We start from the raw sequence: 288,358 nt of genomic DNA on the forward strand, positions 1-288,358 counted from the left end.
GTCTGTTTTTGCACCGTTGAGGCACTGGAGTGTGGCAGCCAACAGTCCAGGTCATTAGCCACTAGCCTTGACTGAGGTGTTGTGGTGCCTGATGGCTGTGGGGACAGAGAATCTCCTCTACCACTGTCTTTTGTCTTTTTTACTTTATTGGCCGTCCATCCTTGCAAAGATTTCTAGCTTTCTGGACAGCCTCCTACTTTCCGTCTGGCTGGTCTATATGGTTACAAACTCTTTAAGTTCATCTGGAAAATGGTCTGTTACTTTCTTTAACCCCCATGCTGACATCTCACTATTTGCATAAGGAATGTTCATTTTCTGAACCCTATGCAGAAGAAGAGCATCACTTTTGAGTTTCAGAAAGAGTTTAGTGGGGCTGAGCTGCAACTCCTCAGAGGTCACTTGTCTATTCTTTCCCCCTCCAGCTTCTTCCTCTGGTCACGGTGGAGAAGCCCCCTGCAGAAGCTACCCAGCCACAATGTAGCCTCCGGTTATTCCCCCGTCCTGCCTGCAATAAGGTATGGATCTCTTGGTGCAGTAATGTTATTCGACAGTATGGGATGAACTCCCCGTCAACCCTGTGTGTGCATGCTTACCTCGCTGCTCTGCTTTCAGGGATGTCTGCCTGCCTTCGCCTCATCTCCGTCCCTCATTCTGAGGAGACTTTGAATTAGTCTAATTATCATCGCCTGTGTCACGGAAACATGAGGTGGAAGGTAACATCCCCAGGAGGCCTTCTTAGATGTAATACCGTATGTGTATGTTTTTTATGATAATGTGTGTGTGAGTGTATCTTTTATGAATTGCCGCAGCTGTGTTAGACAGCTGCTGGAGGGGCTGCATTCAGCGAGGGCACCTCCCCTTCCATTGCTGCTGAAAACATGGCCCCTCTTCCCGTACACAAACAATTACGTGTGCAGTCTATCACACACACTCGGGGTTTCACATAATTACAGAGTTCAGCGCTTACATTTAAGAATATATGCAAATTCCTTCTGATCACCCTCGAGAACAGTTTTGAGAGGATGATCGCAACTGGCATTTGAATGCATTTAAGCTTATATGTGTCTGTGTGTGTTTTCTTCTCGATAACGCCTCATGAAGACCGTTTCATCCTCAGCCTTGGGACACAGTTCGGACAGAAACCAGAGCGAGTGCTGCGTCGAAAAATCCAACCTTCAATCGTAGCTGTTCGGTGACACTTACTGTGGCTGCTGCTGCACATCAACACCGAAGGAGTTTTTCTCTCCCCGCTGTGATCTGTGTGCTGCACACTCAGCAAATTGCTCCGTCGACTTGTGGCCCATGAAAAGTTCATAATGTGAACCGCTCACAATACGCCAGCTGCTCACAGTGGACCCCACATGAAGGATAGAAGAAATAAATTCCGTCCCTGCAGGGAACTTCTGGAGTTCTCTTGGGCTATGTGCTGTTGTTGAAGTGGATCTGCTGGTAGCAATATTAAAGCTCCGTTTGCGACCCTGTGGTGTAGAAGCACTTAGTGTGGGTAAGGGGCTGATTTCAAGTTCAGCACTTTTAAACCAAGAAAGTACAAGTTTAAGTACTTCTTGTGCCTTTTGATACTATATGCAACTTGTGGGGAGCTCAAGGATAGTTGATGGGGTCAGGAAAGCGCTGGACAAGTGGGTAATATGCAACACAGTCTACACAAAATCACATTCCTATGTAATTAAGTTCCATTCTTAATCATACTTTGAAGGAAATATGTTTTCTCATCACCTTGGTAACCCAGAAAATAAGGGAGAAGCTGCAAACGTGTAGTGAAATGTTGTATTTTAAATTTAAATTCACCAACCTTAACCAAGTAGCTTTTGATAAACTAAATCAAACTATCACGTAGTTTGAGTTTGGTGCCTAAATGTGACCTTGTGGAAGATGTGAGTGATCTAGACAACCGATAAGTCAGCAGTCTTGCACATGATTGTGGTAGCAGTTACCGAACAAGACCGAGAGACACACAATATTTAGATTGTTTTAAAACTCCTTTATTTAAACGCGATATGGAAATATTGTATTATTTTGAGATACTGGATCTCTGATTTCCATGACATTTAGGCCATAATCATCAAGATCAGAACAAAAAAGAAAGGCTTGAAATATTTAACTTTATGTGTTATGAATTCAGAATATATGAAAGTTTGACTTTAAGAAGTAAATTACCAAAAACAAGAAATTTTCAAGCTACATCTGTACACAAGATAAGGACACACTGTCCTTGCAAGAAAAAGCAGCATAATCCTTTATAGCAAGTCCCCCAAACACCACCCTCTAGTGGTTGTAGTAGATATGACAGCAGCAAGGGAAGAAGTCAGGTGATGTTATGAATAAAGTCTGCTTCGGGAGGATATTGGGGTGGCTGGATGGGTCAACAAATCATCAGACTTTAAATTTCAACACGCTGTTGGTTTGCCTGCACTTGACTGAGTTTCTCATGGACTGCTGCTCTACTTTCAAATGATCTGACGGATAAATGGCATAAAAACTAATTCTACTTCAAACCTCTACATTGCTGTTGTCATCAAAACTCTGTAATACCACAGACAATGCTGTTCTGCACTAAGCTTGACACTCAGGTGCTGCACCATCCTGTCTGTATTTATTTACAGTGAAACAACGGTGCCATCATGGGGTCCAACTATAAAAACACAATTACCCACTGGCATTTGCAGCCAGCATAATATGAAAAAATACCCTCCTACGTATTTGGGGCTGTTCATGACTCTGTAGACTTTCTCGAGTGACAAAATAGAATAGAAAACATAGATGCTTAGGATAAACAGTTTGAGGAATAATTACACATTACATCAAACTATTTCTCAAAGCTAATGGCATCTTTTTCAACATTGTTGAAGCCACCTTGTCAGCTATGCAGTATCTTGTTTTGGCAGTCAAGTAAGTTTATTTTGGCTTTTTTATGCATGTTGTTTATGGCAGTGGATGGTTGTCATGCCAATAAAACATGACCTGATGGGTGGGAGGTAAATTCCTCCCTGCTGCCTTTCTCCACCCACAACCATTTTTTAGACATAATGATTTCCTCCACTGCAATAGGGAATGCTGAAGAGGAGCTGTGCACTCTGCCATGATACCAATTTCCAGGTGCCGCCATGCTGTGGTGAATTACATGGCTGTGAAACATGTCTATATGTTTTGAATATAGACTTTTACTCAAAGAAAACTGATGGCAGATCACTGGATTGTGTGTTTTTCAGGCCCACATGTTAAATTCAAACCTAGACAGACTGATCGTCCTGTCAACACTTTCCTCAGCTTTGTAGGATTTCTTCCTCTATGTCCTTTCTGTATTGAATTATAGGGATGTCACACCTCTTTAATGACCTTTCATAAAATCCCAAACATCTGGTGTAATACTGTACCTAGGAGATGACTCCAATAGACCCCGAGGCTGACACTGCTCAGTTTTTGCCCTCGTCAGTTTTTGGTTCTAGGGTTTGTCTAGCAGAAATCACGTCTCATTGCCTTTCACTGTCTGTCTCTTTGCTCTTGATGATTTACTTTGTTGCTTGCAGAGTAGAGCTTGTCCTTGAAGAAGAATAGTTTGACAATGCCTTATAAACATCCTTGCTTAGGCTATCATTTTTCATTTCTACCTCAGGTTGTCTGTCCTTTGAAAAACACTCAGTTTACCTTTGGTACACTGACACTTACTTTCTCACCTTCTTTTACTTTAATCCTGTGTTTTAAATTGCTTTTGTGTATGTTCTAACCCTAAATGTCTTTATTATTCTCAATGTCTGAGTCTTCAGAACTGACTGCCAGAAGGGTTAACCCTAACCCTAAACATCTATTTTCTGACTTGCTATTTGCCAGGTTATGTCCTGTTAAGGCAGATAAAGCCACTGTTGGAATAATACTACAAATGCTAGCATTTAAAGGCAGCTTTTTTAACAAAGTGCTATGTCAGCTCATCATCTTCTTTGTATGTAAAATCTTACAAATTTGTAAGATTGTACAAATCTTGCAAGAATAATAACTACACGGTCTAATAAATGTAGTACAATAGCATAGAATAGTAGTAGAAGCCACAGTACACTAATATATTACTGTTCTATAAACAATATAATGTATAACAGACAACCTATAATTGGTGTAGTTTGTTCTCACAGCACAAATATTTAAAACCGGAAATCATAATTATAAGAATTGTGAGTAACAAATCCAAATTCAAAGCACAAAAAGCACTTTCATAAATGAATCATTTATTCAGAGATTCAGTAATCAAGAGTTATTTGTCTTCAAATAAGGAAAAATTCGACCAGTGGGGTAATTAGGACATTTTCAGGCCTCCTTCACTTAATGCTGTCACGGTGGGAAAATTGATTTCTGTGCACACAGCTCTTATTTGCATTTAAAGACACCTTGCTGATTCTGGGCTTAACTGTCGGGATTCAGGGACATTTCAGAACGCAAGTCCTGAGTGGAACATCTGCTGCATATAGCAAGACTTAAATCCTGCCACACCACCTGAGCGACCTACATGTTGGACGTTTTTCTGTTCCATCACACCGTCTGCTGCTGAAAGGTGGGAGGGGAACTGGGAAAAGTCAGACAGGAGGTGAGATGAGATTTAGAAGCTGCATGTCCACCACTGTATTTTTTTTTCTCTCTCTCTGGTCTCAAACTGTCTATTGTTTGAGTGGCAATATACTCAATTTGGTCCACTTTACCTATGTTTCTCACACACATTCACCCAGACGCCACTCCCACCCCGACGCACATACAGATGAGGCCGAGTCTCCTTTCCCTGCCTGCTCTCAAAGCCCTTGGCGCTGCTTGTTTACCCTTCACTGTGACAGCTGTGTGTGTGTGTGAGTGTGTGTGTGTATTTGTGTGTATGTGTGTCGATCTGAGGAAGGAGATATTGCGTGTCAAGTGCTCTCCAGGGCTAAACTATCATTTCTGAGTGTTATCACACCATCCTACTTCCCAGGAGTTGGCTGTCTTACTCTCTCTCTCTCTCTACACCCACACACACTCTCTCTCCTTTGCTGTCTTTCACACACGCACACGCACACGCACACGCACACGCACACGCACACGCACACGCACACGCACACACACACACACACACACACACACACACTCAGGAGGAGCTCCCAGACAGTGTTAGTCCAGTGAGGCGTGCAGTCAAAGAGGAAAGAAGAGGCTGGACTAATCTGACCAGTTGGTGAGCACACACACACACACACACACACACACACACACACACACACACACACACACACACACACACACACACACACACACACACACACACACACACACACACACACACACACACACACTTTTTGCAGACTGGAAATATCCGTCATGCAATGGTCCCATTTAAACACGCAGAGCTAAAGGACCTTTCTGACCTGCAACTACCAGGTAGAGGACAAGTTCAACTGTCACACTACTAAAGTCTGTGGACCAATGATGAACTGTAATCACTGCATACATACTATAAATAAGATTATCTATCTATCTATCTATCTATCTATCTATCTATCTATCTATCTATCTATCTATCTATCTATCTATGTATAAAATGTTATAGATAGATAGATAGATATAGATATATGTTGTAAATACCAGCACAGTTCTGCATCTTATCTCTTGTATCAGCATGATTTGCATGTTATTTTGCACTATATTGCATCTAATTTCCTTCTTTTTCTTAAATTAAACATGCTAGCTACTATCAATCCATCTATCTATCTTGTTACCCATTTTTCAACATCTTTAGACTGACCAGTTCTCTGTATTACAGTCCTTGTTGTTGCCAACATTGTTCGTTGATAAAAGATTGTCTTCCCAAGAGAAACAGCAACATCTGTCATTTCAGCATCTTCATCAAATCAACACATTTTCATATTTAAGTGGCAAAACCCTCCAGCAACAATGAGAATTATGACTTTTGTCAATCCAGAGTAAAGAGCGAAATTTCAAATTTAGTGCCTTCATTGTCTCATTGGCCACTGGTGTGTGTGTTATCCTTGACAGTGATACTTATTCCCCATGGAGTCGCCAGCTGCTACTTATTTACCAGTAAGAAATTCACTGATTGTGGCTTATACCGCCATGATCCCTCACCAGCTTCCCACCAATAAGCTAGCTGTTTTTAATTGAATGCACAGGCAACATGCAAAAAAAAAAAATCTATCCTACAGTTAAAATGTTTTTATTTATTTAGCATTTATTTAACCAGGTTAGTCCCATTCACATCAGAGATCTCCTTTACAAGGGAGCCCTGGCCAAGAGGGCAGCAGCCTAGTCACATTAAAAAAAAAAAAAAACAACAAAAAATACCCAGTAAACAACAAATGAAAGTAACATTAAAACTTGCTCACATATAACACTTGCACACAGACAAGTTAGACTGTAATGATTTCACCAGAACTTTAAACTCATTCAGTGTAACAAGGGCTTGAAGTTGAAGTTGAGATTGTCGTTTATTCCAAGCATTAGGCACATAAAACCTAAAGTCTTTCTTGCCCTGTTCAGACAAAAAAAAAAAAAAAAGAAGCTGTATTTATGATTTTGTTTTAAAGATTAACAGTCTGCAACTAACCCACAGATTGTGTGTAAAAGACGTCACCCACTGGTTTCTGGACTACTGCTGTCAAGCCTTGATTTTGTCGTTTGGCCAATGCTATCTTGTTTTTTTTTAACCAGATGTGGGCATGTTCAGACAAGAGGGTGCTTTACAACTCACTGGCCTGGTTCTCAGTCAGATCAGTCGAAAACTATAGCTAATGTTAATGCTACTCACCCTCTGTAGTTGTAACACTATTAATGGATCAAAGTTCTGAGAAGAAAAACATCCAAAAAACTTAACAGCTATTAAGTTTACCCAATAACACTGATACACCTTTATCCTCACAGGTTAGGCTTCTATGTATTTCCATTAATTTACAAAATAAACATCATGCAAACAGTCATGAATTAAGCAATTAAGACCATTAACTTATGAGGAAAAGAAGGCTCATTTCTCATAGACCACCATGCAATTGTAGTTCTGTGTGCAACCAGAAGAGTCACCCCCTGCTGACCAGTAGAAAGAATTTCTCTTTTCAAACAAAAGGCTAAAACTAGTATTTTATATACAAACTATGAACTAAATCATAGGCTACATTGTCATTAAACTATACCACAAGAAGTTTTAACTGCACTGGGCTATAGGAGTTATGAATGCATGACATGGAGACTGGAAGATCTTGAGCTGCTTGTACATCACAATGAACCTGCCAGATTAAAACACTATCACCTATGTAATTAAAACACATTTTAGAGTGAGGGTCTATGATGCAGCTGCCCAGTGACGGTAGAAATATGATGGTGAATCACTTCCTGTGTGTGGACACGTCACATACATTAATGCCAACACAAGTCCAGGACAACACTTCGATATCAGGGCTTTTTAATGAAGAAGTGAAGGAACTTGTTGCCTCCTTAAGGGCCTCCTGGCTTTACCATCTCTTCATTGACCTCGCCTATGTTTCTCAAACAGTTAACGGCAAGCACGAAGCCAACAGAGGAAAGATACTACTGATTAACGTTATGTTATCAGCTCGACAGTCCACCCATTGTTCTTTGGTGAGAAGCCCTAATCCTTCTCTTAGAGAAGAGATGGAGGCTTTTGTGTTTTTCTTTCCGGCCGGGTTTCTGAGCTCGATGAGTTTGCCCTTCATATGTCTGAAACTTTCCTTTTCACTGACAGTGACTCATCTGTGGTATGCAGGATTGGAGTGATGCATACACATGTGTGGATCCAGACACTCATAAGAAATCACTGTCTGCTGATAAAGTCACAGTGAATGTGAAATCCCTTCACAAAGATAGCGTGGCTGGTCGCAGAAAACAAGCAGGCCTTCTGCTCAGCCTCAGACTGCCACTGAGAAGCACAGATGCCACTGTTTGTGCAAGTACTGTACATGTGTGTTTGTGTGTGTTTGTTTGCTCAGGAGTGTGGCGGATGCCTCTGTTTGAGGTGTCCTTGAAATGTGTCCCTGACTGCCAATTAGTGCTGCCTTATTTGCCCACTGCAATGCAATGCACCCCAATTAGCATCAAACCAGTACCTGTTATGACCTGCCACGAACCGCTATGAGCCTCCGCCACACCTCTGCTCTGCCATTTAAGGCATCAAGACCCCGGGTCATCACTGGTAAATGGCTGTCACCAGGCATTTAATTATAGTGCTGCTACACATAATGGAAGGGCTGCCACTCTGAGCTGTAGAAATACAGTGCTGTGGTTTAACTTCTTTTTGTTCATTTATTTCATCACAATAGTGGGGGGGACTAGAGATCTCTTCCATATATTTGTTTACTCATCCATCCATCCATCCATCCATCCATCCATCCATCCCACAGTATCTTCCACTCCATTAAACAGACTGTGAGACTCTGTGAAAAGTCACTTATTGGGGTAAAAACTAAATGAAAACTATGAGGTGAAGCAAATCAAACTCCTACTGTTGTATTTCCTCATTACTGGGCAGAAACATCTCTTCTTAGACATGTAAGTAAAACTTAAGGATTAACCAATTTGGCTACAACAATAGAAAAGATGCAAACCAAACATTTTGAGCAATTCACTTCCTGAACAAAATCCCCAATGAACTGTTGTGTAGCACAATCACACCCTTCTATTGCAGTCTACAAAACTCCAATATCCTAAAATACACTGATCAGTCGCAACATTAAAACCACCTACACCTGCTGCCAAAACACCTCTGATCATTGTTACATAAACATGGGACCTCTGTGGGTGTCCTGTTAAGTCTGGCACTGGGACATTGGCAGTGGATCCCTTGGGTCCACTGGGTTCTTGGATGGGGCCTTCATGGATCGCACTTGTACCAGAACAAATTGTGTTGTTACAAAAATATGATCTACTCCACATTCATTCCATATAAGCATCGAGGTTTTTGATCTGGACCTGGTCTAAAGTGGTCCAGATGAAAAAAAGCACTAAAATCTCCATGTTTTTACATTACAACACAGAAAATAATGGTTTTCCATATCATGCCTCAAGCCTCATATAGGAATCCAGTACATGTTAGCATGGGCAGCTAACACTAATTCCAAAGAACACTGTCCCTCCTAACTTCTCCTGGCTGGAGTGGTTTAGCACTACACTACCAAAACATAACCTTAAGTTATCACTTTAATTCAAGATCAAAAACAGTGGCGTGGTGTTTGAGCTTTACTGTGAGCTCATGAACATGACAGAGCCAGGTATCTCCCCCAGCCGTTTGTATGTGGATGTTTCTGTGACACATACATAAATGTCACTACAGAACAAGCACAACCTCAATTACAAGGGTTCTCCCAATCAGTAGCAACTTCTCCCAGCAGGACTCTGCAACCTGCCACATCACAGAAAGTAGAATGACTCACAAAATGAAAAAAATCCAAAGCATTGACCAGTATCCAAACTCTCTGACACATTAGAGCTTTTTTGGCAGGAAATGGGGGACCTTTAGGATATTAGATAGATGATTTAAATGCTGTGGCTGACTGTATTCAGCGGTTCAGGTGGAAGAGAGGATTGTCCGTTAATCGCCAGGTAGACGGTTCAACCTCCCAACCCTGCCACATGTCCTTGGGTCCTCGGACAAGATGCTAAACCCGAAGTTTCCTTCGATGGCAGACAAGCACCTTGCACAGTGGCTCTGTTGCCATGAGAAACACATTGCAAAGCTCTTTGCACCAAGGTAGAATTTATTCATTTGTTCATTTTGGCCAAAATTTATTTTGACCATCACGTTATTTGCTGGAAGACACATGATGATAAGGCTACAACAGAGGAAAAACAGCAATAGTTATAGTAATTCTATTAATAATTCAAAAAGTTCCTGTCTGTTTGTTTATTTATTTTGCCTGTCTTTAATGAGAAAACATAGCCTTTGTTTTCATTTAATAATTCAGGAGCAACGACCACATCCTACTTTGTGTGTGTGTGTGTGACATGAATCTGTTGCCTCTAATTTAGGGACAAAAACAAAGTCAAAATCTACAAAATTTCAGAGCGAAGTTTTCAGGTTAAAGATTTAGTTGTTGCTGGTAGACTTAAGGAATGCCTCCAGGAGGTGGATGTAAGCCAGTGTCTTCTGTCTGAGTCCATTCATCCCTCTCTGTATAGATGATGATATTTCCTTGTCACGGAATGAGAAGCACACACAAGCAGAGGAATCCATGCATGTTTAATTGATGAACACATAAAAGGGAAAGTAGTAGTGGAGGAAGTTGTAGTGGAGAAAGATGTGTGTAGCCAGATATAATCCTCTATGTGTCAGGACGTGTGTGTGTGTGTGTGTGTGTGTGTGTGTGTGTGTGTGTGTGTGTGTGTGTGTGTGTGTGTGTGTGTGTGTTGTCTGTGTGTGTCCACCTGGCCTGAAAACATGACATCCTGACATGGAAGCCGATGCTGGGGGTTACACGAGGTTAATAAGTGATTTGTGTGTGTGTGTGTGTGTGTGTGTGTGTGTGTGTGTGTGTGTGTGTGTGTGTGTGTGTGTGTGTGGACACATTTGGGCTCTGAGCTTGCGTGCAGCATCTTTAACCCGACATCAACCCAGATTAGACCGACTGAACTGATTTTAAAAATTCATTGTCAACACATAAAGCCCTTCCTGATCCCATCCCATCTCGTATCAGTGACCTTTCGACCTCAGGTGAAGTGATGCTGGAGGCCACTGAGATGAAATCCATAATTTTTTTTCCTCTCAAGATGAACTTTTTTTTCCAGCACTTGACCATCCATTTATCACCAAAGCACATGCCACAGAAGACAGCCAATAAAACAAGTAGTCAGGGTTGTCAAATTGACATGCAATGTGTGTTGATTTATTCATGACATTACCTCATACATTTAGTAACATGCAAGAAGACATTCTACCTTAGAATCTTCCAGAAGGTGCTGGTTGCCTTTCAACAACACAGTGAAGTTATTTTATCTTATTTTTTTCTGTGGTCATTAATTACTAGCTCCAAAGTCGAGTTGCAAACACATTTATTCACAAAAATAGCAATCTCCCGTATAACGACATAAAAATATGAACATAATCCTTGAGATGGGAATAATATCCTGTTCTTTTTGTGAATAAGTGCATTGTAAGATGATAAATTAATGAACTACTTATAAAGCTAGTTTAATATCTGATCATGTGCTCAGTTATAGTATTGTATTTATGAAAAGATCAAGTTTCATATTTTTACACTTGGTGGCCTTTTATTACCATTTCATTCTGAATTAAGAAGATTCCAATTTCTAATTTTGTTTTGGTTCATTTCCGCAGTAAAGTTATTATTTCCTGTCAGTAATATTTTTTTGTTGTTGTGGTGTTTATTCTGTTTTTTGGCTTCCTACAAGCAAAAATGCAGTGAAGAAACATATAACATCACAACTGGGAATAGTTCATTGATCCCTGAGGGGAAATTGTTTACATTACAGTTGCTCCCATTCAAACTCTTAGAAATATAAACAGTACAAAAAATATATAGATAAACATACGTAGAAAAATATGCGTCAAAAATACAAACATAAGTAGAAAAAGTTTAAAATGTCAAATGTGCATACATAAAGTGTAATGAATAATGTGAATAGTGTTCATTTAAAAAGTGAAGAGAAATTTTTAAAAAAAATTGTTAACTGCTTGCATTGAAACATTATAAGTCCAGTCTGGACTATTGACTCAGTGTCTGACACAACACGTGAGTGTAAACATCAAATTAGTCAAATTACAAAACTTCCTTTTGAATTGGACTCAACACATTCACAAAAACGACGTTCACATTTGGACAACAAGCATCAGGAAAATAACTGATCACAGTTATTAGTGATTATACTAAATGGGAAACACAAAGTAAAATGTATGACTGTAGAAATTGCAGGCGCATTGGAGTATCTGTTTTCTGACAGCAAACTGCAGCTGAGGATAGTTTGACATAAAACCCAACAACAGCAAAGAGGCAGAAGCCTTGACTGAGGTAAGGATGTCATTGCCACTTGTTTATTAGTCTGTCTGTTGGCAAGATAACCAAAGTAAGGGTTCCTCCTCTCTTCAGTTTGGGGAAACCAATCAGTGATGGTTGATGTAAAGCTACTGGTGAACCAGCGCCTGAAATGACACCACAGAAACTGGATTTTAAACTCTTGCATATTGTGGCATCCAGAGAGATTTACCAGTTCCTGACGGGATTAATCAGTGTTATGTGAATTTGTTTGATGTGATTGTTAAGGATGTTTATTTATATGTAAAAGTCCCACACTCTACCATAGAATTGAAAGATACTAGTACTTCGATGGATACTATAAGTGAGCTTTCCTGTTGTTGCTAAATGTTTATTCCTTTTTTCCACATGGGAGTAACAGTTAACACAATCTAAACTCCCGGCAACCCCTTTCACATTGCACATTGCAGTTGTTTGATTCACTGTTTGACTTCAGGCACCTGTTTGTGGTTTTCCTACAAGGCAAAGTAGATGTTAAAGTCAAGAATACAAGCACCAGCTACCGACAGTCAGCAGTTTCTTTGCTAAATAACTGGTACAGTACCAGCCCTCAGTGTTGGCTGAACTCTAATGTTCAGCTGTGTTGTTCGAGGAAGGCAGGAATCCTGCTGATGTTGGTCATTTTTATTTTGAGAGCGATTAGTCTCCCCATTTGCATATCGGTAGTGCCTGATCTCCCTGGCACTCGTTCATTCATCCATATGCAATACATCCAGAGAGGAATAATTTACTCTCTCTAGCTTCAGGCAGTTAGGAAAAAAAAAAGAAAACACACACCTCAAGAATGGTGTAGTGCTTGTGTTTAATGTATGAATTATATGCATGAAGCCTTTTTTATTTTTTACTGTTGATTTGAATTCCAAATGAGCATATGAAAGGAACGGGTCAAAAAGGTCTGCGCTTTAAAAAAAAAGAATGACATTAAAGTGTTTCTTATTGATCTCCTGGAGTTTGGAAGAAAAGGTTAAAAACACACATCATCAAAGAGATCATGTGATCAGCAGACGACTCGGGAGCCTGACGCAGTTCTTTTCAGATAGAAAAATAAAACATGGAGGTGCTGGTGTGGCTGCATTTTTGTATATTTTCTATCACTTCCTTGTATCTTCTCTAACTTCAAGCTCTTATAAAGGTCCAGCATTGATCCAATGTTTGTCCTGCTTTGGATGTTTGACAGCAGCCCAGTAATTATTCAATATGAACTAAAGTAGACCTAAATATCCATAGCATAACATCGGGAAATGTTTTTTCATTGGTGACTGGTCAATATCATTTGGGACTTTAAACGTTTAAGGACAGAATCTTCACCAATCAATTGATGTCAGCACCATCAACGACTCAAGACAATTCACCGTTTAAGGATGTTAGAGAAAAACTATGTAAATATTACTAATTTCTACCTAAAAGCTACAATTAATGTATTGATTTTCCTCAGAATTGCTTGCTTATAATAATATTTCAGTGGCTCTCTATCAGTCCCACTCACTTCACTGATTGGCTGTTAGAATCTGAAATTTGTTCTCCATGCTTTTGTTGCCATTTTGGATTTTTGGTTAACTGTTACCTGCTCCCTGTATGTATTTATTTTTTATTTACCTTTTGTACTTTTTTGGTACCTTTGGTCCTCTTTTGATGCCACATTTAACATTAATACCGCCAGAGTTCTGGTTTCCTTCAGCCTGCAGTATTTCTCGTTAATGTGGCTATTGTGTAAAGTCGGGCCCATTTTTACTTCGCCAAGGATCGCCGTTGGTTTGTTCATCTGTTTGTCTGTTCGCAACATTATCAAAAACGGACTAATAGAGTTGGATGAAATTTTCAGGGAAGGTCAGAAATGAAGTGATTAGATTTTGGCAGTGACGCGGCTTATAGTCTGGATCTACGGATTTGTTAAGAATTTCGTATCATTGCGAGATATCGACATAGCGTCACTGTAACTATGATAAGTGAACACAGCATTAGCTGCCTGCTGATGATCACATGATTGCGATCCTACTACAAATCGACCACTGCGGACCACAAATTGTTTAAAGATTTCATCCGTCAGAACAATGACTCCTTGGCGGAGTACTGCGCTCTCTCTTTCTTGTTTATAACTAGTTTTACACACACACACACACACACACACACACACACACACACACACACACACACACATATATATACATATATATTGGGCTAGGGTGCAGCTTATGAGGGGGCTCCAAGCCAAACAGGTTGGGAGCCACTGACCTAAACAACAAGAATATCTCTTTGAATAACTTAATTATAAAATTTTTGTTGTTGTTACATAAATAAGAATTGATATTCCATCAAAATGCCACCATTTATCAGACCCAGAAAAGATGAAAACAGAATGAATCTCTGGATTTTCAACTTTCTGAAGCTCCTTGAACTACTTATGCTGATTTTATGTGCCATACAGTGGAAAAAACAACTAAATTCAGGCTTTAAATCATCAAAATCACTTTTTTCTATATGTCCCATTTTCCTTTTTTTAAAATAAATTTTAAATTATAAACATGTATATGTCTATTCATTGATTCAGCTGTCAACCACAATTGAAGAACTTCACTTATTGTGTCAAAAATTGCTATTTAACAAAACTGCAATTAATTGTGATTAATTAATTACAAAGCCTGTAATTAATTGGATTAAATTTTTTAATCACGTCCCACCACTACTATATACACACACACACACACACACACACACACACACACACATATGTGTGTGTGTGTGTGTGTGTGTCTGTATATATATATATATATATATATATATATATATATATATATATACACTGTATATATTCTTCTCAGTTAGGCCCCATGACTATTGCTCAGAAGTTGGATTTTGCTCTAAACACTGAGTGAGTGGTAAAAAAAAAAGTAGTCTGAGCCTTTCTCCATTTAAAAGTACTAAAAACACAACTACAAGTATAAGCCCTGCATCTAAAAACCCACTTAATGGAGAAATATGGAGTAGTACAACATGTCACATGTTTCTGTTTCCAGCACAACAATTTGTTGGGTATTGTCTTGTACACAATGCATACTTTTGATTCATAAAGTTGAAAGAACACATAAATTGACCGAAAAAGTAGTTCGGAGTGACAATCCTTTGTGTCGGTGTTGAAAATGTGAATAAAATTATGTATAATTTTAATCATTTTAATCATCTCATAGTTAATATTCAACAATTCTCATATAATACAAATGCAAATTAGTAATTTTAAAATATTAAGTCTTAACTATATTCCTTTTTAAGCAACTATGAGAGTTTTGTATTTTTTCCAGTATAACTTTTTGTCATTTTTACTGAGCAAAACTGTACAACAATGTAGAGCTGAAGCTGAAAGAAACAGAAGTGGAGTTTTGGAGGAGAAAACATGAGACAAGATGCTACTAAAGAATCATATTTTACCAAAGATTTCCCCCCCAAAATTTAGCTAAAACAAAAAGGTTTGATTTACTGTTCAGTTTCCTCAAATAGCAGAATAACTCAGAAAATAGATCTCAACTGTTAGCAGGTTGAAAATACAGATGAATGCGAAATGTGAGTTGAGTAATATGAAGGAAAATGAAGAAAATGACTTCAATCATACAGATCGAAAACCAGCCAAAGCCGCTGCAGGATGACAGTGATGTGAAAGATCCAATACTGACGTTCACACTATAATCAGTATTTACACAGACAATGCCATTTTCTGTTATTCCCCTTAAATCACCCGAGTCTATGCAAGTTTATTGATGCACTGGATCATGGCGGTGCAGTGTGTGTGTGTTTCTGTGTGTTAGTGTGTGTGTCTGCTCTGTTCTCAGATAGCAGCAGGGGTACCAACACATGCTGTGAACACAAAGCATTGGCAAGATCTGTGGTTAAACTGGGACATTCCACATACTGCAACGCTAGACAAACACGCAACACACTCTCTCTAACACACACATGTATATACACACACACACACACACACACACACACGCGTGCCACAGAGACATGCTGCTGCACATGCAAACATTCATGCATGCAAGCTTGTACACATGACACATAAATTGTTGATACAGGCGAACTTCGTCACTCTTCACCAAGTCATCCCTTTCCTATTATTTTTATTTCAGAGCAACTTTAGTTATAAGATTAGATAAAACTTTCTTTGTGTTGAAGGAAATTCCTGTGGCAGATATTCCTCAGAAAAAAAAACGCTAATTGACATAGGACTTGTAGTATCTCAAAAGAAGAAAAGCAAGAAGATATAAGTACAATACAGTACTGAAAACAAAAAAGTGAGTCTAAATAAGGCTGGAACAGACCAATAAAGAGTAATGCTGCCCATTGTATTGAGGTAATAAGTAATATCACACATGATAATGAAATATTACCCCTGAAAATGTTACGGGGGTAGATCAGAGAACCCAGGCACAGAACACAAAAGCGGGGAGACAGGAGGAAAATATGGACAGGTTTTATTAAATAAAAGAGCTACAACAACACAAAAGGGAAACTGGATTGTGATGGAAAGCCAATACTGAACACTACGAAAATAAACAACCAACAAAAGGGGAAACTAAATCAAAACCTACTCAGAACTACTTAACAAACCGACAGCTAAACAAACCACGAAACCCAAAAATGAACACTACCACAAACTAAGGCAAGACAAACAACTGGGCTGGCTAGACTGGGGTACTCACAAAAATAGGGAGACAGGCTAGGGGAAAACAACGTGCGAATGCAGCTAAGGAGACAGGAAACCAGGAACAGGAACTGGCGGGAATCCAGGGGGATAGCTGAATCCATGGGGGCTGAAGCAGAATCCATGAGGGAATAGAGTCTATGGTCCGGCGAGGAGTGATTGAATGAACAGAGTTTATATAGCTGGAGGCGAGGGAGAGAACAGGTGAGTGGAGTGAACCATTCCTGCAGAAAGGGGAAGAGTTACACAGTTTGATGGCAAAAGAAGATCTCCTGGGTTGCAACTAATCCCTGCCCTGTGCAAATATGTGACATTTTACAAGCACAAGAAGCAGGGTGCAGCGTCTATAATGTTGCTAACATAGTGAATTACACTGACATGTAAACAGCAACAAACATAGGATGTGTACACTGACCTGGGTATGTAGTGTGGATGTAGCTCCATGGCTTACTGTTCAATATGTTTCTTGCAGGAATATTTCTTCATTATGAGGTGACCAGAGTGGCACCATTTGTTGTTAATAAAAGCAGCAAACTATTTGTTTTTTTCCTTGCTGCACTCAGATTTATTCCCGTGTGCTAAAGCATTCTTAAACCATGTGATCCGTGGCGCTTCCTGCAGCCATGTCTTCTTCATGTTTAATTTTCTTTGAATTTGGCACCAATGCTGGCTTGGACGACATTTTGCTGGTGGAAGGTCAAAGATCACAAACCACGTTTTGGCTGAAGACTCGAGGAGTCGTACACTAATTATAACCATTTTCCCCACACTTGTCCAACAGGCTAAAACAATGAAGTGTTGGCATTTTATATCCAGCATGTCAAAGGTCAGCTTCACTGTGACGCCATATTGTTCTGCTAAAAGAGTTTTCACACTGATCATTATTCAACACCGTAATTCAGGAGCAGAAGAACAGATGGTGAACATATTTCACATTTGGTCAGATACTGACACTGATACTTGACCTTGAAACTGTGGGGACTGTATAGATTTTTTCTTTGGTGTTGGTTGGAGATGTGTGTGAAGCATCCACATGTTACAATTTGTACCTTCCTATGCAGCAACATCAGTGTTTGACGCTTTTTTTTTTTTTTTACTGTTATTGCCCCAACTGTGTTCTGTTAGAATCAGTTTTTTTTTAAACAAATGTGTGAACAAACACAAGTAATATGACTGTTTTTTGGTTTTTCTCAATGAACTTATGCACTAAATGGATGTAAACTTCAACTGGTAGACAGATGTGCTAGTCCTAGGTTATTTCATTGATAATTTAAAAAAAATGTAATTTTTTATGTTTTAAATGAACCTATACAGTCTGACAGTGCATGTGTTTGTGATCAGTGCATAGTTTTCTATCTATGTATTCATACAGCTTTGAGTTCTAGGGTGGCAGTGTTCACCTGCATGAAAAACCTTTTATGTTTGGCGGCAACATGTCCTGCTTTTATTTAAGCCTTTTGTTAGATTCCAGCTCTGCTCTGCTTTCATCTTCTCCTGTCTGCCATCAAGCAGAGGCCTCTGTTGTCTGAGACGCAGAGAGACATCACAAAATGTGTGTGAAATTAAAATGCCTGCAAAATTAAGAACAAAAAAAAGGTAAATGAAAATATTCTTTCAAGGGTAACTTTAGGTAAATGTATGGAAGCAAAGACAGGACACAACAAGGACTTTTCTCTTCAGTCAATTAGCTAATGCAGCTTTCTTGTATTATATGACTGATATAGTGGCAGACAGTGGCCCAATCAGTTTTGTTCATGCCTGATTTCTTATGCCTGACAACCCATCCATTATGTATGTTGACTTTTTTGTCATTTTTAATTTTGTTTTTTAGGTTTTTTTTTTAAATATCCAGGTGAAACTAAGCAACTTGAATACTGGACTTGAATTCAAATCATTTTTTGTGAAGCTTAAAAGCTGCAAAAACAAAGAAAATCTAGCAAGAAATAAAGTTCTTTACATTTTTAACATTGAAATTCAAGCCCTCATAAACTGCAATGGACCTTTGTTCATACCCACATAATACAGAGTTCCACTGATTTAGTTTCTTCTGCTGCCCCACCAGGAAAATATGTTATTTTACTGTGTAGTATTACGAAATAGACACATAGCTGATGGCAATGATGCAGCAACATTCTAATTATAATTATGAGAGCTGGTTATCACACCATGGTAAGTCCCCATTTTGGACATTTGTCAACAGTATCTTGTTTAATATAAACAGAAAGAAGTGTTTTTTTTCTTTAAAGGTAAGTTTACTTTGACTCAGAAGTGCAGATTTGAGCTTCTAGTAAAATACTGTATACCAGTGTACATGTAGCTGGATGTAGTTTAGTCGTTTGGTTACATCTCAGTGTTATATGTCAGTTGCTTATATGGCTCCAGTCCTTGAGGCCTTCTTCTACTGCCACATAGAAGTGTAAAATGTTGGACTTGACCTAAAGTGGACCTTTGGAAAAACCTTCTCAAACCAGACGTGCATAATTTATTCTCAAAATGTCAGTGCCAAAGGGGCCCAGGACGGTCACAGCCCACCTGAAGAGGCATGACGAATCCAAATGCGATTGATTTGGACTCCTACCACCGCCACTAACTCATGTCACAACCACACACACTCATCTTATTAAAACTTTCCCTGTTTTTTTTTTTTTTATTGAAACACGTGTGACAGCACTGTAGTACTTCACACTACACTACTGTGTCAAGAACTGTGTTGGTTTTTGTCTTTTTTCTTCTTCCCGTTATGAGTGTGAGCAAAGTTTGCACCTTGAAAGCAGATTAATGGCAATACAGGACTTATTGGCAGGGGGTTTGACTGAAACTTTACACAGCGTCTGTCAGATCCCCTGCCTTCAACTTTTGAATGAAGTCGTTTTTGAAATAACTCGTTCTTTTCCTTTCTGTATCAAATTTCCATCACAGTAATCAACAATATAAAAAAATCCACACTGCAAATGATGTCAGTAATTATATAAAATAACGGGTGTCCCAAATCTGGACTTCCTGCCCACAGCTCAGAACAAACTGAACACAAGGAGACGTCAAATCTGAAGATGCTGAAACCACTTGTGTTTGGACATACATAGCTAAATTTAACACTCACTTCTGATAAGAACAAGATTAAGTGTAGATAACCTCCTTTCTACCGATGCAAGCCATGAGAAAACTATCCAAACTAGTAAACCGGGCATCTGATTGCACCGAGAATCACCTTCATTTCATTCCTAATCAGTTTCTTCTGCTCCTCTGCTAAATATGAAACACGTCATTCGTTTCAATTGTGACCTAGAAATTCTAATAAACTCCTCTTAGTATTCATTAGCCTGACATGCTCTTGCCGAAGATCTTGTATTTTGCATTTGCTTCTCCTTCTCTGAACTCTCTTCCTGTTATTTTTTTCCCCTCTGGAAAGAGTTGGTTTAGTCAGGGCGACATGCCTTTGGCACTGCGTGGAAATCAGGTTTCCCATTAAGCCCTGGAAAGTTGAATCTGGGGGCAGGATGTGTGTGTGTTGGGGGTATTTTGGAGGCTCTTGGCAGAGAGAACCACTTTAACTCCGGTAGCCTCAGAGCTGCTTGTCAAATATGAATTAGTCATGTCTAGTTGAAATAAATCTGTAACATAACTTTAAATGCTACCTTAGTCATTTTTTAGTATCTTTCTGTGACACTTTGGACAAAAAACGAGCACATAAAAAGTCAAACCATGTATCATCAAGAGCTTAAAATCTCATCTTTTGTATTGGAGAACACATTTCCCTCATCACACATTATCTCTAACTGCAATAATGCTGAATCAACGCGCATTTAAAGAGGTAAATTCAGGCAAAGTAGCTGTTAATCTTCACACAGAAGGTGCTGGTGTTCAGTTAACATTTCACCCTCTAGCAGTTCGAACCGATAACGGCCGTTATCAGTTGCTCCACATCCAGCCTTTTTAAATCTCTGCCGAGTTTAAATGACTGCGAGCTCTGGCAGTCGTGGATGACACATTTTGAATTGACAGACAAGAGCGAGCCGTCCTCTGAGTTGCAGCTTTTCATTGCAGCATTATGTCTCGGTTTATTGCATCGATTTTTGTTGCAGCTTAATCTTTCTGGCCGGTTGTGCCAGCTCCTCACGTTTTTTGAAGGTGTTTGCTGCTCCTTGTGCACTTTTCCACAATCCCCAAAGCAATCCGCGGTAACCTTTCCCCCGGAATGCAAAAGAAAGGTTACACCAGTGCAAATCTTCTGGGTGTTAATACACACACTCACTCCGGTGCCACAGTCTGCCGGACTTTTTTTTTTTTTGCTGTTCATTTAGCGAGACAACTTTGAAAGTCACCTCTTGTCTTTTTCAGAAATTTCCTGTTATTTTTCCTTCTCTTGGCTTCGGGCATCTGAACTTCTCATCACACTAAGCGTTCTGTCAAGTTGGATTAGTCCATGAAGTTTAACTTGTGGGTATTTTTTTTTTTTTTATTACAGGAAGGGTTTTCTCAGGGCTTACGTCTGACAAATAAACCTTGCTGAGTTGCAAGTTCAAAGTTTATCCATTTATTTTCTGGAGGCCGTTTCGCCCTCATCTCTCCCCCGATTATCTCTCCTGAGTCTAAAGTTTTTCTGCTGCAGCTTAACGTGGGGCATCATCAATAGCAAGACTTTGGGAAGAGAAGGGGGAAGGAAAGAGAGTGTGGTGACTCGGAGGGTCGACTCTGCCTTTGCCTTGATTCGGGATTCGTACTAATTGAAAGGAAAGAGAATCAGAAACCAGAAGCACAAAAAACAACAAGGGAATAGTTGCTTAACAAAAGGAAGATCTATTAGAGCACTGTTTGAATTAATGCTGTTTAATGTAATGTTGGGGAAGTTGGTGCAACCTGACAGGATATCTTCTCATATATATTTTGCTATTAATGCAAAGAAAAAGTGGAAATAATTGCTGACAGGACCAAATGCTTACTTTAGTGTTGTCCTACCAAAGCCAAGAAGTGTTTTAATCAGGTTTCAATGTCTATTCTGCACTTCCTTTTGTTGGTCTTTTGTAAAATGCTGAAGTAATCAAGGAAAATTATCTGCTTTTTGTTCTAAATGTTGCACGAGTAGGACAGCAGGTATTAGAATCTTAACATGGCAGTTTTCATGTTGATTTAAAGTTGTCCTTGTGCTCATGAATTCCATGCAACACATTACAGTAGGTCCGACAGTAGGTTACGACGTCCTTGACATATGGCGTTTCGTGGCTACGTTGCCATCTCCCATAAATTTATCAAGAAAGTCTTGTTCCATCATTCCAACATATGCCGTTTGCGGCGTTAAAACAAATATCATGTGGGAACTAGCTGGCGAGCGGAGCGGATGAATACGTGGTTATTTGGTGCTTTAGGAGGAAGACGGCTTTGTTTACATTCACTGGTTGTACGCCACATTGGATTGTGCCACATTCGCTTTCTTTCGTTTGTGTTGTTTTTTTTAAAAAAACTTTTTGCCCTTCATTATGGCTTCCAAGCGTAAGTCGGACTCTTCTGATGGCAGGAGAGTCTTAGATTACGATGTTACGACTGTGATAGTGTAGGTGATTGACATAGATACTTATGTACATATGTGAATTCTGACTTGCAGCAAAAATCCCATTACGACACGGCGTAGGAACGGAATTTCGAGAGAGAGCCCACTATATATATATATATATATATATATATATATATATATATATATATATATATATATATATATATATATATATATATATATATATATATATATATATACACACACACACACACACACACACTTATAGATGATTGTACTTTACTTGTTTGCAACATATTCTAATTTTGCCTCCTTGTCCGTCTCTTTGAGCTCCTCTCCTCCATGGAAAAAAAAAAACAGACAAAAAGTTGCAACTGAAAACAGACAACATTGAAAAATACTGACATTGTAAGAATGTTAAATTCAAACTGAAAAAATGGCTGTAAAAACACAAAAAATGAAGAAAAAAATCTGAAAATTGTCATTAAAAAAGCACATCAAAATACCAAAAAATATATGAAAACAAAAATAAATTATTTGTATATCTGTGTGTTATTTGTCAGTGAATTTATTTCGGTTGATGTTCTTGTTTTTCAATGCAATGTAAAAGTTGTTTAATTATAAATATTTCATATTCGCCGTTTTCCTTTTCAATGACGTCTCTGTTTTGACCCCATAGGAAGACGAGTTTATCGTCATTATCGCCGCGTTAATTCCACAGCCTTATCTCCCTAAATAAAGTGTGTGGTTTTGTCTCTTTGTGCTGACATCCCCGGGCTGCGCTTGAATGTGACTTATTTCGATCTTGCTCCACTTAGCATTGAAATGAAGTGGGGTTTTTTGGAGACTAGGACTTGCGTTGCTTGCATCAGCCCTATGCAAGCTAATAGGGGTATCAGCAGTTGCCTGCATCGGAGAACATCAAAGCAAGCAATTCCCTCTGAACACAGAATCCAGAGTGCACACAGCGGGCATGCATGCAAAAACACACACGCAGACACACACTCACACACACACACACATAGACACAGACGGATGCATACAGCGGGCATGAGTGGAAGGGGTAGCTTCTTGTTTTCATACAGCATTTCCATATATGTTAATAGCATTCTTGTTATTGTGCAGAAACAGCCGGCGGTGTGATGAAGTGATGAGCTGTCCTGGCTGCAGGGAAGAGGACAGTCAGGGTTAGAAAACACTGCAGTCTGTGAGGCTTTTTTAACCATTGATTTTGCTCCAAATTACGGACACAAACTGTACACACAGACACACAAACCCTCCAGTCGTCCATGTTAGCGCCGATATGAGTGATGATGTTTGATGTGGAGCACGTTGAGGCGAATCCTTGATGTTTTTCGGCTAACGCCACATGATTACCCCGCAAATGGCTTCATTTGATGCCGCTTCTGAAAAACCTGCATGGGAACTGGGTCAGGAAATTTGAGACATTCAAACAATCGCACTCCAAAGGCCAGATGAATGGCGTTTACTTGGAACAGGCGCAGCTTTTTGACCAATTTATTGATGTACTATCATGTGTGACTGGACTGATCCTCTATCTGCACACCGCCGTGACGAAAAACACATTAGAGCTATTAAAGTAGTGTAATCATGTTTGTTGAAGAAGCTTTTTTTCTCCTCATTTGTTGTATAATTTGATTTGCGCGGTGAGTGGTCACAGAGTGCTTCTCATTATCATCTGAATAATTCATAATGAATTATGTTTGTAATTTCTGCTCAGTTATCGTATCTCTTTGATGCCATGGAGCCAATGTATTGAACACAGGGAATATTATCTTTTAAACATGTGTTATTCTGGTAGTAATGACCCAGTCTTAATATTATTTAAGCATAAAAAATTTACATAAAGATTGTCTAAAGTTGGCCCTCTAAACACGAAGTTGTTTCAGGTCCTTTCTGAGATAATGCAAAAAGAACACATTACCGGCGGGCTAATAAAGGCAACAGCTCCAAAATTAGAGTGTGTGTTCCAGCTGTCTTGGTCCCAGATGTGCCTTCCTCTCATTCCTTGTGTTTTGGCTCTTTTCCCTTTTTTTCCTTGTGTCTCCTTGTGTTTGTCCTCTGTCTGTGTTTGCATATGGGTGGATTCCAGTACCTATACTCCATACTGTATAGTGTGCTAGAAAAGGATTGCCAGAATACATGGTGTGTCAAATGCAGTATACAAAAAACAAAAGGATGTCCTACAATACTTGGCTGCAGTTTGCAGTTTGCAAGCAAGCATGCTTTTCTGGCCATTCTGACCCACAATCCTTTGCACAGCAGACGATATGTCCCACATATTATGGCATCCTGCTAAAGTAAGACGCTTGAGCCACCGAGAGCAAACAGAAATTGGATTTCACACTACAGACTGCAATGTATGTTTGAGCAAAATGGACAAAACTTAAGTTGCAACACTATGATGATGCAGTATGCCCTGATTATTTCATACTGCTTGCAAAGATAAAGACTTCACAAGCGTGGCTGCAGTTTATGCTGAAAGGAAAAAGCAAAAAGTGGAATGCAAAGTAAATCCGGTTGTAGAGTTCAGCTCTTCACCTGCTGCTGATTCACCTGAGATTCATCCACCAATGAAGCTCCTGCAGCGTCCACTCACCACCACTCATTCACTGTTGACATACACCTGTTAGCCGCAACATTAAAATCATCTGCACCTGCTGTCAAAACACCTCTGATCATTGTTACATAAACATGGGACCTCTATGGGTGTCATTATGTCTGACGCAGGGACATCGCCAGTGGGTCCCTTGGGTCTACTGGATTCCTGGATGGGGCCTGTATGGATCAGGCTTGTACCAGGACAAACCGTGCTGGTACAAAAATATGACCCACTCCACATTCATCGCATCTAAGCATCAAGGTTTTTGATCTGGACCTGGTCTAAAGTGGACTAGATGAAATAAATTCACTAAAATCTCCATGCTTTTACAATCCAACACAAAAAAATAATGATCTTCCATATCAAAAATGTGTTTTATAGAGTCTTTAGCTGTTGTACAACCATGATTATTCAAGATTTGACCCACCTAAGCTCACTGGCTTTTGATCTGGGCCTGGTCTTATGTAGTCCAGATGTAGTTTTACAAATCAGAAACTGTATTCACTTTAACCTGTTAGTGGTTTTAATGTTGTGGTGGATCTGTGTATGTGGACTTTGAAACATTTGATCCTCTTTGATACAGTGCTCACAATATGTAGATGTTGAAAAAGTACCTTGAACTAAAACCCAAGAAGAAATTGCCTTTTCAGTCATATAGTCAACAAAAATATTGCTGAAGTTTTTAACCGTTGTTGTAAGCAAATTTCCACATTCTGTTACGGGGGGAAGCAGGAGAACCCAAGTGCAGGCACACAGAAAACTGGCAGACAGGTGAATTTACGGAAAAGGATTTATTCAACCAAATAACTAAACTAATACAGAAAAGGGAAAAACAAACCAGGAGATAAATTAAGCCGAATCTAACACTAAAAGAAACAATACGACTAAATCTACAAAAACCACAAAACCAAACAGGAATAAACTGAACCAAACAACACAGCAATGTACTTACAAAAAACCAGGAGAAAACAGAACTAAGGGCTAGGCAGGCTCGGGGAATCAGAAGCTAGTGGGGAAACAAAACTGGCGTACTGAAGACTGGGGAGTATCCAAGAACAAACAGAAGTTGAACAGAGTCCACGAGAGGGAAATCCAGGATGGGGGAATCAGTTTAGTCCAAGGGCTGAAGCTGACAGGGGGTAGGAGGCTTGGTGGGGAGAAACAGAATCCAGGAATGCAAAAGAAGCCATGAAGGGATGTGAATCTATGATGCGGCAGGGAGTGAATGAACGGGCAGAGCTTAAATAGGTGGAGGTGAGGTGGAGAACAGGTGAATGGTGTGAACTGATTGCTGCAGCTGAAACTCATTGTAGTAATCAGCAAGACAGAGTGCAGGCAGGTGAAGCAGGTGAAGCAGGGAGAGCAGGAGGGTGAGAGACAGGGAGAGAGAGAGAGACATGAGGGAGAGGTGACAGACAGAGGGAGCCAAAGAGAGACAGGTCAACACAAACAGATGAGGAACAATGGGAGAAAGAAGGAAAAAGAGAAAAGGAGGAAGAAGGGCAGAGGCTGGAGCAGGATCATAACACATTCATGAGATGTGTAAGGGGTTTTCGTCCATGCTCTGCCTATTTTAAAATCCCCCCATAACATTTCAATGGGATTGACATCTTTGCTTTGACCGGGTCATTCCACAAGCCTCCATTTCTTCTGTCTGAGTTATTCCTTGGTGGATTTGTTAGTTTGCTCAGGATCGTTATTCTGCTGAAAGCTTCGGTTCAACTTCAACTTTCAGAAAGATGGCCTCACATTATCCTCTCTCACTCTCTTATATGATGCAGAAGAATCAATGACTGCAAGCTGACCAGTACCTGAGGCAGTGAATCAACCCTAAATCACTGCATTTCTACCATCAGTAGGTCTGAGGTCCTCCCCCCTGACAAAACTGTCTTTGCTCAGTACCAAACACATCTACTTTTACTGTCTAGAGTTCCTTATTCCAAAAGACCTGCTGTTAGCCTCTACTTTCATTGGCAAACTGTAGTTTTGTAGATGCTTGGGCAGCTTGGAGACTTTTTTAAAATCAAACACTTCTGTTCTCGAGCTGAATTTGCTGTGGCGGTCAATCCCTGACAAACTGGCATTTATTTGAAACCTGCACCACTTGTAGATGAATGATTCTATTAAAATAATTTCCAAAGGTCTTTTAAAATCTCCGGTCAGACTCATAGGCATCCGCAACCTTTGTTTCCGGAAGGCCTCTTTAGATCTTGGCGTGACGACAACACACACTTCAGAAGCGAAGAGCAGGGCCTCGATGTCAAGGAAACCCTCATCTGAAACCACCGGTTCTAATTTGATGGATTTAAAGGTGTGATGAAAGTGGGATTAGTTTTTCAATGCAACTTTTCTGCTATTTCTTATTGACTGAAATCATAAATGTTGCCACAAAATGTCAGTTTTGTTTGTCATTTGTTTTGGTTCCTTATCTTTACCTGCAGATAAAAAGGATCAAGTGTTCAAATATGACTACAGCTAATGGAAATTGCTGTTTTGTTTTGTTTTTTTTTTTTTTTAAATCAACAACTTCCATTAATGTAGTTGCTTTTTCATGACTGTAGGCTAAATCAGCAAAAGCTCGGAGTGCTTCTGTCCGACTCATGAATGTAAGTCCAATATTTGCAATCTGTTTTGGCGTTTGGCATCAAGCATGAGTGTGTGTACATGTGGACTTTTATTGTTCTTTCTATTTAGTACTTTTATTATATCATACAAATTGCATATTTGTGTTTTTTAAGTGCACTATAGGGAGATGCTCCCACCGATTTTGTTGTGCATTTTTTTTGTATACAGTGACAATAAACGCTCTTCTATTCTATTCTATTCTATTCTATTCTATTCTAATTACTGAGAATATTTTTTTAAATTTTCACTCTTCTTTGTCTGTCTGCCTTTTGGTTTTTCTCAGAGCTTTTTTTTTTGACAGAAGACAGCTGCACGCTTCACATTACACACAGTCATTTGATCCACTGTTAGTATTTTTAATTAATTCAGCTCTAATTATTGCATTACAGTAACTTCCATTTTGTGAATATCCTCGCATTACCCCTCCTGAGTTTGATCTTCTGACGAGTGCAGATCCTCACATCTTCTCGTTACTGCTACATGACACGAGTGCAGCCCAAACAAACTCAGCAGGCTTCTTCTTCTTTTTTTTTAAAGCAAATTAAAATTGGGCTAACACCTCTGGGACAGTCAAGAGTTTATGCTGCGTGTTAGAGATTCTGTTTCTTCAGTTTTATTGATTATCTACATTGATTGGTGTACATCAAAGCTCAATTTAAGGTCAGTGCCGGTGAACCAAATATATATATATACTGCACATAAACAAAATGATAAAGTTTAAGACTTTCTTAATGTCTTGGTAAAATGTACAGTTTTCTAACTAACCTTATTTTTATGGTATGCAGACCAATATAGGTATGAAAGAAACACATTTGTAGGTTATAAATTGCCACTGATGGAAGTATGAAGGATTTAAATGGACTTTCTGAGAAAGCTGTTTTCATAAAGACTTTTTCACATCTTAAGTAATATTTGTCCACTTTTGTAACAGGAGTTAAACACGTTTGACATGTTTAATGACTTAATGATTCACGCTTTAAAGTGTTTGCTAACTGAACTCACACAAACATGGTGGTGAAATACTGTCCAGCAGCAGACTCTGATTAAAACCACCATATAATGACTTTATGTCATTCATTCTGAACAAACACATGAATAATTGGACTTGTGCAGCTTTAAATCTGGTACCATGTGGCAAACATTTACACATGGATTATTATTCATTTGTCGGCATACATATGTTATTTGGTAAACACTTATACTGACACTTAGGAGTTTTCAGCTGCTCTGTACAAAGTAAAGATTCAACAGATTCTTTTGTCTTTTCTGTGTTAAAATGACATTATAACCCCAACACAGACTCCACGGGATTCAGCACCATGTGGAACATTATGTTTACATAGCTATTTTTCATTTTAAATGTATATATTTATATTTATTTTGTCAGTTCGTGTGTACCTTATGAATAATATATGGCCAGTTTACGGAGCAGAACCATTACGCCATGAATATATGCATAATATAATTGTGTGTGCAAAGGAAACACGTTGTCCGGCTCACTGTTTGCTGTGACAGTCACTGAAAACTCATCTTCTCATGTCACTTGGTGGTTGTGACACCTTAAGAATTGCATGAATACGAACCCCTGATCATTTTTTTAATATCATGTTCAAGCACAGTAACTTTTGATTTTTGAATTTATTCTTCATAAATGTGTTTGTCACATTTATAATACAGCAGAAATAATGTATCTGTCTGCATCATTGCTTCTGTAGGCACAATCAGATTACACCATGTGTATTTTACATCATTTATTTAAAAGATAAATGATAGAACATACAATATGTACAATGTGACCTAACTAAATTCCCTTAACTAAAGAACTAAAGACAGTTTGTGCATGCTTCTGAGGTAGTGTGACTGCTTCTGCATGCACATATCTTGTATGTGTAACAAAAACTGTGTGTATCTTTTCGTTTGGCATTTATATGTACATTGTCATGTGTAGGAAAGGATCATGTGTTGGGTGAGTATGTGAAGCATGTGAGCTGTGTTACGTTTCCCAAGCGGGACCCCAGGAAAATACCCAGAACCCCAAACTTTATTAAAGTATCAAAAGGAAAACCGTAACAAAACAAAGAACCCCAACACAAATAAACCAAACAAAAGGTCACAAAATGGGTTCAGAAAGGTGATAGTGGTAGATTGCCTCTATCACCCACTAAACCAGCCAAAATGGCTGGAAGAATTATAATAAACAAAAGGAGGGGAGGGTGAAATAAATGTGCTTAGGGTATAAACACAATTCAAAGGGGCTTTATTTCTCACAAGAGAGCTATTTGACACCCGCTCTCAAACGAACAGAGAAATATGATGTGCATTTCTCTGAAGTCGGAGCCCATCTGAACAGCTCAAGAGTCTGTCTTTTAAAGGAGTGTCACCAATCAGTCCAGCAGGTGCGTCGGATGCAGCAGCTGTAGCCACTCAGCCTAATCAACCAGTGTCCCAACAGTGATCACATAGACACATATGGAAAAACAGCAAAACAACACAAATTTGCAGTCACAAAGCCACAAAACAAGTTTGAAATGGCCAAAAATACAAGACACAAAACTCAAGTGAACTGATCAATGTGTTTTAAGCATTATTTCCTTCACTGTGGTCACTCATGAATTAAAAAGTCCCCTCACAAACATATGGTCACCAAAATTGGGCAAGACACCACACAAACTCATAACAGCTGTACAGGTGATCTTATGAGATTATGGTGTTAGTTCAGTAAATAAAATGATGTTAGATTGCTTGCAAAACTCTGCAACAACCAACAACTATGAAGACAGATCACAATCATAAACTCTATTGGCAAACTAATCAAATTAGTAAATGTGCATTAACTAAAGATACACAGTCCTGTGTTTGTCTTTGTATATTGGTTCTATGCTAGCTGTGAGTGACCAATTACCACAGTCCATGGAAGGGAAAAGGTTCCTTGCCGTACTGCTTTGTGCACCGCTGGTCTCATCGGTTCAGTTGTTGTTAGGCCAGCCTGAGGAGAGTCATGGATCTGATGGTGAATGTTGTTCTTGATGTGCATTTTTTCGAAGGTAGAGATCAGACAAAACTGGGTCCAAAATTTGTAGCACGTTATTAAGAGAAACTGTACGAGGAGGATCTGCATTATCCACAATTTCACAATTTATCATTAAAAAAAGCTGTAATTAAAGTTGTTGGTGCACGACTTTGAAGGATCCTGACCACTGACATGGTGCTAGAAACACAGTAGGAAGTTCTAAATTCTCCACAAATCTTGTGCTATGCCTGCCCATTGAGCTCAGAAAACACTGGCATGGTGCTCCAAACATAGTGGGAACTTCTAAATTCTCCAGAAATCCTTCGCTATATCTGCCCCCTGTGCTCACAAAACACTGACGTGGTGCAGAAAGGTGGCAGCTTAGTTCAGTAAAACGCAAACGGGTGTTTGCACACCATTTTCCAATCTTGTCAAATAAAATGAAGATTCAAGATAATTTGTGTTCTGTTTCAGGAAAAGTCACCACAAAGCAGATTAAAAATAACAAAAAAAGAACTCAACTGAAGACTGAACTGATGAACCAGTCTACAATGATGACTTCTCTCACTGACTGTTTGCCAGATGAAACGTACCAGTGGAATTAAAACACTGCAAGCTCACACACATTGTTCCAAGGTTGTTCGCCATGACTTCATTATGATTGTGCAAAGATTTACACAGATTTAGACGCGTGTTAATCAATTTGTATTGTTCTACTTCTTTAAGGACGGAAGCAAACTTGACAATAGATGCTTAAATCCATCTGTATTGTCTGCTGCTCCCTCGTGATGTGGACCTGCTGCGAGGCGATAAGAAACACCAAAACTGACTCACTGTCATTATCTGCTTTGAGCTCCGTTCGAAGTCGACTGTGGGACATCCGCGAGAGACACGAGGACACGAGCACCGCTGAGGCTCGGAGGGTTTCCCGATTGCAGATACGGACTGCTATCGCCACCGTTCTCAAAGAAGTCAATCAGGGGACAGCGTCGATGGTCGCCGGCGATGGGAGGGACTCGCTGTTGTCATGGGGACGGCGTGGTAGCTGATAATTGGGCGTGGGACTTGGTGGCAACAAAGCAACACGGCCTCAGTAATGAGATTAATGATGTTGTGTTAGGTCTTGTTTCACCAAGGAGAGGATTATCTCCTAACAGCCCTCCTAAGGTGAAGGAAAGGACAATTACACAGCCACAGATTCATCAGGCCCAATCCCTATTTGGGCTGAGCTTAAAATGATGTTTCAGAGCTGGGTCAGAGCTCATTCCCACAGAAAAAAAGCAATTTACTCAAAAACTCCCCCCAATGAGCAATAAGAAAGTCGGTTGTTTTCATCCTGAGTGAGCGTTGCGGTGTTGCAAAGTTCAGATCTGCTCCTGAACACCTCGAGGTAAATATTAATCTGTTTCCTGTATGTGACAAAGCAGAGCGAGTAATGACGGTTTGTCAGGGATGAGGCTTAGATGTATATGCTTGAGCTTTGACCTTTCAGAAGACAGAAAAAAATCCGCATTACAAATGATCTTTGGAGGGTTGCTGAAATGATGCAGCACTTCTCTGTGGAATCTCTCTTTGAAGGTGTTGTTTAGCAATCATTGCTAAAAACAGGTTGCAGTTGAATTCTGGGTAGAGTTGCCCCGATTTTTGGCAACTGCTCTTTTCTTTTGTCTTTTTAACTACTCATCAACAAATCTTTTGGGCACTTCACCCCCTCATGGAAGGCAGTGGTACATTCAATCAGCCTATCAACAGCCAGACTGAAGTGTGACTGAGACTTCATCACTGTTCTCCATTGTTTGTTCGGTGAATTACTACTTCCTCATGTTGTTCTAAACTAAAATTAATGATAAACTTGATTCAAGTGTCTAGATGCTCACAGTCTGTATAACAGCCTTTATGAGAAAGCTATTAAGAGTCAGAGTGACTCCAGTAAAAACTAACATTTTCTTGCTCTGACTGATGTTTTTTGGCTGCTTAAGCACACAAGAACAATACAAATAACCCAAGTGAGATAGGGCTAACAAATTTCACATAAATCCACCTACTTATTCAGTAAACACATATCAAGATTAGGTTTATTTAGAGTCATGTTCCTTTCTAACTCACTGTATTTCAGAAGCACATCATGAGATTTATGACTAACAAACACCTCACTGACTATATTCCTGTCAGTGAACTACTCAACACTACCAAACTGAAGTCAATCACATCAGTTATTAAATCAAGACTACATAAACTATATGGTCATATCAAAAGAACAACCTATAGTGTGAGTAAGATATGTCTCGAATGAAGTCAGACTGAAAGAAGAGCAAAGGTCGATGACTAAAACAGTGGCTCGACAATGTCCACTCATGGAATGGACTTGACCTTTTTTTCTCGTAACCCATCTGCTGGTGATCAGACTTGGTGGAGACAAATATCTCATGTTGATGTGCAATCTGCCGCAAGCAGAGAACGCGACTGATTTCGATCTGACAAATGGAAACTCAACATTTGCTCACGTTTTAACTCTGTTTTGGTCTGCAATCAAACTCCTAAAAATGTGAGGCTTGTGCTACTTCCTTTATTGGTTAATCACTAACTTGGTCTGTCTGCTTCGGTTAATTAGTTGTGGTTTTCCATTTCTAGAAACTAGGCTGTCTAGAGTCGAGTTTTTAGATCAGAAAACCAAAACAAGCTACAAGAGGCTAAATGGCAACACTTGAACACTGGATGTAGACATTTGAAATAGAAGTATTAGTAGCTGGAGTACCAGAAAACATCGCATAAATTCCACGTGTAGTGGCTTTTCACATCGGAAATGTGGTTTGGGAACACTTCCAAGGTGTATATGCATGACACCCATGTGTATTCCCATGTGAAATTCATCAGATCACTTAGGGAACCCATGGAAATACAATACTAATACTGCAAAATCTACGTGTTTACCTTGGGCGGACTCAACTTTTGGGTCATTGCACAACCAAATGCACTCTTTTTGCACTAGTCAGAGCGTACCATGGTGCCTCTTGCAGCAGACAGTGCTAACCTTGGCAATGCTGGGGCTTGAACTTTAACCTTCTGATCAGTAACCAGACTGTTAACCATTAGTTAACACTATCCATGGTCTATATAGAGCAAGATGCTTTGCCTGAAAGCAGGGAGGGTTGAATACAAACTTCACTGGACTACCTCACCTAGAAATTAAAATGCAATGCCACAGCTGCCAGTTGTAATCCAATGGGTTCCACATGGTTATGTGTTTGAGTTTGAGTTTCACCCTTTCTTTACCTAAGTTTCCCTCTACTTCCTTTCAGCTATTGCACATTGAGAAACAGACCACACATTATTGCATTTTTCTAAGATAAGAATTAGATATTGTGAAGTGTTGGTGACATATTACCACATATTAGACCATGAGGAAAACATTTCTACATGTACTCCTCAGGTTCTAACCTGCTGTGACATGTTTTCCACAAGTGAAAGTCATGTATTTTTTCTATAAGGGTGCAGTTTTTATCCCATATAAAACACTAGTTGTTTGAATTCATCGCCTCCAGCATCCATGAGCTGTAAAGAACAGACAAACATTAACAACTGGAGCTGCTGCAGAGAAAACTCGGCTGCCGACTGTATTACAAATAGCCGGAAAATCACTGTTGCAGTCACACACAGACAAACGTTCCTTTATTGTGTATTTATGGACAGTTTGCACATTTATGATTTATCATTAGCAACAAGGATGTTTCATCGACTGTAATAAAACCTCTCAGAGTAGTATTATTTGGAAAACAAATGAGCATGAATAAATAATGAAATGTGAATAAATCCGGTTGTTATAATTATTTTTTTCTTCCTTCCAGTGACTGAACTTGCTGTATACATTATAAATCAATTCATCTAGCAAAAACATATCCTAACTTTATAAAATATGGGGTTTTTTTTTCAGTTCAAGTCCAGTGTCTTTAAAAGCATTCTAAAGAAAAAAACTAAAAGAAATCATTTGAAACCAGTAGTGAAATGCCACTATAATACATATTCAAGAGGTTCTTGTCTAATAAAAACTGACATCAACCATCTAGAGGAAAAACCTACCGAGGTGCACAAGAAAAGACATTCTCTTGATGGCACGGAGGGGACAGGGGGTATAAATTAGGACTGATTATGTTCTTTTTGAGCGCGTTTAGATATAAACATTCTACTTACATGTTCTTCTTCACCTTTTCATCAACACTGAGGCAAACAGTGTAATCATATTTAATCAGAAGTAACACTTTATTTTACAGTCTGCGTAGCTTATGTGGACTATATTCCCAGCATTCACACAAAAAACATGTCTTCAGATATGTACTCTGGGGTACAGATTTATTGCACTGAATAGTATTAGTGCCGACATAGATCCCAAAAGTAAGTTTCCCTGAATTAAACTAGTTTCTGTACCATTTTGTTCATAAATGCAAAGAGAATAAGAGGGCTTTTAGTTGTAACACACCCTTCCCACAAAATATTATAAAAAGATGTTGAAATAGCAATTTGGGTTATTGGACAATCCATCCCATTAGATGTCTAATTTTGGTTGCAAACTAAAAGAAAATGTAGAGTAAATAGAAATATTGGGATAATATTTAAGGGAGTTTTAAGGATCAACATTTAAGGGATTATTTAAGTGTAAATGTGTAATATATTAATTTTTTTTGCTAATTTGGGGATAAATTGTGACTTAACTGGAACCAACTGGTGAAAATTTGTTGGGTTTAATGGGGGTCACATATTGGACCACATTTAGGGCTCGCTGGGATACTGGCAGTCATTTTGGAAACCCTGGCAGTCACTGTAAACAGCATGGAAACAGAATTCAAGAGACATATAACATTTGTGAGACTTGATATTTTGGCAAAAATGACTGACTTGGAATTTGATATTTGAAGCAGTGGCTATAATGCAATAAGCACTCCTCTACTTTAAACAATGGATGATGTAGTACAAGCTAGTGAACATCAGCTATTTTTTTTTTAAATTAGACAGCTGCCAGATACTTTTCTAGCACATAAAAAACAAAAAAATAAGATTAACTGATGAGCTTTTTGGCAAATGTAATTTCCTTCATCTAGGATCTTGCAAATGCATTTTGAAAATGCCTTTAAGTGACATGAAAATACATTTCTATATCTGAAATTAACAAAACAAAAGCATGTAGCTTGATAGGATGTGAGAAATATACATTGCACTACATAAATATTTAAAATAGATTTCAAAGCTGCATCCAATGAATCTGAACAATAAAACCAACAGAACTGAACCAGTTTGACAGTAGTTTATTTACTTACTAGCTTTTTTCTCACAACCCTCACCAGTAAACTGAAAGATAAATTTGTCAAACTACTTTTGTCAGGGTCAAGAAAAAACAAAAACTGCATTTAAAAAGTGAAGTTAAAATACACTTGTTTTACTGTTTTAACCTGATTGGAAAAGCACTTTAAATAGCAGTGCATTTGGAATACATTTTCTATGATAAGAAATCCCCAAATATACTTAAAATTCATCAGCTACAGTACTTATAATATAAAAATGGCCAATATATTTTGCATATTTATGCACATATTGTATGGAATACAGGCTGGTAATATATTTTCTTTTAAGTTGACAGGGTGAAATTTTGAAATCTCATAATGAGCTACTTGTATCACTAATGAGTGTTCGATAAATTCTTGGGTTTTATGCTGTTTACGTATATATTCATGTAGTATATTGTTTTAAAAAGCCGATTCTTTGAAGGACTGACCATGTGGCTCCAGTTGTGACCCAACTGCAAAGCCTCTACATCACAGAGAGATTGTAGAATAAAGTGCACTGTAACTGAATCACACACATTTTATTTTTTTAAGTACAGTAGTTGTGCGCCGTGCAGCTTCAAACTGAGCAGAGGGCTCTCGGGCTCTCCGGGGGTCATTCATCAAGGTTGGACGGTGGAGAAATGTGCCTGTTGCTGGTATTAATAGCCTGGGGTGGAATAGGTCTCCTCCACTGTGGAGACGATCTGGCAACTCAGGTGAGCCCTATCTCACAGTTTTCCACTTCTATTCTGTCTCCAGCCTCATTCTGAGCCTCGTTTCTCCTCAATCTGAGGCAGCGAGCGTTATACTGAAAACACCCTCATCCTCACCCCTTACCTGCTACATCATTCATGTACTCTTGCTTTCGCCCGGTTCAGTAAATCATAGTTACTCTGATAAAATTCATGATGGATAAATTATCTTTTTCTTCGTAGGCAATAAAATTAAAATAATTTGTGTTTGTAATTAAGGCAGTCTTTCCATCGATGAACAAGACATTTCAACAAAATGTAATCGGGTAGGAAAAGAAAATGAAAGGTCGGACTTGTCCCGTAGGTAAAACCTTTCACCGTTTTTGTTCTTTATATCTCTTGAGAAAAAAGTCTTGTAAAGTTCCCACAGATCTACTTCTCCCATTTATCTGATCATCTTGGTTCCCATGGAGTCCCTCTAGATCTTGCAGACGCCTGGGATTCTAGGTTTGAGCAGAAAGAAACCTCTGCATTGGAGTTATACGTGCACCGACGGCACACTCTTGTTGAGGACTTGAGCCCTCATCAGCTGGACGCTGGTCATGATCTTCTTCTGGTGGCCCATCAGTGTCACGCCGAGCCTCTGGATGTCCCTACGTGGAACAAACACAAAAACAAATCAGAATTTTAGTTATCCATGTTGGCTGAATGCTGAATACAGAAAGGACTGGGCTTTCATTTAACCTCAACAGGAAAGTCATTCTGGCTCATTGCACCGAATGGTCCATGCCTGACCATCTTCAATTTGACTGATTTTTTTCCCCAAGTGGAGAACACAGATTGAGTTGATCATGTGTAAAATCTGGTGTTAGTTTTTGAGTTAAAAATTTTGAAAGAAGGTGGAGTTATGTCCATTTTTCCATTGTTTCCTTCTTGCCAATCTTTGTCAATGTTTGAAGTGCCATAATTTGAAAAATAATGTGGCTAGAGTCCTGAAATTGTGCAAAGTTTAAAGTCTACATACATTTGTAAGTACTGTGTATATCATGCCAGTCTTGAGGTTCTTTTTTTACTCGTGTACAATCACGCATTTTGGTTCCTTCATAGATTTATTACAGATCTTCTGGGAATATGACAGAATCTGCTGGGTCAAAAATATAGATACAGTAACTTGAATTATCATTTTTGGTGAAGTAGAAAAGTGTATTAAAGTTTCTTAGAAGCATGGCCACTTTTCTTCTCATGAGTGATTACGGTTGACTACAGCTGCTGACTCCTCTGAGTCAATTTAAATAGACAGAATTGATACACTCTTTGGACGTGGCCACAAACACCACAGTGAGGAAGTCTGAGGAGCTCAGCAAAGATCTGAAAAGGAAATGATTGACTTGAATAAGTCAGGAAACTTACCTGTGATTATTTCAAAACAGTTACAGATCCCAAAAACTATGCAAACAACTGTAAGTATAAAGTGCATTGTACAGTTGTGTCACCATTAGGAAGAAAATGCAAACTATCACCTGCTGCTCCGACACAATTGGTCAGGATGGTCAAGAGTCAACTAAGAATCACCAAAAAGCAGATCTGCAATGAACTACAAGCTACTGCAACACAGGTGTTAGTGTCTACAGTCAGATGTGTTTTATATCACGGTGAGCTGAGAGAGCTGCCAGAAGACCTTTAATAGATCTACAAAAGAACCAAAATGCATGATTCTTTTTTGGGACAAAGACATATGGGCTTCAATGACTCCATCATAAAAAAGTCACTGGAAACTCAAGATTGTCATGATACTATGGTCTTTACAAGTGTATGGAAACTTTGGTTCAAGCCTGAATTTTTTACAGTGTACAACAAACTTTACTGTGAAACTCTTTAAGTCCTATGTGTAGTGATTTCGTATCTTGCTAGATCTTCAAGCTGCATACATTATCTGTTCGAGCATTCAATGGCTCACCAAGTTATCGCTCTCCATCACAGTCACTACTTACCCTTGGTTCATGCTTATGACGTGTCCCAGAGTGTGGTAGCCTCCTGCTGCAAAGTGTTCCTTGTATCGGCCCATCTTTATAGTGTCCAGCCAGTCGTCTACTGAGTTGCAGCTGCTGAAATCGGGGATAGCTCTCTCCATCAGCGGAGGACTGCTTAAACTGTAGTAAAGATAAAAGAGACAGATGGCAGCAGATAGGCAGAGAAAGACAAAAAGGGCTCGTTGGAGAGAGTCCGAAAACAAGAGGAATCAAAAAGTGAGCAAAAAAGAGAACGACTGGGATAAAAGAGGGCTTTGAAATGCACTAGTAACCAAGACAGGAAATCAATAGCAGTTAAAATGATAGAGAAGAGGTGGCAGCTGTGGGTGCAGGATGGCTGCTTTGAGTAGATTAATACAGGGAGAAATCCTTTACACTCCCCCTTCTCCTCTGCCTCTTCCTCTACCTACTGTTCCCCTCAACTCACATAAATGCTCGGCTCCATGCACCACTGACTCCGTAGGACCTGGGATCTGAATTGAGCAATTTACACTGGTCCGGCTTCAGCCCGGGTGTCCTCTCAAACCTGCTCCCAGAATCACCGTGGATCAATGTCAATATTGCAGCGAGGCTTTTACTTAACGCACAGCGCGTCTATCAGAGATGAGCTTATTGGAAAATGAACATGACCCTTCGCTTCATCTGCCAGAGAACTTTGAGGGAAACTTTAGGCCGCAACTTCATCCCGCCGTGCCGATGTTGGATAGCAGCGGGATGAGGCTGGATTTACTCTGCTTTCCACACCAGGACGGGTACTTAGTAGCCTAACAGTCTGTCACCATATATTGTCCAGGAGATCATTCTCTCAGCCCCTCACAGGCGGTGTCTTGCTTTGATTTGCAGCGTAATCCGCTAATCACACAAACCAATATTTGATTAAATGCTGGCGAACTGTCTGGCCAAATTAAATCAAAAGACTCGTCGGCATGCCATGGTGTGTCGCCGCAAATGTGGTTCTATTCAGTTGCGCACCCACCTGCAGAGCGTGTCCATAGACTTCAGGTTCTCCGGGTTGCGGATTAGCTTGTCAAGAATAGTGACTATCTGGCAGAAGCGCGGCCTCTCGTTGCGATCCTTCTGCCAGCAGTCCAGCATGAGTGTGTGTAGAGCAGCAGGGCAGCCCATAGGAGCAGGAAGCCTGTAGCCTTCCTCCACTGATTTTATCACCTGCAAAGGTACGGCAAAACATGCATGAGGCTGCTTGAAAACAAATAACGGGTGAGTGGATTGTGTTTGAATTCGGCCCTCACGTCTCTGTTGGTGAGGTTCCAGTATGGCCGCTCTCCGTAGGACATCACCTCCCACATGACCACGCCGTAACTCCACACATCGCTGGAGGAGGAGAACTTCCTATATGCGATGGCCTCCGGGGCCGTCCAGCGGATTGGGATTTTCCCACCCTGTCAGGAACACGGAAAAGTTCAAGCAGGATGGAGGAGACTTTCTGAGAAAAACTCAGAAAAACCCAGGAAGTAGTTGTCTAAAACTACTAAAAACACATCAATAAGCCTCACTGGAGCCCTGGCTGAAATGTTCATTCTGTAACATGAACATGGTGCGCTGGATATTACTGAAGAGAGCTTGTATTCCCAATCTGGTGTATTTGTACCCCTAGGGTGGTACTTCTGCAGCTATCAGGTGATAAGACTGTGGAGCTTTCCACGATGAAATTGATTTTCAAAAAAAAACCCAAAAAACTTTCTTTGACAAAGGAACAAAACAACAATACTTTCAGTACTTAACACTTCGAGGTCACCCCACCATTTGTCTACTGGACATACAAAGATAGCATCTGCAACAAAGGATTCCGCCCCTAAACAAGCTGTAAAATTTGTTTTAATAGATTAGATTGGATGCCATTGCATACTTTTTTTATAGAGAGATCTCTAATCTGAAGGCTAATGCTAAGGCTAGGAAACGAGCTGGATAGCACACCGTTCAAGTAATTCGATAAACATAAAATTCTAATATGAAAGTACTCAAGTACCCCAAAGCCAACAGATGGGTCTGAAAGGCATGTTTTCTCTAAAAAAATAAGTCAAAATTACACCATTAGCCAGAAATTGTAAAAGCAGATTGAAGGACCTGATGTTCAGCTTTGTGATATTCCTTAAACTAATCATGTGGAACCTGAAATATCTTGGGAAAATTAACCAAATCAAAGCTTTAAGTGGTGACATTTCATCATAATCACATTGTTCTACATGTCTATACTTCAACTCTGTTTTCAGAGAGTTGCAGGACTTTATATTGCAGTGAGAAATGAGCCACTAGTGACAAGATCAAAAAACACCCAGAACTGCTTGGAGGTCAGAAGGTTAAATAGCTGGTGTGGATGGAGAAACTAGAGAAATTGTTGAAAAAGAAAGTCAAAAAGTTGCTAAAAAACTTCACATTCCAAGTAGTAGTTTTATAAATGCAAAGTTAGCACAGAGAGTTCAGATGTCTAACAGCTGTAATATCCACCTACTTTGCATTGGTAACTAATACTCAGTTTGAAGTCAATCGCAACTAGACTTGCAGAAAAGTAGTTATTGGATTCATGTCGAGTAATGTTGATCTGACAGGGAGCTGCTGTGTGACAAAAAGGTTGGAAACTCCTGTACTAGAGCAGCGATTGTCAAATGGGGGTCAGCGTAACATGTTCTCCTTTTATGAACCCTGGCAGTGGATGTGTTTGGTGTTGTTTCCTATTTTTCTTCCTGTATATTTCCATTTGTCAAGAAAATATCAGTTCTACACTTGGTTGCGCCTACGAAGCAACAACAGCAGTGAGGGCAGCACCAGAGCTTTGGGTTCATCCTGTAGATCCTGGGGAACAGCAACTTATTCCCTGTACAGAACAGTCCTAGTAGAGCCTCTTACTGGTCCTTAAAACTCACAGAACAGTAGAGGAACTTAATTCTGGAGGGTCAGAGGAGGAGACACATACAGCTTGTGGTTGTATTACAGGTTACTTTATATAGTGAACAGATCTTTTCCCCATATTTCTGCACAGACTGGTTAACCCTCCTGACATGCTGTCATGTTGCAGGTCAAATTGACCCATTTCATTTTTTTTAAATTATTATTTTCTGTATGAAAATTCTTCTGCTTAATAAGTGCAATCAACATATAAAATGAAAATGGTTCATTTCATATACAACGGTGGAAAAAAACATTTTACACAATATCAAATATTATCATGAAACATTTGTGGAAAATATTTGTTTCAAAAGGTGTGGCTGCACTAGACAGACAGAAACAATTTTTTTTTTTTATTGCTTACAAGAAAAACTAACAAAACTAAATTCTACCAACATGATCCAGTACTCAAAATTTCTTATTTTTACTGTGCCAATCAGTTTTAAGTTTTTAATGGCTTTTTAAAGATTTTTTTAGTATTATGGCTGTGATTGTACTAAAAGAAATTGCACTTGAAGAGTGCACCTAAGAGTGCAATATACATGCAAATGTATGGGGTGTCCAAAAACTTTTTTTCCACCACTGTATTTGCAAACCCACCCTAGACAGAAGAGGTGTCTTGTCTTCACTCTCAACTCTATAAAAACAAAAATGTTCAAAATGTAAAATAAATACATTTTTTAAAACTCATATAAAACTATTGTATTTCATATGTAGGTCTTTCCAATGTACAATAAAAAAAGTTTTAACCTGCATTTTTTCATGAAAAACACGTGAATTGTCCTCAATGAACCATCATCAGTGAGAGGTAAAGAACACCATTGCACTAAATATTGACTGAAATGGTTATTAATGGAGTTAATAATGAGATATAAACAATGTTTAGTCTCATCTTTTGGATAATTAAACATGCCCCAAGTCAAACACACCCAGGAACATCATTGTTGTTCCTGAGAAACGAACATAACGAGAGGGTTAATAATAAAAAGCGCAGGTAGAATTGTTTGCATGTCCTCTGTGGAGCACACAGAGCTGTACATCACAAACCAACATTGTGTCTTTTGCTTGTTTAACCTGTCACTCGTATCAGAAGCTACCTACTACACTCCTTTCAAAATAAATGCACATCAAGCTGATACACCTGGACATGTAATCGTAATGTTTTCTGGGGTCTTCTGGGTTCTTTTTTGTCTTTCTACATCACACACTGTGACGGTTTGCAGACATGTAAGTCCTGTAAAGTCTCTCCTTTGACTTTCATGAATACCTGCAGCATCACACAGCAACAGAAACTAAAAAGTGTTTCCTTAAATTGAGATTTTTGTGCACATTTACACGTGACACACCTGTGGTAACTTCATAATTACAGATGTGATGGCAAATTATAGCTAGTCCACACAGATTGCAGGTAGAATTGCTTGTCCTAAAGCATCTTCTGATGAATCTGGAGCTATATCAGAGCTGCCAGGACATTTTTATTCGGGTCGGCCTGCATGTCATTAAGAACAGATTTAATTTCAGTGTTTCATTTGTGTTACGAGAGAGGTGAAGTCTGTAGTCAGTAAAATAATTCTGCTCGACCTCTGATGTCTCATGGAAGATCATTACTGATGCCTTAATGTGAAAATAGCTTATAAATATTACAGCTATAGTCAAACGGCTCATTTAAAGTAGCTTAACCTGTCACAAAGGGTCATATTTTTTTATCAGATCAAATGTTTACTTTGTAGAATCTTAATCACACAACACAAGTCTCTGGTAACTAGCTGTGAAATAGATTAAAAGCTAAAAAATGATACAATTTCCCTCTGAAATGTGGTGAAGCTGATGCAGAAACAAGCATAAATTTGAACTGGTACGGTACACGAGTAACACGAGACAAAATATTAGTTGTTCACACAAGCAGAAAGTTCAATGACGGACTAAAGAGACGCAGTGCTGGTATGTGTTCAGGACAGGAATAGACTTGCAACTCTTAGCAAGTACGTGAACTACTTACGTTATTCTTGATTTTTAAAAAAGTGACACTTAATTAGGTTGACAAATGGACACATCACTTCCTAAACATACAAAACGCTCCCAGTGGGTTATTTTAAACATTTGAAGGTTACTCTCAAACCCATTACAGACACTTGATGTCCCGCTCAGCATTTAAACCCCAGAGGAATTCAATTAGTCTCAGTACTTTCAGTTTCTTCAAAGTGACTTTGCTGCCACCTTCGATTCCATACAATAAGCAGATTTATTTACCTCTTCAGTAATTTAAACTGTATTAATCTTCAGCTATTATCAAGCATTAATTCGAGGTGAGTTGTAATGATGCTGTAGTGCCTCCAATATCACAATCTACCATCCGTTTCCCCTTCGTAGCGTCACATAATCGCCCTGCTGTCTGTAATCTGATCGCTGCGCCTTTACAGACTGTGACAGACAAATATGTCAACGGCTGATTTCCATCTGCGATGTGAGCTGATAGCATGACACTATGGAAGCTTTATTTTTTAGTAAGGACTCAACGCATTTGTTCCCAACAGTCTCCAGGTTTAACCGTCTGAATCCTAAAACCATCCATAAATAACTCACTAGAAAGACATCATTTATCTGCCAGCGACTGTACAAACAGTTCAGCTTTTCAACTTTCAAACAGTCCTTGAACTAATCATGCTGTTCCATTAGGAAAATGTACTAAAATTAAGCCTAAAACAGGAATATTTCATCAAAATTATGCTGCGCTACATGTCTTAGTTAAAAATTAACAGTTTTCTATTAAAAAAAATGAAACATTCTGTGTTCCTCTGTGCACCTGAGTGGGCATTAGTGACAGCAGTCATGTGAGAAGAATTCAGAGACACAATTAAATATGTAAGAAGTAAAATATCCACAGTATGTAGTTGCCATTTCTTTAAATATGGGTCACACCTATTGGCAATTGGGAAACTGGTGTACATGTTGATTTTTTTTTTTCAAATTTTTGTAGAATCAAATATCAAAAGTCAAAATTCAGTTTCTTTTTCATGATTTATGACATTACGCCTGTGTTACACTGCACAAAAGGAATTTTTGAGTGTTCTCTCCCTTTCTACTTGTGGTTGTGCTGTTTCTATAGAGGCGCAGGACTTTATATTGTAGTGAAAAATGAGCCCACAACTAGTAAAAATATAACAAAAGTAAAAAAAACAAAAAACAAAACAAGAACAAACACTCAGAAACTAATTGTGCCAACACTCAAATAAATAGGATTTTATGACTTTTATTTTTTTTCCATGTTTGTCTTTTTTTCAGATCTTAGGGGAACAATAAATTAATTTTTAATTGTTACTTTACTTCATAAAATTGAGGGAAAGCTGAAGTCTGATTTGTATTTTTTTTTGTTGTTTTTCTTATTTCACCCTTTATCAGCAAGGATAGGCACCACCTACCATCCACATGATAAAGCATTCTATACAAAATGGATGGATAAATTGATAAAATACCCAACAATAGCCTATAAAAACAGACTCAAAAAAGCAAAAAAAAAAAAAAAAAAAAACCCATAACACCAACCCAACACCTAGCAGAGCCAAGGAGGACATTATATGCGTTTCCAGACACTGAGAAGTAAGATAAGATAAAACTAATTTTAGTGATTCCTCACTGGGGAAATTTACAAAATATTAAATAATTACTAATATATGCAATCCCTGAATCAATTGCAAGTGTGATTGCAGGACACTGCTGCAGTTTCTAGTTGCTTCAGTTGGTAAAGTTCATTACATGTACAGGAAGAGGCTGGTAATGAACCTGCTTAAACTTAAAATTAGAGGATTCCACCAAACGAGCAACACCACCACCAGTACTAACCATGACTGGAAAACTGAACTTTATGCTTAAAATAGTAGAATGACCCATTACATTTGGAAAAGGAGCGAGCATTATAAGATGTCCACTCAATATTTGCAGCTACTCTATTTTTTTCCAAATGGGTTTGTGGTGAGATTAAGTCAGCTTGGGGTATCGCTATTGATCTATGACCTGCTATTGTATTAAGGTAAATGTCGGATCCATGGTTTTGGAGCTAACATATGGTAAGTAAGTTAGTATAGCTCGGCCTCTACTGTGTTTTTGTTAGTTCCCCTACTTTACTGGAACACTAAAGTGCTTGAGTGGCCCTTTAAAATCCATGTAAGACTTCCTCCAACATGAGAATATCCTTATTGTAAGAGTTAGTCCTTTTAGCCTTGTCTGTGTGTATTAAGAGCAGATGTATGACCATTCCTTAAAAAAAAACAAAAACTGTGTCTCTGTGTGTGTGTGTGTGTGTGTGTGTGTGTGTGTGTGTGTGTTGCTGCATCAATGCTTGCCTCGATGTGAAAACTCACACTGGTGGTGTATGCAGCGTCGGAGTCGTCCTCCAGAACTCTGGACAGTCCGAAGTCAGACACCTTACACACCAGGTTGCTGTTGACCAGGATGTTGCGGGCGGCCAGGTCTCGGTGGATGTAGCCCAGGTCAGACAGGTAGGTCATACCTGCCGCGATGCCGCGCAGCAGCCCCACCAGCTGGATGATCGTAAACTGACCGTCGTGTCTCTACAAGAAAAAGGGGCGAAGAGAAAAGGGATGTAAAAATCAGAAAGGAGGTGGCAGGAGGGAACAGTTTTAAGGGCAGATCAGAAAGTAACGTGATGGTGTAGCTGCAGAGAAGATGAGCAGAGTGATAGCACACGAGATTTTAATCAAGATAGAGAAGAGAGTAAAGATAAGAGAATAAAACATGACAGGGATTTGCTTTTAAGTAATAATCTGCAGTATTATCATATGAGCAAATACTGGGGCTGTTTGACATTGTCGATGGAATACAATGTTAAATCAACCTATATCAAACTTTCAGATTTGATTCTCTAAACCACTGGTGTCTTTTCTCCTTGTGACAATCCTTCAACACACAGGAAGTGATGCCACTCTCCTATATCTATATATCTATATCTATATCTATATATATCTATATATATCTATATCTATATCTATATCTATATATATATATATATACATAAAAAAAAAACCTGGATCTTCAAGTTAGGGGACGTTTACAATTCCACATAAACTACAGAATAACATTCCCTAAAACTGAGACACATCTATTCACAGGCTCATAAATGACTGTGGAAATTCAGTCGGATATCAGAATGACATCAAAGCTGTTTTTTTAAAGTTCCCAAGAAGTTTGCAACTTATATTTCAGAAAATTACAGATGCACTGGAAGCTCAAAACACTATAACTTAAGACACACAGACAAAATACCAGAGATGTACGCTGCAAAGAGTCTGGCTTTCTTTACGCTAAACTTTCCTTCAGCTGAGACTGTTTCGCTTATTAACAAAGTGGCACTTCTTACAAAACCTCTTCTGCAGGTTTGCTGTGCAGCACCAGGTTAAACGAAAGCTACATGTGACATTAAAAACTCTGCAAAGCGATTTTAACAAATAAGCCTGACTTATGTCAGCAAGTCTGACTTATTGTGAAGTTATTATGGTCAAATAAACCAAATCTAATTTAAGTTAGTCTGGAAATTTATGTTGGGGAAACTAATCTGGTCCTGTGCAGGTTAGCCATCAGGCTAAGTCTGAGTTGTTGTTTAACCAGAGTTTTAATAGCATTGATCAGAAATTAGAACATTTTACATGCAGTAAACATGCAGCCCAGACATTTGCGTATCTATTGGCAGCCTTAAGATTTAACATATTGTCTTGATATTTAATATACAGCCTTGAGATTTAATATTGTTGTTTGAGATTTAATATATAAGCTATCTACTGTGCCCAGGATTGAATCAGTGTGCAAACTGTACTATAGCTTTGGGGAATCATATATTTTTTCACTTTTTTGTGCTTGGAAACATCAAATAGATTTGTAAAGTACCTGATTTAGCTTAGTTTTTCTTGGTCATACTTATAATATTAAGAATATGTACAATAAGAATAAGAAAACAGTTGAAACGTAGCTAATCTTGCGCATCTAGAAATGTGTTTAGTACCAAATTAAGTTCATTTGTGTTTGTGTCTTTTCTAGGGGAGCTCATGTCTTATTAAGAGAAACTGGGTTGTAATTAAATATTTTATCACATTTTAAGTTATTGTAGTTAAACTAATTGCATTGACTTGATCAGCATTTCTTCCAGTACTAACTCTAACTTTGATTCTGGCAGCTGTATGACCTTTATTGCTTGCTTGAATTCTTCATATGTTTCAATCTGGTTCATACTTAAGAAAAGCAGACACACACTATTATCTCAGCTACTTGAAGCTGTATCGAATCGACCTGATTACCTGAACTTAAACTGACCTTTATGGAACCAGTGTAGCCATGACTGATGGGTTGGATTTATTTGAGTCAGGTGCTGGACTTAAATCCCCACTTTTCTTAGCTCTTAATGGGCTGGGTGCGAGCTAACCTCTTAAACTCACTTCATAATACACTCCTCAGCAAACTAAAAAAAAACATCCTCAGTAAGCAGCATTTAGAAAAGGTCCTGCGAAATGGAAAAACACTGCTGCTGGTTTCACAATGCAGTTCAGGGGAAATGTTTGCTGGGGGGCACATTTGGGAATCATTGCGTTTTCTGCATTTTATTTTGTATTTTCTGCATGTTTTCCTAAATGCTGGCACATGTGCTGTCAAACCAGTGAAAATATTCTCTTAGTTTGCTCATTTTTTCTGTCTATTTGCGTGAAGCTTCTTCTGCTGCAGTGGAACGAGCTGAACAGTCTGAACAGACGAGGACGAGCTCTGAACCAACTCATTAAGACACAATCAAAGGAAAACAAAAAGACATGTCACAAACACATTTATGTGGACAACTGTTCCAGTGCAGCAGAATCACTTCAAATTAGAGACAACGTTAAAGAGCAAACAAGACGCTCCAGTGCTGTAGTGCTTGAATGCTCTTCAATTGAGAGCTTAATTACCAACCCTGAGGAAGGAGTCCAGAGAGCCGTTCTCCATGTACTCCGTGATGATCATCACCGGCTTGCCTGCGGAGACAAACAGAAACATGAAGGATTTTTACTGCACTCAACTGCACATTCACAGGATATAAACGGCTTATTAACATGCAAACGCTGATTACGCTGATTGTGTTGCACATGTTGAGTGAATACAAATCCATTGTTTCCTCTGATTCTATTTTTCCTTTTGTACTTTTTCCCCTTCTGATTAAAAAAATTAGGTAACTCAAACTATGGAAACACAGTATTTTCTCTTTTCACTGCCACCTATCCTTCAGTTTGTAATATGAATAGGCTGATTATTGGACTGGCCGATTGTCATGGCCAACCATGGCATTTTTTCCATTATTAGTATTGGCGTTTTTATCGGCTCATTATTGATAAATTAAATGTGCTTCTTCCGGTCTCTTGGTCTGTCATCACTCAGTGGTCTCAGAAATGTCTCTCAAGCAGCAAAAACTGAGCAAGAAACACAAACCAGGAAGTTAGCTTCTCTCACAGTGGCTAATGCCATGCTAACGGCTAGTGGCTAAGTTAGAAGGCCGCCACAGATTACCCTGAAATTGAATCTGGACGACAACAATTAATAATGCTTTAAGATCTGAGTATCCAAGAGCTCAACCTGCAGCCTTTTGTCAACACTGAGCTATTGTTTGAACGAACTTTATTTGAATTGAAACTGGAAAAAACAACAATGTGGAGTTTAGCTGATGTAAGGCATTGAGTTAACATGTCATACAAGATCAATACAAATCTTAAGTGTTTGCTCTGCTAGCATTCTGAAAATGCAAACAATAAATGGTTTCCAGGTGAACATCGTACTCTGGATTGTCTACTCTCTGAGTGTGAGAATGTAGAACTACATAGACTATTCTCATACTGAAGTAAACATCTTACAACAGTGGTGTCAAACATATGGCCCATGGGTCAAAACCGGACAGTCAGAGGGTCCTATCCGGTCGGCAGGATGACTTCACAAAATGTAAAAATGTCAGTCATAACTACAAAAGAGTTCGGTTTGGTTAAACCCTGTTGTTGATGCACTGCCATTCTTTTTTTGTATAAATTTTATACATTCACAAGGCAGGAGGATAACTTAACCTTCCTTAATAGTTACCATTTAGTTTGTATGGCGTGCTGTGTCAGGATTACTACACAGATGCGGAAATGAATGCAAATTTAAAATAATTTCTAGCTCTTGACAAGTTGTTTTTATCATAAAGTAAAATATTATATTGTTCAATTCCAGATACCTGTGACTAAATGTTTTGCATCTTTGTAGACACACTGTGATTTGCGAGTTGTAATATGTACATGATAAACTGAGGCATAATATTATGGAAATTGCACTTATTTTTCTTGAGAAATTTCAGGTTGTTCATGATGTTTTGTAAAAAGATACTTCATCAAATGTGAACATTTTCAGAATGTACTTTTTTGCACTAAAAGAAAGAGAAAAATGTAAAGTCGTTATTTATAGATTATTATTTTGTGATTTTACTGGTCCGGCTCACTTGAGATCAAATTGGGCTATATGTGGCTCCTGAACAAAAATGAGTTTGACACCCCAATCTTGCACCCTACAATCCAGGACGAATACAACTGCACTTTGCAGTAAATAATCCTGACAATGACAAACTATTCCCACTGATGTATAGTTTTAGCTGCAGCGTACTGTGGGTTACCACTCCCTCCAGGCGGATGACGTTGGGGTGGTCGAACTGGGCCATGATGGACGCCTCGGCCAGGAAATCCCTCTTCTGCTTTTCAGTGTATCCTGCCTTCAGGGTCTTCAGAGCCACTGGGATGTCTCGTTTCCCTGGAAGCCTCATGCGTCCATAACACACCTCCCCAAACTCCCCTGAACACATGGCACAAGGAAAAAGCGTCATGCAGCACTTCAAACACCACAAATACAATCCACTGCACAGCGCCCACAACCCCTCTTAAACCACTTGTATAAATGATAATGTGTCAGTTAATTTGCCAAATTAAATAAGAGACAGAAATCTACTTGTACTTCTTATTGGTTCTAGCAGCCCTCTAGTGGCTCCCAGCTCACTTCAGGATTGATTTTAAGATTTTACTGATCACTTTTAAAGCTTGTCAGGATCTGGTCTCAAGTTATTTAACAGAACTGCTGACCCTGTGTGAGCCTGCTTGCAGCTTTAGATCCTCAGGTAGAGCCTTTCTGCCTGTTTCAAAGTCGAGACTGAAATCTAAGGGTGACCGAGCTTTGGAACGAGCTTCCTGAGGAGATGAGGCTGCAGAAATCACTGCTTAAAACCCACTTCTATAGGCTTGCTTTCATGTGATGTCATCTATTATAATCGTCTAATTTATTTGTAAAAAATGCATTTCTTTATTTCATTTCTTTCACCCTTTATTTATTGACTTATGTAGGTATTTATTTGCTATTAATATTAGTATTATTATTACTTCTAGCCTTGTCTTTATGGTTTAACGCTCTATTTTATATTCTATTTCTGGATAAGCATTGAAGCACACATAACTATTCCTTGTTATAGCTTCTTCAGACATGATTTTTTTTCACCCAATACATACTGCAGCTTTAAGAAAACCCACATAATTATATATTAAAATTTGCGACTCAATCGGGAATGGTGTGCTATGACTTTTGGTAGTATTTTTTATGACATTGGTTAAAAAAAAAAAAAAAAAAAGAAGTTAAAAATCCCCATTGAAATGAATGAGAATTTGGCCGGACAACTGCCAAAACTCATCCATCTTTGGAACCCTGTAGCTGTGGCATATTTTACAGTAGAAACTTCATTCAATGCTTAAAATGATCACAAGACTTTGAATGCTATACATCTAAATTCCTGTTTTGATATCTTCTAGGGTTTTTACACAGTTTAAGTTTAGAAATTTTCTAGTTCCACCAGTTTTGGTTCTTTTATTATTTTATCTGATGTTGTTGCTTCGTTTTACTTTGAAAATCTTCTACTATGTTAAATATTTCTCCGCTTTTGCCTTGTGTTTGAGCTGAAAAGCCTTCTGTTGTTCAATAGTCTTCCTGAGAATCTTTCTTTTTTTTTGAACCGTCTCTAAAGCACTTTGCAAACTCTGCTTTTAAAAAGGTGCTACATAAATAAGATTATTTTCATCAGAGATTATCTGTCCACATTTATGTGCAAAACTGGCAACTAGCTAATTATGTATAAATTTCTATGTTTGACCAGATGAAGTGTGGCTGCTGTTCGTTTCCTCAGGTCTATGCTTTGTATTTCTGTCTCTGTCTGCAGCAGTGGTATGTAACTCAGTATTATGGCTACAACACAGTGTTAGTATTCACTTCCTGTCTGAGGCGCTTTGACTGACAGCCCCACGCAATGCTCTGATTCTGCTCTGCTATCCTCCTCTCTGCTGCACACCATAGCCTTTACACCGGCCAATGATTTTAAGTTAGCTCAGCCAATGATTCTCACCGTGTGCGTGTCTGTGTGTGTCTATTTGTGTGTGTGTGTAAGTGCACACAAGTTCGTGGTTTTTACCTGAACCAATGATTTTCTCTATTTTGATCCTGGAAGCTTCAATTTCTCGGGCAAACTCGTGGACCGCCTGGCAGGGGTCCTCGTACGTGTGCGGGTCGATATAGAACCTCGCGTCGGGGAATGACACTAAGATAAACAACATTAGCATTTGGTCACATATCGGAGAATGAGAGTGACATCACGTCTGAGCCCCTGTCAGTGGTGTGTGGAGGGAAAACCTGATAAAGGGGGAAGAAGTGACTCAGACAAAGGAGAGAATAAACAGCAAGGAGGGAAGGAGGAGTGAATTCCCCTGTAATCATTCAGAGCCCGATGAAAATTGTTTGCTCCGAAAATGAACTTTATTACACAGGGATGAAAATGCAACCTGGCGGAGGAACGCGATCTAATCTATTATTGGTAATAATGGAGGAATGGGCCAAACATACCGTGACCGTTCTGGTAATGCATCTTCTCCTCATCAGAGTCCTGGAAGGCTTTACTGTAGCCACAGTGTCTATACACACCATACGCACACACACACATACACAAACACACATGCACACACATAAACATACAGAGGGATGAATACAGGACAAAAGTGGAACATTTGTACTATCAAACTTCAAGCACAGATCATAATTAACAAATCCATAGTTGTTCCTGATGAATTATTAACCTCAACACAGCTATTCATCATTTAATAATGCTTTGTTATTTACAAAGAAAAGCAAGAAAACCTGGAGATTTTCCACTGACAACGGTGGAAACAAAAACTACAGCTGTACGAGATTGAGAGATGACAACATCTTCCAGTGTTAGCTTGCTCACGAACAGTATCTTAACCCTTAGATGCTAAAGTGAGTCAAAAATGACCCGGTGAGGTAATTTTCTTGCAATATCTTTGTAATGAAAAGTTTTTATCATTTCATATTCCAGCTTTTCCTCAAAAAACATGTGTTTGATATCATTCCATTTACATTTTTAAGATACCTTATATACTTTTAAAGAAATTGTAATATCTGTAGTGCTACCCCACGCTCTTTATTCAATTCAATTTTATTTACATAGTGCCAACTACAGTTCGGATTGTCTCAAGACGCTTTACAGAACCCATTTATCCCTGATAATATCATATAAGAGGTGATGAAGTACACAAACTTGGAGGGATGGAGAGCAGCAACAGCTGGAGGAAAAGAGTGGAAAAATGTCAACAAAATGGATGTTGACATTCTTCTATTGCTGCTCTGTTTAATATTCTTATTTTTCAATGTTTAGAATGTTCAAAATCCGTTATGAAGTTAAAAAATAAACATATTTCAAACATGACATCATTCTTGTGTGGACAAAAATATAATACAAACAACAAGACAAATGATTTTTTTTCCCAAAATGACAAAAAATGGCATAAAAACACATTGATTCCCATACGGGTCATTTTTGACCCACTTAAGAAAGAATATAGGATCCAATCACTCGTGCATCTAAGGGTTAAGGATTAACTACATTTTAATATTTATCATGTGTATATAATGAATGTCATGTAGCTGGCATAGTAAAACCATTGGATGTGCCATTGTTTCTTTAGCAGCAGTGTGTTGTGAGTTTGCATTCTGTGTAAATAAAAGTGAGACTAATTGTCGACATTTTCATCAGTAAATTGGTCAGCGGCTTGTCTCCCTAAATTCCAACACCAGTGAAGTCTCGTCCCCCGATCCTTCATCTTAAACGCTTCACACACTGAACTTTGCTGTCATGACAACACAATCTCACTCGATATCATCTTTAAGTCCTGCTTATTATTTTTCTCCCACCCTTAAACAGAATTGAAATGAAAAACTTCATATGCACTGAAGTGTGAATTAATTAAATGCACTGAAATTAATTATTTGGTGCAGTACTACAGAGATGTAAGTAGAAGACATCAAAAGGGAAGGAGAGAGGGGGGGGGCTGATGGGATAAGTGCGAGCGTTTGGCTTGCAAGCTACTGGACATGAATCAACATAATTAAATCCACTATGAGGTGGAAATTGAGAATTAGGAAATTAGCTAAATAGGAAAGTGAGTAGACAGGGAGGGCTGAGGAGCAAAACTCTACATATCACTGTTAGTACTGGCAGAACAGCATGCAGATTATCACTTGACAAGGGAATCTGAACGCATTTTAGCTTCTCAAACACAAGCTTGAACAAGATCCTTCCCTGTTTTTAGGCTTCCTTTACTCACATTTCCTTTTTGCTCTCTTTTTTTCTTTTTTTTTTACTTGCAGCCAATAATACTTGTGGTAAAAGCAAGGAGAAATACAGTGCACATGGGGGGATGCGATCACAAGCAACATCACACAAAGAGAGGCACGGTAGAGTAGTGTAAGAAAGTGTTCCACACACAGCAGCGATGGGTAGTGTGGTAGAGTGTAGCCTTGCCGTTTCCTGCAGATGATGATGGCCAGGAAGGTGACCAGGCCGGACACCAGGGCCATGCAGATCCAGATGATGGTCATGGTGTTGTAACGCAGAGGAACTGCAGAGACACAAACACACATCATGTCAGCCAGCAGCTGGGAGTTCGTAGTTTACACCGACACACACAGCGGCAAACACAGCCGCTAGGTACAGTGGACGTGGTTAAACAAGATAAACAGGAATTTGGAGCTACATTTAAAGAGGCTCGCCAATTTATAATTACCTCCTGTTTGCATTTTGAAAGTTTGTCTGTCACATTAGGGACAGGAAACATTCTGCTAATGTTGTCATCTAGTCTGAAAGGCTGAATGCTGCCTCAAGTGATTAAGTCTCCACAGTTACTAAGGCGAATTGTATGACACAAACAGCAAAAATAATGATAAAAGAACACAGTAAATCACAGAAGTCTGCACCTAGAGTCAATCAAATCGCATAAGAGTTGAGGCGATATAAAAAAAAAGAACCAAAAGGACAATAAACTTCACATTTAGAGGTTGCAGTAGTTCAACATGCAGAGATTTTCATGGCCAAAGTTTGATTCTATTCAAAATAAACTCCCACAAAGGAATCAAAAGTAAATTTTGAAAATGAGACACTTGTGGCAGAAGATCACAATTACAATACAATTTCAGAAACTGGCTTTTGTGGCCTATAAAAACCACTTTAACCTGAAAACCTGCTGTATTTGCAAGAGATTAATAATCTGTTTTCACGTCTTTTCATCCACTACTTTCAAACATTCCAGTGGTTTTACTGTTAAAACACCTGGCACACAAACTAATATTATGTGTAATGACGTTAATGCTACAGGTTTGCCAAACTGATAGTGAAGTAACTATGGATAGTGAAATTTAAAAATCTCAAAAACGTATAATGTTATAACCTGCTTAGAATGTGATCTGTTCAATAAACTGTAATAAAACCATTAGCAGTGGGGCTACATACATCCAGGAAGTTCTCATTCATCTTATTTGTTGTTTCCTAGCATCCCTGCCACTGCTAACTCAACTACTGTATGTGAAATCACCCACTCTGTCACCTTGACCAGACTCTGCAGCATAGTGCTTTCTTGTATGCTTGTATTGCATTGTATTTGTTGCATTTTTGTATAATTTGCAGTACAAAAATGTGTACTATATAGTCGCTAATCTACTGCACTTGTATTGAAGGCGTGCTCCAAGCAGACTAAAAAAGTAGCATAATTTAGAATTACAAGACGTGAGGTGTTTGCAGCAAGGTAGTTTACATCAAACAGACACATTTCTGTATCAGTGTGTTTGGGTTTAGTTGCTGTAACAGTGACCCAACGCTGCCAGCATGAGGTCAGACTGCATATTTGAGCAGCGGCACAAAAGTGATTTCCCTGCAGGAATTATTAAGATAATTCAGATTCTAATAAGAGTAACACAACACCTTGTGGTTGTCGAATATGTTGTGGTTTTAGTATAATTTTTTTTATGATAATAATAATAATAATAATAATAAATAGAATAAGTTTTGACAATGAAATGATTCAGTGCATTTAAAGTTTTTATTGTTTTTTGTACATGTATTCTATACCATCCAAAATGAGTTTGTTCACGAAAAAAGGCCAATTTTTGCTTCCTGCATTCACATGCCTGCAAGAGTATGTGTAATTTTGGTGTGATTTCTTTGTGACTTATTTCATCCACTGAAATCTGCACGTGTGGTAAGCAAACAAATGGAGCTTAAGACAAATCTTTGTTATGAGGAGAGACTCTGAAGAGAAAGCTTTAGAAACTCATCATTAAAAGAGTTGTAACTGAAGGAGGCGCTGTGAGACTTTAGAGATGCTTTGATTCATACATGCTGTCCATCGTCAGATTCCAAACACAGTAGGAAGTTCTAAGTTATCCAGGAATCCTCTGTTGTGTCCAGCCACTGTGCTCGACACACTTCAGGAATACTCACACTAACACGGAGCTACAAACTGATCCGTAAGTAGCTGCTGCATCCTGTAAAAAGTGCAGAGTCGCGTCCTTTCAGAAACATCCACAGGAGACTGCTGTGTTTTTCTGTGTTCTATATGAGGGATGATGAGAGCGTCTGTGTAGTGGACTGATGCGTACTTACTGTAGTATGAAAAGAGGCGCGTGCATCTTTGCTTTTACAGTCAGTCATGTGGAAACCATGAATTAGCCTTAAGAGAGCATCAGTGGGGCTGGAGGTGAGCAGATAAACCACAGGTTTCTGCTTTAGAAGGCTAACTAGGACCTCCTGATGCTAAAAAGCTGGCAGTGACTATATGTACACAACATACAAAAATGCACTATTATTGTGAAAGTTACATTATTAAATTTGGACAGAAAATTACATTATAATTATTTTTATTCATGTTATATAATATTCCTACAGTCAGTGCAGCTATTACATTATTATTTTCTGCAAGGTTGGACAAACACAGCATAGTCATGTCCATTCAGACACTGTTTGTACTTCAGCCCCTCCAAAAGGTGCATATTGTAGCCACTGGTGGCTTCTTTTTCAGCTGGAGAAACAACAGAGGCAATCACAGCTTTGTACTTGTCAGGATTAAGAATAGGGATGTCATCTTCCTGAGCCGTTCCACAAAAAATGGCAACAAATGTGGACGAATTGGATGTAGCTGCAACAACTCCTTCAAGAAACAACATCTTTCTTGGATTGACGGACAGAAGTTTTATTAAAGGCTCTGGGCGATCACCAGAGCTTTTGATAGCAGGGAGGATATGTCAGTCACTATTGATTCGTTAGGGCAATATAACCACTCACTCCAAACAGAAAACGGCCTCCATTAATTTGATATCAGAATAATGAAGTGGCATGAGCAGCCCCACTGGTTGTTTAATGAAATTATTCGTAAATACAGTGACATTTTCTAGTTAAATGCTACCATGCTGACGTACTGCTGGTAAACTGTTACTCATACAAAATATCAAGCACAATTAAGTCTCATAATCCAGGTTTTTCATCCTGTTAACATGCATATGGTGTTTTTTATATGCTAGAGGACACATGAGGATTCAAATAAGCAGTCAACGCCACAACTGAGCATTTCCAACATGAAACTGCAGTGTACTTATGACAATCCCAAAAATGCAGACTTCTGGGGTTTAAATCAGCCCTGCCATTTTGCAGGGTGGGACTTTTCATGTTATTCTTCTTCTTCAGAATTGTTTTTTGTCCCTCATGTATGGCTGAGTCTGTGAGCAGTTCAGGAAGTTTAAGATTGGATCTGTGAACCTGGATCACAATACCACATAAACTGGGCTAAACAGCCAGATGCTGGATCTAAAAACATCCCAACTGACCCATGTAAAATGTGTCAACTTCTTAGTACAGCTTGTTAGAGAGTAGGTTAATGGAAAAGACAGAAAATCAATGCAGGTATGTTCACATAGAAACTCCATGTTAAGGAGAATGTTCTGATGTATAAAGACTGCTTTAGATGGGACAATTAAGTTGTTGTTTCTATAAATGAACAAGTTGCACAAGATGAGTTTATGAACTGGTAGAGTCAGTCTAGCATCTACAAACTGGGAAAGTAAGAGTTAAATTACTTTGCTTTTGTATTGTAAAAAACAGCTTCAGTCTTATTTTTAAAGATGTTAAACTGTGCACTTTCACAAGATGTCCGTTGGGTACTCCACAACCTGTAGGGTCACAATCCAATGTGGTCCTTGAAACCTCAATCGATCGATCTTATTGACTGCTTTTGTTAAGATGAATGTCAGGGTTTGGCACACATTCAGACATTTGCTCTTTATTTACTCATTGCCATGATGAATCATAGTATTAATTACCCTAGAACATACTTAACTCACAGTTTTGGGTTAGAGTCAGAGTTTGTTAAGCCTACTTTCTGGAACATTTGTGTCTTCTCCGTGAACCCGACCGACAGTCTGTTACACCTTCATCAGATTGCTGTTGAGGTTCACAGTCTCAGGGGGCAACACAGCTCTGAGAATTCACATAGTTTGCAGTTACAGGTAACAAACACAACTCTGTGCTGGAAAAAGGCAACTCAGGCTTTTTATCATCAACTTTAGGACCTTGTGATTACTCAGCATGTTGGCTTGTAGGATGTGTGCTGCCTCTTGTTGAGTCTGAATCAGTTTGTGGAGGAGGACAGTCGAAGCCAGTAAACAGCAGAATGAAGGGAGACTATTCATCAGTGAAGCAGCACTGGGAGTCCAACCAAGCAGGAGGTTGAGCTTTGCAGACCTAAAGTCTCCTCTACGTGTTTCTGCCAAACCCCCTATTAGGAAAGAAAAATATTCTAATAAAGGTTTTTTTTAGTAACATTCTGTGCTGTTCTTGCCTGAGGTGGACGGATTCATGAAGACTTCTCCGCAGCACTGAGTACAGCCGTTTGAAGCTGAGATAGGCTGCGGTTTTTGCTGACAGGGGGTGACCCACTAACAAAGCACAGATCAGTAGGGAAGAGGGATGGACTGAGGCGGTTATGGGCCTCACTGACACCCAAACCTCTTTAGCTTTGCACCACGCTGTGCAGTCTGGCCTTGAGAAGCTTCCTGTGCCAAGTCTTTTAACTGAACAAACTGTTATTACTGAACTTTTCTCGCTGTATTAAACAACATACAGGGTTCCAGCGGCTTGTAGCAGGCAGGAGGTTTCACACAATAATTTAGAGATGCTCTATGCTCTCTTTTGGTTATTTTTGTTTCTTACAGACCAGCACACACACCTGCTTTCCCAGTCTGAATCTCTATGTTCTGGCTGAAGCGTCCGCAGCCTGCTGATGTTCTGGCTCGGACCTGAAAGATGTACTTGGTTCCTGGCTTCAGCCCCGACACTCGAGCACTGGTGTTTTTAGACTTCAGAGTGGAGTAACTCTGCTCTTCATTATCCTGTAAGAAAAAGGAAATAAAACATTTAAAGATTAGTTTTGGGGGGAGCTGGACAGCTTGTGAGCTCAATGTGTGTCTCAATGAAACTATAAGAAGTCAACTTCATTTATATAGCACATTTTAAAACAACCAAAGTTGACCAAAGTGCTTTACAAGCTCATATTGACAACACAACAGAATATGTGAAACAGTACACAAAGTAAGACATATGTCAAGGGGACCAAGCTCAACTCAATTAAAAGCCAGACAGTGTGTGTATATATATATATATATATATATATATATATATATATATATATATATATATATATATATATATATATATATATATATATATATATACTGATCAGCCACAACAATACAACCACTGGTTGAAGTGAATAACATTGATCATATTGGTAATATGTGGTGTTCTGCTGGAAAACCTTGGATTTTGGCATCTGTGTTGATGAGACTTAGACATCAAAATGAACGTTGTGTCATCTGCCTACCCCCACAGGAAAATACACCCTGGCAAATCACAAAAACATTAAACAGTCATGAACATCTTGAGAAACACAACAATCGTCCAAGATGTTGATTTAACCTCAAAACTTCCTAGATCGCATTCTGATCAAGCATCAAGAGGATGTGATGGAACAAGTTTGACTCCCAGAGACCCCACTGCACAACCCAGAACACCCAAAGGATCCACTGCCAACGTCCTGGTGCCAGACCCCATAGGACACCTTGAGAGGTCCTCTGATCCAGGCCCAGTGTTTCAGAGCATTTTTGATGTCATAAGGCAGGTGGTCATAATGTTATGTCTGATTGGTGTATGTCTTCAATAGGGACTTGAAGGTATCAAGAGACTGAGCGGTTCTAATTTGAGCAGAGAAGTGATTTCACAGACTGGGTGCAGCCACAGAAAAGGCACGTTCACCTCTGTCTCTGAGTCTGGATCTGGGAACTTCAAGGACCATCTGATTTGGCCGACCTCAGTGCTAAGACTGAAGCGTGGATGTGTAAAAACTCAGATAAATAAGAAGGTATCGACTCATTTTAACACCCTTAAAAACAAACAATAAAATCTTAAAAACAACCCTGAAGCAGACAGGAAGCCAGTGGAGTGAGGCTAAAAGCATGTAAGATTTAATCTGCAATCTAAAACATGACATACACCTGATGTAACCACTGGCTTGTCAATTAATCAAAATAGCATTTATATACATACATTTTTGCAATGATGGGATGAATTGCAATGATTCAGTAATTTCTGTGGAATTATTTTATCCATCAACTTGATTTTCCCCTTGATTCTTCCCTCTATTAACATATGGTACATCATGTTTATGCACCTGCACACATCAGTGAGGTTTCCTGTGGTCATCACGTCTTTTGGGCCTTTCAACATCACACACCATCACCAGGTGACCCTTCTGCGGTTGATCAGCTCTGGTTTGTGTGCAGGTAACGCTACATCACCCACAGCTACTGATTACATGCTGACATGTCTGTCAAAACACAGCTCCCATTAAGAGCTGTACTTTGACAGATTCCCATTAAGAGCTGTATTTAATGGCATACAAGATTTGACCAAATGCAGTTCAGGATTTTGCAGAAATATTTATAGACCTACTGAACACCTGTCTGCTGTCCACAGCAGGCTGTCAGATTCTTTCTTTTGACTTCAATAAGTACTGGCAGCACACAACAGAAACTTTCAATTCAGCGTAATGTGCACAGGATCTGATGGTAAATAATGTTCTGTATTCTTCTAAACATCTAACAGGTCAGCTGTTCCACGCAGATTCTAGGTGGAATTATTTGTATGAAAACTTCCCTGGATCAATCCTGAGCTCCATCACAGCCGTTTGCAGAGTTGACCAATTTATTATTGAAGTTTTTTACAATAATAGCACTGACCCACATACTCCATGCTACCATTCAACTAATGATCAACTATGAAAACTAGATGTCTAATCACTAAACCATGGTTACCATGGTTTACGAGATAGCCAAAATCTTTCATTATTCCAACTGTGTATTCTGGGCCTATTCAATTGGCGGCCCGCGGGCCACATCCGGCCCGCGGACCCCTCACAACTGGCCCACCCCCCAATGACCCCTTTCCAACCATCTAAAGCAGCCCTATTCAATTAGCGGCCCGCGGGCCACATGCGGCCCAAAAGCAACCCTCGAGACGACAAGTTCTTACAAAAATTCCAACATTATTGCGAACATTGAATGCAACACTTGCCATAACCTAGCAACTAACCCACAATGCCTTGCGTTGAGGAGACTTTTTTTTTTCTTTTTTTTTGCGTTGAGGAGACGCGTTTGAAAAGTTAACATTAGCAGTTCTATACAGGCGAAAATAGCATCATGTCTTTTTCTGTCCTGAAACGACAAATCGGCGAGGAAAACCGTCGGTTTAATCCTGCGTGGACTGACAAGTATTTATTTATTTACCACCAAGTCAGAACGCCAAACCAATGCGTTTACTCTGCAACGAGTGCTTTGCAGCGCTGAAAGATTATAATATCCGAAGACACCACATTGGAAAAACATGCCGCGTTTCGGACAAACTTTCCCGAGGGATGTCATGAGAGAGCGGCTATAATTCAGAGTTTGACTGCATCTTACAACCGGAGCTGTACTACAATGAAGCGGACCTGCACAGCTCAGGAAAGGGCCACGAAAAAGAGGCCGTTCACAGACTCAGAAACTGTGAAGGACTGCATGTTGGCTGTCGTGGATGAAGTTTTAACGGACGATAAAGTTAAGACGAGTGTGACATCTGCTATCAAACAGGTCTGACACGTCAAACATTCTCGCCACAGATGTCTTCGAGACATGGTAAGTGCAACAAAGCAGCGTGCTGTAGCAGACACTAAAGGTAGTTTTGTGTATTTATGTGACTATTTTCTGGTCACTTATTAGAAGTTTAATATTTAAGAAAGACATTTTGTTTTGACAGTTATTTCACTTAGTTGCACTTTATTATGCACTTTGATGTCAGCTTTATTTAGTTTCAAAGGGATACTAACTATCACTGTGCCTACTGTTTATTTTTTTGATTATATGCACTGAAGCTGTGACTGTCTCAGATGAGACCAAATATGGACAGGGACACTCTCTGTTTTTTGTTATTTCAAAAGAAAAAAAAATGTCTCAAGTTCTGAAAAGTTACTGTTAAGCAAGTTACTTTTTAATGCACTTTGAGATGTGACCAAAACAAAAGATGGTGTTTCTAATCGGCACTTAGTTTTTATGTTCATATGCACCTTAACCTGTGCTTATATTTACCTATCAAAATGTGTTGAAGTTGTGTGTTTGAAATGTAAAATTTAAAGAAGCAGTATTTCAGCACAGGTTTAGTTTAAGTACTGCTCTTCTATTGTGTTTATGTCCTTTTGGATGTGGCAATACGTTTATAAACATCCAGTGTCTTTGTTATCTGTTTGTGTTTATTTTAAATGGTTAACTTTGCTCAGTGTCTGCTAAAAACATCCGGCCCAGCTCATGTTCTTAGTCTGAAAATCCGGCCCCAGTGAATTTTTAATTGAATAGCCCTGGTGTATTCCTTCCATCATGGAAAATCTGAGATGATGAGGCTGGTGATATTCTTCCAGCCACTAACTGCAAACATGTAATGACACTGAGTCCAGAAATGCACACACACTATAGTTTATTTAGACTCCAAATACATCATTCTGTTTCCATAAATACTCACTAGAGCTTAAATGTGTACTAATCCATGGTTACAATGTGCACTATTTACTCCTGTTTGAGTAGCGCTTGCTAAAGACTACAGTGCCCAGCTGCTTAAGGAAATGGCACAGCCCTTTGGGAAAGGAAACTATTTATTTGTGGCCCATCTTTTAAGATGAACGTCTTCAGTAAAAAGCACTTAGTTTTAGATGGAGCCCTGCAGACACAGCTGGTAAATTGTAAATAATTATGATTTGTTGGCAATGGCAATGCTATAGCATTGTCCCACCCTGTAAGAGTGTTTAAATAAGGCAGTTTGAAAGGCTTTACCGACGATGCATTTATTTTTTACTATCATTTCTCAACAAGTCACAGTGTTGAAGCCCATGCTGAGCATTGTTATCATAAACGACTACAACCTCATCTGTCAGTCAGCTGTAATTGGCAGGTAATTACCTCAGACATCTTTTGATCTGCTTCTATCTGCCAGAAACTGACAGCTACTTTGAAAAATATTTGTCTCATTTTCGTGGCTCTTCTCTGATAATTGCTTGATTTTTGATGCATCATTTGCTCAAGAACAAATTGTCTCACTTTTTTTGTCTACCTGCCGCGCAAGCTTTTGTTCATTATGTACATATTAATTGTAAAGGGATACATCTATTGTTTTCTTCTTTTGAAGTTACAAATAACGGTAAAGTTTATTCTTATCACTGCTATCCTCACTTTGTTCTGTTGTGCTTGCTGCAGTATCTTTGCAAACTATATTCAGCAATAACAAGGTGCATCCAAACAGCCAAGTAAGTGAATCATTCATGTGTCCTCAGGAAGGATCAGAGCCTAATTATGAGGAAGTGTTCGGCGGAGGAAAAAAAGAGCCTTTTTGTCTTCATCATCCTCCTCTAGTGAGCAGCTGCAGCCGTTGCCACCCTAACTGCGACTCAGTCTTGTTTAGTACAGTACAACAGAAACCTTAAGAAAGCACATTGCTGACTTGTCCACTTGAAATCCCCCACAGGTGTCTCGCTCCCCGAAGTGAGGCCAGATTAAGACACAAGCGCCGGAGACGAGCTAATCCTTCAGCACTCCCCACAACATCCTACTTGTTTGGCTATGAGACTGTCGGCTCCCAGGCTTCTCCCTCTGCAATTAGCTGATTTCTATCACCGCACACACACACTTCTACGCACCCAAACACACTCACATACACACACTTGCAGCAATTAGCTCTTCATGAGGCTTATGCGCCCGCCAGCCACTTGCTGTCACTGTCACTTTTGCTAAGTTGGAATCTACACCTTCTCATCCTCTTTCATGCTCTGCCTCTCTCTAACCCCATTTCCTTTCAATTAGCCGAGCTGCAGGCAGGATCTTTTTCTCGGATTAAGTTATCCAGAGTCTATCCAGCCAACGCTCCTCTGCATTCACGATATCTCGGCTCGGCTTAGTCGCAGCCCTTTGAAGACAATGAGCTTACAGGTACAGTGGAGGCTGTGTCGCCTCTTTTTTTTCTATCATAAGCTTTCTGAATGGCTTCATGTTAGTTGGAAAATAAACAAAATATGTTGATATAAACCTAAAACAAATGACTACAGCAGCTGAAGTTGAATACCTTCTCGTAGTATTTGATGTCGTACTCCAGGATTACTCCGTTGGGCTGGTCGGGTTCGTGCCACATCAGAGTCACGCTGTTCTGACTGGTGTTCTCCTGGCGGATCGCTAACACTTCAGAGGGGGCTGCACAAGAAGCAGGACAGATTACTGCTTTGTCAGTTCAACATGTGTCTACTTTTAGCTCTGTTTTAGTCTCCACCGACTCTTAAAAGAGTCTATTTAGATGCTAACTTTGTCTGTCTGCTGTTTGGTGCTAAGCACAAAGGTGAAAAAACAGCTGCCTGTGGGTAGTAAAACTGAACAAAATGGATTGACTGGACATCGCTTATAGTTAGTCATTTCCAAATTAAAATACTGACACAAGTTTAAAGTTAAAGAAAGAAAAGAAAGGACATTGGACTGTTTTCTGTTTTAAGTCTAATGAATTATAGACTCAATCATACTTCCAAAAATGCTTTGTAGTTCTGTAACAACATCCTACTACTTTCATTTTGATCAATTAAAGCCATAACTGGAATGACAAGACATTCAGTGCTTGTTAGGTAAATGTAGTCAAGCTAAGCATTTGAACAAATGATAAATGCTCTACTTTATCTCCTCAGTCCAGTCTGAACAGTAATTAGACAACAGCAGTTTGAGAATCCAAAATACAATAAAAACCCCATAGTCAGTAGTATCCCATGGATGACCTTTGCATTTGTTCCATAAGACTGTGATCTGGCTGCATAAGTTGCAAAACGTTTTGTTGTTTTAGTCCAACAAATGTTGTCCGTTTTCGGGGAAATTTAAATGTTTGTCTCCAGCACAACCAATTTTTAATTGCAATAGTATACTCATGAAGCTGAAGCTTCAGCTGACATCATGCTTAAACATAAAACACGATGACTGTTAAAGCAAGCAGAGATTTTAAGAAAGAGGCCCAAACAAAACTCCTTTTATTTAGATCCCAATGTTGACAAGGATGCCTCCCAACTGTTTTCTGTGAGAGTCACAGAGTCTCTGTGGTTGGTACAAGGTTTGATGGAAGGAAACACTAGGAGTCCTTGGACAAAAATCCACACAATCTGCTCTTTAAACACCAAAACACTGATTCCACCCAAACTACCCATACAAATACAAATTTATTGTCTGTCTGCAAAATATTACAGTCTATTCAAACTGCAGTAATCAAAGTAAAAACGATCAATTCTTGTCAAATTGTCCAACTCTTAAAACTTGGATCCAGCTAAAAGTTAGCGTCCACCAGTCAGTGACAGAGTTAAAACAACAGATTACAGCATTGCTAATCACCATTTAGATGCAGTTATTCTGTGCTCTGGTTATAAAATTAGAATGGAGCACACAAGTGTTCGAGCTGGAAATGAGTGCAGTTTGCTGACTCATCTTTGACAGCAGCCTGTTTTGTTATAATCATCACAAACTGTCCTTGACCCAGCACATTTCTTTTAAAGATTGTTATTTTGGCACTTCTGCACTTTTGACAGTAAGAGAGACAGCAAGGAGAGAGGAGGAAAAAAAGCTGGATTCAAACTCCAAACTTAGTTGCAAGTGAGTCACCGAAAGCCTAAGTAAGGAATATATCCTTCAATATTTTTTACCTGTTATTTTCATGCCGTTACAGTAACTAATTCAAGGTCACATTTAGACTTAGGACATCACAGTTACATATATGAAGTTTCACCATTAAAGCAAAGGGGCTATTCAGCCGATTGTCAACAATATCAACTACAGGAATGAATGGTCCAAAAAAAAGTTATTAAGGAACTGAACACATCACTATCGTTAATTCTTCCTCACACAATCTTCACATCACTACATACTACCTATTACTGCATTATTGTAGAAATATCAAAATATGCTGCCACTTTATACTAGTAGTATACTTGTTTATATATATACACCTACTGTCAAACATGGTGGTGGCAGTATTATGCTCTGTGGATGTTTTGCTGCCAGTGGAATTGGTGATTTACACAAAGTAAAAGGAAAAACCAAGAAGGAGGATGACTTCCATGTTCTTCAGGAAAACCTAAAATCATCAGCCAGAATGTTGGATCTTGGACGCAGTTGGGTGTTTCATCAAGACAATGACTCCAAACACACATCAGAAGTGGTAAAGAAATGGCTAAATCAGAGTAGAATTAAGGTTGTAGACTCGTCTCCCCATAGTTCTGACTTAAACTCCATCAAGAACCTGTGGACTGTGCTGAAGAGACAAGTTTGTGTCAGAAAGCCAACAAATTTAGTTGGATTGCATTCCATTTCTATCAACAGGAGCGGTCAAAGATACAACCACAAACTTGTGGTAGGCTACCACAAGTGCCTAACTGACGTGAAAATGACCAAGGGATATTTAACTAAATATTTGCATTCCTGCATGTATATTTTTGACCCAAAAGACCTATAACAAATCTATAAAAGAACCAAAATGCATGATTGTTTGGTGACACTGAGTTTAGTTTACACTATCATAGAACATTCAGAATTCTAGAAGTCATTGGAAACTCAAGACTGCTCTGATATACATGGTCTATACAAGTGTATGGGAACCTTTGTTCATGACTGTATATGACCTATATTGAGGCTGTTTTGACTTTTGCAAACAAGTTGTTGATGTCTTTATCCCTGAGATCACTTAAGAGAGAACTTTATTTCCAGGAACAGTAGAAACAAAAACAGAACTTATGGGTCGTGGGCTGGTAAGTTGTTGGTACATGATCCTATATGTGACCTTTATGGGTCTTTATAATGAGTCATTGAATGTCATTGTTCTGTAACCTACCTGCCTGGTTAGTTGTGATGTTGACCATGGCATAAGGTGATGGCTCATTGCTCAGGTGCGTCACGGCGTTCATAGCCAGGATCCGGAAGGAGTAGTTGGTGTGGGCCACCAGGTTGAGCACCGTCACCCACGACTCCTTCAAACCGGTCTGGCGCGGGGCGAACCGAACCGCCGCCGTGCCCAAACGCTCCACCATCCCTCCTCCGCCGGGCCCGATGCTGGCTCCTCCGCCGGCTTTCCCTCCGCTGGTGCCTCCCGGGGTGGATGCACAGTCTTCACAGGGCCCTCCTTCCCCCGAGCATTTCTGACACAACACACTGTACTCCAAGTCGCTGCGACCCCCGGTATGCAGAGGGCGATCCCACTCTAAATTCACAGATGTCCCGTTGACTGAGGAGATGACGTTCACCGGAGCAGATGGAGGGCCTGGAGAAAAGAAGAGTTCATTCAGAGGTTTGATCATGTCTCAGAAATTAAATTGGATTTCTGAGGCAAAGATAAGCTCAACTATGTGTGTTTGTGTGCACGCATTTGCAGTGTTTGGAGGTGTTCTTGTGATGTGGGAGTAGGCAGGAGGGTTTTTTCCTGTGTGTTTGTGCTTACGGGAGCATGGAGCCGCCGGTGGGTCATCTGCTGCCCTATAGTAGTTGGAGTCGCAGGGGCAGGAGAGGGCAGCTCTCGTCTCCGAGTGGCTGTGTTGAGGACATTTACCACACAGGCCGTCACCCGCCACCGGCTTATAGAAACCCACCTCACAGGCTTGAAAGAAAGAGAGAGAGGGAGTTAATAGAGAGCTTGCAGGGAAGCTGCACCGAAATCATGATAAAATTCAGCAAGAGTGCAGCAAGAAAGGCGTGAATCGCACTCCTATAGCGAGCTGTGCATATCAACGCGCAGCTTCTACTTTTTCCAAACTGTGTCATCTCCTCTGAAGCATTCATCTTAGGACAGAGCCCCCCCTCTCTCCTTATATCCCCCCACCCCCACCCCAAAATCTATGTATAATTACAGGCCTTGCAACCGCAGAGACCGCAGAGCAGGGGAGATGAAAGTCATACTTCTTTCTGCTCAAATTTGGGCTGAAAAGGCGCTGCACTGTTGATACTCCCAGTGAGACCATCAGAACCCAGACCGTGTTTCAGCCTTATTCAGCTCCTCTGATACATATTCACTTTTAACTCCGCACTGATTAATAATGGAGGGGGCTCTGATAAATATATTCTCTTTCCAGGCGGTTAATAGGCTTCTGCTATGGTAAATGGGGCAGCGGTAAACCCTCTCATACACACAGCAATGCAGCAGCAGCAGCAGCAGCAGCAGCAGCGGCGACAGACAACGGCGTTGCTCGTGATTGCTGCTCTTCCTCGCTGGGTAATTTATGCTTCCACCCAGAATGCCGTGTGAGTTTACAGACGCAGTGTTTACCTAAGCTTTTCCTTGTTAAGTTTATGGAAGATCCTTTTTGGTGCTTTAGACTTCAAAGGTACTGAAAGAACCATGAAACTGGATAACCCAACATGAGTAAAATTCCAACAAAGCAAAAAGTTAAAATGCATTCTGGATTAGTGGCTGAGACATTTTTAGACGTATTTGTACCTGAAAAACACACACATATTCGGTGAGTGTGCACTCCAACCGCTTGATTAGATTTTATGATAATATGATCATTTGAGGCAGATTTTTCCAAATTTTCAGCTAAAAAAAAAGTCTAATTATCACCCTCATGGAGGAGCTTGTATTCATCAAAAATGGGACTATTTAGAGCTTCAGGGTGTGAGGTTTAACACTACCCAGAAACAGGTCCCTGCAGTTTCTACTTCAACATCTTTTCACCTGTTAACCCTGAAGGTTTCTTTTACTTTTAAGTCCAGAGACACCACATCCTGCAGTCAGAACCACCTGGTGTCTGTGGCAGTGAAACATCAGCCCACATTATGCATAAATCAATTCTGAATGACAAATAATAATGAAATAGAACTGAGAATGAAAAGCATATTGTGGGCGGATTCTTTGCCTTCAGAATTAAAATAAATATAATAAACATGAAGTTATTTCCATGTGTAAGTCTCTTTTTATTAGATATTCTTTGGGGGAAAAGCTATAAAAGAATAACCATGACACCTGCTGCATAAATGCAAACAAACCAAATTGGAAAAAAACAAAACACTCTGTACAATGACAGAATGCCACGAATGAATTAATTACGACTCTGTAATTAACTTAGATTGAAAATATAGCACAGAGTGTTTACTTTTAACTTATCAGAAGTGCAGCACTCAAAGGTCTGTGCTTTTGCTCACAGTACATCGGTAGCTTAACTGGAGTATTTTTTTAAAATTTCCACCTGAAACTGGAATTATTGCCTCACTTTACATTTTGTAAAGTATGCAGTGAAGACTATGAAGAATGTAGGTTTATTAGAGCAACAAATAGCATAATCTAAGTCCTTGTATGTGTCCACAAAGAACACATAGCATTGACAGTAGAAAATGCATAAACATGGATGCGAAGAAGCTACATAATGTAGACGCTCCATACACGTCTTTAACCCACCAGCACAGATCATCTATGCAGGTTTTTCTTTCATTTTCTTTGGTTTTTAGGCTTCCAGCCACAGATGTAACTTGTGTGAACGCATAAAAGCATCATTCAGTCAGTAACAAGTGCAGAACTGTAAAACCAGAATAAACAACCTTGGGAGAAAGAGGAGAATTTTAAATGCAAGAAATCTTGTTTAGTCCAAAAAAGTGGGCGAATGGCAAAGAATCAATGTGCATTTGAGCTACTGCTGTGCATGTATGGTTGCTAAAACAACTCAAGAATAAAGATGAACACAGTTGTTTTTTTGTTTTTTTTTAAGTCTGAGTTTTGCCTTGGTTGGTAAGTACGACTTTTACCCAACAGTGCATGCACATTCGCTCTCCAGATTCAACATTTAACGTGCCATGGTGGCTTCATTTCTACCTGTTCTTTCAGCTGATGATGTGGACTTCGATTAAGAACGGCAGAAGCGCCAACAGAGAGCTGCTGTGCTCCTTGTTGTGTGTTTATAATGTGAATAATGTTGGTGCTGCTGGAACTAAAAAGTGTATTAATCAGAGGATCTGCACGATCGGTGTTACAGAAAAGCTACAGAAGAAAATTGTGGTAAATGGAAAATGAGAATTACAAGCTGAATGTGATGAAAAGCTCAGCTGTAGTATCCACTGTAGTATACCGCTGATTGTAGGACAAATTGCCCCTGGGAGATAATAAAGACATTATCTGTGCACAGAAAACTGACTTTTCAGTTGACTTTTGTGTTTTGGAACACAAGCCAGAGCTGGGTTTTAAAAAAGCACTTTGCAGTAACAGATTTACCAGCTAATCTTCATTACCAATAAATCTTGCAACAACAATGCCATCATATTGACATGTCTACAAACCTAGAAGAACTTGCAGTGTTTGCTGTGAGCATTTTAACTCAGGTGGTTTGAGGGATTTTACACCAATTGTGGTTAGTTTTAAACCTGGGATGTCCACAGTGAGAGAAATCAACGTGACACATCGCCTCATAGAGTCGTTACGGTGAACATGTTGCACATCCAGCAGAGCAACATCAGTCTTCATCTAAATTTGGGTTTTAGTCGTCTAGTAGTGCCCTCAAAGCTCAGTTGTTACAGAAGTCCTGTGGAGTTTGTGTTGTTGAAGAAACAGCAGCTTGCATTCACAAAGAAAAACATCCTGCAGACCGTTATCTCTCCTGAGCGGTATGAATGATGACTTATACTACTCGCAATTATAAGATGGTGCCTGAAAAAAGGTCTCATAAGATACAACAAAAGGATCTAATTAGTACTCGTCAGATAATTTTCATGTAATTACGAGGTCAGGATCTCAGTTTTACAAGACACGGAAGCTAATAGCGTAAATGCAAATACAGGTTAAAAAAATAGACGGGGCGTCTCTTGTAACTTAAAGAATAACCCTAACTGTAACTATGGCAACATTATGTTTCCCACTTTTTGTAAAAGTTTACATCTGTTCACACAAGACTTTTAATGTATGTATAATGCATTACAGCTTATATGCAACAGAAAGATAAAACAGGCAACACCATGATGACTCTGACTTTTAAAGTCAATGATAACTACCTTAACCTTTTCTTGAAATTGTAAGATCTCATAATTAGGAGATCTTTTTGCTACTTTTTTTTTCAGCAGTTGTTAGCGGGATATGTATAATAATATTACTAATAATTATTTGGAAGAAATCAGTCTCTCTGCACTACATTCAATTCAGTTCAGTTAAATTCATAAAACCTATTTGTACCCTCTTCAAGATTCCGTTGCACAGTGGCGTAGTGGTTAGCATTTCCGCCCTACAGCCAGAAGATCCCTGGCTCGTGTCCCAGCCTTCACTGGGATCTTTCTGCATGGAGTTTGCATGTTCTCACTGTAGATGTGTGGGTTTTCTCCAGCTTCTCCAGCTTCCTCCCACAGTCCCAAAACATGCTGAGATAATTGGTAACTCTAAACTGTCCATAGGTGTGAATGTGAGTGTGATTGTTTGTCTGTATATGTAGCCCTGTGATAGACTGGTGACCTGTCCAAGGTGTCCCCTGCCTTCACCTGAGTCAGCTGGGATAGACTCCAGCCCCCCGCGACCCTAATGAGGGTTAAGTAGTGGTTAAATTATGGATGGATGGATGATTTGTCCCCTGAGGGACAACTAGAGCAGTTGGATCAACAAATAATGTCCATAAGATGCTAAAATGAGTCAGAGGTGCGAAGTGACTGCACATGAGTTTAGTATGTTAAATAAGGAACAGAATTACAGTATTTACATGATGTATAATTAAAGGTGCCGGTGGATTGAACATATCTAAGTAAGTTTTCAGTGCATTTTTAAAAAAAATTAAGTATAATTTTATATACACTACCGTTCAAAAGTTTGGAGTCACTTAGAAATGTCCTTATTTTTGAAAGAAAAAAAAATTTTTTTCAATGAAGATAACATTAATCATAAATCCAGTGTAGATATTGTTAATGTGGTAAATGACTATTCTAGCTGTAAACAGCTGATTTTTAATGGAATATCTCCATAGGGGTACAGAGGAACATTTCCAGCAACCATCACTCCTGTGTTCTAATGCTACATTGTGTTAGCTAATGGTGTTGAAAGGCTCATTGATGATGTCATTGTTTAATGTCTTTGTAGTTGCAAAAAATGGTTATTTTGCTCAAAATTGACTGTAACTGGACCAGTGGAAATTAGGGCCTCCTTGAATTATTGAGCCATAGCAGCACTATAGAGCCACGTTTGTATGAGTGGACACAGTTTGTTTGTATAGTCCAGCAATATCATTTACATCATTGCTTTTGGTCTCACACTATTCCACCGATGGACAACTAATAGATTCAAGATTCAGTTTTTATTTGTGACATGCTCATACAGTTTGTGCAGTAAAATCCTATGTTTTCTCCGGGCTGTGCAATACCAATAACACATTAGAAAAAGAACAATTCTTTTTAAAAAATGCAAAATTTATTAGTTATTTGCAAAGAAAGCCAAGAAAAAAAGAAGTGCAAAGCAACCAAATATGAATGTAAACAATTAACTAATTAAAATATTGATTTTAAAAAAAAAAAACATAATTTAGCTAAAGTTTTGTCAGACTTCATCAGAAACACAAGATTAAAATCAGTGAATATTGATGTAAATTAGGTAGAAAACTGTGGATTTAAGTGTCTCCACATGAGTAAGGAAATTCAATCATTAAAAAACACTGTGGGGAAAATATGTTAGATGTAGATTACTTTTAAATGTCTGGAGGGCTCTTTAAAATGGGCCTTTTAATAACGTTTGAGTGTACTCAATATTCCATCTAAGCTCTCTGCTGCATAAAAGCTTAATACCTGCTATTAATGTAAAATCAGTATAAACGTCTTAATATTAAAAGTGGCATTAACAACTTGGAAATTGAGACTAATTGATTTGCATTATATTGTGCACGGGAAGAAGTGATTCGAGCATCTGAAAGTAAAACTGAGAATTGCGTATAGCTCTCTACACTGCAGAAACACACACACACACACACACACACACACACACACACACACACACACACACACACACACACACACACACACACACACACACACACACACACACACACACACACACACACACACACACACACACACACACACACTTGCACAACACAGCAGATGCTCAGATAACTCACAAACACACAGTGCATTGTGTATGACTGTAGATAAACAGACTAGGGGCAACAGAGTTCTTCTGTTTCACTCTCAGGGCCTCCACCGGAACCAGAAACTGCAAAATTTTGCAATATTTATCCCAGACTGTTTTCTTCTCTTCCTCCTTTTTATCCCATTAATCCCTCCATCTCTTGATGCTTTTTTCTTCTTTTTTTTGTGAAGCCCCTGAGTTGAAAAGCAGGTCACGATAAACATCGGAACAGCTCGTTCATCAAGGAGAGAGGCGGCGAGCACTTTGAAGTCTCTGACAGATTAACCAGGAGTTCTACACACACTCACACACACGCACGCACGCACGCACGCACGCACGCACGCACGCACGCACGCACGCACGCACGCACGCACGCACACAAACATACATATGGAGGTTTGTGTCTGATAAAGCCACATACACAACATAAATTTATCAGCACACAGGTGAATATGCAAAAAGGCAGAGAGAAGGTGGTTTGTGTCAAGACTGGCAGTGATAACCTTTAACTTCAGGTCTAATGTGCTGCTGATTTGGTGCTGCAGAAATAAGAGAAATTAAGATAAAAATGGGAATTGCAAAAAAAAAAAGTCACAGTCTCAAAAGATGAGTAAAGAAAACACCAGCAAATGCAGAAAGAATGAGATAAATGGGAAGCAAAAATAACTAGTAGTTTCTGGGCTGAAGCTGGCCAGCAAGCATGATTTTCCCCCTGATGTTTCCATAACTTTCCATACAAAGTGGTTAAAAGCATGCAAATGTTAACTAAAGAGGAGTAGGATAAGTATTCTGTCAGATTTACCAGGAAATCTGATGCACAGGTAGTGAGAGCTGACAGTTTAGACCATTACTGTGTCTTGTTCATTCTCAGAGCAATAAAAACCTCGAAATGCATGACTGTTGATCACTGCTTTAACAAATCAACAGCAACCACTAGCTTCAGTTAGCGCCATCTGCTCCCACAGAGAGTGATTTTGCAGGTGGACTGCTGGTTGAAAATTGCGTTTGAACTTCGTTGCTTTAAGTCATGCCCAGACCTGCTGCCATAGATCCACACTGACACTCCTCTCTCCATTGATTTTATATAGAGCACTATAGACTTTCGCCCTTCTAATGTAAGAACCCTTCATTTTATTGAAGTGCAGTTCTGATGCACTTTTTCTTCAATTTCTTCAAACGGCACTGTGCAAAAGTTTTATACAGAGGAAATGCTGGCTATAACTCAGCAAGATGAATCGATTGGAGCATCGTTACTTTACCAACAAGGCAAATAAAGTCCCAAGAGGTCCGATTCACTGTGTGCTAATAACTTCTACGTAATTTGATTAATTGCAAGATTTTTTTCTCCCCAAATGAAGACTCCATTAAGGCAGATCCTGCTGTGTCTCCTGAACTTTTGGCCCTCTCCTGTAGAGGGGCCCTGTGCCAAAATGTAGTTTTATGAGCACAGGATGCACACTCTTACTATCTACACATTGCTTTGAAGGAAATGCTATATTTTCCTATATTGTGACCTTTTTCTGCAGTTTAATGAAGTCTCACAGGTTCCCAGAAGGCACGTGAGCTGCTCCCTTCAGGAAGAAGACTCTCTATGTGTCTGTGATTGACAGTGCAGAGTAACACAACTGAAAACACACAGCTGGATATAGATGTAAATGACTGCCTGAGACTGAGACTTTGTATTGGTTCTAATTTTCTCTCTATGCAATCATTCCACATCAAAATACTAAAGAATTCACAGCTTAGCCGTTATTTCTAACCCATGTATCTTTTGGTCCAGAGCAGCAGTTTTGAAGTGGCTCAGAAATGACGGCTGGTTAACATGCAGTTATTACAGCATCCACTAATTGTTGGGGTTGGTTTTTTTTTGGTCTGTTTTTTTTCATTGTTTTTTTTTTTTTGGCAAGAGAGTTAAGGTTGTTTGGATCTAACAGTATTTCTGCTATCACACTTCTTTTGCACTGTTTCATCTTTCTTGTATATTTGCATGGATATCTATCGTTTACATGTATACACTACAGTTCAAATGCCTGGGGTCACCCAGACAATTTCATGTTTTCCATGAAAACTCACACTTTTATTCATGTATTAACATAATTACACAAGGATCTTCTAATCACCAATTAGCCTTTCAACACCATTAACTAACAAAATGTAGCATTAGAACACAGAAGTGATGGTTGCTGGAAATGTTCCTCTGTATCCCTATGGAGATATTCCATTAAAAATCAGCCGTTTCCAGATAGAATAGTCATTTACCACATTAACAATGTGTAGACTGGATTTGTGATTCATTTAATGTTATCTTCATTGAAAAAAATGCTTTTCTTTCAAAAATAAGGACATTTCTAAAGTTGCTTTTCCATTAGCACCTACTCGGCTCCACTCTACTCGGTTTATGAGGTTTTCCATTAGGATGTAGTACCTGGTAGCAGCTACTATTTTATTACCTACTTAGCCGGGGTTCCAAGCGAACTGAGTCGATCCGATAATGTGACGTCTACAGAGTGCAGGCCACTGACTGGACAGGGAGTGACGACACACGAGAGAGGCTCCTTCACGAAAATCAGAAAGTGTTTTGTCACTTCAAGAAACTTTTACATTATTTATCCCATTGGTGGCAAGCTCACTTTAAACAAACAAGTATATTTTGAATGTAACGTTGTTGTCTCCTGTATGCAGACAATAAGCTAGCTAGTTAGCCATCAATGCTAACTGCATGGCCGGGCCGCCATGCGATGACAACTTCAGCCACGATGAGGTGGTACTCAGTTGTAATGGAAAACAACCTAAACTGAGTCAGGTTGAGTCGAGTCGAGTCAATTCGAGCCAAGTAGGTGCTAATGGTAAAAGTGCCATAAGTGACCCCAAGCTTTTGAACGGTAGTGTACATATATATTTGTATCCATGTGACATCACTGTTTTCTGTTTTGAAGAATTCCCCCAAAAAACAAAGCACATAGTATAGTGTTAATATTGCACTAAAACACAACAGGTGACATTCAAACACAGTTACCCACTCAGTTCTTGCTTACTGGTTTCAGATCAGTGTTAAAGTTTCTTCCATCTTCAAAAGGATGGCAGATGCCTTTATATCAGATGTCTTTTTATCTAAACGGCTTTCATTTTACACCTTAAACTTTATAGCAACCACAAACAATAAAACAGGTTTACACCATATTTGACCTTTAAACTAAAAAAAACTAACAAGAAATTCTATGAACAAAACATAAACTCGTGGCAAAAGTAGTAATGGGAAATGTTAATTTGGGGGAAACAGTTGCGAAAAAAATACAACTGAACTGAAACCGTGCAAAAATTCTTCACTATGGTGTCATTTAGTAACTTTAGAAACATCAAAGTTTCTATTTGACTTTGATTGTTCATAGGAAAACTACGTGAAGGAGGATCCTGGATGCATTCAGGGATGCTTTTGGCAGTAATGTCAATATAAGAAAACTAACAAACATGAGAACACAATAATAGAATAGCATTCTATTTTTTCACAATGCACAACAGTTGCTTAACTTACACAAGGAAAAGGCCTAGATACAACCATGATACAAAGAAGTTTGTCTGCATCAATAAAATTAGGTCAAAACGTTAGTAAATAATTAATCCTTGCTAACTATATGGGCTGTCTGTTGCAAAAACAACTTTTCAGTTGTTTTCCTGAAACAGAATTTAATATTATTTGTCATATTTTACAGGACAGACATTTATTTCTACTGGATTTTAATAGTAATGAAGGACAACAGGAAGGAGGAATGTTTGAAATATGGACTACATGCACAGGAAAAGTGTTGGAAATAGAAGGCAGAGGGAAGGTGTGGCTCTGCTGTTGGTTCCTCTCCTTCAGGTAAACTGTTCACAGAATATGTTCATTGGTTAAATAGTGTGTTTGTGTGTGTGGGGGGGCTCATGTGTGGCCGTTTGCGTGTTGCTCGGCATGTCAGTACCTGTCAGTGTGCTGCACTCACTACAGGAGAATTTGCATTACAATGAATCTTAATAGCCATGTGCGGCATTGTGTGCTGACCTTGATTTATTCCCCGTATAAGTGGGTAAATAAATACATTGGGAAAAAGGGGGGAGCAAGTACATCATTGTCCCATGCGTGAGGAGACTGAGGGAGGAGTGTGGGAGGAGAGGGGAGGGGAAGGGGGGGTTTTAAGTGCAATCTGGGCGGGCTGCTGGAAGCTCACAGTTCTGGCTCTGAGCCCAAACTGAACAATAAGTGCAATTCTCCATGAAAAACAAAAAGCATGTGCGGAGAAACATTCTGACATCGGGGTTGTTGTCCTCTAAAATGGGAAAAGACATTAAATAACACGAGTCCATACAGTGGATGAGTTATATTGAATGTTACGTTTCCCAAGCGGGACCCCAGGAAAATACCCAGAACCCGAAACTTTATTAAAGTATCAAAAGGAAAACCGTAACAAAACAAAGAACCCCAACACAAATAAACCAAACAAAAGGTCACAAAATGGGTTCGGAAAGGTGATAGAGGTAGATTGCCTCTATCCCCCACTAAGCCAGCCAAAATGGCAGGAAGAATTATAATAAACAAAACCAAACAAAAGGAGGAGAGAGTGAAATAAATGTGCTTAGGGTGTAAACACAATTCAAAGGGGCTTTATTTCTCACAAGAGAGCTATTTGACACCCGCTCTCAAACGAACAGAGAAATATGATGTGCAGTTCTCTGAAGTCGGAGCCCATCTGAACAGCTCAAGAGTCTGTCTTTTAAAGGAGTGTCACCAATCAGTCCAGCAGGTGCGTCGGATGCAGCAGCTGTAGCCACTCAGCCTAATCAACCAGTGTCCCAACAGTGATCACATAGACACATATGGAAAAACAGCAAAACAACACAAATTTGCAGTCACAAAGCCACAAAACAAGTTTGAAATGGCCAAAAATACAAGACACAAAACTCAAGTGAACTGATCAATGTGTTTTAAGCATTATTTCCTTCACTGTGGTCACTCATGAATTAAAAAGTCCCCTCACAAACATATGGCCACCAAAACTGGGCAAGACACCACACAAACTCATAACATGAAACTGTTACAGCAGTGAGAGACGCAGAACCATGACACTGAAGTTATTACTCCACCAAGGAATGCAGTGGAGTTAAGTAACGATCGGCGTTGGTTTGTCTGTCCGTCTGTCTGTTAGCAACATTACTCAAAAACTGACTATCAGATTTCGATGAAATTTTCGGAGGAAGGTCAGAAATGACACAAAGACCAAGTGATTAAATTTTAGAGGTGATGCAGCTTATAGTCTGGATCCACGGATTTGTTAAAGATTTCTGTATCACTGCTAGATAGTGGCACGGCATCACTGTATGTGAACACTATGTCAGCTGCCTGCTGATGATCACATGATTGTGATCCTTGGCTGCTTGAGTCCCTTAATTATAAGCACTTTTGCGTCCCTGGGGTTCCCTTTCATGTACATCTGCTGTAAACTACTTTGATAGAATATATTTGTCTTTCTCTGTGCATGAATAAAAATATATCTGAATCTGCAAACTAACTAAGCGGTGTATAGATAATGGATGGATGGATGTCAACATGCCAGTTATATGCTGAGTCTATTTTGAAGTTCTTAAACAAAAGGTGTCTCGATTTAATTTTGTCTTGTCGTAGAATTTCTGCTATTATTATTTTTTTTTGTTTTTAGTTAAGAAAGCCCTCTGAACGGAGTTAAAAGTTCCAGTCTTGCCAATTTCAAGATCCATCCAAGATTGAGTGCAAAAACTGTATCATCTCACTGTTATTCACAACATGATGCTGGTATTGTGATATAACATTATCGGATTAAATTAATAATAATTCATAGAAAGAATTGTATTTACACACACATTTTTGCGTAAAGTGAAGATTCTTTGTCATTGGCAAAGACATCATCTTGGAATTTGTCATTACCTGCTCATGACTGATCCCAAAAGACAATATTTAACATCCTAATGATGCTTTCTGCCGTATCTGTACTCACGACTGGGAGAGATGAGGGTAATTTAAAAATTAACTATTGCTGTATTATATCCAGTTAAAGTTACTAAAACATTTCAAATATCTAAATAAAAAGAAGTTAGATAAAGAAATAAAGTGATGGAATTTGAATATAGTTGTATATGTAGTTATTAATTTAATCAAAGTGATAGTTTAGTGTGTTTTATGAGACTGATGTATAAGACCATTTTTTAATTCGGTCTATTTACCTTCAACTGAAGGTGGTGCCCTGATTTTCAAGGAGTATTTTATGGAAGTTAATTTAATAACCTGATAACTCAGTTGCAACTACACATCTACAACACAAAGGCAGGAGGATAATAGAAATATGTTTAAAGGTCAGATTTCTGACTAAACTCCAGAACTATTTAGCCCTGCGTGCTTGTCACAGCAAGAACAATGTGATTTTGCTGTTTCTTTGCATAGCTTCATGAAAAACCTACTAAACAGTAGGATTGAGAAGTGCAGATGTAGGATTTTTCATTATCTGGATCGTATTTCTATCAAATAGATAAATAGACAAGATACTTTATTCATTCCCATGGGAAAATTTTTCAAAAAAAGTATCCAGTAGCTCACACATGTTGCATTTAAGTAAAAAAGGGAAACTAATGCACAAACAAATGCTTAACGTGAGAAATTAATGTGTAAAATCTGGTTTGACAAAGAAAAAACGTGAAAAATTTTTGAAATGTTGAATAAAAGAAGAGTCTTAAAAAGTCTCAGTACAGTATAAAACTAGAAGTAATAAGCATATAAGAGGGGGTTTTGGTCCTGCTGAACTCAATAATAGTCGACTGCATACTAAAGTTTTTCTACATCTACAAGAATCTGTGCAATATTACTGCTTCTCTGTCTGTACTTCTACTCATGAAAGAATCTCTGCAATGTCAATGCTGTATGTAATATTTTAATTTCCACATCCAGAAGAATTTGAGTAATCTCAATTAGTATTTAAGATATTTTTTGTTAATTTGTATTTTTTTCTACTCATAATTTTTAAATGTTTGCACTAGTCCTTGCAAATGTCCCCACTGTGGGATTGATGTTGTACCGTATCATAAGTCCTCACAAGATGATCATATTTCAATCAAAGTGACTTTAACTGATGATGTCCCAAATGGTGACTTCTGATTTGGCCATTAAATTCAGTCCATCAACACACTTAAAAGTTCTACATGCTGTTCAAGAAAACATCCAGTCCTGATGTCCTAGACCCAGCGCAGCGTCGACCTTGTAAAGGAAGCAAACATTCTCCAAAGTATAGTGACAGAATTTGCCAAAGGCTCCTTCCGCTGGTTCTCCAGGGAACACATGAGCCACAAAAGCTGTCTGAGTGATGGATGAACGTGTCGGCGAGATCAGTTGTGGAAATGGGACACTCACCGTCCACACTGTCCCTTCTTTTACATCCACAGTCCAGATACTAACAGCTGGATCACTGTACACTCTAAACAAGATGTCACCTTCCAGTCTGAGGGAGGCTTGATTTACTCAGCATTAGGTGCATGGAGATGGATGACCTCAGGAGTAAAATGGATGGAGCTGGTTTAGGGCCCTTTAAGGGAGATGGATGAAGCGGCTCAGCTGATTTGTGTTGGGGTCAAAGGAGAGAACAAATAGTCACTGACGTCACTTTCAGACAAAACAGGATGTCTTGGAGGCAAAGGTTCAGATGCTTCAGAAGTTACTGATGGTGGAGGGACAAATGTATTTATTTTTCTATATATGATAGCAATATGGAAACATTTTTGTAGGCTGTGAGATGGGAACAAATGAGGCCAGACTCTAATCCAACCTAGTGCCTGGTGTTGAGACATAGTTGACCATCTAACACCACAGAACAACCCGAGGGGAAAAGCATTTCCTGGAGAAAAATGGCAAATTCCAAACTGCCCAAGTGAAAAATATGACTTTATTCCTCTATGTGCCTATGTTTCATCTTGAAATATGATCAAATCATATTCTTAAGTCATTTATCTCCTAATTACCCAACCCGACTCAACCTGAGCAGACAGTTTTGGAAGAGAATCAAAACCGTAAATTTCTTCTAATAACCGTTGCTTATTTGGTGGGGCTGAAGAATAGGAACTACAACATTTAGCACCTATAGCTAGCTTTCTACTGCACAAACTGCAAGGTAGCATTTACAGGTACAGCTGGTCCTATAAGATCCAACAGCTTTGATCTTGACTTTAACTCGAAGTGCACCAAATTAATGACAAACACTAGGTAAAGGATGTAACTCCAGGACAGAAAAATAGTGTTTGTTGTCCTCAACAGTTCAACAAATCCGTTTTTAACCCCTCCAAAGGTAACCAATCAGTGTCAAGACCTGCACAGCAGTTTATCAAACCATGGAGTAGGTACTTTATTCTTAGGAGGATGTTTGTTTGATAGTTTGTGTAACAAATGAAGATGAAATATACCAGACAAGAAGAAGTAAACAGGGTGTCCCTAAAGTCTGGACACACAGGAAATCTCATTAATTACATTTTTTTTTTTTTTTTGTCTCTACAGACTAAATATGGGTTTGTGGAAAGAAAGAGTTGAACTGGTACTTTCTCAGTGGACGTGAAGGATGGACATATCAAAAGATAGCAGATGAATTTAATTCACATCATCCAAGGAAGATTCCACTTGGCTTTTCTACGGTGGTGAAGGTGGTTAAAAAGTTGAAAGAAACAGGCAATGTCACGGACAAATCCCATTCTGGACAACCAAATGTATCAGCCGAAACAAAAGAATTGATCAATTGATTGGCTAAAATTCAAAAATCACTTCCCTAACCCAAACCCTGTCTTTTAATATGTCCATACTTCTTGTCCAGAGAAGTACCAATTCAACTCTTCTTCTTTTGACAAAGCCATATTTAATCTGTGGAGACAAAAAGATATAGTTGATGGGATTTCTTATATGTCCCGACATTGACTGGAGAACTTAACCAATGTAAAATGGATAAAAGGATGCTACTCTACTACGTGGATAAGAATTATCACCCAGCTATGCTTATATGTTTCTGTCAGCTCTACTGGTCCCCCCTCTCTCTCTGATACCTTCTTTCCAATAGAAACATATAACTGTTCATAGCAAAAGGTTTCCAAACTGACTTGCACAGAACCAAATGACAAATAGTAGGTATACAGGAGCATTTAGCAGTTAAAAGGCCGGCCGTTCGTTCCCATCAAGAGTTAGTGGAGGCCAAAACAGAACTGAAAGGAGAACTACCACTGGACTTCAGATGAAAGCTACTTTTGCTTTTGCTGCTTTTTAACATGTTAGCCATAAACATATGTCAGTGGTGTGTTTGTTTTGCACAAATAAGTTGGGATTCTAATGATCTGACGAGCTAAATGTAGAAAGATGTCTATGTAGAAAGAGAATCCCCCCCAAAAATGGAAAAGCCCAAAAGGGATTAGGTACAAAACTCTCCCTTTTGGGAGATGCAACAAATCTGTATACTTAAAAAAAAAAAAAAAAAAAAAAAAAAGTTTCAACTGGGTTGATCTTGTCTTCTTAGTAGGTATACATACAGATGGACAACAGGTTAAAGGAAAAAACCAACATCAGGTGTTTCGGTAAGGTGTTGAGACACCAGAAGACACTACAAAACACCAGTAAAATGAAGCCCACCACTAGATCTCCTCACTGTCAGGGTCAAGGCTTCTGGTGCTTCCTTTAATCTGTCAACTCTCTGTATGTTATGTTTAACAGAACAATTGACTCCTCTGTAGCCGTCAGCATTTCTCTCTGTCTGGAGAATGCTAATATGAGAGAAACAAAGACAAATAAGAAGTGGCGTCAAAAGCGTCGGCCTTTATACATTCCTGCCTCTGCTGCCTCCCTGTTGGCCTCCCTGCTGGGTTCAAATCAATTCTATCAATGAAGCCATCACAAAGGGAACATGACCGCAGTGTTTTCCTGTGGAAGAAAAAGGGCCTGGTAATTACAAATCAAACGAGACAAATACATCCCAGTTAATGAGCGTTAAACGGATGTTAATTATCCGATTGAATGGCTGTCACCATTAAACTGTGTCTGATGGAGGGAGTGGGAAGAAGAGGAGGGGAGGAGGAGCAGGAGGAGGTGGAGGAAGGTAGCTCCAAAAAAAGACAGGCATCAAGAAAAAAAAAAGACTGGCAATTCTGAAAAGGCATATTAGCAGCAGATTGAGAAGATCAGACAGTGTGAAGCGAGTGTGTCGGAAGCGAGAGAGGAAAAGGCGTGGGGAGAGGCAGCGGGGGAGGGGGGAGGCTAAACTTTCCTCTTTTTCTCCGACATTAGCGATTGCTGAGATGCATCGGAGGGGAAATTAATCAACTGGGTTTTTTTTTTTTTTTTTTTTAATATTTATATATTTGAAAAGGACAAAGTGTGCGGGAGGAGATGTGAGCAGAGGCGGGAGTCACACTGCGCTAATGTGGCCACAGCCGGTCCAGCAGGCAGCTCCAGTCATAACACATCCGTCACAGAATGATCCCAAAAAAGTTCACGCACTTAACATTCAAAACAAGGTGGAAGTCCTCTGTGATTCATCGAGCAGGTGGCATAACAAGGGCAGAAACTCCACGTGGACGGGGAAGCACAAACGGAACAACCTGGAACCAGTGTTTTCAGATGAATGTGTGGATAGATATGTAGATAGATAAGATACTTTATTTATTCCCTTGGGAAATTTTAAGGTATCCAGTAGCTCACACATGAGAAAAATTAGGAAACTAATGTGCAAAACAATGCTAAACGTAAAGAATTAATGTGCAAAATCAAGTTTGATGAAGAAATAAGGTGCAAAATTTCTGGTATTTTAAATAAAAAAAAGAGTATTAAAAAGCAGAGGTGGGTAGAGCATCCAAAAACTGTACTCAAGTAAGAGTAATGTTACTTCAAAATAATATCACTCAAGTAGAAGTAAAAAGTAGTCATCCAAAAAATTACTCAAGTAAGAGTAAAAAAGTATTTGGTGAAAAGACTACTCAGGTACTGAGTAACTGTTTGATTGTAATGTCTGATTTATTTTTTAGAAATGATGTGATCAGACAGACAAAAATGTAAAATAATGTGCAAATTCTAGTATTTGCAAATAATAAAATAAAAAATAGCAAAAATAAATAACATCTCTACAAAATGACAAGTTAAGACACAAGAAACACAAATTTCCAAATCTCAGTTTTTCACACCATAAAGCTTTAGAAATAAATACCTGTAGTAAGGTAACGTTTGTATGTTTGAACAGTGCAAACTACTTCCAGATATACTGCATGCTCATAGACTGTTCATAGATTGTATGTGCATGCTATAAAACTAGAAATTCTAACCATATCACAGGTGGCTTTGGTCCTGGTAAACTCAATAATAGTCAAGTGCACACTGAAAGACTGCCATTCTTCTTTTAGTGCAATATCAACACATTCGAATCTGATTATTTAGCACATTTCAAAACTCTGTGTAATTTTTTTTTTTTTTTTTTTTTTTTTTTTTTTTTTTTTTTTTTTCCAAGATGGCGCCGTGCCAGCGGCAGCTAGTTACAGCAGCTCCGGTTAACTTTAGGTCTGTTTAGTTATTTTGTAGTTTTCTTCTCTTTTTAAGTTTTTCTTTTCAGCAAGTAGGGTGACGCTTTTGTACGGGACAGACATGGATGTGCAAATAGCGTTTTCCCTACTTTGTTTACTACTGTTTTCGGAACTTTTTAAATCCGCATCTGGTGACCCGTTCAGCCATGGCTCCATTGTTTACAGTCGGGAACAGCTGTTGGCGCTGAGCCAGGCCAGGCCGCCGTCGTGGGAGAGACCAGACATCCCAGCTGAGCTCCGCAGGAGGAGGAGAGGATGCCGGGCAGGACTGAAGCGTCGGGAGAAGAGGAGACGCTACAAGCCGTCCGTTCCATCTGTGATTATGGGGAATGTGAGGTCTCTCCCGAATAAGATGGAAGAACTGACGGCGCTGACCAGGCTGCAGTGGGAGTATAGGGAGAGCAGCCTCATGATGTTCACGGAGTCATGGCTGAACGAACTCACTCCGGACTCACTTTTAACTCTGGACGGATTCCATCTGGTCAGAGCGGACCGGAACGCGAGGGAGAGTGGTAAGAGAAAGGGTGGGGGCCTCGCGATGTATGTGAATGAGAGATGGTGTAATGCTGGGCACATTAGCGTTAAAGAGCAGCTCTGCACTAAGGATGTAGAATTACTGGCGGTCAGTCTGCGTCCGTTCTATCTGCCCCGGGAGTATTCACATGTAATAGCCATTACTGTGTACATCCGTCCCTCGGCTGATGCGGCTGCAGCCTGTGAACTCATCCACAGTGTAGTGTCCCAGCTGCAAACATCTCACCCTCAGTCTCTTACCATCATCTCAGGAGACTTTAATCATGCATCGCTCTCTGCCACTCTCCCCACGTTCACCCAGTACGTGACCTGCCATACCAGAGACAATAAAACCCTGGACCTGCTGTATGCAAACATCAAGGATGCATACAGCTCCTCACCCCTCCCCCCACTGGGCCACTCAGATCACAACCTGGTGAGACTGCAGCCCATTTACATACCTATGGTGAAGAAACAACCCCCCACCACCAGGTATGTGAAGAAGTGGTCTGACGAGGCCACTGAGGCGCTGCAGGACTGCTTTGAGACCACAGACTGGGATGTGCTGTGTGGTCCACACAGGGAGGACATTGATGCACTGACAGACACTGTTACGGACTATATCAACTTCTGTGCAGAGAACATCGTACCGACCAGGAAAGTACGGTGTTTCTCTAACAGCAAACCCTGGGTGTCCCTGGAACTGAAGGCCCTGCTGAAGGAGAAGAGGAGGGTCTTTGGATCTGGGGACAAAGAGGAGCTGAGGAGGGTGCAGAAGGAGATAAAGAAGAAGATCAAGGCGGACAAGGCCAGCTACAGGACCAAGATGGAATCTCACCTGCAGGACAATAACACAAGGGAGGTCTGGAGAGACCTGAGATCCATCTCTGGTTACAGCAGAGGCCATGAGAGGGGAGCTGCAGCAGGAGGCCAGGAGTGGGCCAATGAGCTGAATCTGTTCTTTAACAGATTCGACTCTGCTCCCACTCCTCCCCCCTCTCATCAAAGCACCGACCAGCCAGCTCCTTCTTCACACCTCAGCTCTCTACCACCAACACCACCAACAGCACCCCTCCTCCCATCCCCGTCTTCTACCACCTCCGGACTCCGCATACAGCCCCATCACCCCTCCTCGTCTCACCCCCCACCACCACCATCACCCCTCCTCCTGCCACCCTCCCCCTGCCTCTCCATAACAGCTGATCAGGTGAGAAGTGAACTTAAAAAGATCAAGACCAGGAAAGCTGCAGGTCCTGATGGAATCAGCTCCAGACTCCTTAGAGACTGTGCAGACCAGCTCTGTCAGGTGCTGCTGCACATCTTTAACCTGAGCCTGAGTCTGGAGAGGGTTCCTCTGTTATGGAAGACTTCCTGCCTGGTTCCTGTCTCTAAGACCAGGAACCCCAGGGAGCCTAACCACTTCAGACCTGTGGCCCTCACTTCTCACCTGATGAAGACCATGGAGAGGATCGTCCTCAAGAACCTCCGTCCCCAGGTGAGCCAGTATCTGGATCCACTGCAGTTCGCCTACCAACCGAACATTGGAGTGGATGATGCAGTGGTCTACCTGCTGCACAGATCACTGACTCACCTGGAGAAACCCAGCAGCACTGTGAGGGTCATGTTCTTTGACTTCTCCAGTGCTTTCAACACCATCCAGCCTTCTCTGCTTAGGGTGAAGCTTGAAGGAGCGGGAGTAGACTGTCACCTGGCTGCTTGGACCATCGACTACCTCACCAACAGACCACAGTACGTGAGGCTTCAGGACTGTGTGTCTGATGTGGTAGTCAGCAGCATGGGGGCCCCACAGGGGACAGTGCTCTCCCCCTTTCTCTTCACCCTGTACACATCGGACTTCCACTACAACTCTGGGAGCTGTCACCTCCAGAAGTTCTCCGATGATACAGCCATTGTTGGGTGCGTATCTGAAGGGGACGAGCGGGAGTACAGGACGGTCATCTCTGACTTTGTGGACTGGTGTGAGCGAAACCATCTGCAGCTCAACGCCAGTAAGACGAAGGAGATGATCGTGGACTTCCGCAGGAGGAGGACACCCCGGACTGCACCGGTGAACATCCAGGGTTTGGACATTGACATGGTGGACACATACAAATACCTGGGTGTTCACCTCAACAACAAACTGGACTGGACACACAATACAGAGGTCCTGTACAAGAAGGGCCAAAGTCGTCTCCACCTGCTGAGGAGACTGAGGTCCTTTGGAGTGTGCAGGACTCTGCTCAGGACATTTTATGACTCTGTGGTAGCGTCTGCTATTTTCTATGCAGTGGTCTGCTGGGGAGCAGGGAGCACTGAAAGGGACAGAAAGAGACTAAACAGACTGGTCAGGAGGGCTGGTTCTGTCCTGGACTGTTCCCTGGACTCCATAGAGGAGGTGGGTGAGAGGAGGATGCTGGCAAAGCTCACATCCATCATGGACAATCCCTCTCACCCACTGCATGACACTGTGGGGTCTTTAAGCAGCTCCTTCAGCAGCAGACTGAGACATCCACCCTGCAAGAAAGAGCGCTATCGCAGGTCCTTCATTCCATCTGCTATAAGACTTTACAACATCAGCATCACTGGCTGATGTTAACATAAACTGGACTATATCATTACCACCCCAAACCATAAAATTTGCACAGACATTCTTGCACTGCACATCTCTGCACTTTTAAACTTTATTTTTATTTTTTCTGTTAAAAATTTTGCCACCCTTGTATATATTGTAAATAAAACTGCTGTAACAATGTAAATTTCCCCTGGAGTGGGGAGAAATAAAGAACTTTATCTTATCTTAATATAAATTTTTCTACATCTGCAAGAATCTGTGCAATATTACTTCTTCTCTGTCAGTGTTTCTACTCATGAAAGAATCTGTGCAATAAGAATGTCCATCCATCCATTATCTATACACCGCTTAATCCTCATCAGGGTCACGGGGGGCTGGAGTCTATCCCAGCTGACTTATCTTCTAGCTGCAAAGCAAAAGTGCTCAATAAGAATGTTATGTGCAATATTCTTATTTCCACATCTAGAGGAATTTGGACAATCTGATATTTTTTTCTACTGATATTTCTTAAATATTTGCATTATCTCCTGTAAAATTCCCCACTGTGGAATGAATAAAAGGTTTGTAAAATCGGAAGTCCTCATCAGATAATCAGATTTTACATCATTAATGAAGGATGCAGATCATCAAGCCAGCATAAGCAGATGTGGAGACAAACGAAGAGCGAGGCTCATTAAACTGTTCAGCAACACCTTGAATGCTCTGAATAACCTTCTATATCAACAACTGCGTCGGGCACATTTTTTAAATTATACACATCTGTCACTTCTCCAGGTTGTTTTTTGCTGAAGTCAAAAAGAAAAATGAGTTTCATGTTGCATTTGCACTTGAGCAGGACTCCACCAAACGTCTCAGCTTGTGAGTTTAATAGTGTTTTGCCACAGTGACAGTACAGGAGTGGTTGAGTGAGTCTTGAATCTGTGCACGTTTTAAAGTTAACAAACACAGTATTTGTCCTTGAGATGTGATACTATCACTGATATGTATGTAACACAATAATAAAGTAGCCCTAAAGCACAAATCTCAGTATTTGTCCTTCAACAAGAATTAAGAGTAAAATAAAGAATAAATATATAAGAAATCACAGTTTGTATCTGTGCTGCTCAAAAGATGTGACTGTCCTTTAAGAATAATTTCATTAAATACTTCAAAATGCTACAAATAATGTCAGTTTCTACCAGAAAGCATCTACAGAAAGCTTACAAGTTTGGGAAAAACAAAACAACTGTCTAATTCTAATGTCTGAATGGATTTCCAGCTGTGCAAATTAGTCCCTTTAGGGGCACAGACTCTCATATAAAATGTAGTAATAAGATTTATTGCAGATTTGTTCTATATAATATGTGAATAACAAGAAGCTCCTTAACTTCAGGCCCCATTTTGACATAAAGTCCTACTTATATGTGTGTAACCATGACTGCTCAGCTGATGTTATGCTCAGATTCCTACATATATATATTTACATTTTTTTATCACAAACTAACTGACACACAACAAGCTTGTGAGCAGTGATCCAGAAGAGTACCTTTTACTTTTAATTAATTTTAAATATGAAGTTTACTAAAACTTTAATCTGCTGTGTGCTCTTCATTTACTGAAAGGATAAATCTGGGGGGAAAAGACCAAAACACACCGTCCTGATGTTGGAAATATTCACTAAAAAAATCTGATTTCTTCTTGTTTGTTGTAACATTTCCTAAAAACCACAATGAGTTGATCAAAAAAAATAGTGACACTGTAAATGTGGGATGTGATTTTAAACACTTCAGAAGCAGTGAGCTTGAAACTGAGTTCCACAAATAGGGTTGGGGTATTTAAATACAACACTAACACACTGTTGGCTGTGGTAAAAAAAAAAAAAATTGCTATAACAGAATCCTTATGAAATGCACAAAGTTAAAAAAGGTCACCGTAAGGATCCATTTCTCCCCATAGCAGAGTATTAAAGGTCAGGAAACAGTAACTTCTGACCAAATCAGTGTACTATATGGTAACACCTTATCTTCCAGCTAATTACCTGCAAACGCACCACACAATTCCCTTAAAAAAAAAAACAGCTTGTAAATTATAAACACATTTTCAAAAAGCTTATTTCATTTAAATGGAAAATGAAGGGCTAGATGTTACCCATATACACTACCGTTCCAAAATTTGAGGTCACTTAGAAATGTCCTTATTTTTGAAAGAAAAGCAGTTTTTTCAATGAAGATAGCAAATTAATCAGAAATCCAGTCTAGACATTGTTAATGTGGTAAATGACTACTGTAGCTGGACACAGATGATTTTTAATAGAATATCTCCATAGGGGTACAGAGGAACATTTCCAGCAACCATCACTCCTGTGTTCTAATGCTACATTGTGTTAGCTAATGGTGTTTAAATGCTAATTGATGATTAGAAAACCCTTGTGCAGTTATGTTAGCACATGAATAAAAGTGTGAGTTTTCATGGAAAACATGAAATTGTCTGGGTGACCCCAAACTTTTGAACAGTCCTGTATATTTGAGTTTTAAAGGGAAAAATGTAAACTATGTATTAGAATGATGAAAAGTAGCTAATTATCTGACTTCTGTCTATCAACATTTCCTAGAAACACTCCTTTGTTTCTTGTTTTTCCTTAACTGTCTTTCAAAAATAACATTTTTAACATTAGCTAATTACATTATATTAGTAAGTGCAAAAGCCCCAGTTGTGATTTACAGTCATGCACCAGTTTAAGAAGTTTTAGTAAGATCATAAAGGTCAAAATACATTAGCTTAGAGTACTATATTGTGTAAGACCTTATATAGTCCCATATTTTCCTGATATTTACCTGTAAACTTACCTCATAATTTCCCCAAAACAGTCTAAGAGACATTTTCAAAAAGCCAAATTTATAGTTATTTATTTTCATTTTATTACCAGGAAAATTAATTAGTTATTGTTACCCACATATATTTGATTTGAATTATATTTGAGTTTGTAGTGTGTGTGTGTGTTTGTGTGTGTGTGTGTGTGGGGGGGGGGGGGGGGGGGAATATTTGGTATTAGAATGATGAAAAACTGTTGATAAGCTGAGGTTAATCCATCTAGAAATACTTTCTAGTGTCTATTTTTTCCCCCTTATAAACTCAAAAATAACAAGTAGGTATGTAGCAACTAATAATTTCACCGTAATAAGTAACTGCAAAGGCCCTCAATGTGATTTACAGCCATGTACCAGTTTAAGAAATTTTAGCAGGATATGAAAGCTCAGGATAAAGTCGCTTTTGACAAATTCAATGTATTGTATTGTGTAACATCTTATGTTACAGTTCCATATTTTCCAGCTCATTATCAGTTTGTAAATTACAGAAACATTCCAGAACTGTTTTTGTTCATGAAGTAAAAAAAGAAGGAATGAAAATTAAAGATTTATGATAACCAAAAACAAGATACTTAATGGCTACTTGTACTATAAAATGGCAAATTAAACTGATTTCAAAAGAAATAACAAAGAAAAACTCAGTCATGCATGAAATTATCCAGAAAATCTATGCGGGTCATATTGGACTGATGCTGTGCATTAAATGGGTAGCGATAGAAAATGAGTTTTTCTTAAGTTTGGAAGAAAATATTTTTTTTAAAAATATTTTGATGATCAAAAACAAGTTAATTTAGGAATATGTGGAGTGTTGAATAGTAAAATTAATTCATTGCAAAGATAGAGAAAATAATAACCCATCCAGGTCACTTTGGACCCATGTTGGGCATCAAAGGGTTAAGGGTTAAAAGCATAAGTCATAATTGCTACCCCCATTATATTTGAGTTTTAAAGCAAAAAAGTGGAAATTTTGTATTAGAATGGTGTTAAAAAGTTGATAACATGACTTTAATCCATTGAGAAATACTTCCTAGTTTCTATTCTATTCCTATAAACTCAGAAATAACAAGGTAACAACTAACTTATTGAAAAATAACTCTTAATTAGTAACTGCAAAGGCCTCAATTGTGATTTACCAGCTATATAACATTTTTAGAAATTTTAGTAAAATATGAAATGTAACTAAGCGTTGACCCACTGAATGATGAAGAGTTTGACTTTGCTGTGAAATGAGAGGTAACTAAAGGTTAAAGCGACGGCATCAGAGCAGACTGACGTCCAACAGGACAAATCACACAACATAAACTCATCGCATTTCTATACTGTCGGTTTTATTTATCCAAGTGTCGCTGACAGAGGAGTGAAATCGTGTCGCAGCTGGTTCCTCTGTTGGAAATGCCAACATCATTACAATTTGTGACACACACATGCGTTCATCCACATCCACACAAACTCCCACCGGTGGAGGCCTGGAAGAAGGAGAAGTAAATGACAGCGCCCTGTGTGCACATCAGTTTAACTCAACAAGAAGTCAGGGCAGAAAATCATTTGAAGAAGTCCCGCAGTCCCTTCAGACGGAGGCTGCCAGCTTCTCAGTGATCTGCTATCATGTTGCCTGTCTCTTTACTGTCAGCGCTAATAGCTCTTAGACACTGGACTGGGACACGGGTGGCTCCGGCAGGCCGAGGGTGGCGGACGCTCGATAATTCACCCAGCAGCTCTCACGCCTTTTGTGCGGACGTTTCCACTCCTGAATTAAGCATTCGTATGGGCCGCGCGTAAGAGGATTTGTTTGTGAGAGTGTGTCTTTGTGGGCATGCAAGCATGCGCGTGTGTGCGTCAGCAAAGTTGCTTTGTGTGCCGATGTGTAGCCCTCTGCACCTGCTGTGGAGATAGGGCTTCGGCCAATCACAACAAAGATTGGAGGGAAGTTTGAGTGACACAGCAGTGCTGTGTCTGGCTGAGATACGATTCATTCTCTTATCGCTCTCACTCTCTTTCACTCACCCACACACACTCACACACTCACACACACACACACACACACACTCACGCACGCACGTACGCACGCACGCACGCACACACGCACACACGCACACACACATGCACAGTCACGATGGCTTAACAGAATTAAAATGCTTAATAATGCCATCTCTTCTCTATTCCTTTCCTCTCTTTCTCCTCTCATCTTCCTGCTCTTTAATCTTTATTCTTTCCTTTCATTTTTCTCCTCCCTACATCATTTTCTCATCTCCTCTGTTGTCCCTTTCCTTCCCTCCTCATTTTTTTTCTCTTTTTTGTATCGTTGGTTCACTTCTTCACTCTTTCCTTCCCTCTTCCACTTTTCTTTGTCCTTTTCTTTCTCATCTTTGAACCTTCCTCTACTGCTCACCTCTCTTTTCTTTCTTTCTCTGCTCTTTTCTCCTCTAACCTTTATTCTTTCCTTTCATTTTTCTCCTCCTGACATCATTTTCTCATCTCTTCTGTTGTTCCTAACCTTCCTCATTTCTTTTCCTCCCCTTGTCACATCCTTTGCTTTCCTCTTCACTCTTTCCTTCCCTCTTCTACTTTTCTTTCTCACCTTTGAACTTTCTGCAGCTCATCTCTCTTCCTTCCCATGTTTTCTTTCTTTTCACTCCTTTTAACATTTCCCCTCTCCTTCCCTCTCCTCTTTTCTCCTCTGACCTTTATTCTGTCCTTTCATTTTTCTCCTCCCCCATCATTTTCTCATCTCCTCTGTTGTTCCTTTCCTTCCTTCCTCATTTCTTTCTCCCTTCCATTGCTCTCCTCTTAGCTCTTTCCATCTCCATTCCTCTTGTAATTGTTCCTTCCTTTCTCATCTTTGAACCTTCTTCTACTGTTTTCTTTCTTTTCACTCCTTTCAACATTTCTCCTCATCTCCCCTCTGCTCTTTTCTTACATGCCTTTTCATGCCTGTTCTTCGTCATTTTAATCCTTTGTTTTGTCATTTCTTTATTCTTATCTTCTGTCCTCCTCTTCTCTTATTTCTCCTTTCATCCTTTCCTCGCCTCTTCTCTTTTTCTCTCTTCCTCACTTTTTTATTCTTTTCTGTTATCTTCTTTCATTTTCACTCTCTTCTTTCTTCTTTCATCTCATCATTTCCTTTCATGCTCCCTTTTACTTCTTCTTCTCTCCTTTCTTTTTTCCTTCCTGTATATCACCTTTGTTTTCCTCTCTTCTTTTACTTCTTCCACTCCTTAATCCATTCTGCTCTCCTTTAATCCTGTGTCCCTCCTTTCTTCTCTTTCCCTCCTGCTGTTCTGTCCTTTTCCCTCCCTCTGCTTTCCTCTAATCTTCTTTTCTTTATCTCAACTCTTTCTTTTCTCCCTCATTATCTCTTCTTTCCTTTTCTTTCCTCACTCACCCTTTCCTTTCCTTCCTCCTTCTTTTTCCTTTCCTTTCCTACCTCCCCCTTTCCTTTCATTTCCCTTCATTTCCCTTCCTTTCCTTTCCTTTCCTTCCTCTCCCTTCCTATCCTTTCCTTCCACCCTCTGTCATTTCCTTTCCTTTCCTTCCTCCCCTTTCCTGTCCTGTCCTTTCCTTCCTCCACCCTTTCTTCCCCCCTTCCTTTCCTTTCCTTTCCTTTCCTTTCCTTTCCTTTCCTTCCTCCCTTTCCTCTCCTGTCCTGTCCTTTCCTTCCTCCCCCTTTCCTTTAGTTTCCCTCCCTTCCTCTCTCTTTTTCCTTTCCTTTCCCTCCTCCCCTTCCTATTCTTTCCTTCTTTCCTCTGTCATTTCCTTTCCTTCCTCCCCCTTTCCTTTCCTTTCCTCCTTCCCCCTTTCCTTTCCTGTCCTGTCCTTTAATTCCTCCCCCTTTCCTTTCATTCCCTTCCTCCCCTTTCCTTTCCTTCATTCCCTTTCCTTCCTCCCCCTTCCTCTCCTGTCCTTTCCTTTCATTTCTCCTCCTTTCCTTTCCTTCTTCCCTCTTCCCTTTCTTTTCCCTTCCTTCATCACTACTCCTCTCCTCTTAGCTGCTTTCTTCTTCCTTATTATCATGCCCTTTCTTCCTTTCTTCTTTCCTCCTCTCTGCACTGACCAATCAAAATCCCCGGCTGTCCACCAATGAGGACCAACCAGACACACAAAAAGACTAATTAGTCTTGGCACGGCAACAACAAATCCCTCTCCACTGACGCTCACACTCTCCAACAAACTCATGTATACGCTGCTTAGACCCACACATTTGGACACACACACTGATTTGTGCGTCAACAGTTCCCAGAGCCTCGTTTCCCAACACACAGCATGCATCTGCTGCAGCTGTGATAGCTGTTGTTCTGTGCTTTTGTGAAGTGTTTTTGTTTGGTCACATCAGTGTAGTCGGTGTCGCTCTGTGGTCGTGATGAGTAAATGTGTCTCTGTGTGTCTGGTGCGAGCATGACGGGTATTTATCAGCCTATGAGAACGACTTCCAGTGTTATTATGAAGTCGAATATCTTAATTTGGCTGATTGAGATGTTTCAATTAGCCATTTGTCATGTCCTGCCAATCACAGTTTGTCCAATTTCTAGTTACTATTATCATAGTTGTTGCTATCATTTCTATCACTTATGATAAAAATGTCTTCAAGAAAATAATTAATGGAACCTCTGTAACATACTGAAGTCCAAAAATGGTGGAATTCCTGCAGTAATTTGTTTTTTACCCAACTTGGCAATCAAAATTTCCTTCACATTGTGTTGATTCAAACTGATTTTTGTTCGGAAAATGTATTTTTTGTTGGTCATATTTATTAAAACATATTATGCAGTTGACATTGTGGACAAAGCTACATGACCTTGACTTTAATATCTCACGGCCGTGATTGGATTCAGGATACAATTTCGACAAGTATAGAACAAAAGCAAAAGTAAAGATCATGAGAATAAATACAACCAATGATGAACCGGTCAAACTAGATGCCAACAGGCTCGAGGAAGTGGAGTCCCTCATTTATTTAGAGAGTAAATTTGACAAGCAAATGGTGATGCAGATGCAGATGTCATAGCAAGGTGAGTTAAAGCGAGAACCTTTTTGCAGCTCAAAAACATCTGGAGTATGCAATTTTCAACTCTAATATGAAACCTGTACTCCTTTACAGTTCTGAAACTTGAAAGTGATGAAAATTACAGTCAGTGAAGTAAAGACCTTCCTCAACAACTCCTTAAGAAAGATTCTAAAGATAAATTGGTAGGATAAGATCAGCAACAATGATCTACGATTGAGAAAAGAGCAATAAGATGGCACTGGATTAGGCGTACTTTACAAAAACTAGGGACAAACACCACCAGACAAGGCCTGACGTGGAACCCTCCAGGAAAGAGAAGAAGAGGCCAAAGAACAAACGGAGTTCAAAGTAGGTACACCTGGAACCAGCTGAAAGAAAAAGCCCAAGACTGGGTTCTCTGGAGTTCCCTTATACCCCAAGACGGCTTTCAGGGCATAAGAAGAAGACTTATAACAACTTGGTAGATAGTTAGCTTTGTAAAACAATGGCATTGTCATTCTTTATCCTGCATACAAAGCTGCGATTCGTCTACCGTTTTGACTGGCAAAAATAAAAGCAAATCATTCAACACCAATCATGTAAAAAGTCATATATATGGCCAGTAGTTGAGGTACCAGGCTGCTAGGTAGTTGCAACCTTGGTTCAAAATTAGCATCCTGATGGTATAGAGCTAAAGAAACACACAGCACAGAGAGACAGAACAGCAGAAGGTCAACATAATCACACCCAAAGTGATCTTTGGTTTTGGTGAATCATACAAGTTCCTCAGCAGAAAAGATTCTGTGGCCCAGTTCTCTTATCAGCCCATTAAATAACCGGTAAGGAGCTCATCCATCTTCTAAAGGGCCAGAAAGCACATTATCATCCATTGTGATGATTTAAACAACCCAGAGTAACCGTTAGCAAAACTCTTCCCATCGTGTGAATAAGACATAAGAATAAGACAAAAAGAATGTATAAACCCAAAAAATTATCTTTTTCTAAACCAGACCAAGTAGTTCTAATGCCGCCTCGAACTAAACCAAACATGGACTAAAAAAACAGGAGTGAAAGTGAAAGTCAAAATGAGATTCAAGTAAAAAAATAATACTATAAGAATAGTAAACGTGGAAATGAGTAAACAAAGAAGTAAACCAGAAACGAGGCAGTAAACGAGGAAATAAACAAAAAAAAAGGAAATGGGAAAGTCAAGGGGTAAATGAGGAAGTACAATAGGAAGTATATTAGTAAACAATGAAATAAACTAGGAAACAAGTAAACGAGGCAGTAAGCAAGGAAACAAATAAGGAAGTAAACGAGGAAGTCAAAAAGGAAGCAAATGAGTAAGAGAGGAAGTAAAGGAGGAAGTATAAGTAAACAAGGAAGTAAATCAGGAAATGAATACATGAGGCAGAAAATGAGGAACTAAAGGATAAAGTAAGTAAACAAGGATGTAAACCAGGAAACGAGTAATCGAGGCAGTAAACAAAGAAATAAATGAGTAAACACTGAACTAAATGAGTAAACAAGGACATAAACGAGGAAGTATATGAAATATGAATAGTTAGCTGAAGTCTCCTGCGTGAAACAGCATGGCTAAACCACCGTTTAACATCTGAAAACATCTGAAAATTTACCAGCTCTCTGTCAAATAAATGTGGTTGATCTGGGAGTGTGTTTACAACTTGCCTGTGTTCGGATCTTCTAAACAATGTCCTTGTTCTTCCAGATCTCTGGGATTTAATCAGCCAAACTACCAAACTGAATTATACATTGCAATAATATGGAATTTTCCTTTAGGTAATAGAATTATTTTCTTCCCTAGAGTTTAACTGGAGCTGATAATAATCCCTGGTGGAATGGCATTAGAGGATTGTGTGTCACTCAGTGTAAAGTCATACATGTGTGTGTGTGTGTGTGTGTGTGTGTGTGTGTGTGTGTGTGTGTGTGTGTGTGTGTGTGTGTGTGTGTGAGTCACACCAGGCAGCTTTCCTGCCTCGAGGCTGTGGTTGTGGGTGTGTTTCTACAGGCTCGGTGTCATTTGCCTCCAAACAGTAACAATGTTGTTGATCAGCAGTTGTTTACAGACTGCCAGGAGGATGAAACTAATTTGACCGCTCTGTATTCCCCCGTCTCTCCCACTCTGGAGACGATTTCAATTTGAGCTCCTTATACGTTCTCGATAGCGGGCCTCCACGAGTTGATTCTGACAGCAATTATGAATATCGTGTTCCACTCAAGTGGTCGTGAGTCGGGGAATAATGAAGTTCTCACCAAATCATCTGTTCCCCAAATCACTTAACTGCATCTTCATTAGGAAGTTTGCAGCCTGGAGGAAATCATATTGGGACTCGGCTGAAAGACACGGCGGCTCTGCGGCGCTCGCTTCGTGTCAAAGAACAAGATTTATGAGCTTAATTTCACCTTAAAGTGTGTAGCTGAAATCACACAAATAATAAATACAGCTGTCTGTACAGAGTGTTTGCATTATAGCCATTATTATTGTTTGTCCACCCAGGCTCAGCTAATTTTTAAGTAGATACTAACATATGCAGTACAATGAAATCAGTAGCAGCATTAATAATAATAAAAACGTCTGTTTTGTCTCTTATCACTTTGCATTATAATCAATGAAATTTACTACACATGGAATGTGAGCAGCAATGCAAGTGTAAAAATAGAACGGCCTTCTATTCATCTTCTTTATGAGAGAAATGGCTCATTAAGTGTTAGAACTGTGCTGCGTCCGGAAGCTGAAGACACAACAATCCCAAAATGAAATCTTGTGGGCTGATCTACTGGTAGTGAGCGAACATTTGGTGTAGCCACAGCGGGGTTAGCATTCAGAATCAATTCAACTGAAGTCAATTCACTTTCATTTATATAGCGCAAATTCACAACATATCACAGCACTTGACAAAGCAAGGTGTAGACCTTTGGAATTTTAAACAATACAATATATATAATATTAATATATTATATTATACATATTATTATTGTTCATTTTTTAGCAATGGATCTGCAAATTTGATCATGTTACAGCTGAAAACGAAGGTCCTGGAATGTTGTGTGTTCAGTTCTCAAACATTCAGTCAAAAAAATTAGTTTTTCAAATTTTTTTTCACAGTTTGTTCATTCAGGAAAGGTCAGTTAAATGCCCCAAAACAAATCCTTCCTGTATTTTTTATTTATTTATTTTTCTGATTCCGTCCTGGTTTTCACTGATTCTCATTTTGGATTCTTCGAAGTTCAGCTGTTTAAAGTTACTACAACAGCCAAATCCTGCTTTTATTTTGAAGCATAAAAATAATATTCTAAGGCTAGAAAATACTTTTATTACTTTTTGTGCATTAAGTATTTTTTCTTACTGATTACAGTAACATTTTATAGTGTGGTATTAGTACAAGTCTTTAACTTTGTACAAAAACACTATTAGCAATTGAACTTTAACTTCAAATGCTTTCAGTTTAAATCACACCCACTTTCAACACTTCAACTGCTCTCAGCTCTTATTCATAAAATACCGTTTCAACGTCTTTCATGGCTTCATGACATCGAGTTACAGTTCAGCTGCTTTAAGTTTCTCTTCTCTGAATATAAAATCAGTTACTCTCTGAAGCCTGCAGGGTTCGAACTGGAATTTAGAAATGCAGAAATTGCACAATTCAGTTGTTGGCAGCTTGTTCTTTAAAAGTTTTCCAATTTCTTAAACTTTCCATGAAAAATCTTCAATCAACACTTGTAGATATTTCACCTACTTTCAGCTCATGCTTTTTAACTGTTAAACTACTGGTAGTGTTTATATAATACACAGAAAATAGTCGAAACTTTCATCTCAGGTCATTTTTACGCCAAACATTAAAGTAACACCGGAAGCATTGTCAGAGTTTCCACTTAACATCCTGCAAGAATACAACAATTTTCACACATTTTTAATTATTTATAGTGTGTGTGTGGATGCAATTTTTAGCATGAGATAGCAAACTTACATTATCCGAAGATTTGTTTTTAATGTAGCTATCAATTTATGGTCAATATAATGTCATTAAATTCTAAATTAATGCCCACCGCACATTCCTAGAGACACCACAAATTGATTCAACATTCATACCCCAAGCATGTTTATATTCCACCTAAATATAAGCACACATACCAAGTGAAGTTTTATAGTTATAGTCGCGTAATCTAATTGTGGTTTGATAAAATCATTTTTTTAGCCTCCTTTTCATCAGCTTCAATAAAGAATCTGAACACTTTTAAGACATTTTTTGCTCTTTTTTGGAAGAAAACTCAATATTTTCAAGGGTGGACATAAAGAGAAATTCTCAGAAATTTAACAGATGTAACAACATTGATCTAAGAACCATTAACCTTACATTCTTTCATTAGTGGGTCGAAAATGACCCGTATAAGAATCAATGTGTTTTAAAGTCATTTTTGTCATTTTGGTTAAGAATAATCATTTGTATTATTGTTTGTATTATATTTATGTCCACACAAGAATGATTTCATGTTAGAAATATGTTTATTTTTCAATTTATGACAGATTTTGAACATTTTGATCATTGAAAAAGAAGAATATTACACAGAACGGCAATAGAAGAATGTCAACATCCATTTTGTTGACATTTTTCCACTCTTTTCCTCCAGTTGCTGCTCTCCATCCCTCCAAGTTTGTGCATCACCTCTTGTATGATATTATCAGTGGTAAAGAGCGTAACTTAAAAAATTAAATGGAATGATATCTAAAACATGTTTTTTGAGGAATGGCTGGAAAATGAAATGATAACAACTTTTCATTACCAAGATATTACAAGAAAACGGCTTCAGCGGGTCATTTTTGACCCACTTATGCATCTAAGGGTTAATCATACGTTGAGTGATAGATGTTATTACCTGTGCACACCCTCGTTACCTGTGAGGGAACTTCACCTTGTCAAAGGCGGCCATGCACATTTCTGTGTCAGGAGCTGTGTGTTGTGTGTTAGTGTGTGTCCAGGTCTGCATATGTGCATCATACGTGTGTGAGAGTGGAAAATACCAAACGTGACGGCAGAGAGGAGGCCAGAGTGAGGACAAAAGCCCTGAGCTCCCCTCTGAGCGAGTGACAAAATAAATATATAACAGAGGAATATTAAATCCTCCTTGTTGCCTGCCGCCGCCGTCTTCCTCTGATATTTCTCTACGGTGCCACACTGACAGATAACGATCACATTATGAGGCCGACTGTCACACCTTCTTTCTCTCTGACGCCTCACTTCTCTCCTTCCACTTTGTTTCATAATCTGCACGTCTCTAATAATCTCTTTGTGTTCGCTGATCCTTTTCATTTCACCTCTTTTTCATCCCTGCTCACCTCTCCTTTCATTCGTGCTGCTTCTTCTCCTCTCTGCCTGCCAACCTTCTCTTTAAGCGCCTCTCCTCACCTCCTCTCTCTCAGACACATGGAGGGGAGTTTGCTGACAGGAGAGTCAGGAAGGCTCTGAGCAATCCCACAATCCCTCAGTGAGCGGAGGAGCCAATAATTGTTGTCTGCTTAAGAGGGAAGAGGTAACGAATTACAGGAGCTGCCAGGGACGACACACACTAAAACACACACATTCATGGTCTTGATTAAAACTGTGTTCATTTAAATGAAGCAGTTGTTGGGGTTTTATATAAGACGTCTTAGGAGCACGTCTGTTTCTGACGTCACTCTGCAGCCACTTGGGTGATTTTATCAACCACATACTTGCAGCAAATGTGCTGCAATTAACGAAACATGCTTAAAATATACATAAAATACACTCAAAGCATGCTTTTCAAATTGCTTGAAATCTTATTTCAAAATTATGGTTGGTATTTTTATTTTTGTAAAATAATTTCCTGTTTTAGTTTTGAAATGCATCAGGCTGCAAATGCTGCTGTTTAGTAGTAGAATTAAGGCCAGAAACACCTTAGACTAGATAAACGGGGTCACAGTCTACATTTTTCCCCCCTTAATGCACTAATTAAAAACATGTTTGGTGTTTTGTATTTTACAAGCAAGAGAAATAATAATAAAACTGACCAAAAACAAGCTTTTACTCACCGTATAATAAGGAATGGCACAAAATTTCAGCAATTAAGGAAAAATGCTTAAAATATACAATAAATACACCTAAGACAAGCATTTCAACTTGTGTGAAATATTATTTTAAAATCAGGGTTGGTATTTTGCTTTTTTTTTTCTTTGTTTAACCATTTTCTGTTTTAGTTTTGCACCAGGTTGCAAATGCTACTTTTTAGCAGCAGAATTAAGGCTAAAAACACCTTAGATTAGACAATCAGGGTCACTATGCATGTTTTTCCTTTTACTGCACTAATTAAAAGTATGTTTGATGTTTTGTATTTTACAAGCAAGAGAAAAAATAATAAAACCAACAAAAAACAAGTAGCTTTTTCTCACTGTTCAATGGCACAAAATCGCTGCAATTAAAGAAAAATGCTTAAAATATCATAAAATTCACTCAAAATAAACATTTCCACTTGCTTGAAATCTTGTTTTAGAAAAACATTTTTAAAACCATTTCCTGTTTTATTTTTGAAACACACCATGTTGTAAATGCTGCTTTTTAGTAGCCGAACTAAGGCTAGAAACTAAGGCTTAGATTAAATTAATGGGGTTACAATTTGCATTTTTTTCCTTCCTTTACTACACTAATTAAGAGCATCTTTGGTGTTTTTTTTAATTTTATTTTACAAGCAAGAGAAAAAAATAATAAAACTGACCAAAAACAAGTAGTATTTACTCACTATTTAATAAGGAATGGTACAAAAGAATCAGAATCAGAAATACTTTATTTATTTCATAGTGGAAACCATATAATTATGACTTTTAAAAAAAAATGGCATAATAAAATATAAAATTCTAAGATTCCTTGACATAAAGAATTTACCTAAAAATATGTTATTTTTTATTATTAATTATTGTTAAAATAACCATAGAGTTAAAAAATAAAAGATAGCATTAAATCATCTTCTTTGATACAAATGTTACTCAACACCAGAAATAACGCTTTTTTTATAAACTGTGGGCTGCACAGTTTATAAATCTGATTATTAGTTCTGGTCATGATTTTACCATTACAAGGGGTTAAAACTATAAAAGACTTAACAGCATAAATAAATAATTGCAGCAATAAATTATTAAATACATAAATAAAAGCAAGTGCATTCAAGCAATGAAAAGGACATAATTAAAAGAACCTCCTGGATTTGTATCCACGTTTCTATTTATCAACCAATCAAACTTTGGCTGTTTTATGTATTTATTTTTCTATGTATTTTTTAAAATGAGGGTCTGACCTCAAAGCCAGATAACAAAAAGTTAGCATAACTGACTTGTGTACTGATGGAAATACTTGGTTTAAGGATTCAAGGTTAGGACCACACAGTCTATCAAAATATAAGAAATACAGAATAGACATGTAGAAATCACTATAAATAAAGATAATTTAATTCTGTCCCTTTTATATTTATACTGACTTGCAGTGTTGTCGTCATTTCTTTTTTCTTTGCATATTATGATGCATTCTGATGTTATTGTGCTGCTATTCTCTTATGTCTCTCAGTACACGTATTTTTAACACTTTATCTACAAAAACTAACAGGAAAAGGTCAAAACTGATCAGTACTAAATGCATGAGGTTCACAGACTAATTTCTGTGAGGAGGAAGTAGAGTCACATTTTCTTTTATTTTGATAGTGTTAAAAAAAAGAAGCTACATTTGGATCAAAATAAAATGTGGATTTTTAAAATAAGTCACATCATGAAGGATGACAAAGAAGGAAAATGCTTGAAAAACATCATCATTATGAGCTATTTTTAAAAAATGACAATTAAAAACTTAAGGGTTCTTTAAATGGATGTCAGTAAGAATAAAGAACAGTTTAATTTCTTAGCATTATAGAAAATGTTGAACTCTTACCATGATGATGTTAATTTAGCTATTTTGCACCCTTTTAGAAGCAATGCTTTTATTTTCATGTGGACCCGTGAGCAGGATTTATGACATCACAAGTTCAAGTAAAGTTACACAAACAACCAGACATTTGACATCCAACAGTCTATAAAACTTAAAAAAAAATATATATATATATATATATATACTTGCATATTCAGAGATTCTAGATTTGATTTAACCACATGATGTAACTTTTCCACTGGAAAATATATTGCATTGAAAAGTCATTTCAACTGACAGTAATTTAATATATATTCTAAAAAATGTCTGGAGGGAATTTCAAAATAAACTCTGATATTGGTTGTGTTGTGAGCAAACCTCAGCCACACGTTTGATGAAGATCAGCTGAGTTTTTGAATAACAGCTAATCATATTAATTCATTAATTTACATGTTTTCTATTTGTATTTTTTTGTGATTGAAATCAGGCAATGAGAATCTTAATAATCACAGTATAAATTTAAATAAAAAACCCTGAACTTCTGTGATGCAGAAGAAAAAAAAGGAGTATAGTAAGGAGAACTGTAAGATGAGAACTTATCGAACTTTTCTAACTTTATATTTAGATTGTTGCTCAGCCAGTCATCAATATTTCATTCTGCAGAGGAAAATTTAATATCTGGAACAAAGTTTTCAGGGGCTTTTAAAAACAAAGCATGGAATGTTTCAGTCTGTTTCATACATAAACTACAGCTTCCACATCAGGTTTCTTTTCTAGCGACACAGCTGATGAACTACCATCCTGTAGCCTCATTCATTTAGAAATAGTATATATGAAGCTTCTACTGTTACAGCAGCTACAATCACAGTGAACATAAAATGCATCTGGCTCTAAACTCTTCACAGGGCTCCTGAAACACACTGAGGACTTTTAGGGAGGTAATTAAAATGTTTGTAATGTAAAGTATACCGTATAGAGAATATAGAGTGTGCAAAGATGCAGAAAAATCTATCATGCAAAAACTAATGTACAGTGTGCAAAAAAAAATGCATATCTAACATTTTAACTTTAAATTAAGCAGAAAAAGATCAATGGTAACAAATGCAACTCAGTGGCCACTTTATTAGATACACCTGTGGAAACTAGTGAAATCTAATAATGCAGATCTGCAATAAATACCACTTTTAGGAAGCGTGTACATTTTCAGCTTTCGCTGATGTCAAAAATGGGAATGATTCTCTTATGTATTGATTATTTTTGAGAAAATAGCTGGTAGGAGGTGGTTCTGTTCTGGAGTATGTCACATTGTAAAGAGCTTCTAATATTAGAAACACTTTGAAAATGTAATGTAATTACCAATAATAAACATTATCCCTCTGTGTGTGTTTTTGTGTGTGTGTGTGTGTGTGTGTGTGTGTGCTACTATATTACACACCCACCCCTTTCCTCTCTCTCTTTTCTCTCTCTCTCCCTCTCTCTCTCTCTCTCTGTGTGTGTGTGTGTGTGTGTGTGTGTGTGTGTGTGTGTGTGTGTGTGTGTGTGTGTCAGGCTTGGATGGGCCGGCTGATCTGAGTAAATGTGACCAGACTAAGTGTGTGTGTCTTATATCAGTGTGTCCTCGATCGCTCTCACTGTATGGGGCACTTTAGCCCATTCTTCACTGGCAGCGGAAGACACACACACACACACACACGTGTGCACACACACACACACATAGATACAGTACACACCTCCACATGTGTGCGCAGCTACACCCACACAGACTCTGTTTTGATGTAAACTCAAGTGGACGAGGGCTCCAGACAACCTCTCTGCTGCTGTCTCTCTCCCTCTATCCTCCTCTCTGCTTTCTTTTTCTCTCAGTCTTTCTTTGCATCTCTTGCCGTGACACTTTTAACGGCATGTCACGCAATCCTTCGCACGCACGCACACACACATGCCACACACACACATGCCACACACACACATGCCACACACACACATGCCACACACACACACACACACACACACACGATGCCGTGCTCTCAGCCAAAGCTCTGCACCTTTGTCAGGGGAGAACCACTTAAGCACGCTCATATACACACATATAATCCACGCACGGTCATGTCTGATTTTTTTTTCTTCTTCTACTACACACACACACACACACACACACACACACACACACGTGCGAGTGTTCACCACTTAAGCCGTCTTCCTTTCACCATCTCGTGCCCTCCCCTCCTCCCTGGGTCTCGTCTGGTCTCATGTGTGCGTGACTGTGGCTGGCTTTGGTGAGGGTGAATTAACACGGCGACCCAGTTTGGTACCAGAAGAGACAAGACGTCAGTGAAGGATGTATTGAAAAACTCTTTTCCTTTCCACTGCAAATCCACTTTCTGCACTGGTTGCAGTGATGTAATATTTTGTTTTTGTTTTTTTAAAAATGGTGGTTCCAGCTGAGGATTATCATAAAGCAAAAAAAATTCTGTTTTATGTTATTTTTCCTGCCTTTAAAGATGCTGTCTCTGCAGTGTGTTTCATTTAAATCAGCCTTAAAATGTGGGGAAAATCTGTTCCGTAAACAAAACGTGAACTTGAGGTGGTTTTTCTTTCCCCTCTCTCCCTCTGCTTTGGGCTCTGTTTTGCATTTTCTGTGCTGCTGCTAATTGCCTGCAACTAATTATAGAAAGTCTGTATGTGGCCCTCTGAACTGGACACACACACACACACACACACACACACACACACACACACACACACACACACACACACCATGTAATACGCTTTTAAACACACTTTGACGAGGAGCTTCTCACTGTGTTGAACAGAGAGGGCGTGAGATTAAGACAACAGTGATTTGTGAGTGTGTGTATGAGTGTGTGTAGGTGATAGGAGGAAGAGGAGGAGGAGGAGGAAGGATGGGGGCGAGAGGGTGAGGAAGGGGGAGGCGAAGGAGGATGCGAGTGAATCGGCGTTGCGTGTCTCGTTCGGCTCGTTTAGCTGACAAACTGCTTTTAGCGTTTAATTATCCATCGCTCTGTGATTAATAGGTTTTAATTACTGTAACCCATGGCAACCTGAAATATGCACGGGTCTCCAAATGAGGTCAGCCTATCAAAACCCCAGGACAAAAAAAATCAAAAAGCACCAAAACAAACAGAGAGAAAAAAAGACAAGAGAAGATCAAGGATCTCAAACGTCTTACTCATTATTCATTAGCAACGACTGAATGAAGGGGAAAAGTGAACTCCGGCACACGTCGGGCTGTTTTCTGACTATTTATCTGCTTGAGAAACCTTAGAGAAGCTTTTGACCAGACCTTGAACTGCTTCGCTTCATTTAAAACTTTTTTTACATGATCCACAGGCACAGCTTCAAACAGACTTTCTGATTTGTTAGAAAAGGTTAGAACCCTTCCACACTCACGTGTCGCTCCAGATGCTTTTTTTTTCTTTTTTTTTTTGCATTCTGCAGACACTAAGACTGCTGATGCTCTGAGCTCAGAGGAATTTTTTAGACAGCTACATGAATAGCCAACTGTCATGTTTGCATGATTGTATAATTTGGCTCAGCTGGTCCAAGCTAGTTCTAGTTTTTGCAGTGGGTTTTTAGATAGTTTAGTAAGTTGTTGACCTTAACGTGGACTTTACATGACTGTTTGATATATTAATGCTCAGTGTATTGCACATGGTTGCTGGCAGAACACCAAAGAGGTGGTCAATCACTGAAATGAGGAGTTGTTGAGGTTTTTAATAGACGTCTTAGAACAGGGGTGTCAAAAACGAGTCGCCAGAGGGTCCAATCCAGCCCGCAGTGTAAAAATAGCAAAGGTGAAAATGAATCCTTCCTGTGGAAATAATTAAGACACTCAACATTGTGCAATATAATATCAGTCAGCAGTTTCAGTCTGACAGAGTTTGATTTGGTAGAACCCTATTGTTCATGTACTGCCATAAGTTTTATGAACTTTTTATACATTTACAATGCTGGGGGACAATTTAACCTTTTCCTTTATAGTGTGTCAGTTTCGTTAGTCAGGATTAGTACACAGGCATGAATGTTAATGTAAGTTTGAAATGATTTCTAGATCCTGACAAGTAGTAAAATATTATATTGTTCAGTTCCAGATACCTGTGACCTGTGATCTGTAAGCTGTAATGTGTAAATGATAAATTGAGGCATAATATGGCTGAAATCACACTTATTTTTCTTTAAAAAACTCAGATTGTTCATAATGTTTTGGGTTCATTAAATGTGAACACTTTCAGAATATATTTTTTTGCACTATAACAAAGACAAAATTTTGGATTTATTTATAGGTTATTATGTTATGATTTTACTAGTCTGGTCCACTTGAGATCAAATTGGGCTGAATGTGCCATTTGAACTAAAATGAGTTTGAAGTCACTCTGCTGCCACTTTATCTTTAATTTCTCTTGTATTTTTAATGATTTCATCAAGGCAAAGTACATACTATACTTGCAGCAAGGAAAAAAAGAAAAAACAACTGCATTTATGCAGTATAGAAATCTTATTGTGGTGATTCTTATATTATCTGTTGTCCACAGCTGCTTTAAACTATAAGAAAAGCTTCAGTTCATTACATCCCTGCAGTTCATCTGGAGACAGCAGGGCTCCTCCAAAAGTAGGTGAAATTTTACCAGACTCAAATTCAAATGTGTAAAGTGGCAAAGCACCAATGTGACTCGACGTGAACATAACTTTGGAGGGCACTGTTGGTTGAAAAACCTGTAGCTTGGCTTTGAGAAGTGTCATGTCGGAGTGCAGTGATGTTTCACACAACTATCTGCTGTGTTTAACTTCATGCAATTGGAAAATACCAACACATGGTTGATTACAACCGCTTTTATTTTGAAATGCATCAGGCTTCATATGCTGCTGTGTACTAGCTGCATTAGGCTGCAAAAACCTTATATTAGATAAAAGGGGTCACCATCTGCAAAATGCAGATGGTGACTCCAAAATTAGAACATGCTTGGTGTCTTGGAGCAAGAGAAAAAATAAGAAAAAAATCTAACCGAAAACCAGTGGTACAGAAAAAATGGTAAGCAAATGCAAAATTGCAAAGTTTTATGGTATAATCCACTTGGTTTAAGTGCAGAACCTCTGCTCAGCTACAGTTCACCTCACTTTGATTTAGTTCATTCACCTCCAGGTTTCTCAGGAGAGTTCACAGGTTGATTTGCTCTCATCTCTCCATCCACCGTAACACTGCTGTTGCATTTTCCCTCTCACTCTTTCTCTTTGTCGCATAACAACGCATTTTTTATTTAATAACTGTCCACTTTCATTTCAATACAGAGATACTCCAGTCGAGACAGCAACTGGACAGCAGTCATCACTGTCTGCTCACGACAGTTAACCCACTTTAATGATTAAATGAGGAATGGCAAAATAAAAGCACAAAACGCTTCTTTTTTAACTGCTTTTCACTTATGACAAAGTGCACACTATGGAGTCTTAAGCTACAGAATCACGTAAGAAAACACTTCCTTGATGGTAATCTACAATCAGCAATTGTGTCAAGAAGATTAGCCTGTGGTAGCTTAATGCTAAAATCACACACTTGCAGTCACAGACTCCTGCATTTAGTCCTCTTTACGAACAAACTGAACCGAAATATGGCTGGAAGATCATTTATTTTGTGGTGTATGGCTTTTTACTTATGACAGATTAGTGAATATTGACTCCTTGTCTGCACATTATGGATTGTGTGGTTACTACATAATTTTATAGATCATAGGAAAACACTTGTTTAATGGTAACATCCAGTCGCCATGAGTGTCAAGGGCATTAGTCTGAGTTAGCTCAAGGCTAAAATCACAAACCAGCCACCACAGAATCTTGCATTTAGTCCTCAAAACTGAACCAAAAAATGTCTGGAAGACCATTTAATGGGTGGTCTATTGCTTTTAACTTTGAACAGAGTAGCAGTGACATTATAACACTATGGATTCAGAAGTTACATAACTAAATAGAAAAACATTTCCTTGATGGTAATGTACAATCAGCACAAATTTCAGGAGCCTTAGTAGAGTTAGTTTATTGCCAAAATCACACACTTGCCATCTCAGAATCCTGCATTTAGTCCTCTTTGAAAATAATCTGCACCAAAATGTGGCTGGAAGACCATTTATTGTGGTCTACTGATTTTTACTTATGACAGAGTAGTACATATCTCTTCACTGAGTGGACACTATGAATTCTGAGGTTACATAATTATGCAAGAAAATACTTCCTTGATGGTAACCTACAATCAACAATTGTGTCAAGGACATTAGCCTGTGTTAGCTTAATGCTAAAATCATGAACTTGCGGTCACAGAATCCTGCATTTAGTCCATCCATCCATCCATTATCTATACACCGCTTAATCCTCACTAGGGTCGCGGGGGGGGGGGGGGGGGGGGGGTGCTGGAGCCTATCCCAGCTGACTCGGGCGAAGGCAGGGGACACCCTGGACAGGTCGCCAGTCTGTCGCAGGGCTACATATATAGACAAACAATCACTCTCACATTCACACCTACGGGCAATTTAGAGTAATCAATTAACCTCAGCATATTTTTGGACTGTGGGAGGAAGCCGGAGTACCCGGAGAGAACCCACGCATGCACAGGGAGAACATGCAAACTCCATGCAGAAAGATCCCGGGAAAGCCGGGACGCGAACCAGGGACCTTCTTGCTGCAAGGCGAAAGTGCTAACCACTACACCACTGTGCAGCCCCTGCATTTAGTCCTCTTTACAAAACTTTACCAAAATACGACTTGAAGGCCATTTATCAGATACTCTGCATGTTTTGCACCCAAGTTCAACTGACAGTAGCCCAACAAAACTAAATAAAACCAAGCTACTTACCTACGCAGGAGTCTCTGTGCTCTTCAAAGCCGGCCGAGCAAACGCACCTCCCAATGGGCACCAGCCACTCGCCCTCAGCGCTGCAGTACATCTTGGGAGTGTCCCTCTCCTCTGCGTGATCCACACACTGACCTCTGACCTCCACCAGCGAGGACGAATCGGCGCCCGTCACCACGTCGGTGAATACAGCCAGGTTACGGCTCACGCCTACGCAGCGTTTGTAGTAAACCCGCACGGATGTGAGGGCGATGCAGGCACCGATGTCCTGGAAGGCCAAGTAGAAGCCTCGTCTGTTCAGAGGTCCAACACCTCGCACCTGCAGCAAGACGTGACACCTTTATCGCATCTAATGCAGCTCATCATGGGAGAGAAAACGGGTTTATTTCTGACTTTGACAACAAATATTACACAAGACATTTCCTCACAGCGTGAGTCTCCTTCCCAGCTCTCAAATTCTGAAATTGCATTTATACAGTAGAGTAGCTGATGTAAGGCTGGGTCCACTCACCATTTATTTCATTGCCACAGCCCAGTACACAATCTGTAGCACAAGGAACACACGGACATGTTGCAGTTTACTGAGGCTTGGAAAGTTCTCTCGCTTTTTCTTATTAAAAGCTCAAACAGTATCTGCTGCTGTGGTTCCAGCGTGAACACAGCCCTAAATTAATCTTTGGACTGGTGTTAAGGTTTTTGGCATCAACTGTTCTGCCCCTAACAGCAACCTGAAAACGCAAATGATTCTACATTGTTTAATTATTGTCTTTCATAACATACACCTCATTAACACCCTGATTTAAAACTGTATTATTAAAGTTTCAGTGGAAACATCTGAAAATGTAAGTTTTTTTTGCTTATATTAAGATTGAATAACAACTCCGGTTCACAGCTGAAGATTGAAACTAGTCAGTGAAACAAAATAGATTAGTAGGTGCAAATTTTTTTTCTGATTGACCATGTCTAAAAGCACAATAAATACCACAAAAACATCCAACATACAGAGCACTACATAGCATTAAATCTACTGTTAAATCTGAATAAACTGAACTTACTTTACTTTTCCTGTGAAGATAGAGGTCATTTGCATGTTTGTGCACAAATCTGAATGCAAAAATAGCAAATCTGAGAGTACAGATTAACACTTGGTACTTCGTCTTTTGATCCTCAGCTGATCCTAAGGGGCTCTGTGCATAATGAACCCTTTATTGTATTGTATTTTTAACAATGTGACCATAAACTATTTGATATCAAAGTTGAAGGTGAAAATTTGCAAATACCTAAGACAACTAAATCAGAAATTCTCTTTTTGTGATGTATTTTGTTTACATACGAGAAAATGTCTGACATTGAATAATAGCAACAAGTACTGGCACCCTGGATGTGTTTTGATAATTTACTGGAAAAAAAAACCCGCTTTTTGCATTTTGGAGAACCTTTCAAAGGTCATATCATGATGTGGGATAGGTGGTTGGTCCAAACACTTTATAGGAAATTAAAGATCTCATTTGTGTCTACATTTTAATACCAGGTTTGTCTTCTAGAGGTAGGATTTGCTATTAAATCAATCTATAATTTCAATAACTTTCTGTAGCATTTTCAGATTGCTCAAGCTTTGACAGTAAACTGGAAACGAAGAAAAAAGACTGAGGGAAGACTTAAAGGCAGATCATTATACCAGGACAGCAGCAACTTTTACGTTTTTACACTACTTATAGATAACTCAGGATTAAATATGACACGAGCAATGAATTATGCAGTTTCTTTCACATCTTCATCTATGAAACAGTGTTAAATATCAATAAAAGCATTGTTCCACTATGCAGTATCAAATTTAAAGTTGTATCAATATCAAAGTATTTCCCAAGACGGTGAAGCAAGCCTCGCTGTTTGCTTTCTCTCACAGATCTGCAGCACTGAGCACAAAACAGCTTGAGAGGCGAGACTGGAAGAGGCTCTGCAGGGCTGAGGATGCTTCCAGCTCGTCTTGAACTCCGGAGGAGGTGTATGTGCAAAGGCTGGGAACAAACTTACTGTCCAAAGTGGAATGTTGCTTCAAAGAGCCTGGAGTGGTGTTTGCCTGTAAGTATTCCTGCAGCCGTTTAGTGCTGTGGCTCGTACCTCTGTGTTGAGTTTGAGTCTGCGGACTCCCAGGTCCACTCCGGTGAAGCTCTCGTCAGCAGCGATGGTGTCGATCTTGATGAACTGGTTCTCCCTTATGGCCGAGCCCACCGCTCTGTCGGACTCGTAGTAGTATAGGTTGAAGGTTTCCTGTAGAATAAACAACTGGGGGTATGGGTACTGCACGTATGCTATCCAGAACCTCAAACACCAAATATAAATGCAACAAAGAAGTATACAGACAGGCACAGACCATCTCAGTAGGCAGCTTGGTGTATCCTGAAGATGCATTTGTCTTAATTTCTACTTCTAAGAGTAATGACAGTAAACAGTAATGAACCTTATAAAGTGCACTCAAAATATCCCACAATGCACCATAAAAGTAGTGCACAGCCAATGGTCACTAACCAGCAATATGTACCATAATGAATTGCGAAAAGGAGAATGCAAATGACAAAAACGAGAGCGTGAAAACCGTTTAGGTTGTGTTGTTTAATTAGACTTTACCTGTTTCTTAGTCATGTAATAAACTTTGAATTTGATGTGTTTGCACTACGCAGCTACAGCACAAATCACGGCTAGCAAGCAACATAACTAATAGCTCGAGTAGTGTACAAAATGTTATTTTTGCAGATGTGCTCCATACATAGTTCATAGTGATTTCCAGACAGGAAGTAGGGAGTGAATGGATGATTTCAGACACAGCCAGTATGTTGAAATAGCTACCAATGGGATTGTGGCAGGGGAAGTGAACAGTGACTCAGGTTTGGAACAAAGTCTAGTTTCATTTGCTTCTTTCACCTCATAAATGATATTTATGCAACATTAAAACGGCTCAGCATTGTTTACATTGGTCACCCATACCTCCCATTAGTGGCTGTACATTTCCAAGATGGTTCGTTCCAGTTTGAGAGCCATCTCTTTGTGAATTGCTAAAACTGAATTGTTTGAAATAAACTGCCAAGGTTGCTCTTCCAGTACCATTTAATTCACAAAAAATCAAAACGGAGTGTGATAAGATTTTCTAAGATTTAGTTAACATGGACACACATGCGTCAAGAAAAACAGAACAATTGCATTTTGGTTTTGCCTAGATATGTGAAAAGTAAATGACACATCCATATATTATCCATAAACTATCCAGGAAACTATCCAGAAATGTCAAAACATTGGCTTACTTTTACAAAAAAAAATGTCAAAACAGCAAAGTTTACTTATTAATTAACTGAAAACACTGAGATTGTGGTATTTATGGCACCTCAGATTGGTAATAAACACAAATGAGTCAGTCACCCTGACAGAACAGCAAAATATACTGGTTTGGGTGAACAAACCCACAATCCAAATGTCTCCTTTGATCAGTTTCCCATTTACAGCCTGTCAGGACTATATTTGGGTTGTTAACTCACAACCCATCCTGAGAGCTGCAGCAAGCTCTCGCTTTCTCAGGTTTTGGATGATGCTAATTAGTGCTCCAATTAAAAATGCTGAAGTGTTAGCATGCAGAATGCTAGTGTCCGGACGTCATGCACGCTATATCTGTATACCAGACACAGATTATGTGATATTACTGCTGTGAAGAGCCTTTGAACTGACATACTTGATGGTATATATGAGAAACTGCTATAATGTTTAAAACCATATATTCAAACAGAACATGAGTTAGATTGTGTGCATTTAGCAGCTCTGTTTTTCAACTCTCCCACAAGTCTTCATCCATCCATCATTCCTCCCTCTCCTCTCCTTCTGTCTGTCAGTGTGTTACCTTGCAGGTGCCCAGGACTCCCGGCATGCTGTTACAGTCTCTCAGGGTAAACTTGACCTCGATGTAGATCCTCCTGGCTCCCTCTCGTGGGATCCAGCCCGTTCTCAGCCAGTTGTTCTGGCTCGGGCTCATCACGTTACAGACCTGATTCACAATAAGATGCTACATCAACATCATACGTACAGAAAAACATTACAGGCTTTGAAGAAGGGAAGTACAGCATCTCCCAGTTTGTTCTGAAGAGCAGAACAGCTGGTCAAAGCTCTTCACAACTGCAAATATGTGCTCTGATGATGTTGCCTGAGCTGACATGAACATGAACCTGCGCTCTGAATGGTAGAAATGCACATCATATTACTGTGTAAAGTGTGTCATGATTTTGCATGATCTGCACAATTTTAAACAGAGTACATCTATATTGGTCAGGTTGATTGGAACCACTGAGGCAAATTATTATACAGGGTGGGCCATAAGTTTCCATACATAGGGAAATGTATACTGTATATTTTTTTTATGTTTCAGACACCCTAGAAGATGCGTTTGACGCTATCTTTGCGGGCATTTGAAGGCCATGGTGTATCAGATGAAGATACAAGACATTAATCATCTCAAGGAACGTATCACCAACGCCATTACAAGCATAACTTCAACTGTGCTAATGCAAGTTCATCAACACTGGAAAAAACATTAATATGTGTTTTCGAAACAATGGTGATCATATAGAGCACATTATATAAATAAAAACGGTTGTCCAACATAAAATGTTTATTTTTTTCTATGTATGGAAACTTATGACCCACCCTGTAGAATGTAAATGCTAATGATAAAAGGTTCCACATAGCATCTTTAACAGTGGTTTGGTATTTTAGAAATGCACCAGTCACATCCACTGTTCATCAATTTGTACGGCCGCACAATGCTGTTGTCATTTACAACCTCTAAAGCGGATCTGTGTTTTCAGGGGTTTTTTTGTATTCATATTGTCTCATGCTTTCATCCTTTTTTCTTTCAGGCCTACAAAAAAATGTAATTTAGTATTTACCCACAAGAATATGAGTCGGTATAAATGTAAGTTATACAACAGGACTGTAACCCATTATTATCTTCATTACGAGTTCTGCCTAGCAATTTTCTAGAATAATCAGTTCATCATTTGGTCCTAAATATGTTAGAAAATAGTTCTCAAAAAAGGTCTATTACAGTTTAATTTACATGGAAGATCAAGAAACCCAGAAAACACAAACATTTGTTTGTTTGTTCTTTCCTTTAAAAAAAAAATACATTAACCATAAAAATAGTTACAGCATTATGAAGTAAATAAGATCTAGACAAATAAAGTAATTAAAATCTAAATAAACGATTTTAGAGCCTCAATTTCCTGTGTGTCAGGGGACAATATTTCTAAACTGTTCAGTGTAATTCTGGCCATAGTTTGTGACACAGTAATAAAACATGAACGCCCACAGCTCTAAGTTATTGTGGCAATAAATATTAAAATACACATATACAGTCTTGTGAAAACACAAAAAGTGGTTGACTTTTTCATCATATCTGAACAGGCAAGCCTTTGCTCCTGTGATATAGGTGATTTACTTGAACAAAAGACATATAAAATTCACATTTTGTTGTCATTTTTATAGCCTAACCAATAAAAAAAAAGCACTTACATGAAAAATGTACAACCTTAAATGTATCACACTTTCTGATACACCAAATTAGAATCAGAGGTTCCAGATCAGGTGCCAATGGTGAGAACCTTGTTGGGGAGTTACAGGTGGAACCTTGCTTTCATAAAACCACTGAACATCGAGCCTGCTGTCTTTGCTACTGAAATGTTTAGTATTATCATGCCAAGATCAAAAGAGCTGTCTGAGGCCTTCAGAAAAGGCTGTCATTGCCTATGCTTGATAAGAGATTTTAAAAAAATCTTCAAAATTATTAGAAACAACTCATTTCACTTTGAAGAAATTCAGATAGGTCTTTGATGCAAACAAAATAAAGTCTTCAAGAACCCAAAGTTCCATCACAGGATCTGCACGTAGCTTCGCAGCCGTTGGTGTCAAAATGCTGCAACTAGATAAAGACTGTACACATTAGAACTCTGTGTGAGGCCTGTTGTCCAAAAGGAACATTAGAGCAAAAACTACCGTTTGTCAGTGAAAGCAAAGAGGAGGCCTTTTGGAATAATGTGTTCTGGACAGACATTATGTTGCATGTTTTGACTGTCAAAGCACTTTGTGAATGCTGTTCTTAAGGGTGCTATATAAATAAAATTATGATAGTTATTATTAAATATAGAGTTATTTGTTCAACTATGCCTTTGGCATCATATAAAACAGTAGGGTCATTCTGCCTTAATTCACTACATGCCCCATCCTTAACCATCGTCAGTTTGCTCATGTTGATTTTTGCGCTTTTTTCTTTGTGCAAATCTATGGATCAATGTTTGATAGCTTAAGAAATAACGCAGCTAGAGTCCTGAATTTTTGCAGGTTCAATGATATGTACATGTGGTTTTCAACGGTAGAATTCTGCTTCGATAGAATAATACAAACCAGTTGTATGATGGAGCAAATTTGATGAGGAAATGTCCATGTTTTCATCTATTTCGATTGCACAGATCTGTGCAAAGAAAATGGCACAAAAATCATCATGAATCCACCTTTAAGAGTTTTTGACTCAAAAAATGAATGTTACTAATGGTCCCAGATTTTACACGTTTTACTTTACGACATAAACTACTGTTCAAAAGTTTGGGGTCACCCAGGCCATTTCATGTTTTCCATGAAAACTCACACTTTTATTCATGTGCTAACATAACTGCACAATAGTTTTCTAATCATCAATTAGCCTTTCAACACCATTAGCTAACACAATGTAGCATTAGAACACAGGAGTGATGGTTGCTGGAAATGTTCCTCTGTACCTCTATGGAGATATTCCATTAAAAATCAGCCATTTCCAGCTAGAATACTCATTTACCACATTAATAATGTCTAGACTGTGCTTCTGATTAATTTAATGTTATCGTCATTGAAAAAAACTGTTTTTCTTTCAAAAATAAGGACATTTCAAAGTGACCCCAAACTTTTGAATGGTAGTGTATATATGCATGGAAAAATAAATCATACAAACAGGTGTGAGCTTTTTGTGAAATTTGGTGAGTTGAGGTGAAATGACTCAGTACTAAAATAAGAAAATATGAGGTCATCTGTATGAAATGTGAGGCTGAAATGGATCTTTAAATAGGATAATAATACAAGCAAACAGTGTTGTTTATGTTTAAGGGGGCAAAAGTAGCCTCATAAATAACAGAAAAATATTACTTCTGTGTATGAGTTTATTGAATTTAAAAAGATAATATTCCTTGTGGTGTTGTTCAAGTACATCACCTTTATCTGTGTTCTCTGAGGATCAAATGTTTGCTTGTCCAAATATGTGAAATAAAAGCCAATAATTTCCACTTTCTTTACTTTTCCACATGACTGTATTTTTGTTTATGCACACTCTGTGCTCATGTGTCCGATGTTATGAAAGCCACAGCTGTCATAAGCACTTAAACACAGCACAGAGAACTAAATAATAAAGTTTCTTTAATTTTTATACACCACAAGGAATAATATTTCCTCTAAGAATATCTTATTATATATAGTATAATCAAAAAACATATTAAGGAATGAGTCGTATCAATTAATCTACAGTTTGTGTTTCAAAATCAAACATAATTCAGGTTAAAAAAAAAAAAAAAACAGTTTCACCAGGATCAAAGCGATGTCCGCCATTGAAGTTCTGATAATTACTCATCCTGATAATACATTCAACCCCATTGCACACTGAGAAAATTACACACCTGGTATGTGTGGATTGGACTGAAGTACTCGTCCATCTCATTAATGGCATCCCACTGTGTGAAGAGAGAAAGAAAGAACCATTCTCAGGTTAGTCACATGTTCAGACATTTCTCAGATTCACATGCAGGAAACCGTTCAGCTGCTGTCTATATTTCCCACATGATCGTGTGAACCTGCGAGCCTCCCCGACCACATCATCCGACCATTATTAGCTTTGATTTCCAATGAAACATGTGAGGGCTCCTGTCACAGAAGCGGCAGTCATGCTAGTGCAGCAGATGCACCATGAGCTAAATTCGAATCTCTGAGAAGATGAACAATATGGTTTAACTTTTCAGATGACTGATGGTGATTTCAAGCTTCATTATTGCACCAATCAACATTAAACCACCATCTTGGTGTAGTGCAGGTCCCCTTTGTGCTCAAACCAGCTCTAATCCATCAGAGCATGGACAAAGGACCACTTGGGGTATAGGATAATATGTGTTGCAGGATGGGTTCGTCCATGAATCTGGCTAGTTCTGAAGCATATCACAGATGCTTGATCAGTTGTAAATTGTAAATGGATTGTGTCGAGGTAGCAGTGACTATTGGAGCAGCCATCTCTAAACGTAGGACGGTGTCTGTAACGCCACTTATAGCAGCTGGATAGCTCTGTGACTGACACCCTTGACTTTAATACAGGAGATTAGTGGTTCAGATCCCAGTCAGGATGCAGTTGTCCAGTGAGGACCCTTAGGCAAGGTCTTAAGTGCTTCCTGCCTACCGACCTCATGTTGTACCTACTCTCAAGTGTACATCGCTTTGGATAAAAGTGTCTGCTAAATGAAACTGTGAAATCTGAGCATTTTAGGCTTTTCTTCTTGTTTCTGAGTAATTTTTGCTGTCGTGTTGCAGGGATCACTCCTAATCTTGCATCAGCGTGTGGCAAAGACAATAATTTAAGTGGTTAACACACTATAGCAAGAGTCTGTCTTGGTTTAAGCCTCTTAGACATAGTCATCAAAGGAACAGAAAATATTTACTGGTTGACAAACGATATGAAATGAAACATGGAGTCACGTCATCCTACCATGACAGCTGTAGTGCAGAAGTTACATAAATCAGACATTATGGTAGGACAGTGCCATTGTTATGTGCATGATTAGACTGTTTAACATTGTTTTGGTGTGTAGTAATATCTACATGCATGGCAGCACCCAAGGTTTCTCAACAGAACATTGCTTATGTTTCCAAAATGAAATTTATTAATGGTTTATGTTGATGTATTGTGTTTAGTTACCATGTGATCATCTGCTTATCAGAAACCCGCATCTGTAAATGAAAAATTCAATGTTGTGCTATTTAATTCTCCTACAAACTAATTAGAAATCATTTCTCTACTCCTTGAGGTAACGATGTCCAAAAATCGCCTTCAAAGATTGTAACCTGAAAGCACGTATTCAGTTCTTTTTGTGACAGTAAAAGACGAGTTTGTTTCCTGAACGATTAAAGAAAAGCACCAAAAGAAGGCTCCAATAATGACAGACCAAGCTAATGAACCAATCTATCTCCACTTCAGTCACTGAACTTGCTCCAGCTTTCTTTAAAAGTTTGAATGTTGCCAAATTCCTAATTAGTCTAATACCCAAATTTTCAGCTGCCTTCAGGTGATTCACTTCAATCTCCAAACACATTATTACACCGTAATATTGCTACGTGTTCTGCAATAATATTTTGGTACAAGTGTCAAATTAGCATCCACATAAATGACAGGACACAAGGTTTCCAAACAAAACACTGTTACAAGATAATTAATGTTATTCACCTGTCAGTGGTTTATATGTTGTAGCTGATTGGTGTGTCTGTCAGAGTGACACACTGTGCGATGTTTATTATTGGTATGAAATACAAACTTGATCTGAAAGCTTAATTCTAAACTCTTCGTGAGGGTTTTAAATATGCTGATGTATTCTGTTATCTCCGTTGTGAAAAACACTTAACACGTGCAATCATGTGTTCTACATCTCAGCATTGTTGAGATCCACATAATGTAATTCCACTGGGGCACATTTTTCCTTTAATGAGATGCTCCTCATGTATGTGATTAGATTTACTTTGTTTACTGAACGGCGCCGGCGGGTAATAATAGAATTACGAGGAGCAACGGTAAGTGAAATGTGCTGGTATTTCTAAATGTGTTAATGTGTGTTACACCTCCATGCACCTATAATATCCAGCAGGAGGAGAAAATCTGAACGTTCCACTCCTCTACTGTGTGTGTTGGGAAGAAATATAAGCTGCACTCTGAAGTTCTTTATCAACAAGATGCCTGGAAAATGCAAAGACTTGATATAGTACAACACACAGAGAGATTATGTTCAAAACTCTGATTGAATGCACCAGTGGGTTGTCGCGCAGGAAAACTTTTGCAGTGTCGAACAAGATGATTGAAAATAAACGTCTTTACATGAACAGACTTCAGGCTCTCTTAACGTCATTTATTTTTGCTCCAGTCTTCACAAGCACAGCGAGTGTAAACAAGGCATTTACATACGCATGCATTTGCATTTCATTTTGCAAGATACACTTGAACCGGTATACTTAGTTGTCACTTAACTGTCAAGTCTGAAATAAGTAGTCTAATCAGTCAATGTGACAGAATGTGTTTGGATTTCAGTCCATGCTGCATTGTTTTTCACAACTCACTAATGCCGTTTATTTAAAGTTGATGATGTGGAGTTTTTATGAGTGAGGAAGTGGAGTCATTACTGGATGTGCTCTATGTGGATCAGAAGATATCTATTCTCAACAAGACAGACCCAATCCAAAGGTAACCCAAGCATGGCCCGAGGTTAATTAGACCTAGTCCTAAATGCAGCTGGCCCAAACCCACAATCAATTAATTAGATCAATTAACAAGCAGCTGCACTGGGAAACAGCAACCATAAAACAGCTATATTGCTGCTGGAGAATGAAATGTGAAGTCAGAAAAACTAAAATAATGTGTTTACATGCTTCAAAGACAAATATACATAAAACGAAAAGTCTTATTTTAATTTCATGCACCAAAAATAAAAGCTATGAAAGAAGAGCTCAAGTTCATTCAAATCCACTTGTATGTTAACTATACTGACACCCTGACCAGCGAAATAATGAGACCCTGATTAGACAGGAGAGAATTTGGACCTGGCCTGACTTATGGTTTCTTAGAACCAAATGGATTTGTAAACGTTTCAGCAGTCTGTGTTTCATCAAACCCAGGTGATTGAGATGATTGTTGTTGATGTTTTTAGCCATGATGAATGTTAAATTTGGGGGGTTTGAATTTAGAACTGTCAGTAAGTCTGTCAATTTGGTCCAAACTTACAACATTTCAGAAAATGGATTTCCATGGCTTTGCTGCAGACATTCGTGGTTCCCAGATGGTGAAACAACTGGACTCTAGTGATCCGCTGACCCTTTTTTTAAATGTGCCACCATGAAATTCACTTTTGTGGTTTTAGCTAACAAGTCTCCATGACTACTGGATAGGTGGCAACGCAATTTGGTTCATACCTTCATGTTCCAAAAAAAAGCTTAAATTTACAGTATCCAACTGTGTAGAAGGAGCTGGATAAACCTTTGACTGCAGTGTTACCCTAATTTAATCATATATTTATTTGCTTTTCTTGTTCTTTCTAAAAATGTCAATGGAAACAAAAAAATCATATAAAGTACCCTCAAGATGAGTTGAAAATGAATTATTAAAGTTGTATTATTTATGTTTATGTTCAATGATTAGTCCAAATACTTACAAAAGTAATGAAACCATTCACTGAAAAAAACATAATGTTTTTACAAAACTGTGAAAATGTGGCTACATGAGTATTTGTAAAATATGTTAAACATTCTACATGTCTCTCTATCACCGTAATTATTGTACTATATTGGGAAGTAAATATAACAAAGCAAAAAAAAAGTTAAAATATCACTTTTACAATTGACAGATATATAATGGGAGATTACAGATTATAAACTGAACAATAATTCAAAATGCTGTCAATATATTAGAATTTGTATTATTTTTAAAAAGAAAAATTGTGTAATTCAACATACATTAACTAAAAACTCTCTGGCACAGAAATGATGGGTTATAGTAGAATACCTTTACAGAGGAAAATCAGATATTATTAGTCAAAGTATGATTTTTTTTTCATGCTGCTGTAATTTGACAGTAAATAATTTTCTCTACAAAGGCATCTTTTTAATTTATTATTATAAGTAAATGTAAAACACATAAATACTGTGCAAAGAACAGTGTTTAGTGCAAATTAGCAGACATGCTAACCCTCAACACTAACATGGAGATTATGAATCAAATAATCCTCATAGTGTTCACAGCTCACAACAGAAGTATTGAATACAATAAATGTTACCAGAGCAAATAATTATATTGGGCAATTATATGAGAATAATGCACAGTTTGACAAATACGTAAAGTTCCCATGAGCACGTACTGCAGTTCTGTCTGCTGAAGTTGGCTGCTGAACTCCTCAGGAGCTTATTTCTGTATAGGAAGACTTTATGCCTTGTGCTTACAGTTTCCATTGTCAGTTCAAATCCACTTGCACAGTTGTACGGTACATTCTGATGTCGGGGAAAATATCATCCTTCCTGCTCCTGTATGAGACGTAACAGCAGCACAGCTCTGTCATTGAGGAAATAGGGATGTTCTGTCAACTGGTTTATTCATGCTTACCTGGAGTCTCAATTGTGAAATGTCAAAAGTTCATACAGCTTAACCCGAACTGCAGGGGAATGGGATTTTGAGTGCAGCTTTCTTCCATCTCTCACTTTTGTCAAAACAGGATTTTTTGCATGTGACATGAGGCAAACCAAGGTCATTCAAAAGGCTAAAAGGACAAGATATCTGTTAGAAAATGATTCATTTTCCTTTGATGAAAGGGAGAACAATGACATTATTGCTGTGTATTACTGTGTCCAATGATGCAGGACAGTGGCAACCATGAGGAAAAACTATCTGAACTGGGTGTTGGAACTGCATAAACAGGACTGGCCCATCGCACAAGAAATACAGGCAGCCAGCCAGGACTTCTGCCATTTCCGCTGGTAAACATTGGCAAAGAAATAGAGAAAAACTTCAAAAACTAGTGCGTACTTATCATGGGACAGATCGCATTTTGAGAGGGTTTAAAATTCAACTGGCATTTATAATAATGCAAATTACTAGAAATCCAGGCATGTGAAATGACTTTAATTGTTAGTTCTCATGTGTTTGCTCCATACAGTTAAACAAAATAGTATTTTTTAGTTATTTTTTGAAACAAACCTTTGAGCATCATGGGTAAAACATGCCTGTAATAAAAGAAATGAGAGTCCAGAGAGTTCAGATAGTAACAGAGGAGAAAACAGAGTGAGATTACAGTTAAGGAGTTGGAAAATGACTTTAAAAGAGGGCGGTGGTAACTTTTGCATGTGGACATAAACCAGTTATGTTGACACAAGTACACTGTAGTTTTTTTTTCAAAGGTCCGTCCCTTTTTCTGTGCTCACAAGTGAATCGTTAGGTTCAACTTCAAAAAGCGAGCGCTGTAGTGGATGCTGACCTGTCCTTGAATAGAGGCAATAAACTTCAAGAACCTGTTATAGTTCTGCACAAATACAGATGAAAGAAACTACTGAGGATTACAGGCATAGAAAAGTGAAAACCGATGCTCTCTTGAATCATTTTCAATTGAAATCTCAGCCTGAAGCTGCTTATAGCTCTGATTATTTTATCACAAACAAGGGCATCGCCAGTTTGTATGCAAGTATGGAGGAAAACAACGCACGTGTGTTTAACCCCTTTGTTACCTTTGTAATCCTCCTGGGCTGAGCATATTTCACGAGTGGTGGAGTAATTAAAAGGGAAACTGCCGACCCCGGCCACGCCCAGCTGAACTCGGTCCCGGATAAGACGTCTGGATTTTCCGCGGGAGCCCTCCAACTCCTCTCCTCAGCCCTCAACTCACCCCCATCCCCAACAGACCCGCTCACGAATCCCCCCAGGCACCGGCAGCCAAAAAACCACGGGATAATTAAGATGTAGAACGACTCACCCATCTCACCCTTCCCTCCCTTTCCTCATCCTCTCATCTTTATCAGCTAAATTGAAACCGTCCTTGAACTTGCGAAGACCCCGGCTAATTAGTGGGGTGTATAACCTCTCATTCTCCCTCATTATTCCCATCTTGCCATCACTGCGCTCTCAACCCCTTCTCTCTCTTTTTTTTTTTACTTTTTCCCATGAAATTTTACATTTTAGCTGCTGGTAATTTTCTCCAGGAGTAAAAAAAATAAATAAAAAAATCACAGCGACTGACTCACAGGAAGTTGGGAGCTGTTTCGGCAAGCGGGGAGGGGATGAGATTGGACCAGATTGGTTGTTATTTAGTCGTGAGAATAATGAAAATCTTTTCTGTTCTTCCTCAGCAAACACACAGGGAAAAGAAGAAGTGAGAGATTCAGCGGGACATGTTTATCTCCAGAGAGCATGATAAGAGTTTTCTATCATGACGACAACAGAAAATGCAGCGCTTCACAGAGCGGCCGACTAACAATGCAGCACGAGTGTGTCCTCGGATGTGGTTTGTGTTAGCCGGAGAGAGGAGTGAAGAACAACAGGGACAGACAGAAGAGAAAAGGCTAGAGAGTATGAAATTAATTGGCTGTAAATTGCACATCTGCTTTCTGCCTGTCAACTCATCGGATCTCTCATGAGGAGAAATCGAATGTACTGCAGGTACACTCGTATATGAATACAAATTGTCAACATGACAATAAATATCTAAAAATAGATTTTCAAAGCATTTGTCAAACGCTGGATGTTATAACCGACTCTAACGGATAAAAAGAAGACTAAATAAGGGTGTTTAAAGCAAAATGCTGCACAAATTTATGTAAGACTTAGGTTAAAGCACTTCCAAACTGCCTCGGATAAGTTAATATTTATTTAATGCATAAAAATTAACCACATACCACAACTTTTTCCCACTTCAGGTTTTATCAGATTTTTTTTAGAGTCTGACAGTTAGTCATGTGAATTGTTCAGCAGTGCTGTTGATTGTTTAACACCTGTGAAAAGGTGTCAAGACAACACTGAAATCTTAGCACTTATAGTTCTAGGAATTATCTCACACTCTTGCTGCTTTTGACACTTTTACACTTTTCATATTGTAATATATGGAAATATCCTCCACATCTCTGCACTTAAACTTAGCTAAAGGTCAGAACTGTTGCAGCTTTTACTGTGTAGGCAGTGGCTGAAAGGTTAAAAAAAAATACCATTTCAGTCATGTACAATTCTCAAAGTTCAAGCTTTGCCAAGGCCAAATAGCTAAAATCAACACATGCATACATACTCACCAGTCACTTTATTAGGTACACCGGGTTAACTGCTCAAAAATGCAAATATCTGATCAGCCAATCGGAACTCAATGCATTTATTCATGTAGACATGGTCCAGACAAACTGCTGAAGTTCAAACTGAGCATCAGAATGGAGAAGAGAGGTAATTTAAGTGACTTTGAACGTGGCATGTTGTTAGTGTGACTATTTCAGAAATTGCTGATCTACTGGAATTTTCACGCACAACCATTTCCATGGTGCAAAAACAGAAACTATCCAGATCCAGACTATCTTGTTGATGCCAGAGGTCAGAGAAGAACTCAAATAGCCATTCATTACAACCAAGGAATGCAGAATACCATCTCTGAACACATAAGATAATGTTAAACCTTGAAAAAAATAGGCTACAGCAGCAGAAGACCACACTGGGTGTTATTACTGTCAGCTCAGAAAAGAAAAGTGAGGCTACAGCTCTCACAAGCTCATCAAAATTGGACAACAGAAGACTGGAAAAATGTTGTCTGGTCTGATCTTGGTGTAAACAAGCTGAAAACCTGGATCCATTCTGCCTTGTATCAAAGGTTCAGGCTGGCGATGGTGTACTGGTGTGGAGGATATTTTCTTGGCACACTATATTTCCTTTAGTACCAACTGAGTATCATTTAAACACCACAGCCTACCTGAATATTGCTGCTAATGGTGTCCGTCCCTTTATGACCACATTGGACCATCTTCTGATGGCTACTTCCAGCAGGATAATGCTCCATGTCACAAAGCTCAGATCATCTCAAACTGGTTTCTTGAACATGACAAAGAGTTCACTGTACTCCAATGGCCTCCACAGTCACCAAACTTCAGTCCAATAGAACTTTTGGGATGTAGCTGATAAATCTGCAGCAACTGTGTGATGCTATCATGTCAGTATGGACCAAAATATCTGAAGAATGTCTTCAGCATCTTGTTGAATCTATACCACGAAGAATTAAGACAGTCCTGAAGTCAAAAGGGGATCCAACCCGATGCTAGCAGGGTGTACCTAATAAAGTAGAAAGTAATCATACGTGTATATGGTGCATTAATGTGCCAATTATATGAAAACATTGAGTCAACATATTGTTTAATGAACTATGTTCTGCTGTAATACATTACAAAACATCAGCATCTGTTTTGGTGCACCAAAGATTTACAATTTTAAATGCCTGCCATGGGCGCATGTTTTATCCTGTTCCTGCAAAGAGTTACCTCCCTAGTGGGTGCAAGAACAAGCCAGCCAGAGAAAAACCACAGAAGAAGAAATAGTGAACTGTTTCTGAAAGCATTTTTTTCCAAGCAAAGTTCAACATTCCAGACAAAGTTTAGAGTTGGGATTTCGTCACAAAACAACCAGAAGTTGAGCAGCTTTTAAGAGTTATCCATGTTTGTAAAGTCAGCAACTGCATTGTTCTGTTTCTTCTTCCTACTTTGGTTTACCTTCTGCCATCATCTCTTGCAACATTTCCAAAAAGCCCTGTTTTCTCAACACACACTAGAACAAGGTGGCAGGTGGCCCTGGGAGGTGCATTTTCTGTGGGGGAAAAACACTGTTTTTAGTCTGGACGAAGGGCCAAAACGTACAGAAAAAGGCTGACCTGGTGAAGACATGGTCTCCATTGCACATACCTGTTGTTTTCTACTATGATCCTGCGTTGTTGCTTTATTGTCAGTGCTGAAAATCGATATAAAGTGGTGGTACAGCAGTGTGGCGATTAGACACAGTGGATGATGAGCTCAGAGTTTGACTCATCTGTACCTCGGTTCGCTGATATCCCAAAATGCCCGTGAGTGAACTAATATTACGACTGAGAGATCACTATCTTTATTACGTAAAACACAAAAGACAAAAGCGGTAAAATCCAGCCAGGTGCTCGCTTCTTCTCATTTATTGCTAATTGTGTTTCCGATCAAGACGTTGTCGGGGGTCACGCAGTCAAACGGCTCAGCCACCGCTGACTCTTTGTGGCAATTATTATTCATCTGATCCCTCGATTTCTTCAATTCTGCCCGCTCCCTTTCTCTCTTTAATCTCGATCTCTTTTGTTTTCCTCAGCTCATTAACTGTTTCCACTTAGACAAAGAAGTCGCAATCGGAGTTGCCCTGAAGATCAGAGAAGCTGTTGTTAAGCAGAATAAAAAGTGTTTGTGAAAGCCGTCGCCTCTAAAGCCGCCTTCTGAATCTCGGGGTCTTTTGTCATCCGAGTGTGACGTCCTGTAGCATGAAATTTATATCAGTCTGTTCAGAGTGCATGATATGAAAGAGAGTGGATGCCAAAAAAAGATGAAAGCGAGAATGAGAGATTGATTAACAAATATGTAGAGAGAAAAATTGGTTGGAAAGTGAGATGATTATGCGCTACTGGTGTGAGTGACGATAGAAAGAGAGTTGCTTGTTTAAGGCGTTATTCATCATTGTTGTTTCTGGAAGCTGAAGGCAGCTGTGGCTACTGTATAAACACACAGACTCTTGCAGGGAGTCTGATGGAAAATACTTCCTGCTCAATTTTCATGTCGCTGACAAGTTACATTTCCAGAGAAATTTGCTCTGAGGCTTTCAGAGCAAACAAACTGCTGTGGAACTTTTTAATGAAAAATAAAAAAGAGGAGCGAGGTAAATATGGCCTAAGTTGCTCTGTTCCTTCCTGTTATTAATGACCTTCATGTGTCCTCATCTTGTCCTCTGTTTGTCTCAGCCTCCATCCAGCTCTGAATGCGTAAACAATAGACACATTCACTGCAGTAAACACTAGAATAACATAACTAACCTATTGCTATTCAAATTGCCTGTGGGCGCTTACACTCCATTTGAAATTTTGGCTGTGCCTGTAAAAACTAAATCAAAAATAAAGTATTTGGAAGTCATGCATGATTGACAGGTTTGGGGTGAAGATTTTACGCTAATGCGGCAGCTGTTAATACCTTATGTTCGGGAAATCTTATTGTAAGAGCGACTTTTTAATGTGGAGGAGTGGGTGGTGGAAATGGGTAATTTTGCATTGGCTTTTATTTGAGCAAAGGCTAATCAATAAAAAAGCAACAGCTCACATTTGCTACAATGCAGTTTGAGGCATAAACCACAATAAATGTAGTTTTTGTCCAATAGTTTTTTTGGTTAAATTAATTACAAAAAAAAAGCCTCCAAGAGAAAGAGTGTCTCTTTCCTGGATAGCAGTCATTTGACCATTTTGCAAAACCACCAGACTTCAGTTGGCGTCCTGCACCCAATGGATGACCAGGTTTAGTTTGACTAAAATTGACTCTAGCGAATGTTATTAATATGTCACGGTTGTGGTAAAAAACACAGATGCATCGTGTGTCATTACGCTAGTTAATGTTGACTTTTTGCATTTGCTACCAAGATTACAATCTTACTTTGGTCTTAACTAAGTGTTTTCAGTTTTCTAAACATTAAGAAACTTAATAATCAGGCTTTTAAAATGAACACTTCTTGTATTTGTGCCACACACTTCTGCAACACTGGAATTAAAATGTGGTGATAGCAGTCCAGATTTAGTCGATTTGCTGAGTTTTTGACCATTCAACCGAGGATGTTATCTTTTTGTAGTTATATTCTATATTACATTATTTTTGATGTTGCTGTTTTTTTGTCTACTGTGTGGTTTTAAAATGTAGTGTAATTAAATACCACTGTGCTTCTTTTACTGTACTCCTGATTGTAGGAGAAAATCGATGTATTTATTGTTTTTTTTTTCTCACTTTATTTGTAACTTACTATTCAGCAAAAAAGTTTTGGAACCATGTTTTCAGGGGTTTTAATATTTCTACATAGTTATGCAACATTAAATATTCATAAAATATATATGCAAATCTCTGTATTTTTGTAACAATACCTAGTGGTGGAGTTTTTTTTCTAATCTACATGCTAGAAATTCAGGCAACTAAAAACAATAAAAAGCATATTACAGCATGCTGACATTTTTCATAAATTGTACAGTCTTCTTGCGGAAACTAAATTCCAAAAGGAACATATAACACACAAAACTCAGCATGAGAGTTCCTTCGTCATCTTATTTTGAGTCAATTTCTATAATAAACTGAATTTACAAGGAGTAAGAGCCCTTCAGCCGCTAGGAGATGACAAAAGATGCCTTAAAGTAGCATGAATGAATGAGTAGAAACTGAGTGGCATGCACTGATTAAAATATAAACAGTTGAGTAAATATGACATTTGAACCTCACCTGAGAAATACCCTTGAGTATCACAGAAGCCAATTTTTGCTCCACAATGGAACACAAAGGCAACGTCTTTAGCACTTACACTACTTGGGGCTAGCAATCCCACAATACAAAGCACCACATTTTACAGATGCAAAAACAACCTTAGTGCAACTTTAACATTGTTGATGATGATATGTAGACATTCAAAATCTCAGTTTTACCACTAAACAAAGAATTGAGCGCTCATTCCTCTTTATCAGCGGATGCAATGGTTATAATTGCGAAATGGAGCCGCTGTCATGTGATCTACCTAACTGGTGAGAATCATGTGATACAGTTGAGAACTCTGGTAAAACGTTTTAAGAGTTTTATTTCAAAGGTTTAGAATTACCAATTGGATGTTTAATCTTTAACCCAATGTGCATGAAAACAACTAAAAGCACAGTGGATGACCTTAGTTTCCAGGTCAGCAGATGCGTTACCATGACAATCAAGCAATCCCTAGATGAAGCAGTTCAATAGTCCAATAGCTAATTTGTCCCGCATATAATCCGCTACTTGACAGACTTCTGCTCAAACTATGAGGTAATCCAGCTGCTTGCAACCCAGTCCTACCTCTTTCTTTCTTTCCGTCTTTCTCTTGCATAAAAGCATGAAGAAGCTGCACAGTAGACGCATGTTTTAGGGGGAGAGACGTCAAAACAAAGACAAAGCTGACGAATGGTGTCTTCTTTGAAAGATCTAATTTCAGATTAGTATATTTGATGGAGGTTTCTTTAGAACTCACGGACAGAGAGAGAATAGCGGAGCGGGACGGATACAAAGGAGATAATGAAGATAGAGTAAGAACACTGAATGTGCGTGTGTGTGTGTGTGTGTGTCCATTGGTGGCATTTCCAGGCTTAATGCTGGGCTCTATGTGAAGTAACAGGTCTGCATATTAACTCGGTGGAGATATCCGGCTCAGCCCAACACCTTTCTGCCTCTCATACTATCAGCCACACAACCAGAACAGACTTAATAACTTTGCTCCTGTGTGTGTGTATGGGTGTGTGTGTGTGTCTGTGTGTGTAGGTGTGTGTGTCTGTCTGTGGGCTCTTTGACAGCGATAACCTTTCTGGAATAGGAGTGTTAATTGCACTGGTCTGGGATCAGTGGGGGAGATGGTGTAATTGCCGTCTATTCTGAGCAGCAATTTTTACAGGACAGTGTGTGTGTGAGCAATTGTGTGCAAAAAGATGAAAACGTTCCAACAAAGGGGGCAACAAGGGGACTTTTTCTGGCATTTTCCAAAAAACAAAAATCCTAAAAAAAAAAATGATGTTTGTGTGTGTGGAGTTGAAATCATGGAGGATTTACTGCCAAATATCCACCATGGCAGCTTTTACAACAGAGTCACGCTAGTATCTGTTCATGGCCTCTGTTCACCCATTCAGGCCTCCAGCACCATCAGCCAAGAGCATTCAGGGAATAAAGTGCTGCTTGCTTCTGGTCTCACAGACGTCAGTTTACTCCATATTATCCACCCGCTTCAGAGCAGAATGGTGAACCATATGTAACCAGCAGGGATATATTGTATATATTTAGACCTGTATCTGCCCCTCATAAAAACCAGGTGAGTCAAGAACTTAAAGTGACAAAGTCTGCAGACGGCATTGGTTATGAGCTTCCCAAGATCTTTACCAACCAGCTGTGCAGGACAGTTCAGAATACCTGAGGATGAAGGTGGGCTGCTCACATCCCAAGAACCTCAACAGCTACAAGCCTGTGGCACTGGCTTTGCATTCAAGGACCCTGAAGAAGCTGGCCCTTGTTTATCTTCACCCTACAGTTCATCAGCCCAGCACTGGGATGGATGACGCTGGGGTGGATGTTATTTACATTTTACAAAGACCTCTCTCTAACCTGGAAAAGCTGTTAGTACAGTGACAGTTGTGCATTTTTTGAAGGACAAGGTGGAGCAACACCTTGCAGGTTGGATCTTGGACTACCTTGCTAATCAGCTATAGTATGTGAAGATATGCGAGTGTCAGTCTGACAGAGTTGTTGACAAAACGAGGGTCCATAGGGAGCAGTTCTGGAAGGCTGGCTCTAACCGAGACTCCTCCAGATCAATGTAGAAAGAAACCAAAGAGATGATGGTGGATGTCTGCAGGTGAAAACATTCTCATGCTACCAGTGAACATCCAAGGAATGGACATTATGATGGAAGATTATACGGTATAAACTGAGATGAATTGACCATACTAAAGTACTATATTGGAAAGGATGGAGGTGACTCAATCTGCTAAGGAGACTTCAATCTTTTGGGGTGATTCTGAGGACCTTTTGTGATTTTGGTGACATCAGTCATCTTGTACGGTTCAGTCTGCTGGGGTAGCAGCATCTCGTCTTAGACTTAATATAAGTGAAGGGAAAGAAGACCAGCTCTGTCTCAGGATGTGTACAATACAGTACATGACACTAAAACAATACCACAGCAGAAACTTAAAACATCAGGAAAAGTAACAGAATAGATAACAGAAGCAGCAGTACTTTAGTGCACATTTTAATCGTCTACATTTGCTCTTTCTGCAGGAATGCAGTTGATTTTTTATAATTTACATTTTTGATCTGCAGACTGTGAATGCCTAGTTATTAGCAGCTGGCAGTGACATGAATTAATGTTAGCATTGTAAACTCTGTATACGTATATGTTAGGGAGTTTGCTAAAAAGGTAAAGTCAAGTTAAACAGTCATCATTGCTTTTAATTGCCTTGTCAAACTTTGATGATGAAAAATGTTCAAAATAAACGTCCCTTTTATGATGTACATTTGAAGGCATGGTGTAATAATGTGATCCATCATATTATTACTTAGCTGCCACCTTTTAAATCCTTTGAACAAGGCACCATGTCTATTGGCAAAAGTTGGACACTTTGCCTTCGTCAGCACAGATAAAACATCTCTAACCGACAGACTTTGTGGTGTCTCTGGCTTCCCTGACTATTAGTTGTAAGTAAATAAGTGCAAATTTCTGCTTTGTAGATCAACTTTGTGGACAATCTGTGGTGTTCCATTGTGTCCCCATTCATACTAGTGTGTTTATGAGAGGAGGAAAAAGCCATTGGGATGGACACGATGCCTGCAGAGAGTGGAAGCAGAGCTTTGCACTCACACAACTCACAAGAAGTAAAGCGTCTATTAGGACACTGTCATTTATATACTGATAATAACAAAATAGAACAGTATAGATTTTAACAGCAGGGTGCTGCAGTACTTTTCTGGTATCGGTATACTGTGCAACATTTCTCCTGGAAAGTTGGAAAGTTTTCACTTGAGCTACTGGAGGCAGTGAATGAAAAAGGAAGATGAACCTGTCCCATCTCATGCAGGATATTCTGACAACACTGAGCAGCTTCCTCAGTGACAGAACTCTTCACCTGCAGGTCCTTCCTTCCTGCTGCTGCCACGTTTTACTATCAACACGACCTCAGCAGACCACACACATGACAAAACTGACTAATTCACTCATACAATATCAATGCTTCCTATGTGCAATGGTGTGAAACTCTAACTCCTGATTAGTCAGTTTTACTATTTACTATATCTACTACTATGTTTTGCTTGAAATTGTAAATAGTAATGCACTTATAGGGCTTTTCTACCCTAATGGTGCAATATTTTCCATTCACCCATTAATCCCATATATTCTATATATTCACAGACAGTCGGGAAAAACTTTGAGTTCGGTGTTTTGCCCAAAGACATGTGGAAGGGCCGGGGAACCACCAACCTTGCTATTAGTCTATAAGCTGCTATTGCTGGGCATCAAACCACCAACTTTGCAATTACTGGACAACCTGTTCCACCACCTGAGCCACAGCCGCCCCTGTAACATGATCAGTTTGCCCACTGTGGAACTAATAAATGATCATCTTATCTGATCAGTTTCAGCACCAGCGTTAGTAAGTTTGTTTCCTTAACAGCAGTAGTTTGTTGCACCAGCTGGGGTTTGAAGAGTAAAAAGTCACTGATAAGTTTCACAGTAAACTTGCTATTTTGCCTAGTTGCACGGTGATTTTAATTCAAAGGATAAATCCAGTTGATTACAGTTAGGTCCTATATCTATACGCTTGTGCTTCATTTACCTTAGTTCAAAAATATGTGACCATAAAGAAAAAAACGCAAAAGCAGCACACAAAGAAGCAGTCAAATCACAATTTTACTGGTACTTCAGAACTTGGATTACAGGTTTTAACAGCCCAACATTGTTTGTGTATCTGTTGGATAATAAGTAAAATATATTTTCAATGCCCTGTGGCACATATATTTTTAAATAGGTCAGGTTATGCAAAAGAGTCTATCATTTACTCGCTTGTATCCAACAGTACTGAACTTATACATACATGTTGTTTTATGTTGTAGACGAATATGCACAATATCGGCAGTACTAATATATATTTTCTATTTACTTTTTTTGTTTTTTACCAATGTTCTTGATGTTTTTGCATGATAGCCTTTGCTATAACCCTGCTAATTTCCCCATTTTGGGATCAATAAGAATTATCTTTACAGGAAGACACACGAGGCAGCGACAAAAGATAACACAAGAAAAGATAAGATAAAGTGAAGTACAACATAAAAATATCCCAAACAAACCAAGATATACATAAGTACTAAATAGAAATAACATTCCTGCACATGCCAGTAGTATTGCACAGATTCTTACATAAATGGAAATATTGACATAAGCATCAATTTTGCACAGGTTATCTCTATTGTACAGATATTTATGTAAAGTAGAAAAATACCTATGTAATATGTGTTCTTAATATGTATAAGAAATAATATTACTGCACAGGGTATTTTAAAAGTCCAAAATGTTCATCATTCACAGAATGAGTCTGTGAATTTGTCTATAAACCTGAGAAAATGTATTAGGTTTTACTTTTCAAATATTTTTGACAATACTTCATTTTAAGTTACATAGTATGAAATTCACCACGAAATGATGGCAGCAGGAACTATAGAAAGCTCCAGTATAGTCAGTCAGAGTCACCTCAATAGACACCAGTTATGAAAGTAATCACACATAAAAATGGTGACGGCTGTAGACTGTAGACACAAAAGACATAAGAACACACAAAAAAGTAGTCTGTCGCCATGTATATAAAGAAAAAAGAAAAAAAGACTAAACTTGTGAGCTTTATAGAACTTCAGAATAGAGAATGAATGAATGAATGTTGAGTTGTTTAAGTTGCTTGTCAGGTAACAAATTAATGTGGTAGAAAAAATGAAGCCAAAACAAATCTGCTTTTTACAGCAGGGATGAGTTAGCTGAAGCCACTGCACTCACTTCGTCTATACATGACATATCATGACAAAACATCCGATTTTGAGAATTTTTGCAGGAATCACACTTTGTACACTTTGTTTCCCTGAGATGCCTTTATTCCAAGGTCGAAAGAATCCCAATCACTGAACCTTTTCGCTCGCATAAGTGAAACATAAAAATATGCCATTATGTAAAGCTCATATTTGTGTAGCTTGTCACAGGCTCAGTCTCTCGGAAGCGGTCAATCATTTTCTCTGACAGTCACCATTTTTCCGACTGCCTTTTTGAGCTCACCATGTGTGACGGATGTGATTCTCAGACAGATTTTCTCCCAGGTTTATTTCTGTATTCAAGATGTCTGGACACAGATGAGACATGTCAAAACATGCTATATACAAACCTCCAGAAACTCCTGCAGGTTAAACTGAGGTAACCAAACACTGTCAGTGCTAAGTGACTCTAAATACTCCCTATAAACAGACTGAAAACACTCACTAGACTAGAAATATTAAGGCTGCAAACAACCCCTAATGCAACTCTCACTGCAGAAGAGTGAACGCTGTGCTTCATGTATAAGGTCCCCCACCTTTCAGTTGTCGAAAACAGATTTGATGAAAAGAAGAACTGAGTTCCAGATAAAGACAAAATAAGAATATATGGTAAATCTGCATAAGTGCTAGCTGGTGCAACAGTCTACATGAGCCTTAAAGGCCTCAAGGAGTTGCAAAGGACTTCCACACTCAAAGGCTTCGTCAGATCGTTTCATTCCAGACAGATGACTCCTGCTGTGCCACAGAACAGAGCTGTCAGTTAAACCAGCGAGGCTGAGCTGCTAAAATCTCTCAAACACCTGAGCGCTCAACCCTACTGAAGACTACCGCACTCATCAGCACATCCAGACTTGAATTACAAAAACTCCAGCTTCTTTTGGGAGTGTTCGGGCACAAAATCTTTCAAGCCACAACAGCACGTCTTCAGACTGAGGCTAAAGTCTACCAACCTGTTTTTATCACTCTTACAGTCACGTCTTTGCCTTCGTCTGTTTAAAAAGAGCAACAGCTGATGCGTGTTAGTGCTAAAAACTTGTTGGGTTTCTCATTCACAAAAGCATTTCAGATGAAATTTATTAATTTAGAGCTTTAGAAATAATAACTCAGCTGCCTTTTTAGGCCTTCAACACTGATAGTTTGTTTGAATTTTACCATAGTGCTGATGTAATTACAGTGTTTTCTAAAAGACATGAAAATAGTTAATGATAATTTAATACACAAAATATATTAAGTTTAAAAATATGTATTGAAACTGTAAAAATGTGAAGGTTTACACTAGATGGGGGAGCAATTTTTTAAAATAATTTTTATACAGAAGCTGTAAACAGGGGGTCATCTGTTTACGACGTTGCAACGCTATAAAACGGCTTTGTTTATGGTTGTACGCCACCTTGGATTGTGCTGCATTCACTAACTGTTTGCCCTTCATTATGGCTCCCAAGCGTGATCAAGTAGATCAAGTTGTAAAAACAGTGCAACGTGTTCTGTTATCTTCTTATAAAATGACTCATACATTCATGAAAGTCATTTTTTATTCGTGACTTTTCCGAAGAACTGGTCAATATCATGATGCACGTAACGGCTTTGTTTCTACTTTTGCTGGAGTTCCGACTGACGGCGAAAATCGACTTTTGTTGGGCCGTAGAAAAAGAACTCCGACATAAGTCGAGGACCCCCTGTATATATAAAGTCAACACATAATTTAAATTACATTGTCACTCAGCAACACCTAAACAAAGTGAATTGCGATGACAGGATGGCATTAATTACAAAAGGGTCGTATGGCTCCATCAAGAACCACAAAGATGCAGATAACTGTGATTAAAATGGTCTAAAAATATACTTCAAACACTGAAATGTATATATAATATATACAAGTATAGTGTCAATTAGGCCAGAACACATTCTACTGATTTTTGATGATGTCTTTTCCTGTTTCTATGTAAATTATAAAGCATAAATATCTATATAGCTGTAAGCATTCACACATTCATTATTTATTTATCACTTATGATAATTTTAAAAATAGGTTCCGGTCATTAGAAGATCAATCAACAGTTAATGAACAGATTTTCCATTTCAATCTACTGAAAAAAAGATAAATAAAACCAGGTTTACCACGAAGACACTGTTATTTATGTGTGGCACAGTCTCTGCTGTATTGCTTGTAAACAATTCTTACAGGATTTTTCTCTTTCACCCTCCAAACTTTAAATTGCATCCCCTCTCCATACAAAACTTGAATTAGGCACTTTCTTTTCCTGCAAAATGATAAGAAAAAAAACAATCAGTGCTGATGGTCTGAATTCTTCTCAACTTAGCTGGATGAAGTCAGAGCAGAGAGAATACCATCACAGTGAGAAACCAGAAGAAAAAAAAGAAGAAAACGGATAGCAGCAGCTGAAGCTATAAGTTCTCAAAGTGCAATGAGGAAGAAACTCTCTACACTTGGAAAACAAATGTCTGTAATCATTGTCTATGTGACTGGTTGATTCAATTTAATATTTTAACTTTGCTGAACTTGTTTTGTTTCAATTAATTTAACTCAGCTTGTTTTACACTTTCCACAACTCACAAGAAAAGCATTTTTTTAAAGCTAGCAGTGGAGTTTATTTTTCAAAGCTGAATGAACTTAAAATGATTTACAGCATAGCATGAGCAACAGATTAGCTAAGCAGCGCAGATTTTATCTTTACAGGAGCTGTTCAACCACAGTAATGAGCTGAAGGTCTCATGTTTTGAGCTCAACACACAGTTACAGTTGTTAAAACACAGAAGAATGGATTTTTTGTGTAAAAAGACACTTTGGGTATAGTGTGAGTACACATCCTGCGTAAAATAGGAGCGTGTTTTGAGATTGAAATTTCAGACACACCATAAATAAAATTCAAATGGTGTAACTAAGTAGCACAAGAACTAAGGAAATTACTTATGAACATTCCTCAAATCACCGCTTAACTTTAGTCATTTTTTACAATTGACCACCCAAATATTCTGTCAGTAGAACAACATTGGACTTTGTGGATCAGAGACACAAGAGAATTTTGAAGTACAATCAGTCACCTTTTTATGAAAACTGAAAACTTCAGCAAAATTTAAAATTTTATCCTCTACGTATATAAATTGTTAATTGGAGACTGAGGACAATTTCTATAGCAATGGCTGAATAAATACTGATGTTGCTGAACCTGTTTGAAAAATGCTGATGTGATAGAAATGAAGTACAGAAATGCTACATTAATGTAGTCACCATACAGAGGGTCCTTGACTTGTGTTGGAATTCCATTCCTACGGTGCAACGTTACTCCATTGTCACCGTAAGTCAAAACTCGCATACTGTGATGTATGTGGCGTACAGCTGGTGAACGTAAACAAAGTTGTCTTCTCCATATAATGCTGCGTGACGACGTATTCATCCGCTCTGCCCGCCAACTTCTTCCCACGTGAAATTTGTTTTAACATTGTAAATGCTGTACGTCAGAATGATGGAACAAGACCTTCTTAATAAGTGTATGAGACTATCCACAAAATGCCGTAGGCTGAGGACGTCGTAAACCGAGGACCTGGTGTAGTAGTGCGCGCCCTCTTCACTAAATATGCCTCATTTATCAGCCTTTAAGAATGGTGGTTGGCTGCTTTTTAATAAGTGATAGCACCACATGAGAAAAGGTTCAATTTCCAGATTCTAACAGCTCTAATGTTCCTCTTCATTGATGGGTCAGAAATTCTTTGATTCAGCATGAATGATGGAGAGGAATCTCCTACATCTTGCAATATGGACAGTGACTGACACAAAACAATCTGAAATAAACCAGTCTGCTATGGACTGATGCTTTATTACTTGCTTTATCACCGATTGTCACATATCTCCGCCGCGTTCCTTGGTGGAGTTACATGGCAATCAGTGCACGTCTGTCCATCTGTCCGTCTGTCCGTCTGTCCGTCTGTCCATCTGTCCGTCTGTCCATCTGTCCGTCTGTCCATCTGTCCGTCTGTCCATCTGTCTGTCCGTCCGTTTGCAACATTAGTCAAAAACGGACTAACAGATTTGGATGAAATTTTCAGGGATGGTCAGAAATGATACAAGAACCAAGTGATTCGATTTTGGCAGTGATGCGGATTATAGTCTGGATCCATGCATTTGTTAAGGATTTCAGCATTGCGAGACAGCAGCACGGCGTCACTGTGACTATGACAACAAGTGAACACTACGTCAGCTGCCTGCTGACGATCACATGATTATGATACTACAAATCGACTGCTGTGGACTTATTGGGATTTATCCATTGGAAATGATACGAGGAACAATTGATTAAATTGTGACAGTGTTTCCGAGTCCCATCAATTCCCGCTGTCCGCTATATATTTAGGTCATGCGATTCGGTATCCATACATAACATACACATGCATAGCACACGCCTGTGCTCAGCGCAAGGCCATTTTGTTTGTGGGTACATCTATATTAAATGGACACATTCTATGTTGCCGTGATTTCTGCCATGACTTTTTTCAAGATTTCATCCATCAGAAAAGATACAATGACTGAGCAGCCTTGGAGGAGTTCTTCGCTCCCTGAGTGCTTTTCTTGTCTGTTAATGGTTTTCATATTAGCATCTAAGCATTATTGTACAGTAGTAAAGTTTCAGTTCAACGCCATATGTGATCCACACATCTCCAGGCAAAGTCACAGCAAAATCGCATTAACCGTAAACCAAACATGTTTTTTTTTTTTGTTGTTTCCACAGAGTCTTTAATTAATTTAATAAAGCGGTGTTATGAAAAATGTAAAATTCTTTCCTTTTCTATCATTGTAGTGTGGAACCAGCAGGTGTTTTTCTAGCTATTGCAATCATATTCTAGTCACCTAGTTTATTCATTTATCTGTGCCAGGATCTAACAATAAAATTACATTTGACCCAAAACTTACTAAAATGAAATTAAGACTGTTTTTTTGTTTTGTTTTTTTCAGATAGAAATACATAGATACAGCCTACTGCAGGTGGTCTTCTTCAGCAGCATACAAAAATTTCTGTGTGTGTGTGTGTGAGGTAGAGAAAGTAAGGACTTCCAGAAGTAGTTAGTAAAAGCAACAGACTGTAAGCTTTTGACACTTCAGCTCATCACTTGCTCATCCACATCATGGCTGCCCGGCCCACGTTAATCACACACTCTCTCTCACACACACACACACACACACACACACACACACACACACACTAACACACACTGGATCGATTGTGTGGTGGCCGGTGGATGAACCTGTCATGGCCAACATAGATCGGACTGGAGGATAATGAAGTCTTCCTGCCCTATCTGACAAGCTCCGAGAGAGTGTGTTAGAGTGTGTGAATGTGTGTGTGAGAGAGAGAGAAAAACAGAGAATGATGCTCCTGGGACAGCCCACGGGCATCCTAACCATTGCCTGAATAAATTGGATGGAAAGAAGCCCCTTGAGTTGAAGACGTGATCTGTCATGATGTCATCTAAATGAGACTGGCACAGAGGGAGAGGTCAGGGTGCTAATAAAGACCTAACACACACACATACACACACACACACACACACACACACACACACACACACACACACACACACACACACACACACACACACACACACACACACACACACACACACACAGTGAGTGAATAGGAAGTTCAAGCTGACAGTCTTCAGATATTTTCCCAGCAACATTTTAATCCGCCTGTAACTGTGCTAACGTATTCTGCCTCTTCCTTCTGCCTCTCTCTCTCCATCCTTTCCCCTCCAGAGGGCGAAGCAAGTTTAACACAGCCGGGATTTCTTTGTGTAAGTCGGCTCGACAAAAACTAAAACCTCAATCAGAGAGAACAGGTTTCATGGAGGCTTTCAGCTTTGGACTCTTTACATAAAAGGGGGCGTTTATCATGTGACTTGAGCTTCAGTCAACATGTTCTTTTAATGTACAGCAACAAGAAATATAGAAAATTATGACGGTAAAAAGTGCTGCTACTGCAAATGATGCCATACAGGAATGCTGGTTTAAAATAAATTTTTAAAAAAATCTGTTAAACATGAGCAATATATTTTTTTACCAACAATCACAGCAGCCTGTTTCGAACTGGCAGCTGCACATTACAGCTTTAAACTTCATATATTTAAATGTGACATTGTATTGAAATGTATTTACGTCTGACATTGTTATATTACTTTAGGTTTTGGCTAAATCAAAGTCAACTTAATGTCACTGATTGAAAATCATCTGTAATAAATACCACCAGAATAATCAATTTTCTAATCAGTTTTCTATTAACTGCAGTACCAGCAGTGCAAACGGACTTGACAGCAAATCAGGAGCAAAAAACAAAACATATTTATGCGATTTCTGCATCACCAGTTAAATGCACACTGGGTTCCTATGGCAACACAATGCACATGGTGTGCAAGACTAACTCTACGGCTTCATTCAGCGATATTAGTAACATAATGCAATCTTTTTGAATGTGGAAATGGGATTAAAATGTTGACTTAAAATGTTTTTTGCCAAAAAAAAGCCTCGGAGTATGGAAAAAGAAGAGAGACTTGATATGCAAATACTTAAAAATGTCATATTAAGAGACAACAGAGCAATCGCAGCAGAGGCACATGACAAGAGATTTAAGATTTGTGTTCCATTAAAGGCAACAGTTAGGAAGTACAAGCTGTTCGATTGGTGGACATGACCCACACGTCATTTTAATTTTCTGTCCAGTGGCCACAGGGACAATTTCCTTGACTATACTTAATTAAAATGAGCAGCCTGTTAAAAAGACATTGAATTTTAAAAAGAAATCACCTGTCAGTTTCTTCCTTGCAGAGGCCATCTTGTCCTGAGTTTAAAGAGGAAGCATGCCTCCAGAGCAGCTCTTTATTGGTTCACTGAGGAGGGGGGATCTCAAATATAATTGGTTAACTGATGTATGCTGATTGGCCAGTTTAAACTGGAGAGGCAAGCCCCCTTCCCCACATATATGAGTGTACTGGGAAAGAAGTGAGGGAATAGTTTGTTCAGAAGGACTTTTGGAAGCAACCTGTGAAAGTTTTCTGCTATTTCTTTTCCCTCTCTCTTGCTATTTCTGTTTCTTTATCCTTAATTTTGGAGATTTTCTGCTTATTCCAAAAGCAAGGGGAATTCATCCAAATAAATGCAAATAAGATAATAAAAATAAACAATTGTTGCATCTGCACACTGCAAATATCTGCCCCCAAACCCCTTCCCTCTGTCTGAAAATGACTTCACATTCAGGAAACCGCACGCTGACAGTTTTAATCCATCTTCCTCTAGCGTGGACCTGACACTTATTCCTCTTGTATTCCCTGTGGGCAGCCTCTCTATCTATTTCTCCCCATCACCTTTGCCTTAGTCACTCGCTCACAGTGACATCTGTGTCACCTCCTGAACAATTCTGCAGTATAAAAATAACATTGTCGAACCTGCAGGATAACAGCAGATCCAAAGTTTCATGTATTTGTTACGTAAGAGAACATTTCACACAATATTGCAGAATCCGACCCGCTCAGCCGCTTTGTGAGTTAAACACAGTGTGACCGTCACTCTCAGCGCAACGATAACAGCTTTTTGTGACATCCGATGACTGAAATCTTTTGCCTCCACTGCAGTTGTATTTTCTCAAACTAAGACCATCAAAGAGTTGCTGCTGCTGCCCACAGCAGAGCGAAGCTGAAAAACCCGACGCTGCTAACACGGCACATTCATAACATAACTGTACTCCACTGATGACTTTGTTCATTTGTGCGACTGAGTCATTATTTCCTCCGACCTGCAGCATCAGACACCTCCATAGTAACAACTGCTATTCATCTGTGAAGCTTTAACTGTTTCGAACCTGCACACAAGTGGTTGGATCAATGGAAACACCGGCTAACAAGGACACACACGGAGGAATGTTTTTCCTTCAACGACTGTCACAACTGCTCATCCATACACAGCTAGCATAGCATAACAGGAAATATGGCTAAACATAGGTTATGTTATTGTGCATATTGTGTACTGTTTCCAGTGGCTCACACCTGTTACATTTCAGAAAAACAATCCAATCCATGTGCAAAATAACATGCAAATAGCATGCAAATCGTGGTGGTAGAAGAAATAAGGTGCAAAAATTGTGCTGACATTTACAATTTTAAAAAAGACTATTACAAATTATACATACAATCTAGCAAAAGAAATAATAATAAGCATAGGAGAGGTGTTTGAGAGCGGTAGGTTGTGATCTGTTGAAGGATTGAATCATTATTTGGTTTCACACAGTAAAGTTGATGCTATTTAAGCTGCACACAGACACGCATGCAATCTAACATCCTTTTCTTTTCTAAACTGGGCACCACATTAATGATTTGGCCTCTAAACAGACCCACACATGGAGAGGAAACTCAAACCTCCTGCTTCACAATCTTTTTTGTTCTTGTCGAACACATGAAGACAGAACAAAGAGACACACACATTCTTGAACCCTCTTGTAAGTGCATGTAATGAGATTATTTTTGATAGTATTGCGTATTTGGCTTCTATTTGCTTTAGTAAATGCTTTGTGTATTTCTGCTGGTCTAGTCAAAATTGAGTGAATGCTGCCAACTTTCACTACATAGAACTCCAAAATCCTTCAATCTAGCTCTTGATATGGAAAATTGGTTACAGTTAATAGTGAAACTATAAATCAGAATATCAAATTAACAATTTAGTGTATTTGAAGAGACTGATTTAAAGACCGATCTTTTGTTTTAGTCTGTTTTCCTTCTGTTTGCTTTCCTTTTCAACTAGCGATTATAGAGATTAGAGCCTGGTAGCAACGGTTGCAGCCACAGCTGTGAGGATGGCCCTATACATGTACCGTGTGTGAGTATGCGAGTATATGTGCGAGAACCTAAGTGTGAAAGCGAGAGAGAGTGAGTGTTAGAAACTGTCAAAACATTCATTTATCAAGGAACCCATGGGGTCACAGCAGTGTTTTTCTCTCTTACACACCTAAAATACAGCGTAAAGCACATATTGCACGTCAGTTGCTTTAAAAATAGCATCTCAATGAAGCTTAAAGCACTTTGTACAATCCCTCTGATTACAACACTACCATGCTGTATGAACACTGGCAGTCATTTCTTTCTGTAATCAGTTATCTTCTCCATAGATATCTCTATCCATACATGCAATAATCAAATCCTTTCTAATTTCAGCCACCATTACAAAACTCTGCAGTTCCTCTCAGGTCTACAGTGCACTGTTTAGTGTTTGCGAACAACCGCTTCACTGCTACTGCACTCATCAGCTTTGTTTCCAACAGAAAAACAAACCAGAAAACTACTGTCAGCTATCAGTCCATTATCAAACTGCAGACAAGCATATATGTGGACAGCTCCCATATAAATGAAAATGAGTCCTTGACTCTGCATTTGGTTGAAACACAAAGTAAACACTTACGTTGTTCCACATATGTCAGCGTATGATAATTTGCCCTCACCAGCTTCATAAGTGATAGTGTGTAGTGTTAAAATCAGACTGTTTCAGCTTTAAGTGAATGTGTTTTCCTGATAGTCATGTAAAGGTAATTTCTACCAGCAAATGTACACGTGACTGTCACAGTGTACCTTTCACTACAAAACACAAAGAAGAAACTTTGTCCAAAAATGACGTTCACTTGCTTTCCATTGAATGCTGCACTCTGTTATTACTTCTAAGTGAACTTTAAAATGCACGCTAGCACTGGTCAATGAATTGTGTAATTTTAAGGAAGTGACTAACAACTTAAGGATTCCTGAATACACATATTTGGATGAATCCTGTAACACAAAAGATGGCAGTAGTATGACACATTCTGTCCTAACTCCCAAAAAGTCAGTCATCTGTGGTATAGCAGCCAAACTGTTAAACATGAAGCCACTCTTGTTGTTGCACTGTGCAGTGGTAGCATGACCTGCAGGGAAGGTTTGGGAACAAAGACACCAAACTTTTTAGATGTTAGTGCAGTTTTCATCTTCCAGTGACCACTGATTCTCCAGTTATGGCTCCCTGCCCATTCCTTTACATAGGAGCATTGGCTGCAACTGGATATTGTCATTGCTAATAATGGGGCTGTGAATTGGGAGTGGCTGTTTGTTCCAGTATGGCTGTTTTCCCATTTCAAAAATTTCTTTCCTGAACTTCCTACCTAAATATGGAACTGTCAGAGTGTGACAATACCTTTGAGTAAGGTTGCAATGCAAAAAGCTTCCACACTGGAGTTCCTCTCTGAATTCTGTAAAACCTAATTGAAAAGTGAACTGATTTAAGCTGTTTTTTTTTTAGCTTTCCCAACAATGTAATCTTTGGATCTCATTGGCTATTAGTCACTCACATGACAGAATTTGAAGCCTAATGATTGTATGTTACTCACCAAAATGCACTTTGTGGCCACCTGTTAACTTCCCCCCTGAAAATCTCGCCAACTTATGCCTTCATCAATCCGGCATTTTGGTTGATGATTTGAAAATGAGAATTTCATGGAAATCCAAGCCATAGAAATGAAAGTGTGAGTCATCAAACATTTTCTATGTGAAAAGTAAATTTAATTTTTGGAATATTTAGAAGAAAAACTCTTATTTATGGGATCTGAATATTGGACTGGAATAGAGTTTGAAAAGTCAGATCCTCACCTGGAATCATTCGGCTTTGTTATATCTTACATCAGAACTTTTTAGATTTGTTTTCAGATTTATTTATTTTTGGTAAACCCTTCCATATATTTATTCTGGAGCGGAAACCACTGAAAACGTCTTCAGCAGTGCAAACAAGGGGCCTCCAACCATCAAACATTGGTAATTTTCTGGTTTCCACTGAGTACAGGCTGAAAAAACTGAAATCAAAAGCAGACCCGCAGCAATAAAGCGCTGCTACTGCTGCTGCTCCGATAGCTTCGCTGAGGAATCATTCTGAATGCATCATTATCAAGCTCCAAACATATCCAGTCTGAAGTGGCTCTTACTGCTCTGAGTAAATCAAACCTCCCACATGGAGGACAGCAGCTTCTTACTCACATTAAACAAGCCGAGCTCCTTCTAACAAACACTGTGTATCCAGACAAATAGCTGTCGGAATACAGTCTGCAGCCATCACTGGTGAAAATGGGAGCAATCTCGATACTGTGTACAAGCAGTAATTTGTTGTTGAGCAGCAATCTGTGAACTGTACATCTCAACATAGCAGAGATAACAAATGCTGTTGATCTCAGGCTGGTTGCAATTAATGAGGCACTATTGATATGTTGGAGTTGCACGACTAGCCTTTTAAACTCTGGAATTTACATGTTCCACCATATGCACATCTGGGGCTATATATTGCTCTTAAGAAGGTGGATTGGGCTCTCAAATTACTTGAAATTTGATGTGCTATATAGTGATATATATAAAGAAAGCTATTCCCTTTTGCCACATGCTTTTCTTAAACATTCAAAAGCCAAAATCTTGGAAAAAATGTATTAAAATACACAGTTTGCTACATGCAATGACATTCTGTGTATCTGTGTAAGTTGATGTGTCATGTGGTTCCCTAAATGTTTCCACAATTCTTGCAAAGTTTGTTCTAACAATCTTAACATGAACCGATCACCAGAACTGGATTCTGGCCATTAAGTTGAGTATAAAAAAAAAATTCTAAATCTGTCCAAAATCTTAATGATTGAATCCCGCATATTAGTTCATTTTGATGTTCGCATTTCTAATAATCTAATGAGATCTGTAGAGACTGTATACAAAGATGGAATCACCCTCATGTGATGTCACCTACAGGTTTCTAAAAAAACACTTTTGAAGCTCCGTGTGGTTTCTTGGCAAATCCTGATTCCCTCCTTCATGACTAATTAAAAAAAAATGTATAAAATGTTCAAAATTACATATAACTTTAGGCATAAGTGCACATGAAATATAAATTCACTCCCTCAAACAGGGAAGTTAGCTGTAGAGACCAAAACAGTTTTTCGTACAAGGCTGTAAATATGTTTATTACTGCTGTAAACTTGGCCATTTTAACATGGGAGTCTATGGGAATCATAATGGGAATTGACAGCCTCAAGTGGCCATCTGTGGAATTGCAGTTTTTGGCACTTTGTGTTGGTTGCCACTTGATAAAAACTCTCAAGCCAACCTACATTTTTGATTCATTGTGACAGCACCATCTAGTGGGAAATAGTCTACAAATCAACATTTCAACATTTCTTTTCACAAAGACGACTCTATAGTGCTTATCTAAATTTACATGGCTTGCAGCTTTAAGGACAGATTTTGGCAGCTTGTGAATGGACATTCATGAAAGAGCCACTGACAAAAGCAAAGTAATAAACCATCTTATCTATCCTCTGGGACAATGGAATCATCATTTGTTTCCCAGTAGATTTTTGCCACCAGTATAAAATATCTTAAAGCTTATTTCACCTTCCTCACAATCTTTGCCATTCAGCACAAGACACAAACATTATGCAGCCTAGTTGTGATGCCACAAAGTTGAACTCTGAGTCCATTCAGTCAAACATGCCACGGCAGGAAGTGAAAAAAAAGATGCATATTTTGGGCATATTGAAGCAGTTAAATTCAACACTACAGGCGGAGTTTATGTAATCTAGATGTTATAACACGGGCCTGTCAGGACGGAGGAGATTCACTTCTCACGCTGATTTCGCACAGAGGGAGTCATTTCGCTCAAAACTCTAATCCAATTCTTCCAGCTCTTTTCTCAGGACTTGAAAGACAATCCATCTGTTCCTCCTGGCCGCTGTTCAATCACACCGCCTTCTGTTAGCGGGCCGGAGGTGAGTTAAATGTTTCTACCACTTCACTGGCACCTGGGGGAGTCGGGGACACGGTAGCATCTCGCTGCTATAAAGATCACGGCTGGAGTCCTAATTCATCACCCCAGGCATCATCATGTGGCATTACAATATGCTAATGCAGCGACGCCGTGCCCTCGCTGTCACCTTCTTCTCTCTCTTTCATCTTTCCCTCTCCTTCCCCCCTTGAGGCCTGAGCCTCCCCCACCCAACCCTCTGCGATGTGCACCTTGCTGCCAGCATGTGGAGAGGGCCTGAAAGGGATGTCGGAGCTGATGTTGGAATTAGGTGATCGTTGCATGTAGTTGTCTGGCTGCAAATGACGATCATATAATTAGTCTGTGGTGTCAGCGTTGCAAGCGGATCCCATTTATTAAGCACAGGCTGGATAAATTATCACCTCACATGCCTATAAATGGGATAAAAATAGAAATGCCTCCGCAACAGGTGTGGCTTTGTGGTGGAAATGTGTGCAGTTGGGAATTACATTAGACATATTACAATAAGAATTACCCGCCAAACATAGCAAAGCTGACTAGAAGCTGATATAATTTAGCATTTAGAATTTTTTACCATTTGGGAATCAGGTGTTGTGCATTTTTCTTCGATGAAATAGCTGTACTCTAGGGAATATTTAGTTCTCACCCCATGTGACGGATACGTTAGCCAGCCCCAGTCTCCTGTGATCGTCGTCGTGTCCAGAAGATTCACTGCAGAGAAAGAAGAAAACAAAACAGCAGAGGATGTAAGTGATGAACTTTGAATGAATGTTTTTTTCCCCCATCCTGCCCTTCATCACACCATCCTCTGAGCACTGGCACCTGATAGTCACGCACATACGCATGTACACCTGTCTGACAGGTGTGACTGATGAGGAGGGACTGTCGTCACGGCAACTTTGAGCCAGGTGTCACAGCATGTGATGTCACCTTGACCTGGCTCACCCTCGGAGCCCTCAGAGCTGGGACCTCAGTGGTCCGGGCTCAGAATAGAACAGGACACAGAACGTTTTCTCCTAAATGTGAAGTGTGAAATAGTAACACAGTAACACATATACTAACACTAGTGTGTGACAAACATAAGCACATATTAGACAAACATTCATGAAAACACGACAGAACCCACCCAGAACACACATTCGGACATTCTGAATCACCACTGTTTGTCTTTAGTTTTCATAGTTACTTTTACTACTATATTTTCATTTCTCAGTTGTAATATTTCAGTTTCATGTGTAATATTTCATTACCATTTGTAACGCTTGGTTTTCATTTGTGATATTTTGATTACGTGTTTCACTTTCATGTACAGAATTGTTGATGTAATGCGCAATTTATTTCATTTTCATCAAATTTTTCTGTTATTCAATTATATGTATTACCTCAGTACATCTACCAGCATTACTTTTTACTGTTTTATTCTAGCCTTATTTTAGCTTATTTATCCAAACATTAGCTTTATTAACTTAGCTTAAAATTAGCTTTACTGATAAAATTAACATGTAATAGCAAATACCAGATGTTAGCTTTAACTAGATAGTGAATTGCACGGTGACCCAACATTGTGAGCGTCTATGTTTGTTATTAAGTTATTAAATTAAGCTGCTTGTTGCTTATTAAGTTGAGTCTAAAATAAGTGCACAAACATTTGATCATTTGAACTCTCTCTTTCTGATAATTTTCATTTACTTTTCAGTTTCATCTCTATATAATCAGGTTCATAAATTCCCCTAAGCCTAAGCTAAAGCATTATCAACTCACATAGACATGTCCTATCTACCTTGAATTTCCTTCCCTGTGTTTAAGGCTTGCATATTTCAGCTGAATCTGCATGCAATCTTCCTGCATCCAAAATTCACTTCTCCATCTGTCTGAACACACCTTTTACATCTGAGTGGCAGGACATTACAAGAAAGAGACGGACAGATGTGGGAAGTGGATGAAGAACGTGGTGAACCATTAATTCTACCCACTGGAACTGCCCATATTTTGTGTCCCAGCAGGTGTGTGTTTGTCTTTTTCATGCCTTCAGCACTTCCAGCTAATATGATCTCTGCCCCAGGGCTGCTTGTCAAGCATCCGAGTGATGTTCCCCACATTAGAATGAGTTTAACAAAACACTTCACACTTCTTAGCTTTCCGTGTGTCATCCTTCATCTTTCTGCCTGACACTTGCTGTCTTCCTGTCTCTCCTGCATGTTACAGCTGCGATATGCAACTGTTTTGCCTTCAAGCAGGAAGTGAACTGCAAGGCCTGGCCTCCTCCCCCTCAGCTGGCCGAGTTCATGTCTGGATATTCGGTGCTCATACTGATGAGTTGTCAGGTAAAGACTCAGAGATGCTCTGGCATCACATTCTTATCTGCAAAATGTTGCAAACTGAAAATGGTGACATTGGATTTCTGAATATGTGCTTTTGTGCGTGTTTTGTTGATGTTAATCTGCTGGCACGTTGTTAGTTTGTTAACAATGTTGTTTGGGGGAAAAGAACGAATAAAGTGCCTGCTTCAGAAACTTCATCAACACATTAAGATCCACTCTCTCGATTCAGAAATGATCATCTATTCTAAAACATCGATAAACAAAAAGTAATAACATCAGCAACCTCCGGCCGTCATCTAAATTAATCATGACCCTGGAAAAATACAAAATGCTGCTTTGGAACTTGTAACTGTGGAGATTTGTGGCTTTTCTAAACCTAACCAAGTAATTTAGCCCAAATTTACCCAAACACCGCCTGAAAACAGAAATAAAGACAGAGTGAAGGGAGTATTGTATTTAGACACAGCTCATCTATAATTGCTCTTATGTCTAGAACAGTAAATGGTGTGTCTTAATCTACCTGTTTTAATGTGTGTTTTCTAATGACCTATGATATATCATAAGTGGAAATGCTTACAAAAAACTTGAAATGTTGCAAAAAGTTTTACACTCCTACTTTTAAAGTAGAAAAATTGATGTATTGCATGGAAAAGTTCAGTGGAAACAGACTTTGCTTCCACTCCAGAGAAAATGAACACCACCAACAGTTAACTTGGATCTCTTCGTATCCAGATAACAGTCGTGAATAGGCACACATTCAGTTTTATTTTCATTTTTGGCGTGTTCCAAAATTCTGTTAAGATTTGTGCTATATTTTGGATGCCAACCGAACTAATGTTAGCATGTTGGTGTTAAGCAGGTAATCCTTAAGATCTTAGTTTAGTGTGTTAGCATACTAATATTTGCTAATGAACCAAATAGCTGTGGTTTTGACCTGATAGGCATCTGACTCATTAGAATTCATTTCTTGGGGAAAGGGAATGTCTGCAAAATCAGGTAATCCATCTAATTGTTCTTTCAGCGTCCACCAAAGTGACGGGTCGACCGCTGCAGTATTGGCAGATGCAGTAATTGTGTTGAGCTCTGCCCGGTTTCAGGCTGAAGATAGATCTAATAACCCACAATCACTTGAAAACACCTGTGTAGGCTGACAGGCCTTCAACACAAATGATGCCTAGAGAAAAAAAAAAAAGAAAAACGCAGAATTTGCAGATCACTTCATTAAAACTATTCCAGGCTGTTTGGTCCTGTGGTGGCTCCAAATTGCTGGAGTCAGCCGTTCTTCAAAGTAATGAACTTTATGAACTCTTGTAACGTATGACAGTGAAGTGAACACAGTGTTTACCAAAGGGTATAGTGGAAAACCAAAGCGATCCAGTCCGATTTAGTCCAACACTCAGCAGTGCCTGGTTGTATCGGAGAGTTTTTATGTTTTGCTCTGAAGTGTCAATTTGCGGCTTGGCATGGGTCAAGAACACCCACAATTCATAGAGGCAAAAGGGATGAGTGTATAATGTCATAATGGAGATGAAGCACTCCTCTGTACTGCAACTCCACTTCATGATGCGGACCAATAAGACGGGAGTACTTTTCCATAAAAATCCTGCCAAGTGGAGCCTCGTGGTCGTCTAATTTCCGCGTGCACAGACTGTTGCTTCACTCACGTGTTGCAATTAGCCGTTGTGTCACACCTCCTAATTTGGGCATCGGGCCGCTGAGAGGGGCAGTGGGTCAGAACACATAGACAGATGGCAGTGCCACCATCCTCTCATCCCTCCATCCATCCCTCCCCCCATCCACCAGCCTTCTCCCCGCCTCTCCCTCCCCGAGGCGCCGGCGTCCCGTCGTCTCGTATTGATGATGCGGTGGCCCCTCGCGCTCCAGCCAAGGTCACAAATGGATGCTGCCAATTACACTCTCCTGAGCGCTGCACGCCGGTGCGCCGAAGTGACATAATGAAAGCGGCGTACTGGTGCAAGTGAATTTAATATTTCTTCAAAGCACCAGGGGAATATTGCTCTGCTATACAGTTATTATTAAAGGAGAAAGTTAAAAAAAAAAAGACAAACAAATCCCCTCCGTGAATCCAAAAACATGTGAGGCGGCGTGTTATCGCCACAGCAGACCGTGTGAAGATTTACGAGGCGTTCCCAGTGGTATTAATTTAATTTCCACTCAAATGAGAAATCCCTCTGTCTTTGAAGGTGGTGGGAGTCATTTATCTAATTTGTTCTAGCTGCCTGAATTATGACTTGTATATGAGCGATAGGGTTTAGCCGCATGTCTGGTATTTTGCTTTAATGTGACAGGAACCATGTGAATAAAACAGAGGACAGACAGTAATTAGCAACAACCCACCTCTGTGTTATTGGACAAGTTATTTCAACCTCATTTTTGGCAAGAAGAAGTGTTTAACAAGGATTTTTAGTCAGGATAGACCGATTATCAGCCTGGCTGATTATCATGGCCGATATTTGGCATCATCAGTATCTGTATTTTTATTGTCCGATTATTGATAAATGTGCTACTTCAGGTCTGATGCTGGCTCCTCTGTCTGTCTGTCTGTCGCCACTCTGAAGTCTCAGAAATGTCTCTCAAACTGCAAAAACTGAACAAGAAACACAAGTTGTTGTTACAAACCAGGAAATTAGCTGCTCTCACAGTGGCTAATGCTATGCTAATGGCTAGCGGCTTAGTTAGAAGGCAGCCACAGATTAACCCGAAACAGAGTCTGGAAAACAATAATGAATAACACTTTAAGACATGAACCTTAGTGGGCATTAAAATTGACAGAACAGTGAAACATTAAGAAAATAGAGAATAACAGCAAACTTAATTGATCCCACACAAACCGAGGATAGCATCTTAATTTAATCACTACTATTTCTATGTTACGTATTCAGTCATAGACATGCTTATTAATGAAGAAGCCTAGTTATGAATGACTGGTTTTCTTCTATTATATGCTGTTAAAATATAACATCTGATGTTTATCGGTTCCAAATATTGTCGTTCCTTTCTTGAGTACCAATAATCAGCATCGGTAGCAGCCGTCAGAAACCTATATAAGTCGATCCCTAATTTATAGTGGACTGCTTCACCTCCGTGACACCTTGATGAGGATACAGTAGCAGAGTTTGAACCCCAAGAAATCTCTGTTTAAACCCCAAAAAATCTCTCTGATAACCAAGAGGTTAAAGCTGTTGTTTGGTGGCGAAGTGCTTCTCCTCGAGGACCCCGAGGCTTGAAATTGAGTTTGTTCCAGTTTTGTTTTGTTCATAAAACAACACAAGCCACCAATACCAGCCCTCCCCATCCCACCGCCAGCACAGCCTCCACCAATTTCTCTCCTTCACCCTCTCTACCCTCAACTCCTCGGCCCAAATGAGAAAGCTGTCCGCCAACTCGAGAGGTTGTTCCCGCTCGCTCTGAGACACGCCACATATTTCCCAGGGTGGTGGTCAACTTTCCTCGGCCATTACTTTTCCCTTCGCTCGCTCCCGCGACTCCATCTGGCCGGCAGGTTAGCGGGCAAACTGGTGTGTGGACGCTGCCTGCGGCCCGGAGCTCATGTTGCAGGCGTGTATCAAATCAGCCAGGTCCGCCAATGCATTTTAAAAGCAGTGACACATGCATGCACACGCAAACACACAAACACACACTCTCTGTTTTATCAGTAGTCATGGCAGTCTGACAGAGGGAGTGTATGTGTCTGAAGTCAACACAGAAGAATTATGGGCTGTCTTGGAGGAAGTGGAGTTTGCCTGCAGTGCCTGCAGTGACTTCATACAGCCAACAACAACGTCGCCTTGAAAACACACACATACACGCACACACACACACACACATAGAGGGGGAACTATGGAGGAAGGAAATGGCAGAAAAGAGCAGATGCTCAAAACCTCATTTCCACCCCAAAAGACACGGTCATACATTTCAAAGGGAAAAGTGCAGCTATTATTCTACACCAAGTATCAAAACACACACACACACACACACACACACACACACACTTACACACGTGCACACTACGGCACTATAGCACATATATACATGCATCCACACACATAGGAGGCGACATACAATGACAGTCAAAAATGTGCGACTTTCTGGAAAACAATACGTGCCGGACAAATGTACACAAACACATACATGAAGGCACACACTGATGCTGGGCTCTGGGGCCAGACAGCCACTGTGACAGCTGCGTAATTATCTCATCAACTCCTCCCTCCTCTAACAAGCTTCTCCCTCTCTTGTCTCTCGTCTTCCCCTCTCCTGTAAACCTCCCCATCAGCGCCTCGACCAGAGGACGACGATAAAAGCCTCCACGGAGATGAGAGGAGCGCCGTCGAAACACACTGAACCCTCTTTCTTTCTCGCTTTTATTTTTTTTTCCCCCTCACACATACAGAGACAGCCATCTTCTATCCTTTCTAGTTTTGTTTTTGCACTTGCTTCACAGTCCTAATACCAATTCCCCACTCTCCAATTATGAGAGCAAGTCCACATAAATTATTACTGCTCAAAAGCAACAACAAAAAAAAAGAAAACAAGAGTCTTTGTTCACTCACGGCAGCAACAAACTAATATAAAATGATTTGAAACAACTGTTTTCATCACCAGTGCTCCCCTCCTCATCCTCCATTGTGTGTTGTTTTTTTTTTTTTTTTTGACGACAGGTTTAGGGAGGTGTGCTGAACTAAATTAGACACATGAAAGGAAGAAATGAAAGGTGGAATAAAATTAAGGATGACTCCTTTGATTCGCAAATTGTTGGTTTGGTGAGCAAATAGAGGAGAACGAGGCGCAGAAGCATGTGACTGTCATATCCAAGAGTTCTCAGATCAAAACAAATGAAATCCGCAGGTGTGACTGTTCTGCAGGTTTATTTTTTGGATGAGAAGGATGTCACTTACCAGGAGATGCGAACATACATTTATCGTGACTTTAAAAATTACGAGCATATGTGGGGCTGATTCACGAAACTTAACTCCAGCACAACCCAAATAACCAAAGGAACTATTGAGCAGCAACCATCAACCCCTTATTTTGTGGTATAAAAACAAAAACAACACACGTTATTTATTCCTTGAACTGTTCAGTTAAAGTTTTCAAAAATGTCACCTCCCTAAACAGTGGTCTAAATCATGATTGTGGAGGAGAATACTAGACTTCTTCAGATGTTTTGGGTAAAGATTAAGAACTTTTAAAGAATATAAAATAGGGATGTCCGATAATATAAGCCCGCCGATATTATCGGCCCGATTTTGGCAGAAAAATGTAATATCGGTCAATATCGTTATCGTTATCGTTTTTGTTTTTTTTTTTTTTTTTTGCTTGTCAGGAAAACCAATTTTAAAAAAGGCCTTGATTTCGCCCATAGTTTTCAAAATTGTATAGTTGCCACAATGTAATAGATTCATAGAGGAAAGGAGAGAGGGAAAATGTGAACTGTTGTTTGAAAATATATATATGGCATTTTTTCCATAACTTAAGTTGAAGTAGTTTTCTTGTTTTGCACAGACAATATTTACATTTAGAAAGCCTTGTTGCATTTGAGAATGCATCCAATGGGGCATCACAATAAAATTAGGCATAATGTGTTAATTCGGAATCAGAAATTGAGAGTTGGACAGTATCAGCAAATCGGTTATTGGTAAAAAAGACAATATCCAACATCCCTAATATTCAAGGTATACTTAAATGCAATGTTTTTATATGTATTTCTTTGATATATTTCAACTTTTTCTTTCCCTCTGTTTCTTTAACTGGGGTGCCAGACTGTCTTCTATTTTTCGTTTTCTGAGCCGATCACCTCTATAAGACCAACTCTGTTTAAAGAGCTCTCTTTCTATATGCAATATAAGATTTTAAAGTGCAAGAAAAAGTGCCAGAGGAAGGAATGTTGCACAGCAGTTCTTTTAAAAAAATTCTGTGGGAGCACAGCAGTGTGGGGACAGTTTTTCTTCCTTTAGATATATTTGGCACATGGAAGAACATGTGACTGGTGCAATTGAAGCGGTCAACTGGTTGACAGCTGGTGATGGTAAAGTGCCAGCGAATGTAGCACTGCACCAAAAAATGTGCTCAAGGAAGAAATAAAAAGACTAAAGTGGAGGAATTACAGATTTTTTAGTTTTACCAGGATGAGCACACTTGATTAAGTGTCACACAGGGACACAAAAACTGTATGTTTTGGTGAAAAATGGTGAAAATGAACATTCTTTCACTTTTGCTTGCTTAAAATGAGCATGACAGGGCAGCTTCGTCAAAAATGCTAAACTCTTCAATGTAATTTGTCAGGTGTCAGCCTTCAGACTCACAGGATATCTTCATCACCCCTAACTGAATGCATCATTAGAAATATTCAAAACCATATTTTTGTGTGTGTGTTAAATTTCTCTCCTCATCACATATTTTAGCATAAAATTATCACATGTCAGTATTCCTCTTTGACCATTTTATACTTTTCCTCCATCATTAAGATGAAATTACCACTTCTGCCAAGTTTCTGTAGAGTGTGATTCTTATCCAACAAAATCTAAGCAGTGCGTCACATAAAAAGAGAGAAAAACAAACTCCAAACTGACTTTTGCAAAGTTTACTCAGCCACTATGTAATCCTTTTCATTTTACAGAGAAGGGAGTGTAATCATGTGGCTTTGTGGATGACAAATGGGCTGTAAATAAACCACAACACATGGGAGCAGAACTCCAGGCTGGGCTCACACCCAAAACAACGTTTTTGTGTTGCTGCAACTGCTTACACACAACCTGACATATGTCACGACACACTGTGCCAGCTTTCTTACTGCTTATTTACCTTGTTTTTCTCACATTATCATTTATTTCCACACGGTGATGCTCACCAAACAGCATCATTAAATATTAGCTGGGAATGAAGTCACTGTACTGTTGTATGGAGGATGAAAAATGACTAAATAAATGTGGTAATAAATAACCAAATACAAAATAAATTTTAAAAATTCACTACATTTTAATAGTTAAAAAGAACAGAACTAAATTAATTTCGTAGATTTCTTTCTAACTTCCATAAATCAGGTTTTATTTACATTATTTAGGTAGTTCTGCATTGAATTGCTTCACACTGTGTTTCTGTATTCCTACATTTCTTAATTTCTTTCTGTGTTTGTATGTTAATGAACTATGTTTAAGATATACATGGGAAGCAGAGACAGCCTGTTACATTAAGATTTGATTAGAAATGGACTTAGAAATACAGAAATAATCTAAATTAAAGCTGGCGTATTTATATGTAGAAATAAACTCGAGGTGAATTTAATTGCATTTATTTATTTATTTGCATTATCAGATGGCTTTTTAAAAAAACATTTATTTGCACCTTTAATTGTCTTTTTCTGCATGAATTGATTTAAACTTTATGCAATTTTTTTTTTGCATTAATTATGTTTTAGATATTTACTATGAACCCCTCATAAACATAATCACTTCTGCTGTAATACAAGATTATTATGTCTTATGTACAATTTATTAGTTTATATATGGTGGTAATACAGGCTAATTATAGGGCTTGAAGTAAAGTTATTAAAAAATATATTAACTACAGCGAATGTAGAATTATTCTAATTCCTACAATCGTCAAACATCTGCAGGAGAACATGCAGCTACTTTCGGCATTAACTTTCCTATAAATAATGTTACCTTCACATCTGATCCCTTTGGTCAAACACCACAACCTTCTCATGAGTCAAGAGCGTTCAGTTTCACATATAGTTTGTGTTTTTCTACTCATCACTAATCTCAGGGTGGCAAAACACAGATTCAGACTATCTGCAGAACATTCTTTTGTTTATGGCATCCAGAGGCTGTAGATGGAAGCAGGGATGCAGGTTACAGACATGCAAGAGTTTATATGTCGTGGCAACGGTAAAATGGCAGAGTCCATTGAACTAACCAGGTTAAGCAAGGAGGCAAAGACAATAAAGTGCTTTTATGAGGCGTTCAACCTGTCAGGTTTCTCAGATATAGTGAAAGTCTTTGTTACAGTTTGTTAACAGTGTAACAGGGAGGCAATACCTTTAGTAGAAAATAAGCATCAACCTCATCAACCTCAAGTCATCATGAAAATCTAAAGGTTTTTTTTTTTTTTAACACAATATCCATCCATCATCTATACACCGCTTAATCCTCATTAGGGTCGCGGGGGAGCTGGAGGGCTACACATACAGACAAACAATCACATTCACACCTACTGACAATTTAGAATCACCAATTAACCTCAGCATGTTTTTGGACTGTGGGAGGAAGCCGGAGAACCTGGAGAAAACCCACACATGCACAGGGAGAACATGCAAACTCCATGCAGAAAGATCCTAGGAAGGCTGGAATGCGAACCGGGGATCTTCTAGCTGCAAGGTGAAAGTGCTAACCACCAAGCTACATAGTTCACTATTTTCCTTAAATACCTGCAAAACTGGGCTGCACAGTGGCTGAGTGGTTAGCATTCTCGCCTTCCGAAGATCCGCAGTTCACATCCCGGCCTTCCTAGGATCTTTCTGCATGGAGTTTGCATGTTCTCCCTGTGCATGTGTGGGTTTTCTCTGGGTGTCTGGCTTCCTCCCACAGTTCAAAAATATGCTGAGGTTAATTGACTATTCTAAATTGCCTGTACGTGTGATTGTTTGTCTGTATATGTAGCCCTGCAACAGACTGGTGACCTGTCCAGGATGTCCCCTGTCTTCGCCCCAAGTCAGCTGGGATAGACTCCAGCCCTCCCATGGCCCTAATGAGGATTAGGCGCTGTATAGATAATGGATGGATCTGCAAAACTGTACCTTAAACACCAGTGACTAAAACACAAAGATCAAGGTTCAGCAGCTGGTCACATCACAGTCAGTTAATCCAGATTGGACTTGAAGACACTTTGATTTTCTGTTTACTTCACACACACTGAGCTCTACATTAGGAGCAACATGCCAACTCCTCTTCTACCACATTCCAGGTGTTTTCTACTGGGCTCAGATCTGCTGACTGTGACCCCAGTTAGGTACTCAAAGTTGGAAGAGGTGAAGTGTTGCCATAAAGGGATGCACTTGATCAGAAACATTACTCAGATAGTCTGCAGACCATGAAATAGTTTGAGGTGTCCAAGAAAACATCCATCACCCCAGCTACAGCCTGAGCTGTTAATACATTGTAGATTTCATGCTGCTGATTCTGATCAACTAACTGCAGCTAACAGAAATGGAAAATTCATCAGACCACAATAAGGTTTTCCATCATTAGCTGCCCAGTGTTGGTGGATCTGTGTCTACTGAGGATTCACATGTCCATCCTCCTCGATGCTGAACAGTTGTGAAGACGAGTTAACTGAATTGGTAATTAATTAATCCCAAAGAAAATCCTCGTGCCAGATAATGCTGTGAAAAACAATGACATAACGCAAGAAATGCAGTACATAAAAAGTAGAAAAACAGTAATATACTAAGTATGATACAATATTGCAATAAAAGAAGTAAACTAAAGTAAGACTAGAATAGAAGAGTAAAGAGTTATACTGCCAAATATACTGAAGTAATAAGTAACATCACACATTATAAATTAATCAAATTACTGCACTTGAAAAATGAGATGAAAATGAAATACTGTACATTATCATTATTGAATTATTTTGCAATATTCAATTTTCTACATATACTAGAATAATTTATTTTATACTTATGGACTTATGTACGTGTGTAGAGTTTGTGCAGGCATGTTTCCACAGTTCGTATGTGGTCATGTGACTGCAGGGCGACGTCTGGTGAAACAGAGTCACGTGATTATTGCTGCTTCGTCTGATTGGTCAAAAACAGTCATGTGGTAGATCCACCGGGGCGTCTCTCCGGCAAAATAAAGCACATCTAATGTGGTAAATAAAAAAGTAACGAGTCAAGTGTAGCCCAGTGTAACAGAGTAAGAGTAGCGTTTCTTCTTCACAAATCTACTCAAGTAAAAGTAAAAAGTATGGCAGAGTAAAACTACTCTCAGAAGTACATTTTTTTCAAAACGTTACTCAAGTAAATGTAACAGAGTAAATGTAACTCGTTACTACCCACCTCTGCATTTTATCTAATATAAATCTCATCTTCTTTTTCTATATATCTTCATTTTCTCCCTTATGTCTTACCTAAAAACAGGGGTTGGGTCGGTGGTGCATTGGAATGGTTTCTCCCTGTTATTTTACTCATCCTTCCGTCCTTTTTTTCTTTCTTTCATGATGTATCTCCTTAGTATTTGTTGCTGCAGTGGTACATTTCTTTCCCCACAGGGATCATTAAAGCTTTATCTCGTTACCTGAACACCTACACTAACCTTCTCCTACTCCTCCTCCTCCTCTCCATCTCATCTCTCCCCAAACTCTCCCTGAAGTTTCTCTCCCCAGAGGCCCTTCTTTTTTTCAGCGTCTCCGTTGTGGTGTAAGCATTTTGTCCTCGGTGCCGGGAAAGCAGCAGAGACGGGCGGAGGGAGGAAGCTGCTGAGAGACTTATTAAAACACTCAGAGAAGACTTTGTTTTCAACTTTTCATCTTCCCCCTTTGAACTCTACCTCCGTTTGTTCGGTGAACGAGATTTTAGAGGTTTCAAGTGATAACTGGAGAGGGAAATAACAGGACGAGCATATCTGAGGGAAGGCCACGCGTTTTTTTTAAATTAATTTGGTATCAAAAAATATAATTGCAATTTCAATATATGTTTCATGTACGGAAACTGGAAGAACTTGTGAGTCTCAATCTGTTCTAACAAAGTCAGTCTATAATTTTTGTATTTATGTATTTTTTAGTCTTCAGTTTCCATCGGAGTAAACATTGAAAAACCTACTGATGTGGGATTTTTAGAGGTGCTGTTTGGCCACCCGTATGTCGGTGGTCTAATCTAACCCCACGGCAGAAACCAAATGAACATATTTAGTTCATTTGTTCATATTTAGCCCAGAGATAAGTTTAAGTTTTGTCTTTTTCAAGTATCAAATGTCTGTGTGTTCTTTACAATTCCTTTGGAGCCATTTCTCATACTTGTTCAAGTCCTGAAGAAGTACAATTATCCAATATTAATCGAAAAAAGTAAAATTCAAACCAAAGAAAACCAAACTTTGGGCTTCCTGGATAAGATACTGTAGAAGGAAGAATCTGGGACTAAAATAAGCTGGAGTTAAAGTGAGATTTGAAAACTGAAATAGACTAGGAGAGTTAGTGTTTAGGTTTCAGTGTTAGTGTTAGTGCAAATAACAGAATTAATCGACCTTGACGCTGTTCTTGATTGATCCTGTTCTGAAACATTTAAACTGCAACTCTACCAAATGTGATGCAACAGAAATGAAACACAACAAACGCTGCTTCCATTTTAGTCACAGTGGAACAATGCGGCCTTTTCCCCCTGCATGAGCCACGCTGGGCTTCCTTTTCAAAATGGACAGAATCAACACAAAGCGCCAGAGCAGAAAGGGTTAATCATCTCATGTCTCTCCAGATTTATCTTGTGACCTTTTAACAGGGCCTGAGACTTCGATTGGGAACCGTAGAACTTAACTATCTACACTTTTTTTGCTATTAACAGAACATATGTAGGGACTTGTAATGATTTTTTTTGCAGTGCTATAGTTAAAGGATCAAAGAATGCTGTCCATTGCATCAAAATATACCTGCTGAACATATTTTTTTTAGGTGAAAATGTGAACAAACATATTCTTTTAATGCAAATTTGTAGGAAAACAAGTCTGAGAAGAGCATCATCATCAGCATACATCATGCAAATGATGTAAGTTACAGTGCCCAATGAATGTGGTTAAATTTAAGTTGGCTTCACCTGTAAAGAAATCCATTTTTTGACCTTTATTTTCCATAAAACTATAAGTAAACAAACCCGCCGTACAGCAGCAGGAACCCCCCAGGGACCCCGGCAGACAGGGAACGAGGATAGAAGACTTGATTTGTTCGGTGCACTAAACTCTTTCTAGCTTTATCCCAGAGTGAAAGGACTCGGCAACACGCCTGATACTTTTTTGATGAAATCGTCATGTGGCTCATGCATTTTTGATTTGTTGATTTTGCCAGATCAATGCTATAGGAGACAAGAAGCACAGTGAAGAATCCTGATATGTTCAGTGAGGTGTCAGGCTGACATGGGGACAAACCGATGACATGATTTAACACATGATCTAATCAAAGAACATTTTTTAAAAGGTGTATAATTGTGTGCTGCTCTTCTAAAAACCCTCTGAAAGGCTTATGGCAGAGTTAAATACACAGACATCCCAAAAATTGCACTGTAACCTTCAACTATTTTTAAACTGGAGACATAACAGCACAAATCTTCATCATCACCTCCATGCCATCCAAAACTTGCTATGGAAATTAAGCGCGAAAGTGTGCAGTGTGCACCTTTTTCCATAATATCAGCACAAAATACAACGGAGACAGCGCTTTTGCCACACAAAAAAATCCAGCAGAATACACTGCAAACACGCCCCAGTTTACCCCGTTCTCAAACCGCAAGATTAGGTCAGGAAGAGCGGGCGTTTGGAGTGGCTGCTCCTCTGCTGGAGGGGTCGACGGGATGATTTGGTTTACAATGGCCAGCACGGCACGGCCCAATCCCTCATATCTTATTTTCCCAGGTGCTTCCAGTGCTGGAGCACAGGGGCCCTGCTTTGTATATCCCTGCAAGGCATCATGCTCGCTGCATGATGGAGGGTGGAGGATGCTCAGGGCCAGCGAGGCTCTTCAATTCCCCCGCGACAGCAGGAGTGAAGAGCAGGCTATACTGCTGCCTGGGCCTGCCTGGGTTCCCCGGGGAAAACATCCAGAGGGGGTATAGACGCAGCGGAGGAGAGGCGTGCAGGACTATTTATAGAGCAGGTAAAGAGGAGAGGTGAGGGGGAGAAAAGACAGTGAGGAAAAAGGAGGAGGGTTTAAAATAAAAAAAAGAGAGACTGAGGCGTCTGAAAGCAGATGACATAGTGTGATATCTGGCGCAGATCTGGGCTGAACAAAACACAACTTGGTTCTGCTGCTGCGAAAGCTAAGAAAAGTCTGGCCCAACTTATTGATCCACGGTGGGGAGAGTTCACGCAGAGGTTAGCCGTGTTGAACTGAGCAGAGAATAGTTGAGTCAAGACGACAGTGATATTTTATCAATACAGACTCCACTCGTGCCTCGGAGTCCACGGATCCTTGTGATGTTTCTCTACCAGCGCGGTTCTCACCCTGCCTTCCTCTTTAATAAATAAAATTACTTTTTATTCTTTATTTATCCGCTCCATCCACACGCCCCTCTGCTGTCAGCTCGTTTCAGGCCTCGCACAGGCAAGTACGTCTCTATTTTGCACTGATGCCCTTTAATCATTTTCATCATTTCAATGAGCTGACATTTTACATAAAGAGCTCTTATCATCCCTGGCTTATGCTTAATGATGAATGGCGATAATTACTGTCAGTCGGTGTGTCTAACGTGCCATGGCCACATCACTTCGCCTGCTCTGCCGGAGTGTTCACGCTTAAAGGGAGAAAAGACATAGCAGCACGCAGAGACGGTGAAAAAGTGGGGCGCATACTGCACAGTGCCGTATGTGGTCATGACTCCATTTTATTAAAAAAAAACCAACCTCCAGTAGCACATAAAGTGTAAGTGGTTCACTAGTTAGTTGGAGCAGTGCCTCCAGGCTGTGTAGTCAGGAAACATTTGTTGCAAGGTTAGAAGAAAAAACCTGAATATATGACACTACGCACTGACAGTTATTGATTATTTGTGCTGTAACTGCTTGACTTGGTGCATTTTTTATTTCCTGTCAGACTCTACAGCAGGTTATCTGGAGTTGAGGTAATCTGTCCATCATCACAGACTTCACTCTTTGACACTGTGTTCCTGTTATTGTTGCAGCTAAAACAGTTTGAGACACATTAGAGAGTCTTCAGAAAATGTAAGCCTAATGTGCCACCTCACCTCTATTACAGATGTCAAGACTAACATTCAGTCCAGCTGCCATTAATATTTACCCAGTGTGGATTATTGTGTAGCAGAAAGTAGTTCACAATGAATGCATTAGCCTGCTTCCTCCAGCTCTCTCTTTCCCTTTTTACACAGAAAAAACACAGAGCCCATTTGTTCAAGGAAATTACGGAGCCTTTTTTAAAATTGTGAAACATTGTAGTTCGGTTGGAAAGAGTGCAGGCAGACTATGAAGTCTGAAATCACTCAGGGAGACACTAACACCAGGACAGTGTGATGCTTTTTTTAAAGCAAATTATCAAATCATATCTGCAGTAAGTTGTTGCATGAATGAAATCCTTAAAACTCTTAAGAAAAAAATATTTTTTTTAATCCTGAGGGAAATTGTTGCACCAGATATTGTACAGAAATGAACAGAGTCTAAAAAGTAGAAAAGCAATAGCATATAATACAATACTAAAATCAAATAAGTGAGCTAAAATAAGGCTAGCATAGAACAGTATAGCGGAAAACAGTTTTTTTTACCCTGTTTATTTGTAGTTTTTATGTATTTTTATGTAATACACCGTGATTAGACTTATTTATTGTTTTATTATGAGCTTGTTATTTATGGTATTCATTGTGTTTTATCATTGTTTTTTCATGTTATTTTACCATCTTTTTCAATGTAGAAGAGTTTGAGTTGCATTTGCTGCATGAACTGTGCTCTAAAAATTAGCTCTATATTATTACTAACCACACACACACACACACACACACACACACACATATATAGTAGCATTTATGTTTAATATTGTATATGACCTCTTACAAATAAAATAACTACATATTTAAAAATGTTTTTTTTATTACAATGTCTAATTATTTGCGTTTAGAGGCAAATTTCTAAATAGCTTCCACTGCTGCAATATCCAGATGACAAGCTCCAGGCATATTCATCCCATTTGAGGTCATTTCTAGCAGCTCTCAGCCGTTCATTATGCACCGACCTCACTTGCTATGAACATACTAACTCAGATATTTTATAATAAACTGCAGGTCTTGGTAATATCTCTTCTCTGAGTTCTTCTCCAGTTCGCCTATTATCTTCTACACACAGTTTTTATTTAGTTATATTTCACATTATCACGTAACCTAAATTTCCACGAAGCAATACATGATTAAGTTTTCTCAACACTTTAATGCCCTCTGATAAGTGTTCACATGCACTTGTACTACTTTTTCCTTCCGTGTATATCTGCGGCCCAGTCAGGCTAAATTCCCGCTGCTGTGCGCCTGAATGAGCACAACACGATCCAGTGGCTCTGGGCATCATTATCATCGGCTGAAATAAAGCAGCCCAAGGACAGAAGCATCAGCAACAGGAGCCGAGGTGCACGACTCTGTATCAAAGCACAATTTCTTGTGCTGGATGTGACGACATGCTGCTGCGTTAATGTGTTTGTTTTCCCCGTAGGACGGTGCGTCAGAGTGTCAAAAGTTACGCTGCGGAGCTAACTGGAGCTAAGAAAAGTCACCAACGCTCTCTCAGCTCGAGGCCTCACAGGGATACACGGGCTTTGTTGTTAATCTAGTTTCAGCGTGAGCAGATGAACGCATTTATGCATTTAAAACGGGCCGCGTCTGAACACAAGACAGATGACGGCCGAGAACAGAGAGCAGAACGGGAGCGTTTGGACTCCCTGAGTCGGCAGAGCTGGGCGCTGAGTCGTTCCATTAAACATCAGTGGAGAAGATCTTAGTCTTCCTCCTCTGCTCAGACTCCACTGTTGCAGTTTGGATCGATGTTCTTATGTGTAAATCATTTTCTGGCATCGCTCCAGAATAAACCATGGGATAGTTTATCTTTGTCTGCTTTCTGTATTTTGTCTTGACCTCACCGCCTCGATTAGATATTCACGCAGTGATAAAACAGTGCTGGAAGAGAACAGACAGTAGAAAAAGCAGTCCAAAAACAGTAAAAACTACTATAAATTGCTCACAGGTGGCACAGTGCCTTGGCAGCTTCGAAAATTGTGCTGCAAAACTACCATATGAACCTGTTTTAGGGTGAACTTTGTGAGAACTTTGGTTGTAGGACTTCATATCAGGACAGCAGCTAGAAATATGCTGCATGTGTTGCTCCATGTTCTGGATGTATCTGAGGACGATGATGAATTTGCTGTAAAACAGTGCTGGAGGTCAGGACGGTCAAAGGTTCTTTTTAGGCTTCATTTACTGCACAAACATGCCTGTCCTCCGAACAAGGAGACGCTGTTTTTGACGTTCTTTTTTCCCACTAAATGCTGAGGTTACTTGAGCAAGAGGTAACTCGCAGGCCAGGCGCTGATGCAAGACATTGAAATAGACTTTTACAAACCTTTTGCTGAAATACCCTTCATTTGATTTATTCACTTTCTCCCGCTGCTCCCTTTTCTCTGCAATCTGTCTTTAAGTTAGACCTCATAAACGCTCCTGTTTCCTTTAGATTAACGCTCCACATTAATATCATCCCCACAGATGTAACTCGGTTAGCTCTGTGTGTGTGTGTGAGTGTGAGTGTGTGCATGTACACATATGTGCAACTTGCGTGTCTGGATTTTCATCACTTGAGAGATGAGTTATTTGCCCCCTACCTCCGCCTCCTCCCTTGCCAGATATTAATTGCATCAGGGCTGTGATAGATGGACAGATTACTGGGTGTAAAATGCATTCTTTCCTTATGGAAACAGGCCCTGGAGGAGATCCATCAGCCTGCATCACAGGTGCTTTGGCGTTCGCTACATCATACATGAGCATTTGGCCCTACCTGCCGCACTCACGGAGGGAATCTGTCCTCCTGCATGTCATGTGAATTCAAGACTGCATCTTTTTTCACCTGAACAAGCCAGTGTTTACCTGAAAAAGACTCTATTCTGATCCTCGTCCTTGTCTTTTTTTAGGGTCAACAAAGCAAAAACTTTGACACATTAACACTGGTAAACCAAACTGTTTTCCTACAAGGGTCCAGTGTATATTTTAAGACAAACAAGAACATGAGGAACATGATTTTGGCTGAATAATCAGTAACTAGAAAAGCAGTCAGAGAGCGCAGTACTCTGCCAAGGTTTTCCCCATATGGCAGTGTCAGAAATGCATCATTTTTTCTTTTTTTTAAAGGAATGCAGCATTTGTTTATTTATTAGTTATTGATGACCTTGCGCTGAGCACAGGCGTGTCTTATGCATGTATACATTATGTACGGTTCCAAATCACATGACCTAAATATGTAGAGAGTGGCAGGAATTGATGGGACTCAGAAACACCCCCACAATTTAATCAACTGTTCCTTGTATCATTTGTGATGGATTAGTTCTGAGAAGTCTGCAGTGGTGGATTTGTAGTAGGATCGCAATCATGTGATCATCAGCAGGCAGCTGACATAGTGTTCACTGGTTGTCATGGTTACAGTGATGCAGTGCTGCTATCTCACGATGATACAGAAATCTTTAACAAATCCGTGGATCCAGACTATAAGCCGCATCACTGGCAAAATCTAATCACTTGGTCCTTGTGTCATTTCTGACCTTCCCTGAAAATTTCATCCAAATCTGTTCATATAGTTTTGAGTAATGTTGCTAACAGACAGACAGCCAAAGCCACGCCGATCGCCACATAATTCTGCCGCGTTCCTTGGCAGAGTAAAATTAATCATGTGTGCTCCATGCTAACACTGACATACAATAATACTCCAAGAATAGCACGGTAAGCAACTTTTTCAGCATCAGAAAGTGGTTAGAAACATTAATACGAAAGTACAAAACAGCAAACATCTGTACAAGCTTTTACTGTTGTCACCTGGGATGTTCAGACTGCGGAGGACGTTACACATAAAAGTCTCCCGCTTTTTTTTAGCACGTTTATTTTTACGCAAGGATGCGACTGATTTAGCTTTTAAAATTAGCGGAGCATTGTGTTACCTTGTCAGAAAATCAGATACCAAAGGCAGTCACCATGAACTCTGTATTCTATGCGATCCCTCATGCAAATGTTTGATGACAAAGCCCAATAATTCATCAAGATAATGTGGTTTAATTCAAGGAGATACAGCAAGAAGCCAATCACGTTCTCCAGAGATTATAATGCAGAGCCAAGCGAACAAAGCGTGTGTCTTTGGGGTGTCAAGAAGAAAATCAAGCCACAAAATCAAGCCATAAAATCCAAAAGGAAATCATATAATAAGATGGCACGAATAAAAGAAATGGGACTTGTCATCATTAACAGCACATATTGGTTAGCAGAAGAGTCCCAAAACCTGTCGACAGAAATGAAGTGAAAAATTTGCGAGGAACATGATCATGATCTTCATGTTTTTGCCATTTTAGGCTGAATAATCAGTAGTTTTGGAGGCCATTTACTCTTTAAATAACTCAGTCAAGCAACATCAATTGCTAAGTTTTACAAGTACGCATTCAGAAATCATGTAAAATACATTTTTCTGTCATATAGTCATCACTAGATAAAGTTACAAGCACACTTTTTCCCTTCATTTCAGGTGATCTGACTGCTAGCGATTTAAATAGGAAACAGCATCAACATATACTTCCAGCTGTACTTCTCTAATCTTGAAATGTTTCACCGTGATGCAGCACCACAGCAGCGCAAATAGAAAAGAACAATAAAGTCGGCAAACAGGCTCAGTAATGCAGGTTACGAAGCAATATCTCTCAAGTTCACTAATATTAGAAACTTTAAGCTCCCAGTCAGACCAAACCAATGCAGGCTGAAGCAGCAAAATGCCTGAATGTATTGAATACAGTTGCATTTTCTGTTTATGATTCTATCATTTAATTTGTAGGAAAGTAACTGTAGCTTGGAGCAGTGTGGCTTTAACCCTTAAAAACAGTCACAAGACTCTGTAAATCGAATGGTTTGAATCAAATCTGACAATCTAGACGCTGTTTTAAAGGCGCAAAGAGAGTCCGATGAACCATTTTAAGACACCAACACCACAGTTACAACAGGTTCAAGTTTTAATAATAAGCTGAGTACAAAAGATAACAATAGTTCACCTTTTCTCTAGTCTATAGGGACACATACTTGATTAATCACCATGTGCTGTTTTCAGTGGAAGAGTTGAACAAGGAACATTTTTAGTAAAAAAGGGTATAAAGTTATCTCACTTTTACTTGTGGGGAAATTTTTGGAGCAGTTCATCATTCCTAGCTCATATTAGAAATAACAGTGCTGATTGTTTTAGTAATTTTGATTATTTATAAAAGTAGAAAAGCAACTTGGATGTAGCAGAATGTGTTGATATGCACAATGTCAACACTGCAGGTACAAAAATTGAAAAAAAAAATCCATTTCTCTGCTAGACTTTTCAAAGGAGTAAGGAATGGTTCCATACAAGGACAAAGGTGACCCAAAAGTTGAGCCTCGGATTGGATCGATGTGAGTTTAATCTGTGGCGGTCATGTTCATTGCCACATCTTTCCAGGAAACACTATTTTCCAGAATCACAGCATCTAATCCTCGTACTTTTAATTAATTAAACTAAAGTCCATCAAAATAGCGTTGTGAGTCATTCTTTTGCGAATCATATAAAAGGGTTAGGGTTAGGGTTAGGGTTAGGGTTAGACAGACAATCAGATCAGTCTATGCACCTAAAATCATTGATCTGAAAGACAAAAAACAGCAGTCCATTTTACCATTTGGTTTAGAGGACTTAAATCCATCCATCCTCTGAGCTGGCTGGTCTTTGAGCCGCTGCGACTCACAGGAAACGTGGTTTTCACAAAGTGAGTCAAGCACAAACTTTGAGTTTGACCTTATTAGTCGGATGGCTCTTTGTTGCCGCAATTGGAACAGGTTGGCAGGTTTGCCAGCGTTTATCAGAGCATATTAGACCTTCGCTGGGCTTCTATTAAACTTAATGAACATTTAAATCCTTTAATGGATTGGAGGGAATTGAGAGCGGCAAATTATCAGGTAGACACTCTCCGCTGGTGTTGATAAAGACACCCGCCGATTGAACTTGAAGAGACGCATTTGAGACAGCAGCCTCCCCCTTCTTTGCCTTTATTCAGCCCACTTTGTTCTCTCTCCGTGACCGTCCCTCCTTTCTCCCTCTTTTTTCCTGTGCATCCCTCTATCACACAGCCTCTCTTTTGTTTCTGAGACACCCTGTGTTCCTCTGTAACAGAGGAAAGTCGGCTGCTGCTGCAGAGCTCGATCGCCGCCATTCATCAGTCGTCATGAAGGGAACATCATACAGATCTCTCTCCAGGAGGGATGTGCTAACACAACCACAACACCAGGCCATTACCGAGCTGCCAAGCATCGCCTGCAACCGTCTCTCGCTCTTTTTGCTCTACCCTTTATCCAGCCCAGCGAGGGATCTTCCACATGCTAGCAAAAGCAGAGAAACATGAACGAACCCACAACACGGCTGTGATCACAGAGCAGAGCCGGGGCAGCTGAACTCTGATCGGTCCAGCGTCAGGTCCGGCTAAAGGGTGGAAAGTTCTCAGGAGAGGTCCCTGCTTTGTGAGGCCTGCTTCAGCTCGACTCAGGAGGACCGGTGGAGCTGAATTGATCTGGTAGCTCCTATATTTCTGTCGACAGCCAGCTAACAAGGCTGATGTCTCAATAAAGACCAGTGCCTGGGGAAGAAAAGGTGGAGGGGGGGAAGGGGAGCTGTTCCTGCAGACAGCAAACCTGTGTTAAGACAAACCAGCAGACAGAAGGAGGGAAAGGTTCATGCCCTCTCTGGTTTTTTAATGCGCTCCCACATACATGCTCAGCCCCTGAAGGATGACACCGAAAACTGGTACTATTGAGGCAACACTGAGATCCAGAGCTCTGGAAAAAGACCATTCTGACAGTTTTCAACGTGATGCATCAAAGTAAGCCATTTGCAATCAATAAAACTCATTATTTTACAGTGAGATCTAGCTATAATAGAGCTCTATGGACTTTTCCCACAAACCCCTTGTGCTCTTCTATTCACCACTGACCGCAGCCCTAGAGCTCAAGTCATTTAGCAAAACAAACAGAAGAAGGAGACGCGAATGTTTGTGTAAAAGATGCACACTAACGGACTGACTGATCGATGAGGCCGCTGATCTATTTTTGATGCGTGAGACTTGAGCACATAGTTGGGCAGCTCTGTGCGGTGAGGAGGTGGAAACAGGCATCAATAAAGAGGCGTTAGGAGCTGAAATATGAGGCACGGTGGAGGAAAACATCTTTCCCTGTCAGCGGGACTGTTCAAGTGTGCTTGAACGGGACATAGGCGGCTTCAGCGTTTAGTTTAATGGCTTAGATGCTTCTCTCGATGCTGTAATCTTCCCCTCCAGGCTAATAATGATGACAAGTCCGTGGGATGTTGCTAAACGTGCGGCAGGTTCTCCATTGATTGAGAAGTAATCAATGCAAATGACAGCATCTGACCCGACTCCAGCTGCGATCAAAATCAAAAAAGGCAAAAACTTGTCTTTGCCCTTTATTGCACCGTGAGAAGCTCCCAGCAGCTTTCTCTTTCTACCTCTCTGTTGCTTCCAAACAATGTGTTCAAATCCAAGAAATATTGCAAGAAATAATCTCTGCTGCTGCTTATTGTTCCCTGCTTCCGACTCTCCTTCCCCCCATTGGTCCTCCTGCAGCAGAGGTATGTGGTAATAATCATCCACCTACAGTTTGCTCATTAGCAGCGAGTCCTGCTCACCGCATGGGTCTTTTCATGTTTCTCCGTACTGACAACAACCTGAAGGAACGCTCTCTGCTCGCACTGGGAACGCGACGGTGTGAATCGGCGTGCAGGAGTTGAATCGGGGATGGCGTTCGCAGACAGGAGGGGGGAGCTCAGGGAATCCACCATCTCCGTACAGGGAAGTGATTCACTCGCAACAAATGTGGGAGCTGCAGCGAGACGGGTCTGCATTTGTTGCTTGCTTTTGTGGGAGTCTGTTTCATCCACGCTGCCTTTTCAGAAGGCAGATTCAAATACCGATGACGAGTATTTTGTGCATGAATGTGTAGAAAAATAGGAATAAAACTCTCCCACCCAACTGAAGTCACTCTCTAGAAGCATCAGAGAATCCTCCACTCTCCTTATTCAAGCAACTCATGATCCCCTTTTCTTTATGCTCCTTTCCTCACTTTATTTTATTTATTTTTTGCATTCTTGCCTACTTTGTAAAGTGTCTTTGAGTGTCTTGAAAAGAGCTTTATAACTATTTTGTACCATTGTTATTAAAAAATAAATAAATCTGCAATAACATTTAAAAATTTCTCATCCTGAGCTGAGCCAGATTTTAAAAATTCTGTTTAAAAACCACACACACACACACACACGCACACACACACACGCACACACACACACGCACACACACACACACATATTTATGCATCTAGACATACAGTATATATGTATCTGTACTATCAATATTTCACCATTACATGTCATAATAAATAAATTTGAGGGGAAAAAAATCGCAGATGTTTCCAACATTAACTTTTTGGAGAGTTGTGATCATATCATCATTAGGAATCTAAAAAGAAATTTAAAAATTTGAAAAAAGATTTTTTTGAAGAATCGTGATTATATCAAGTATGTAAAAGAAAAATATTTAGAAAAAAACTGATTAAATCATTATTAATACTGTAATGAAATAGATAAAATATTATTTGATTATTTAAAATGTACAAAATTAATTTCCCTTATTTTTTAATGGACTTTTAAATATTTTAACCATTTTGTCTTTTGTTTATGGGATGTTTTTAATAGTTTATAGTAAAGAATAACAGGAAAATTAACAAAAAAGGACAGATTGTTCCTGGGTGACTGTGGTACGTGGTTCATTTTAGTAAAATCTGATGCAAAGTTTATTTATTTTTCATTTTTTAAATTAAACTAAAACCATTTAGTGTTCCTTGGTGGACTGAGATATTGACATCAGCAATGTAAACCATTTATAAATGTGCTAGGATATTACAAAAATGTAAAATTGGCATGTGAAAAGTTTTGGCGATACAGAGCTTTAATAGGAATTTTTTTTTATTTCCATTTTCTCCTATTGAAGAAGTGTGCAGACATATAACAATATGTCAGAATATTATTTTCTTTCCTTTTGTTTCCACCTCACTATACATCCATTCACACGTATACTGTAGGTACTCACACACACAGACAACACAAATAAATAAACAAATATGTGTGTTTGAAGGACACTGGAGTCATGATGGTTAGAATACATTCAAAGCCTCATTATGTGAGTTAAGAGTCACATTCAGCCTTGTAGAAACACTTCTGGTCATTTGTATGGATCGGCAAGAGATAAAAATGACTGCAAACGTGAACCGTGAAGGAAAACAAAATGGCTGGCGATGGCTGCTGCTCGTACATCCAATATACATACAAAAAACTGGCTCCGTCTCGTGTGAGTGCTCCTGAGCGTCAGCGAGGCTCTGCATGGCTGCCTGAGCGGTTCAATACCTGTTCTTCCACCAATTTAATTTCAGACTCTTCATTCATTCCAAAGGTTATCTCTTCCATGTACATGTAATATTTGTAATTGCCCTCGAGTCAGACGGCAGCCGAACCAAAGCGGAGGAGAGATGAAATTTTTCATGCAAGGATGATTTTTTATTTTTTTTTAAAAGAGCAACAGAACAATAAGAAAGCGGCCAAAAAGTAATGATAAAAAAGTAGGGGATTAATTAAAATTTTGCCCTTAATCATGTCCAAAACAGAATCAAACTAGTTGCTCTTCTTTACAGCATCTTGAAAATTTAATTTACTGACTTTATTTAGATAAATTCCAATAAGGAAAAATATGAATTTGACTTTCCGTTTAATTTAAATGAAAAATATTTAAAGTAAATCCCTAATGTATACCATATGAATTAGCAGCCATCTGGAGACTTGTTTTAATGGAGTGGAAACACTGGGTGAACTGGTGGCAGAACTGATAAACAAATCAGTCGATTCCTTCACATTAATGGAAATGTTGTGAGAACAATGGACTGCTGGAGGCCGAGATAAAGACTTAATACCTCTATCGCAACTTTCCAACAAGCTGGTTAACAATTGTAGTTGTACATTTCAAGCAACATGATTTGTGAAAGTATTTCTTTGCTGGAATGCCATTTTTTAAAAAGAATTTGATTTCGTGTGCAAATTTAGCGCTATTTCCAGGCATGAATGACAGCATTTTCTTCATGACAAGAAACTTTCTGTGGCTGAAAAATGACTAAAGGGACTTGGTTGAAGAATTAGGACCTGTGTTCTATTAAATAAATGCAAAATCACATCAACTTCAGCCTTTTCGCATATTTTGAATTGAATGCTTTAAGTTTTGTCTAAATCTAACATTTACTACAAGAAATGACGACACCGTGTTGATTTCAATGGTTTTCGAGGCCAAAATTTAGTTTTATGTGCGATCGAGTCAAGTTCATGCTTTGTGCAAACACTTTAGGATGAGTGACGGGCAGCAAAAGAGGGTCATATTTTTAAAAAACCAGACTTTTCAACACGAGCTTTCGAATTTACATTCATGGGCAGTTTCTGGGACTGTGAGCGAAAGATGGGAACACTTGACACGGAGGTCAACGAGCTAAAGATCCAGTTCACCAAGAACGGCGATGGAAAGAAAGGGAAATATGATGTGACGTGCAGGTAGAACAGGATCTTAATGGCGGCCGGACTAGACAGGGCAGCGGGTGTCAGTGGCGTTTCCTCCACTTCCTCCTAATCTGACCTGAGGCGGCCCCGACGCTGCCTCCCCGACTTTCTACAGCTTAACACGGGATAAATGGCTGCCCTCACCTCTCCACCTCTGGGCTGATCCCACCTGGACCAAAGCGCTGATCTCTCCCCTTATTCCCTCCACTATCTTTTCTTCTTCTTGAGGTTGTTTTTTTTTTATTTCTCACCCTGCAGCAGTGAAAGCTTGCCCTTGGGGGTGAAGAAGAGGCCCTAGGAGTTGAGTTGCTGCTGTCACTCAGCCTACCGAGGCCAGACCTATGTCAAGGACCCTGTCACAACACGCAAACATAAAGAAAGGCACCAGGGGAGTTTGCGGGGTGCACGAGCGGCATTAGTTGAACAAGTGACAACAACAGTTTTCACGTCTCGGGGCGGAAAACACGAAGGACGGGAGGATGGACGTAAACAAACCCAGACTGGGGGTTTGGGGAGATGAGTGAACTGAAAGGCAGCTTTCACAACTCGTGCTCACCTCAGATAACACAACGGGGGGGAAAGAGACACTTTCACGTCACCACCTCGCGGCCGAAACATGCGCTATTACTGCAGCTTGACACGCAACCGGGGCAAATATATGAGCAATGTCAGGATGAGTTCATGCACGGACATCCCACGGATTTCCTCGAGTTGTGCTGCACAGCAAACTTTGATGTCACGCTTTTGGGTTCAAGTGGGGCTCATTGTCACATGTGTGAAGTTAATCCCCCCCGCTGTCAGAGAATATGCATTATTTAACCTTTTTTTCTTCTTCTTCTTCTTTCAAACGAGCACGCAAAACACTCCTTACCTTCGTTGCTGTTAGTTCCCGCCGTGCCCACAGCCTGTAGTGATATAGTCCATAGCAGCATCGCAGCCAGCCCCGGATCTGAAGCCATGGTGTTCTCCCTCTGCCTCCCTCTCCCCTCTCTCCTCTCTCTTTACTCCCTCGCCCTCACTCTCCCTCTCTGCCTCTCGCTGCCTCCCTCCCTCCCTCTCGCTCTCTCTCTCTCTCTCTCTCTCCTCTCCTTCCTCCTCTTCTTCTTGTCTCCCAGGGTTGAGGAGAGAGCGGGGAGGAGGAGAGAGTGTGTGTGAATGAGTGTGAGGGCTGCGAGCTCATTGGGTTGGAGTTGGAGCTGCCTCTGAGGCTCGCTTCAGTCTGCCGGCTTCCTCACACAGACACACACACACACACACACACACACGCAGGCATAGACTTTCAGGAGAGGGAGGGACCAGCGCGTCCGTCAAAGCCGCGGCAGCCAATTAGAGCGCGGGATGGCACGCTAAACGCTCTCTCGGTCGCCACACCTTCCTGTCCTACCTGCCCGGCCAACTCTCACTTTCTGTTTATCTCTGTGGGTCACGAGCTGGCACGCTGCACTCCACACCCCCTCAACTCCACCCCACCTCGCTCTCTCTCTCTGTTATTTACCCTCATTTGTCATTGGCTCGCCTCCCCTTCAACACACACACACACACACACACACACACACACACAAACACACACACACAGACTCTCACCTACCCAGTGGCAAATATCTGACTGATGGGATGAACTGAAAACAGCAGCGTGTCTGCGAGGCCCAAGGACAATGATCGGTTATCGATCTTCCTTATTGCATTCATAAAGCTATTATCTACACTACGTCCAGGTGCAGCAGAGTGCGACCTCACATGCTTAAATATGCACTCACCGGCCACTTTATTAGGTACAATTTGCATTAGTTCTTTGTGGCATCGATTCAACGAGGTGCTGGAGGCATTCCTCAGAGATTTTGGTCCATATTGACATGATAGCATCAAGGCATTGCTGTAGAATCTTTCACCACATCCCCATGGTGTTCTATTGGATTGAGATCTGGTGACTGTGGAGGCCACTGGAGTACAGTGAACTCATTTTCAAGAAACCAGTTTGAGATGATTTGAGCTTTGTGACATGGAGCACTATTCTGCCAGAAGCAGCCATCAGAAGATGGTTCATATATGTTAACTGTAATTTTGCATACATTTGGCACATACCATAAATCATCATATACCATAAATATGCATACTTACTGGCCATTTGATTGGATGCACATTGCCAGTACCACTGTGGACCCCTCTTTTGCCTTCAGAGCTGTTTGAATTCTTTGTATTATAGATTCAACAAGATGCTGAAAACATTCTTTAGAGATTTTGGTCCAATTTACATTATAGCATTACAGTTGCTGAAGTGCTCTATTGGATTGAGGTCTGGTGACTGTGGAGGCCACTGGAGTACAGTGAACTCATTATGTTCAAGAAACCAGTTTGAGATGATCTGAGCTTTGTGACATGGAGCATTATCCTGCTGGAAGTAGCATCAGAAGATGTTCCACTGTGGTCATAAAGGGATGGACATGGTTGGCAACAATACTCAGGTAGGCTGTGGCATTTAAATGATGCTTAATTGATGCTAAGGAGGTCAAAGTGTGGCAAGAAAATATCCTCCACACCATTACACCACCACCAGCCTGAACCGTTGATATAAGGCATGCTGTTTACGCCAAATTCTGACCATCTGAATGTTGCAGCTGAAGTGGAGGCTCATCAGACCAAGCAATGTTTTTCCAATCTTCTATTGTCCAATTTTGGTACAATTTGTAGCCTCAGTTTCCTGTTTTTAGCTGACAGGAGTGGAACCCAATATGCTTCTATCATCTCAAACCAGTCTGACTATTCTCCTCTGACTTCTGGTATCAACAAGACAAGAAAACTGCTGCTATCTGGATATTTTCTGTTTTTCACACCATTCTCTGTAAACCTTAGAGATGGTTGTGTGTAAAATCCTAGGCGATCAGTTGTTTCTGAAACAAACCAAGTTTCCAAGATCAAAGTCACTTAAATCCCCTTTCTTCTCCACTCTGATGCTCAGTTTCAACTTCAGCAAGTTGTCTTGACCACGTCTACCAGTCTAAATGCATTGAATACCTGCCATGTGATTGGCTGATTAGATATTTGCGTTAACGAGCAGTTGAACAGGTGTACCTAATTAAGTGGCCAGTGAGTGTACACATGTATGTGTATGCATCATTGTTACTTAAGGATTTATTGATTTGCATGATAGTGGGAACGATCACAGCAGCTGTCCTGTTACATCTTCACAGATCGCTGAAGGAAACCTCAGTTGTCTGTTTGGTTCACAAAACTGACAGAAAATGAGATTCTTAGTCACTCCGCCAAAATCTGTTTACACACATTTGTATTCATGAAGTAAGACGAATGCTAAGTGATGTAAAACTAATACTGCAGAAGAAACAATCCCAACTCAAGGTCAGTTTATAAAATCCAGGGTCTGTTGTGTTCATGAAAATCATGTGATCTAATTAAAAGGTCAAGACCAGCTACTAAATAGACCTTGAGGTGAGACTGTCAACATTGTACTTTTATACAGTTGAAGGACTCATCATGAAAACTAGCATCAGGCCAAAATCTATGTTTCTTATTATAAAATCATTGCCACTAATACTGCTTCTGCTTCAAGTAGTACTGATCATGCTTTGTACTTGGTTTGATATGTTTTATTATATTAGCCCAAGAAATAGTCATAAGTGTGCTTCAATGCTTTGGCACACTTAACTAGAAAATTTCAATTAAGACCACTGTTACCTGGGAGAGAATTATTTAGAAGTTCAACATTGTCAGCTGGAAAGAGGACAAAAATGGGTACATTTGCATGTATAAATGGTTGGAGTAGCAATTGTGAGAAGACAAGGTCAATGACTCTTTAAAAAAAAAGAGATAATAAAACATGAATTTTGATGAATAACATCCAAAGCCTTGTGACCAGTTTAAACTTTGAATGAAGTTTCTACTATAAAGTCTGCCAGAGCTACAGGGTTCCAAAGATGGCTGAGATTTGATAGTTGTCAGGCCGCCTTCCCATTCATTTCAATGGGGATTTCCAATGCAGTTTTTTCCGAATTTCATAGAAAATGTACCATTAATCACTACCAAATGTCATAGTGCACCATTGCTGATGAAGCCGCACATTTTTGATATTTAATTTGTATGACTTTTCTGAAATCTACTGGATGAGCTAGATACCAGAAATCGTGTTGGAAGAATCTATAATAAGAATAAGCCAGAGGAATAACAACAACTGACTAACTTCAATGCTTAAGCATTGGCACATTTAATAGTAATTAGAATAACAATAGCTAACGCTACTAATAATGCTTACATCCATAACTTTTAATGTTACAGTAATTTTAATCATGTTTAATTCGTTTTACTAATACTACTACCACTATAACTACTATCATCAACAATAACACCAATACTAATATTAACAACTAATGCTACTAATACTACTTACGTCCACAACTTTTAATATTACAGTAATTTTACTCATGTGAAATACTTTTTACTGGTAGGAGTACTGCTATAACTACTACCATCATCAACAAAAGCAACAACAACATTAAACACAATAACAACTAATGGTACCAATACTACTTACTTCCACACCTTTTAATAGTAAAGTCATTTTACTCATGTACAATTGTTTTTACTAGAATTATTACCATTACAACTATCATCATCACTGCCACCACCACAATCATCAACAACAATTATGCTAATCATCATAACAACTAATGCTACTAATACTACTTACTTGCACAACTTATATTACAGTAATTTTAATCGTGTGCAACTTATTTTACTAGGACTGTTACCACGTAACTAATATCATTATCATAATTAACAACAACTACAATTATGCTAATCATCATAACAAAAACTACTGCTACTAATACAACTTGCTTTGACAACTTTTAATATGACAGTAATTTAATGTGTCATTCTTTTAACTGGTACTATTACAGCTATAACTACTATCATCACCATGATCATTATCATTATCATCAGCAACAATTAATCATCAGAATAACAACTACAATAACAACTACAAACAATACTACACACTTCCACAACATTTAATATTACAGTCATTTTAATCTTGTGCAATTGTTTGAACTAGTACTGTTCCCACATAACTACTATCCTTATTATAACTGACAACAACGAGATATTATTAAGATGACTCTCTTTATTTCAAGTGACTAATAATAATAACATTTATACATTATACTAGTACTACTACAACTAATGATAACAATAGTGGTATTTGTACTTAGTTTTTAAAATACAGTTTGCTTCAACAGTCATTAAAGTGCAAGTAAGTGTGAAAGTCAGAGTAAATTCTTTGTTTTATCAGAGTTTATTGGAGCTATTTCCCACCATGCCCCTGTGATCCGGCGCCAGCTGCTCTCTCAAGCTGTAACTGCGGTCTAATGTGTACAGGATGAGTGTGTCACCGAGGTCTGCCAGCACTGCTGCCGTGCTGCGTTTCCAAACTGAACTGTTCGCCCTGTGAGCCCCGGGACACGGCAGCACAACACTGTCACAGCTCCACTGCCATCACGACAGCGCTGCTGCTGCTGCTGCTGCTGCTGCTGCTGCTGCTGCTGCTGCTGCTGCTGCTGCTGCTGCTGCTGCTGCTGCTGCTGCTGCTGCTGCTGCTGCTGCTGCTGCTGCTGCTGCTGCTGCTGCTGCTGCTGCTGCTGCTGCTGCTGCTGCTGCTGCTGCTGCTGCTGCTGCTGCTGCTGCTGCTGCTGCTGCTGCTGCTGCTGCTGCTGAAGCATCACTGCTGCTTGGTTTGCCTCACACGCACACCAGAAGAAAACTACTACTCATCCTTACAAAATATTTAAGACGTTAAGCGAGGACTGTCCATGAATATTGAGTGTGAACATACATGCAGCTGGCCCGCTCAGCAAAGGAGATGGAGGTTAGTTGAGAGGGCAAACCGAGGCGCCTGCCAAACTCCCTCCTCCACCCCCCCAGGCCTGCAGACACAGGGGTTTCTGTGTGGGTCTAGAATGGTTCCTCCACAGCATGTATAGGGGAGCCTTTTGCCTACGTGCAACGTCTCAATAAAGGCTGCGGCGAGCGAGACGCACACATAAACGCGAACAAACGAACACAAAGGGATGTGTGCGCGATATGGGGTCAGACGGCGTTCTGCTCTGTAGCCGTTCTGTCCCTCATCTGCAGTGTGTGTTCATGTGTTTGGCTCGATTTCTTTACCGCTAGGCTGCACTGTCAGTCTGCCTGTCTAATAGGCTGCACGCCTGCGAGGACAACAACCCTGTCATCTTCACCCTGACGCTCCAGTCTTCCAAGAGCAGAGAACAGAATGCTCTCTGACGCCTTGAACACCATCAACACACAGAACGAAAAAAAACCCCACCAAAACAAATCACTGACTTCTGTCACTGTGCCATGACTGGAGGGATTTATAGAAGAAAAAGGCTGCTTTGGAACTGGAAAACTGACAAAAAGAGTTCAGACATAGAGACACTGTTTTTTTTTTTTCCTATTAGTAGTAGAGAATATTACAGAAACAACCAGGAACGGTTGTAGGAACAGTTGCATATTAGAGCTACAGCCTGGAGCAAACACACCACAGATGCTTGTTCTGTGTCTTTACACCCCAAAAACTCCTTTATTGTGTTGTACTGAACCAGAAAACAGATGTGCATCCCCTGTAAAAATGACATCGGCAGCCACCTTTCATATCTTTTGCAAATTCATTTTCTATGCAGCGACACATCAGTGTGACATCAGCGAGCGGCGCAAAGTCTTCGCTCGTTTCTGGCTTTACGGGAGGTGGCGGAAAATCTCCACATTCAAAATAAAATGTCCAAGAGAGTGTGAATAATGCGTGGCGCACAGGTATTACCGGAATAATAGGCCTGAATATGAATATAAATGCGAACACGAGGGAGAGAAATAGCAATATTCCAGGGTCATTTTGTCCTTTTAACTATAATTGAAGCAGTGTAAAGAATGGAAACGCATGATAGATGTGTTATTATACACACACACACACACACACACACACACACACTCAACCTCCACACATATACACTCACAGACTTAAGCTCATTAAAATGGCTCCCCATAGTTCTCTGCTCTGCCTTTGAGGAAGCCTTGTTGTTGTATACAGTATACATCTGGTTTAATATAATGAGGAAAACTGACCAGCAACGCCGTCGCCGTGGCAACAAAGTGGGTGTCCCCTTGTAGCACCAGGAATCTTAATAACTTCACCTGGGTGTTACCTGGAGGGTCTGTGGGCAGCAGTTGGCATTAGAACCTTCAGGTGTGTGTCTGTTTACCTGAGTGTGTCGTGTGTGTGTTGTGTGTTGTGTGTTGTGTGAGGGAGTGAGCAGATGGCAGGGGTCAGTGCGTGCCGACTGTTGTGGGGCTTGTGTGCCGTCGGCTAAATATAGCTCAGCGGCGACAGAGCTGCTCAGAGCCGAGGGTGTCGCTGCTCACTTTAATTCTTTGATCAGCTGAGCTCCGTCTCGTTTCACCTCGCCGTAATCGAGTCACTTCAAAGCCGGCGAAATCATTTCAGGTAAATTAATTTTGGCCGTAAACTAACCAGCCATCGAAACACACTAAAAGCGGTAATTTTTACCCGACAACTGTCATTAACACCAATTAACATAATAATTGCTCCTTTTAAAAAGCTCCCACTAACTCTGACAGAATATACCAGCACTGTCCATGCTTAAATAGTCTTTTATTTATTGAGGTTTTATTTGAAGCAATTGCTCATATTTAATTTCATGGGCAATATTTCATATTTTGATTTCAAAGGTGCAAAATTTCACTTTCATGTGCAACATTGTCAGTGTGTTGTGCAATATTTTCATTTTCATCTCATTTTTCAGCTGCAATATTTCGTTATCATGTGTGATATTACTGAATAGCTCAGAATAATTACTCCACCAAGGAACAGCGGTGTTATGTGATGATCGGTGTACGTTTGTCCATCTGTCTGTCTGTCTGTTAGCAACATTACTCAAAAAGAGACTAACGGATTTGGATGACATTTTTAGGGGAAGGTCAGAAAAGACACAACGACCAAGTGCTTAGATTTTGGCAGGGATGTGGCTTATAGTCTGGGTCCACGGATTTATTAAAGATTTCCATGCCATTGCGAGACAGCAGCATGGCGTCACTGTAACTATGACAACAAGTGAACACTACGTCAGCTGCCTGCTGACGGTCACATGATCGTGATCCTACTACAAATCCACCGCTGTGGACTTATTTGGACTTATCCGTCAGAAATGATACAAGGAACAATTGATTAAATTGTGAGGGTGTTTCTGAGTCCCATCAATTCCCGTCGCCCGCTACATATTTAGGTCAATTCAATATCCATACATAACGTACACATGCATAACACACGCTTGTGCTCAGCGCAAGGTCATTTGGTTTGTGGGTACATCTATATTAAATGGCCACATTCTATAGCGCGGTGATTTCTGTCACAAATTTTTCCAAGATTTCAGCCACTGGAAATAATACAACTACTGAGCGGCCTTGGAGGAGTACTGCGCTTTCCTTTTTTGTTTTTGACTGTTCTATCCTCACCTTACTTTAGCTCGCTTATTTTATTTCAGTAATGTATTATACTTATATCTTATTTGTTTTTCTACTTTATGGGCACTGCACTTTCTGGTTTATATCATTTTATTCTTTTCTGAGCAATATCTGGCACAAGAATTTCTTGTGGGACTAATTAAGTTTTTATCTTCTCTTATATATCAAAAACAGGCCTTTTCTGTGTATATTTTATTATATATTACAACAAAATCCTTTCTCTGGTTTGCTTCTGTGTCACCGTGGTGCTGGTTGATGTCAATGCAAATTAAATACTTCCTCCATGTTTACCTGTGTGTTAAACTCCTAGTAATATTAATGATCTTAGTACGTAACATTGCCATGTCATACCAGCAAAAAAGACTGTCAACTTCTATTTCTTCTAAAACTGCTTAACCATATTATTTTCATACACTATTTGTTTGATTGTTTCCTGCAGAAAAGTGGAACTTGTTCAGTTGTTTAATCCTATGATTCAACTTTTTTCTCTTTTTTGGTTTAACATCATTAGGGTCAGGAAACAACTGTGGTCAAAGAAAGCGGCATGAAAACTAATTTTGCTGAAACATCCATTCATCAAATCCGACTGCCCCTCGCTGCAGACTTTGTGGCTCTTTAATAACATTTCACTGTTTCATCCTTTGCTTCTGATGGAGAAGAGTTATATTTCTCCAATGTGGAACTTTTTTTTTTTTTACTTGAATGTAAACATTTGGTATCTTATTTCTGGGCATTTGCTAAAACGAGTGATGCTGTTGTTTTATGGGCTTGCCTCCACCTTGACAAGACTGCTGAACATCATCAACAATAATTAAAATAGGTCCCAAATGAATCATTCTGTGGCTTTTTTTCCTCAGTGCCATCATCTTTTTTTTGAAATTGTTCCCATCTGGTAGCGTGAATGTGGCAGCCTTGAGAAAAACCACCTTTCTTTGTGGCTGCTCCGAGCAGTTCCTGTTGAAGATCTCCAACTTTTCAGAAAGGTGTTGTCACGGTCGCTCCTTTTCATCTAACAGCACTTAGAGTGGCGATATGTTGTCAACATGTTGTCGGTCCAAGAATAAAACCCTGCATCATACGAGTACTTTAAAGAAAACAGTCAAATAAAGTGCTCCCCTAGTGCTTCCAAATAAACAGTAAAAAATGCTAGAACAAATACCTATCATTCACAAGCCAACATCTCTTCCTTCTCTTGTAGGTCCTTATTATGAAATGTTTGCAGGAGGTGTTGAATTTTACTGATTGCAGCTGAACAGCGAATAGCAAAGTAGAAGAAAGTAAAAATTCTAAGTGAATGAAAACTATTTCTGTTTCACCTCAACCATGCGCTTATGGTAGCTGTCCACAAGTTTCTGGTTGGATCGTTGACCCTCCTCTTGACAGAACTGGTGCAGTTTAACTACATTTCTTGGCCTTTTCACAGAGATGTGTTTCTTCATCACAGTCCACAGGTTCTTCATGGAGTTTAAATCAGGACTTTGCGGAGGCCAATCTCAAACTTTCATTCTAGCCTGATTTAGCCATTTCTTTACCACTTTTGAAGCGTGTTTGAGGTCATCGCCTTGTTGCAACACCCAACTACATCTGAGACCCAACATACTGACTGATGATTTTAGGTTTCCCTAAAGAATATGGAGGTAATCCTTCGTCTTCATTATTTAATTTACTTTGTGTAAAACATCAGTTCGACTGGCACCAAAACATCCCCAGAGCATAATACTGCAACCACCATGCTTGAAGGTAGGTGGGGTGTTTTGGGGTTAAGGAGTTGTCACGTGTCATGGGTGTCACTGATTCCATCATAGAAAATTCAGTTTAAGAGTCACTGGAGCTCAAGACTGTCATGATAGACATGGTTTTTGCAAGTGTATGGAAACATTTGTTCATGATTGTATCTGTTGATTTTCTAGCTATTATTATTTTTCCAATCCCTCAATGTTTTCTACTTGGACTAGCCTCTATTTGTCCACAACATCCCTGGGCATTACATGAATTCCAGCTTTATTTGACGGATTTATGGTGCTTTTTTTATACAGCGGTTAAGGCGTCATACATTATCTCTACAAAGAAAGTGTCTCCCTTAAGTTGAGATGGACTCTCTCTCTACTGCATCCCTGGATGTTGGGAAAATACTTTGTGTCCAATCAAAGTCAGCATACCGAGTCAGCCAAAACCCTGATCTTATCTAATGTTCCTCTAATCTGGAAAGCTTGTTTGATCGGACTCAGTACCAGTGAGACTGTACAACCCCACCATCCTCTCCAAGATGATCTTTTTCAACTCTCCTCTCCCTTCTATGGCAGCAATGAGCATCTGAAACTACCAGATCTCCTGCAAAGACACTGCTTGATTTTTAGCATCTCCTCATCTGTTTAGCTTGTCATCCCCCCAATTCTGTGCTACTCCGTCCAACACGGAGGTCAGTGAACTGTTCTCAGGGTGCTGTAGCTTACACAGCTGAGGGTGAGAGGTGCTGCACTTAACAGGTATGCTTACAGAGACATGCTTGGTGAGGAAGGCTGAGGCACAATAGCCTGCAAAAATGAAGGAAAATATGGTTGGTATGAAAATAACTATATCAGGTAATGGATGGCAAATGGAAATAAATGGTTTTAAAGCAGAAAATTACATTTATAATTAAAGGTTTCACTGAAATCTACAAGATTTTTAAGCCCTTTTCAGACATGAGATAATGAACGTTCATCAATCTGTAAAAGAGGCAGCATTCTAGTCATTTAGACATTGGTCACTTTTCCGTTTATCTTCCTCTTGGCTTGATTCAAATATACCCCCAACAGTAGCAGCCTGAGTAAGACAATACAACTAGAGACGTATGATGCATAATGCAGTAGCAGACTAAATGTAAACTAATAAATGTTTAAAGTGTCCAAATGACCAACGGTGTAGTTCATTTTGGATTTTCTAAATAGTGACACTGAGGATGACTGCGACGTAACTAAATATTTGAACTAAATATGTGCAAAATAATGTGCAAATCATGGCAGTCGAAGAAATAAGGTGCAAAATTGTGCTGGCATTTTGAAATAAAATTTAAAACAGGAAGATAAAAGAAACTGTGACAGCTCACCTGCCTGATGTGAAGTAAAGCACACAGTGTGACCTTATATTAGATCTTGATTCATCCTTTCTCCATGTCAGTAATAATTTAAAATTAGAACTACCTAACGAATTCACTGCTACTTCATCCAGCTCCCTCTCTTTGGAGACACTCAGAGTATTGGTCCTGCTCCTGTCTGATGCTTCAGGAATTTATAAAATCAGAGGAAACAGTCTTAAACAGATGGAAGCAACAAATTAAACTGCTATTCTGTGTGCGACAGCTCACCTGTCTGATGTGAAGAATTGTTCCACTTGCCCAAATATGTGCAACTCTCTGTCTTTGGTGGTACTAATGGATCCTACTGCTGTCTGATGCTGCAGCTATTTATTAAACTTGGAGGAAATAGTCCTAAACAGCTGGGGGAAGAAAAAAAAACTTCAGCTCCTGATAATGATTGCATAAATCCATCCATCCATCCATCATCTATACACCGCTTAATCCTCATTAGGGTCACGGGGGGGCTGGAGTCTATCCCAGCTGACTTAGGGTGAAGGGAGGGGACACCCTGGGCAGGTAACCAGTCCATCGCAGGGCTACATATACAGACAAACACACTTACATTCACACCTATGGGCAATTTAGAATAATCAATTAACCTCAGCATGTTTTTGGACTGTGGCAGGAAGCCAGAGAACCCGGAGAAAACCCACGCATGCACAGGGAGAACATGCAAACTCCCTGCAGAAAGATCCTGAGAAGGCAGGGACGTGAACCAGGGATCTTCTCACTGCAAGGTGAAAGTGCTAACCACTACGCCACTGTGCAGCCCTGATTGCATGAATGTAATCTTAAAAATCTGATTACAGTCATTATTGGTGGGTTTCATTGCTTATTAAGTTGTTAGTGTCTTAGTCACATTCAAATTTTATTCTTATAGACATTTCATCTTGTATCCTAATAGATTTGAAATTGTAGAGCAAAGCAATTGAGAAACGCGTGTTGTGATTTCTGTACACAAATTTTTTCAGATGAATATTGGTGCTAAAATGTGGAAAAAATCTTCCCTAAATTACCTCACACAACTCAAAGTACAGTATTGTTGTTTGTGCATGCCGATGCAGTTCAGAGTTGTGCTGTGTACGGAAATGTGACCTGGGTGTGCATTTAGACAAGCAGCTCACAGTTGTAACAGAACACAGTGCTTGTCTAAAAGGAGCTTCAGACAACCAGTACATTTAACTGGCTGTCAACATTTTGAATGCAGGTATACTGTGTTATTGTATAATCTGTGACTGAACACAGCAGCAGTCAAAAGACTGGATACATCTTCTTATCCAAGGGTTTTTTTTAGTGTGACTATCTATAATGTAGAACAAAACTAAAGATATAAAAACTATGAAACAACACTTTTGCCCGACAACGTATGCAATCATAAAGATAAAAACCCTTGAAGGAGCCCCAGTAGCTCACCTAGAATGAGTAGAAATGTTGAATCTTTTAACCGGCGCTGTATATTTACCTGCATTTCTCTCTTCACCACCATGTTATGGTTGATGGAGGCACCAGGGGACAGCACTGTAAAACTTTGATTGTCAAAGCTTCTTCACGTTTAGTACACTTTCTTGGAGTTACAACTTTGTCAGATATGAGCATGCAGACATGACACATGAATTTTTAGATTCATGAATGACACTATTTGATATCTCTAAATAAAGACCTATCTGGTTAAAGCCTATAGGTATTCAGATATGTCAAAGTTAATCAGGTCCCTATGTAGCCTTGTAGCCCTCTTTACTGTGCTCAGGGGACCACAGGCTGCACATCCTAAAGAAAAGTCTATGTGGAGATATTGAGCTGGCAAAAAAGTCTTATCACAAGACCGGCTTTCATTTATTTTAATGCTAATTATAATCACCTAATTGTAATGTTGAGATTTTTCTTTTGAGCAAATTGTTTTTATGGACAACTGCTCCGACTTGCTCTTAACCTTGCAACAACCCTGTAAGTATTTTGATCTTCTGGATCTAATGAGCCTTTATTTCAGCTCAAACGTCCCTGCGGTCGTCTGCTGCTAATCTATGATGTTTCTTTGAGCAGCCAAACAGAAACCAAATGCAAGCTGTCGAAGGAACTGCCTGTCGAGCCGAGCTTGACGCACAAAGTACATTTACACTAAGTGATGTAATCTGCACTGAAATCTGTTCCCTCAGACGAGACTACAGACGTCTCACGGTCTGATTAGTATGTTATGCTTTGAGTAATGAGTTGTGATTATTCAGTCTAATTTACCTGCATATGTTACTAATTGCTGCTTCACTTCACTTTTTTCTTCAGTGCTTTCTGGTGGAGCTGCTACTACAGATGAAAATACTGCGGCAGACTCTCTGCTGTCGCTGGCGTCACCATAGTAGAGATGCTGCATGTTAAAGAGGAAGTTATATCTTTGTTATGCCTTTGAATTAATGTGTAGGAAGATGAAGTAAAAACTAGATATTTTAAAAGTTATGACATTGTGAAACCACAAAGAAGAGAACAGGCATAATAGCTTAAGATTACCAGTAATAAATATAAATTTGAACAGTAGCTTGATGCTCAAGAGGTTAAAAATTTATATTCGTACACGTGAAAAAGCAGTTAACAGTTCCATCTCCAATGAAGAGCAGTGCTCAGATGATGAATGAAAATGGCATGACTCTTGTGTAAGAATGTAAATCATTCTGAATGTATCAAGACAAATGGCAAACATTATGGGGGTTTCACTTTGAAATGGCATCAACAGCACATTAAAATAGGAGGAAATCGGACATTCTGGAGACAAATTATGAAGATATGATTCTTTTAAGCCATCGTATCGAGTGTCTGCAATGTACAGTCACTTCAGAAAGCATTAAATCCCCATCCACTATTTGCATATCTCAGTGTTCTAGATATATTTTGAACCAATAAAACTGGTATTTTTTTATACATCAATCCTCAATAATCCAAAATGACCAAGTGAAAATGTTTGTTTTTGTTTTTTCATTTTCCACAAATTTAATGAAAGTCAAAAACTTAAATCTCCTTTACAAAACTATTCAGACCCACTGGTGTGGTACTCTGAATTGTGAGCAGGTGGACTCTGTTTGCTTTATTTGTCCTTTAGATGTATCTAAAACTTGACTGGAGTCCATCTGCGAGTCTTGGGTAAAAGTAGGACTGTTTGGAAAATGTGTTTTGATCAGCAGGCACTGCTTCTCACCTGCTACTAGCATCTCTGTAGTGAAGCATGGTGGTGGCATCATCATGCTATGGGGATGTTTCTCAGGAGTAGGGACAGAGATATTGACTAGTTACTACTGAGACTGCTGAAAACAGCCCAATACAGAGAGTTTCTTGAAAGAAACCTGCACCAGAAGCTGGAATGATGGTTCAACTTTCAGCACCACAATGACCTGAAGCAAACAGCCAAAAAAGCTCTACTGGCTTCAGGACGAGTGTCTGACTGTCCTTAATGACAAACTGCTCATATCTGAGTGTGTAAAGCTTTTGTAGAGATTTTACTAGACTTGAAGCCATTGGCAAAGGGGCTTCTACAACCTAACATGAGAGTTCAGTTTTTTATTTTTAATAAAAACAGATTTTCACTTTATCATGGGTTACCGACTGTAGATGAGGGAGAAATTATACTTTTATTCATTTGAAATTCAATCTACAACAGAACAAAGTGTGTAAAAATTGAAGGTGTCACAATACTTTCTTGCTTGGTCTGTCTGTAACTGACATAAATAATTAGAATGAATTGGAAATTTTACCAGATTTCTAGCTGTGTTAATGTGATCACATGCTGCTGGTAGTGGATCACTAGGATTCTCTGATACTTATCTTCAGAACATTACTGATCCAATATTTCCATTAATCAGCAGTAATTATGTGTCAAACAAACCAAAAAATCTACTGATGATTACTGAGATCCTCAAAGTATAAAGAATACAGCATTTAGACATCTAATTGGCCTATTGTGTTTTTTCTAGAGGAGCCAGGAGAAGCAGAGATCGTGAGAGGGTTTTAACCAAGAACAACATCAATAACGAGGTCACAGTTTGTGTCCGTGTGCACGTTTTGATGAGTGGATGTAACGAATTGTGTGTGTGCATCTCAGTAAAACAGAGTGTGTACTAGAGAGTAAGAGGTCAGTGTTGTTGTTGTGTTTAATACAGTTTATCCCTAATTAGCTGTGCAGCCTGTAAGCCTCAAGTGTCCTCTCACAATACACACTAATTTATAACAATCACTTTCCATTAAAAAACAACAATTAGCCCTGAAAGTACAACACAATGACCCAAAGTCTTTGTTGTGATTCTTTCTTTTTTTTTTTAGATTTATGTTCTCTGTGAACATGACATTTCAGCACAAGACTGACATCCCAAAAGACGAATAGCCAAAAGTGATGAGTTGTCTTGTATCTTGTCTCACAGAAAGCTTGTCTTGACTTGTTTGGAAACCCCAAGAGTTGACAGCCTGACAGGGACGCGTCCAGCGAGACTCCGTCAGACGCTGTGTGTGTGTCAGTGTGTGTGTTAGTCGGGGTCAGAGGACGCCAGTGAAACACACGACTGTCGTAGCTTAAATGAGGAAAAGAAAAAATATGGACACAAAAAATGGATTGAAGGCTATCAGGCTGAAACCCTTGAAATGTGTCTCGGTGAAAGACAAGCATGGTTATGCAGACATGATGGGTGAAAGTTGTGATGCCTGTGCAATTACAACTCAAATTAACAAGATACTTATTGACACAAAAGGACTTATTGTGGTACGGCCTTAATGTGTTTGGTTACTCTAGTCAATCTTCGTCTGATGGTGTATTAAAGGGTATTTACATCTTGGGAAAGACACCAGAGAGTGAGATGGCAGAACCGATCATATTGCAGAGTCCAGATGAGGTCAACTTACTTCAACATAAAGACTGATGACGTGGAAACCTATAAGCCTATATACACAAATCAGCCACAACATTATGACCACTCACAGGTGAAATGAATAACATCGATCATTTTGTTATAATGCAACGTTCTGCTGGGAAACCTTGAGTCCTGACATTCATGTGGATGTTTGACACGTACCATCCACCTAAACATCGTAGGTCAAGCAACCCCTCCATGGCAACAGCAGTCCTTGATGCCATTTTCCACCCTCAGCAGGACAATGCACCCCGACACACCGCAAAAAATGCTCAGGAGTTGCCCGAGGAACACGGCAGAGCTAAACCGTTCACTCAGATCCCACACTCCCCAGATCCATATCTTACTGAGCATCTGTGGGATGTACCAGGATAAGCCTGATCTAGGTAGATCCCACCCTGCACCCCACAGGACCCACAGAATTCACTGCCACCATCCTGGAATGATAGGACATCCCCAGAGGTCCTGAGTCCATGCCCCACTGGGTCAGAGGAGTTTTAGCAGCATAAAGGGGACCAACACCATATTGAGCAGGTGGTCATAATGTTATGCCTGATCGATGTATATATAGCCTCCAGAGTTGGAAAAAGAGTTCATTTGATTTAACTTCTCCACTGTGGACTCCACTTCCACTGAATATTGTCCACCATCTAACTGAAATAACCTGAGCTTGTAATGGTCCAACAAGGTAATCCACCATCGCAGCTATCTACGTAGCCTCTACTTCATTTGATTTGAAGTCATGCTGGAATATTATTCTTCTGCAGATTGAGAATCAGCCAGTATTTTAGCATATCAGCAGACATGGTGTCATCTATAAATGCCATCTTCTACCTTTTGAACTGAGGTTGCCCCATATCGTCACACTCCCACCTCTGTGCTTCACTGTCAGGACTACGCATTAACTGTTGCCGTCTTAGCCAGGTAAGCATCAAATGCGCTTCAGTGTAACCATGGAGTAACAACATTTTCTCTCTTCCTTTGGTGATAGAAATACAAATGCACCATTCCACTACATAGACTGTCAAGATTTCTGGCATAATTCACTGTCCAAATTCTTCTCAAGTATTTAATGAACCTTAATACAAACCTGTGCAGGGCTAATGTTCTACTACATGTTAGCACAACCAACAGAACCCATGCCAGGATAACAAAATCAAAATCACAGCTGCTAGCTGTTGTTTCTTTTAAAGCTGTATCCTTGTTCATTTACAGGACATCCATGAGTGAAGGGAGCTGGGTGGAGCTTGTAGCAGAACCTTGCAAAACAGACAATGCCACGTCAAGAGTCTCACTTCAGGAACCAGCGTCTTTGAGCTTTTGGAAAAGCGCTTTATAAATAAAATTTATTATTATTATTATTATACTAAACCTAGACTAAAACGTTGGTCATGCAAAAGTCCTATAACTGAGACAAGACAGATATGTGGTTCAAATCAGAAGACATTACTTTTTTTGGGAATAACTGATTGGTTGCTGAATGTCTGGAAGTTCCTGCAGACATAGCAACCCAAGTCAAGTACAAAAGAACAAATCAAAACAATGAAAACGCAACAAAAGATTTTATAATAATTTAATTCTGTTACACGATACAGTTCTTTTAAAAAGAAACACTTTCAGCAGAATAAAATCAGCAAAGGGCAGGGAAATAAACAGAAGCCAGCAGTGGGGAGGTAACTACTTAATAGCTTTCCAGAGTGCCACAAATTACCAGCCACATGTGAGCTCACAAAAAAAGTCACACGTTTAGTTTGAAGACCGTTTCATTTTATAATGTGCGGCTGATAAACAGTCAGTGCGGTAATTATTTTAAACAAGATTTTCAAACCCAGTGACAGGTTAAACTAGATTAAGACGCTCATTTCTTTTCCCACGATAAGAAAATATTTTAGTAATTCATGTATAAGAGTGAAGAAAATTCTTTAGTGGTGTCGTTAAGTTTAGAGAGGATGCAGCTTAAATCAAGCATGTTTTGAATGGAGTTCTGTGGGCAGCAAGTTTGCTCTATGATGAATAAGAGGTGCCAATCTGGGTTGCCAATGGAATCACAATGTGAGAATTACCTCCTTAAACAGTATTCGTTTTTAACAGCTTGGTCAATGTTTGCATCCCATCTGAACAGAATCGCTTTAGTTTAAACTGTCACTGAAATGCTCATTTAAGGTGCATTTCCCATTGTTTTTTGGTTACTTTTGTAATGTTGAATAAAAATTGTTTCTATCATTTTACTTTGCTGATTGTCTTATTTCAATATCTGACAGCCAAACAAAAGCACCTTAATGACTCTGTGCATGTGAATGAACAAACCTTTTAAGCAGCCAACAACCTTTAAACCATCCTGACTCCATCACCTACCTCAGAGTCACAGAGGAGGCAACCAGGAAGCAGACAAAAGACAGCCATGATGCTACAGGTGCTTTAAATTTCCTCCCTCAGGGGCTGGAACATGAGATGAGTCCACCCTGTTATATGGTGGTGCGTTCAAGAGCTGTCAGAGGCTAAACTCATTTGAGCACAAATGTTTCTACTACATTCACAACCAAATGTGACAAGGTGACACAAGAGTAACTAAACACTGACAAGTGAGTCATTGTTTGCAAAGTAGTGACAAACATACTAGTTTAAGGACCTCTGTAAATAAAAGTGATCTACACAGGACAAAGGTTATATACTGCAAGGATTTGTAAGGGAATACAGGAGTGCTCATGTGGCATGAAAACAATTAGATTTAAATGAAAATGCACTGAGCAAACCTGGTAGCAGGAGTGATATTAAAAAGAACCCTGCAGCAGGATGTCCTTGTAGTTAGACAAAAAGCTAAACTGGCACACAAACAGGTGCAATTATTGAAAAAATGATTCTCTGAACAGCGACTCCTTATGCTGACCGGTTTGTTAGTGATCATCAGAGTGATGCTCAGTGTACACGACACACAGCACAACATAACCTGCTCTTTAATTATATTACATACGCTGCAATCTTGCTCTTACATAACGCAGTTTTATTTCTTATTTTATTTTCTGTAATGACATTTTTTTGTAATGACGTGCTCTTTTGTTGTATGCTGCTAACTCAAAGAGCTGCTAAACTGCCTTTTGTCGTTGTCTCACAATGAAAATAACATCTATTCTATTCAGATTGTAATAAAGGATTTTCTCTCTTTGAAATGATTTACGCTGCACAAGCAGAAAGCGCCGAATGTGCTGCTATTTTTCCAGCTTCTTCATTTTTATTTGCTCCATTTTCTTTGTCTCCTTTTCAAGGCTTTTTCTTTGAGGTTTTTACATTTTTTTAAACACACATAACAAGATCGCACCACTTCACGTTTTTAAAGTAGATGTAAAACTGTTTCACTGAGCTTTAAAGACCTGCTAAGAATGCGAGCTTTAGCTAAACTTCTATGTCTTTTACATCCTCTACTGCTGTTCAGCGTACATGTGGTGTTCTCTAGAAGTAGCACGGTCTAAATAAAATAAATAAATCTTTAAATGAAACACATTCTAGCGCACTAAACAGTGAGAAACTGCTAAGAATTCACTGTGACTGTGCAGCGCTTGCTTCGTTTATGTCTGACATTTAAACACAATCAACAGTTTTCCTGTCACTTTATAATTCTGAACCAGAGCATTAACAAATCCATGTTGTTTTGCACATGTGCATGGCGTGTGCTTACCTTAAGGGCACAGCTCATTACTATGTCAAACAGCTGATGCTAAGTGGACCATTTAATGACAACATAAGAACTGTGGGGCTTATCTATGTGTGTGAACCTGTGACATCCACTATGGTTACTTGAATGCAGATGGTCAGTTGTGATTTAACACACTTAGAATCAATATTTCGAATATGATCTGTGTCAAAACATGTCTACCTTTTCTGTCATACAAAGGGATTGGGCAGTAAGTATAGAAACAATAAAAAAGAGTCAGAGGCTAATAGCCAAACACTGCAACAAGCTGTAAAATGTCAATTTTAACCTATTTTTGCTAATTATAAATACATGGAACAGACCTAATTGTTATTTTTCTGCACATAACAGACAACAAAAGCTCCGAAAGTAGTTTTATTTGCAACTGGGTGGCGACCAAAACAAGGCTGACAGGCCTGTAACACGAGGAGATGGAGGACCGCAGGAAATACCAGCTGGAGTCAAAGTTGGCATTAATACCGCATAACCAAGACTGAACGATTGTCAGGCTGGCTGCTGCCAGGCCGAGTTAGTGCCCTCCCCTCTCCTTCCTCCTGCCTGTTAGGGCAGCCCAGCAGCAGAGAGGAAGCAACAGGTGTTCCCCATCAGCCACAATCAGCAGCTCAGGGGGTGAAACGGATCAGCCTCCTCCAGCTCACTATAAAACCGGACACAACCCAGCTCTCATCGTGGGAGTGTAAAACAAAAATGGAAAATGGAAAACGAAAATGAAAGACGGAAAAAGAAGGAACGAGGTATTGCTGCTGGACCCACCCGTTCCTGCCGTGTGTGCTGAAGGCACTGGACCCTGGACCTTGGACTCTCCGAGCTGAGGAGACACTCACCTGTGCTGCTTATGACCCTGGCTGCCTCAGCTGTGAGCCAGTTTGAAGATTCCCCATGTATTTCGTGAGTTAGTTGTTTTGCCTTAGTTTTTGCTCTAGTTTGGAGAAAACTCTGTTTGTAAAAAGACTTCGTTTGTAGTTACCTCTCGCTAGCCGGCTAGGCTTAGGTTTAGTTGAGAGTATTTGTTAGATTTGTCTTTTTCTCGCCTGGGTGTTACCTACCGCGAGTAGAGATACCGTTTGTTCCGGGGATAGTTCCGCCCGGCCCTTAGGTGCCGTTCAGGATTCAGAGCTTGTGCGCTCTACTTTTGTTTAGTGTTTATTTAATCTTCTGTTGTTGTCCCTGAGGACACTATTAATAAACCTGAGTTACACCCTATTCCCGGCTGTCCATTTCCTGCGCCTGAGCTCTCATAACCCACCGTGACAACGATGTGGCGAAGAGTGGATTGAAGAGCCGAGGCATAAATACTGCAAGAGCTTGATAGGTGGATAAATCTTCAGCGTGCAGGTGAGTCGCCAGTAGAAGAAGAAGAATGGAACAACATGCTAAGACTAAAAGGGAAAACAACCGAAGCACAAAGAATGGGGGAAAAGCACAGCTGGGGTCATGGCTCTCTTATTTAGAATTTTAAAACTATTCAGACACTCCATGTGAAGCGGAAAACATTGTACCTGCAGACAAAATGTGTCCTTCTTTAGTTCTCCTGACCATTCATACCAAGCAGGTAGTTCAACAGATGAATGAATGTGAATTTAATACCTATACTGAAAGAACCGACATTGTGATATTTAGTTTTTCTGCCAGATATATTCTGAAACTGAAAATACAGCATGAGCATAACTTATCAACTGAAAGATGCAGTCTGTGGCCAAATCACAGCAGCCTTCACCATGTTTACCACATTTACATTCCTCATGGAGGCACCAGACGCTGGCATGTTCTAATGCCGTTTGCAAACAACAACTTTTCATAAAGTCAACACTCAGATTTTATGAATCTGGATGTGATTTTTTGACAGTGCTTTTAAATTTGAGAAAAAAATCAGTTCTGTCGTCAAAACCAGGTTCTTTCAGTTGAGGCTATTGACCAAAGGAAAACCCTATCTCTCCCACAACAACTTTGAGAGAGTCATATATGCCTTTATTACATCCAGACTTGACTACTGCAACTCTCTGTATATCGGCCTTGATCAGACGTCTCTTCATCGGCTCCAGCTGCTACAAAATGCTGCTGCCTGACTTCTAACAGGGACAAAGAAACAGGAGCACATCACTCCAGTTTCAGCCTCACTCCACTGGCTTCCTGTCTGCTTCAGAATTGTTTTAAGATTTTATTGCTTCTTTTGAATGTGTTAAATGGGTTGGCAGCTTCTTATTTATCTGAGCTTTTATATCTCCATGCTCCAGTTTTAGCGCTGAAGTCAGCCAATCAGATGGTCCTTAAAGTTCTCAGATCCAGACTCAGAAACAGAGGTGACCGAGCCTTTTCTGTGGCTACACCCAGTCTGTGGAACTACTTACCTGTTCAAATTTGAACCGCTTGGTCTCTTAATACTTTCAAGACACATAAGTACTCTTTGGCTTTTAATTGTAGTTGAGTGCTGACACCTTGATGTATGGCATTGTTTTTCTTGCTTGTATATTTCCTTACAGATTATGTCTTATTTTCTATTTTGAACTGTAAAGCACTTTGGTCAACCTTGTTTTTTTTTTTTTTTTTTTTGATTTTTTAAAAAATGTGCCATATAAATAAAGCTGACTAATGACTAATAAAAAGTTGCTGTTTGTAAAGCTGACAGTCAGACTTATGTTGGGTTCAGGTGTCTTGCAGGACCACACGTGTTGTAGCTGCATAATATTCCACTTTGACAACGTGTGTGTTGCAGTTTTCATCCAGCTCTGAAGGCAACTTGAGGAAAAATATGTACCAGATGGTTTTAAAACCCTCTTTGGTGACTGTGTCTTTTACAAGGTATGAAGTTGTATAAAGTCTGACAGATACATCCAAAAGAGTTTTTTTCCTTGGATGATATGCAGATTTGACTTCACCATGCAGAGCTTTGTGGTGCTGGTTTTAAGGGTCAAACTACTGAGTTGTGGTGCCACACTTGGAAGACACTGAGTAGCTGTTTTTAGTGTTTGGTGTTTATGCAGGTGATCTTTTGTATATTTCTGAAACCAGTATCAGTGTTTCCCTCCTGTTCTTCACTCATTTGCATGTCAACATTTAGTGTGTGTTTTCAGTATAGTTTGAAAAAAAACTTTTTTCATCCAAAAATCCTTCAATCAGATCAAGTGAAGTTCTATCAGACTCACTTCTCTTGTAGATTAGCTGTGGGAAAAGAGAGCCAAACTTCCTGTAATGTGACTATTGCACATCACAATGTTGATGCTGAAACAATATATCATGCAGGTAAACCACATAAAATTCAATATATTCTAAATACAACACGCTTGCTTGCTAAAATACTGGATCCTGAACTGATTTCAACCGTCTTGTTCTGTTGCGGGTCAAATTGACCCATTTTAAAGTCAAAAAAATCTTGAAAAAGAAGCTTGTTTTTGGACTGTGGGAGGAAGCTGAAGTACCCAAAGAAAACCCACTCATGCACAGGGAGAACATGTAAACTCCACGCAGAAAGATCCCGAGAAGGCCGGGACATAAACCAGGGATCTTCTCGCTGCAAGGCAAAAGTGCTAACTACCAAGCTACTGTGCAGCCCTCATGTACAACTAGAGGGCGTCCTCGACTTATCTCGGAATTCTGTTCCTACGGCGCGACGTAAGTCAGTTCTGCGGACAACTGGCAAATGAAAACAACGCTGTCTTCCTCTTACAGTGCCACGTGACGACGTATTCGTGCGCTCCGCTCACCAACTATTTCACCAGTTTCGATGAAACAACGAAACGCCTTAGGTCGAGGACATTGTAAACCGAGGACCCCCTGTATTGTATTTTATAGTTAGACCTTTGCAATGTATATTAAAAAAAGTGAGAAGAATGTGAGAGAATTATCCTCATTGAACCATGATCTGTGAGAGGTAAAAGGTATTGACAGAAATGATTAATAACAGAGTTAATAATGTGATATAAACAGTGCTTAGTGGGATTTTTGTATAATTAGACATCGCTGCTCTTCCTGAGAAACAAACCTAACAGGACAGTTAAAGTCTTTTCAACAAGGAAAATAAACATTTCATTGCATCACCAGAACTCAAGTCAGCAGAACAAAACATAGAGGAACTTCTGAGAATCTATGACAAAGTGCCCTGAAACTGTTATGGAGGAACACCTTCAATTTGCCATCCAGTGTCAACCAAAAGGTACAATTCTTCCCTCCTGTTTCCTCTGAACTCCTGTTCTTGTGTTCTCAAAGAAACAGCTGTTTGCCTCCATCAAAGATACAAACCGCATCATTTCCTGCGTTCAAGCAGACTCGTCTCTGGGAAGATATTATGTCATTACAATCCCAAATAAAGAGAATAACAAACACTGTTTGGATGAAAACATCCCCCTATAATTAAACAGCCATTTGTGAATTGTGTGTGATGTTACTGAGGGAACAGTTGTCATTGAACAGAAACTTTACGACGACTAGAGCCTTTAAAAAATCCACTGATCTGACTGTGGGCACCTCCTCCTGTCATCTCCGAACACATCTCCTCGCTCATTTCCACTTCTAAAGGAAGCCTACCTGCCTGACGGATGTGTGTGAAGTTCGGTATAGGGTTGCCTATGTGAGCGTAATTAGGGGAAGCTACTATCTGTCTTTCCACCCCCTGAGTTTTATTTTACAAGCTGGAAACAGTGATGTCAATTCATTTCACAGCGTTTTACGATTCTCTCTGCACCCATTTTCATTTGAGGCATCAGAATCGATATGGGACACATTTTGCAGCTGATAAACTGTGACGGCCCGGCAGTGTGTGTGTCTTTGTGTGTGTGTTTGAGACTCATCAGCACTAAGGCAGCAGGGAAACACACACGCTTCTATGCTTGAATAAAAAGGAGGACGGAAATAGATCTTCAAGAATTGCGCAAGCCGCTACAGAGACAACAGGGTCGTCCTCGCTCAATTGATGCCTGCGTCTGAGGAGCTCTTTATCCATGACAGACTCTCTCAGAGGGGCGGTTTATAAAAAAAAAAAAAAAAGAGCGAGGAATAGGGACAGGAGGAGGAGTAAAAGAAGGTAAACAAGGACTGTCACCAAAAAGCCCGAGAGCTCTTTGTCACTTTGGGAAAGAAAGCAGCTCCGGCAGAAAGAGGAGAGGACGGAGGTGTGTGTTTGTGTCAGCATCTCTGCCTGAATTGTGTGTGTGTGTGTGTGAGAGAGAGACCGAGTTTGAATGTATCTTTGTGCCTGCGATTGGAAAGGATGCTAGGAACTGTGGGAAGCCGTGGGAGGTTACTGGGCGCGTTGCATGACGGGAGGTAGGGTCAAATAGAGTTCAGCACCGAGCGAGTCGACCCAGAAGCATTGTCAGGATAACACGCACTCGCAGGATAATGACTGAGTCCAAAATTTAGATTCTTTGGGGCATTAATACCCCTGGTGCATTAAAGCACTATATAAAGCCCGCAAACGCACGCATACACGTAAACACCCGCTCCGCACAAGCATGCAGTTGATGAGCTTATCTCGTCTGAATGTAGGCTGTTGGTTTGTTTGCCAAGAGAGCAGATAAAGCAGAGGACACCAGACACTGTAAATCCACTTATGTGTGGGAGAAAGTCGGTGTGTGTGCGCGCGCGTGTGTGTGTGTGTGTGTGTGTGTGTGTGTGTGTGTGTGTGTGTGTGTGTGTAGCCGTCCACACGGTCAAATTATCAGCAGACTGACCTGAAGTTAATTCAGATGGAGCTCCGAGCTGCTCAGTGTCAGTCCTTTATTTAAATGACACCTAAGAAGACGGGGTGCATTTGTATTCAGCGAGCTTCGCCACAGTGTAGAAGCGGCATCTCTTGATCAGCTCGTTAATGGGGATGCGCGAGGAAAACCGAGTCTTGTTTTTATTAATAAAAGCTGAGCTTGATTGTAAAAAAAAAAAGTGTTATTTCACTAAATTACATCTTATTTAAGACAGAATTACATTCACAATCTATCTAGCAGCAGCATCTCTACTCCTGCAAGGTCACTAGCATCCAAGTCCAAATAACTCCCTTTTCCATGATGTTTTAGAGAGAATTACTTTTTAGGATAGGGAACATCATTAAACTCAATCTTATTGGGGAAATGTTCCTGATGATCCGAGGAGATAAGAGTCTTCATCATTGGTTCCTGTGTGATCTGTCAAAGGTTTTACAATCTCAGAATGAACCATTACCTTTGAGGAGATGAGAGATTTCCATAATGGAGGTTCATTTGTGCCTGTACCTGTCAAAATGCTTAAAGATCATAGGGACTGTGGATCATAGAACTCTAGATGATATATGCTCTTCATGCATGTTTAATATGTATATTTGCTTTTAGGCAGCACAGTGGCTTGGTGGTTTCGCCTTGCAGCTGGAAGATCCCTGGTTCGTGTCCCAGTCTTCCCAGGATCTTTCTGCATGGAGTTTGCATGTTCTCCCTGTGCATGTGTGGGTTTTCTCCAGGTACTTCCTCCCACAGTCTAAAACCTTGTTCAGGTTAATTGGTAACTCTAAAATGTCCATAGGTGTGAATGTGAGTGTGATTGTTTGTCTCTATGTGTAGCCCTGTGATAGACTGGTGACCTGTCTAGGGTGTCTCCTGTCTTCGCCTTGAGTCAGCTGGGATAGGCTCCAGCACCCCGCAACCCTAATGAGGATTAAGCGGTGTATAGATAATGGATGGATGGATGGATGTTTGCTTTTACTGTGTTGTTAATGGTTGTGATCTGTTTCAGGTCTAATAACATGTGGTCCAAAGCACAAAATGTATCTTTTCGTGGTTAGAATCATTTCCAAAAACTATGTTTTGTCAGCATATTTATACCTACTATTAACGTGAAATCAATATGTGGATTTATCTGGATCTTTACAGATTACACTGGGATTTGAACAGTTGTCTCTGCCAGACTACATTTGGAATTGATCTGTTTGGATGGATGGATGGATGGATGGATGGATGGATGGATGGATGGATGGATGGATGGATGGATGGATGGATGGATGGATGGATGGATGGATGGATGGATAGATAGATAGATAGATAGATAGATAGATAGATAGATAGATAGATAGATAGATAGATAGGCTTAAGCCTTTATTGATCCCGAAGTGTGGAAATTTTCAAGCACTGGTAAAGATTTTTCCAGGGCATTTTAGCTATATTTAAGTGCAGTCAAGGAGAAACATGAAAGACAGGGAGGAGAGAGGGGGACTGACATGCAGCAGATCACGCCATGGGTCTTAATCGATCCATGCTTGAGCTATGGGGATGCTCCAGTTTGGAGCATTGTTATCGAATCTTCAACCAGGTGTGACTATGAAGAAAAAACATCAGTCACATAAGTTGAAGTTACCTAATTCAGCAAACCTGGGATAACTTACAGATGGCAGCACTGATGTTGGCTTTTCAATGGAAAAAAACCCAAACTAGTCCAATACAAGACTGCCTCCTTTGACCTGGAACCATCATGTTTGTTGACAAGTTATGCAGTCCAATTTGCACATTAAGATTGGACTTCAAATATGCATCAGATCTCCTTTGGATTACATATCCAGATCCAGATGTTAATAGCAGATATCCCTTACTAGTATAGCAAAAAAGCTGTAAACATCCCATAACACAACACTCTTAATTACAGTACTCCTTCAAAAACAATGTATCTGATATTGTACGATGGAAATGCATAATTTTCTGGTCCTCAAATATAAGACAAACAGTCAGGCAGTGTGTTGCTCATACATATGCTTCCAGGTTTGGCGTCTGACCACTGTGGCTGGAAGTTTGTAGATGAAAAATTGATCATTTTTCCCCAACCTTCAGAACTGCCTCCACAACAACAATATCTTGTTTCCTGATACATGTTTTATCAATGCAAGACTGTGGTGCAGGGTATTGCAGTGTCACCCTGTTCATGTAATTGGCTTATCTTGACACAACAGAAGTGGATTACCATCAGTTGTAGGTTATTTGTGGTTCCTTAGTGGAAAAACGCCATCATACCAACATGACACACTTTCTGCTTGTGTTGGGGTCACTTTACGTCTGGGTTCTACCCTTGAATAAGATAACAAACGCACTGCTGGGTTGTCCGAAAATTAAATACTGTTTACAATATGGAGAATGAAAGTATACCATTGCATTTAGGGAAGAGACCTCACTCCTCTCTCCTCCAAAGAAGATGTATTCAAACACTTTTCCTATTGGCTCATTGTTTGGACGTTGGAAGTTTAAACCTTAATATGCAATTTTTCATACAATCTAGGAAATAGAGTCCATCTATCCAAGAACAAAAACATTTTAGGGGGGTAAACATATCATATCTGGTTGGCCTTTTGACTCCTTAGGTAACTCTTTCATAATTATGCTTAGCGACATGAAAGTTGCTCTACAGACATAAAATAGTTCCCCAACAACATAAATTCATGCACATAAAATTGACAAATACAAGGTGACCCTAAAGTCTGGACACATAGGAAATCTCATTAACAATCATTTTTTTGCCTCCACAGATTAGTTAATGAGATTTCCTATGTGTTCAGACTTTAGGGACACCCTGTAGATAATAAATGATAGCCTAAGAGCTCAGAATTGATTTCATTTTCAAACTTGTTTAACATTTGGGCTCATGACATGTTGCCTCTAATATATTCCTCAAGAAACCTGGACATTTATTGAATCTGTTTTTTGTTTTTTTTTTTAATCATTTTAAGTGGACAGAGGCCATACTGCTGCAATACTGTTGAGTAAAATGATAGTCTTTTTATACACTGTCACATATCAGAAGCAACAACCACCTGCCTAATATTGTATTGGACTTCCTCAAGCTGCCAAAACATCCCTGACCCAACACTTGTGTAGGTGCCCTGTGGTTTATGGCACCGTGTTGTTGGCAGTAAATCCTTTGGGTCCTGTGGTTTGTGAAATGGGACCTCTATGTATCAAGTTTGTTCTGACACATCCCTCAGAGGTGTAAATTTGGAGTTCAGGTCAAGTCTTTGGGCTCTTTGTTGACTTTTTTGTGCCATTCTTGAGTCATTTTTGCATTGTGGTGAGATGAATTGTCCGGATGGGAGCAACTGCTACTGTCAGGGAGTGTTTGTTGCTATGAAAGGAACAACAATGTTTCGGTAGGTGTCAAAGTAACATCCACATGAATGCCAGGACACAAGGTTTCCCAGCAGAACATTGCATTACAACAACTCACTTCTGCTTTGGGTGGTTTGAATGTTGTAGCTGAACTTCTGGGCAAAGCAGCAGCACTGAACACACCAGTCGATGAGGCAAGAGGAATCATAAAATTTTCACTCGTAATGTCTTCTACAGGACTCAAACAATCAATATATGATATGTAAAGAGGGCAGGTGAACTGTAGTTCACCAGCAAGAAAACTTTAGACCTGGAGGCACAATCTAAGTCTGAACACACGTATTCTGACAAGGTAAATGTGTTCTTCAAGTTGAGGCAAAAGCGTTTACATTTAATGAATGTTAGATGTGTTCCTTGCTGCTGAAAACTTGCAAAGCAGCTGAGTAGGTTGTGTTTCCATTGTGGATCTATGCTTTTGTCTTATGGCAGCATGAATCCTCAAAAATCTTCAAATATTTAAGGGTAGTGTTACTTGAAAAAATACAAAAGTATATTTGCAGTTTGAAAGTTTTAGTTTTGCTAAAACATTACACAACTTAACTGCTTGAAGTTTCATTGATCTGTTCACAGTGACGTCATCAGACTCTTCTGAAGAAACAATACTATTTTATCTTCCCACATCCTGCAGCAGGTCATGCAGGTTGCTCTTGTATCACTGGCTGAACACAAACTGCAGATGGTCTTCTTATAGAATGGTGGTATTACTGCACCATGACCAATATAGCTCCCAGGATATAAAAAGAAATTAACTTTTGATAGGTTCATTTTCATTTCGGCTACATTTGCATATGTTTTCTCTGTTTTCAGTTGCAAGCTTGCAGAGAGCAAGCAGCAGCCGTACTTGAATTAAGCACATCGCATGGAGAATTGCCTTGTTAAAATAGGCTTTACTGTCATTACGCTTTGACAGACGAAGCAACAACAACGGCTGGTGCAGGGCGTGTTTCTGCATCCACAATCACTGCTTAAAGTGTGTGTGTGTGGCTTTGAGAGATAGTTTAATGCATCAGGTGAGAAATTTCAAATTGCACATTGTCTCCCACTTCAAAGGTAGCGTTATGTCTAACCATGATAATACACACTCAAAAGTAATAGCCATTTTACGTGGTCATTATCCACGGTTTTTCACCGGTTGTTTTGGTGAATGACTGTCTCAAACGGAAACTGGAAATATCCACATGTAATTGAAATTATTATTACAGACTGCTGTTCACTTCGAATCTCACAAGAAATTACAAATAGATTGAGATCAGTTGGTTTAAGTTTAAGTGCAATATTAACAGGCTTATCAAGTAAATCACATCATTCAGGAAGTGTAAGTATTAAAAGCATCCGATCTGTACAGATTTTGTATATATGCTTTTCAACACTTTATTAATCTCTGACATCATTTAATTTTGACCTGTATACTATTTTTTTTTTTAAATAATAATTTTATATGTGTATGGAATGTCTTAACATCACAGCAAGTTAACTCCAAAACATACAATTTTTAAAACCCATTGCTACACATTTAAGTTAATTTTAATAAGCATGTTAGTCCCTCTAATGCACTAAAGAGCTATGTCATAAAAATACATCATTAATTTGTGTTTTTGTGGTTTTTATGGTGTAAGTGTAGAAAGCTATATTGAAACTCTTTTAATTTCAGTGGTATGTTAGTTCATTTATTTGAAATGCACAATCCATTAATGTTTTCACTACAAGGATTCTCCAACTAATACCACTTCTGCAGAGGTATAAGACGGTTTGTATGTGGGCTTGAATGTACTTTTAGGGGTGCTTAAAGGGGACGTATTTCAGCTAAAATAACCCACTGAGCTGTTCTTAAATTTTGCAAGCTGTGACAACCTTCTGGTCAGGCAGATATTGCCTGAATTGTCCATGTTTTTAGTATATTTTCCTCCATCACATGCTTCTGACCTATCAGCTAACATCAGTGAGGCTCATAAGGATATTTCATAAAAGCAAAACAATTTTTTGATCCATAACAATGCACTTAGCAGGACTCTAAATAAATACTTTATGCTGAATTGGATCAAGTTCAATAAACCAGGAAAAGAGAATATGAATATACCCTATAAACAGAAAACTGACAGTTTTGGACAAGTTCTGATTGTCAAACTTAGCAGACATCCAGCGTTAATGTAATAAACCACACTTTATATATTCCCTATAAACCATATAGGAAATAGTTAAAAGCAACCACAAAAATGGCAAATCATAGCAAGATATGCTCTTATTTAAGAATTGCCTGCCTTTGGAATACACAAAGATTCATTTCTATTTGAATAAAAGACCAGTGAAGTGAGCTCAGAGAAAAGATAAAGCATAGTTGGTAGTGATTGCTGATCTGACAAATGGACTCTTCCATCCTCAGTTCAAACATGGAGGATTTGTAAGTGAGGCCAGAAGGCGCACTAGCAGACTGGGAAAGGCCAGCAACAGACTGGACTGCAGCCTTGTAAAATCAAGAAAAAAGGTAAGCAAGAGCAACAAGGATCACCTCAGAGATTAATGAAAAAATATCAAATACAAACCAAGAAAAAATAAGTGCTTTTTTTCTTTAGCAAATAGTGTGTTAAAATTTTGAGCCAGTATGTTCTGCCAAAGCATGGTGACAGTAAATATAGTGGAACAGTTCTAAATATATAATCAGTAGAAGAGTAACTAATATTAAAAAATGTTTTTTTTAAAAAAGTATAACAGTAACATGAATTAAACAGTGTTTTATAACACTTATTAAAAGTAGCCCTGCACTGGGGCTGTTTTTGAATGCTTCACACAAGCCAATCAAATAATAAAGAAAGAGGATTACTTAGATATTCTTCAGAAAAACTTAAAATCATCAGTGAGAAGGTTGGGTCTTGGATGCAGTTGGGTGTTCCAACAAGACAACGACCCCAAATGAGCATCAAAAATGGTCGCGAAATGGTTAAATCAAGCTAGAATCAATATTCTGCCCAAAGTCCTGACTTAAACCCCATCAAGACCCTATGGACTGATCTAAAGAACAAGTGTGTGTCTAAAAGTAAAGCCAATTTGGGTGAACTGTACCAATTCTGTCTAGAGGAGGGTCAAAGATACAACTAGAAAGGCACTCAGAGAGCGCAGTACTCCGCCAAGGCTGCTCAGTTGACGTATCATTTCCCACGGATGAAATCTTTAATAAAAAATGACCTTGCCCTCAGCACAGGCATGTGTTATGCATGTGCACGTTATGTATGGATACCGAATTGCGTGTAAATTACTCTTATAAAGGTCTGCTGATCAGTTCATCACTTTTAGCAAGCCTATGTTTTGGTAGTGTTAAAATAGCCATTCCTTCCATGCTTTTATTTTGAAGGCATATTTTTAATGTTACGGGCTGTTATTTTGTCACCATTCCAGCGACACAGGAAGTGTTTATCTAAGAAGCGGTTTCTTGACATGACGAAGACGCTGCCGAAAAGTCAAAAAAATTCAAGTGAAGATGAAAGAAAACGGTTCCGTGCTGTTGCTGTCTAACAAAGAATGTGTCCAAACTTAGAAGCACTGAGCTGCAATGGGGACAAGCTCTTACAGTGTTTCCTGAAGAAAGGAGTGAAGGACAGAAAGGTGAATTTGTGTTCAAAATAAGGCGGATGGCTGAACGTAAATAAAGGCCTTGTGAAACATCAGGAGCTTCACCATTGTCTGGCTGGGGTTTGCTACATACATGACCTAAATATGTAGCTGGCGGCAGGAATTGATGGGACTCAGAAACACCCCACAGTTTAGTCATTTGTTCCTTCTATGATTTCCAATTGATAAATCACAATCAATTTGTAGTAGGATTGCAATCGTGCTCGTCAGCAGGTAACTGATACAGGGTTCACTTCATGGTTACAGCAACGCCGGCAGCTATATCTGGCAATGGGAAATCTTTAACAAAGCCGTGGATCCAGACTATAAGCCGCATCACTGTGAAAATCTAATCACTTGGTCCTTGTGTCATTTCTGACCTTCCCTGAAAATTTCATCCAAATCTGTTGGTCCATTTTTGAGTAATGTTTCACACAGACAGACAGACAGACAGACAAATGTACGCCGATCGTCACATAACTCCACCGTTCCTTGGCGGAGTAACTAGAAGGTTATGCCAGTAATTAGTGCCTCGTTCTGACCCAGTTAATTCATAGTTTTGTGTATTCTGTGTTTATCACTTGCTACAAGAGAGCTCTGTTGTCTGTTGGTGGAATTCAATTCTGTTTTGTATTGCTTCTTTAACCTGAATTCATTTCTTGTATATAAACACGTTCATAGATTTCTGGTCTAACTATGATTCACACCTGGGTTACTTGTTTGACCGTGACAGATGAAACATATGTCTAATCTATTATAGCATGTCTTAAGTGCAGCTTTCAGTATATTAAGTACAACTAAATGGAATTGCTTTCAATGTAACATAAGATTGTCGTCACTTTGATCATTTAAAAAGTATATTATAGAATAGGAAATACGTTCTTAGGAGAAAAAGTACTTAATAGGGGTCACTGTATACAAGTTAGTGGAGTCAGTCTCAGACATTGGCATTTTCTTTTGTGTTTCTGCCCTTTGTAAATGACAACATGCATTACTTATCAACGCCCTCCATATGCCACTGATGTTACTAATTTACATACTTCACATATGTAAATCTCTGAAATAAAGTCATGTGTAGTGTCTTTTCTTTGACCTATTCTTGAGTCACACTGTGACATTTTCTCAAATATTGCCACTTTAATCTAAAACCCCCTTATTTTTTCTCTCTTCGAGATGCTTTGATCCTCAGTTAAATTGTAATAGCCACTGGAGCAGACAAAGAACTATTTGCAGCAAGATAACAATTATCTTTGCGGGTTCAAACAAGGTCAACACCAGATCCTACATGTACTGTACATGCAACTGTGGTGTGAGGTGCACATGGGCTTGCAATCAGGAACCGTGGAGTAATGTTCTCCAGCACACAGCTGCTAAGTGACAACAAAAGGCCTGTCACTGTGATTAATGACAAGGGAAGTGTCCCAGTGTGCTTCCTGTGTGCAGTACTGTAGCAGCAGCAGCTCTGAATGGAGAATGAACGGGCAACGTGCATCTCTGTTAGTCTCTTTCTGTCTCGTTCCACAAGTTAATACCTCCACTTATCTCTGACCTTGTGCACTCTTAGTGGCTTTTCGTCTCTCCTGCAGGACTTGCACACCGATGCCTAAAGTGTTTTGGCTCAGGGATGAAAAGAAGTGTTAAAAAAGAGGGAGGTCGCAGTCTAAAGAAGGGACAAAGAAGTGTTGTGTCCGATGTCGACAGAGATTAACTTAATCTATACTTAAACACTTTTTCTAAACAGATAAAGGGAAATCAGAGGGTCCAATCAATGAAGATCACTGGAGGCAAACAGAGACAGTTGAAAAGAGTTTATTGTGCTCCACTGAGACAGCAACACAAACAAACCTGGGCAGCCCATGGGAGGGAACTAACTTGAGCTTCTAAGGCACCTGCTTTTATTCTAGAGGCTCTTGGGAGCTTCCTCTTTCTTTTGACCAATCCTGGAGACTCTGAGGGGTCTCCTCCTTCTTTTGACCAGCCGAGTGAAACCAGTTTCTACCAGTGTCTGCATATCTTGGGTTTCAGAGGCCCCTTTGTGCCTCCTGTAGATTCAGAGCTGTTAGATATATATACATTACAGTTCAAAAGTTTGGGGTCACCCAGGCAATTTCATGTTTTCCATAAAAATTCGCACTTGTATTCATGTGCTAACAAAATTACACAAGGGTTTTCTAATCATTAATTAGCCTTTCAACACCATTAGCTAACACAATGTAGCATTAGAACACAGGAGTGATGGTTGCTGGAAATGTTCCTCTGTACCCCTATGCAGATATTCAATTAAAAATCAGCCATTCCCAGCTAGAATAATCATTTACCAAATTAGCAATGTCTACACTGGATTTCTGATTAATTTAATGCTATCTTCATTGAAAAGAAACGATTTTCTTTCAAAAATAAGGACATTTCTAAGTGATCCCAAACTTTTGAACTGTAGTGTACATGTGTCAGTACAAATTATCATGGTTACACAAACCAACAGTTACAGATATATGTGCTATTTAAAGTCCATTATTACCATGTTTTTAAGGCTACATTGTCAATATTAGTGCCTGGTTGTTATGATCATCCTTGTCTTGTAACCAAAGTCCAGTCACTGTGGCCAGTGAACAGCTTATAGAACTGCCCATAAAGTCTACAAGTCCTTTACTCTAAACATGTTTTACTCTACAGAAGAAACCAGAAATATCGTCCACAACAGGACATATTCACTAAGGTGCTTCAGGTACAGCAGGGATCTGACTTCTTGCCATGAAGTTGTTACCTTGCCTACCTCCATGTTCTCGAGGGCGGGTTGCTCTTTTGTTTGCTTGTTTCTGAGGTGAGACAGACAAGGGGAGTCAAGGAGGAGGAGAGTCTATCGATTACCATTTCTGATTCTCCCATCTGGAAGCAAACACCAAACCCAGCTGTGGCAAAAAACACATCAGCCATGGGTGCTAAATTGACGGCTCAACTCCATGGAAAAATCCATACTGTAAGGTTTATTCCAGAGATTTGGATGCATCCCACAGCAACGCACCACATGAATCCAAGAAGTAAAGGAAAGAATAAAACAGTAATGATGCCTCTGTCTGAACCCCGTATACTTCTGTTTGAAGTAATTTGAAAGTTCATACATTCTTTATTATGCACTTGTTTTTACACTTTTACTTGCAGAATAATTCAGGTTACAGCTTGGATGTCGGCTCACTTTTATATTTGCCTCTGACTGAACTGTCTGAATAAAATCATCATTTGCTGATTACTATTTGTGGTGCAGTTTATGGTTGCACTGACCAATTACAAGCAAAACACCTGAAAACATGAAATCATATAGGACTGACTGGTAGATTATACATTGGGCAGTTTAGATGACGTCATCCTGCATCATCAGGACTCAAGTCATGCTGGACCAAACAGTGATATACATTGACAAGTCAAAATATTCTAACCTTTCAAAGATGAAGCACATAATGTTGAATTTCTCATGTTAATGGTGCCTGTCATGATCCGGGGTGTATTGGACAGTGGAACGTCAGGTGTAAAAGCCTGAGCAACTTTGATGAAGACCAGTTTGTTAAGACCAGACATTGGTTGGAGCATATCCGAAATTGCAAGGGTTGTGGGGTACTTCTGGCCAGCAGTAGCAAGTATACCTGCAGAGGTCCATGAACCAAACAAACTATAAATTAATGAGTGTTCCAACTCACAACTCAACACAACTTGCAAGACTTAAATGATCTGCTGCTAATTCCTTGGTGCCAAGTGACACAGGACACTTTTAGAGGTCTTGTTGTGTATATACCTCGATATACTTCTATATACAACTGAGTTTTGTCTTTTTAAAAATCAGTTTTATCGTCTCTGTACAGCGGTCAGATTGCCAGTCAATGTCAACAATAACTCACTCTTGATGCACTCCCTTTTTACTGTCCTTCATCTTAGCTCAGTCTTTGATGAGTGGACAATAATGTCTTGATGCATTGGTGACGTTGTTTGGATTGTCCTTCATTATTTCCTGCCATGTTGAGATGAAGAGGTGGATGTCCAGCATTACCACTCTCTTATCTGCTCTGAGTGCCTTAACTCTAATAATGTTTAAAAAGAGGCCTGTAGCCTCGGTGCACCTTTTGATTAAGAGTTGTCCTTTGATGCTTGATTAACTAAAAAGGTGCAGTCCTGTTTTGTCCAACTGAGACATTTACCCCAAATCAGATGATTTTTTTCATTTGCACATCTAGAAAAGGTCATCCAAGCTGCAAATACTGCAACTTACACTAACTGCTGCTGACAGGAGTTTAAGAAGTGACCACACACACCGATCCCTGCTGACCTTCCTTGGTTACCTGTCTTATTGTGTAAGTAATGTTTAATATTGTAGCTGCTCAACATGGGGTGAATTCTAAAAGCTTACTATACCGTTTGGTGGGTTAGCTAATAAGAGGGATCATATTTTACAGGGACATAGAAATTATATTTATAATCCTATAGTTCCTGCTGACCAATAGTCCACTTGCACAGATGTTTTCACTTCTGGGACAACTTACTCACTGTTAGTATTCTCTATTAGTGTAGAGTCATGATAAAAATTCCCAACATAGCTCTGCAACTTAGACTAAACAACAGGTCTAATAAGTTAAAGTGATTGAAAATTACTTTGTTGCTGTGCGAGTGTTATTTTCATGGTTCAGGTCAGTATATCTATCAGTAATAATACCACTGCACTCTTAGGTTGATTACTGAGGTCTGGGACTGCAGTGATATCACTACAACAGTCCAACATAACGGAGGGTCCAGAGTTTTTAACCATTTTGACTAGTTTTTATTTGATTGAGAATATTGTTTACAAGTTGTTGGTTGTGATAATTTTTTGTTGTTTATCAAACATAATGTCGGACTACATTCCAATTAACTGGACGCTGGATTCTGATTAGACCAACTTAGTCTCCAAGACATTACGGTTCTATACAATTAAACTACATTTTCAGTTACATTTTGAGAGAAACTTATTTTCTGCCAAATTTGATTTGTTTGTGTGGTATCACCAATACATTTGTAATCAAAACATCTTTTCAATTTGACTCATTGCTTTACGGATGCTCCTTTTAGCCAACCAATCATACATCAGATGGGGCAGGACTTGTCTCCATGGTAACTCAGACAAACGGAGAAGAAGCTTCAAAATTTTTGTGAAACTGCCATACATTAAACTAGATTGTGCTAATTTCCTAAATCTAACCAAGTAGTTTTGGTATCTAAACCTAACCAGACTTGTAAAATGCTTTCAATGTTGTAAAAGTGTTCAGCAAAATGTGATATTTTGTAAATCTAACAACCTAGATTTTGTATCTAAGCCTAACTGAACAGCAAGTGAATTGTCATGAAGCCACATCAGTTATTAAAATGCAGTCACCACCAGTTGAGATGGTTGCAGAGTATGGCACACTTAATGGAGAGGAGACCTTGCAATAGTGAGATGAAAATGAATGTATCATTTGTTGTACTTTATTTCTGTTGCAATAAATCTTTTAGAGTCAACTCAGTGTTGATTCAATAACATCAGGGTCACTGACACATAATTTTAAGGTTTTATTTTCTTTTTTATTATAAGGCTTTCATTCACATTTAGAATTTTGACTAAGCATAGTAAGTAAAATTTTACATTTGTATGATCTGTTTCAAATCACAGTCTAGTTTACCGATGAGATCAGAGACATTGTATTTTCATATTCTCATGAGTGTCTCTTATCCATCTTCATTTCGGTTTCTCAGTTGTTGAGCTGTTGCTGACTGAATTTGGGTGTTTCTTCAGTCAGAAATTTAAAGGACAAATAAAACAGCCTAGCACTTATGGAATGCGTACTTACATACATTGATCAGGCATAACGTTAGGACCACTTGCCTAATATTGTGTTGGTAACTGTTATGTGGTCAAAAATGCTCTGAACCATTGCGCCTGGACAAGAGGACCTCTCAGGGTGTCCTATGGGGTCTGGAACCATGATGTTGGCAGTGGATCCTTTGGGTACTCTGGGTTGTGCACTGGGGCCTCAATCAAACTTGTTCCACTGCATCCTGTTGATGCTTGGGGTCTGGGAAGGTTGGAGGTCAAACCAACATCTTGGGCGATTGTCATGTTCCTCAAGATGGTCCTCAATGTTTGATGTTTTCGCAATGTGGTGGGGTGAATTTTCCTGCATGGGTAGGCCAGTGACATTTAGGATTGCCATTTGCATGAAGGAGTGTGCTTGTTCAGGGACAACGTTTATTTAGGTGTCTAAGTCTCATCAACACAGATGCCAAAATCCAAGGTGTTCCAGCAGAACACCACATAGTACCAATATGTTCAATGTTATTCACTTCACCTGTCATTGGTCATAATGTTGTGGCTGACTGCTGTAGTAAAAATAACTGGTTAATGAGATGTCTTCATGTTCTCCACAAAAACAGTTAGAACTTTTTGTTAAGCTTCTGCTTCTGAAGACACACAGCTTTTCTTCAAAGGCAGCATCGGTCACTTCTTGTTTTTGCTGTGGCCTCACCGACAAAAAAAAACCCTCAGAACTCAGCGAGCTACTGGAAGACAAAAACAACACAGCCGCGCAGATAAAGAGAAACTCCAGAAGAGACACAAGGCATTCTTGAACGGAATTCAGCACATTTCGACGTCCTCTGGCTGCGAGCTGGAAAAATGTCCTCTCCCTGAATGCTGGAGACGACCACGGGGGAAGTGAACTGTCTCATATTGTCCCTGATGGACTCATTATCCGAATAATGAATGTCTCCCTCATGCACACACACACCTTCTCTTCTCTTTCACAGAGTCTCTCTCTCCATTTTCTCTCTCGCGAGCACATCAAACAAAAGACTGGTAAGAAAAAAGTACAACTAGACAGATGAGACAAGAGTTTTTTCCTTGACACACTTCTCTCCTCCTGATTAAAGACAACGAGGACTTTCTGCACCAGGTTGATCCCAGTTTGCTCCCTTTGAACACCACATCCTCGGTCACGGCTGGGGTGATCGTTTAAATAAGAGCTCAGATTTAAATTCACCGAAGGCCGGTTTCTCTTACTTCATGCAAATTAGCAAAATAAAGTTTTCTCTCTCTCTTTTTTGTTGTTGTTGGATGCTTTGTTGCCACTCTACAGCAACTCTGTTTGGCCCACGCATCACTGCTGGCCACTGACTTTCACTTGGCAGAGGCACCTTTGGACGGCATGTTCTGAAGATTCAAAGAACCCACACACTCGTAAACATCCTGTACACACACAATGCAGCAGTGAGCCACAGGGGCAGCACCACGCCTGCATACAGTGGCCGGCGTTGTTGAGAAAAACGCTGTGTGTGTGAGTCGTCGTGGTTTATGTGTGCGATTGTGCGGAGCAGAAAAGAGCGTGCTGATCAACACAACAGCGCCTCAGTCCCTCCATTGGCCCCTGCAAACACCAGGGACTCTGAGCACAGTTAGAACAAAACAGCTGCAATTATTAGCCACCTCTCTTCCTCCTTGTCCTCTTTGCTGTTTCTCCCCCCTCCCTCTCCTCTCCTCACCCCTTTTAAAGCAGACAGACCCTCCTATGACTGTAATCTTGGGTTTCCCTATTTTCCCAACTGGAAACACTGCCGACATTAGAAAGGGAGGGAGGGACTTTGAACATTGAACATCATATATAGAGGAAATGAAATTATGTGCTGTGCATGTGTCTTCCCTTCGTGGAATACGATACGAGTATAGTATGTGTATGGGATGGAAAAATGAGAAATTCAGGTGGCAATAAAACAAATACTTTTCCAACATCCCATCCATCCATTATCTATACACTGCTTAATCTTCATTAGGGTCGTGGGGAGACTGGAGTCTATCCAGCTGACTTAGGGTGAAGGCAGGGGACACCCTGGACAGGTCACCAGTCTATCACAGGCCTACAAGTACAGACAAACAATCACACTCACAATTTAGTTACCAATTAACCTTAGCATGTCTTTGGACTGTGGGAGGAAGCTGGAGTACCCGGAGAAAACCCACACATGTACAGGAAGAACATGCAAACTCCATGCAGAAAGAAGGGAAGGCCGGGACACGAAACGGGGATCTTCTAGCTGCAAGGCAAAACTGCTAACCACCACACCACTGTGCAACCCCATTAACAACTTTATTAACAATATTGTTTTTAAAAAAACATTTTAGTGCAGACGGTGTGACTGAACTGGCAAAAGTACAGCAGACTGAGTGTGGCAGTGATACTATGACTACTTTAAGGCCACGAAATGTGTGAAACAGTCCTAAATATGGTGAGACTAGATTAAAAAACAACGTGAAATAGATACAATTCTACAGTTTCATTTAGCAGATGCTTTTATCCAAAGCAACGTACACCTGAGAGTAGAAACAACACAAGCAAGTATCTAATCAGCAAAAAACAACCTGGGTAAGTGCCATAAAACAGATCAGAGATCAAGTTTAAAAAAAAGGTATGACAGCAGAGAAAGGAAATGCCACAGACTATATTTGTCACTTGTAGCATCCTGCTAATGACAACAGTAGGTTGCTGCAATAGTACTAATCTAAACTTGCATCAAAAAGAGCAGAGGTTAAATCTCAGTATGACCAACTAGTATACAGCTGTTTAAAACTACTTTTAGACGCTTTGTTCTGCTGAATAAACTTCTTTTCTTTGACTTCATTCAACAGCAATAGTATCCAAACTGTCTCCAAACTGCGAGAGAAGCTGTGCCACATATACTACAACTGGATTTTAAAAAAAAGGTTTAGCTGAGGTTCAGGAGCAGGACCACACCTCAATCCCTGCCCTTAGTGTCGTACGTCTGTAGATACAACTCTGCCCTTCCTACTTATTCGTTCTTGCTTCTCGTGCCCCACCCACTCAACTTCCCTTTACTTCTGCCTCCTCCCCACAACCACATCAGCTCAACTCAGTCATCACCAAACATAACATTCATTTGCATCCAATAAACAATCAAGCTTCAACTTGATGGTGTGGTCCTTGCTAGTGAATTTATGTATGTGGAACAGCAGGTAACACTTTGTTGATTACATCTTCTGACACGTGGCTATGTGAGGTCACAATTTAGGGTTTTGACTATTTCAACTGTGATCTTAGATAGCCTTATTAACATTTTTAAGTTATTGATCCCTATGTGAAGTTTTGAAAATTACTCAAATGCAGATTCTACAGTGAAATAATTGGGTTAAGTTCAGGATAAATCTAGCACCATAAGAGCAAATCCTACATTTTTATTATAATGAATATTACATTAATTTTGTTTAGTCTGACCAGTGCTGTTTTTTTTTTTTTTTTAAATTTGTTTTGTTTTGCGATGCATGACATGGATTACGGCAGAGCGCTTTCAGTTTGGTTGCTTAAATGCAATACTATTTGCAGTGGTGGTTTTATTGCATGCAGAGAAGAGATCTAATCACGGCCTATAAGTTACTGTAAAATAATCTAAACAAAGTCTGATTTTATCAATGGCAGCAATGTAAGTGTTCCCTGAATTGTAAATAACATACAAATAATAATAACGATAATAAAAAATGGTCTGCCACTGGAATGTATTTGAGTAAAAGACTATATAACTGGGCTATGCCGATGTCAACGTCATACAAAGAGTGGCCCGTGTAGGTGGAGAAGTGATGGTGATGGCCCTCGATGCTTAATGATATTATAATGAAATCCCCTCACCCATGCAATGGCGTTTGCCACCATTACATCACCTTTCAACAAGACAACTTCCCCATATCTCCAGAATAAGTGCTGCTCTTCTAACAGCTGAAAATGTCCCCGTCCAACCACAGCCTGCACATTCTCCAGACATGTCACCTATTAAATATCTGTTCGATGTCCAACCAAATCATTGTCCAACAACATGATTTGGTTGCCTAAAATGTCCACAAGCTTGGCCGAGACCTTCAGAAATAGTGGACGACATTCCACAAAATAGCATCGGCAGGTGCAGGACAGGTTGTCCACTAATCGCAATGTTGGAGGTTCGATCCTCGGCCTCTCCACATGTCAACTGTCCTTGGGCAAGACACTGAACCCAACGCTGCTCCTGATAGCAGCTCTGTTGCCTTTGGGGAGTGAATGTGTGGCAGAGGTAATTTTTTCAGTCCCACTTATCTCTTTGTTTGTCTGGCAGTTTCTCAGTGTGAATGAGGAACACATTGTAATGCACTTTGAGTACTACTAAGGTAGAAGAGCTTCCACTACCGTTCAAAAGTTAGAAACGTCCTTATTTTTGAAAGAAAAGCAGTTTTATTCAAAGACGATAACATTAAATTAATCAGAAATCCAGTCTAGACGTTGTTAATATGGTAAACGACTATTCTAGCTGGAAACGGCTGATTTTTAATGGAATATCTCCATAGGAGTACAGAGGAACATTTCCAGCAACCATCACTCCTGTGTTGAAAGACTCACTGATGATTAGAAAACCTTCGTGGAATTATGTTAGCACATGAATAAAAGAGTGAGTTTTCATGGAAAACATGAAATTGTCTGGATGATCCCAAGCCTTTGAACAGTAGTGTATATATAAGGGCCAACTATTTACCACCGACAGCCTCTAATCCTTTGCATCACAGAAATGTTTCACTACGGGATACTTCTGGTCTATGAATGCATTATTTTTTTCAATATAATGCATACTTGATGGTTTAATGACGCCCATTTAGCTGCAGGGACAACAAATAATTATTCCCCCATGTCCCCTTATGCTGAATGGATAGAATTAACGTGAATAGTACATGCTGCGTTTAGATTTCTGTTCAGTGTGTGTGTGGTTTGAGTGTGTGGTCAGAGTGTAATCAAAGGGTGGGTGTTCCTAATCTGAGCTGGAGGCCTGCAGCACTGTCGATCTCACAGTGTTTAGAGGAGGCTTATCTAGAACTCTGGCTTAGCTACAACACTGACATTTCACACACACACACACACACACACACACACACACACACACACACACACACACACACACACACACACACACACACGCACACACACTCACACCTATACCTGCAGTTCCCACCACGTCTCCACAAAGACAGCAGAGGAAGCAGACAGTGGAATGAGGGCAGGGCACCGATGCATGGACAACGCCAGGCGAAGATGTCATGAGAGAAATGAAGTGAGTTTCCAGACATAAGGCTTTGAAAAAAATCAGTCAAAGGAACACTCCCTGCTCCCCTCTTTCTTCCTCTCCCCTCCTCTCTTTGACATGTTGTGTCTCTGTCCTACCCTCACCCAGCTTAACCTCATCTCCTTCTTCTGCAGCCCTCTCAGCCTCGTCGATCCTCCTCCATCAACCACTCCTCGACCCGTCCCTCACCCTCTCCAGGTTTTTTTTTTTTCACTTCTTCCCCTCTCCCTCTCTCATACTTTCTCCCTAGAAAGCATTCTGGGTGGTTTATGCTGTGCTGCCTCGCTGTGTTTGCACACTAATGCAAGTGTTCAGCGGATTAAAGGCAGAATGTGTTGACTGCAGCTATAAGCTATTTCCATGGCTCTTGATCACAAAGTGGAGCTGACTCCTGGCAACGGAGGCTGACAAAACCAAAAAAAAAACCCCAAAAAACATGACAACCTCATTACTAATGCTGCCAGTATTGATGAAATACATGTATAAATACGCACGCCATAAATACGCCGTGGTTCCTGTCCTGGCTCAGGGATTGAGCCCAGTTCATTAGTTCAGCTTATATAAGTATGCTAACGAGGCACTGATTTTATTGGCCTCATTACACTGCGGGGAATTGGCCCAATAAAACAGGAGTTATGCAAGAGAGAAGAGGACCACAGTTTAACATCTGCCCCTTGATGGCGCCGAGCCCACCAGGCACCAAATCACCAGCACCGTTCTGTCTTTACGCTGACAGAGAAACGTAGAGAGACAGACAAATCAGCAGCCAAATCCAAAATTGGCAAGCTCGCATGTAGGGAGGGTGTAAGAGAGTCTGTGAGTGAGTGTTTGTGCAGTTTGTTTTTTGTTTTTCCTCTTTTTTGTGCTTACTTCTTTGCCAAAGCTGAAATTTCATGGCTAGGGACTATCAGAGGTGATTCTGAGTGCAAAGCTGAATTATTTCTTTTCTGTCTGATATAAGCGCCTTGGGATGCACCAGTGTGTGTGCATGTGTGTGTGTGTTCATGTGTTCCTGCATCATCTCCTGAAACATTTTGTCAGGCGTTTGTTCTCATTCCAGTGTATCAGTGAACATGAAGGAGTGCACACTGAGGAACAGGGCTATCCATTTCTTTGCATGTGGCTCTAAAGCGCTGTCTGCTCTGATCCCACGCTTCACGCAGGCAAGTTGATTCAGCAAACTAGCTGAGAGGCGCTACCTTTTGTACTGTGACGGTGATTACCGCTAGATATTATCCCAGACCTTTTGAATAACTTTGGATAATGGTTTAAATAATGGTAAGTGACTTTGACACTGAGCTTCATCAGAAAGTTGCCCTGCAGCTGAGAATGTAATTACCTGCTAAGATGAAGCCGTGGCAAGTTTGCCTCCACATGTAATTTGCAATAAAGCTCTCCACTCACTCCCAGTGAAGCACAAAGATGAGCTGTGAGGTCATGTAGATCTGTATGGGGTTATTGAACAGAAACACCACAGAAGTCCCCTCCTTTTGGAAGAAGCTTAACCCTCCTGTTATGATGCGGCCATTTGATGGCCATTGGTGACCCATTTTCAAGCAAAAAAGTCAGTAAAAAATTTTTTTTTTTCAGTATTAAATTTCTTCTGCAATTCATTTCACATATTTCTGGTTCAAAAACAGTGCTTAAATAGAGTTTACTTTCAATACAAATCTTCATTTGTCTTTATTGTAAATCAGCAGGTCAATTAGACCCTAAACAGATGAGGTGTCTTGTGTTAATTTATCAACATCAGTCCATAAAAAGAAAAAAAATCACAATGTAAAATCGAATTTAAATAATCAATGTTTTGTAAAATTATTGTGTTTTGTATGTAAGTCTTTCCAATGTACATAAAAAAGTTTAAACATGCATTTTTTTATGAAAAATGAGTGAGTTATCCCCATTGAATCATGATCTGAGAGAGGTAAAGAACACCACTGCACTAAAAATTGATAGAAATAATTAGTAATGGAGTTAATAATGGGATATAAACAATGTTTGTTGGGATTTTTTGGTTTCTGACACTTTTGGATAAATAAACACGCCTTGGGTCAAACTGACCCACAAACATTATTGCTGTTCCTGATAAATGAACATAACAAGAGGGTTAAAACGCAAACATATTTTATTCATTTGATGTCCAAACACAGTATTGTGTGGCTTTTAATCAATTCTATATTTCAGTTGGAAAACACATGCAATTTTTTTTTTCTTTTTAGGTAGGGTAATAGCAAAAATGGAGATTTTTGACAGATGCTCGACAGAAGTGAGAAAGCAAAATTAGACAAAGTGCAATGGAAAACCAAACATAGTGAATACATGATAACATACATGAACCTGTGGCAAAAACATCCATTGGCTCTTCCACTCCACTAGAGAGTCAAACTGTAACTTTTCTTCAAATACAAAAACACATGAAACAAACAGAAATGTCAAACTTCCAACATGTTTTCCATAATTTAAGCTTTGACTGGTGCTCTTACAATTTCATCATCTTGCTACATCCTCTTTTTTTGGTTTAATGGCAACTGACTGTTGAATTAGCATCTCTCACTGTGGATGGAAATTTGCACAAATTCACATTTTCTCTTGCCGATTTTTTGTAAATTCTGATGGACTGGATAAAATTTGGATAAAAATCTGCCTAATGTCATTTGATTCAGTATAAAAATAGTAGCGTACTCATTAATGGAGGTTTAACTGATTGCAGGTTTAAATGGGATTTTAAATCAATATTTCAAGTAATGCATGAAGCAGACCAACACTTTTTGCTTTCTCTTCTTGCTTTTTGTCAAAATTCCTCCTCAGCTGTTCCACATTTTCTATCTGCTGCTCTTGACTCACTTCTGTGTGCTCCAAGTCAAAAGTGGTAAAAGCTGCCTGTCAGATGCATTAAAGGACGTGAAACAAAATGTACGGGCAGAATGAATGGACAGATGATGAAAAGGCTGGAACATGCATGAGTGTTCTACATGGTGCAAAAGAAAAGATGTGCAGTGCTTGAATTCCTGAAATGATACAGTCGTGAGCAAAAGTTTCCATAGACTTGTCAACACCGTATCGTGGTTGTGTTGAGTTTCCAATCAGTCCTACAATTCGATGATAGAATCATTGAAACCCATTTGTCTTGTCACAAAAGATAATCATCGATTCTTTCATAGATTTATTATTGATCTTCTGCAAATCTGAGAAAATCAAAAATATACATATATGCAAACATTTTGGTCAAACATGTCAAACATCTCAACTTTAGTATCCATCACAAGCTCCTGGTTGTATCTTTGACCGCTCCTCTGATAGAAATGATGCAGTGCAAGTTAACTTTCTGACACAAGCTTGTTTCTTCATCACAGTCCACAGCTTCTTGATGAGGCTTTAGTCAGGAGTTTGTGGATACCAGCCTGATTTAACCATTTCTTTACCACTTCTGATGGGTGTTTGGGGTCATTGTCTTGTTGGAACATTCAGCTGCATCCAAGACCCAACATTTTAGGTTCTCCTGAAGAGCGTGGAGGTAATTCTCCTCCTTCATTATTCCATTTACTTTGTGTAAAACACCAGTTCCATTGGCAGCAAAACAGCCCCAGAGCATAATACTGCCACCACCATGCTTGACATTTGGTTTGGTGTTCTTGGGATTAAAGGCCTCACCTTCTCCCCTCCAAACATATTTCTGGTCACTGTGGCAAAAATGCATAATTTCCTGCAGAAGTCATTTTCTTTGTTCATGTGATCGTCAGCAAACTTCAGTAAAGCTTTAAGGTGCAGTTTCTAGAGGCACGGCTGCTTCTTAGTTCACAGAGATGTAAAACTGTGGACACTGACAGCTGTGTTCAAGCAGCTTCTAATAAATTGCAGAACTACTTTTTGGTGATTTTTGACGGCCTCTTGACCATCCTGACCAATTGTGTCTCTGTAGCAGGTGATAGTTTGTGATTTTTTCCTGATTATGGCAGTAACACAGTTGTACCATACACTTTACTTTGTACTTACAAACAGCTTCTTGCATGGGTGACTTTGGGATCTGTAGCTGCTTTGAAATAGCTCCAGGTGACTCTCCTGACTTGATTTGCTTTTTCAGATCAGTTCATTTTACAGATTTGATGCTGGTTTATTAGGAAGATAAAGATCGCATGTCTTTATGACAGACAAATGTGCAAGGAGAATGTGCATTGATTTTTAAATCAGTTTGTTTAAGATGTCATGCATAAATCCATATACATATCTCTACTGTTAGTGGGATAACATGTTTGTTAGCTGAAGCCAGAACATAAAGAATGCACAAACACTGCAGCGCCTTTCATCTCATTTTTGCACAGCTAAAGACAGATGAAAACTCTCTCCATCCTGGAGCTGGGCACAGTTCACAGAGCGATAGCTTGAAGTGAGAGTGAACACATAGCCTCAGAAAACATCTGAGAAAAGCTGCTCCACAGGAAATCATGCCGCTCTGCTCACAGTCTACCGCACATGCAAGCAATCAAAACAACTGTAATACTGTAATACCACATCGAGTCAAAAAACTGGCATCTTATTTTTATTCTACAGGAGCTAATAAGCTTCATCTTTAGAGAAATGTTACAAGTTCAGCTCCAAAATTTAGAATATTGTAAAAAAAAGAATGTTAATATTCAGAAATCAGAAATACAGTGTCTCAGAGTATTAGAACATTTCATTTTGAGTTTGAGTAACTTACCATTCAAACAGTATAAATACAGTAATTTCTCGGGCTAGTTTACTATGCACATGGGGAAGAGCACTGACCTAACAGCTAAAGATTCTAGAGCACTTCATGCTTCCATCCACTGACAAGCTTTATGGAGATACTGATTTCCTTTTGCAGCAGAATTTAGCACCTGCTCACTAGGCCAAAACTACTACCAAATGCTTTATAGACCATGGTATTACTGTGCTTGATTGGCCAGCTATTCTTAATTCTTGATTATATCATTTAAACGATGCTGCCTCCAGCCTAATTTTCTTTGTTTACAATAACTTTATACTTATGTGTTCAGCTGACTCTGTCCAAATATTGTGTGTTACTGTTCAATCTTAAACAAATAAAGAAGTAATACAAAGTCATATGAGTTATTTGTTTTACATATAATGTAAAAAAATATTTCTGAAACTGTTCCAACTCAAGTCACTGTCATACTAACAGTGGTGACTTTAATTATTTCGAAATTGCCTTTTTGAAAGTTTTTATTTCATACTGATGTTTTATCTCATGACACTTTTACTCCACATCCCTTTCTTGTTTTGTAATAAAGTCTGTCTATTAAACCACCTTGTAAACTGCTGAATCCTATTATGAGGCTTTTAGCAGCAGCTACTCGATTGTCATACCAACAGTGTTTTTTGGGTCCTGAAGATCTTCCTCCAAGAAAAACCAAAAACTGTTTCTCTTTGTGGTCATTCAAGGCATCAAAACCCAGCTAACAGTGCTAGTAGTGGCTCTTTACTTTGTTGCTAAGCAGGGCTTAAATTGGGATTTGTGAGGGAGATAGAACTTGTTCTGTGAGGTCGAGGCTGCAGACAGTTCATTCATTCAGAGGGACTATTTCTTCAGTCCAAAGTAGTTAACGTGAAAACTGCTGACTTCTGTGGATGTGGATTGTTAAGAGAAACAAAGAAACTGTCTCTGGGATGGGATGTTAGAGCAGATTTTTTCCATTAGGAGAAAAATCAAGAGTGGTCACTTCATTTATTTGGGAATAGGTCTGTTTGTTTGAGTTGTTGGATTATTGTCTTTTTTAAGTTCACTGAGCTTCAGATGATCAAAAAGTATAGAGATCACCTGAATGGCATAAAACAAAAATGAGTCACCACAATGTGAGACATCAGACTCCAGTACAATGAAGATCAGGGGAATTCTTTTTGTAGTTTTCACAAAAAAAATTAATCTTTGTTCCTCTGGACAATCTTCAGCCACAGTTTCAACCACCAGTTTCTTGAAGGACATTGTCTTTCTTCCTGTCATCTTTCTGCCTCTGCCTCTGTTGTTGTCTTCCATTAGATTTAGCTCCTTGTCTGTGGACCCCACTTCTAATAACTATGGTCATATTAGTGTTTTCATAGTGGTGCACAGAGTGATCCATGATTGCATTCAGCTATTGAGTTAGATCAGCCAGCAGTGTGCCCTGGATGGAAATCTATGGTAATTTCAGTAGTAGTAGTAGTAGGAGTTGTATTAGTAGTAGTATTGTTGTAGTTGTTATTTCTATTGTTGTTATTGTTGTTAGTGTTTTTGTTGATATTGGTATTAATCATGTCGATATTGTTGCTGTTAATGATGTGGTTATTGCAGTTGTTTCTGTTATTGATGTTATTTTGTTCTTTTTATTGTTATTGTTGCTGTTACTGTTGTTGTCAATGTTACTGTTGTTGTTATCGATACTGCTGTTGTTGTTGTGTTATTGTGGTGGTTGTTATTGTTGTTATTTTGTGTTTTTATTGTTATTGTTGCTGTTGTTGTTGTTGTTGCTGTTACTGTTGTTGTTATCAATACTGCTGTTGTTGTTGTGTTATTGTGGTGGTTGTTATTGTTGTTATTTTGTGTTTTTTATTGTTATTGTTGCTGTTATTGTTGTTGTCGCTGTTACTGTTGTTGTTATTGATACTGCTGTTGTTGTTGTGTTATTGTGGTGGTTGTTATTGTTGTCATTTTGTGGTTTTTATTGTTATTGTTGTTGTTGAACACCAAACTGAAGAGCCAGCATCAGCAGTTAACAAGATCCTGACGGCTTAAATGACCACAGAGGAGAAAATGGAAAAAAAAAAGCACAATTATCCTTTACAGGCCGATTCGATGTTACCTGTCTGGGATCTCAGTCCTCTGCCGTGTCAGTTATTTGTATTGTATAAATTCTACTGCAAATTACCGCCCATTTTTCTCCAAACACACACAGAGGTCTTGTGGTAATGATGTGAAAATGCGCAGTGAGGGATCAATAAAGTGTACCTTATCTTAATGACAGTCTGGTCTAAGGCAGCATCTAAGTCATTTGGAGTCAGTTATTTTTCACATATTTTTCTTCCACCTCTTTCCCACTCAAAAATGATGAAGGCTGCGTCGACGATTAAAAATGAAACTTTGGAGCATTTCGGATGCAAATTCAGGAGGCTCTTGTTGCTGCACAGCATGGAGGCCCGTTCACAGGAGGCTCAGATCCATTATGATAAATTCAAACCACAAATTTCAGTGGATGATTAGTTGGATGGCACACATGGCAACATGTGGTGAGGAACATTTTGCTGTGTTTCAGCAGACTCAGCAGTTATGTGGCAGCGGATATGCAGATAATGTCAGAAAATTGAAGTAAAACACAGCCGTTGCTTTTCCTGTGTGAATGTGTTATATGAAACACTGATGTTAGAATATAAAGTGGTCCTCAGGTATTGCTAGTCCTCTGTGATTGGGATCTAAGACAGGTTGGGGGCATGATGGGATTAAAGTCATTGGGTAAATCGGTCTGATTTAGCTGTTTCTTTGCCACTTCTGATAGGTGTTTGGGGTCATTGTCTTGTTGGAACATGCAGCTGCATCCAAGACCCAACTTTCTGGCTGATGATTTTAGGTTTTCCTGAAGAGCGTGGAGGTAATTCTCCTCCTTTATTACTCCATTTACTTTGTGTAAAGCAACAGTTTGACTGGCAGCAAAACAACCCCAGAGCATAATACTGCCACCACCATGCTTGATGCTTGGTTTGGTGTTCTTGGGATTAAAAGCCTCACCTTCTCCCTCCAACCATATTTCTGGTCATTGTGGCAAAAAAAGCTCAATTTCTGCTCTATCTGACCACAGAACTTTACTCCAGATGGCCTTCGCTTTGTTCATGTGATCATCAGCAAACTTCCGTCAAGCTTTAAGTGCTGCTTCTAGAGGAAAACTTTCTTCTTGCTCGACCTTCTTGCTTTGCCACCCCAGCAAGAAGGAAGCCATACTGCAATGTTTCCTGGAATATAATACAATACATTTGATTTATGTGATGAATTTAGGAAAACATTTTCAAATGAATTTTTTTTTTTTTTTATTTGTTGTGTTTTTTGTTAAGGAAACACAAAATCCTAGCATTAAATGCTTTAAAAAAACAACACATAATAATTGAGTAATTTCAGCTATTTAAGTTGTTAAATTACATTTAACAATTCCAGATCTGTAACTGGATTGATATCTGTAACATTAAATATCCAGTTATCGGGTTAAAAAAATGTCCACAGTTGTGATTTAAATGCATAAATACTCATGCAGATACAGTGAAAAGTACCAGCAGCTAAACAGCCCAGCTCTGGTATTTGCTGACAGGTACAGTATGGCGGAGCTCCTGGGAAATGCCTCTTATTACAGAATAAGAGTGACCTTTTAAGCATCCCATCAGGCACCCTGGGTGTTCCTGGTAAAACATCTGTTACTGGAGCTCAGAGCCACACAGCGCCACCAGCACCAGTGTCCCACTCTGCTCAGTTCAGTTCTGCTCTAAAAACCTCACAAGTTTATTCAGCAAACTGCAGTATTTTCCATAACACACAGCATGACAGGGGCCGTGCTCTTCTTTACTTTTAGCTGGACTTGGATAGCTTGTATTTTTTTAGGGGGGTTCAGCAAACAGAGCATCTGCCATTTCCAAACACTTCTTGTTTTCTTTTTTTTTTGTCCATGCCAGATATGCTTGATATTTCACTATCAGTTCTACATCACAGCAGAATCAGCCGGTTTGTTTACAGTGTAAAATCAGGATTATGGACCGTGAGACTTTCGGCCCACTGGCCTCGCTGTGACTCTGTCCGCATACAGGACTGAACAAAAACAGGCTTTGTCGCAGGGACGCAATTTGGAACGGTGCAGTCAGGCTTCCTCCCCCCCTTTGGCCAACTGTGAGAAACATCAAAACAACTGCACCGAGGCTTAACGTCAAACACTGCAAGAAGTTTCCTCTTTACAGACACAAAAGGCCTGCATGAGGAGAGTTTTGGGTCACAGATACTTTTCATAGTCAAATCTAATCTAAGAGCAAAGGGGACATCAAGTAAAAGATTTCAATAGAGCTTCTATTAAAAGGATAATTCTGGTGTATTACAGTTCCTGTTTGGGTTTTACTGTAGTGAAATTGGTAATAGCTGAGATTTGCATTGAAATGACTGTTGAGTTTATAGTGAATGTGATTTAGAGACTGATGGGACCAAACTGGACCGAGTTTGTGTCTGGTCTAGGTCAGTGGGTGGAAGAATTAATCAGAAATAATCAGAATGGGGTTATTCCATCTGAATTGTCGAGGGTCCACCATCTCTGATTTGCTTGAACCTTTTCTCCTTTTTTTTTATCATAAAATATGGATATTTAAAATGATATCTGTGAAATTTTAGATGAACATACTGAGAACGTCTTGAGATAAAAAAAGAAAATCCTCTTCCACCAACTTGCTGGAAATGTTCCTCTGTACCCCTATGTAGATATTCCATTAAAAATCAGTCTTTTCCAGCTAGAATAGTCATTTACCACATTAACAATGTCTAGACTGGATTTCTGATTAATTTAATGTTATCTTCATTGAAAAAAAATGCTTTTCTTTCAAAAATAAGGACATTTCTGCATGACCCCAAACTTTTGAACAGTAGTGTATATGCTTTTATTTATTTATTTTTAATATGGGGGTCTTTTTCCATTTCTGACCTCAGTCGTAGGCTGGATAAACACATTGAACTGCTAACTTATCTGCTATTCTGATTTAATTCATATCCTTATTGGAAGACATTCTTGAAAGTACATGCACTCACACTTTCTGCACCAGACTTTCCTTTTACCTCTTTTCTTAAAGGTAAAGGTATAGCTAACATCTTTTATTTACATTACACCCAAAGCAAGTGCAGCATTTAAATCAATATATAAATGTTTTACCTTTCTAATTTTTCCCTTCATCTTAGATGTATATTTTTTATATAATGCATTTAAAGTCACATCTCTGTCTAATGTTTAGCTCATGTGTTATTAAAAATGGCTCTTGGTTTAACCTAGATTAAAGTGTTATTCAGTCCTCCTTAGTGTCTTATCTCTTTAGATGAAATGTTCTGTATTCACAATGTGAAACTTGTTACAAAAATTAAATGAAGATTTCCTCATTATGTAATCAAGTAGCATTATGTTCACAACAAATTACATAATGAAGAAATGTTTATCTTTTTTTTGCACAGTCACACAGTGTGAATACAGAATATGGCTGTACATCAGCAGTATACAAAATGACTTTGGAGAATTTTGGCCAAGAAAAGCACTAAATTGCCTTGCAGTTTTTGTCTGCCCTGACTCTATCTATCTTTATACTCTACAGGCCAAAAGATTGGAAGCAAAGTCAAAGTTGTACAAAAAAAGATCATGGTTTCATTGGTGTATGTTGCAACAAAAAACATGATTACTATATAAAGAGTCACTCCTCGAAATACTTTTTTTAATATAATTAGGTATTTGTATCTGTACTCTTGTGTCTTTACTCAGCTGTTTCTTTCTAGTTATTGCTGTGGTAGTTATAGAGATACGGACACAGTTGAGATTTATTGGGATTTTTGTGTGCAAACTCTCAAAACCCAAAGAGCTAAAGTGAATAATGCAAACTGTGATTTGTTTTTTACTTTTGCAATGATGTTGTGACTCCTGCAAACCTTCTCAACCCCAAAACTGAGCATTTATTCAGCAGCTGTCTGGTAACTTCAATGTATACCTGAAGTTAAACTGAGGAAATTGGTGCATAGCAATAAAAGCAAAATCTGATCATGCGGTAAATACACCCAAAATACAAAGAATTCATACTGGTTTTTATTATTTTTTACCTTTTTTAAGAAAGGCATTGTGAACACAAACTTGAATTTGCTTCTAAACGTTTGTCCTGTAGTGTTTATATAAAAAACATTGGACACGATTACACTTTACGCTGAGTAAAGGCTATCAATTAGTTTGAAATGATAGGAAAAATCAGAAGGTAAGAGATTCTTTTTCTTATTATTTATTTCTAGGTGTAATTTTCTGATTACATGCCACATTTAAGTGAGTTATAAAACTGAAAAGAAGTGCAAAATGATTGTTCAAGTCTTTCAAAAGAAAGGTCAAATTCTTTACTCAGCAGTCTTTGACATTTTTTCCTGATATTGTCATCTAACACCTATTTAAAAAGCATTTACTTAATGAAAAGACAAATGGGATATTAGTGTTAAAATGCACTAAAGGCCAGAGGGAGCAGCAGTTTGCCAAGTATATAACGGCTGATTTAATATGGAAGCCTATGTGTTGGAATTGGCAGCGTCACTCAGTGAGATGGGACCAAAAAAAAAAAAAAGCAGCCAATTATTAGCTGATTAGACAGCTGTTGGGAAATGAAAATAAAAGCTACTTTAGAAACGGTATTTCAGTATCTTTCAGGCAACTTCTTCTTCCTTTTGATGCAGCTTCCACCAGCACAGGCTGCTCTGATCCTTTCTGCCGCTTCCACGATCACTACTCCTCTCTTTCTGTTGTATCTCTAATACTGACCGAGCTGTTTTGTACCATTCTGTATTCTCCGGGACTCACAATTATCGATCGAATCAAGAACAAAACAGCTGAAATGCCAGCGGGGAATACACACTCCAGCAGGCAGATTTATCAAAGGTTGGCTGTTAATGAAGTCACGGCAGGCAGATAGAGTGAAAAAATGTCAAAGTGACATGCCGGGATTTCAACTGAACGCCTGGAAATCTGGTGAAATTAATTGATGCCCTTGTGATTTGCTTTGATAACCACTTTTCAATCGCCACAGTGGTGTTTTCGGAAATGCAGAGGGAACTTTTACATCTTTTTATTCAGCTTTTATTGTTTGCAAGAGAGAATTCAATCCAGGCTGAAAAGCAAATGTTCGTGATTCAGTAGGCCTGATGAAAAGACCAAAAGACCTTGTCAGATCCGAACAGCCTCTGGCAGAGTTTCCTGTCTGGTAGTCTGGTAAGAGTGTTTTCAGCCTCCCAGTCACGGAATTTGGACGACTTTTACTTTAAACCGTGTTGGACCACATCTCCTGTTTCACACAACAGCCAGCGAGTACGGCTGATTGCTGCATTGTGATTTCTGTGCGTTTCCGCAACGTGCTTGCATTTATGCACATGCTGCATCTTTGTGTGTGTGTGTGTGTGTGTGTGTGTGTGTGTGTGTGTGTTTGCCTGTGTGTTTCCTCTGCTGCTAGCGTGAGCAGCAGTGTACGTTTTCAGAGCTTTCGTGACTTGCCAGGAAGCCCCCCTGCTGCGCTGCTGAGTGCCTCCCCTTCAGACACATTAAAATAATATAAGTGCGTCTGTGTGTGTGTGTGTGTGTGTGTGTGTGTGCGGGTGAGAGCAGGGAAGGAGATAGCAGAGAGAACGGCGAGCGTTAAAGGAGAGATTAAAGGATTTCAAACACACACATCATGAGGCGGATCTATGTGCGCACGGTCACACTACAGACATGCAAACATGGCCGTGTGTGCAGGAATGTGTGTGTGTTGGGAGTCCCTGTGGGCCATTAAACTAAGATGAGTGCCTTGTTGGATAGCAGAGAAGGGGGGGAGATAGCGGGAGGACGAGGGAGGAGGAGCAGGAGATGTGTACATGGCGGGTAATTGGCTCTTAAGTGCAGCACGCGTCTTTACCCAAGAGCCTCTCCTCGGCGCTCCTCTCATGGCTGCGTTGGGCTGAAAACTCCGTCCACTTATCTCCACAGCCAGCAATCGCTACAACCCTAAACACACACGCTCTTTATCACTGACTTACATGTTTTCTTCTCCATTCTTACTCTCCATTCCCTCCTCCTTGTCTCTCTCTCACATACAGTTTCACCAGGGAGAGCAGCAGAAGAGCACATGAAAACAAAGCATTAATGATTATTGCACACTTTGTATTGCAGATATCGTGGTTTAGATTTTTACCTTTCAGTTCTTAACATTTTGCGGGGGTTCATCCAGTTCACTGTAGCAGAGTCACTTTGCTGATTTTGATCATAGATAAACAGAAAGTAACCCCAATAATGTGAGCAATATCTTGCGGTTGTATGGATAAGTGCATGTTAAATCTTTAGTTGAACTTTTAGTGTAAGCCTTGAATCAGGGTGTGTTTAACTTGAACCATGATCTTCTCTAAAGCTAACCATGTAGTTTTGATGTCTATATGAAACCTATCATGACTGAGAAAACAGCAAGTGAAAGCGAAACTTAAGACTTCAGTACTTTATGAATTTTCAGAGAGGCGACTTGAGCTCTGGTGAATTACACCACCTCACCATCTTCCACTCTCCAAGTGTGTACTGTCATGGAAATATTACGCCTGTATTCCAACCTCAAATAAAACACACTGCTGGGTTGCCCGTAAATTTAATATTGGTAATAATATGGGCAATGAAAATTCATCACTGCTATGAGGAAGAGACATCACTCCACTCCCACCCAAAAAGAAGTATAAATGTAACACAAACTCTTGCTATGTTGGCTTGTTGTAAATAGGTTTAAACTTCATGGTACAGTTTTCTGGACCATGTAAGAAATGTTGAGTTCAACCTTTTGGGGGTGTAAACATATCTTCTGAGGTTGGCCTCAAACCTTCTGACTTCTTAGGCAACTCTTCCATAATTATGCTGAGCTACATGAATGTTATTCCTCTAATATGAAATAGTTTCCCAACAACAAAGATGCCTAAAATGAACAAATAAATAGTAAATGACAACCTAAGAGCTCATGGTTGAGTTTACTTTCACAATACATTTGTTACGCTTTGTACGTGCAAAATCACAGTTAAAGCGCTAAAAATTGAATTAATAACTAGCCTACTGAGTTGAACAGAAGATGGAGGCAGTCCATACTGGAACTTATGTATGGAAAGCTTAAACCAGGATGTTGTGTCTCTGTGGGATATTGTGCTGGTTAAGTCTCACATAGAAATCCAAATAAATCTCCAACAGTGTTGCCATCAACAAGCTCTGAGTACAACCGAACGGATACATCGAGCCCTGATTCATACACATTCATGGGGCAGCATGAGGCAGCCGTGGGAAGGTCGCCCTCCATGAACTCACCTCCAGTGTGTCGCCTCTCTGTGGATGCATGGACCACGTGGCTGCTCAACTTTGTTTCATGGAGAACTACTGGCTTTTCTTTTGGCCTTCCAAGAAAGGAGGCAATGGAACACTCAGCTGGTCTGTTCTACCTGCATTCAGCCCACAGGTTGAACTCTTGCCAGGATCGTAGGCGTTGTTCCTGTGAAGGTTCAACTTTACCCTCACCTGGAGCACTCAGCCCCATGGCCTCTCCCACCAGTTTGCATCTTCTGGAAAGGATTCATTTGTTGAAACCATTCTCCTTCTTTCTGTAAGATCAAAGCAGCCAGTTGGGAACCTGCATCAACATGCTGACTCTCACAACCTAGCTCCTAGGTTCATTGGCCCATAGGAGACCTAAAGAGTAATTAACCCCAGTATAGTTAAAGTTTCGGTGTTTTTCTGATGGGTTCCTGGCACAATGACACCATACAACCCAACAGCAAAGAGAACTCAATGTCAAATATTTACGTAGCTTCTACCTGTGACCCCCTCATGAGGTTCTATTGGTTGACATCTGATCTGGAATCTCTGATTTTAATTTGATGGATTTGAAGGTGTGATCACTGGGGGTTGATATTTTGGTTTTATATCTTTCATAGTCAACAAGAAACTGATTGATCTTTTTGAGTTTGTCACATTTATCAATAACCACTTTATAAAAGAGAATCAAGGGTTTGCTTTTTAAAATATGTCAAAAATCCAATCATTGCCTTGGGATGTACATACTTTTTCACATGACTGTATAATGATATAAAGTCACAAAAATAACATGTTCCTTTTAAATGTTGCATCCATTAGGTGCAAGTCCAGCAATGTAGGTCACTTGACAACCTGAACTGAGAAGACGACTTGCCTGCCAACAAGTGGCAGATTGCAGGAGACATTTTAGCTACCTGACAGACTTCCCATGTTGCACCTAGGCCCTAAACTGGGTTGCCCTGAGGATTTTATATTTGGTCCATGACCTTTTTCACTTGTCATTCCCTCCCTGTCTCCCGTCTTTGCTGTCTGTCTAATGAAGCAGACATGAAATTGAACTGCTGCTTAGAGACATGTTTAAAGACAATGTAGTGCACCTTTGCTCAGAGATAAACATTTAAAATACTCCTTATTGCCTGGAATTTATATGGGGTACATCAGGTTCAGACACACATCTACACAAACACACCAGCAAAAAACTTTTTTTTCCAAATCTGTGGCACACATGAGTACCGTATGTTACAAAGTTTTGCTTGGAGCCCTGAACTTTACTTTTTTCTTCAGCAGGCAAACACTTTAAAGTTTGTCCCCCAGGTGCCCTTAAATAACATCTGGTTAGCGCTGTTAGCATTTGTTCCAAAAATCAAGGGACCCGGCGAGCACAAATCTCATTTCAACCTATTCCTCCTGCCGTGAAAAGCATCTGGTGAGTACTACTAACCAATTAAAATCTAAAGCATTAGCCTATTCCTTTCCAGAATCATGCACCTTCGTGTCACATCATCCTTCACAGCATGAGGCGATGGACAAGCTCGTGTTTGTGTGGGGCTTTTTGTGTCTCAGAGTTGTCAGACCTTTACATTACGGCATCATGATACATCAGAAGCAAGAAAGATGGAAGAGAAAAGCATACAGCACATGCAAGATCGATTCAACTAATCTGAAAGTCCCATCATCCCTCTGTCCCTGCCTATTTCCCTGTTGTAAATAAGAGCACCAGACTCCCGACTTAAAGTATTCACAGTGGAGAGATAAGCCCCTTTGCTCAGAGAGGGAGAGAGAGAGTGAGAAACTCCCGCAATGATAAACAGCTGCTGGAAAATAAAATTCTCAACAGAGTGAGAGAAAAGGCTTATGTTTATGACTCCTCAAAAAACAACTTTATTTCTGACCTCTCCATAATCCCCAGAAAAGTCTTTCAATTAGAGAATGGCTGAGATTCCCCCTATTTTTGAGCGCCCTGCTCCCAGACAGACTGGGGAGAGAGAGAGATAATTGGCCAATAAAAATGTAAATAGGGTGGTGGAGCAAACCAGCATGTGATGTGGAAAATGTGTATGTGTTCACGCATGTGTGTGTGTGTGTGTGTGTGTGTGTGTGTGTGTGTGTGTGTGTGTGTGTGTGTGTGTGTGTGGTGAGGTTTTAGGATAATCCACTGTGACAGGTTGCATTGGTTTTGTTGGTTGCTAATTGGATGCTCACAGAGTTTTTTTTTCTGCGCAAATACCATAATACAACACAGCCATGATTGCTGATGGGAGCTGAATGAGACGAGGGAGGTCTGAAGACAAAGCAGTTCGGATGGGACCCCCTCTCAGTAATTACCGCCCCACCTGACCTCCAGGTTTATGGCTTTGGGCAACAGGTGAAACTGTGGAGTGACATGACTTGATTTATTTGGGTAAATGCTCAAAGTGGGGTTAGAACTGTAATTGGATTTGACAGCAGGACATGTTAGACTTTAATTAAAACACCAACAATACGAAGTCTGGTTCCAGTAGGACAGATGTGGATTCATGTGGAGTTTGGACAATTACTGTTTAGTTTCTCACATCAGACTTTTTACCTATTTATTGGAACTATTTAACTACATTTCATGTTTTTTATTGGTTTTCTGATTTCAATCTGTATTTATTGGTGTAATTTTGTAAAAATGCATTACTTATAGTTTCAGGCAGCTGTTTCTTTTTGTATTGAGGAAAATAGTGAAGAGGTTTGTTTGATGTTTTACTCGATGAAGCTGATGAAGACCAAATCAGAGCTAAAAGGATGAATGAAAGTTCCAGTGGTATTTGTTGTGTATCCTCCAAGAAAGTTTGATGAAAAGATGATCCTACGCTGTGTTAGAAGTACGCTACAAAGCTAGAGCCAAAAGGCAGTTAGTATAAACACTGTGAGATTTGGGCACAGCTGCTCTCATTATTGCCAAAGTTTAAACAAGCCAAAAAGCCCTGACATTTTTAAGACTGCAATAAACTGTACAATTTAATTTTTAGTTTGTGTAGATTTCAATTAGTGACCTTTAAAGGGCTTGGTAGGTGGATTTTTAAAAATCTTTTGGCAGAGCTAAGCTAGCTATTTTCTCTTTTGCAATGTTAGTCCTGGCTCTCTGTAATAAAGCAAATAAATGTAATTTGCAAAATTACATTTGCTGCGTGATTTCATTTATTTAATATCAAATTTATACATTATAAGACTGAAAGTAATCTGTAATGCGTTAAAAGCTTTTTTAAAAAAATCCTGTTCTACTTATGTAGCAACATTAGCGTTTATGGATTTGTGTTTCTTGCTACCAGACTAATTTGAGTCCAAAATTATTATTATTCTTTTAGCTCTGTCTGTAGCTGTTAAATTCTCCAATATGTTCATTAGCTAGTTGATAAAATTGTCGGCCATATTGTGCTGAGGAGATATTGTACAGTGGGCTTCCTAGAACATGTTTGCTAAATGGAAATTAAATTAATGATCTGAACTGAAAGAGGTTAAAAAGGCTACAAAAGACTGCAAGACTGCCACAGGGGCAACTGAGTTGGGTTAACTTTCCTTCTGACTTTGGCACTTTCAACAAAGCGTTTCATATTGTTCATTCATGATATTAAAGTACTGGTTAGTGCCGCTTTAAATTCAGAAATCCATGTGACCCATTTTTAACATTAAATATTTGTTAGTGCAACTTTAAATTCAAATGTTTTCCTGCCTTAAAATAGTGAAATTGTCTGAAGTTGCTTTTTGATTGGCATATAACATGCAAATCACCAATTTCCCATTAAATGTTGGGAAAAAATCAAACCAAACCAAAACCATTTCAAAAACAGGGAAAAGAAAGAGACAAAAAATCAATTCCCAATCCAGTTTATTTTCAGAAAATGCACAGTGTATTATTCCATCATTTCAAGAAAAACCACGACAGCCATTGTTAACATAAAATATTTGCTAGCTTTGAATTCAGATGTTTTCCTTCCCTAAAAGAGTAAAACCCTGAATAGCTTTTGGATTGAAATATTACATGCAAATGGTCAAATGTTCCCCATTAAATGTTTGGGGAAAAAACCCAAAACAAACCAATACAATTTCAAAAACTAGCAATAGAAGGAAAAAAACAGCAAAAAAATAAATTCCCAATCCAGTTTATTTTCAGAAAATGCACAGTACATTATTTCTTCATTTCAAGAAAAGTAGATAGAGCAAAAGGGACAAATACAAAATGGAAAAACCTTTCAGAAAGACCGGAGCAAATTAGTTATTTTCTCTGCCTGTATGTGAAGTGACATCGCTCTGTCACCTCATTGTTGGGGAATAACAAGCCGAGGATTTTGCTTTGTGTATGTGCATGTGTATGTGCTAACAGACTAATGTCTAAATGTGTATGCTGAGGTCTTTGTCAGCTGGGGAGAACTCTTCATTAAGGTGGTGTGCTGAAGGAAAGCCTTTCCTTCCCTGTTCCAGCCCCATCTGTTTGTCCTGATGAGAATTCACTACTCACAAGTGGCAAGGAACTGACTTTAATCACCGATTGTGCTTTTGCATTTATTCATACCTCAAAGTCTCGCAGATCTCCCAGCACGCCACTTTGATATGTTTCATCACTCCAGAGAAACAGAAAAGTTACCACACTTTGAAAATCGCAGAAGGGAGAGCATCTTAGAAAAACAAAGAAACATATCGGGGAATAAAGACACAAAACAAAAGTTCACTTGGTCACATAATTCTTTACAAAGGCACTTAATGCTTGACAAAGTGATAAAGAAACTCTTTTGGAATCAGAGGGTCTTTTTTAAAAACCAAGACTCACATTTCTGTAGAGACCTTTGTACATGTTGATGTGCTGTTTTTAAAAATTTAATCACAGCAGCGCCAACAGCTTAATGAGCTCAACAGACTGCAATTTGAAAACACAAGCAAATTACGAAAACCTCTTCAATAATTCGACAACACAGGCCCATGATTGAGAGCACAAGGAAAATATTTTTTTTGAGTCTGATGAGACAAAAATGGATCTTTTGGGCAGAACTATGCATGTATGGATTTGGTTATTACCGATCCTACAGTGAAGCACGGTGGAGGCATCATCATGCTATGGGGGAGCTTCTCAGAGGTGCTTGAAGAAACCATTTGGTTTACCTCAAGTCTCTGTCCTTGAGAGGTACATCCAAAGTCCAGATTTAAACATCATAGGCTAACTTTGCAGGGGCCCAAAAACTGGAAGTTCTCTGACACCTCCAGTTTTTTCAGTGTTTGGAAAATAATAAATGAACAAAATCAGGTAACAGAAAGATGTTGTCAGCAATAAAATGTGATGGTCATTAGTTGATTGTGGCAATACTCTGTTGAATTTTTTGTCCTAAACCTTCTGTCAGAAGTTGAAACAAGGAGAGACCACATTGTATCATGTCTTTGTAAATACTGCTTACTTTCTTTCTGAGTGGATTGAAGTTTATAGTGAGAGACTTGAGCTGTGGTTGCTCCCGTATACGGCGTCATCTTGCATTTAGGGTGCCTCCACATGTAGTGGCATCATTCAGAAACCTGAAGAAGATGCTTACATGCGTCCTTCATAGTACTCCAGATAGCATATTCAAGTTTCTCAAAACCAGGATATGGAATTATCCAGGCTTCTGATGTGACGTTTTTATCTGTAAACACAAAAACGGCATTGGAACCTAGATTTTCATGACACTTATCTGCTGTCCAGACGTGTGATCAATAACTACTAGAAGCAGGTGCTGTATTTGTAAAAGAAAGAATGATTTGTAACTGCATGGACTATGTCCTCCCTTGAACTTTTCCAGAAACTGGATCGGAAGGCGAATGAAAGCTTTACAAGGCTTGCACTGGCCTGGAGGTCAGTATGTATTTATATCTCCGTGATGGGCAGACGTATCCGTGGAACACGACGTATGAAATGGCATCGTTCTAAAAGTTAACCGCTAAAAGCTAGATTGCAATGAAATCAAACGGAAGCACAAACAGAAGTACTCATCGGAAAGTTTCACAGGTTATTACTTTCATGATTGTGCCGGGTAGCGGATCGCCTTGCCTCGGATTGGGCTTTGATTGAGAGAGCATACCCACACAGATGAATGCGGCCATACACGGAGCCTACGGGGAGGGTTAGCTGGTCGGATGCCAGCGTGTGGACAGTGTTAATCTCTCCATCTTCTCCTCTCTTCACGATTTTTCAGATCTCTCATTCAGCAGGTTCACCAAACCCCTGAGAAAACACTAACCTCGGCGTGAACCCGTGTCTCACCTCAAATATGACAGCTTACACTTCCCTCTCATCTCCCTGCTCTGCTCTCGCTCTGACAAACACACACACTGCAGCGCAAACACACAAACACACACTCAGCTCAGTTTCCCTCTCATCTCTACATGCACACACACAGGAAAGTTTGCAACTTCTACCCTCCTTTCTCTCTCTCTCTCTCTCTCTCTTTCTATCTCTATGCCTCTCTATCTGCCTCTCTCTCTCACAGGGGAGCTGAGCTTTGAGAGGAGGCAGCGAGAGGGAAGAGGAGGAGGAGACACAGGGAAGAAAGAGGCAGAGAAATGTAAGATGTGTCACTGTGACCTTTGATGGTGACAAGTGTGAGAGCGCTGCCATACAACTGCTGTCTGTGCCCCAGTCTCTGCCTCTCTTCCTACCTCCTTCCTCTCTGAAATATGTGGATGAAGAGCAACTCGTGTTTGTTTCAAGATGCAAGAAACGGTCGTGGTTTTGAAGTCTCGCCAACTGCAGTGATTCAAAAATTTATCACAGCTGGTCGTGCGGTTGCAGCAGATCCAGAGGTAGATGAGTTGAATTGTCCATAACTGTTAGCTACCTATGCTGGTTTTGGTGTTACACAAGAGGATTTGCGTTCAAAAATCAGAATGAAACAAAAGAAGTAGATGGGGTATGTAGTTACCCACTCACCCAAAGCAGGTATATCCTGAATTATGCATAACTTCAAGCCACAAAGCCACAAAGTGGCATACAATTGTGAAGATGAAAGAAAATTATACATGATTTTAATTTTTTTTTTTTTTTTTTTTTTTTTTAACAAATAAAAAAACGGAAAGTGTGGTGTGCAAAAGTATTCAGCCCCTCTGAGTCAATACTTTGTGGAACCACCTTTTGCTGTAATTACAGCTGCAAGTCTTTTGGGGTATGTCTCTACCAGCTTTGACTGAAATTTTTGCCCATTCTTCTTTGCAAAACAGCTCAAGCTCAGTCAGATTAGATGGACAGCGTTTGTGAACAGCAGTTTTCAGATCTTGCCACAGATTCTCGATTGGATTTAGGTCTGGACTTTGACTGGGCCATTCTAACACATGAATATGTTTTGTTTTAAACCATTCCATTGTAGCCCTGGCTTTATGTTTAGGGTCGTTGTCCTGCTGGAAGGTGAATCTCCGCCCCAGTCTCAAGTCTTTTGCAGACTCCAACAGGTTTTCTTCCAAGATTGCCCTGTATTTGGCTCCATCCATCTTCCCTGTCACTGCTGAAGAGAAGCACCCCCAGAGCATGATGCTGCCACCACCATGTTTGACAGTGGGGATGGTGTGTTCAGAGTGATGTGTAGTGTTAGTTTTCCGCCACACATAGCGTTTGCATTGCATTTAGGCCAGAAAGTTCCATTTTGGTCTCATCTGACCAGAGCACCTTCTTCCACATGTTTGCTGTGTCCCTCACATGGCTTCTGGCAAACTGCAAACGGGATTTCTTGTGGTTTTCTTTTAACAATGGCTTTCTTCTTGCCACTCTCCCATAAAGGCCAGATTTGTGCAGTGCACGACTAATAGTTGTCCTGTGGACAGATTGCCCACCTGAGCTGTGGATCTCTGCAGTTCATCCAGAACCACCATGGGCCTCTTGGCTGCATCTCTGATCAGTGCTCTCCTTGTCCGGCCTCTAAGTTTAGGTGGACGACCGTGTCTTGGTAGGTTTTCAGCTGTGCCATACTCTTTCCATTTCTGGATGATGGACTGAACAGTGCTCCGTGAGATGTTCAAAACTTGGGAAATCTTTTTATAGCCTAACCCTGCTTTAAATTTCTCCACAACTTTATCCCTGACCTGTCTGGTGTGTTCCTTGGACTTCATGATGCTGTTTGCTCCCCAATATTCTCTTAACAAACCACTGAGGCCGTCACAGAACAGTTGTATTTGTACTTAGATGAAATTACACACAGGTGGACTCTATTTAGTCATTAGGTCAACAGTCGATCATTCAGCAATCATCAGGCAACTTCTGAAGGCAACTGGATGCACTCAGAGAAAAGCGGACTGAATACTTTTGCACACTGCACTTTTCAGTTTTTCATTTGTTTAAAAAAATTAAAATCATGTATAATTTTCTTTCTACTCCACAATTGTATGCCACTTTGTGTTGGTCTTTCACATAAAATTCCAATAAAATATATTTATGTTTGTGGTCGTAACATGACAAAATGTGGAAAAGTTCAAGGGGTATGAATACTTTTGCAAGCCACTGTATCTGTCTGTAGACAAAGAGCTCAAAGTGATTCTAAAACAAAGCAGTTATCAACCAAGCAGTTCTGATCCGTTGCAATACCTTGTACTATTTTAAGAGTAAAGACTTACTAATAGACACATCCACATTCACAATTATTGTTGCTCGGTGACTGATGCTGCACCTTGTCACTAATTAGTGTTTCTCCCACGTATGTCTATTTCCAGACTGTGTTTTTCTTAGTTTTCCTACGAGAGTACTACAGAAAGTTCTCGGTTTCGGGGTATAACATATACAATTAAGCCTTATATCACTGTCTGTAGAAACTCAAATGTCTGGCGTAATTTCTTTCCAAGGAGAGGAAACTTCAAGCAGACATTTTCTGGTAAGGCTGAGAACTTTTTGAAGAACCGTCGTATATCTCTACCTTTTTCCTTTCACAGTCAGGGATGTTTTCTCTTCCTCTAGTGGCTCCACAAAGTGTGTCATACATGCAGAATTATTTCGGCTACCAGTTATTTATTGTTTTTACAATGACACTACAGCATTGGTTGTTTTTTGTTTTAGATATTACAATGATCACTCTACATGCTTTTAAGACAGCATAGATACAGAAAATCTAGTTCAGTGAGATAAAACAGCCAGTGGTGCTAATTCTCCAGTCAGGTACTATTAAACATGATTTAACTGAAAGAGTCAAACCTCAAGGAAAGTAAAAAACATAATGGAAATATTGCAATACATCAGCTTTTCTGCACAGAATGTATAATTTCTTGGTGTGATTTTTAGACATTTTTAGTGTTTCCATTCACAGTTTTTATAACCAATTCGATGAAAATGCTCCTTATGGTTCAGGCTGCCTTGTATAAACAGTCAGCATTCTTTTCCTTTCCCTATAGCAGAAAAGTTTCTTCAGACCTTTGTAGAGCAGCTTGGCTCTCATAACTCCCACTGACTTATACATTTAAATCTCCATCTTCACCTGCACTTCCCAACACACCTGCACTTTCCTCCCCGCCTCCAAACACAGAGTCTCCAGGGCACACAAGGTCCGGCCATAATGCCCTCGTTGTTGCCGACCTGCCGGCTCCAGAGCCTGGGAATAGAATACATGCCTCCATTCCCACTCTGTGACACTCATCCAGGCATACCTGCATGCAAGACAATCTCCTAAGAATGTCCAGGCTTCTCTGAGGGACTCTTGTTTTTTGCTGCTTTGTCTCATGCCATTCCAAGATTTCTGCGAGGCCCGAGGCCAGACCTAAGGGAGTATTGGTTTGTCGTACAGAAAAAGCAGAAATACATTTTTCTTTGTTTATAAGGGAATTTCTCCTGCTCGGTTTACCTCGCTGCCCTCTCTCTTTTTTTTTCTTTCAAGATAGCAAAGACATACGTGAGAGCGATCCGGCAGGAAAGCAGAGTAGAAAGAGAAAGAGAGAGAAGGGGAAAGCAAATATGATGGACGCTGATGTGTTGTGAGAGCGAGGACAGGTGGAAAAGCCGGAGGGGGAAAATGTAGGAATAGGTGGATGGTGGAGAGGGAGGCAGAAGAGCTGAGGAAAAGATGGAGAGAGTAGGTTTTGTGTCCTCATCAGGGGGCTGTCAGGTTTATAAATAACAGTAATCAATGGCTCAGCTGGCTCTGTCCTCTGCACTAATTGCTTTAAGTGCTTGAAAACCAGCTCAGACACTTTTTTATCCAGGACAACTTGGTTACAGAGCTGCCACTGTGGCTGTATCTTGGTGACTTCTGTTTTACTCTTGTTTTTGTACTCGGTGGTCATGTGATTGGTTAGTTTTTTATGTTGCACTTCTGCACTCTAGATCAGTGAATAAAACATGACAGTGCTTGCAAACAATGGATGGAAATAGCATATATTTGGCACAACCTGTTTTTTTTTGGTTTTTTTTAACAGACCAAGGTGGTGGAGTTGAAGCCACAATCTAGTCAAATGCTTTGTCACTTTGAACGACAATAAACAGCACTGATCTTGACCCCTGAAACAACACAACCACCCACATAACAAAGCTACATGTACACTACCGTTTAAAAGTTTGGGGTTACCCAGGCAATTTCATGTTTTCCATGAAAACTCACACTTTTATTCATGTGCTAACATAATTGCACAAGGGTTTTCTAATCATCAATTAGCCTTTCAACACCATTAGCTAACACAATGTAGCATTAGAACACAGGAGTGATGGTTGCTGGAAATGTTCCTCTGTACCCCTATGGAGATATTCCATTATAAATCTGCTGTTTCCATCTAGAATAGTCATTTACCACATTAACAATGTCTAGACTGGATTTATGATTAATTTCATGTTATTTTCATTAAAAAATGCTTTTCTTTCAAAAATAATGGCATATCTAAGTGACCCCAAACTTTTGAACGGTAGTATACATACACTGCCAAAAACAGCGCCATTTGGATTTAACTAAGCAAATAGGTAAGAACCTTTCATTGGATAATTACTGCAGTGATGAATACATTTCAGCTGCAACAACTTATTTAACCCTAGCTAATTTCTTAAACAACCATCTTGGAAGGCATATCCTGTGGTCATGGAAAGGATGTTAGTTTGTCTCAGAAAGGTCACATTATTGGCCTGCATCAAGCAAATAAAACATCTAAGGAGATTTCTGAAACTACTAAAATTAGGTAAGAACCGTCCAACGCATTATTAAAACCTGAAGGATAGTAGTGAACCATCATCTTCGAGGAACAAATGTGGTCGATCATGTGATCTGATGAGTCCAGATTTACCCTGTTCAGTGATGGGAGCATCAGAGTAAGAAGAGAGGCAGATGAAGTGATGCACTCATCATGGCTAGTTCCTACCAGCCTGTGGGGGTTTGGGTTATGATCTGGGGTTGGTCAGGTTCAGCAACATTATGTTCCCAAAGAATGAGGTCAGCTGACTACCTGAATATACTGAATGACCAGGTCTTTCCATCAATGGAATTTTTTTCCCTGATGGCATGGACAAGATGATGATGCCAGGATTCATGGGGCTCACATTGTAAATGAGTGGTTCAGGGAGCATGAGACATCATTTTCACACATGGATTGTCCTCCACAGAGTCCAGACCTCAGCCCCACTGAGAATCTATGGGATGTTCTGGAGAAGACTTTGCACAGCGGTCCAACTCTCCCATCATCAATACAAGATATTGGTGAAAAATTAATGCATCTCTGGACAGAAATAAATGACATTGCAGTGACATTGCAGAAGTTTATCGAAGCAATGCCACCATGAATGAGTGCCATACTCAAAGCTAACGGTGGTCCAACAAAATATTAGTGTGTGACTTTTTTTTTGGCAGTGTAGTTAAATTTATTTATCAGTTCCGTCATTAATTCAATCAAAGTGGAGTCTGTGATTGCTGATATTTAGCTGGTTAGAACTGTTTATTTCTCATTTACAGAGGGAGGAATGTGTTTGAACAGCAGATTTTATTTCAGTAAACACACAGAACAGACAGCTAGTGGATCGTAAGCAGATATTGACTTAATTTGACCAAAAAACTGTTTATTGGATTAGAATTGCTGACTGTACCTTTATATGACAATGTAATGACACTAAAAACTGTGAAAATTGTAAACTAATTCAGCCTGTGTGGTATCATATGAATCTATGAATAAGTTAACAAACTAAATAAGAGCAGATCACAACAATATTAGCTTAAATCTATCTGAATAGCTCCACATAATCCAGAATCATACTGTCTTGTTACTTTTGTCTTTGCAGAGATGCTCATTTGTTTGGTTTCCAGTGGACTCTTTGAGTGCTTGTATGTAATTATTGTGGTTGGTGAGGTGGCAGGTTTGAGGGTTTAGGTTTTGGTTGTTTCTTATTTCCCTTCTCATTTCCATCTATCTCCAGTATTCATCTACTGCACTCCTAATTCCTTCCTCCTTCACTGTTTCGTCCAACTTTTCTGCCACACTGTTCTTCTGCTGCCTGTGTTCTTGGTGCCGTATTGTCTGCAGAGGATATTAAAATGTCAATATAACTATACCTCCCTCCCCCACCAGGATTTCTGAGTTTCAGTGTGACCTGCAAGTGTGCAGACAAACACTCTCAATGTGTTTACATGTAACGATGATGCTAATTCTGGACTGCTGTGGCTGACACTTTCTCGCTGCATCATTTTTAATGGTGTAAAGAATACTACAGATGTGTGTAATGTGACAGAATGGCACACAGTAGCATCTTAACTCAGGATTTTATGGCACCTGGTAGCCTGAAAACACACCAAATTCACAACAGAATAAATGTCCTGTAGCTCATTTTTCTTGGACCAATTTATCAAATGCCTTTCACAGAAAAAGAACAGTGTGTTGTTAACATATCTTGATTAGGCTATAAATCAAACAGCTCATAAAATGCAACATCCTTCAGCCATTTTTTATGTTTTACCCTCATTGTTTTAGCTGCAGTACTCAACATGCCACAGGGCAGAATCCTGTAACTTCCGTGAGCAGTGATTTTTTACTTTGTAGAATAAAGACACAAGATGTAGTCTTAAATACATGGATATGTTGTGGGTTTTGTATGTAACCCCTTTAAAAATGAAAAAAAGTGCAGTGAATGGATCAGAACCCATCGGAGGCACACAGGCCAAGATATCCCCAGGCCTTAATGCTAAAGTCGGGGCTCTGGGAGGCTAAAAAGGCATAAACCAGTAAAATTAGGGTTACCTGGAGTCTCCTACTTAAAAGCAGGTGAGCTAGAGGTTCAGTTCAGTTCGTTTCTGGGAGCAATTTGAGTTTGTCTGTGTTGTTGTCTGGATAGAGCATAATTAACTCTTTTGCAGCTGACTGCTTGCTTCCAGTGATCTTCATTAAATCTTCAAGTCTACTTTAACTTCTCAGAACCAAGTGTTACAATTCGTCTTAAATTTCAAAGTTTGAATATATTTTAGATTAAAACCATCCTTGTCAGAATCTTTGGTCTACCCATCCCAGTCATCTCAGAGCAATTCAAATGATTGTGTCATATAAAGGACATTCGTACCAGCGAAGTAATAACATGTTTGGTGATTGGTTGCTAATATTTAAAAAAACTTTTACCAAATTGCCTGACTTTTTCCTAATATCTATTGATTACAAAAAATGCTTTGGCAGGATTTAGTAAATGAAAAAAAAGATGTTAAATTGCAATCAGATTTAATGAAAGAGGTTCATGTCTGCATGTAGCTATTAGCAGTAATAATTAGTCGCAGCAGTCTGTCACTTTTTACTGAATTATAGCTAGAGTGAGACTCTGTGTAAATAATTTTTGTGGGTTGTATTTTACCTTCTGTATTCCAAAATTTAAAGTGTAAAAGTCTGCAGAATCTCTTGTTCAATTGATTAGCATGTCTGCTGAACATATTTCATAACTTGCATGCAGCATTTAATATATTATTAAATTGTTTTTCTATTCTTTTTAAGATAGGGGAAGAAATATTAATTTTCCAAAATGCAGTGTATATATGACTGTATGTACATAGTATTTGGAAAATGATCCATGCATTCGAGTGTAAAGCTTGTGGATGCTCCACCAATTTATTTTCCTGAAAAATGCAGAGACCTTAAAACACAACTGAACCATAATTTCATGGTAACAGAACAACAATAAAAGACCTGCAGCATTTGCAAGGCTGCCGTCACTATTTCTAAAAATGTGTGTTGTCCCTCACAGCTATGTACAGATGATGAAACTATGACGGCCGCTGACACCCACTGCAGTAATCAGTCAGCACTGACAGAGAATAAGCTTTTAAATCCGCTCACTAACTCATCTGCTGCTGCTGTTTGTGTTCATTGACATCAGCCTGATATCTGCAGACAGCTGTAGTTTCTGGGTTTGTATTAAGGACAGTTGGAACAAAGAAGATTCTGTAACGTATTAGGCCAACGTCATGGCTTCACCTCTTGAACCCATATTTATTCAACAAACCAAGAGCCAAACCAAGTTATGAGGCACGATCAAAAAGTTTGACTGTGGATATAAAAATAAAAATCCAAAACTATAGCGGTTTTAAATGTGGCCACTATTCCCATCAAAGTACTGTGATATTTGTGACACTCTCTAGAAGTATTGTTTTGTGAACATGTCAAGCACCATCTCCAATGGTCACCGTATCTACTAAATTGTGCCAAAATAACAACCTGCTTGAATTTCATTTTGGGAAAGAGAAAAAAGTCATGGGCTACACATTGGCTAGGTGGTAAGCACTGTCGTCTTGCAGCTAGAAGATCCCTGGTTCGCGTGGATCTTTCTGCGTGGAGTTTGCATGCTCTCCCTGTGCATGCATGGGTTTTCTCCGGCTTCCTCCAACAGTCCAAAAACATCCATCCATCCATCCATTATCTATACACACCATTTTATCCTCATTAGGGTTGCGGGGGGGCTGGAGTCTATTCCAGCTGACTTGGGGTGAAGGCAGGTGACACCCTGGTCAGGTCACTAGTCTATCACAGGGCTACATATACAGACAAACAATAACACTCACATTCACACCTACTGGCAATTTAGAATAATCAGTTAAGCTCAGCATAGTTTTGGACTGTGGGAGGAAGCCGGAGTACCTGGAGAAAACCCACGCATGCAAAGGGAGAACATGCAAACTCCATGCAGAAAGATCCCGAGAAAGTCGGGACACGAACCAGGGATCTTCTAGCTGCAAGGCGAAAATGCTAACCACTAAGTCACTGTGCAGCCCCAGTCCAAAAACATGCTGATTCTAACTGATAACTCTAAATTGTCTGTAGGTGTGAATGTGAGTGTGCTTGTTTGTCTCTATATGTAGCCCTGTGATAGACTGGTGACCTGTCCAGCTTGTCCCCTGCCCTCGCCCTCAGTCAGCTGGGATAGACTCCAGCACCCCCATCATCCTAATGAGGATTAAGCAGTGTATAGATGATGGATGGATGGAAAAAATCACAGTGAGCCATATCTAGTGACTACGGTGGGTGGAGATGTACATAATCACTACACTGTGACTGGACATACAGTGCAATGGAGCACCCACATGCCACTGTGCCACAGTTCAGGTGGTTTGCACTGAATGTTCTACCTCAAACACCCTCAGACACTTCAGTACATGACAGGAAAACTCAAATTTCTGCAGAACCATATGAAAGCATGGTCCTGGTACGCTCCTGACCTGAAGCACTTATTTTTTTTGGAAATTGGGGCTCTCCCATGGTGAAAACTGTTGCTTCTTCTCTCAATGGTAGTCACAGGCCCACTTTTCATCGCCAATTCAATTTTATTTATATAGCGCCAATTACAGGTCAAATTATCTCAAGACGCTTTACAGAACCCATATTCTAGTGATGGTCTTCCATATGAAGGTTGGATCATCCTGGCTGCTGACTTGCACAGAATGTCATTAGTGAATGCTTCAGTTTGAGTTCCATGGATAAATCACAAATGTGCGCCTACCAGTGATCAGAAAAATGTGTGTGAAATGAGCAGAAGCAAAGGTCTGACATGTGGGCAGCTGTTCCTTTTAGATTCACTGTCCTTGACTGTGTTGTGGAGCATTATAGTTTATTTGGCAACTCAGACAGTGTGAAGGACAGTGCATAAAGTCAGCCTCTACGGACAATGTCAAAGAAAAAAAAGTCACTCTTCGGCAAAAAACTACAAAAATGTTCTTTGCTCAAGAACATGAAAAGAAGCCTGATGAATACTGGCAGCACACGCTTTGGTCAGATGAGACTAAGAACCACTTGTTTGTCTCAAGCTGGGTGCAGCATGTTTGCTATGAACGTGAGCAGGACTATCACTGAATGCATAATCCTGACAGTGAAGCACAGAGGTGGAAGTGGGATAACTGGGGCTGCGTAAGTGCAGAAAGTGTTGGAGAGATGATGCCATGATTGACTCTCAGTATGCAGACCCTTTACAGAAGAGGATCATTCAAGCATGATAAGGATCCAAAGCACACTGCAAAAATCACAGAGCTTAAACACGCGAGTGAGCGCTGCACCGTTTTTGAGTGGCGATTAATTTTTCAGGCACATGAAGGTGGGCACTCACTTCCACAGCGAGCACCCAACAGCGTAGTGACTTTACTTTATACTGATCTGTCTTGCTGTCGTGGATCAAGACAAAAAAAAAAGAACTAAACCCACAGGACATCCCAGAGGCTCGACGCACTAGACAACAACTCTTGTCTCCTTTGTCTTTGTTTCCTCTCCTTTATTTTCTTTTCCTTCCTGTTGTTTTGCTGTTATTCTTGCTCCTCTTATTTCCCAACCCTGGCAACCTATCCTAACCTTTCTTCTCCCATCTCAGTTCCCTCAAGGAAAACTCAGCAAAAGTTTGTCACTTTCAAGACTGAATTACTACTTAGGTTCAAGAAAATGTCTTCTTCTGTTTTTCCTGCTGTTCTTTGTGGTGTCAACGTGAGAACAGATGGATTTTATTTAAAAAAAAGACTTTAAAAATGAAACCAACAAAGAACTACATACTGCTTGGATCCACATTCTGGATTATCTGGCAGATGTCCTACAATCAGTTTTAGCTTCCTGTGCTGTGAACAGACCAAATCACATACTGTAATGTTGGTAAGAAATGATGCTTTAGATCTGCTGCAATGAGGACTCAGTCATGCATGAGTGTTCTCAGTGCCTGTTTAACATCCATAGTGCTGTCGATCTGCAACGAGGCTTGCCAGTTTGGCTCGTTGCGGGGTGTGTTTCGCATGTGTGTGTGTGTTCGTGCTGGCGTAGCACTAAAATGAAGTGAAACCAACTGTGAAGAAATGGCGAGGCATGCCAGGTAAGTGTGCTCTAGTTGGTGTGCGGCTGGATGGTGGTTTGACAAATTGCATGTTAATCTGAAGTGCAACTTTTCACGAAGAACAAGAGTATGTTTCTCACTTTAGATTCTGATTAGACAAAACCTTCAGCCTTCTTAATAAAACAGACAAGTCCTACAAGGACTTATAGCATGAATTAAGACACCCCAGGTAAGTAAATTCAGTTAATTCCAGCTTATTTATATGTCATGTCAAGACGCTTCAAGTAATATTATACAGAAAACCCAACAAATCCAACATTTTCTTTGCTTTTTCTTTAAAACAAGCACTTGGCAACTTCAGGAAGGAACCTTCAGCAGAACCAGGCTCAGGGAGGGCGACTATCTGCCTTGACCAGTTGGGATAATAATGGAAAGAAGAGGATGGCATAAAGGTAACACATAAGGAATGCACAGAGGAACAATTAACATTTTGGAGGTCAATGAGGCCAGTAACTGCAGATCAGAAACACGTAGGTCTAGATCCAGAAACCTGCAGAATGGACAAAACACTAACTATGAGAGAGTGAAAACAAAAAAGTTAGCGACATGCCAGCGACGTGAAATGTGGGATAACCTGAAGTGCAACTTTTCACAAAGAACAAGAGTATGTTTCTTGCTTCACATTACACACAAGAAGGTTTTTATGAGACAAAACCCTTAGCCTTCTTAGAAAATAAACCTAAAAGGACTTTTAGCATGATTAAAGATGCCCCAGGTAACTCAGTTCTATGCAGTTTTTTCATATAATGCAATTCACAACATGTGTCATGTCAAGGCACTTCACATAGCAAGGTGAAGCTCTTACAGTGTTATACAGAGAATCCCAACAAATCCAACATTTTTGTGAGGATTTCATTTGAACTAGCACATGGCAACAGCAGAAAGAAAGCACTCCCCTTTACCAGGAAGAAACCTTCATCAGAATCAAGCTCTGAGAGGGCAGCTATATACCTTGACTGGTTGGGGTGAGGATAAGCAGGAGAGAAAACAGAATTGCAGATAGAAAACAGACAAACAATGCATAGAAGAATAATCAGCTGCAATCAGAGATGTGTATCCCACAGCCAGAGATACTTGTAGAGAGGACAAAACACAAACTACAAGAGAGTGAAGATGAAAATTTAGTGACATGCAAACAGAATCTGCCAGATTTAATCCCTTTGTCTATCAATAGGCTACTTCGCACATTTTTCACAACAAAGTCAGGTTCCTTTTCAACTTTGTCACAAAAAGCTAATAAATTTATCCAAATGTCAGACTTGTCTTGCTTTGATTTTGTATTGTAGAAAAAAAAAACAGTTTTGATCATGAGAACATAATTTGTTGACTCCATCCTTCTGGTTGTGGTAAATCCTAAGGCACACATTTTTATTTAATTGAAATTTTTGTTATTTCTGACTGCTTCCTGCAAAGTTAAAACTGCCTATTTGACCCAAACTAAAAGAAAAAGTCCAAAAACATAATGTTCACGTTCTGCTGGAAATTAAATGTTTTGTATTTTATGTATTGAGCAAACAGTCGGGGCCCTTATCCTGATCCCTGTGGGACATTCTTACCAATCATTTGTGGACAATAATTGACAAAAAAAAAACACATGATTTGAAGCAGCTGTAAGGAAAATCCCAACCCTGACTCTAAATGGATGGCATTTCATTTAACAAAATGACGGTCAACTAAAGCCTTGGACAAACCTGCAAAGATTGCACCACAATTTTTCTTTGTATGTGAATAATGTCATCCATAAATGCTGTTGCTGCAGTTATTGTACTCTGTGCAGGTTTAAAGCCTGAAAGTAGAAATACTGTCTTCCAGAAAAGCCTATGTGATACTAAGTTAAGCATTGAATCCAGAATTTTCAGCCTAATTTATACCTTGTAATAATGTATTACCTGTGACTGGATATGTTTTCTAGATAGCTCTTTGTCTTTTTTGTTGTTTTCTACTGTGCCTTGCATGTTTGCACCAGGGACTGAGAGAAACACCATTTCAATTTTGTCTATGTCCTGTACACATGGTGGAATTGAAAATAAAGCTGACTTTGGCTTTGATAAATCTTTGCCTTTACAACCAGTATTAAAATTACTTTGTTATCTCAATTGTGGCCGGAATTTGATTCAATTGCTGTACTCAAATTAGTTAGGAAGTGCTGACATATATGTCCCAGGTTACAGGATCCAGTGCTACTACTAGAACCACACAACTTTAAAGAAAACTGACAGTGTCATAACTATTTTTTTCTGCTATATGTATTGCAATAGGAAAAACAGCCTAGAAAATATAACATGTGTAACTTACAAACTACAAGATGCAGTGTGTGGCCAAAGCACTTCTGTATGATCCACTTGTTCTGAGTAGCAGCAGCCTTCAAATGTTCACCACATTGTCTGCTGTTAAACAGAAATTATGTCTCTTATCAAGGCCCCAAACAGCTTCTCTCATCCTTGATGCCATGTTCTCACTTGATGACCAATGCTGTTTGCAAACTGGGACTTTTTGGTTTTTATAAAATTGGCAGCCACTCCAATGTTCGGCTAAACCGCAAGTCAAATGTAGCTGCATAATATTCCTTTCTGACATCTGTTTCAACGGGTGCTTTTTCATACAGGTCTTGGAGAGCAACTTGAGAAAAACAGGTACATGATCATGATTTTAAAACGCTCTTTGGCAACTGCATTAAGTGGCATCAGGTCTTTTGCAAGTTGAAAAGTTCATATATCAGTGATTCTCTCAGGTGTTTGGCACCTTTCTGAAACGGTATAATGCTGGCAAAGATACCTAAGTAGCTTTTTGCTTTGGGTGACATTCAGATCTGGCGTTGCACTCAGCATACAGAGCTTGGTGATGCTTATTTAAATAGTCTAATTAGTCGCATTGCCTCTAGTGGTGGCAACAATTAGAAGACACTGCTTACAGAATCTGTGTTTTTGGTTAACATCATCCTGTTGCAACACAAATTCCTGTTTCTTGCCCATTTTATTGCATATATGTGGAACCTGCATAGTAACAAACTCAAATTTTCACCTTTGAATCAGAGTACATTATGTTCTATCAGACAGATAGTCATGGAATATAAGAATAAAATGTTGCAGCATGATGTGCTTGAGTTATTTGTCTTACTTTAGATTCTTCTTCCTGCTTATTCACACACTGCAACATCAACACTGAAATGACATATTGTGTAGCCCTGACTACTACCTGTAGTTTTTGCTTGCTTGGTTAAATTAGCAGAAAGAGGTAGAGTTAGTTGAGCTTTCAACATGGTGAGTGGATTTTTTTTTCTTCGGACTTTGGTCACATTTAAATCTGAGCTGAGCCAGTCACAATATGAGCCTGGATTGAAGCATTCTGCAGAACTGTACACCTTGCTTCAATAGATTCCATGCCTAAATAAACCAGCAAAGTGTACATGGAATATTAGACAGACAGGACAGCTATAGGCAGAAAGTTGAAATATAAATCTGTGATGCTGAAATGGGTCATCGGTTGAAATTCAGGTCAAAATTATTGCTGGTCAGACCCAAATTCTTCTGCACAAACACTCTAAATTGTACCGAAAAAAACTGCTGTGAGCTATTTAGAGGGATTTATTGCCTGCTGATTCCCGTCATCCAAGACCAAACCCTAGTGTTAATTGGAGCTCCGTGGGATCATGTACCAGAAAATGAATCCTCAAAAAAAGGAAATACTGTTGGAAGATCCCAAGCCAACTTGTTTCATATCGGCCTCCTTGGAGCAGCAAATGGGGATTCAGAGGAATTTAAATCAAAACCGAACTGTGTGGCAAATAGCTGATGATCCAGGAGCCCAAACAGATTCTGCAGGGATAAAAAAAAAAAATGTGTGAGAAGATTAGAGAGTACAATTAGCAGTGAAATGGTGCTTTTATTCAGGGACATTAGCAATAACAAAGAAGTCTTGTGGCTGTTTATTTAGCATAATAAAGGCAGTGTAGAGTGAGCCAAATGGGTCAGACAAAAGCGGCCTATCAAAAATCATTAGAGCTGCGAATGAGACGCATTAGGAACATACAATGCTTGGTTAGGATGTTGACGGAGAAAGTGGAGCTTTGAAAGTGATTCATTTCATTGTAGTGAATTTCAAATGTTTGCTTTCAACAACATGGTGACAAGGTAAAAGACCCATACAGAAATAGAGGCGGCTTTACGGCCTTTTCCTGCAGCCATAAATGTCAAAATCTGCATGATGTTTGCTCGAAATGCTGCCCAAAAAGATACAGGCACCACCTGTATCCAGATACAAGAGGTCAGGAGGCTAATCAGCCCGAGGACCAAAGGCTGACACAGTAAATCTTGTCAAAGGAGATAAACACTCCCTCTGAGTGCACTGACAAGCCCTCTTTGTCTCTGAGAACGTGAAAGTCTCATGAAAACTTTATTATTTATCTTCTCCTCGGCTTCTTGTGCCTTAAAATGGAGAGAGAGGGAAAGACTGAGCAACACTGTAAAGAAAAAAAAAAACCCAAAGAGAGGGTTAGGGCCAAACCGCCGCAATAAAAGTGATGTATGAGACGTCAGTCAGTGATTGGCTCGATGCATCACCCTCAAAACACGAGGACATCTTCATGCACACACACACTCACTGTGCAGTTCAGTGAAGTCCTGTCTGCCTGGAGGCTAATAGCTGCGAGATAAAATAAGAACTTTGCAAATATGCGACGAAGCAATCCTTTATTGGACCGTATTAGCTTCACCTGAACATCCACACACACCTGCTCTCTCACACACACACACACACACATATTTTTTTCGTTTAATGGAACTGTTCTAAAGATGGAAGTGCAGGAGCATTAAGGTTGAGAACAAGCAGGTGGTAACTAAGTGGGATAACAGAGATGGCAACCGCCCTGATTGATGTGTCTATTGGTGCTCGCTGATGCTTGATGCTTCCAGCGACACTTATGAACCCCTCAAAGCACAGAGGTGTAAAATTCCACATGAGTGCTGTGGAATAAGAGATAAATTCACCTTTTGTTCCCTAAATGTTCCTGATGAAACCCAATCACGTTGGTTTTTCAAACACAAAATTGCTGGAGATGCAAGTGTTCATAGGGTGGATTTGGTTTCTTATACGTAGTGATATTTAATAACATGCTGCATGTATGTGGTTTGGTTATTTTATTTCACTTTTGTGTTTTCCAGAATCCAAACTATGTAATAAAACAACTTATAGAAAGTGTGTATTTACTGTTGCCTTTCAGACTCCCCTGAGACTGAGTCCTGCAAACAATATTTCACATCGAAGTTAAGTCTTCTGTGGTGAATTAATGTAATAACTGCATTTTTTAGCAAGTTTGTAAGTGTAAAAATACATAATTAAATGTAAAAGGTCTTCATTCACAATATTACTAATGTGAAGTAAAATCATAAGCACTTAAATCATAAAAATGGATAAAAATTCAGAAGAATGGCACCTATCCTTACATAAGACTTTGTAAAATCACTACTAATACATAAACATGTTGCTGCTAGTCAAGGCAGCACTGATGTCAACTACTTTATTTGTAGACTGTTTTTCTTGAACAAGTCATTGTACTTTATAACAGGTTTCGCATATAAAACAGTACAAAGTATCTAATTCCACTGTGGCTACAGGACTGATCAGATCAGAAGTGAATCACTTACAAGTATATGGTTCAAAATGGTCTTATTTCTTAATAAATGCATTATTTTTTAAGTGAACAAGTAGCAAAAACTTAACAAAGCCTATAATGGAAATATAGGCCCCAAAGTAGAAACTCAATACAACAAAAGTAAATGCACGTGTATGTAGAATATATGTGATCACTGAAACAAAACTAGGATTTCTCATCAGATAAACTGCATGAGCAGGCTTATAAAATGAGCTGTGAACACCAGAACCTTCACAGTTTTGGATTTATGAGTTGTGTTTATCTGCACGTGTGCATCATGGATCCATGTGGAAAAGAACTGCCAGAGGAACAGAATAATCTGATTCTGAAATGTCACAAATATGGAAAAAGATACAGTAAGATCAGTAGTCAAATAAAAATCAGTTTAAACACAGGCTCACCATTAATCAGGAGGTTCAAAATTAGCCACAGTGCCACTAATTACATTTTATTCATTTGAATTTTATTTAACTCAGTTTTTTAAAATTCCACTGAAACTTTCAGGAGTTGTTTATGTATCTCTGTTGATCATGTGATTTGCACATGAATACTGTGGTTTAATTTACATGGGCTCACTACTGTCATTTAACAGAAAAGCCTCATAAATACTACAGTTAGCAGGATGTGGATGCATACATCTTCCATATGTGCACACTAGAATACATGACGACAACCTCGTCATAGCAACAACAAAAGCTGTGGCATATTGTGCAGCCATGTTCAACAAGACAAGGGCCAAGGACATAGAGACATATAGACATGACATACAGATGGTACATGGAATAAGTGCCTAGTTTACTTTTCTGGCTTTCTATGTGTAGTCAGCATGCTTGTTATGCTAACAAACGTTCACAGACAAGGGCAGATGGCCAAATTTACATTACAAAAAACAAAAATATGCACAACTAGTAACCACAAATTAATCATTTGTCATGGTGCCATAGTTTGTTAATTGACCCACAATAGATCCAGAATTTTGAAATGATCTGATTTAAGGTGCTGAGTACTTTTTAACACTGTCGTCTTTAATTTCCACTCACTGTTAGCTCGAGGGCTGCACAGTGGCTTGGTGTTAGCAGTTTTTCCTTGCAGCTAGAAGATCCCTGGTTCGCGTCCCGGGATCTTTCTACATGGAGTTTGCATGTTCTCCCTGTGCATGCTCCAGCTTCCTCCAACAGTCCAAAAACATGCTCAGGGTAATTGGTAACTCTAAATTGTCCGTAGGTGTAAATGTGAGTGTTTGGTTGTCTCCATATGTAGCTCTGTGACTGACCTGTGGTGACCTGTCCAGGCTGTTCCCTGCTTTCACTCTAAATCAGCTGGGATAGACTCCAGCCCCCGTGACCCTAATGAGGATAATGAAGTGGTGTATAGATAATGGATAGATGGATGTTAGCTCGAGCTGCTTCTTGATGAAATGCACTCCGTAGACATGTGGCTAATGTCCACCTTGAAGTTTTTGTGTTGACTCTGTGATCTGCAGTTGCTGGCTCACCAATCTGTGAAGTGCTATGAGATGACATAAGTTGTGAATTGGCACTATATAAATAAAAATGACCTGAACTGAAATAAACCTTTGACTTGTTTGATTTTGACCTTTGACTTGTCATCAAAATATTTTCTTACATAGCTTCATCTACTGGGATATGGAAGTGATTTTTACACATAAAACCAGTGCACAAAATGTAGCTCCTCCCACTTTGTGACTCCATCGACAACATTTAATAAATTAGGGCATTCCAAGTTAGTTGCAGGGTCGTGGGACTCCGCATGTTGGTTTACTGTCATGACAATTGGGAAACTAGTAGACCCGAGCTACCGTCAACAAAACTTGTGCCATCTGTGTTTTTTCTGATAAAACAAGTCAAAATATTCTACCACTGCAATGCAAGATTGATTGGAAAACATAATTTTTGCATGGTTTGGAAAGGGCAAAAAGATGCTGAATAGCCCCTATTGCTAATGCTTTATTTGCTGACCACCAGGACCAGTCAAACCCACTGCGCAACAGGAAATGTCCGGCTTGCTGAGACTCACTGTTGCTGCTGCTTTGAGGAGGTGGTTGTAAGCATTGGTTTGAGGTTTGTGGCTGGCGGTGGGGAGCTGAAGTGGTGACTCAGGGAAGACACTTGAAGTCGCCCATCCTGCCGGCTTCGCCCTTGACGCTGACAGTGCTGTTGCCCTTGCACTTGAAGATGTCAGCTCCATGTGTGTGCGGGAGCAGCATCGTGCGGATGCAGACACTTGGATGGCAGTCACCATGACAGGGTCAGCTAGGAGGGAGAGCACTGACACTGACATCACTCGACCCCGGATGACCGCTATAGACACACATACACAAAGACACGCACACAGGCCGGCTTCTCCAGACACACGGGATGAAAAGTAATTGTGAAAAATTAGAATTGAGGTTTAATTTTCATCCTGAGCCAATGATCTTTACAGAATCAAACATTTAGAAACAGTTACATTATTATGCTTTCTATTCCTTTGTGTTGGTGCATGAATTTGTAGCTATAAAAACAGCATTTTAAGTAGATCATGAGTCAGATAACACTAAGATCTCATTCACAACTCCGCTACCAATACAACTATAAACATACACAGATTTTAATGGGTTTAGGTTAATATAATCCCACTGTTCCGGCTGTGATTAAAATTATAAAATCACCTGAAAAGGTGCAGTTTCTTCCCAGAGAAGCTGTGTTTATGCATTTATGACTTTTTTAGTCAGACAAATAAAAGTTAGAAAATATAGGTAGAGGTAGAATTTAGAGGCTTTGAATTAGGTTTTAGTCGTTGCATGCTAAAGAACTTAGAGAAAATATAAATATAAAATTGCAGTAGCAAACTGCATCATCATTGGCAGGAGTCTGCATCAAACGTCTGTCTTACTTTACATAATTTAATTCCAGATATTAAACCTCTATTTAGGGCTATTTGTCCAAGCTTTCCGCTTGGTTGCGCCACAGACTCCTGGAGGTTGAGGAGGCTAAAGGGGTCGATACGGGTCAGTGGGCTGCACCCAGCTGGAATACCTGAAAGAACGAAGGCATTCAGAGTCTTATCTGGACCAGAGTGTCAAACTCTCATAGGAAGAAAGCTAAACTGAATGCAAACAGATGTGGTGAAACATATAAAGGTTTGGTTATGTAGGTGCAGGCTACCAAGTGATTTATAGATATATAACTTTTCTTGCAAGCACGAATACCATTTCAGATATTAGGGGAAGTGAATTGAAAAACTGGAAGACATGTTTTGCCTAATATACTTTTATAAGCATCATTTGGGTGACATTTTCAAGTGTCATATTCAGTTCTGCTTCGAGAGCTGCTTCTAACAAGCTGCTTACAGTTTCCCTTCTGTGTAAGCTCAGTTTTAAACTGTGGTTTTATCATTTATTCATATGTCAATCATCTATTTATAATCGTTTGCTTGTACGTGTATTTATCCTTCTGTAGATGTCTCTGTGTTTTTTAAAAGTTTGACCACTGGTTCATCCCAGCCAAGAGGTCAAAGATCAGCAACAGGTCAATCTGTCAGTCCCTCCGATTAGGAGATTTTTTTTTCATAGAATAACTGAAGTATATTTATTGCAGCCATGCTAAATTTTCCTTCATACTATGACTATTTGCAGAGTTAAAGGCCCTTGAAGTACATAAAGGTGGATCAAAATGTTTATGTTTTTTAATTCCAGTAGTTATTTCCAGCATTTCCAAGCCGTTATAACTTCATAAGTTTTGTTTTTACAGTAAACTGAGCTAAAACTGCAGCAAATAGTCTGCATAATCAGTGAGGTCGACACTGAAAATATGCCACGATCCATATTTTTAATTGACACACATTTTGTTTTTTGTTTGCTGCACTTTGATTCAAAAAGCAAATGTTTTTCTGGAGGCGTTTTTGGCTGAAGTCATTGGTCGGCTACAGTCAGCGCTTCTGATGTAGGCAATGGTGGCAGCAGAGGCCCATTTAACTGAATGTAAAGGTTTCCAAAGATCCACTGCTTTAAGAGTATGGGAGTATTTTAAATCACAGAACAAAGCTTTGGTTTGTAAACTGTTCAGAGAAAACACACAGACACTGTTTGGCTTCTCTCCAACTCTCTGTGCTCACATGTAGAGCTGCATCCTTTAACCTGTAATAGTGTTTATGTAGACTGACTGTGTATTTTGTATGAAAATAATCTGTAAAGTAACTAAAAGTAGACTCATCGTAAATCTAAGGAAAAATACAAGATTGCAGTTGTCAACTTATTGAAATATAAACACTGTAAATGGAACAAATGCACCAAATGCTAAAGGCTGAAATTCCTGCTCTTGAAAGCATCAGAAGTTCACTTTAAAATACTGTCACATTAGAAACTGTTGAGTTCCTTGGTCAAATACACCATTATATTTGACTTTATCAATATTTCCCAGCCTGAACGCTTCTCATTTATTACACCGCGCGTCCTTGCTGTCGCACTGTGATTGACTGAGCTCCTGAAGAGCTTTCGAGTACACCTGCTGCAACATTAAGCTGAAAAATAAGTATTGTGCTCAATAAGAACTTTCACCCAACAGCGAGAACTCCAGAGCGGAGACATCGAGCATTATGGGTTATGGCGTGAAGTTATCGTCGTGGTTATCATTCTAGATGTTAATGGACTTTTAGATGTAGAGAGAGACAGATGGAGAGCAACCGCAAAGACGCATTAATGCCCTCCTATTCATTATTTAACCTTGGCCTACCTATCGTGCTCCTGGGGTAACTGCAGCCACGGTAACGCACACACACACACACACACACACACACACACAGAGAGAGAGAAAAGATGAAGTCTGCAGAGGAGGTCATTTATAATTAGTTACACAGCACGACAGTAGTCCTGCTCCGCCACACACAATCAGACGCTCACAGCACACAGCATCCACTGCATGCACAATAGCAATCAGTATTCAAACCAATCAAGTAATCACATTTTTAATAATGCATCTCCCACTGGGGGACAGTGCACAACGGTGTAGGCTGAATATTAGATAATAGGCAAAAAAAAAAAAATGAAGAAAAAGCAACCCATTATGCTCCCATTTTTACTGTTACATTGCACTTTTAACACCGGTTTTTGACTCAGCAGCGGCGCTTTCAGCAGTGTGTGGCTGTCAGCGAGTGACAGCTTTACACAACAACTCCAGAAATTAGATCGGTTGCCACAGAAACCTCCGAGAGAGATACAGGCCGACGCTCAACAGCAGCTATTGACAATGGAACTGTCTCTTTTCTGGCTCCAAACGGGTTTCGGAACATTCAGGTTTTCTACTCCGGGTCGGTGCTCTGAGTTGTCTGCCTGAGAAGGAAACTCAGCGGCTTCAAATCTCTTTCCCTCTGTGTCAGAACTCTGCACCTGAACTTGTGTTATCAGGCTTAGTTTACTAGATAAACCCTAGAAATAGAGGTAGAATTTGCAGCATGAAGACACTGTACACCGATGAGCCAAAACATTATGACCGTTCACAGAGCAAATTATGTTAAATACCTTGTAACAGCTAAAGGTCTGGGACAAGGAAAGACAGTGACAGCCAGTCCTCATAGTCAATGTATTATGGGTAAAATGCACAGGTGTAAAAACTTGAACCAATCTGATAAGTAGTGCTAAATACCTGCTACCAATCATCCAAGGAGGGATAAATCAGAGACGGGGTTTTAGAAAATGTGATGCACCCATGGTGGACTTAAAAACCTGCTGCCTCTGTCTCAGTACCGGTTTTTCTGTCAAATAATCTACTAACCATTTTATTGATTATGAGGTTGGCGGTTCACTTCCCCCTCCACATGCCAAAGTGACCTTGGGCTTGACGATGAACCTGAAGTTGCCTCTCATGGCAGGCAGACACCTTGCATGGAAGCTCTTTTGCCATTGGTGTGTGAACGGTTGAATGAAAAACAAATTGTAAAGCAATTTGAGTACAACTAAGATAAAAAATGTGCAACCATTTACTAATTATTTTCCTTAAGTTAATTTTATCTTGACAAACTGTATGTCCTTTGGTTTACATGTTAACGTGCAATACTGTAGCGTTAAAATAAAATGTCCAGCATTAATAAAACAGGGCTCATTATTTAAATCAATAGTATATCCCCGAAATAAGTTCAATTTCCTATTAAAGCTCTAAACAAAATAAAAGAGTCCAACTGTACAGTAAGCAAAGTGCAGCATGGACACAAATCAGCTGAAGCCACTCCTTTCTTTGTTGTTGTGTTGGTGCTTTTTGGCTTTGGTAGCAGCTTCAGATGGTATAAAAATAAGAGAAGATCAAATAAGATGAACTTTACTGATCCCTCACAGGGGAAATTTATTTGTTACAGCAACTGGAAACAGATGAGGCATGAAAGAAGGATGACAAGAATTGCAAAAGCACAATAAGCCTGAAAATACAGATATAGTAAAGACAATGTACAAGGTATGATGAATATACATATGGATATGTACAGATACGGCATGGTGAGTTTACATATTTAATGGTATGGCATGGATACTGTAAAATATTGCTTAATTCTTACATCCTTGAAGGTAACTGCTGGTTAACATGTTAATGAGTGATGTTTCAGTCACTATTATACACATTCTGTTGTCTGACAACAGCAGCAGAATAAAATGCAAATGAGAGCAGATTTATTGCAAATTTAGAGAGAAGCAAACAGGTGTAAAGTGATTCTTCGCCAAATTGCACCTGTTGGTTTCCCTTCAGGTGTTTGTACATGTACATTGTACCGTGCTGCTATGGTCTGCCATCCAAGCTCTGCCCAGTGTACAAACCAAATGTGTTGTTCTGTGATCCAAACCTTGAGTCTGTTACACTCAGCTGAGTCAGACTTTGCTTCCGCTGCCATTGGAGGTGGAAGTTGGGCTTTTCCTGTCCAGCGTGACACCTGTGGACGAACCAGTGGCAGGTGAGTGGCTGACTGAGGCTGAGGAACGAAGAGACTTGATCAGAGAGTGACATTGTTGGAGAGTGGATGGATGACTGGCAATGGGTGTGTAGGCTGGTAAGACAAGGAGACTCAGAGTTAACAAGGTTTCAGAAACAACACAGGGAGCAAATGAGCAGGAATCTGATTCAGCAGATGGAACAATCATTTTTAAGGTGGTATTTTTTACTACAGCGCTGCGTTGTGCAGGAAAAAGAATGCAAGTAAAATATATACTAGGTGCATTTGGTTGAAACAACAGCCATGCAACGACAGCCATGCGCATCATAAATAGACACTTCAGCAGTAGCAATAAGAAAATTGGTAAGTAGAATGTTTGATTGTTAAATAGTTAAATGCGTCAGATGCAAACCACCACTAAAGCACATGTGGAAATCACAAAGTTCAGTTGCATGAACAAAATCCAAGCACCCAAGCCCGCCTACAGCCCATAATATCACTTGATAATGGAGCCGCTTTGCCCCAAACTTCACAGACATCCATGGACCTTTGGGTTTTACTCACTGTCTTTATTTAATGTGTATCAGGGTGAGATCATTCCTTTATTCTCATTTATTTATATATATTGAAATGATTAATTTGTCTGTGTTTACTGTGGTTGTGTTACAACTATTTGTGTGATAAATAGGCTAAAGTTAAACCTTTATTTCTGGGCCTTGAGTAAAAATATGTCATAAAATAATCAATAATTATGATCAATAACCTTTAGTTGAATCACAGATGCCACTACATACAGCAACAATACAACTATACGTCGACAAGCTAAACAGAAATGTAAATAGTCGACTGGTGCTATTGTTGTTTGTGAACCTTTTGGTTGAAGCCTTTCTACAATAGACGAAGCTATAACAGTTCACAAGCTGTAACATTTCAGGCTGTGATCATTATGTAAGATGACATGTTGTTAATATAAAGTAACTGAATCTCTCAGCTTGAATTCTATCCACAGATCCAGATGTTGTCTTTGAGCTGCTTCGTCCATCGACACAAACACTAAATATCTCCATACATGACTTTTTAGTTATTTTTCTTCCACATGTTGCTGCAGACCTGTTGCTCCACCTGCACTTGCTGTCAATATCTGGGAAACTCCAGAAGGCGACCAGTGACAGCTTTCACTACCATAGAAAGACCTGATAAACTAAAGACTAATGCAGCTGATAACCTGCTCTTTGATGGCATTCTCTAATATTAGCTTTTTTTGAGGACATGTACACTTGCGGCACTTGCAGTTGAAGACTGACACGGTCAAGAAATGATTTTTAATATATAACTAATCTGGGGCATCACCACAACAAGTGTGACAGACCTCCAGGGACCTGAGGAACCATCGAAGAACTGAGTCATCTCCGGGTAAATCTAGGTTGATAAAGTTTCCACATGTGTGGTCTGGGATCATTTCTAGCGTCCTATAGGGGTTTGCAGAGCATCACGAATGACATATGGAATTAGATTATTTCATTAGAATAAAAACGTGATGAGGTTTGTAATGACCTACTCACAAGATCAAGAATGGTATAAGATCATCTTGAGGATCTTATTGTGACATATGGTTGCTCATTTTATGCGACTGCAGCCTCTAGAGGCAGAGTAAAGGAGGATGTCAGGTGACGTGGTTATAGAATCACAACTTTGGTGTAGGGAGGTGGTCAGGGTGGATGGATGGGTTAAGCTTGGTTTTGGTCTTGTTAAGGTTGCCATGTTTTTACTGATGTTTTATATTTTTTATTGTTTTATCCAGTGTTTTGTGTATTTTAATGCTTTGTGAAGCATTGTTATTACTAAGAAAATACTAGAATTTAACATCAGAAGCTCCTACTTGTTGTTTTCTTTCAACCATGAATCTTCTACGATTTAAAACCTATTCGATTGTTTAGGATGGGGAATTTCTTGGCACTTGCATGGTAAAAGTAATAATATAACATTCCATACATTTATTTACATACATTATATCAATTTCTTAGCCATCTTGTACATAGAAATGTGGTTTCTCTAGTCATGAGATTTGAGAAATCTGATTTCCCCAAGTGGATCTCTCCTGAAGAACATCCGTATTACTGCCATGTATGTTCTGATCAGTCTTTTTCAGCTGTGCATATGCAAACATTAGACTAAGAAGCTACAGGGAAAGTGAAACTGAATGGCTGCATGGCAGGAGAAATCCTTGCATTGAACATCTTATTAAAACACGTTTGCCCACAGTCTGACTCAAACTGAATGACAGGAGTAGAAGTCTAAAAAATAAAATACTGCCAGTGACTTCAGTATTTGTTAATTAATATAGTTTGTGCTGTGAATGGGAGTTCCACTCTGTGGATGGGTACGTGGTTACAAGGATGATCAATTGAGGTGAAACCATTGCAATGTATTTAAATCACCCCCAAATAATTTGCCAATATGCATTTCTACTCTTAAAAAAAATATTATTTTAATAACATCAAAATATAACATATCATACGTAGGAGGACACTTCAAAAAGTTCTGCCTTACGGAGAAACAAGGAGCATTACTCCCATTTTTGGGCATAACTGTATACTATAAAGCCTTTTATCACTGTCCACAAAAACTCAAATGTTGGAGCAGGAAATAATCTATGATGGAACTGAGGTGGACGGCTGGCAAAACATTCTCTTTGCAAGTTGAGCAATGTCTGGAAAATGTGAACTACTGACAATCTGAGTTACCAGATCAGCTGTCTAGTCGGGTTCTAGCTTGTCGTCCCAACAGTACTTAAAAATAAGCCAAGGCTATAAGCCACAATACGACTAAACTGAATTTATTCATGTTTAGAGAAATCTAGAATGAGGACTTAATTGTAGAAAAAACTAAATGTGAAAATAGGGAGATATTTTTCAGAGGTTACACTTCCTTTATAAGATTTTTTCAGTTAAATTAGTAAAATAACAAGTACCGTTTACACATACAGTAGTAAAGTGTGTGGCATTTTTATTTCAAATATATCATAAAAAGTATGAGGTAATATTAAAAAGTAATACTTAAATATACCCAGCTACACAACACTAGTCCCAACAGCATGTAAAAGTCCACTATCTGAGATTATTAGGTCAAAATTTGTAGATGCACAGCGGTGATATGCATGATTTTACGACATTGAAAAACTAGATTTTGCACCCGTGCATTGTTGAGCACAGCTACATAAACTAGTAACCCAAATGTTTAGCCATTCTCAGTGCAGCGTGAGGTGATTTACTGGGTCAAATGTGTGTGATTGTGTAATTTACAGTGTGGTGAGCTCATGCAGCGCTGTCATCTTGTGGCAGATGGAAACACTGCACTAAACGTTTACACAGGTACATTAAAAAAAAACACCATTTCTAACCTTCAGGCTGTAGTGATGGTGTCTTCTGAAAGAGCCACGTTGATTTAACCTTCACCACAGGGTCAGGCTTAGTCGTATCAGTTAATAAGGCTGTGATACTGATTTTCAGCCTTATATTTGATCATCACGAGCATGCATTTGTAATTTTTTTGGTCATTAATGCACTTGCAGCAGCAGCAGCAGCCCGAAAACCTCGGCGCTTCCTATAGCAGCATATTTTGGTGGAGGGTTTTTGTATGTGTGTCACAGAGCTACCCTGTCCTCTATTTCACCCCCCAAAAAAACAGAAATACTCCCTCTTCATCCTGTTCTTCCTCTCTCTCTCTCCAACACCCCCCGTCTCTATCTCCCTCCGCCTCCACCCAGCTTTGATCCGCCCCTGCAGCCACAGTGGAAAGATGACAGAGCGAGGAGAGAGAGAGAGAGAGTGGAGATGGAGGGAGAGAGGAGAGGAAGACATGACAGCTCCTCAAAAAGTGTGGAGCATCGGGGGAAAGGGAGGGAGGGAGGGAGGGAGAGGGAGGGAGAGCGTCAGGGAAGATGGAGTAGGGAAAAAGAGGAGAGTGCTATTCTGATGATGAGCTCCTCACCATGGGAGGAGGAGGAGGAGACATATGCAGCATCAAGAGGTTCTGGAGCTGGGTTAAACACACCCGCTCGCTGCTCTCTTTTTATTCACACACATACTGCGTTAACTGACTGTTACCCTCCATGTGGAAAGTCGACAGTCTCCGCTGCCATCTGCCCTGGTTAAAACAGATGCTGACTTGTAACGCATCCAGTAATAATTAAGTCCTAGAAAAGTTGATGTTCAGACTTTCCAGCAGCTGCCTTCACAGACTCTCACACGCTGATGGAGCACAAACAGATATGCACTCAATGGCTTAAAGCCTGGTGTTTAGCTCACTGCCAACAAAAGCCCATGAAAAGACCGAAACCAACAAAGGAATGACCAGACTAAGTTCCTTTTTTTTTTGCCTATAAACACATCAGTGAGCCGTATTGTTTCATGTTGCTTCATTACCTTGAACACTGTAGCTTATTCTCACTTAATCATACACACTGTACTTCATTCCTTTCAGCCTTTCAACACCATTAGCTAACACAATGTAGCATTAGAACACAGGAGTGATGGTTGCTGGAAATGTTCCTCTGTACTCCTATGTAGATATTCCATTAAAAATCAGCCGATTCCAGCTAGAATAGTCATTTACCACATTAACAATGTCTAGACTGTATTTGTGATTATTAATCTAATGTTGTCTTCATCGAAAAAAAAACACTGCTTTTCTTTCAAAAATAAGGACATTTGTAAGTGACCCCAAACTTTTGAAACATAGTGTATATACCTCTGACTTGAAGCACTTCACAATTTTGCACTTGAATAGGTTTGCATACAATTTTGTTGCACATGACAAATCACAAATATAGATATTCTATTCTAAATCCACAGAAACATCTGAACAGTGTTTCTGCTGCGTTGTAAAATCACTATAAGTTGCGTATAAATGATGGATTCTAGGTCTGAAAAGTGAAGCCAGTGCAGAAGCGCTTTAAACTTACATTGTTTCTAACGGCCAGCAGGGGACGACTCCTCTAGTTGCAACAAGAGGTCTGATTGTATAGAAGTCTACTGGAAAATGAGTCTGCTTCCCCCTTTATCTGTTACCTCAGTAAATATTTCCATAATGAGTTTATGTTTGTTCTTGGTTGCTGGTTCAAGACTTTTTTAAACACAGCATGGTGCTAATTTCGGAAATCATGGTTCCATTTAGAGTTGAATAGATGATAAAGCAGTGCATGTACATACTGTCCTTGAGTTTAGCAATGCTCCCTTATTGGTTTCAAAAGCTCCAATGTCAAACTTAAGGCTTCAAAACAGTAGTTCTCAATCCAGTAGGCGATGTTACAGTGGCTATGCCCTTGTGTTATGGATAGTCTATGAGTGAAAAGTTTGGAAGATGGACTGAAGGACCAGTTATTTCTGCATCCAAAGTAGATGGTACTAAAGGCTTCAAATGGAGGACTGACAAACTGACAGCTAAGGTGCTACAAAGTCAGAGGCGTTCTGGCCCAGTGGTTTTTAAAATGACTTTTATTGTACATCGTTTCATTCTTTAAGCACTTCCTAAAGAGAACAACATTTTGTCGGTAAACGCTAACTGAACAATCAGTTTAAATTGTTTATTCATAAAAGTACTTACTCTTTCAACTCTTGCTTTTGCGATGCAAACTGTTCTTCTTCCAACCAAAGAGGGCTCTCTGGGCCTTCTTGCTCCAGTCAGTGGTGCATATCAAAGTTCACTGAAGATGAACTTAACATGTCTTTCCATTGAATTAGCATTGATTTATTTCACTGCAAAATTTGGCATTCATTGTAATAGCAGCTGTTATCAAACTTTATTAGCATATTTCTGTGTTTAATAATATGCAATGCTACCAAGTCTGCATGTCAAATCTCATCTGCTCTGCCAGGTTCAAATGATGCTGCCCTACTCTGGACAGTAAGCTGCTTCTGACAAGGTAATACAGACACATATTATATCTTTCAGTAAGATCTATGGGTCCTCAAAGCCCTACGTATGTCATTGGTAATTTTCTTGTTAAATGTGAAATATAGGCTTTTATCCTTTTCCCATTACTTCAGATTTCTCCTTTTTTTCCTATTTGTATTATGTAAATTTGTTTGATTTTACCTTTTCACCAAAAAAAAAGAACTCAACACTTATTGTGAAATTAGGCATGTGCTATGTCATGATACATTCACAAGCTGTAAAAGAAAATTACAAACAAGCTAAACTCCTTATGCAAATTGGTGGCCACAGGGAATCCTAATGCATTTTAAACTCATTACTATACATTAGAGCCCGGAAAAGCATATACAACATTTTTACAGGGTAATTATTTTTGAAGGGCAGCGGTATAATTATTCCTGTAGAAACTGAGCAGAATCTGCAGATATCTGAATAATTATGAGAACGTTAACTTAATAAGCAAATAGATTGTTAAAATGGGAGCTTGTAAGGTGTTTGCAGTCTCGTCGTAATTTGTAACAAACTTCGAGCCCCCAAGATGACACAGCAAATTTTTTAGGGATGTATTTTTGGCGTATGGAATGACACAGTTGCCAGAAGTTGTCAGTGGTGACTACATGTGTGCAGCGCTAGTTTTGCTGGCTGAGCATTGTATTAAAGCTGCTCTATTGCTAAGCGTCTGTGGTTTGTTGGTAACACAACAGGTGCAAATAGCAACAGGTGGACTCCACAGATTGAGCCACATCAACAGCTGAAGCCTGAACACTAAACATGTATCCAGCTTCACCAGAGCAGCTGCAGCCGTGGACACGACCAGCAGCTGGATCCTGCCGGAGATTTAAAAAAAAAAATAAATCTGCAGACTGTTTCCTTAAAATCGCAGTTTATTTTACCTGAACTGGACAAACACAACCTGTTTATATGGATCAGTAAAGCTTATTGCGCAGCGATGCAAAAATAGTGACTTTTTATGAGGCTCTGTAACTTTTTTTTTACTGTTAAGACACAATTTTCATACTTTAATAAACATGTTTTGACATATTTTCCACAAGAGATGTATTTTAAAAATGTGATTTACTTTCTGTGTGGCATGTTTCATATTAGTACAGCTGTACAAACTGCATAGTGTGCGAATGAAAGATAAGCTGGAAACCCCATAACAGATAACAGAAGCAGAACAGATACCAGGGTCTGATGGATCCGTGTAGTGGAAAGCATTTTCTGTCGAACAGCCATTGTAAGAAAAATCTATGGAAATTTCACACCATCATATTCAGCTCATGCATTTCTTTTATGCAGGACAAAGATCTGATACCAGCATCAAAATTGGAAAATGCCTGTCTGTGTGACTAAACCTTGATATACAGAATATACTGTAACAGGTGGAGCAAAACTAGCCTGCTGTAATCCTTATGGTAATCAGAAACTACCATAAACATTAAGGTTCCTGAAATACAACTGAAATCCTCTCACTAACATGTATCTCATATCAGGACTGGATTTCTTTGAAATTCACAAAATTCTAAATGCTACATATTGCTTCTTCTAGTGATATTTATGTCTTTGAAAGCCCTAATCAGAAAGAAATGGTATGACTAGGGATGGGAAAGCATGAAGAGGGACTGACTTATTTGCATTTGTAGCATTTCTTTCACCTGTAAAGGAGTAACTTTGTTTTTGCATACCACTGATGTGCCATTTAAAAAAACCCAACTGAAAAATAATAATTCAACTTTATGTGATGTGACAAAGCTGCTGTAAAGGTTAATTTAGGTTAAAAACAATTTGGTTATTTTTATGGAAATGCAATGTGTTGTGTTTGAAACAGGAAAAAACTTTGTACTCTGAAAGTCAAATGTTTTGTCTGCCCATCCTTCCACCCTGACCTCTTCCCTGTATGGGCTTCATATTTCTATGACAACATTATAATTAGCACGACCACTAGATGCTGTTGTCACAATAACAAAATACAACAACTATCAATTACAGGTTGCAGTAAACTCATGAGTCTGTGTGCTTGTTGCTGCCTGATTTAACCAGAGAATTTAAAATATGAAAAAAGAATAGTTAATCTGAAACAAATCAACTACTACTAAAAAAAATTAAAGCAGAAAACAACTTTGCACTCTGAAAGTCAGATGTTTTGTCAGCCTATCCATCTACCCCAACCTCCACCCTATATGGCCTTTGCATTTCCATGATGACATTATAATTACTACGACCACTAAATGGTGTTGTATCGATAACAAAATACAACAGAACTCTATTCTAGGTTGCAATTAAGTGGTTGCACAAACAACTCTGTGTTTTTGCTGCTCTTTAACCAGAGAAAAGGATCTTTTAATGCATGAGTCAATCCTAGAAAAAGTCTGAAGCAAGAAATAACCTGCACTCTGAAAGTCAAACATTTGTCAGCCCGTCCATCCACCCCAACCTCCTTCCTATGTGGACTTTGTATCTCTATGATGACATTGTATTTAGCACGACTACTAGATGGTGCTGCCACATTAACAAAATGCAACAAAAATCTATTACAGGTTGCAGTAAACTGATGAGTTTGTGTGCTTGTCGCTGCCTGATTGTCTTGAACTAGAGAATGGCTAGCATTTTAACACATCAACCAATACTAGAAAAAAAGTTTGAAACAGGAAACAACTTTGATTTCTTAAAGTCAAATATTTTGTCTGCCTCTCCATCCACCCCGACTTCCTCCCTATATGGAATTTGTATTTCTGTGATGGCATTATGATCGCTAGACGGTGTCATAATAGCAAAATTCAATCAAAATCGATTATAGGTTGCAATAAACTGGTTGCACAAACGACTCTGTGTGTGTTTTTGCTGCTGCCTGACTGTCTTTAGCCAGAGAATAGGATCTTCTAACACACCAACCAATACTAGAAAAAGTTGGAATCTGATGGTAAGATTTCAACTTACTCTTTATCTGATGTGATTCAAGTTCAAATGAAAAGTTTTAAAGGATTTATGGAGCTTTTACAAATCACATCTAGCATTGAGTTACAAAAAAAAGGAAAAAATCCTCCTTCTTCCTCTTCACTTCCTGCCAACTGGCATAAAAAGGTGCCAGATTAACACACTGGCACACATGCATCGGGAGTGTTGGTGGACACAAAATATCTGCTTTGGTGTGTGTGTGTGTGTGTGCGTGCGTGCGTGCGTGCGTGCGTGCGTGCGTGCGTGCGTGCGTGCGTGCGTGCGTGCGTGCGTGCGTGTGTGTGTGTGCGTTTGTGTGTGTGTTTGTGCTGTGGTTGTGTTTTTGTCAGGATAATTGCCTGGATTTATGGGTGACAGGAACAGTTTACTGTGTCATTTGGATTTTCGGGGACAAGGGTTCACTTACCGGTGAATGTGGCAGACAAAGACACACACAGTAGCTGAGTTGGATGCGTAGGAGTTTCACAGCTTAGCGTTTTGCATGTCACAGTGATATCTCGTGTATTGAATGTGTGGGATTGAGGAGCACCGCATGTAAAGAGACAGATGCTGGAAGCTCACGGCAAACACACACACACACACACACACACACACACACGTATTATTCCCAAAAATCTGACAAACACTGTTATGGAGCTGATATGCTTCCTGACTGTCCCACAGATGAACTCTTGCTGTTGAGATTCACACTAAACCGAGGGGAGCCTGATCAAATACTCCAATTCCCTACTGTTACCCCCCTGCTTTAACACACACACACATGCACAGACACAAAAACAGAGTATGGGATGATGCTTGAATACTAATGTTGGACCTATTTACATTTCAAGCTGAACGACTGTCAGCACATCTCTGTTTCAGGCAGAGAGTGGGGAATTGTCAAGAACACACAGTTTTCTCCTGCCTCTTAGTTTCATTTCAACCTTTAAACCCACAACACAATGGCGGGCTACTCTCGCATCCACCGCTGATAATGAAACTTCACTCGGCTTGTTTTCATCTTTCATTTTGTTTACAAATCCCATGTTTACACCTAGTTCCCCTGTTTCCTGTGAGAAACGAGCACACGTTTAGATGTGATGTCTCTCTCGTTCTCTCTTCGTTGTGTTTCATCTGCAGACTGACCCGCTGAAAGGAGTCAGAAGCTGCAGTGAATGGTGCCGTTTTGTAAAGTCTAGACTTATTCAGATGTTCTTATTAGGCATCCTTCACCCTGGAAGAAAAGCTCAGCGCTAAGAGGTGTTAGTGAAGATGAAATGAATGACGTCAAGCCACAGAAAATGTTGCAGGAATCAGTCTGAAATCTCAACAGAATCAGTCGATCAACTTTGGATAAAAAGTCTGATGCAGTGAGATGATGAATAATTCATCGATTAGCCATGTAAGTGCTGCAAAATCACCCTAATTACTGTTTGTTTGGGGGTTTTTTTGCTGTTTTTTTGCGGTCAAATTTGGATTACTTTTTTGTTTCCCACCACCAAGAAAACGGAAAAAAATAATAATATTAACATATTATGTTAAGTTAAGGCAAATAGCTTTTCCTCTAGAATCAAATTTCTTATTAATTTCCCATCTTTGCTGTCTGAAATTGTCAAAATTGACTCAACTAGAATTTACTTTTAAATCAACTAATGCAGAGATTTGAGTTTAAATTACACACAATATTAATCTAATGCAGTTACCAACATTATTGTGCCAAACCAACCCATCAAAATAATGCTTGCAACTTTAATAATCTATCTAAATTAGTCAATTTTTTTTTAATCATGCAACCATGCATTTAATTTAAAAAGTTAGGTAGTAGGAAGATCCATTGAATTAGTGCTGATTTAAAGGCTTAACAACTGATGTTTAACATGTTTTAAGCACCTTTTGTCACTGAATAATTGAAAGAAGACAACACCACTAATTATTGTACTGTTACATATAATAACTCAAACATATATCCTGGATTAATTCACAAAGTTTCTTCATTCCATCTTTTATTTTAAAATCATTTTCATAAAGTGACAGTGAATTGATGGTAATGAAGGTGACAGAAACACTGCCTCAGCTTTCCCCTTAGTCTTCATCATAATAATGATAATTAATAAAGAAAACTGCATTAAAGGATGAAAAATAATAAACTAATGGTGTATAGGAAAAGAAAATCAGCTCTCAGGAAAGAAGACGTTTGTTGGAAGACGTATTCAGATTCTCAAAGAAGTGAAACTGCAGCAGGACTAATAAAACACTCTATTAAAAGTCAAAGTCAATGTTCATTTCAGTATAATAATTCTCAGGATTTTCCCCCTGCTGTGCTTCAGCTTCTTCTATGAAAAAAAAAAGGTGTATGGCATAAATCTGACTAATTCGGGAGCAATAATGAAAAAGGGGAGTTCAGATGGCGGTGAGGTTATTAAGATTCAGGAGAGCAAGAATTAGTCAGAAAGAAAAAAGAAACAGACAAGGTACAAGACGGACAAACTTTTGACAGGAAGAAAACAAAATCAAGTGGAGCTCATCAAGCAAACATGTCAGTCAGTTCTCTGCCAATGCAGCGAGAGTCTGATGCTTGAGGCAGAACTTGTGTTTTTCATCTTCACAACAGCAGAGATGGGAAAAGATCATTTCATTTACCTAGTACTGCCCAATTATAACCTTTAGTATTTATTTCCGTGTAATTAATGTGGATTAAGTAGTAAAATTTGTGTCATGTCAGGTTCTAGTTACACAATATCAGCCTGATAATAGTCCCACCTGAAAGATGTATGACTGAAAATGTGTTTTTTAAAAAGCAAATTAAGTGAAATATTCCATTTTGTTACCGAGGTTGGTACAGTGTGTCTTGTTTTGGCCAAATTACTGCAAGAATTTGTGACTCTGTAATCACAGAGTCTGACACAGAAAGCATCATATCAGACACAAACACTATACAATCTGCTGGAGTCAGTTCTTTGTTTAATAATGACACGGAATTCAATGCAACCTCCATCACTGCATTATAATAAGTAGAAACAGAGTATCGTTTAGACATACACCTAATGTCTGTTTTATTTATTTATTTATTTATTGGACGGGACAGTGCATATTAATGAATATACAATCTCATAATAATGATCCCATTAATAATAATCTTTGGTCTCTGGAGCATTTTATGTTGGAAACTCGGCTAAAACGCTGCTTTAATCTCTTTAAAAACTTTAATTGAATGAGTTGTGTGAACTCTCGGCAGCACTCTCATTGAACTCCAACTGTTCATATTGAGAAGATCTGAAGTGGTCTGAAAATAGAAACTAGGAATTATAACTTTAGTTAACTTGGAAATAATAACACTTACATATTAAGTTAACAAGAAAATTGAGCTGTTTCCACTAAATTGCCGTGTGATGGTGCATAGTGCAGAAGTGGACCCGCTGAATGCATCACTGGAACCTGTTTCTACCAAAGAAATGTCTCCCATGAAACCTGCTGACAGTGTTTTCTATGGATCCACCAGTAAATATGTGTTTTTGCAGTTTCGTCATTTAAATCACCATGTTTGAGGAGTGATCAGACAGGAGTAAACTGGACTATCTGGGCTGAATTTGGGTTTGTTTGTGTGCATCGACACAGTTTCCCCACACATGCACACGCTCTGCATAAATCACAGAGTTAAAAATGAAGTTAAGCAGCACAGCCTCCCCTCTATCTATCTCTCTCACGCTCGCTGTATTTCTTGTTCCACTTATCCACAGTGTTGCCTGCAGCTGCTCATCTGAGTACAGAGCAGAGAAAATGAGGGAATCAACTCCAAAGTGGAGGAGGATGATGTGTAAGAACAATCATTGTGCCAGGAGGCACGATAAGCCTTTGAATAGGAGCTTCATTTATGGAAGTTCTTAACCCTGTTGCTTTTTCTGTTTCTCTCTCAGAGCATCAGCGGCTTGTTTGCAGACTGTCAGACAATGAGTTCACAAACTGAGGGAGTCACAGCCGGGTCAAGACACATTTTAATCACACTTTTACACACACGGGCAGAGGTATTGAGTCAAACATTTGGCCAGCAGGCATCCACCACTACTGGCTGAGTGGAATTACCAATAGACTCCGCTGGCAAAGCTGTAATCTGTGAGTTAAATGCAGTCCTGGGCTGCCCTCTGTAGGTCAACATGTGAAGTGAAGAGGACTTAGTAGCAAACATGGTTGGTTTATGATGGTCTCATCACTTTCTGGCAGCAGTCTGATGTGTGGTTGTGTAGATTAACAGCTTCTGCAAGCATTAATGTAACAGTACTCTCATGTGGGCTTAACATCCAATGTTGGCCCCCAGTTCCTCCTAAGCTCTGTGATTTCTTTTTTAAAAAAGCTTCTCCAGCTCAATCAACAAGATACACTCACCGGCCACTTTATTAGGTACAACAGTTCAATCGCTTGTTAACACAAATAGCTAATCAGCCAATCACATGGCCTCAACTCACTGCATTTAGGCAGGTAGAGGTGGTCAAGACAACTTTCTGGAGTTCAAACTGAGCATCAGAAGGGGGAAGAAAGGGGGTTTAAGTGACTTTGGATGTGGCATGGTTGTTGGTGCCAGACGGGCTGATCTGTACATGTGTTTCAGAAACTGCTGCTCTACTGGGATTTTCATGTACAATCATCTATAGGGTTTAAACGGAATGGTCCAAAAAAGAGAAAATATCCAGTGAGGCGTAGTTGTGTGGACAAAAATGTCTTGTGGATGTGAAAGGCCAGAGGACAATGGGAAGACTGATTGGAGATGATAGAAAAGCAACAGTAATTAAAATAACCACGTTACAACCAAGGAATGCAGAATACCATCTCTGAACACACATGTCCAGACTTGAAGAAGATGGACTACAGCAGCAGATGACAACCCAGGGGCTACTACTGTCAGCTAAGAACAGTAAACTGAGGCTACAGTTCACACAGACTCACCAAAATTGGACACTAGAAGACTAGAAAAACGTTGTCTCGTCTGATGAGTCTCCATTTCAGCTGTGATATTGAGATGGTCAGAATTTAAATAACATGAACACATGGATTCATCCTGTCTTGTATCAACAGTCCAGGCTGGTGGTGTAATGGTGTGGAGGATATTTTCTTGGCACACTTTGGACCACTTAGTGCCAACTGAGCATCACTTAAACTCCATAGGCTACCTGAGTAATGTTGCTAACCATGTCCATCCCTTAATGACCACAGTGGACCATCTACTGATGGCTACTTCCAGCAGGATAATGAATCATGTCACAAAGCCCAAATCATCTCAAACTGGTTTTTTGAACATGACAGTGAGTTCACTGTACTCCGATGATCTCCACAGTCACCAGATCTCTATCCGATAGAGCACCTTTGGGATGTGGTGGAACAGGAGATTAGCATCATGGATGTGCAGCCAACAAATCTGCAGCAACTGCGTGATGTTATCGTATCAATATGGACCAAAATCTTCTCTAAGAAATGTTTCAAACACCTTGCTGAAAGTTTGCCATCAAGAATGATGGGAGGTCTGAAGGCAAAAAGGGGTCCAACCTTTACTAGCAAGGTGTACCTAATAAAGTGGCCAGTGAGTGTATAACACTGTTATCTTCCAACTCTTCATGTGCAATAACATCATATTAAAACTGATCCTTTCTTTCAATGATGTTTTTGACTGCAGTCACAGAAATGTTGGGTGCGTTATCCATCCATACCTGTACGTATCCATTCGTAAATTCATCATGCATAAGTATCCTGAGGTGCTTGCTCTTTAAATCAGTATTTCCATTTTCCTTTATTCAGGAGCAAATACTATATGTTTTACTACACTACATTTATCTGATAATTACAAATTAACATTTGAAAATAAAGAAATATATAATAGGTTTAAAAAATCCTAGACTTTATTACAGATTAACTTGTGGTTCACAGTTGTTCACAGTTTTCCTAAAGAAACATTCCCCCTCTAACAATATTATTAATTATTAACTATATTCTGAAAATACTTACATGCTTGTACCTAAGTAGGGTAAACTCTCTAATAATTGTAATCTGTCTAAAATGCAAAAAAAAATCCAGAATGACTGTGGATGTGTAAAAAACATCTCTAAAATGGTTTACATGATTTAAAATCTCTTCAAAATGACTGAAAAAGTGTCAAAATGATTTAAAATTTGTCCCAGATTAGTCAAGAAAACATCCAAAAAAGACTACAATCTGTTTGTCGTGACTCCAAATGTGTCCAAAAGGACTTAAACATTACATTACACTTTTTTTTTTTTTTTAGAAAATGAAACCACTTACTACTGGGGTAGAGTTGTAGTGGAATATTTTATAATTTTTGCATCAGAGTTTTTACATTGTTGGTACTCATCCTTTTTTGATCCCTTCTAAAAGCCTTTATATGTGGCCAAAATGTCAGAAGAACCATTGGAATAAACCAGCTATCTGTACTCTATAAACAGCTTCAACAAGGCATTTTACAGTCACACAAGTACTTTTCATTGAATCATTTAAGTACATTTTGTTGACAGCGCTTCTGTACTACCAGTACTACTTTTAATTAAGTAGGATATTGAATGCGGGGCCTTTTATTTGGAGTTTTGTACATTGTTGTACCGGTGCTTTGACTTAAAGGAAGCCATCTGGGTATTCTGTCCGCCGCTGACAGCATTCAACACATTGCAGCTTCCTTATGTTTTACTCTGAGCCCTCAGGTACCAACCAGGATGTGAGTTTGCAGTAATTTGATTTAAACAAACAAACAAAAAACGTCATCTAAGCACAATAACAAATAACACATATTAAAACTGTGTGGTAAAACAATCTCTCCACACACATTCAGCGTGACCTTATCACACAATCTTCACCTGCAGAAGGATGCAATGTAGATGTTCAAATGTGGATTCCTTTGAGCATTTTCAGGACTTCCCACCCTTCTGTTGGTTTAAAAATATTAGAATAAATCCCCCCTGGATATCTAAAGGATGAATGAGGCAAGGAAATTGTCTCTGAAGTGCCTCTTGACCTTTGGGGGAAGTAGAATTAAGGTTTGCTCTGTTAATGTTAAACTTCAGGTCCTGCAATTTAAAACTGTGCATTTAAAGGTCAAGCTGAGTAAGCTCACCCTGTTTCTCCAAAATATGGCAAATGTGAGTCAAAGGATGGACCTTTTATTCACTTCTACTGGCCAAAAGCGCTCTGGGAGGAAATGTTTAACTGGTACAGAAAGTCACCCATGATATCCATCCACTCGTTCTTATAAAAAATGCTCAATTATATGAAATTCCTTGGTATGTTTAGAAGAGATGAGACTATTTCCAATCAACCCTCTATGTCTACAAAGATATGTGGATTAAATTCAGGGACATTTTGACTAATAAGTGCATTTATGTGAACTGTGTCTTGAGAAACACTGAAGTATGTGCTCCAAATAACGGACTCTAGGTGTATCCCTATTAATTAAACTCAATCCAGGTGCATAGAAAAACCAAAACTAAAACCAGTGAAAAAACGAAACATGACAGAAATTCAATAAAATATGTTAAATCTTTGATTCAAACTTCATTAGGAACCAGAGTCTGCAAAACAATATCACTTTTCCAATATTTAAAGACACTATTACCTGGTCGTTGCAGTGTTAGTTTTAAATTTGATTTATAGTGCACCACCTAGTTCCATTAAAAAACATTTAAATTACACTAAATTTTGACAGACCTCTTCATAAGACATGAACTCAAAATCAGGTAAAAATGCAGATTTTATTCTGCATTTGTGGTGAATGATTTTAGACAAAGCACCACAAATAGTGCGTTAAATTACATAACTTTATTTTTAATGTTATGTCATATATATGTGTTATATGTTTTAGATAACCAAGACAAAGGTAGGCCATATTATTTCACATTCACATTATATTATGCTATGCTATGCTATGCTGTGCTACGCTATGCTATACATTGCTATTCTGTGATATGCTGTGCTATGCTTTATTATTATTATTACTGTACAGCTGTAAGGACTGACATCTGTCTGACCACCTCACTGGTTTCCACCTGAGGTAGGAAAGGTTGCATGTTTATTTTGAGTTCAGGTGGGTTACTATGCCTCATATTTGATCGACATCCTTAAACTGTACTATCATCTGCAGGTACCAGGTTTGGCAGGTGGAAGAAAGCATGCTTATTTTGGAGAAGACGTGAGTGGGTGGAACACGCTGAGCAAAGTTATGGATAAATGGATTATGGATGGATGAGTGGATTATGCTTCAGGAGTGCTTTGAGAAGTTTTTATGGCTAATTCTTCTTGTTGAATCGCAGCAGAATCCATAGACTAGGGTGGAGAATGTTTGTATGGTAAGGATTTAGCATCCTGAAATAAGCCTAACGGTTAACATAGAGACAATGAAACATGAACATATAGATGGTGATACATAATGAAACATGCAGGAAAAGACACGTGGTCTCACTGAATAGTTAAATGATTCATGCCTCCACAGTCACCATCAATTCAGTCACTTCAAACGAATTGAACACCTATTCAAGTAAAAGCACCATTGCAACACGGTCAAATACCCCATTAGGAATAAAAGCCCAACATTCAAACTCTTATTTAAGTAAAACAGGACTAAGTACCGGTACAGAAGTTTTGTCAGCACATCTACTTATGGTATTAAAGGTCTTGTGTGGTGAAAATTCCTTTTATTGTGTTTCATGGTTGCTATAATCGTGGATATGTAAAGTATAGCTGTTAAAAATTGAAGATGCTCATGTCTTTACTTCTACCACCACTGAAACTTAAACATACATGAGTTCAAAACAACATCTGGGCTCCAATTTGGCGATATTTCCATGTCAAATGATTGCTCAGCGAGAAAGTCCCGTTTTTTCGTATTCAGCAGCTATGTCTTCAGCTGTTTGTTCCACATTATCGATTTCCCACGCAGAGAGAGCTTTCTTCCTGAAGGGGGCGGGGACAGCATTAGCTCATTGGTTTTGAGTATGAAACAGAACAACCCTAAAACCAGGGGTTGTACAGTCATGGTAAAATGAACCAACTTTGTAGTATTTTGAGATAGAAAATTGAAAACACATTTTGGGGACATGTGAGACTTGCATTACTTTGCTGAAAAGGAGCACAATGTGGGACTTTAAAGTACTTGTTCTGCTGTAAAATTGCTATAAATTGCCTCATGTGATTGCTATATTCTTCAAAATCTAGTGGTTCCCAGCCTTGGGTTCAGCCCCTGTAAATGGTCACTAGATAAACATGAGACTCCACAAAACAAATATCTACTTATTTTCTGGATATTCTGTTATGACATTTTTTGTATTTTTACTTGCTCTGCAGCTAAATCACAAGAAGTTTGGACAGGAAGTCACATGCTAGAGACATCTAAGACATCTGAAACATGATGAAAAGTCCAATATTGGCAATCTTTAGCAATTCATTGTGGCTTTTTTTTAACAGTAGATTAGATGCAGCGTTATTGTTAATGCACCAAGCACAAGTACTAAGACAACAAAATGCAGTTAAGCATCTAACCAGAAGTGAAAAAAAAAGCTATGGAATGTCTGAGTGGGATCGCCCAGGAGCATTATGAATGTCCTTCAGTATATACTGTATGAGCAATATACACTACTGTTCAAAAGTTTGGGGTCACCCAGACAATTTCATGTTTTCCATGAAAACTCACACTTTTATTCATGTGCTGACATAATTGCACAAGGGTTTTCTAATCATCAATTAGCCTTTCAACACCATTAGCTAACACAATGTACCATTAGAACACAGGAGTGATGGTTGCTGGAAATGTTCCTCTGTACCCCTATGTAGATATTCCATTAAAAATCAACTGTTTCCAGCTAGAATAGTCATTTACCACATTAACAATGTCTGGACTGTATTTCTGATTAATTTAATGTTATCTTCAGTCGAAAAAACTGCCTTTCTTTCAAAAATAAGGGCATTTCTATGTGACGTCAAATCATTGAATGGTAGTGTAAACACTGAATGTACTTTAAGTATGAAAAATTATATATCTATATATGCATTAGATGAACAGTGGAAACTAAGCATTTTGTTATCATTTGAAAGAATCTTTATCCCTCCAGCAGAGTTTCACACTTGATAACAGGTCATTTTTACAGACTGCTTCTCTAAAGACTACCATGATTTGAATGAGAAATATTTGCTGAACCTTCCCACTTTGAGTTAAATCTTTTCGTCTTTGCAGCCCATTTTTCTTACTGCATTGCAGTTGACTACATGAGCCACACGGTGTCAGCGTTACACAGATGAGGAGAAGCTCTGAGGCGCAGCCAACTGATCATTTCTGGCAACAACTCAACAATTTATCTGCAGTGTAAATCAACATCTTCGCACCTAAACTGCTGGGCATGAGATAGAGATGTCAGTGAATTTAATGTGTCAACACTGTGTGGATTGTGGACTGTGGGTTTTTTCAGCTGCAGGCCAATTCACTAACGGCGCACAAACAACGTTAGTCAACAAACCTAAAGAGGGGATGCTAACATGCAGGTGAAGTTGAAGGACTTCTACAGTAGTTCAGGCTGAAGGATGTAGAGCTCAGGCTGGAGAATGATCCGGAGGCAACTGTGAAGCCATGAAGAGAGAGGGAGGCAAGAGTCACTTCCCTAGTTGCCATGGTAACATACCTGCTCTTCACCACAGCATCATCCCTGAACAAAGAGACACAAGTCTGTCTGATATGGAAGAAATAGGAGAGAGAGAGGGGAGGGAGACCAGCAGACAGAGACAGAAACAAGGCATGCATTTCAACAGTGTCTCATCGCAGCACATACAACTTCCAAAACACTCATCAGAATTCAGCAGCCTTTCCCCGAAAACCCGGTTCTGCATCATTTCCAGCGGCTGACACAAAGACACACACATGTGCACCTACTCAAACTCACCACATGTGTGGGTGGATCTGAAATTCAATGAGCCTAAAAAACAAAGGTTACTTCCACCCAGAGCCTCCAAAAATCAGCTAACAAAAGCATTATAACTATGCATTTTATAACGATGCAAATGGTAAATCCCTTGAGTGACTATTTTGTTCAGCTTTAAACTCAAACCAAACAATTAAACTACTGTAACTGGCAGTTCACCTGACACGTCACTTTCCATTCATTCATCTTCCATGTACTGAGAAAGGTATGTGTGTAGCAGGTGATATTAATTCATCCAAATAAACATTTATGCTAAAAAAAACAGATGTTTTCATAATTCCCAATAAGCAACTACAGCAAAAACCGTAAGTAAATTAGCTTCAAAACTGTACAAATGCCATTTTAAGAATTCTCACATACCTTACCAGAAATTTTTTGGGTGCTAAATATTTCCAAAAATTAAATCAGTGCAATGATCAGTAAAGGGAGGATGGACATGTGATTCAACCAGATGTTGTGAGGATAAAGGGGAGAACAGAACATGATAGAAAACAGACAAACAAGGCAGAAGAAAACAATAAACACTTTGGAGGTTCATAACTGCAGATGCAGCACCAGATTCAGAGACATTCAGTTTTTGGAAACTCTGGAAACCACAATAAACCTCATAGGTTGAGAAAAAAAAAGTGCTTTGTTGGGAAAACATTAAGAGCTTTGCATGTTTGAGGTCTAACAGACATGTTGGTGTTTTAGATGAAGGGACCGCAGCAGTCCAAATATAAATCTGGTCCCTTCACCTGATGACGCCACCGCAAAATTTGTCTGAATGTGTGGAACGACACTGGTTTTCTAGGCTTCATGCGGTCTACTTTAGGACACACACTTGTAAAGTACAGTGTGGAGCTAGCTTTTTTTTGAGTCATTACCTTCTTTTTCAGGAGCAACAGTGTAAAAGGAGGCTTGAAGCTAACGATTGAGACCATGAATTCATTAGGAAAAGGTTTGCTGAGACAACAAATCACCTGAGAAGAAAGAAGGAATGCAGAAAAAAGACACTTGACTTTACTTTTCAGACCAAGGGGCTACATCCATTATTATACAGTGGTGGAAAAAAGTATTCGGACATCCTTAAAATTTTACACATTCTCGAATACTATAATGAGATATTTGTGGAAAAATACAAATACACATACAAATACAAATGATACTTTTTTTGTTTATAGCTTACAAGAAAAACTAACAAAACTAAATTCTTGACCGTTTCAATATGTCAGTTCACAACATTGTCAGTATCAAAGTCAACAAGTAACAGAGAATGTGTTCAAACTGAACAAAAAATAAATAAACCATCATCAAATTGATATTTAGTCGTTCTGCCATTAGCACACAGTAGAGCTGTAATCATGAATGCCATGTTCCCCACGAGTCTTTCACACTGTTCAGAGGTAATCTTGTCCCGTTCTTCTTGAATTACTGCTTTTAATTCTTCGAAATTCTTTGGTTTACATTTTGAAACAGACCTTTTGATAATCCACCACAGATTTTCAATGGGGCTCATGTCAGGTGATTGATCTGACCACTCTAAGATCTGGATGCTGTGCTTCTGGAGCCAAGTTCTACTGGTCCTGGATGTGTTCAAGATACATTATCTTGTTGAAACATCCAGTTCTGACCTCGATGGAACAGTGCACATGCAGAAGGGAGCATGTGGGTTTGGAGAATGGCACAATACTTGGCAGAGTTTAACGTGCCATCACAGACAGTGAGATAACTAACACCAGCAGCACTCATGCATCCCCAAACCATGATACTGCCTCCACCATGCTTGACATCAGGTGCTGTACATGCTGGAGATAATGCTTTGCCTGGCCTTCTGCATACCCTCACATTAGCAGGAAGAAGATAAAGCTGGAAACTGGACTCATCTGACCACAGAATCTTCTTCCAGTTCCTGGCTGTCCAGTTCTTGTGTGCTTGGGCCTGATGACGCCGGGCTAACCTCTGTCTCTCATTGATCAGGGGCTTCTTGACAGCCTCGTAGGCCCTTAAGTCAGGATCTAAAAGTTGGCCACGTACAGGGCAGGTGGAACACCGGACTTCATTTTGGTTTGACCACTGCTGCTGAAGCTCCTGTGATGTCATTCAGCAGTTTTTCCTGCACATGCAGATCAGGAAGCAGTCATTTCTTGCTGAAGAAACCCTTGGATGGATCTTGGTCTGTCTTCCAAGCTGTTGGTTCGTCTGTATTTCTGCAGTGTATCCAACTGTTAAAGGACTGCATCTGCACTTCCTGGCTCTATGGTGGAAGCTGTACCCTTCCTGGCTGAGAATCTGTATCTCCAGGTGTGATTCCTGAGCTAGGTTCCTTGTTTTAGTCATTTTTGTCTCTGAAGAACTTTCATATGTGCTGCTTTACATAGACACGAAGCACAGCAACAAAAATGATGTCTTTTAATAAAAAGCACGACCTTCATTAGTGGAACACTGGTACCAAAATGACCAAAATTTCTTGTGTATTTTTATAGAACCAATTAATTTTAAGTTTTTAATGACTTTTTTAGGATTTGTTCAGTATTTTGGCTGTGACTGTACTAAAAGAAATTGTACTTGAAGACCTAAGAGTGATTCTTAATGCAATATGTCACAAATGCATGGGGTGTCCGAAAACTTTTTTTCCATCACTCTATATACAATCTATGGTTACATGGTTCACATGTCTGTTTGTGTAGTTTGTTGCTTATTCCTACATGTTTTCAAATTGAGATTTGTGTGGGGAAAACAATGTTACTTTACCAAATTCCTATTTCAGCAAAAAAGAACAGCAGTGATGGATGAACAACACATCAATCATCATTTTCTGTAAATACATAACATATTTGAAGTGATTATAAGAATTGCTAGGCCGGTAATGCTGTTTGACAGCTTCCAAGTGAAGTCAGACAAGGCACGGACATTTGTTTGTGTTGCTTTCCAATGATAAGTCCACACAAAATGGATTACATAAGATATAATGACATTAGGACAAGGTATAAAAAAACTAAGACAACAGTTGCGTTGTGCTGCAAAATAATTTAACTAATAGTCCATCTTCACAGCAGTTTGAGATTTCTTTTCCCTCGCAGATATATGAAGCATAAAAACAGAAAACTGCTTCTCCATGGTTAGATTTGACTCTGAAGACAGTAAACAGACCTGGGCAGTAGAGTCACTGCATATCTCTCACTGCAGGCAAAACACCCACCTTTACAGACAACATCTCAACAGTGTTTGCTAGTACTTATGTCTCATCTTATGAAATATTATATTATTATATTATATTTTACCATGAATGTAGGGATATACTGCCAACGTTAGATAATTTAGGTAATAATTTATGTGGTTTGATGCATGCGTTCAAAATTTTTTAGGACAGAAACAAATGAATGAATGTAATGAAAGTTTTTTTTTTTTTTTAGACACAATTAGCAAATATAAAGTTTGAGGGTCTAATGCTGGATGCAGACTAAATCCATGTGGTTTTCTAAAGTGGCCATTGTAGAACATCTGCACAGCTCTACTGGCTCTTCATAGATTTTTAAAATACTGATCTCCTGTACTTCATAAGTGACTTCAAAAGTTTGTATTCATGTCTTTTGCTTTGTCAGCCTCAGCAGCCATGATTAAACCACCAGCTAGTACACTTTAGACAAGTGCAAGATCTTTAATTATGACTTTAATGACTATGTTGGTGTAAAGTCACATACGACTTCCATGGCAGCTTGGTAAAGCCGCTGGTCAGTTTCATTCCGATGATGACATTCTGAAGACAAAATCATTTTTTGTGAAAATTCAGACCAACAAACATGCAAGATTTGGGTTCCTCGGGCAATATTACATTGAAAACTTTCTACATTCTATCACCAAAGCTTGTCATGAGAAGTATGTTGACTCAGTTTCTGATTATAAAGTGTTTCTGGCAAGATACAGACCCACCATCACATAAGGAACAAGAGTTCATTTAACATACATTTTTTTGGCTTTTATTATAACAGCTCATTGACTCTTTTTACATATTATTTCTAATTCATTTTGATACCAATGTGTAAACCAACCAACAGTGAATGTGGGTCCAAGTGCCATAACAGGCTAATTTAATGAAGGTCACTAACATTAATTCTACAGAAGGGGTTAAAAAGTTGAAGTGTTTTTGCTGCAGAAGTGTAGGAGCACACCATTAGTGGGTCACAGAAGCTATATACAAAATAACCCCATTTATTTTTCTAAAAGAAAAACACCCAGACTCGTGCCGCAACAAGCCCGATCTCAATACAAATCAACAAGTGAACTCCAGTGACACCAGCAACTCCTACAGCCGGAGGCCAATACAACAATAATAAGATCCTTCGGCAGATTATCTCTTTAATCTATCATGCAAAAGAAATTAACTTTATAAAACAAACAATGCAAAGTGAATAGCAACCAGCATGTTGTCTGTTAATTTAACACATACTGATCTCAAAGTCAAAGCAAACTTTATTGTCAAGACCTTTACATGTGCAGTACATAGACAGAAACTGAAATGTTGTTTCTTGTTATTGAGTGTAGAAATACGAAAACATATAAATAAATTTATGTAAAGACTAGAATACAAAATAGAAATACAATGCAGATAGTGAAAGTGTGCAAAAACTGTATCTGTAGCAGCATATTGGTAGAGACAAGACAGATCTCAGTCTAACCACTGGTAATCACAACTTAATTTTTAAAAATGACATTCTCATATCTTGCCAGTGTCACTATTCCTGGGCTTTCATGGCATTTTATGAAAAAAAAAAAAAAAAGCAACACATCAGACCTACATTTTGTTATCCAATCATCATTCGGTATTTTTTTTAAATATCATAAAAACTCAATACCTCAGAATGGATTTTCACGCCTAAATTACCCTGAAAATCAAACAGTACTAATTAAAGCACTAAGGGTTCCTTCAGGGTTTTCTGAAAGGTTGACTAAATTCAAAGACTTTTTAAGACACTTTAATGGTACAGTTTAACATCTGTTTTGTGATGGTGTTGTTCAAAGTCGGAAGGATTTTAATGAAAACCAGAGACACCCTACTTCAGTTCCGCATCATATATCATTTTATTACTTCTTCTATAGCCTTATTCTATTTACATATATATATATACACACACACACACACACACACACACACACACACACACACACACACACACACACACACACACACACTGTATATATAATATCTTGCTGTAAAATCTGATTTTCCCTCATGGTAATCAATTAAGTGTT

General features: G+C 39.4%; 1 protein-coding gene across 4 annotated transcripts; it reads right to left on the bottom strand.

Moving 5' to 3' along the window:
- Positions 1-34,142: 34,142 nt before the first annotated feature.
- epha8 (eph receptor A8) lies at positions 34,143-176,544 on the bottom strand. Of its 4 annotated transcripts, none has more exons than XM_035958054.2 (20): positions 176,187-176,544; positions 149,024-149,088; positions 118,601-118,654; positions 114,751-114,894; positions 112,986-113,135; positions 110,868-111,183; positions 67,946-68,101; positions 67,343-67,768; positions 64,559-64,683; positions 59,091-59,253; positions 54,344-54,440; positions 52,369-52,436; positions 51,941-52,066; positions 50,101-50,286; positions 48,391-48,452; positions 45,783-46,010; positions 39,789-39,938; positions 39,515-39,705; positions 38,500-38,658; positions 34,143-37,161 (listed from the first exon to the last, which is right to left on the bottom strand). In XM_035958054.2, the coding sequence occupies exons 1-20, from the start codon at positions 176,272-176,274 to the stop codon at positions 37,047-37,049; spliced, it is 3,069 nt and encodes a 1,022-aa protein (XP_035813947.2). In that variant the 5' UTR covers positions 176,275-176,544; the 3' UTR covers positions 34,143-37,046. The 4 variants fall into 4 exon arrangements, with proteins under 4 accessions (XP_035813947.2, XP_035813946.2, XP_023147833.2 ...); XM_035958053.2 differs by having other exon boundaries at positions 54,308-54,440; XM_023292065.3 differs by having other exon boundaries at positions 45,801-46,010; positions 176,187-176,543.
- Between the last annotated feature and the right edge of the window lie 111,814 nt (positions 176,545-288,358).

The sequence above is a fragment of the Amphiprion ocellaris genome, chromosome 5, assembly GCF_022539595.1.
Source record: "Amphiprion ocellaris isolate individual 3 ecotype Okinawa chromosome 5, ASM2253959v1, whole genome shotgun sequence".
Lineage (NCBI taxonomy): Eukaryota > Metazoa > Chordata > Actinopteri > Pomacentridae > Amphiprion > Amphiprion ocellaris.

Bases quoted from the DNA above. Each gene is read 5' to 3' on its own strand.
- epha8 (XM_035958053.2), bottom strand. From the start codon at position 176,274: ATGGCTTCAGATCCGGGGCTGGCTGCGATGCTGCTATGGACTATATCA. The intron at 118,655-149,023 runs GTGAGAACTAAA...CTCTTCACACAG, and splicing joins TAACGTATCCGTCACATGGG to TGGGATGCCATTAATGAGAT. The intron at 46,011-48,390 runs GTTGGTAATTAA...TTTTTCTTGTAG, and splicing joins CTCTGGACTCCTTCCTCAGG to AGACACGACGGTCAGTTTAC.